General features: G+C 42.1%; 7 protein-coding genes and 2 pseudogenes across 13 annotated transcripts; 5 read left to right on the forward strand and 4 right to left on the reverse strand.

The window, feature by feature from the left end:
• Nucleotides 1-20,206: 20,206 nt before the first annotated feature.
• On the forward strand, nt 20,207-61,693 carry Slc35a3 (solute carrier family 35 member A3). 2 transcript variants are annotated; one of them, XM_021158446.3, is made up of 8 exons: nt 20,207-20,687; nt 38,974-39,178; nt 45,597-45,751; nt 45,837-45,959; nt 50,907-51,078; nt 53,083-53,201; nt 55,863-55,996; nt 57,464-61,693. In XM_021158446.3, the coding sequence occupies exons 2-8, from the start codon at nt 38,992-38,994 to the stop codon at nt 57,552-57,554; spliced, it is 981 nt and encodes a 326-aa protein (XP_021014105.1). In that variant the 5' UTR covers nt 20,207-20,687; nt 38,974-38,991; the 3' UTR covers nt 57,555-61,693. The 2 variants fall into 2 exon arrangements, with proteins under 2 accessions (XP_021014105.1, XP_085691684.1); XM_085835558.1 differs by lacking the exon at nt 38,974-39,178 and having other exon boundaries at nt 20,296-20,687.
• A 7,253-nt stretch (nt 61,694-68,946) lies between these two features.
• Slc71a1 (solute carrier family 71 member 1) lies at nt 68,947-98,876 on the forward strand. 2 transcript variants are annotated; one of them, XM_021158437.2, is made up of 12 exons: nt 68,947-69,181; nt 78,984-79,079; nt 81,935-81,997; nt 82,618-82,745; nt 84,838-84,952; nt 88,346-88,564; nt 88,904-89,017; nt 89,941-90,012; nt 93,674-93,786; nt 95,073-95,170; nt 96,163-96,326; nt 97,555-98,876. In XM_021158437.2, exons 1-12 carry the CDS (start codon nt 69,098-69,100, stop codon nt 97,759-97,761), a joined length of 1,473 nt encoding a protein of 490 aa, XP_021014096.1. In that variant the 5' UTR covers nt 68,947-69,097; the 3' UTR covers nt 97,762-98,876. The 2 variants fall into 2 exon arrangements, with proteins under 2 accessions (XP_021014096.1, XP_085691686.1); XM_085835560.1 differs by lacking the exon at nt 96,163-96,326.
• A 130-nt stretch (nt 98,877-99,006) lies between these two features.
• On the reverse strand, nt 99,007-133,949 carry Sass6 (SAS-6 centriolar assembly protein). 2 transcript variants are annotated; one of them, XM_021157987.3, is made up of 17 exons: nt 133,764-133,949; nt 125,698-125,758; nt 123,956-124,035; nt 123,463-123,567; nt 121,987-122,158; nt 121,043-121,108; nt 119,159-119,278; nt 115,486-115,677; nt 111,156-111,350; nt 110,957-111,046; nt 110,703-110,882; nt 110,267-110,348; nt 109,394-109,527; nt 108,087-108,212; nt 103,056-103,150; nt 101,466-101,560; nt 99,007-101,169 (listed from the first exon to the last, which is right to left on the reverse strand). In XM_021157987.3, the coding sequence occupies exons 1-17, from the start codon at nt 133,826-133,828 to the stop codon at nt 101,063-101,065; spliced, it is 1,965 nt and encodes a 654-aa protein (XP_021013646.1). In that variant the 5' UTR covers nt 133,829-133,949; the 3' UTR covers nt 99,007-101,062. The 2 variants fall into 2 exon arrangements, with proteins under 2 accessions (XP_021013646.1, XP_085691685.1); XM_085835559.1 differs by lacking the exon at nt 133,764-133,949 and adding an exon at nt 133,171-133,472.
• A 117-nt stretch (nt 133,950-134,066) lies between these two features.
• On the forward strand, nt 134,067-148,050 carry Trmt13 (tRNA methyltransferase 13). Its single transcript, XM_021158154.3, has 11 exons — nt 134,067-134,303; nt 136,440-136,486; nt 136,664-136,730; nt 138,650-138,712; nt 139,143-139,212; nt 139,350-139,456; nt 140,303-140,470; nt 143,099-143,171; nt 143,657-143,731; nt 146,223-146,652; nt 147,534-148,050. Exons 1-11 carry the CDS (start codon nt 134,157-134,159, stop codon nt 147,730-147,732), a joined length of 1,446 nt encoding a protein of 481 aa, XP_021013813.1. The 5' UTR covers nt 134,067-134,156; the 3' UTR covers nt 147,733-148,050.
• Lrrc39 (leucine rich repeat containing 39) lies at nt 147,836-166,545 on the reverse strand. Its single transcript, XM_021158155.3, has 9 exons — nt 166,418-166,545; nt 163,542-163,732; nt 160,609-160,714; nt 159,293-159,449; nt 158,498-158,634; nt 151,602-151,747; nt 150,740-150,892; nt 149,325-149,461; nt 147,836-147,923 (listed from the first exon to the last, which is right to left on the reverse strand). The coding sequence occupies exons 2-9, from the start codon at nt 163,679-163,681 to the stop codon at nt 147,868-147,870; spliced, it is 1,032 nt and encodes a 343-aa protein (XP_021013814.1). The 5' UTR covers nt 163,682-163,732; nt 166,418-166,545; the 3' UTR covers nt 147,836-147,867.
• A 5,310-nt stretch (nt 166,546-171,855) lies between these two features.
• Dbt (dihydrolipoamide branched chain transacylase E2) lies at nt 171,856-215,624 on the reverse strand. 2 transcript variants are annotated; one of them, XM_021158231.3, is made up of 11 exons: nt 215,536-215,624; nt 208,044-208,167; nt 204,600-204,675; nt 188,284-188,465; nt 186,848-186,969; nt 182,471-182,687; nt 181,949-182,115; nt 177,776-177,853; nt 175,600-175,791; nt 175,408-175,479; nt 171,856-173,747 (listed from the first exon to the last, which is right to left on the reverse strand). In XM_021158231.3, the coding sequence occupies exons 1-11, from the start codon at nt 215,584-215,586 to the stop codon at nt 173,580-173,582; spliced, it is 1,449 nt and encodes a 482-aa protein (XP_021013890.1). In that variant the 5' UTR covers nt 215,587-215,624; the 3' UTR covers nt 171,856-173,579. The 2 variants fall into 2 exon arrangements, with proteins under 2 accessions (XP_021013890.1, XP_085691687.1); XM_085835561.1 differs by lacking the exons at nt 204,600-204,675; nt 208,044-208,167 and having other exon boundaries at nt 215,536-215,604.
• LOC110290981 (ubiquitin-conjugating enzyme E2 D3 pseudogene) lies at nt 190,784-194,294 on the forward strand (annotated as a pseudogene).
• On the reverse strand, nt 195,447-196,188 carry LOC110291221 (small ribosomal subunit protein uS5 pseudogene; annotated as a pseudogene).
• A 159-nt stretch (nt 215,625-215,783) lies between the features above and the next one.
• Nucleotides 215,784-239,737, forward strand: Rtca (RNA 3'-terminal phosphate cyclase). Of its 3 annotated transcripts, none has more exons than XM_085835563.1 (11): nt 215,784-215,957; nt 220,908-221,008; nt 222,089-222,247; nt 224,831-224,954; nt 228,068-228,126; nt 229,549-229,690; nt 231,528-231,652; nt 233,028-233,086; nt 234,542-234,636; nt 235,634-235,738; nt 239,362-239,737. In XM_085835563.1, the coding sequence occupies exons 3-11, from the start codon at nt 222,129-222,131 to the stop codon at nt 239,461-239,463; spliced, it is 930 nt and encodes a 309-aa protein (XP_085691689.1). In that variant the 5' UTR covers nt 215,784-215,957; nt 220,908-221,008; nt 222,089-222,128; the 3' UTR covers nt 239,464-239,737. The 3 variants fall into 3 exon arrangements, with proteins under 3 accessions (XP_085691689.1, XP_085691688.1, XP_021013262.2); XM_085835562.1 differs by having other exon boundaries at nt 222,104-222,247; XM_021157603.3 differs by lacking the exon at nt 215,784-215,957 and adding an exon at nt 220,638-220,814 and having other exon boundaries at nt 222,104-222,247.
• Nucleotides 239,738-252,601: the final 12,864 nt, after the last annotated feature.

Below are 252,601 nucleotides of genomic sequence, written 5' to 3' on the forward strand. Positions count from 1 at the left end.
TATGAGAGCTTGTTTATATGTATATTAATTGTGACTGGTGTCCAGAGACAGTGAGGCAGTATATAATTGTGACAATAACACACAAATGTTTTAGCACACTAGCAGAGTTAATAGATATATGTGCCATAAGTTCTACAGTAATACACTTCCAAAAGTCACAAAAAATGGGCACATTCATTAGCAGATCCAAGTATATAGCTTCTCTGTATTACATTAAAAGGAAGACAAAGCCCAAGGTCTGCCTGAGTTACATGGCAAGTTCAAATCCAGCTTAGGCAACTTAGAGGTACTCTTTTTATTTTATTTTTTTTAAGATTTATTTGTTTATGTATGTGAGGACACTGTCACTATCTTCAGACACAACCAGAGGAGGGCATTGGATCCCATTACCGATGGTTGTAAGCTACCATGTGGTTGCTGGGATTTGAACTCAGGACCTCTGGAAGAGCAGTCAGTGCTCTTAAACTCTGAGCCATCTCTCCACCCCTTAGAGATACTCTTATCTCAAAATTTAAGAACAAATTTAAAGTTATTTTTATATGTAGTGATGACGTAGAAATGAAGGGGGCTGGCGAGATGGCTCAACGGTTATATGTGTATATATATATATATATATATATATACACACATTGCAATTTCTAATGGCACTACAACAAAAGAATAATCAATGGAGAAGCGGGAAAGATGGAGGAATGAAGTGGTGGGTGTGCCTTCCCCAGCCTTGAGTAGGCTAAACAAACCCCTGATGACTTTACAACCTGGCTAGAGCCTGTGTCTGGCCTTGCTGCATTTGCAACTTCCTACTATGAGCTTTGAGCTTTGAGGAGTTGACCATCTGCTAAGCTTGCTTTGCAACTCAATCCAGCTGAAACAAAGGATGGGTCTGTGGGTTTTGCCTATATAAACGCAGAGCTGAAAATTAAACTTTGAGCCTTGCTCAGAAACCTTAGTCTTGGCTTCATCCTTCTCTCACCCACCTGTCCTTTTTCATTTTCAGCTTCCCTTCAGGTATACCCAGTTCATCAATGGCTGCTGGACAGATACAGGTGGGTGCTGTCCAAGACGGAGTGGTTCATTTTCTGGATTAGACCTTCTCAAAAGACTTCTATGGTTCATGCCACCCATGGAGGCCACTTTTGTATCTGTGGTCCACTGTCCTAGGCCATATTTTAGATGGGTGTGAAGGGAGGTGGTGGTGGTGGGTGTTCTACAGCAGTCAGGGACTATGTTGATGTCCATGGCCCATATTATTATCTAAGGCCATGCAACTAGCCATGGTGTGTGCGGCTGTCTGAAGCATGTTGATGTTCACAGGCCTTGCTGTCACCCAGGACCATGGTAATGTGAGTGGAGTGTGTAGCCACCTGAAGCCATACTGATGTCTATGGTTCATGCTGCTGCCAAGGTCCATGTTTGGGCCTGTGGTCCTGTGGCCCATGTTACCACCAAATGCCATTTGAATGTCTGTGCTGCCACCTGAGGTCATATTGATGTCCTTAGTTTATGCTGACACCAAGGACTGTGATGGTGTCTGTGGCCCATGCTACTGCAGAGAGCTGTGTGCTATCTGTGTTCTGTGCTGTCATGGGAGACTATGCTGAGTCTGTGACATGTGCTGATGCTGGAGGCCATATGGATGTCACCAGAAACCATGTGGAAGTACATGCTCCATGCTCCCACTGACTGTGAAAAGCTAAGAAACTACTTTCGCAGTGGTATCAATGACCGCATACTCACAGCTGAGAAAGAGGGACATAGAAGGCTTCTGTGACAATCCAACTACCCCCCAAAAGTAACAGCCTAGACAGAAAGCCATTGAAGAAAACTATTAAAAATTGTCCTAAGGATGCTGAAGTGTAGCTGTCCACAAATGATGGCTTCTGACAGGGTTGTGGATGGGGAGGACTCAGTTTTCTTTAAGGAGCTGGCCACTGGGATTTTTGACCATGCTCCAGTAAGCAACACAAATTGATATTCTTTGTTCTTCTTCTCCTTCCTGTTGTTCTTCTCCCTCTCCCCTCTCCCCTCTCCCCTCTCCCCTCTCTCCTCTCTCTCTCCTCTCCCCCCTCTCTCTCTCCCCTCTCTCTCTCCTCTCCCCTCTCTCTCTCTCTCTCCTCTCCCCCTCCCCCTCCCCCTCCTTCTTCTTCCTCCTCCTCTTCTTCCTCTTTTTCCTCTTCCTTTTCCTCCTCCTTCTCCTCCTCCCGTACAGTTGGGGCAACCATGCTTGCTTATAGAAATGTAAACACACGCCTTTAATCCCAGCACTCGGGAGTCAGAGGCAGGCGGATTTCTGAGTTTGAGGCCAGCCTGGCCTACAAAGTGAGCTCCAGGACAGCCAGGGCTATACAGAAAAACCCTGTCTCGAAAAACCAAAAAAAAAAGAAAAAGAAATGTAAACACATAGTTTGTTATCTTAGGTGAACAACCCCAGCATGCCAGGAAGTTATCTGTCCTTGGGCAAATGGGGTTTAAAAGTTAAGGGCATTTTTGTTTCACAGATCTCTGAAGTGCAGTAATTTAAACTTCAAACATAACTTTAGCTCTCATAATGGAGATCTGCAGGCCTCTGCCTCTTGAGTTCTGGGATTAAAGGCACCACCATGGTCTGCTTTTATTTTGCATTTCTGAGGAGCAAACCTAGAGCCTTGTGCAGAGCAGACAATTACCCTACTACTGAACTACATCCTTACTCCTGAAATAATTCCATAGGACATTAGAATTATTGGCAGAGGCATTTTCTAAATTGCCTAGAATTTTGGAAATTATTTCAGTAAGACTTATTCATCTCTAAGCAGTCTGAACAGTATTCTTATGACCAACTTTTATAATTTAATTTGGTAGTATCTTCCAGAAATGTTGCAGAGTCACAGACATATTAGTGTGTATCTGGATGTAGAGACTTCCTATTTTAAATCTTTGCCCAATTTTGTATTTTAGCCAAGCAGAATACAAAACTCAGTGGAGCAGTTCTCTCATTACCCTGTATGAACCTTTAGTTCAAAACTAAAGTAAATAAACAAAACAAAACAAAACAAAAAAACCTAGAAAAGAATAACAACTGTAGTCTTTTCACCTTAGACAGGGCCTCTAGAATCATCTAAGTAGTTTACAAAGCTCACCAGGAGACAAACCATGAAGGCACCTGAAATCAAGCCAGCACAGAAAAATAATCAAATCTTTACTGTGCCACCAATTACAAGAAGCAGAACACAGACCAGGACCAGGAGTGGCCCCACTCCCAACCCCCATTGGATCCCTGGATTGTCAGTCAAGAATGAAAAACGCCAGGGTTTCCAAAGACCTCAGTGCCTAGGTGGTATGAACAGAGAGCCCAGCTCAGATCGGAGCCAGTCCAATTCATGGTGTGAGGGAAGTCTTGGCAGAGCAGTATATAGTTTTCTCTATGTAGAGCTAGTTTTCATGGTATGGACTTCAATCTCAGCAAATTGAAAATCACAGAGCAGAATGGACTCTCAGGGTCTATGACTGACCTTGACTACAGGACTCTAGAACAGAGACTTGTAAGTAACAAAGTCATCCTTGATGCTACAGGGATGACAAGTTAGGTGAGAGAGAGAGAGAGAGAGATAAATAGTTTATATCAAAGGCCATACATTTACAAAGGTTCAAACTGGCTGAATTATAGGGTGCTATTGTTTTCTCCAACAGTCCTCAGTCAATTAGTCAATTAGAGTAAGTGGAGGGGAAAATAGATCATTGTTTTGATCCAAATGAGAGTAATTCTGCATGAATGCACAGAACTCTGAGAGCACACAGCCACAGATGGCAAGAGGAAGATGCACAGACTGGGAGGGGGGGGGGTCAAAACTGCACAAAGAGACATGAAAAGGGGGAAATGACAAAGTGACTGGACATCCTGAAGAAGTTGAATAGCAAACACTGGGAATAAAGAAGTGACGCAGTGAAGGGACCCAGTGAAATGAAAGGATGTTTGGGATCATTGCCACACTGTAAGGTTTCATGGCAGTGGCCAGAAGATGGTCATGGCTAGAGTGGATCATAGCAGACAGACTCTTAAATCACAAGCTGAGAAATTCGGAGATGTGGGAAGGAGCCCAAAGTGTAGCAGCAGAGAAGGAAAATTCAGTTGCCTTGGTAGTTGGGGAACAATGGCTTGCTTGATGGTGGTATCCTTTGGGAGCACAGGTGTGGAGCACCTCCTTAGTTCCATGAGTGACCTGAGGGCCTGAGAGGGAGAGATACCAGTGCCCTTTAGATACACAACTAACTCCTAAATGCCTAATCATTCTGTTATTAAGAATTAAAGCAAGGGCCGGGCAGTGGTGGCGCACGCCTGTAATCCCAGCACTCAAGAGGCAGAGGCAGGTGGGTTTCTGAGTTTGAGGCCAGCCTGGTCTACAGAGTGAGTTCCAGGACAGCCAGGGCTACACAGAGAAACCCTGTCTTGAAAAACCAAAAAAAAAAAAAAAAAAATTAAAGCAAGGGCTGATGATATAGCTAACTGGTAGAAAACTTGCCTAGCATGTATGAGGCCTGAGGTTCAATTCCAGTCCTTCAAAAACAAAAAACATCCAAGCAAAGAGCTGAATGTGTAGCTCAGTGGAAGACCACGCTCTTAGCATGACTGAGCACCTAGAATTCCAGTACCATACCTGGGTATGAATTGCACATAAATAAAGACATACATAACCACACTAAAGTGCACTACTTACTTCTTTTATTTTACTCACCCAAATATAATAGACCAAAAAAAAAAAGGGGGGGGCGGTGAGATGGCTCAGCAGGTAAGAGCACATACTGCTCTCCAAAGATCCTGAGTTCAAATCCCAGCAACCACATGGTGACCCCCAACCATCCATAACAAGATCTGACGCCCTCTTCTGGAGTATCTGAAGACAGCTACAGTGTATTTACATATAATAAATAAAAAATCTTTTAAAAAAATAGACCAAAAAACAAAAAACAAAACCAAAAACAAGCACACCTGTTTTGATCACAAAGATGAGCTTATAGTTTTGGGTGTACAGTTATTACTATACTGTTTCAGTATGCACTGAAATCCACCCAATGTTCAGTTTTAACAGTCTCAGTGTCTGCATAGCTTATGTAGCCACAACTACAGTCAGGATCCAGAACAACTGTACAGTCCCTGACTACTACTCATCCACAATTATCTGTTCCTATAAATCGGCTTGCTTGGAGTTTTAAAGGGCTAGTCCATGATCACCACGGCAGAAGCAGACAGACGTGGTGCTGGAGCGCTGACTGACTAGCCTTACACCCTGATCTGTAGGCAGTAGGAGAGAGAGATTGAGAGAGAGAGAGAGAACAGTTCTGCTCCCTGGTGCTACAGATCTAAAAATATGAGACTATGGGGTCATTTGTTTCCAGGCCATGGCCATTGTGAATAATATCACTATGTTTTCCAGGATAGGATTTGTGTAAATATGAGGTTTCAGTCCTCTTGAACAAAAATCTAGGACTGGGATTGCCAGGTCTTTAAAGAAAAAGATCTGTTCCATTATTTTAAATTATATGTATGCATGTGTATCTGTCCATAGCTGTATGCAAATGAGTACAGGAACCCTGGTAGGCCAGAGGTGTGGGGCTGTGCCTGGATCTGCAGATGCAGGCAGCGGTAACTGCTCCACCCAGGGGCTGGAAATTGAACTCTGAGGAGAGCTACAAGGTTGTATTTAAAAACCATCTATTTTCCTACTAGATTTTTAACATTGAGAGTTGAATCTAAGTTACATACATACACATACACAGAATTAAATCCAAATTACACTTACACACACATCCTAAACAAGAATTAAATCATGTATAGTTGTTCTAAATTTTTAAAATTTATTATTTTATGTGCGTTGATATATGTCTGGGCTTCACTAGTTGTTAGAGCCTCTGGAACAGGAGTTACAGACAGTTGTGAGCTGCCATGTGATGCTGGGAATTGAACCTACATCCTCTAGAAGAAGAGCCAGTGCTTTTTTTTTAAAGACTTATTTATTATTTATATGTAAGTACACTATATCTGTCTTCAAACACACCAGTAGAGGGCGTCAGATGTCATTATAGATGGTTGTAAGTCACCATGTAGTTGCTGGGATTTGAACTCAAGACCTTCATAAGAACAGTCAGTGCTCTTAACTGCTGAGCCATCTCTCCAGCCCCCCAGTGCTCTGAGCTAAGAGAGACTCTGCGCCTGATACCGGGACTTTTGAAAGAAGGCAAAATGCAAAAACCAAGCTCAAAAATGAAGCCTCACCCAAGGGAAAAGAGTCTGAGGTGGAGTCGGCGAGGAAGGTCAGCTGTAGCCATAAAGACTGTGGCTGGGCGTACCTCTGCCTCCAAGGATACAAAAAGCGGGTGCCAGATGTTCAACAGTTACTTCCTCTCCAACCAAACTTAACAATGCTGGATGGATGCCCAGAGATAGGGAGGCCGGAAGGTGATTTTGTTACAGGTGGACTAGAGATAAGGGATTGGGTCCCTGTGTGGCTTAGACCACTACGCAGGGAGTGTGCAGACTCCAGGACATCCTCACAAGTCATACAGCGCCAGTGTTAGGGTTTATGCTGCAAAGCACCTTGGCTGGTCGGCTGGTCGGCTGGTCGGCTGGTCGGCTGGTCGGCTGGTCGGCCAAGGAATGTCACAGAGAATTAACCATGCAACAGATCTCACTCTTTGAGATTTGGCGGGGTGGGGTGGGGAGAGGCGTGTAAACAAAGACTGTTTCTGAGTGAGGATGGAAGAGAGATAGAGATACAGAGAAAGAGGAACAGAGAGAGTGGAGAGAGGGAAGAGAGGAAAAGGAGGGAGGGGGGAGAGAGAGAGAGAGAGGGAGGGAGGGAGGGAGGGAGGAAGGGAGAGAGAGAGAGAGAGAGAGAGAGAGAGAGGGAGAGGGAGAGGGAGAGGGAGAGAGAGAGAATGAGCGCTAGCAACCAAGTACTGTGATGGCAGGGGCCTTTACAGGGTAAACCTTTGAGTAGCAAGAATTCTCTACTATGAATCAGTGGAAATGTGTGTCATCTGGTGGTGGGAGATGTCCTGGCTGCTGGCACTAAATGCTGCGGGTGGTGGGGAGCACCTGGTTTCAGCCTGGTGTGACCTACTGAAAGGAACGTCTGCTAATTTTATGTCACGTCTGACACGTGGCCTTATGCATAGCTGAGTCAGAATTGGCAGCTGAAAAGTAAACGCTCTCTGCTAAGAAGGACTTTCATTTGGCTGTACGTTCACAAACTATGGCGATGTTTGGAGTCACACGATAAATGTCCTGTCGGATTCACACCAGACCATCGAACTTGTGCCTCAAAGCATGAAGGGGCAGACATTATTGTCCTATTCAAAATAGCTGAACTTTTACCTTGACTGTAATTTTTATCTGTATTGTCTCACAGCTGAGACTACTGTTTTAACTTGCTCTGAAGAGCACATCGGTATCTTTGTAGCGGGAGACATCACTACATTAATGTGAATACTGAATTGAGCAGGGTAGTGCCCACCTTTAATCCCAGCACTCTGGAGGCAGAGAGTTCAAGGCCAGCCTGGTCTACATATCAACATCCAGGCCAGCCAGAGCTACACAGTGAACCCTTGTGTGTGTGTGTGTGTGTGTGTGTGTGTGTGTGTGTAATAAATAAATAATTAAATAGGACAGGGTTCTTGTGCTCAGGATTCAGCTTCTTAGTCTTAGACTAGCGGTGACTGCTACCACACCCTTGCTCTCTTAGATTCTTTATTACCTCCAGTCTGAGGATGTTTTCTAAGATATTTCTCTGGTTGACTTAAAACGATGTGTAGCAGATTACAGACGTATCTATATCCCAGTCTGATCTCGTTTAACATCACACATATTGTACCACATCAGTTTTCATGGACTCATTGCTCCACTCGTGGCCATTATAGGACAGAAAGGACAGGGGTTATAGGTCAATGATAGGATGCCTATCTGTGGCCTCCCTTCCCCCAGCCTGGAACCTGCTTGCTCAAGGGTGGAGCTACCTGCTCATTCGTCCTGCCACGCCTACTGCTGGACCCTGCCTTTGCTGCTTGGAAGAGGCACACACGTGTTCGTCCTGCTACTGGACCCTGAGTTACTTGGCGGGAAATCGGGTTCCCTCCCCCTTCCTTTATAACTGAGTGTCTGGAAATAGTAAAATTGAGCTTTGATCAGAATCTTGTCTTAGCTCCAATTCTTTCTCCCGCCCCGTCTAGATTCCTCTCTTTTCAGCTCGAACTGCCATTCTCAGTTGAACCGTTCGTGTTGTGGACTGCGGGCAGGCCGCAACACCTATCTACCATGGGGCAGGACTGAGAAAGGGGGAGGGGGCTATTGCATGGGACTACAAAGATGGCTCAGTACATAAAGTGCCTGGGCACAGACCCCCAGCACCTATGTGAAAAGCCAGTGAGGGGTTCGCAGGGATGGCTTCGTAGTTAAGAGTATGCATAGCTGTGCGCTGAAGAGATGGCTCAGTGATTAAGAGTACTTGTTACTCTTGTAACAGGACCTAGATTCTCTCTACTCAGCATCTACAACAATGTCTCACAACTGCCTATAACTCTAGTTCCAGGGGATCTAACACTTTCTTCTGGCCCTCAAGGGTAGCATGCACATTAGCATGCAAATGTTTGTGTTAGCCAGCACACACACACACACACACTTAAAATAAATGAAAGTAAGTCTTAAAAGAATTTTAAAATAGAGGCAAGGGAGATCAGCAGAAAGCATTGGTTGCTTCCCCAGAGGAGGACCTGGGTTTGGTTCATAGCACCAGCATGGTGGCTTACAACCATTCATAATTCCCTAACTCCGGTTCTGTAGGATCTGAGGTTCTTTTTTCACCCACATGGAATGCATACATATATACAGTCAAAACACTCCTGTTTGGTTTCAGAGCCCCCCTCCCAACCACCCCCCACCCCCCACCCCCCAAGGGACTGAGGTGCATATTTTACATATCAAAGCAGACCTGGCCTCCAGGTTCTCCCAGCATCCCTCCTGGCATACCCTACCTGCAAACCTGAACTTTCCAGCCTAGGAGGCTCCTTCCTATATTATCCAGACATTTTGCGCTCTCTCTCTCTCTCTCTCTCTCTCTCTCTCTCTCTCTCTCTCTCTCTCTCTCTCTCTCCTCTTTCTCTTTTCTCTCTGTGTATCCACCCTTTCTCTCCTCACCCCATGTTGACTCCCCTGGCTTTAATCCTTGAGGCCAGTGAAGCTTGCCCAAGAGCAGCTTCCCAATAAACCTGCCTTTAATATAATCTAATCTGGCTTGAACTGGCTCATTTCGCCAATGGAGAAATAACCTATCAACTCCTACATAGAATAAGAAACCTTGCCGGGCGTGGTGGCGCACGCCTTTAGTCCCAGCACTCGGGAGGCAGAGGCAGGCGGATTTCTGAGTTCGAGGCCAGCCTGGTCTACAAAGTGAGTGCCAGGACAGCCAGGGCTACACAGAGAAACCCTGTCTCGAAAAACCAAAAAAAAAAAAAAAGAAACCTATTAATTTCTTTTTGTAAACCAAAAGAGGCTGGGTCTTATACCATTTTTAATCAGTGATTTGTCCTAGCAAAAATTCCACTGCCTTGTAAGAAAGTAATTGGGTGCAGTCATTGAGTGTTTATGAGGAAAGGAAATCACGTATACAGAAGGTGAACAGAGGTTAATCATGTTTAAGGGAACTCTGGGCCTGGCCCAGTGCAAAGGTAAGCTCCTATGCAAGAACAGCTCTGTGTAGCCATTCTTCACCTACTTTGTGGGTCCTTCTTTCTTTCACCCTTCTCCACACCTCTCAACCCCCTCACACTAGGTAAGAGAGAAAAAAGGAGAGGAAGGGAACGAGATCCCTGAATAAAGTGAGGGGTCAGAAAGGGTTGACATTGTTATTGTTGTTGCTATTATTATTATAAGCACTTCCTGCTTATTAGGGGTGCCAAGTTAATTTTAATTTTCCTGGTATTTTGACTTATATTTGACTTTGACTCTGAGTTTAAAACCCGTTCCTCCACTCTCAAACGACTTTAGAGACTGCATTGGGTAGTAACTAGAATTTTGGTCAGAGTCAACAAGCCCTGTGGTTACCAGTAATGTAGGGGAATCTCCCTCAGGTCTGAATATGGGGTGCGGGTGGGGGAGGAATAGATCTTTCAGGAGATCACTCCTGGTACTCTAGCCCAGAGTTACCTGAACAACAACAACAACAACAAGATCAGCTCCAAAGACCACAGGACCCAAACAACCAGCAACCACCTGAGGGGGTAGTGTGTGTGTGTGTGTGTGTGTGTGTGTGTGTGTGCAACCTTTCTGAGCAAAGGAACAAATAAGAAACAAATTCATTTCAAAATGCTAACGAAGACAACTCAGAAACTGAAGGCTCGCAAGACTACAAGTTCTTCACTGATATGCAAGTGACCTAATTAAAATGTGTTTAAAGAAAAACCCACGGACCAGAGGACAATAGTGCAGCTCTTTGATGCTTTACTCAAGAACTGGTTCTTTCCCTTGAAGAACCCAGAGCAAGCCAGTTTCAGCCCACTTGGCACCTTAAAGTAAAAAAGCGAGGCAAAACTGGTTTTTCTCGCTCTGTAGCTGTAATGTCCATTCAATAGCTTTAAGAATTAGCCCCGTGGTGATGGTGCACACCCTTAATTCCATCACTCAGGAAGCAGAGGCTGGGGGAAATCACTGTAAGTTTAAAGCCAGTCTAATCTATAGAGTGAGTTCCAGGACAGTCAGGGCTACAGAGTCGAAAAACAAACAAAGGAACAATTATAATTGCATAGGGACAAAATATGTTGCAAAGGATGCCTGACCATCTAAAGCTTAATTCTGTAAGAACCAAATTGTGTTCTCTCTCTCTCTCTCTCTCTCTCTCTCTCTCTCTCCCTCCCTCTCTCTGCTCTTCCTATAATTTTTTTGAATAAAAATTATTTGAAAATAGATACGATCATAGTTCTCGCTTTTTTTTTCTAGTATATTTTCCAACCTCTGACATTGTCAGTGAAATACAAAAGCCAGCAGCAGAGGCTCTGCCTGAAGATTCTGAACTCTTTGTGTACATAATGCTTGCAGTGTCAACTCTGCTAGCAGTTGACCTGCTCTTAGCTCCTGTGGTGCATAACGCATCCATGATCGGACTTGGTTGTGTAGGCCAGCTAAATGAGAAAATTAATTTTTTAAAACTAGTGTACAAAATAGTGAGTTTCTTTATGGTGTTTTCATATATAGTAGATTTATTTATTTGTCTCTTTATTTTGGTTTTTCAAGACAAGGTTTCTCGTGTAGCTCTAGCTGTTCTCAAATTTGCTCTGTAGACCAGGTTGGCCTTGAACTCATGGAGATCTACCTGCTTCTGCTTTCATAGTGCTGGGATCAAAGGTGTGCATGGCTACTTATTTTTGTTTTGAGACTGCATCTCACTGGCTAGTCCTCATGGCTGGGTCTGCAACTCACAAAGATCCACATGCTTTTTCCTTCTGAGTGAGTGCTGGGATAAAAGAAGTATGCCATCATACCCAGCCCATTTTTTTTCCTTTCTCAAGACATGGTTTCAGCCTAGAGAGATGGCTCAGTGGTTAAGAACACTGACTGCTCTTCCAGAGGTCCTGAGTTCAATTCCCAGCAACCACATGGTGGCTCACAGTCATCTGTAATAAGATCTGATGCCTTCTTCTGGGGTGTCTGAAGATAGCTACAGTGTATTCATATACATAAAATAAATACATCTTAAGAAAAAAAAAAAAGACACGTTTCTTGTAGCTCAGGTTGGCCTCAAACTAAGAATGTAGCTAAGGGTGACTTTGAACTCTTTTTTTTTTTTTTTTTTTTTTTTTTTTTTTTGGTTTTTCGAGACAGGGTTTCTCTGTGTAGCCCTGGCTGTCCTGGAACTCACTCTGTAGACCAGGCTGGCCTCGAACTCAGAAATCCGCCTGCCTCTGCCTCCCGAGTGCTGGGATTAAAGGCGTGCGCCACCAACGCCCGGCGACTTTGAACTCTTAATCTTCAACTGCCTTATACCCAACTCAAATTAGAATTTCTGATAATGAATTTAGTATAAGCATATCCCAAATATTGTATAATCAAACAATTATTATTTATTTCAATTCAAATATAACCAGATCATCTGTAGATTTTTTTGTGGCATTTCCAATCAAATATTACAGAAATAGTAATCTTTATTTTTGCCTCCCCCCCCCCCCCCCATGAATCCTTCTCACTTTGGGCCTTGTTTGCTCCAGCCCACAAGTTGTTTTCTTTCTTTCTTTCTTTCTTTCTTTCTTTCTTTCTTTCTTTCTTTCTTTCTTTCTTTCTTTCTTTCTTTCTTTCTTTCTTTCTCGTTATGGATGGTTGTGAGCCACCATGTGGTTGCTGGGATATGAACTCATGACCTCCAGAAGAGAGTCAGTGTTCTTAAGAACTGAGCCATCTCACCAGCCCACTCCTAGACATTCTTAAACTGATTTCTTGTTAGCATTTGTGTCTTCAGGGGTATAAAATTTTGCTCTTCAGATCACATGATAGGGGGCTGGAGAGATGTCTCAGTGGTTAAGAGCACTGGCTGTTCTTTAAGAGGTCCTGAGTGCTGTTCCCAGCACCCACACAGCAGCTCACAACTGTCTGTAATCCCAGTTCCAGAAAATATGATCCCCCTCTTCTGGTAAGAAAAATACAGAGAGAGAGAGACAGACAGGCAGACAGACAGAGACAGAGACAGAGGCAGACAGAGATTAGATGATAATGAAACCAAAACTCCTGGAACAGTGAACCAAACTGCTGCTTCTCTGTCTTCATTTGTGCTCTTTGCATTATTCACTATCAAGACTTGTCTCCTCTTTATTCTGTGCTCATTTCTCTTCTGTCCCATTTTGAAATTTGTTGCATGTAGTTTTTACTACCCAGCTTTTAGCTCTGGGCAGACTGTGCTGCCAGCCCCTGCCCAGGTTCCTTTGGATCTGCAGATGAAAGACACACACACACACACACAGAGAGAGAGAGAGAGAGAGAGAGAGAGAGAGAGAGAGAGAGAGAGAGAGAGAAGCTCATTTTTAACCTGCCTTATGGCTCAGTGGCTGGGCTTTTTTAAGCTTTCCTGGGTTAGCATACCCTTCTCTTTACTGCTTTACTCAATACCTCTGAATCCACCCTAATTTAGTTATGCTTCTAATCTCCCTCCTGCTACCTCAGGCTCAATGGGGGAACTGGCCAATGGCCACTCTACCTGAGATCTCTCATGGCTGGTGGCCCTATGTTTCTTCCTTCGAAGCATCTTGAATCCCTTTCCTCCTCTTGGGTCTCCTATCCTGCCTTCAGGAACCTGGAAGCCCCACCTCTTCCATCAAGACATTGGCTGATAGTATCTTTATTGATCAATCAAGAACCAATTGGAGAACAGGACCTTCAGTGTTTACCTGGAGATTCCTGATCCAAGCATCAGAACCACCCCTACATCTCACCTTTTCTGTGCAATTAAAAAAAAAAAAAAAACTTCTCTCAGACATGAATTGAACAAAATCATAACAATCATTATATGCCCCTCTATCCTTAAAAACAATTAAATCAAATTTTATTTATCCTTATGTTTTGATTATTTGCTCATAGGAAACAGACTGCCTCTACCATATGACTCTCTGTCTCAGAGCAGCCATCCTGTCTTTTTGCACAGTAGGTGCTCCCAGCATCTCAGCAAATTTCTCTGAGGCAGCTAGAATCCTTTTAAAAGGGCCTTGGGTAAATCTCCACAGGTGGCTGTGTTCCTTTGTTCCAGTTTCAAGAGCTGGAGCCATGTGACTCGGCTCCAGCTCTGTTGAGACCAGTTTTTCCTCCTATTAAACTATATCATTGTGTGTGTGTGTAATCTGAGAGTTTCTTAAATTAATAGTGGACTCTCACCTTCCACATTGTGTGCTATCTGTCTGCCCAGCTCATTGGCCACTAGCATCTTTATTGATTGATCAAGAACCAATTGGGGAGCAGGACCTTCAGTGTTCATGTGCAGATTCCTGATTAGAACTTCAGAACCACCCCTACAACTTCTATCATCGACCCATCACTATCTTGGCTCAAGTGTCTCCTGCAAGGTGTTTTGACAAATTGTTTGAACTGTGTGAAGTCTCTTTTCTTCATTAGGCTGACCCCAGGCTTCATGATTTTCCTTCTCCCACTTTGAGATTCTCATGGAAATTGCAATACCTTGGAGACCATTGTTTGAGGAGTCTGATAGGTAAAGGGAGGGACACAGGCATTTCCTTAGAATATTGTCCCATTCCTACAAGGATGGTGTGGGATTACAGGTGTGCCTTATTGTGCCTGGAATATGATTTTATGTGTTAGGCACTTTGCTAAGATGCTGGAAATCTAATAAATAATTAAGATAGTACCTTCTCTCAGACATGAATTGAACAAAATCATAACACTCAAGAGAAGTGTTGAGGGATAAAAAACCAAATCACAGTAAAAAGGAACTGAAGTTATATAGATGTATAACAAGGATGATTTGAGATGCTAACCAGGATGAAATGAAAAGGGATTTAGGACCTTAGGAGAAAGGGCCAAATAGGATGATGATATCTGAGTTGAGTGGGAGGTCAACTATACAAACAATGGCTGAATAGAAAGGCATTCAAACATTAGAGAAGGAACAAGGAGAGGGATGGTATTGGTCAAACACATTCTGTATACACAAAGCAGACTATGTATTGTGCCATAAATTCTGAGGCCAGGAAAAGCCATTGACAAGTATTACTTTTTTTTTAATTAGAAAGAAACAAATGTTCCCAATTAACAGAATCAGGAATGAACACAAAAACATTACAACAGGCACAAAAGAAATTCAGGATATTATAAGGGACTACTTTAAAAACATGTACTCCATTGTCTTAATTATGGTTTTATTACTGTGAAGAGACACAATGACCAAGGCAACTCTTTTAAGGGACAACATTTAATTGGGGCTGGCTTACAGTTTCAGAAGTTCAGCCCATTATCATCATGACAGGAAGCATGGAAACATTCATGCAGGCATGCTGCTGGAGAAGGAGCTGAGAGTTCTGCATCTTGGTCTGACTAGAGCCAGGAGGGACTGTTTGCCTTACACTTGGCCGTGACTGATAATATATATTGCCTCAAAGCCCTGTTTCCACAGTGACACACTTCCTCTAACAAGGCCACATGTCTTCTAGTAAGGCCATACCTCTAATAGTGCCACTTACAATGGGCCAAGCATATTATTACCACCACATTCCACTCCCTGGTTCCTATAGGCTTGTTCAAACATATGATCCCATGGGGGGGGGTGGGCATACCTAGCCACAGCATACTGCAAAATACATTTAGTCCAGCTTCAAAAGTCTCATAGTCTACCACAGTGTCAACATGGTTTAAAACTCCAAAATTCAAAGTTTCTTCTGAGATTCATGCAATCTCTTAACTATAATCCCTTATAAAATTAAAATAAAAAACCAGATCACATGCTTTCAATAAACCATAGCACAGGATATACATTATCATTCCAAAATGTCATGGTCAGCAAATTCTGGAAGCAAGACCAAAAAATATCTGGGCAAACTCCAAACTCTGCATCTCCATGTCTGATGTCCAACTTTTTTCAGCTTTGTCTGATGTAACACACTTCTTTCTCCTGCACTGGTTCCACTTCCTGTTAGCAGCTATCCTTGGCAGATATCCCAAGGTTCTGGCATCTTTAATATTTTGGGATCTTCAAGGCAACTTCATTTTCACAGATTCTTGTTCCAATGTCTAGGATCCACACATGGTCTTTGGGGCTCCTTCAAAGGACTTGAGTCACTTCTCCAGCTCTGCCCTGTGTAGCACTCTAGACTCTGGTTGACTCCATTCCATTGCTGCTGCTATTCATCTCATGGTACTTGCATCTTTAATATGCTGGTGTCTTTTGCTGTAACTAGACTTCGCCTCTCAATTCTTCATGGTGCCAAGCATGACCCCTTCAATGCTGGGCCATCAACTGCCACTAAGGCTGTACCTACACAAATGGGCTTTTCTGGCCTCTTACAATGCCAAGCCTTAGCTTCTCTCCATGACCCTTTCGTGCCTTCAAAACCAGCACCAGTTGGGTGATACATTACCGAGTCTGGCTGTCAGTGAGAAGTCTATCTTTAGAATATAGCTTCTTTGTACTCTCAGAAAACACTTCCCAGAAAAATTCACCTCAGTGATACTGTTTTGTTTGTTTGTTTGTTTTTGTTTGTTTGTTTGTTTGTTTTGAGACAGGGTTTCTCTGTGTAGCCCTGGCTGTCCTGGAACTCACTTTGTAGACCAGGCTGGCCTCAAACTCAGAAATCTGCCTGCCTCTGCCTCCCAAGTGCTGGGATTAAAGGCGTGCGCCACCACCGCCTGGCACTGTTTTCTTTTTAATCACTGTTAATTTCTTAGCTCCTACTAAATAGCATCAAATGCCCCTGTAACTCCTTCTATTCTTGATTCTAAAGCCAGAGCCACATGGCTGAAGCTGCTAAGTTTTCCTGATTCCTGGGGCTGAAACATGACTCCCGCCCCCATTCTATTACATTATCACCAGCTTTCTGTTTCCCAACTCCTTCAGTGCCTAAGCTCAGCTGTCTTAGAACTTGCTCTGTAGACTGATCCTTAACTCAAGAGATCTGCATGGCTCTGTCTCTTGAGTTCTGGGACTAAAGGCCTGTACTACTATGTCTGGACTTAAGCTTTTCTTTACCTGGAACTTGCTCTGTACCAGGCTGGCCTTGAACTCAGAGATCTGTTAGCTTCTGTCTTCTGGGATTAAAGGCCTGTACCACAACACCTGGTTCTAAGTTTTTCATGGCCACTATGCCTCAAGAAGCCTGTGTCTTTCAGCCTCAAGATCTGGATCACACATATGCCTTCCATTTATGGATTGCAGCTCATTCCAGATTAAAATCCCAGGTGAAAACAATAGCCAGGTCATAATAATGCCTAACACGATATAACTATTTCTTGTTCAACTACAAAAGCATAAACAATAAGCTTAGCTGGGTGGGATCTTGCCCCAAGGTTACCCACTTCCTAAATTCCATCTAATAACCTTGAACACAGGATTTAGCTACATTCCACTCTTTAAACCATACTTTTTTTTTTTTTTCCTTTCTAAGCTTTCTACACTTGATCAAAATGTTCTTCATGAGAGTAAACCAGAGGACAAAGTCTATGCTGGACTTTTTGGAGACTTTCTTTGTCAGTGTAATTCATCTGAAATATCTTCACCTTAGCCTCAGGCAGACTCTTCAGACAAGAGCAAAACATAGCCACATTCTTCATCAAAACATCAAAAACCCATCTCCAGGCCACATACTAAAATCCCTAGAGCAAGGGCTGCACAGGTCAGGTAAACCTCAGCACCCACGTCTTTCACATCCCTATTAGAGCGGTCCACTAAGTTGCCCCACTTAAAGCATTTTACTGCTTGTCAAATCCAAAGTCCCCAAATCCACATTCCTCCAAACAAAAGCATAGGCCGGTCACTACAAAACCACAGTCCCTGGTACCAACTTTTGTCTTAGTTACGATTTTATTGCTGTGAAGAGACACCATGATCAAGGCAACTCTTTTATGGGACAATATTTAAGGGCTAGTTTAGTCTCAGAGGTTCTATCTACTATCATCATGGCAGGAAGCATGGCAGTGTCCAGGAAGACCTGGTGCTGGAGAAGGAGCAGGGAGTTCTGTATCTTGATCCAGTTTCAGACAGGAGGGACTGTCTGTCTTACACTCGGCGCGGCTTGAGCATATATTACCTTAAAGCCCACCCCCCATCACTCCACCTCTATTTTTTTTAAATCACTTTAAAATTTCCTAAAGAGTAAGAGGAAAAAAATCTTCCTTTTCTCTAACCTATGTATTTGTGACACTGAGCGTAGTGGTATCTACCTGTGATTCCAGCAGTCAAGAGGTTAAGGCCAGGGTGAACCATACGTTTATAACCAATCTGGGCTAGATAGCAAGTTTCAGGGCAGACTGAACTATATAAGGAGACCTCGTCTTTAAAACCAAATTAAACAACAGAAAAGAACTTATGTCCATTTCATGTTTTTTTTATTTATTAGGTATTTTCCTCATTTACATTTCCAATGCTATCCCAAAAGTCCCCCATACCCAGCCCCCCCCCCCACTCCCCTACCCACCCGCTCCCACTTTTTGGCCCTGGCGTTCCCCTGTACTGGGGCATATAAAGTTTGCATGTCCAATGTACCTCTCTTTCCAGTGATTGCCGACTAGGCCATCTTTTGATACATATGCAGCTAGAGTCAAGAGCTCCGGGGTACTGGTTAGTTCATAATGTTGTTCCACCTATAGTTATGCCCATTTTATATTTTTCCTGCTTATATATTTTAAATGTTCCCTTTCCTTTACAATCATACATTTATGGAGTATCACTGTTTTCTGGGTATCAGTATACACATACACCAAAGATACACACACACACACACACACACACACATTTCACAATAGTGCCAAGGTGTAATTAGCATGTACAAGGATATTAAGTGTTGTGTTTTATTTAAAAAAAAAAAAAGAAAGAAAAAAAGAGCCAAGATATGTTTGTAGAGCCAGGAATAGTGAGGTGTGGGAGGGGTGCCTTGGTGGGCTCATGCTGAGGCATCCCTGTCCCCCACCCTCCAAAGACTAGCCATACGACAGATATGGTATAGAATTGAGTTTATTTAGAGACATGGGAAGGGGAGTTCAGTAGAGACAGAGAGAAGGGGAGTAGAGACAGAGAGAGGGGGAGGGGAAGAAGAAGGAGAGGAGAGGCTGGCTAGGAACAGGAGAAGAGAGTGGGGGGGGGAGAAGGAAGGGGAGAGCAGAGAAAGGGATCAGAGAGAGAGAAAGGCAGAAAGAGTAAGAGAGTGAGGAGGGGCTCAGCCAGGTCTACCTGGAGACAGTCAGGTCAACTATTGGGCAGAGCTTAGAAGGAATGCCAACAGAGTTTCTTTTTTAAAAAATGGAGAAAGGGCTCAGTGGGAAGTATATGAGGTACAAAGGCCTAGGGTCAATTGGCAATAATTGGACGGGGGGGGGGGTGTTGGCAGGGAGGAAAAAGGGGGAAAGGATAGAAAGCAGATTTGAGTGCTCTAGCTTTTGATCCTAGCTAGCACAGAGAGGCTGAGACAGGATGGTTGCTAAGAGATCGAGACCTTCAATGCCAGCCTGGAGCCAGCCTGAACTACAATGTGAGACCCAGTCCAAAGGAAAAAAAAAAAAAAGTAAGAAGTATTGTATTAGTTACTTTCTTTTTGCCTGAGAAACCCACTTAGTGGGAGTACTTATTAGCGTTCATCGTTTCAGATGTTTTGGTTCATGGTCACTAGGTTTCATTGCTTCTGGGTCTCTGGTTGGAACTTATGTACTGGGGCAGTTATTTATCAAAAAAAAAAAAAAAAAAGCATACAGGCTGCAAAGGAAGCTAGAGGAAAGGCCAGGGTAAGACACACCCTCAGCGACCCACTTCTTCCAAATAGGCTTGTTCCACCATTTACAACATCTCCATACCTTCAAAGATTTAATACATCAGTGGCTTAGGTCAGAGGTTCACTATCCATTCACTTCTCCCAACATCAAAGTCCACTAGCTGGCAACCAATCCTTTACCACATGATGAGTCTTTGGGGGACGTTTTAGATTCGGACCCTAGCAAATATCAAGATCTAATCCACATTCCATCCCCCAGAAGTTTTCTGAAGGTCGGATTACACAAACATTTAAGCGAGGCATCATGTGCTAACAGTCATTTAATTTTATTTTTCTCCGTTGTTTTCTAACGATGCTTCCCTAATGGATGGTTTTAATCATTTGCCACGCAAAGAAGCCTAAGCTTAATTCTAGGAGCATTGTGTTAACAGGGAAGGGATAAATCTGCTGTATCCGATGATCAATCCGGACCCAGAATATTACATTTCAGCCTGTCCACAACCAGCAACGACTACAGTGGTTGAGAGCTTTTGGAAATACATTAGCAGACTGAAACGTAATATGCATGAGATTCTTGCAGACAGGAAGAGGTAAATTGCTCTCTTTCTCTCTGCACCTTTCCCCTGGTTAGTGACACTAAGCCCATTCTGTGTTCCTGACACTCTTCCAGGTCTCCCAGGGTGGGGGACAGGGATCATTCCTAACCGAACCAGCTGGCTCCTAGACTAAGGTTGGTAACCTGCACCAGGGATAATCTTGTTTTCAACTCACTGGTGGTCATTTTCAGGAGCCAAGATCCGCCTCCCCGTTCTCATCAGAGTTCTTTGATCCAAAGGACTTTGCCCCCTTCCTTAAGTGACAGATCATCCCGCCACTTTCTGCCGCAGGACTGTGGGGAGAGAGACACCTTCCTATCAAACTCTCCGGAGACCGTCACGGGAGCTGCGCGAGGAGCAGCCCCGGTTGGGGTCGCCTCAGGGACGCGACCCGCAAGCGCGAAGCTGGGGCCGCTGGAGCCGAACAGGGAACGGCGTTTGCCGGGGCCGAGGCGGAAGCCGGATCCTTTGGCGGACCGGACCGCGGGAACCCGGAAACGCCTGGGCCACACCGAAGCGGCCCGGGCGACAGAGCCGGCGGGAGCCGGCGGTGCTGCGGGTCAGCGGGCGCGGCGGAGCCGACGGGCTCGGCAGCCTGGGTCTCCCGGCGTCGCGGAGCCCGGGGCTCCAGTGCGGGCAGCTGGCCGAGCCGCACGGCGGGTGAGCGGAGGGCGCTGGGGGGAGCTGGCGGGACGCCGAAGCAGGGAGGCTTGCGGGCTGGGATGGCGCTGGGCGGTTGAGGCCACCGGGACCGCAGCGGACGGCTACAGCCCTAGTTTATGGGGAGCAGATGAATGGGCGCCTTGTACCTCCGGCCTGGACGTGCCGGAACGTTCTGGGTGGAGGAGGAAAAGGTCCGGAGGGGAGGGGTGTGGCAGGCAGTGTGCCTGCAAGCTTCAGACTGGCGGGCCAAGTGCCTTGGGGGCCAGGCTGGCGGCCGGTCCTTTCGCAGTCATTTCGGGAGCTCCGGCTCAGCCTGTGACCCCGGGCTAGGGACGAGTCTGCTCGGTGAGGAAGGACGGTGTAGTCAAGAAGCTGCAGGGACTTGGAGAGATGGAAAGGGTGACCGTGGTAAGTCTAGACCGAAGGCGATGGGTGTTCATGTGAGGTTCCCATCAGTGTGTGTGGCGAGAGTTTGCAGGGGTTCTAAGTATTGAAGAGTGGGGGAGCTCAGTGAACATTTTATTTAAGCAAACTCAAGTTTCTGCTAGTTCAGATTAATTAAGGGATATTAAACGAAGCAATGGGCATTAACTGTAGCAAGGCACTTATAGAAGCGTGCCCTTTATTATATCCTATTAAATGCAATATTTGAAGATGGCACCTGAGTTGAGTCTTTGTAGACACTTATTTTGGTAGTTACAGGTAATGTTTGGTTGTTTCTCACGTCTTAATTCCGTTACTACTAACTCAAGTTGCTTGCTTTCAAATGAATGACTCCTACGTTTATGCGCCTGACTAACTTCCCTCCCTTTAAATTTTTTCCTACCGCATCTGCCCCTATTTTCTGGCCACTTTCAGGTGCACCATACCAATAGCTTCCAAAACGGAACTTGCTGCTTTAAGTCTTTCTGCCTTGGAACTACGCCTGACCTGATAGCACACGCATGAGCAGGGCCCCCTCTTTTCTCTGTCTCACGGATCTCCTGGTTCTCTTCATCCACCCACACACCCCCACTCCTGCCCCCTCTTCACTGTGTGTGGCTGTGCTGGGCAGTGAACCCCGTGGGAATATTGACGGAGCACTCTGTCACTGAGCTGTAATTTTAGTTCTTTGCAATCGCTTTTTGAAGCTGGAGATTTAATGCCACTCTCTGACAGTTCTCTCAGAAATACTCAGCGACGATTTACTTATTTAGTGGTTCTAGGGATGGAACATAGGTCATACTGAAGGCTAGGTAAGTGCTTAGATACTGTGGAGTATCCCTAACCAAGAATAGATTTTAAATAATTTAGGTAGCCATTAAAAACCCTTCAAAATTTAAACCACTCCACGATACAAGTTAATGTAATCCTTTCATTCTTTTTTAAAAATAGTTTTATTTCTAAGCTAGACATTCTTTTTTAAAACGTAACTTTATCCAACATATTGAAATTTTTAAGACAACCATAGGATTTTTATTATTATTTTTTAAAGATTTATTTATTATTTATTATATGTAATTACACTGTAGCTGTCTTCAGACACTCAGAAGAGGGAGTCAGATCTCGTTACGGATGGTTGTGAGCCACCATGTGGTTGCTGGGATTTGAACTCTGGACCTTCGGAAGAGCAGTCGGGTGCTCTTACCTGCTGAGCCATCTCACCAGCCCAGGATTTTTATTTTTATTTACATATTTTTAATTTTTATTGGATGCTTTATTTATTTACATTTCAAATGTTATCCCTTTTCCCGGTTTCCCCTCTGGAAACTCCCTATCCCATCTCCCCCTCTCCCTGCTTCTGTGAGGGTGCTTCCCCACCCTCCTTCTCACTCCTGTCCCTCACCTTCTGGCATTCCCCTACACTGGGGCATCAAGCCTTTACTGGACCAAGGGCCTCTCCTCCCATTGATGCTGGACAAGACCATCCTCTGCTATATATGCAGCTGAAGCCATGAGTCCCTCCTCTTTGGATGGTGGTTTAGTCCCTGGGAGCTCTGGGGGTTGGGGTCTGGTTGGTTGATATTGTTGTTCTTCCTATGAGGTTGCAAATCCCTCAGTTACTTCAGTCCTTTCTCAAATTCCTCCATTAGGACACGTGCTCAGTCCAGTGGTTGGCTGAGAGCATATGCCTCTGTATTTGTCAGGCTCTGGCAGAGCCTCTCAGCTGTATCAGGCTCCTGTCAGCAAGTACTTCTTGGCATCTACCATAGTGTCTGAGTTTGGTGTCTGTATATGGGATGGAGCCCCAGGTGGGGCAGTCTCTGGATGACCTTTCCTTCAGTCTCTGCTCTACATTTTGTCTTTTGTATTTTGTTCCCCCTTCTAAGGACTGAAGCATCCACAATTTGGTCTTCCTTCTTCTTGAGCTCCATGTGGTCTGTGAATTGTATCTTGGGTATTCTGAGTTTTTGGCTAATATCCACTTATCAGTGAGTGTACATCATGTGTGTTCTTTTATGACTGGGTTACCTTACTCAGAATGATAATTTCAGAATGATAATTTTTAGTTCCATCCATTTGCCTAAGAATTTCATGAACTCATTGTTTTTTTTTTTTTTTAAGATTTATTTATTTATTATATGTAAGTACACTGTAGCTGTCTTCAGACACTCCAGAAGAGGGCGCCAGATCTCGTTACGGATGGTTGTAAGCCACCATGTGGTTGCTGGGATTTGAACTCTGGACCTTCGGAAGAGCAGTCGGGTGCTCTTACCCACTGAGCCATCTCACCAGCCCGAACTCATTGTTTTTAATAGCGAAGTAGTACTCCGTTGTGTAAATGTGCCACATTTTCTGTACCTATTCCTCTGTTGAAGGACATCTACTTTCTTTCCAGCTTCTGGATGTTATAAATAAGGCTGCTATGAACATAGTGGAGCATGTGTCCTTGTTATATGTTGGAGAATTTTCTGGGTATATGCCCAGGAGTGGTATAGCTAGGTACTCAGGTAGTACTATGTACAGTTTTCTGAGGAACCTCCAGACTGATTTCCAAAGTGGTTATACCAGCGTGCAATCCCACCAGTAATGGAGGAGTGTTCCTCTTTCTCTACATCCTTGCCAGCATCTCCTGTCACCTGAGTTTTTATTCTTAGACATTCTGACTTGTGTGAGGTGGAATTTCAGGGTTGTTTTGATTTGCATTTCCCTGATGATTAAGGATTCTGAACATTTTTTCAGGTGCTTCTCAGCCATTCGGTATTCCTCAGTTGATAATTCTTTGTTTAGCTCTGTATTCCATTTTTAATAGGGTTTTTGGTTTTATGAGTCTAACTTGAGTTCTTTGTATATATTGAATATTAGCCCTCTATCGGATGTAGGATTGGTAAAAACATTTTCCCAATCTGTTAGTTGCCATTTTATCCTATTGACAGTGTCCTTTGCCTTACAGTAGGTTTGCAATTTTATGAGGTCCCATTTGTAGACTCTCATTCTTATAGCATAAGTCATTGGTGTTCTGTTCAGGAAATTTCGCCTGTTCCTGTGTATTTGAGGCTTTTACCACTTTCTCTTCTATTAGTTTCAGTGTATCTGGTTTTATGTGGAGGTCCTTGATCCACTTGGACTTGAGCTTTGTACAGGGAGATAAGAATGGATCAATTTGCATTCTTCTACATGTTGGCCACCAGTTGAACCATTTGTTGAAAATTATGTCTTTTTTTTCCACTGGATGGTTTTAGCTTCTTTGTCAAAGATCAAGTGACTATAGATAGGTGTGTGGGTTCATTTCTGGGTCTTCAGTTCTATTCCATTGATCTGCATGCCTGTCTCTGTACCAATACCATGCAGTTTTTATCACTGTTGTTCTTTAATACAGCTTGAGGTCAGGGATGGTGATTAGCCTGAGAAGTTCTTTTATTGTTGAGAATAGTTTTCCATATTCTGGGTGTTTTGTTACTCCAAATGAGTTTGCAAATTGCTCTTTCTAACTCTATGAAGAATTGAGTTGGAATTTTGATGGGGATTGCATTGAATCTGTAGATTGCTTTTTGTAAGATGGCCATTTTTACTATATTAATCCTGGCAATCCATGAGCATGGGAGATCTTTCCATCTTCTGAGATCATCTTCAATTTCTTTCTTCAGAGACTTGAAGTTCTTGTCATACAGATCTTTCACTTGCTTTATTAGAGTCACACCAAGGTATTTTATATAGGGTTTCACATCATAGTCCTCCAGGCTGGCCTGGAACTTAATAAGTAGTCCAGGATAGCCTCTAACTTGTGGCACTTTTCCATTGGATCTTAATTATTTCTGAAGTAGGACAATTATCATTGGTTCCATTTAGATGACTTTTGAAGATGACACAGGTCATGTAATTTTCTCTTTATCCTATCTCACTGAGTTTGGTATGTACTCAAGCAGGTGCCTTTTAAGGAAGTTAATACCCGCTGGGCGTGGTGGCGCACGCCTTGAATCCCAGCACTTGGGAGGCAGAGGCAGGCAGATTTCTGACTTTGAGCCAGCCTGGTCTGCAGAGTGAGTTCCAGGATAGCCAGGGCTATACAGAGAAACCCTGTGTCACCTTCCCCAACCCTCCCCCTAAAGGAAGTTAATATCCCAAATGAATGTGCACAGGCGGTAGACCCAGTGGAAAGAATTTCTCTGTTAAAAGCTGCATTCTATGATTCAGTGATAGAACTAACTAGGATTATGTTTATAATTCAGTTACTAGGTGCTTCTTTTCTTGAAAAAATTTGAGTTCCTATTTGATGTTAAGTAATTTTTTTCCAAAGTTCAGAATAACATGAATAGTTGCTTAATATTAGATTTCAGTTTTAAAAACAGCAAGTGTATGTTAAGGCTATTCGACTTAATTGTCTCCATTAATGAAAGAGTTAACACTGTGATATGTGTGTGTGTGTATTCTTTCTTTTCTTTCTTTTTTTTGTTTTTGTTTTTTGTTGTTGCTGTTGTTGAGACTTGTTGGAAATGGGTATAGGGTTATATCTCCATTAGGACTACAGGCATATTTTCTATGTGTTTTGCCTGCCTGCATGTATGTATACCATGCGCATACATACTGTGCTCTCAGGCCTGAAGAAGGTTCTGGATTCTTAGGAACTGGAGTTACAGATGGTTGTACATACACCACCAATGCTAGGAATTGAACTCTAGTCCTCTTCAAGAGCAACCATTGCTCTTAAACCCCAGCCATCTTTCCAGTCCTGTTAGATAGTTTTAAAATGTGGTGTTGTTGGTATTTAAGGCAGTGACTTTTGAAGCTAGAGCAGTATCAGCTTCTCTAGTTTTTCTGTCCAGAACTGTTCATCATCTACATTGAAGATACAGTCAAATGAAACCAAACTAAACCAACAGCAACAACAGTAGTAACAACAGAAAGATTAAGGTATGGAACTTGTATTAGTCAGGGTTCTCTAGAGTCACAGAACTTATGGATAGTCTCTATATAGTAAAAGAATTTATTGATGACTTACAGTCAGCAGCCCAATTCCCAACAATGGTTCAGTCGCAGCTGTGAATGGAAATCCAAGGATCTAGCAGTTACTCAGTCTCACACAGCAAGCAGCTGAAGGAGCCAACGATAGACTCCCTTCTTCCAATGTCCTTATATTGTCTCCAGAAGAAGGTGTAGCCAGATTAAAGGTGTGTTCCACCACACCCTTAATCCCAGATGAAAGGTGTAGCCCAGATTAAAGGTGTGTTCCACCACACCTTTAATCCCAGATGACCTTGAATTTGGAGATTTAATCTTCTGGAATCCATAGCCACTATGCCTCAAGTTCTCCATACCAAGATCCAGATCAGAAACTTCTATCTCCCAGCCTCCAGATAAGGGTCACTGGTGAGCCTTCCAATTCTGGATTGTAGTTCATTCCAAGTACAGTCAAGTTGACAATCAGGAATAGCCACTACAGAACTGTATCCTAAGTTAAGCAACATTGTAGAAATTAGAGTTAAAGTTGAAGCTTTAGGTTACACCAGATAAAATGCTTAGAAACCACTTCATTTCACAAAGAAAGATTCATATATGACTTTATACTGTTTCACCTCCCCCTTAAAAGTTAGATAAGATACACTTTCAGGACTCAGAGAGCTGGCTCGTGGGTATTTTTATTTTATGTGTATGGGTGTTTTGTATTTACATCTGCACTATTTGTATGCAGAGGCCAGGAAAGGGCAGCAGATCCCCTGGAACTGTAGTTAGTATTATTTTATTTTATTTCATTTTTTAGTATTTTATGTGGCTGAGTGTTTTGCTAGCATGTATGCCTGTGCAGCACAAAGAGGGCATCGGATCCCTTGGAACTAGAGTCACTGACAGACTTGAGTTGTGGGTCTAGTAATTGAACTTGGGTCCCTGCAAGAGCAGCCAGTGTCACTGAGCTCCAGTCTCAGTATCTTAAACTGCAAAGAAGTGATACCTTCTTTTCAAATTAAGTCATATTGAAATGAGAAAGTCTGTATGTAATGATTAGCAAGAAACCTGACACCATAGGTGCTCAAGGTTCTTACTTCGTTTATGAAGTTTTAGTTTTTAGAAAATGTTAAGTGAGGACCAGTTTTGTCCCTTGTCTGTCTTCTGTGTACAGAAAGATTTGTCCAAAGGTATATCACCCTGAACCCTGAAAGCTCTAGAGCCCCTGAGAAAGACTTAATTCACAAAGAGATCATCCTTTCTGGAGGATTTAAATGCTAAGGATTTTAATTTATTGTCAAGCCTTTTGTAACTCCAACAGAGCAAGTGCCTAATCTGACAGGTGCTGCTGGTGAGGCAATACAGGGAAATACAACTCTGAGAAGAAGAAAATTTCTACCATGTTGCCTAACCTAGGACACACCACAGTCACTTATCTTAACCATGGTTTGGTTGGTTGGTTGGTTTGGTTTGCTTCCTTTGAGCTGGTAACTTCTATGTGACTGGTAAACAGTTTTGGGCTAGCAACTAGAGAAACTGATTAACATCGTATCTTCAAATGTCATTGGCCATAATGTGCTCTTACAAAGATAAGCATGTAGGAGGAGGGGTAAGTTGCTAGAAGGCTGCAGGATACTTTAGTGGTAGCACACATACCTAGCACGTAGCAAGTCCCAGAACTACCAGGGGGAGCACTCCTTTCTCTGCGTGTGGATGTACATATCTACCGGACTCAGAGTACTCTCCTCTCTTAGTGAGCTCCTGAGCCTTCCGGGACACTTTTTTTTTTTTAAAGAGAGACAAATATTTGTTCAAAAAATACAAGAAACAATGGATGGTTTGAGTTGGCCTGTAGTTTATGACCGGAAATTTAGCTTAAGGCCAGATTATGAAGGGCTGTGTATCCTCCATTTGGTAAAGGTGTCAGTTGAATTTTACAGACAAGGAAAGAATGTGATTAAATGTATATTTTCTTAAGATACCTGCTGTATGGAGGGTGAGTTAGGGTGTGAAGAGTCTGAGCCTGTTCATATATATCAGCTAGCAGGCAGTGTGATGAAGGACTTGGATAAGCATAATTAATGTAATTTATAGTTTACGGAATTTAAGCACATTCAGAAGTCTAAAACTTCTGAGACTGGAAGATTATCTATGTTGTGGGGGAGGTCATGTATGCCTTTGAATCTATTTTCTTCATCTAAAGTGCATTTTTGTTTTATTGAGGTATATTAATAAATAGAAATTGCATATACAAGGTCTATGTTGTAATGATTTTATGTATATTCGATAGTTTCCTTAATATTGTACATGGTTATCATTTGTATGCCTTGGAGGAGTGCTACTCTTGAGAGTGACTCTTAGTAAATTTCAAAGAAAAGATGTAAGCAGAGAAGTGTGTTTTCTGTCGATTCCAAGGCTTCTCTGTCTGGGAAGACTTTGTTAAATCCCTAGCATGGCAGAAGGGTGTACATATACTGGGTGGGTGGGCAAGAGATCCAGGGACGGGAGTGATCCTCAACCCTGACAACCCTTCAGCTAAACCGCCTTCAGCTGTCTTCTCATCCCTTAGATAGCACAACTAAATTGTGGGCTCTCTCAATGGCACTTTGGTAAAGACTTACTGATTTGGCTGGAAAGAAGGCTTAATGCTTAAGGGCGCTTGCTGATTTTGCAGAGGATTCACTTGGTTGCCACACCCACATAGCAGCTCAAAACTGTCTGTAACTTGAGTTACAGGGGGTTAGAGGGGATCTGACCCTCTTCTGACCTCCACACTTCTGCACTTACATGGTGCATTGGCATACATTCAACTGTACACATAAATAAAATAAAGTAAAATAAAATAAGATTTTACTCAAAACAAAACAACCCTTTCATTGCTGCACCTGAACATCACACCCTGTTTACTGCCTTCTGTCTGGAGATTCTATCTCCCTCACAGTAAGGGGGAACCAGGCACATTTCAGCTGGCGTTGTTAATGCAACCACCGAGCCATCAAGCTGGGAAGTAGATGCTAAGGAGCTCATCCTTGTTTTAGAATTTGTAAACTGTCTCCAAGTGCATCGCCTGGGGAAGTAGGGGACAATTTCAGCTGTAGGACTGACCTTTTACCTGTCTTTTTCCCCCACTTCTTTGAGACAGGGCTTCTCTGTGTAGCCCTGACTACCTGTGAGTCCTGGAACTCACTTTGTAGACCAGGCTGGCCTCAAACTCAGACAGAGCTTCTGCTGGGATTAGTGCATGTGTCACGGCTGTCTGGCAGTTTTTCCTTTTTTTATGTGAAAATAAATACAATTTTATATTACTGCAACAAAGAAGAGAGCTCTGTGTATAGCCTGCCACCTAACGGAAGTTCATCCATTCACTGACTGGCCAAATCCATCTTTGGACTCTGAACTGTGGAAAGCATGTCGCCACTGCATACCAGTCACATTGGTCCTGTAGAGCAGCTCTGTCTCTGGGTCTGGGAATAAAGATGGTATTGAAGGGCACTCCTGGTGGCAGGGCTGTGCTTGAGGCAGAGGCACACAGACCTCTCCACTCTTTTTTGAGTTGGTGTCTCACTATGAAGCTGTAGGAGGCCTGAAATTAGCTACATAGACCTGGCTGGTCTTGAACTTGAGGTAATCCTCCTGTCTCCTATATCTGCTGGGATATAGGTATGCATTTGGCTTATCTTAATATTCTTAATTTATTTTTGTTTTTCTTTCCTCCCTTCCTCCTTCCCTCCCTCTCCCCCTCTCTCTTCCCCTCCCTCCTCCTGTCTTGAAATGTTTGAATATATCTTCCTTGCTGAAGACTAAGGCCCATATAGAAATATATGGTTTAGATTGTTTTGGTTTTTACTGTGTAACCAATGCTAATGACAGTGTTGACCATACTAAGTGTGACTTGCATATCTGATAGCTTATTATACTCTGGACAACTGAGTCTTGTATATATATGTGTGTGTGTGTGTGTGTGTATGTATGTATGTATGTGTGTATGTATAATATATGTATATATATATGTGTGTGTGTGTATACACATATATATATGTTTTTCGAGACAGGGTTTCTCTGTATAGCCATGGCTGTTCTGGAACTCACTTTATAGACCAGGCTGGCCTTGAACTCAGAAATCTGCCTGCCTCTGTCTCCCAAGTGCTGGGATTAAAGACGTGTGCCACCATGCCTGGCTCTTGTATGTACTTTTAATTTCTTATCTCCTTAGTTATGAATTTTTCATAGTGGTCCGTGTTTCTTGCTACTGTTTGGCTTTTATATTATGTTCTGATCTTTGGAGAATGTCTTCAACTCTTGCCATTAGTGGTGGGAAATGACCACAGGAGGGAATGACAGCGCAGCATAGTACAGGGCAGGAAATGGGTGAGAGCTTTTTACTGCTGTGTGACTGCACGAGGCAGGGTAAAGCTTCTCTTGTTAGGGCCATATCATTGTTTTCCCTATCACTAAATACTGAGCAAATCTTACCTGCAAATTGGCATAAAGTAGATTTTATATTTGTATAGCTGAAGAAATATTTGAGCATTTGATTTTGCTTGATTGTAATAATGGAAAGTCTGTAGTCCATGAAAGAACAGTTAAAAATTGACAGAGCTGTAACTTATACCAGTGATGGCATCTTGTTTAAACAGACATGGAACACCTTGAGGAAGTAAGGGCAATGAGAAACAGTGAAAGGTGTTTAACTTGGGATAGACTAGGAACGTGTAGGCACCAAAGTGTTGGCTGACGATGTGGCTAAGTGGAGGAGTTCTTGACTAGAATGTGCAAGGCCTTAGTAAATCACTGGAAATAAGTCTGTGGCCATATGGATTTTCAGACTTGTCTATAAGGGCCTATCTATAAAGATGAATATACATGATTAGTGTATGGTATTTTTTGGTTTTGTTTTGGGCTAGGGTGTCTCTTATGTAGTCCTGGGCATCTTGAAACTTGCTATGTAGAATAAGCTGTCTTTAAACACACAGACATCCTACCACCTCTGGCTCCTGTGTGCTGGGATTAAAGGCATGTGTCATTATGTCTGGCAGTGTATGGTATTTTGAGTATTTCTGAAATTAATACATATGTGTAATTCAACTAACATTTAATCACAGTAATCCTCATTAATTTGGGGGAAGGTGGTCATCAGTAATAATGTACAGGAATGATGTATATGCATTATGGCATGCATGTGTGTATGTGCACATATGTGTGTGTTTGCAATGCTGGGAATTAAACCCACAGCTTATTATTATTTAACACTTGAGATAACAGAATTGCTTGTCAAATCTTTATAAAACAGGATCTTTGGCCGGGCGTGGTGGCGCATGCCTTTAATCCCAGCACTCGGGAGGCAGAGGCAGGCGGATTTCTGAGTTCGAGGCCAGCCTGGTCTACAAAGTGAGCTCCAGGACAGCCAGGGCTACACAGAGAAACCCTGTCTCGAAAAGCAAAAAAAAAAAAAACAGGATCTTTGGATCCTAAAGGAACCACTTTAATGAAAATGAAGGACATAATTACCATATAAATATATTTAAATTGTAGGTTCTGCTATATTTATAGGAGGTTTATTTTATTTTATTTTATTTTTTCATTGAGACAGGGTTTCTCTGTGTAGCCCTGGGTGTCCTGGAACTCACTCTGTAGACCAGGCTGGCCTTGAACCCAGAAATCCACCTGCCTCTGCCTCCCAAGTACTGGGATTAAAGGCATGTGCCACCACTTCCTGGCCTGGAGTTGTTGTTGTTGTTTTGGCTTTTTGAGACAGTCTCTGTAGCCAAGACTGGCCTGAAGCTGGCTATGTAGCTAAGTAGATCAGACTAGCTTTGAACTCGGAGAGATCTGCTTGCCTGCCTTAGAGTGCTGGGATCAAAGGCATGCACCATCATGCCTGGCCTCCTATATAAACCCAGGGCCTCACATAAACATAGTAGGCAGGTGCTCTATCACTCAGCTATGTCTCTAGCCCTCTGTTTTGTCTTGCGTTTTCTTTTTTCTGAAGATTATTAAATAATTACTGAGAATCAGTTGGAATTTGAAGAGCATAATAATTTTTTGTCTGCTGTTAAAAATGTAAAAGTAAATTCTGATAACAAATCTCGGTGATAGATCAATTATTTTTTTGCAGTATGTTTTTCCCTTGAAGAAATTAAAAAATAATAAACTCAACTTTAAAAATATTAAATGCACTCAGCAATTCAGATGAAATATGGCAATTAGTAAACAAGTGCAAAATTTATTGATGAGGGTTGGGAGTGTAATTCAGTGATAAGAATTTGCCTAGCGTGTGTCAAGACCTGAGTTTGATCCTCAGTACATAGAAAAGGGAAAGGGAGGGGTCTATAAGACAGCCTAACCAGACCTAGGATCAATTCCTAGCCATAGGACATAAAGGACTTCATGAGGGAGGAACTACATGATTGCTGTTTACATCAGTGTAGCTTAAAAGCAAGAGACCAAAGCACTAATAAGCCTCTTATTGAAAATGTGTACACAGGTGTGTGTGTGTGTGTGTGTGTGTGTGTGTGTGTGTGTGTGTGTGTTTGGTAGTGGAAAAGCAAAATTGAGAAAGTACATGCTGGCTTAGAAACGTATTTGTTTATTTATTGAGATGGAGTCTAACTATGTAGCCCTGGGTGCCCTGGAACTCTTATGTAAACCAGTGTTCTTAAATTTGTGGTGATTTCCTACAGCTGGCCACCAAGTGCTGGGATCACATGCTGGCCAGAAACTGACCTTTAAGTTTGTATTTACTAATAAATTGGAACATTGTTGTTAAAATAGATGTATTAATGGTCTTGGTAGCACAGAATAAGCACACAACTGACTTCCTTGAACATATTTGAAATCACTCTTTGATATTTTGGGGGATTGCTGACAACTTTCTGTATAGAGAGAAGAAAAAGCAGTTAATATCCTAGCATTTTACAGTATTGTGTACTATGAGCCAGGAAAGATGTTTAACTAAATGAGCTGGTATTTCTAATATCTAATTATATGATCTTGAAAGTTTTCAGACTTTATTATTCACCATTTATTCATTTTTAAAATGAAAAGCGATTAACTTAGTTTCAAAAGCATGATTGACTTCTAAAATGCTGTTGTGTTATTTCCCACTTCCCAAAAGTTAGCAGTTCTAGTAGGTATAGCCCATGTGGTTTTAAATTTTGTTTTTCTTAGGTTTGTGACACCAGACATCTTTACTGGTTCATTTGTCTTTATTATTGGTAAAGTATCTTTTGCCTATTTTTAATTTTTTGTCTTCTATGTCCAATATTATAAAAATTCTCTTTATATAAGTTACATGATCTATATTCTAGATACAACCCCAGTATATATTTATATATATGTATGTATATGCATATACTATATATACCTGTGTATGTATAAACACAAACACACACATATATATACATATCTTATGTGTGTATATACATTTATACACATATATAAATAAACATTTTCTTCACTTTTAACATGAAGAAGTTTTTAGATGTTTTCCTAAAATATGAACCACCACTAATACTCTTGTTATATTTCACATTAGGACTTTCTTTGCCATGAAGGATTTACAGAAGTGAGGCAGATGGTTAATAAAGAAGTCTATGTGTTTGCTCCTATGAGGTGTGGTAAAGAAGTATATGCTTAACTTTTGTCTCTGAAATTCAAATAAGATGCTTCCAATAATATCTCTAGTGATTTATGTATGTGCACTTAATGGCAGATATGTGTTTTTCATCATTAAAATTTTTATCCTTATAATGTGGCATTGTTCATGTTTGGAATATATTTAGATGTAGGTAGGGATTGCCAAATTTCCTAAATAACATTTTTGTCTTCAGGAATTGTTTTTTTTTCAGGCCTGGAGAGTGACTCAGTGGTTAAAAGCACTGGCTGCTCTTGAAAGGACACAGCCACATGGCTGCTTACAACAGTTCATAATTCTGGTTCCAGAGGATACAGACACAAAATACTAAAATACAAATGACAACTATTTAAAGGGGCTAGAAAGATCGCTCAGTTGTCAAGAGCACTTTATTGTTTTTGCAGAAGACCTGGGTTCAGTTCCTAGTACACACATGCTGGCTCACAGCCAACCTAACTGCAGTTGCAAGGGATTTCATACCCTTTTCTTACTTCCATGGACAGCAGAAACACACATGGTGCACATACATACATATATGTATGCAAAACACTCATGCACATAAAATAAATATAAATATAAATATTATTTTTTTAAGAGTAGGTTTCTGTCTGGCATGGTGGCACATGCCTTTAATCGCAGCACTCTAGAGTCAGGGGCAAGCAAATCTCTGTTGAATTCAAGTCAGCCTGCTGTACTTATCAAGTTCCAGGCTAGCCAGGGCTCAGAAAAAAAAAAAAAAAAAAAAAGACAAGGGGTCTCTGTAAACATTCTACTTAGCCTAATGGAGGGACTAATGATTGCTGGACCTGCTTGATCATGTTCTATTTTGGTAGTTAGGAGTTAGAGGTGCTCATTTACCTAGGACTCTAAATAGCTTGGCTGGGGGAGTTGAAAAGAAATGTACTAGAAAGGTTCATACAGATTTAGAGAATTTGAGTGGAGATGAGAGTCATGGAAAAGAGTTCAGCAGAGACCATGGGAACAGAATATGTCTGGCGTTAATCCAGAGATCTCTCGCCTGCACTAAGGCTACAGGAGCCCCTGGTGGAGAATGCTGTCATTTAGTGTGGCCTTTACCTTTAAAGTCCGCTTAATTGAAGCTTAAGTTACTAACAATAAGATGTGCCTACTTTAACTGCAGTCCTGTGGTTTTTGATAAGTCAATTTCATGATATAATTACTATCAGAATATTGTAATCACCAATAGAATTCTTTATTATGCCTTTGTAGTCAGCTCTCAATCCTAACTCTTTACGGCAGTCGGTCTTAAGTTTGTATCTATCAATACAGATTAGTTTTGCTTTTTATTTTTGAGAATTTTATATAGCATATGCTGTTTTCAAAAATTATGTTTCAGTGTGTTATGATATAATTTATTTTGTGTATGTGTTCATACATGTTTGTATGTATATTTGTGGGTACACATGTGCTATGGTATACATGTAGAGATCAGAGAACTTCAGGATTTAATTCTCTCTTTCCATGTGAAAGCAAGATCTCTCTTACTTCTTCTGTCATCCTGATTACTTCAGCCTAGCTAATCAGTGAGCTTCTGGGTGATGCTCTTGTCTTTGCCTCCCATCTGGCCATGGGATTTACAGATATGAGTCAGTGGGTACCATGATTCCCAGGATTAAACTTGGATCATCAGTCTTACCCAATAGCACTTGTATTTTCTGAGCCTTCCCTCCAGCTCATAGGTGATATTTTTACTTTATTTTATTTTAAATGATTTATTTATTTATTATGTACAGTGTTCTGCCTGCATGTATGCCTGCAGGCCAGAAGAGGGCACCCAATCATATTACAGATGGCTGTGAGCCACTATGTGGTTGCTTGGAATTGAACTCAGGACCTTTGGAAGAGCAGCCAGTGCTCTTGACCTCTGAGCCATTTCTCCTGCCCTATAGCTGATTAAAAAAAAAAGATTTTGACTTATTTTTGTGCATGCGTGTGTGTGTGTGTGTGTGTGCTGTGTTTATACATGTGTGTACATGAGTGAATGTAGGTTCCTACAGGCTTCAGAAGAGGGTATCAGTTTCCCTGGAGCTGGAGTTACAGGTGGTTATAAGCTGCCTAAAATGTTGTAGGAACTGAATTCAAGTCTTCTACAAGAATGGTTTGCACTCAGCCGCTGTGCCATCTCTCAGTGTAATGGCACTGGGGAGTAGGGCCTTTGGTTGGGTAATAATTAGATTATGAGAATGGAGCCCTTGTACACAAGATTAAGGCTCCAGAGAACTATTGATGTTCTACCATGTGAGGGTCTAATGTCAAGACAGTCATCTGCAATTCTAGAAGATAAACCTTACCAGAACCTGACAATGCTTCCATAGTTATCTAAAACTTCCAGTCTCTGGAACTGTGGGAAATAAATTCCTGTTATTTATAAACTACTCAGGAACAGGTACAGTTCTGGACTGTATTCCATTGGTCCATACCTCTGTGTTTATGATGGTTGTCTTCTTTTTTTTTTTTTTTTTTTTTGGTTTTTCGAGACAGGGTTTCTCTGTGTAGCCCTGGCTGTCCTGGCACTCACTTTGTAGACCAGGCTGGCCTCCAACTTAGAAATCCTCCTGCCTCTGCCTCCCGAGTGCTGGGATTAAAGGCGTGCGCCACCACGCCCGGCATGATGGTTGTCTTCTTAACTTTCTAGTGAGTCTGGAAGCTCAGTAGCCCAGAATTTTATTTTATTTAATTTTTATTTAATTCCTTTAATTTGCTCTTTCCAAATTTCTCTCTCTCTCTCTCTCTCTCTCTCTCTCTCTCTCTGTGTGTGTGTGTGTGTGTGTGTGTTTTAAGACAAGGTTTCTCTTTATAGCTCTCCCCTACCAGGCTGGTCTCAAACCCAGAGATCTGCCTGCCTCCTGAGCACTGGATTAAATGTGCCACCACCACCTGGTTTTTCCAAATGGTTTTCGTTGACTAGGTACTTCATGTTTGCATGTGAGTCTTAAAATCATCTTGACGGCATATGACTTGTGGCTTAAGTTACTCCAAAGGCTGAGGACCACTTGAGCCCAAGAGTTTTAAAACCTTGACAAAAAAGAGAGCTCCTGAAACAAAGCAACTCAAAAAAGTATTACCGAAAAAGAAAAAAGAAGCCATTCTTTTAGTTTCTATTAAAGAAGGTGTCCTAGTCACTGTGCTACTGCTGTGAGGAGACACCACGACCAACGGTTACAAGAGAAAGCATTTAATTGGGGGCTTGCTTACTGTTTTAGAAGTTTAGTGCATTATCGTCATACAGGTGGCATGTATGCATACAGCCAGGCATGGTGCTGAGAGCCACATCCTGATCTCCAGGCCTTTTGAAGCCTCAAACAAAGCCCATCCCAACGGCTTTCTCTAACAAGGCCATACTCCTCACACTTCTCAGACAGTGCTACTCTCTGGTAGCTAGCTGCTCAAATATCTGAGCTCATGTGGCCATTCTTATTTAGTCCCCCACAGATGGCTGTAGGGATGTTTTCAGGGATTGTATTGTATTTTAAAATCAACCTGAGGCACTAAAGGTATATGATCTTGGGTGGGAACTAGGGTGAGGACCATGCTTAAGCATGCTTATGATCTCTGGACTGTCTGCATGTCTGCTATAGTTAGCTGAAACCTTCTAGTTCTTTAGTTTGTCTTTTCTCATTCTATCATATTTTTTTTCAAAAGTAAGTTACATATTTTCAGTTATGATTGGATTTGCCTACTATTTTTCTTTCATCCTGATCATTTTTATGTGTTTTGAAGCTACCGTAATAATGTACATATACTAAATTTATAATGACTATAGGTTCTTGGTGTATTGATCCTTTTATTACTATGAAATATCCTTCAAGCCGGGCGTGGTGGCGCACGCCTTTAATCCCAGCACTCGGGAGGCAGAGGCAGGTGGATTTCTGAGTTCGAGGCCAGCCTGGTCTACAAAGTGAGTTCCAGGACAGCCAGGGCTATACAGAGAAACCCTGTCTTGAAAAACCAAAAAAAAAAAAAAAAAAAAAAAAAAGAAATATCCTTCAAATCTAGAAGGAATGTAAGGTTTTGGCCTGACATTAATATAAACCCTACAATTTTTTCTGTTTCCTCAAGGTATCTTTATCTTTCCTGCTAATCTCTCTTTCCTACTCTCCCTTCTCCTTCCCTTCAAGGAATCTCTCCCTTCTTCCTTTTTTGTGAGGTGAGGTTTCATTCAGTAAGTTGACCAGGCTGGTCTTGAACTCCTAGGCTTAAATGATCTTCCTGAATTAGTCTCTCAAATAGCTGGGGCATTAGGTGTCAAACTATTAGAATGGCCAGTGCATTCCCTTTTCAACATATTTCTGTTTTACATTTAAGGTGAGTCTATTGGGCTGGGCTGTTGGCTAGAGATAGACAGCAAGCTCAGTACGTGTGAGGGGATGGGCTCACTCCCTGGCATCACCGAGTCATAATAATAATAGTAGTGATAGATAGAAGTTTCTTGGAACAATGTTGAAATATTTTAATGAAGGACTTTGTGGTTGCTGTTATTAGAGAAGTTTAATAATTTTATGTTGCTGTATTTTTATGGTAATTCTTATAACATCAAGATCTGGGTTTTTTTTTTTTGTATTATGTTGATTGTTATTCAATTAAGATTTGTCTTTTTTGTGGCTATACTCATTTTGAGTTGTATCTTGAACATTTGTGTATTATGAAACTCTGGTTCCTACCTAAGTCTGTTATTCCTAGCCACTTGTGGAAGAGCAGGAATTCTGTTTGCTGATAGTAAGTTTGTATATGACAGGGCTGGCCAACAGGGCTCTACCCCAGAGTCCCTGTCTGCAGATTCTGTTGTGGGAGGCAGGAACCACCACCTCTACTCTCATTAGCTCGGGTGCTGAGAGTCAACAAGGCTTTCCTCACAGATTACACAGTACATGGCCGGAATGGTAACAGTTTTTAGGTCAGCTTTCTTTAGTTGTTTGGCTAGCGAACCTGAGTTTTCCTCGGCTGTTTTGTTGTTCTACTCTGGTGGCAGTTCCAGTTTATATGGTGCTGTAGCACTTGACTATAGAATACAAAGGTCAGCAAGAATATCCAAGAGTTCAGGGCTAACCCATCCCTCAGACCTAAATCAGTGTTGCCCTGTTTTCTTCAGCCCGAGTTTTCTGGAAGATGCCTCTGTCTTTGGCTTGTTTTGTGGTTGTTGACTTTTTTTGCTGTCCTTGTTGCAGCTAGGAGGAAGCTTGTCTTGTTTGGAACCTCTGTCTCTTGTTGGATATTAGTTTCTGTACTTTTAAAACTTGATTAACTTCCCCTGTTTGTTTTGTTTTTCAGACAAATGAAGAGAAAACAATGTCTGCCAACCTAAAATATCTTTCCTTGGGAATTTTGGTGTTTCAGACTACCAGTCTGGTTCTAACGATGCGGTATTCTAGGACTTTAAAAGAGGAGGGGCCTCGTTATCTGTCTTCTACAGCAGTGGTTGTGGCTGAATTTTTGAAGATAATGGCCTGCATCTTTTTAGTCTACAAAGACAGTAGTAGGTATCTAGGGTGATTTTTTCCCTTTTAATTTATGTGATTGGTTTAATTTTTATATATGTGAATATAATTGTAACTATACATTTGATCATATGAACAGCTTTAAGCTTAAACAGTTTAAAGCTGTTTGTATTATTTAATTTCCCTAGACCTAACATTCCAATATTTTTGAAAGAATTATTAAGACAGGGCTCAAGGGGATGGCCCAACTGGCAAAATACTTACTATACAAGTGTGAAGACTTGAGTTTGGATCTTCAGCACCCACAAAAGTGGCTGCATATGGTAGTGTGAGTTTGTCATTTCAGCATTGTGAGGTGGAAATAGGAGGATCCCAGGAGCTACCTGACAAGTTTGAGGTTTAGTGAGAGACCTTGTCTAAAATAAGGTAAGGAGCCACTTAGAAAGACAGCCATCATCAACTCTTATGCACACATGCACATGCACACTCAGACACACATGCACAATTGTGTTAGTACCACTTTTGGCTTGTACTAAAACTACAGACTGTAACACAATCCATGCCCAGTTCCTGCTGTGAGTATGAATCCTAGTTGCACTTACAGTTCATTAATTTGAGAAGAACTGGATTCTCTAGTGCTTTGTTTGACTTTTAAAGTAGAGTAATTCTTTACTAAAGACTTTGCTGGTTACACTGACTAATCCAACAGTGAGTCAACTCATTTGGTACAGTTTAAAGCTGTTCATTGGGATATAAATTATGAACTGCATAGCTGTTGTTCTGTGGTTCCAGAGATTGAACCTTGGTGTCTTAGTCAGGGTTTCTATTCCTGCACAAACATCATGACCAAGAAGCAAGTTGGGGAGGAAAGGGTTTATTCGGCTTTCACTTCCACACTGCTGTTCATCACCAAAGGAAGTCAGGACTGGAACTCAAGCAGGGCAAGGAGCAGGAGCTAATACAGAAGCCATGGAGGGATGTTCCTTACTGGCTTGCTCAGGCTGCTCTCTTATAGAACCAAGACTACCAGCCCAGAGATGGTCCCACCCACAAGGGGCCTTTTCCCCCTTGATCACTAATTGAGAAAATGCCTTACAGTTGTATCTCATGGAGGCATTTCCTCAACTGAAGCTCCTTTCTCTGTGATAACTCCAGCTGTATCAAGTTGACACAAAACTAGCCAGTACACTTGGGCTTTGCATATCCTAAGCATATGCACTTGTTCTACCATGAGTACATTCCAGCCTCAACTTGGCCTTTTGCAGGCAGAGTTTTAGAGTATTCAATTGTAATTTTTGTTTTTCTTTCTTGAGACAGTGCCTTACTATATCATTCAAGCTGGCCATAAATTCTTGATCATTCTATCTTAGTCTACTATATGCTAGCTTATAATTGATTGTTACTGGCTTTAATTTTTAAGTTGTGATAATGTGTGTGCAAGTGTGTGTGCGTGTGTATGTGAGGTTTTGTTATTCTAACTGCATTTTTACATTTACAATATTGTACACCTATCACTGTTTCCAAAGCTTTCTCAATACAACTGAGCAGAAATTCTATATGACTATTAAGTAGTAACTCCTCATTCACCTTTCCTCCAGTTCTTGGTAACCTCTGACTTAGATTCTGCTTCTGAATTTACCTATTCTAGATATTTAATTAAGGTGGGTTATATAATGCCTATTCTCTTATGTCTGGCTTAGCTCACTAGCATAATATTTTCAAACCTCATGTGTTAGATTTTTTTTTTTACATACTATATAGTATACAATGTATACTTTTTTCTTAATGATGTGTTGATAGCCACTGGTTATTTCTACCTTTTGGCTACCGTGAACCCTGTTGGAAGAAACAGTGGCTACTGCTGCAGTAGCTGTACAGGTATATTTGGGTGGGGGCTATGCGTTTATATCCCCTTCCCACCACCAAAGCAGAATTGCTGGGTCATTGTCATCTGGTTGTTCTTCATATACATCTTTTTAAAAGAAATGTATTGCATATATGTATGTGGTGGGTGTGCACGTGCCATGGCATGTGAGTGTAGGTCAAAGGACAACTTGTGGGAATCTGTTCTGTTCTTGCTCCATGTGAGTCCCAGAGATTAAATGAGGGTCATCAGGTTTGGTGGCAAGTGCTATTATCCAGTGAAGTCATTTTGCAAGTCCTCTTTGATTACTTTTTAGGGAATTATCAAACTTTTCCACTATTCTGTTTTGCTTTATTATTTTTTCATTGCATTTTATTTATTGTGAGAGGGAGGTATGAGTATGTGCCATTGCGCAAGTGTGGAGGTCAGAGGACTGACTACATGTAGGAATCAGTTCTCGTTTCTACCATATAGATCCTGGAGCTTGAACTGATTGTCAGGCCTGGCAGCTAGCACCTTTACCACACCTACTGGATTATCTTGCCAACCTCCATTTTATATTGTTACTAGCAGTATATGAAGTTTCTATTTTCTCACCATGTTTTTCTTCCTGACTATCATATTTTCTGTTAGTGTGTGTGTGTTCAAATCTACAGCCTTATATATATCAGACAAATGGCTATACCCTGAGTTGTGACCCAGACCCTACCTACCCTTTCTTATAGCCATTCTGGGTATGAAGAGGTACTTCAATGTGATTTTGACTTGCATGCCTCTATTCATTAATAGTGATGAACATTTGATATGACTTGACTAGTACTTTTTTTTTATGTGAAGATTAGGAAAGAGGGTGGATACAGTTTTAAGAATGATTTGTAGGTTTTTAGATTAAATTGTTGTTTATGTAGGTATGGCAGTAAAAGATACAGGGAAGATATATTTGGGGATAAATCAAATGACTTCCTTTTGATTCATGTTAAGTTGGAAATACCTATAAAGCACTTAAAGCCAAGGATAAGACCAGGTTATGTATACACTAGAGAAAAAGGAGACTGAAAAATATGCTAGCTTATTCCCAGCACTCAGAGGCTTCATATAGATGAGCTCTCAGCAGGACAGGAAGTCATGACAATGGCAGGAAGGCGGAGAGGTTACTTTGTGTTGCTAAGGTCTCGATATTACAAGTACCTACTACATTTAACACTGGAGCTAGGAAACCTTTAACAAGAATAGTTGCATTGTGGCTAAATGTGGTGAAACCAGCTTTCAGTGAGCTTAAGCATGACTAGCTGTCTGTACACGGCATACCAACATAAATTCCAGGGCTGGGAAAGTTGTTTAGTTGGTACTTGATAGCTAAGTTGTGGGGGTTGAAGAGATGGCTCAGGGGTTAAGAGCACCGGTTATTCTTTTTTTTTTTTTTTTTGAGACAGGGTTTCTCTGTGTAGCCCTGGCTGTCCTGGAACTCACTTTGTAGACCAGGCTGGCCTCGAACTCAGAAATCCGCCTGCCTCTGCCTCCCAAGTGTTGGGATTAAAGGCGTGCGCCACCACCGCCCAGCTGAGCACTGATTATTCTTACAGAGGTCCTGGGTTAAGTTCCCAGCATCCACATGGCAGCTTACAACTGCCTATAACTCCAGTTCCAGAGGATTTGATGCTGTATTCTGGCCTCCATGGGTACAGGCACACAGACAGTTCAGAGATAAACATGCAGGCAAAACACTCCTACACATGAAGTAAAATAAAAAGCATTGTGTAAAGCTGGGCCTGGTGGAACACATCTGTAATTCTAGCACTTAGGAGTTGATGCAGCAAGGCCAGAAGTTCAAGGTTACTCTTGACTACATAACAACTTTGAAGGAAGCTGTTCTGGGCTACTTGAGATCCTGACACAAAAGCACACACCAATTTCATATGGCAGAAATGATGACATTTCAATCAAAGCCAAGCTAAGCAGTGTGACAGGCACATGCCTGTAGCTCTGTACTGGGAGTTTGGGGGAGAAGTATTATGAGCTTGAGGAGTCTCTGATCTACATCGTAAGACTCCATTAGGGGGAAGAGGAAGAAAAGTAAAGAAAGTAAAAGAGCCAGACATGGTGGCTCACACATATCATCCTAGTACTTTGGAGACTGAAGTAAGAAAAGTGTATGTCTGTCCATGGCCAACCTAGGCTATGTTTGGATCTCCAGATCAACATAGGTTACATAATAAGGCCTGCTTCAACAAACCAAACCAAACTGAAAATCAGTGTGGCCTTGGTACTGTGAATGATCTCAAAGAACTATAAAAGCAAACTAAGCCATAAGTGGAGTGTGCTTTAGGGGAGTAGGAATCCTTTTTGGGAGGCACATCTTAAACTGAAAAAAAAAATGAAGAAACAAGCTATACACATAACCAGCAACAAGTACCTAGAATTACAGAGGACTATAGCACAGTAAGAAAGAGACAGCCAGCCGGGTGTGGTGGTGCACGCCTTTAATCCCAGCACTTGGGAGGCAGAGGCAGGTGGATTTCTGAGTTCGAGGCCAGCCAGGGCTATACAGAGAAACCCTGTCTCAAAAAAAACAAATACAAAACAAAACAAAAAAACCAAGAAAGAGACAATGAGACATTAGGAAAAATATAGATGTATAGTTCTCAGAGGGAGAAACCTAGCAGGCTGGTCTGGGGTGCATAGCTTAGTGGGGGTGGGGGTGGGGGGGAGGATATAACTTTTAACAAGCTAGCATATTTACATACAGAGAACCTGTATCCCCACGCTGCTGTAGAAGTTTTAGATCTGGACTCATGCTACATGAGACAAGTTGAGCTAGAAGTTCAGTTGTCTGTTGTTATAGCAACACATTCTCTAGCTACTTTGCCTTTTTTTTTGGTTTGGTTTGGTTTGGTTTGGTTTGGTTTGGTTTGGTTTGGTTTTTCGAGACAGTGTTTCTCTGATTAGTCCTGGCTGTCCTGGAACTCACTCTGTATACCAGGCTGGCCTCGAACTCAGAAATCTGCCTGCCTCTGCCTCCCGAGTGCTGGGACTAAAGGTGTGTGCCACCACACCCGGCTTACTTTGCCATTTTTTTAATGATTAATATGTTGACAATTGGCATGAGAATGAATAAAATACAGAGTTTTATAAAGTTACTGCAATAGAAGAATACTTTTTTGATTGATTAATAATTTGAGGAACACTGGGTAGATTTCAGGAAATCAGGTAGAAGAGAGGGAGGAAGGATTCTGGGAGCCAGAGGGATCAAGGATACTACAGAAAACCCACAGAATCAAGTAACCTGGACTCAGAAATGCTCACAGAGATGACATTAATAGTCAGGGAGCCTACATGGTTCTGACCTAGGCCCCTTGCATCTTAGCCATCTTGTAGGACTTCTAACAGGGTGTGGGGGCGGGGCGGGGCTGACTTGTGAGTCTTTTGTCTGCTTTTGGGACCTTTTTCCTCTTGCTGGATTGCCTTATTCAGACTTAATATGAGGGGAGGTGTCTAGTCTTATTGCAGCTTGCTATGCCATGTTTGGTTGATTTCCATGGGAGGCCCGTCCTTTTCTGAAACAGGAGGAGTGGAATGAGAAGTGGGTAGAAAGGGTTATTCAGAGGGGAGGAAGGAGAGGAAACTGCAGCTGAGATATAGTATGTGAAAGAAGAATAAATTTAAAAATTAAAAAAATAAATTGAGTTTTTAGTTGTCACAAATGCATTTTTATGTGTATATGTACTTACACAGTCAATCTTTTCTTTCCTGTATTCTTAATGCGTGTATGTATACATACATACATACATACATACATATGAATGTTTTTGCCTGCACGTATCTCTGTGGATGTACAGATGTGCCTGCAGAGGTATTGGATCCCCTGGAACTGGAGTAACAGCTGGTTGTAAGCCACCACATAGGTTCTGGAAATAGAAACCTGGCCCCCTGTGAGAGAGTAGCCAGTGCTCTTAACTACTGGGCCATCTCTCCAGCCCCTATAGAGTCAATCTTGGTCTTTTCCAGCATAACTGAGTATGCACTCCATAATAGTAAACATTTGAACAGTTTGCATCAAAAGCATACTTTGTACTCAAGTATTCCAGTGTAGCTCATTTTCCTGTTTTTAAAGATGTATTTTAGCTGTGTGTGGTAGTGCAGGTTTCTAATCCCAGCACTTGGGAGGCAGAGATAGGTGGATGCATGAGTTTGAGACCAGCCTGGTCTACAGAGTGAGTTTCAGGGCAACCAGGGCTACGTTGAGAAAACATGTCTTCCAAAAACAGGAGGGGATTTATTTTAAAATTGTAATATGTGTGTGTGTGTGTTTGCCTTTGTCTTTGTACCTAAGCGCGTTTGCTCACAGAGTTTAGATGTGTGGGATCTACATGAAGCTAGAGTTACAGGTAGTTTTGAGCACCCAGTGTGGATACTGGGAATCGAACTCTGATCTTTTACAAGGGCAATGCTGTCTCTTGGTTGCTGAGCCATCTCTCCTGCCCCCATTTTTCTGTTTTTAAAGTGAGAAAACTGAGGCCTATGAAGAAACAAAGAGCTTATGATTTCTGCAGCGATACTTTAATAACTGATTTCCCTCATCGTGTCTGTTGTAGAGTGTAGTGTGAGAGCACTGAATAGAGTACTGCATGATGAGATTCTTAATAAGCCCATGGAAACCCTGAAGCTCGCTATCCCGTCAGGGATATATACTCTTCAGAACAACTTACTCTATGTGGCACTGTCAAACCTAGATGCAGCCACTTACCAGGTACTAGATACAATTCTAATGACTCTCTTAAAAAACAAATAAACAAAAACCCAAACATTAATAATATTTCTGTTTTCTTTTTTAGGTTACATATCAGTTGAAAATACTTACAACAGCATTATTTTCTGTGTCTATGCTTGGTAAAAAATTAGGTGTGTACCAGTGGCTCTCCCTAGTAATTCTGATGGCAGGAGTTGCTTTTGTACAGGTAACTATTCAAGATAAGTATGCCTTTCATTTCTGTCACAGTTTGAAAACCTGATAGATTTCACATAGAGAATATGGTCCCATTACCTGCCCAAGCAAGTGCGTGCTGATATATGTTTTATGGCTCCATGTAAGCAAATACTGCATTGAGAGTATGTGCTATGATGTAAGTAAATAAACACATGGGTGAGTCTCTCATAGTAAAGAACTGAGCAGTAGGCCATGGCATAGCTTATGGGCAGAGGAGTTACTTTGGTTCTCAGGACCACACACACACTCGTGCACACACATGAACACATACACACAAACTGTTGTGGTTTTTAGCCCCAGCTGGCCTGGAGCTTCCTCTGCAGATGGGTGTGAACTCAAACTCTTGACACTGTCCTGCCTCTGCCTTCTGAGTGCTGAGATTACAGTCATAAGCCACCATGTCTGCGTTTTCTTTCTTTCTTTTCTTTCTATTTTTAATTTATTCATATGTGTCTGTGTGGGTCTATGCATATATGTGTAGAGACCAGAAGAGGGTACTAGGTGTCCTGTGTCACTCTGTCAATTACTCTGAGGCAGGGCTCTCCTTGAACCTGGGGTAGGGTGAAATCCAGTGTGCCCCAGTGCTCTTGCTGTTTCTGCCTTCTGAGCTGGATGCATGAGATGCACGGGATGCACGGGATGCACGGGATGCACAGGCGTCACATGGGTTTTCTACCAGTGTGGTTCTCAGTACTGCACGGCACCCTGTCTAAGCGGATGGATGAACTGGTTCTACAGCCATTTTATTCACGTATTAATAATTGTTGTTGTTGTTGGCCTAGAGGGAGGTTTTATCCATTTAAAGGGTATTTTATTTTATTGTCTTTCATTTTTTAACATTTGCTTTATGACCTAAAATATAATCTATTTTGGAGAAAATTCCATAATATCTAAGAATCTATACTCCTTACCTTAATGTTTTGTTTTCTTTTTTTTTTTTTTTCCCGAGACAGAATTTCTCTGTGTAGCCCTGGCTGTCCGGGAACTCACTTTGTAGGCCAGGCTGACCTCGAACTCAGAAATCTGCCTGCCTCTGCCTCCTAAGTGCTGGGATTAAAGGCATGTGCCACCATGCCTGGCTACCTTAATGTTCTTAATAAATGGCTGTGCTGTCTTTCCAGGGCTACATTAAGGGGTTTTTGTTTTGTTTTGGTTTTTGGCTTTTTGGTTTTTGGTTTTTTGGCTTTTCTCTGTGTCGCCCTGGCTGTCCTAGACCAGGCTGGCCTCGAACTCAGAAATCCACCTGCCTTTGCCTCCCGAGTGCTGGGATTAAAGGTGTGAGCCACCACTGTCTGGCTACATTTTGTTTTTTTGTTTTTTGTTTTTGTGTTTTTTTCAGAGAATATCTCACCATGTAGCCTTGAGTGCACCATCTTCTGCTTTAGCCCAGGATTGTAGGTTTGAACCAGTACTCTTGGCAAGAGAGAGAGAGAGAGAGAGAGAGAGAAGGAAGGGACAATCCAACAAAATCAGACATAGCACAGTGAAACTTGGCCTTAAGAAAGAGCAAAACCAGCTGGGCGTTGGTGGCGCACGCCTTTAATCCCAGCACTCGGGAGGCAGAGGCAGGTGGATTTCTGAGTTCGAGGCCAGCCTGGTCTACAAAGTGAGTTCCAGGACAGCCAGGGCTATACAGAGAAACCCTGTCTCGAAAAACCAAAAAAAAAAAAAAAAGAACTGAAACACAAAGGATTAAAATACAAAAACAAAAAAACCAACTTTAAGTAAATAAAAAATAAATACCCCCCCCAGGCCCAAACCACAAAGAACAAAAAACAAAATCTAATATGTAAGTAAAATAGCTGAGGAATATGTCAGCTACTTCTATTTAGAAACATAATTTATATGAAAGCGCAAAAGACTCTAATAGCCAAGTCAGTCATGAGCAAAAATAGCAGTGCTAGCCATGCCTGGTGACTCACACTTATAATCCTAGCACTGAAGACACTGAGGCAGGAGAATTGCCGTGATTTTGAGGTCATCTTGGGCTACCTAGTGAATTCTAGGCTACTGTAGGATACAGTGTGATGTCCTGCCTCTGCCCCATTCACAGAGCAGTTTTGGAGGTATCACAGTACCTATTTTCAAATTATGCTTTAGAGCTGTGATAATAGAAACAGCATGGTACGGCACAAAAACAGACATGTAGGCCCTTGGATGAGAAGGTCTCAGAAATAAACCACCTAATTATCGACAAAGGTGATTAATCTATATGTCTTAGGATTTCTATTACTGCAATGAAACACCATGACCAAAAAGCAAGTTGGGGAGGGAAGCGTTTATTTGGCTTACACTTCATCATCAAAGGCAGAAACTCATAACAGGCCTGGAATCTGAAGGCAGGAGCTGATGCAAAAGCCATGGAGGGGTGTTGCTTATTGGCTTGCTTCACTCGGTTTGCTCAGCTGCCATTCTTATAGAACCCAGGACCAACACCATGAAGATGGCACCACCCACAATGGGCTGGGCCCTCTCCCACTGATCACTAGTTGAGAAAATACCATACAGCTGATCTCATGGAGTCATTTCCTTACCTAAGGCTCCTTCCTCTGTAATGATGCTGGCTTGTGTCAAGTTGACATGCAACAGCCAGTACAGCATACATTGAAGAACAGCCTCTTCAACAAATGGTGTTCAGAAGCTATACACAGTATCCATAGTACAAGGCTAAGACTAGCCACATTCTCACCCAGCACAGGACTCAGTTCCAAATGGTTGAGGACTTTAAACCCTGAGACCTTGGAGAATGTGAAAGAGAACAGGGACAGCACTTAAGAGAAGCTCACAGAAAGGCCTTTTTGATAGATTCCAATTTGAGCAAACAGTAGCAAAAATTGACAGATATGAGTGCATGAAATGTAAAAGCTGCCTAACAATGAAAACAGACTAAAGAGAACCTTTGGAGGGGATGAGGGTGTTCACTAGTTCCTCATCAGACAGGATTAACATGCAGTTATATAAAGAACTCAAAACAAAACAAAAACAAAACCAACCAAGCATCCAGAAGTCCTAAGCCTATGAGTAATCAGGCAAATGAACTCAGCAGATAGTTCTCAAAAGAAATGCTGATACCTTATAAACATACCTAAAATGTTTACTATCTTCAGCCACTAGGGAAATAGAAATCAAAACTACACTGAGTTCATTTCGACCTAATCAGAATGGCTATTATCAGCACAACAAACAACAGATGGTGTGGAAATCAATCTTAATGCTCCTCTGATTGGGATATAATTCAAAGCAGCCAGTTGTAAAATAGTATGGAAGTTTCTCCATGGGAAGATTTTAATTTTACCTGTGTCTGTGCGCACACGTGCATGCGTGGATGCATTCGCACTTGCCTGCACACACATCATAGAGCATTTGTGGAGGTCAAAGGACAGCTTGATGCAGTCAGTTCTCTCCTTCCACCTCTATGTGGGTTACAGGAATTGAACTCCGTTGTCAGCCTTACATAGCAAGCACTTTCTCTTTTGAACCATCTTGCTCGGTAAGTAAAAATACTAACACATGATGCAGCTCTACCTTTTCAAAATATATTCTTGAGCGTACTACAGAAATACAAATATTTATTGCAGAGTTGTTCACAATAGTTAAGTTATAGAACTAGCTTACATGTCCATCAGTTTGTCAATGGATAATGTAAATGTGATATATATATATATATATATATATATATATATATATATATATTACACACATACATACATACACACACACACATATGATACACACACACAATGGAGGTTTATTTGTCCATTAAAAAATGAAATTATGAGCTGGGTGTGGTGGCATACATCTTTAATTCCAGCACTCGGGAGGCAGAGGCAGGCGGATTTCTGAGTTTGAGGCCAGCCTGGTCTACAAAGTGAGTTCCAGGACAGCCAGGGCTATACAGAGAAACCCTGTCTTGAAAAAAACAAAACAAACAAACAAACCAAAAAAAAAAAAGAAATTATGTTATTTACAGGAAAATGTGGAGATCTTTTTTTTTTTTTCTTCGAGACAGAGTTTCTCTGTATATCCCTGGCTGTCCTGGAACTCACTCTGTAGACTAGGCTGGCCTCGAACTCAGAAATCCGCCTGCCTCTGCCTCCCGAGTGCTGGGATTAAAGGTGTGTGGTACCATGTCCGGCTGGAGATCATAATGTTAAACAAAATAGCATAATTTTGCAGTTGAAAAATGAAGATTAAGGGCTATGCCTGGTGGCTCATGCCTTTAATCCCAGCACTTGGGAGGCAGAGGCAGGCCCTGTTTAAGGCCATTCTGGTACAAAGCTAATTCCAGGACACCCAGGGCTACACAAAGAAACTCAATCTTAAAAAAAAAACCCAAAAACCAATAGAGAGGAAAATAGAAAAAAGCTGGTTTGAAAAAGGAACAGAGCAGTGGAAATGCAGACGGAGTAGGGGTGGAAATAACAGAGGGTATGATCAAAGTGCATGAGACACATGCGTGAGCATGTCGTAATGGAATCCACTGTACAGAGTTTCAAATGGATAGTTTCATTAGAAGTGGCTTAGTAAGTCTCAGGCCATCAGAGTAGTGAGACATAGATGGGAAGGCATATTTAACAACAGTTAAATGGTTACCATGGTCAGGAACATCCAAATCCTATGGGGACTATGCCCAGGACAGTAACTTCAGTCTTTCGTGTTTTGATGGACTATTTTCCTCACAGTGTTTGTGGTTCCTTTCCCACCAGCTTCTCTTCCTACGATGCTTGAGGTAGCTTACCATCTCCTGAGGCAGTACCACACTGCTTGTGGAGGTCAGGGACAGCTTGTGAGAGTTGGTCCTCTCCAGCTACCATGTGGGTCCCAGGGCACAGACTCGGGTTGTCAATCTTGGCTACAAGTGTCCCTACCCACTGAGCCATCTCACTGCTCTCTTGATGTTGCTTTTGTTTTTATTCAGTGGCCTTCAGATTCTCAAGAGCTGGACTCTAAGGACCTTTCAGCGGGCTCACAGTTTGTAGGCCTCATGGCAGTTCTCACAGCCTGTTTTTCAAGTGGCTTTGCTGGAGTTTATTTTGAGAAAATCTTAAAAGAAACAAAACAATCAGTATGGATAAGAAACATTCAACTTGGTAAGTTTTAAAGGCTTTCTAATATCTTTTTTCTAAATAACTATACCAGTCATGTATGGTGGCGCACGGCTCTGAGCCCCTAGCACTCATGAGGCTGAAGCGAAAAACCAACCGGGCCACATAGGGAGACCGCATGTTAAAAAGAAACCAGGCAAATGTTCTTACATTTGTGGATCTCCCTAAGTCTTTAAGTGCATAGGCCTTGAATGCAAATGTGCTGATGATACAAAGAAATGGATTTGAAATGTATGCCTCGACTCATGATACGGAAAAGCAGACTGATGCTGAGAGTGTAGCCTGCTCCTGCCCTCAGTTATGGAGTCTTAGCATATTTATCCTTATTGCCTTTCCTTTTGTGGAGATGCTACAACTAATTTACATATTAAAATGGAAAGGCTCCTAAAATGGAAGAAGTTGGAAATGAAGCAGTTTTCATCTCTTCCAGTCGTAACGTGCTGTTTTCTTTCAGTGTAATGTTTTGTCTTTTTACATACTCCTTCTTGACTGGTGGGAAATAGCTTAGAGGGGAAGAAAATTTTAGCATTGGCTACAAGTGTCTAAAAAAAAATCAAACAAAACAAACCAAGACAGAAAATAAGACTGGCTGAATGCATTATTATTTTGATTAGGTAGTATAATTAAGATGTACTTTGGAAGGTTGAGAGAAAATGTAAAGTAAAAGGACCGAGAGCCAAATTGCCTGGATTCAGCTATTGAGTCCATTTCATTGTGTGCACTTGGAGAAATTTCCTCATCAACAAAACTAATCATACAAGTGTCAATAAGGGCTTGTAGTATGTTAGTTTTGGTAAAGCATTTGGAACAAGGACTATATAGATATCTAATATTAGTCAGTGGAATATGCGGCCACTATTAGAATATCCTGTCTATCTATATATACTGATATAATTCATATTTGTTCTTGTATGCTACTAGACAGCCTCTGTCACTGCGACAAACACACGCGATAAATCAGCTTACCAAGAGATAACATTTGCTTTGACTTAAAATAATGTATGCCATAGAATGTGGCCCCTGTAGGTCTCTGTAAGCCAACAATGCTCCAGGTCTAGAGGCTGTATTGACCCATGGAATTCAGCAATGAAGTTCACTGAGCCAATTTCCTCTAACAGGGAGACTTGAGTAGTAAGTACAGAATCTGATGATGGCTTCGACCGTTTCTTAGCCTGGAGTTTTGGTTATCAAGTATTGTATTTAAAAAAAATCTTAAAAATAAAGTTTATTATTTAAAAAAAACTTACAAATAAAGACCACCACATGTGGAAAGTAGTCAGCCACAGACTATAGAACTCTGAACTTATATACAGTAGGGTAGGCATTTGAACCGGAAGCCATGGCACTTCACATTTGCATTTTTACTGTCAAGTATATTTTTATGCACATGTCCACTATCAAAATAAAAAAAAGTCCTTAACAGACTTAGAACTGGAAAAGCAGATAGCTTTATATTCTTTTTTATAACTCACGTTCACTGCTTGTATTAATTAAAATGCTTACAAAGAAATTCTATGTCATATATGTCAGCTTTCTTGTGTGTAATTATGAATGTTACTCACACAGATGTGGTCATAGCAATAGGAAATTGATGGTACAGTGTAATACTACAAGCAAACATTTTATAAATGCTTGAATGGATCACCAATCTAATAATTCAAATTCTGTAATTTCAATATTATTATGGTGTTTAACGGTTGGTAAATTATTTTAAAAAATATTTTCATGCCTACCTGCTTATGTGTATGTTTTGTAGTCATTATATAGTACTATGTAAAATTTGTAAAAATTTATATATAAATCAAGTGATTTGTTTTTTCCCAAGGCAGGCATTTGTTTTTTTCCTGAGTCAGGGTTTCTCTGTGTAGCCCTGGCTCCATTGCACAGCAGGATCCTGCCAACTGGAACAGGGGAGAAGGAAACAGGAGTGTTAACAAAAATATCACTTCAGAAAAACTGCCACATGACCTAGGTCTTACTTTCTTTTAGGTTTCTTTGGAAGTATATTTGGATTAATGGGTGTATACATTTATGATGGAGAATTGGTCTCAAAGAATGGATTTTTTCAGGGATATAATCAACTGACGTGGATAGTTGTTGTTCTGCAGGTAAAGCATATAAGTCTTCTATTTAATAACTACTGAATACTGCTTCAATACACAGAATTAAAATGGGTACTGGTGTGTTGGTATTTAAGGGGTACAGACCTATTGATTGATAGATTGACTGATAGATAGATAGATAGATAGATAGATATGGGCATGCATACAGGCAAAATATCCATATACAAATAAAATAAATAGATTAATTAATAATAATAATTTAAAAAAGAATTAAATAGTGAAACTGGGCTGTGGTGGCGCACACCTTTAATCCCAGCACTCTGGAGGCAGAGGCAGGAGGATTTCTGTGAGCTTGAGGTCAGCTGGTTTACATAGCAAGCTGCAGGATATCCAGGGCTATATATAGCCCTCAAAAAATAATATTTAATAGTTAAAACTAAGGGTAAATATAACTTTTGATTTCTCTGCTGCAATTATCATTGCATAGAAAAGCCATGGTCAGCCCTTTAAAGATGGAAGGAGCCTTTTGAGATAATTATGCAAGTTTTAGACTTTATTTTATATTTATATTAGAATGTTTCTGTCAAATTTCTTCAGTGTGAATGTGTCTTTAATTGTACAAGAGATGACTGATTTTACCTCCAAAAATACTCCTTGATATTCTGGAAAATGTAAAAATGAAGAAATCATTTTCTTTAAAACATACTTTGCTAGAGTTATTTGAAGTCATAAGGCTCAAGGACCTGGCAAGTAGAGAAGTGTCAAAGGGTAGTGGTGCTTGTAAAATAGGAAGGGTGTTTCCACTGTATAAAAGGAGGAGAAGGCACAAAGGGAGAGAATTTAAAGTAGAGGTATGGTATACATGGAGAACTTCTATATGATATATTTTACCTAGTTATGGGAAAGCTCTCCTTTAAGAGAGAGCTAAGAATGGTTTTGTTGTTTTGCTTTAGAAAGGATCTGTCTACATAGCTCTTGCTGGAACTCAGTATGTATATCAGGCTGGCCTCAAAGTCACAGAGATATGCTGGCCTCTGCCTAGTGACTGCTGGAATTAAAGGAGTCTGCCACCACAGAACATTTTTTTTTTTTTTTTTTTTTTTTTTTGGTTTTTCGAGACAGGGTTTCTCTGTGTAGCCCTGGCTGTCCTGGAACTCACTTTGTAGACCAGGCTGGCCTCGAACTCAGAAATCCGCCTGCCTCTGCCTCCCGAGTGCTGGGATTAAAGGCGTGCGCCACCACGCCCGGCTTTTTTTTTTTAAGTTGGTATAACTGGTATGAAGAATTCAACAGGGAATAAATAGATGAATAACAGCATTTCCTTGAAATATTGATTCAAACATAATTTACAGTAAGTCCAGTGGGATAATTCATGACTTTTTATAACTTAAACTTCCGTCATTATAGAAGGCAGTTAGAGTGGCTACCCTTGGTTTGGTTTGGAAGCAGATATATAGGGTTTGGTAGAAAACAAAATCAGGTCATACAGATGGTCTTTTATCAGTTTGAGATAATTAAGGGTGTGAGATTTTGGAATATTTGCATATACATAATAAGATAACCTGTTACTGTGACTCAAATCTAAACAAAATTTTGTTTTATGTACAAGCATACACATAGCCTGGAAGTAAGATAATACAGTTTAAAATCCACCTGTGTGGTCTGACTAACCCATTCAATGTGGCAGGTGTAGAATTTCCATCTGAGCATCAAAGCGTAGGGTTTGGGAGCATTTTGGATTTTTGTATAGTAAGTAAAGTCTCGTGTGTGTGTGTGTGTGTGTGTGTGTGTGTGTGTGTCTTGTCTGGATTGAACCAAGTGCCCTCATACCTACTAGGCAAGTACTTTACGACTGAGCTACCCATCACTCATTAAGGTTTTTGTTTGTTTGTTCATTTGTTTGTTTGTTTTTTTTACTTACTTAATTTTATGCGCATATGTGTGTGCCTGAGTGTATGCATGAACATGCAATGCCTACAGAGATCAGAAGAAACATGAAAACCCTTGGAACTGGAGTTTCAGATGGTTGTGAGCTGCCTAACGTGGGTGCTGGGAACTAAACCCAGGTCCTCTGCAAGAGCAGCAAGCACCCTTAACCACTGAGCCATCTCTCCAGCTTCCCCATCTCCTAGTTAAGTAGCCACAATCTAGAATTTGAGAATGATTTGGTACAAGGTTCTCCTGGTAGAAGGTTCTTGATATCCTGTGGGGATAGCTCAGAGAACTTAGCTTCTGTATAATAGGTTTGGGGTTTAATCTCTGGCACTGTAAAAACATCACTCCCAACCCAAACCGAACAGTTCATCCTGACAGTCAGAAGAGGCAGATTAGAAGCGGGGGAGGGGGGACTGAAGAATAAGGCTAAATGAGAAGACTGTTGGAAAGGAAATAAAAAGGCGTTCTTCTTCAAGCTTAAACCTCATGTATTTGTTTCTTCAGCTGCCCAAACAAGTGCTGTTTAATTATTGAATTTGATGAAAATAGACAATTTGTAATTTGATCTAATTCTACTATAGCAAACCAGCTTTGATGGTTACATTGAGGGCTATGAAGCAAAACTGGAAGTCTGTTGTTTTTAATGAATCAGTTGCTGGGGTATAATTATATTTGTAGAAAAGAAGTCTTAAATCTTCCCTGAGAAATGAAATTGTTTTGAAAAGCTGTTTTATGTTCACTTAAAAAAATATTCTCTTAAAACTTTGACAGGCGCTTGGAGGCCTTGTAATAGCTGCTGTCATCAAATATGCAGATAACATTTTAAAAGGATTTGCGACCTCCTTATCCATAATATTGTCAACAATAATATCTTATTTTTGGTTGCAAGATTTTGTGCCAACCAGGTAAAATACTTCTTTCTCTTTATCATTTTTTTCTTTCCATTCTAATTCTTTCTTGTATGTCTTATTTTGTTGTTAGTATTACCATGATTCCATTTAGGTTTGTTTATTCACTTTCCAAAAGTTCATTAAGTGGCCACTCTCTGCTGGATTCTGGAAAAAAAGAAACCTATGAATGAGATGGGTGTGTTCAAGAAGGTCATAGTAGCTAGAAAACCAGACACAAGATGAATTATAACATGGTCAGCATGCGAAAGTCAGTATACATACAGCTCACTAACGAGGGGGCTTGAATCACTGAAATAACCATAGTATGATAGGGTTTCTGTTGTACATAGCTGAGCAGGGTAACAAATATGCAAATAATGTATTAATCGCAGTGTGATGAGCATTAGAGTAACTCACTCTAGGGTAGTGAGTCTTGGACAGTAGATCTGAATCATTATCAATAAACACTTATTGATAGAAAGGGAATTGTGGTTGAGGGACTAGGATCTACTATGATGCCAGCGTCAGGCAAAGGTCCATGAAGTCAAACGGCTGAATTTATAGACTGGGGAGGGGGTGTAATGTTGGCTGGAGCACACTGGCACATGCCTTATTCATGAAGTCCAGGGGGAGCTGTATAGGTTTCAGACCAGCTTGGGCTACATAGTAAAACTGTGTAATAAATAAAGCAAAGCAAATCAAAAGCCTCTGGTCACAGGAAGGGTAAAGATCAGTGATTCCTGTCCTTTTAGATTTTCTTTTGTTTTTGTTGTTAAGTTGAAGGTAATGACTTTGAAGCATTAATAGAAATCTTAAAGCCAAAACTAATCTATGACTCTAGCTGCATTAAAACTGTATATAGCAAGTTACAATTGGTAGTTAGGTTTATGTCCAGTTTCTATGAAGTATATTGTATATCTACATACATAGAATCAAGAGGAAAGCATGTGCTAGCTCCTTCCCTTAAACATTGGTACTGAGTTTTATTACTGCTTTGGCTTTTAAACTAAATTCACCTAAGTTTAGCCTACAGTAATGAACTTTTCCTCTTACATTTTGTTTTTAACATTTTGGACCTTTTATGGAATGAATCCCATACAGAGTGTGCATGTGGGTGAGGTCCTGCACCATGGAGTGTAGGCTCAAAGCCAGAGTCTACACTGCATCTTACCTCCGACCTATTTTGGACTGTGGGGCAAGTTTTTAAAGCTCTGTAAAGCCTTTCCTGAAGGTACAAAATGCAGCTAACCCTTGTACTGCTTCAAGTCATTCAAGAACAAAATGACATTTACATGTGAAGTATTTAGCTGAGTACCTGGATCATAGGAAGTACTCAACATTTATTACTATGTTTCTGGAATATTTCTTTCCAAATTACACTTGTTTTTATAGTACAGATATATAGTACAGATACAGTATAGTAAAGAATTTAATTTGCTTTTAATCTGACTTTCTCCTTTTCTTTTTCTTCATCCTATTTAGTGTCTTTTTCCTTGGAGCCATCCTTGTAATAGCAGCTACTTTCTTGTACGGTTACGATCCCAAACCTGCAGGAAATCCCACTAAAGCATAGTCATGTCCTATCCTTAGCTGGATTTTCACAATGGTGCCCTAGGAACCTCAACATGAATCTTGCACAGAGGACTTCTGCAGAGTCTAGGAAGAGACCATCATGCTAAATCTGACCGTTCTGCTCAAATGCTTTGAAAACGTGTAGCCTTCAGGATGAAGGGTGTCCATCATCTGCAACCCAAGCTTGCAAGTGTGTCCAGGAAGTAGGGTTAGAGTGGGTACTGGGAGGAGGCCTTCTGTCTGAGCTCCTAATGACTTCAGCCTTTTAGTTGCTGCAGAACTGTCCAGTGCAGCCTTTGCAAGAGCACACACATGCAAATAAAGACCAAGGGTTTGCAAGGTAGATCTGCCCACGGTTATCCCATGTTCTTAACCTTACCCTTTCTGTACAGATGTATCAAGTTACATGATCTATTTAAATGGAAATTTATAATTGCCTATCAAGCTGTGAACAAACAAATATAATTTAAAACCATCTTCATGTATCCGGGGTTTTATATTTATACAGAAGATTACTAAGGAAAGGATTGCTAAATTTTACTTGTTTAATTCCATAAGATCTGATGAGGTCATCTGGGTTTGAATCATATTTAAGTTTAGTGTAGAATCAATCTGTGTGTGTGTGTGTGTGTGTGAGTGTGTGTGAGTGTGTGTGTGTGTCTGACCATTTACTGCTTTGCGGCAGCTGAATGCAGTCTGGTTCTTCCCGTGCTAGGGTGGCAGTGACTGGCCCTAATGGAGCTTACTCAGCATTTCCCAGGTTGTCTCTTTTCTCGTTATTCTCATCATTACAGTAAATTGAATTTGTGTGTGCTGCCATTAAAAATTTTAAGTGAACTTAAAGGGATTAAGTACTCATTTAATAATTGAAAATAAAATAATGATTACTGTCCAGTCTCCATTTTGAGAAATCTAAACTATGAAGCATATATTGAATGTAGTTTTGAAATGGAGAATTTTCTTGTTAATCTGCAGTAGCAGATTTCTTTTAATCTTTGACAGAAACAACAATCAAAAGAGTGTTAGTTCTCTCAGTGGACCATGATTAAACTGATTTCCTTACAGACATTCCCTACTGCCATAGTGTTACTCTCTTTTTTCTTTTTCTTAAAGCATATTGTAACTTGTTTTTTTGTTTTTCTTAAGGCAGATTTTCATTATGTAGACCCAACTGGCCTTGAACTCACAAATATCTATCTGGCAGCCTCTGCCTGCTGAGTGATGGGATTAAAGGTGTGGGCCATTCTGCCCACCCCACTACATTGTTTTAAGGGAGTTGCATTATATTTTAAGTTCTAAGGCTATTTAGAAGTTTTTATGTCTTAAAGCCCACTCTCCCCACCTGATCATGTGTCTGGCAGATGTGACTGCCTTCAGGGTTTCCTCTCTGGTGTTCCTGTGAGTCCTTCTGGGAAGGAACAACCATTTGCTTTAGAATAGATTTTTCTTTCTTTTTAACACTGGAGTTGAGAATACAAATTATGAGTTATTTAATAATAGATTCAAAGGAGAGAGAATATATTAGAAATAGTAAAATAAACTGGGAGGCAAAATACATTCTATATTTGGAATATAAGTTATTTAATTATTGTCCATATGCAGAATTACTTATTGAATATAAGATCTATTTTATTCTTTCATTTATATTGTATATATTTTAAAACTTTGTTCAAATAGATACAAACCTGTAAAAGGTAATTATTTTTTATGTAGTTCTAATAGATTTTGTTAAATGGAATTTGACTCAAAAGCACTGTTGTTAAGAACTGTAAGGTTCCCTTGGCAACCTTGGATTGGCTATTTGATCTTGTCAGAGCAAATGTACTTTCAACAGTGAACATGGCTAACCAATTCCATTCAGAGTTTCAAAGTACTGAAAACGATAGAATATTTAACATCATTGCACCGATGAGGATAAAGTGATAGCAGGCTTTCTGAATGCCTGGTTTATGGTTTTCAGTGACTGCCTTTTAGAGCTTGACTATTTTGAGCATGGTGTGAGGCCAGCACAGCATTCAAGCATATGTCCTAGGATCTGTAACTAAGTACAACCCAGATCCTGCAAATACACCAAGTTCAAGAGGACAGATTCATAGTCTGCTCATATTAAAGCAGTGTGTGGGCAAGTGTGTTAATACAGTGTGGATTCAAAATGAATGGTTATTTAGATCTAGTCTACCCTGTCTTAACCCTACAGCAATATAGTCAAAGAAGCAGTTGGATAGTAAGGTTGTTCAAGTTATAATACATTTTAGATGTCTGAAAATCTTTTATGCATCATTTTTATTTTTCCTTTCTAGTCAGTTAAAAAGTAACTGTACTGAATGCACAGACTAACAAATTTATAAGGAAATAATAACATGTGGGGGAAGTGGGCTTGTAACCTAGATTGTGTCATATATATTGATGCTGAAATTTTGTGTAATGTGGTTTGTGTTTTGATGACATTCAAAGGTGTTATTGTGTCATGCTTTCATAACTCTTCTATTATTTAAAATGTATGCTTTTAAAGGTGTACTTGTTATTTCTCAGCTACTTTCACTAAAGGCACGTGTGAGTTCATGGAGAAGATTGCCTGCCAGCTGAGAGCTGTAGTAAGGTTAGGCACAGCACACTGGGAGAAAGCTTCGTGTCCCGGGTAGGCCCTTAGTGCAGCAACAGCAGCTCTTTACTGAACGGTTTTCAGGTTGTAAGTTGCCTGTGCAGTAGAACACAGAGGTTGGAGGTTCAGAACTGACATGTTTACATCAATTTCTATGGAATGACACAGAATTTCAGATGAGAAAAAGGCAACTTGATATTTAAACCACAGTCTTAAGAAATTCCAAAAAGAGATTAATCGACATTCTGCTCTGAACCCTAAAATAGAATACTGTTCTTACAAATCAAGTTACGAGACTTTAAAATGTCATTATACTGTCATGCAATGAAGTGTTTTTGTTTCCTTGTCTTTTTGAGGCAGCATCTTAACTGTGCCACCCTGGCTGCCTGGGGATTACTGTGTAGACCAGGCTGGCTTGGAACCTCACGAAGATCTGCCTGCCTCTGCCTTCAGAGTGCTGGGATTAAAGGTGTGGGCCACCACCCCCATTTGAGTTTTGTTTTGTTTTACTTAGTTTTTAAAGAAAGGCTTTAGTGTCACTCATTCTATTTAAACATTCATTGTAGAATATTTTATTACTATATATTTTTACCCTGGATTTATAAAAAGTAATTATGTTATACTGAAAGTCATCTCAAGGATCTCCACGATAGTTAAAGAAGTAATTGAATAGGGCCAACAAAAATGCACCTTTATCACAGTCTGGTCCTATGTGCCTTGCTTTACCAAATAAATACCTGACTTTTATGGAGAATATACTGTAATTTACAACTGTAGACACATACTTGAAAGTGGGATTTTTTTTTCAAGAATAACTATAGTTCTAGCTTTTGGTTGTTTCAACATTTTCCCTCTAAATCTATTGTCTAACCACCTGATACTAAGTATCCTATTAAAGTATCTATGAACAGCACTTGCTTACGTGAGTTGTGACACCTGCACCATGATTCAGGTTTGAGACTTTACCATTTGTATATAATTGTTTGTTTGTTGTTTCTTTTCTTGTAAGACATGATTTGTTGTGATTTAAAACAATACTTTTAAATGATTTTGACCCTAAATTGATATATGTCTGTATTTCATTTATAAAAAAAATATTTTTTGAGGTTTGGGAATATGATTTGTTGTATGTTTAAGTTTTATGGATATATAATTCAAAGCAATGTATAAACTGTCTTTTATTAAGTGGATTTTTAGATGATGAATTTCTCATGTCAATTTATGGTACCATTATTATATATATATTTAATAGATAAGAGAAATCAATAATTTTCATAAATAACTTCATATAGTTTTCTATATTTCCATTTTCCATTTTTACCTGTGTCTGATTTAATCTGGGGATTGGTTGCTTATTTTTATATTTCAGGAATGAATTGCTTATCTTCATCTCTTGGAAACTTTTTATCACAAGTCATTTTGCTTTGTTTTAGCCAGAAACTAGCTTTTATTTCAAGTGGTTAGAATTTCTCTGCCTCTATAATAATCACAGCCGAAAAGTATTTAGTTTGAAATAAAATACTTCTTTGCTGCTGACAGGTTCAGTAGTTCCTCAGGATCTTTCCTTCACTCCCTGAGTGGGATTGCTTCTGCCATGACACCCATGCAGTACGAGGCCAAGTTGATATAGCAGCACACACAGGTAGTCCCACTTCTGCTCCCATGTAACAGCACACACATGTATTCCCACTTCTATTCTCATATAGCCACACATGGAATGCTCCAAGACTCCAGGAATGCTAAAATCTCAGCGTTTTAAAAACAAAGGTTGGTTGGTCAAGTTCTCATGAATAGCACTAAGAGAAATTTTTCGCTATTATATTTTTGTGTTAGCATACTTCTTTTGAGACGAGAGAAGTAGCTCAGTGGTTTACAGCATGTATTGTTCTCTTAGAGAACCTCATTTTATTCCCAGTAGCCTCAGTAGACAACTTACAACTGTCTGTAATTCACAGGATCTGAGGCCTCTGTTCTGTACCAACCCTTGTATTTATGTGCACATACCCACATGCAGCCACGTACCTACAGGTAAACTAAGATAATAAAAGCCAGGTGTGGTGGCATATGCCTTATTCTCAGGACTTAAGAGGCAGGCAGAGTGTACATCTCTGTGAGTCTGAGGCTGGCCTGATCAATATAATGACATCCTACCTCAAATTAAACAAACAAACAAACAAACAATGAAGGAAAACATAAAAATAGAAGTTTGCCAGGCATGGTGGTCCACACCTTAAATCCCAGCACTTGGGAGGTTCAGGCAGATCTTTTGAGTCTGACACTGTGCTAGTCTAATCAAGGCTATGTAGTGAGATCCTGTCTCAAAAAAAAAAAAAGAGAACTCTGGTTTACTCTGTTTTTTTTTTTTTTTTTTTTTTTTAAGGCCTCTTTTGCTAGGAGCACATCACAAGCAAGATGAACTGGGGCTGAGACAATAAGGTTACTTGAGGCAAGTCTGAGGGCAAGCCTGCATTTCACAGTGGAACGCTGGCTTATCTCTCCCCCCCTGTCTTTCTCTTCCTTTTCCTTTTTCTTTTTTCTTTGTCTCTCTTTTCTTTTTCTTTTTTTACTTTCTTCTTAATTATATCTCTGAGAATTTTGTTTTCCATTTATTTTATGTTCTCTCCATTTTCCTTATCACTTAGATGTGATTTTGTATGAACTATTTTGGTGTTATGTAACGTTCACCACCTGAGTAGCTTTAATCATGCTGTGATGGACTGTGCCAGTGCAGCTGAGAAAACGTCATGGGCTGTATCTGTGAGCTCGCAAAGATGATATTGTTAAAGAACTTCTTTTTTTTTTTTTTTTTTTTCGGTTTTTCGAGACAGGGTTTCTCTGTGTAGCCCTGGCTGTCCTGGCACTCACTTTGTAGACCAGGCTGGCCTCGAACTCAGAAATCCGCCTGCCTCTGCCTCCCGAGTGCTGGGATTAAAGGCGTGCGCCACCACGCCCGGCGTTAAAGAACTTCTTTTGTTGATTTTAGCTTTGAGACAGTGTCTCACGGTCTAGCCTGGGTTGTCTTAAAGCTTGTTATGTAGCTAAGGCTGACTTCAGGTATTTCCTCTTCCTGTACCCTCCTAGGTACTGGGCTTTTTCAAATTGCATTTTTATTGTATGGGTATTTTGCCTTGTAGATCTGTGCAGTTCTTTTATACCTGGTACCCAAGGAGAACAGAAGAAGGTTTTGGAGCCCGTGGTGCTGAGGTTACAGATGGTTGTGGGCTGTAATGTCGGTTCTTGGACTTGAACCCGAGTCATTTGGAAGAACATCTACTGCTCCTAACTTCTGAGCCATCTTTCCAGTCCCCTAAAACTACATTTAAAAACATTTAGGGGCTGGAAAGATGACTCAGTGGTTAAGAGCACTGACTGCTCTTCCAGAGGTCCTGAGTTCAATTCCCAGCAACCATATGGTAGCTCACAACCATCTGTAATGGGATCCTACGCCCTCTTCTGGTGTCTCTGAAGACAGCTACAGTATACTCACGTCCATTAAAGAACAGTTTAGTTAGTATGTGTGTGGAGGTGCTGTGATGCCCATGTGAAAGTCAGAGGACAATTTGTGGGTGTAAATTTGGGTTTGGGGATCAGATTCACATCATCAGGCTTGGCAGCAAGCGCCTTTACTAGCTGAGACATCTCACCTGCCCCGATAAAAAATGTAAGGTATTTTGATTCTGTGTATGACTATGTGTCTGTTTATGGTAAGTACATGAGTGTGAGTGGAGTCCAGAAGAAAGTGTCTGATACCACGAAGTTAGAGTTACTAGGGGCTGTAAGCTGCCAGATGTGGCTGCTAGGAACCAAATTTTAGTCTTCTCAAAAATAGATAAGTGCTCTTAACCACTAAGCCATCTCTTTAGAGCCAGTTTTTAAAAATAAATTTTACCTAGCTTTTCATTTTGAAATACACAGACATAAAAAAATTAACATGCCACTCATATGTAGCAGCTAGCATTTGTTTTTTGTTTTGTTGTGTTGTGTTGTGTTTTTTTTTTTATTTTTAATATTTTTATTACATATTTTCCTCAATTACATTTCCAATGCTATCCCAAAAGTCCCCCATAGCGCCCCCCACTTCCCTACCCACCCACTCCCATTCTTTTGGCCCTGGCATTCCCCTATACTGGGGCATACAAAGTTTGCAAGTCCAATGGGCCTCTCCTTCCATTGATGGCCGACTAGGCCATCTTTCGATACATATGCAGCTAGAGACAAGAGCTCCGGGGTTCTGGTTAGTACATCATGTTGTTCCAACAATAGGGTTGCAGATCCCTTTAGCTCCTTGGGTACTTTCTCTAGCTTCTCCATTGGGAGCCCTGTGATACATCCAATAGCTGACTGTGAACATCCACTCCTGTGTTTGCTAGGCCCCGGCATCGTCTCACAAGAGACAGCTATATTTGGGTCCGTGTTGTGTTTTTTAAAGAGATTTACTTCTGTCAGGAAACTCAATCCCTAAATGTTTCAGCTTGTAGGCCCCTAAAACATTTTCCTTATTGGCCTCAGTTCCATTATCACACTTGAGAAAACTCAATTCAGATTTTATCAAGTTCATACTGAAATATTTCCAGTTGTCTTTAAAATGACTTTTTACTGGGTTTTGGGTTTGAGCGAGGATACAGTTGAACTTTGTGTTTTCTCTTTGATCTAAAACACTGCCCCAGTTTCTGTTGCTCTCCCTAGGACAAGACTTCCAGAGACTCAAAGCCTGTCATACCACATCGTCTTTTGTGTACATGCCCTTGAACTTAGTACCCTTACCCTTCCTCTCAGCTGGAAGCAAGCTCATAGGCTGCTACTGCTAGGTTAATGACTTAGGCAAGGATAGGTTAAGATTTCTCAGGGTTCCTCTATGTACACCTGGCTATCCTGGAACTCACCATGTAGACCAGATTGTCCTGGAACTCACAGAGAGAGATCCACCTGCCTTTGCTTCTTAGCTGTGAGATCAAAGATCATAGGCCACTGTGTTTGGCTATGATCCATTTTTTTAAAAAAGATTTTTTTTTAATCTTCTGTATAAGGTTGCTCTGTTTTCACACACACCAGAAGAGGGACTCAAATCCCATTACAGATGGTTGTAAACCACCATGTGGTTGCAAGAAGTTGAACTTGGGACCTCAGAAACAGCAGCCAGTTCTTTTAACCACTGAGCTATCTCTCTAGGCCCCCACAATTCATCTTTTTAAGACCATGCACTTGAATCAGTATTTCTGATTCAATTTGTGGGGTGTGTTTCCTTGTGTTCATTCCTAGCTTTTAGAGAAGCAGATGCAGTCCTTACTCTGGCCCCAGCCTACTGAGTGCGGGGATTGCAGGCCTTAAAGTTTGATGTCATGGTTTGTGTTCTCTGTCTTCTTACAGTGAAACAGTTTGACTCCTAATATAATACTTGTGTTTTATTATGAATCGAAATGCTGCAATACTAATATTCTAATGACAAACACCCTGTGTAAAATTAAAAGTTCATTTGCATTTTGCTTATTATTAGAATGTAGCCTGTCCACTAAAGATGTATATTCAAAGAACATGTATTTAAAAGTTAGTGTGCTTAAAGTAAGGCCAGGCATGACAACATGCACTTTTTTTTTTAATTTTTATTTTTTTTACTTACTCACTTTACATCCTACTCACTGTTCCCCCACTACTCCCACAATCCTTTCCCTCTCCCCCTCTCACTGTCTGGTATACCCTTTTGATTCCAGGATTCAGGAGGCATCCCCCCTCTCGCTGTCTGGTATACCCTTTTAATCCCAGGATTCAGGAGGCAGAGGCAGAATGATTTTTGTGAGTTTCAGGCCAGCCAGTCCTATGTGGTATGACCATATCTCAGAAAAAAAAAAATGGAATTCAGGTCTTCTCTGCATGGTTATTAGTGCAACAGAAATAGGCTCATTAGTTTTTATTTGTATCCAGTTTTATGAATAATTTTTTTTTTTTTGAGACAGGGTTTCTCTGTATAGCCCTGGCTTACCTGAAACTCATTTTGTAGACCAGGCTGGCCTCAAACTCAGAAATCCGCCTGCCTCTGCCTTCCGAGTGCTAGGATTAAAGGCGTGCGCCAGCACACCCAGCCTTTGTATCCAGTTTTATAAATGTAAGCTTTTATTATTGAATTTGCCATTTTTTTTTTACCAAATTCAAAACTTAAAAGCTATGTGACTGAAAAATTACAGTTCACAAAGAAGTCTGCATAGTTCCTATGTCTGTCCCACTCCATTGGCAAGGGCCTCCTGTGGGGAGTAATTTCCACCAGGTTATAGCTCGGTTTCTTTCTGAAAGGCGAGCATATGTGTCACTATATTTACAGTGCTGCTTTTCCTACACGATCGTGTTCTCTGTTCTGTAAGGCTTTTTCTGAGCTCTGTGTATTCTCAGTGATCACCTTGGCACCTACTTTGCTTTGGGGCTCATTTGCTAACTTGTTTAAACTATTTTCATGCTTTGGCTCTCACCTAATTGTCTACGTGCCTAAATTCCCTGACACTCAAGGATTTGAACACTGACATCTTTGTTCTACCCTGTCACATCTTTTTGGGTATGTTATTTCTATTTAATGGGAACATACACACTATTTTTTAAACCCTAGTCTCAAAAAGAACTGGTGAGCACTATTGTAGGTATTCAAATAGCTTGAGTAACTGGCAATAACCAACCATATTTTAAAAGTAACTTTGATATAGCTGAAGTAGGATTTTTGGAGGTCATAAAAAGTTGGAGTAACCACATAGTATTTTTTTTTTCCAGTCTGGCTTTCATTATGTTTTGTTTTTTGTTTTTGGTTTTTTGGGACAGGGTTTCTCTGTATAGCCCTGGCTGTCCTGGAACTCGAGTGTAGTCCAGGCTGGCCTCGAACTCAGAAATCTGCCTGCCTCTGCCTCCTGAGTGCTGGGATCAAAGGCATGCGCCACCACGCCCGGCTCAGTCCGGCTTTCATGTAGCTTGTGGCTGGCCTTGAACTCCTGGTCACACTGTCTCTACAACACAAATGCCAGGACCTCAGGTATGCACCACCACGCCTGCTTTAAAACAACCTTCTTAGTCCTCTACACCCATCCAAAATACGATCTCAGGATTTAGTTATGAAGTTTCTCCCACTCTCAACAGCTTGAAGTTGGACTTCAAGGAAGTTTCTATATGAGAATTTTATTTTTAAAGTAAGTATGATGAAAAACCTTACCACCCAAGATGCTTTTCTTTCCCCATCCATGAAAACTGGCTTATTTTACATTTCTTGTCAGCATGCAAGTAGAAGAAACAGAATATCCAACCAGGTTTATTTTTAACATTTTATTTTGAAATTTACAGAAAAGCTACAGTAACCCTCACATGTGTGCCCCCTATTTTCTCCTTTACCTTGTCTAATAGTTACTTAGGCCATGTAATAAATAACCAGATGTTCAGTGGCCTAAAGAATCCACCCACACCCAGGCTGCTCTCAGATTTGTCCTTGAATTCCTGATTCTCCTTCATGCCAAGATCTAGGCATCCACTTCTATGCTGGGTTCACTGATTGTTGGTGATAGAATCCGCAGCCCTATGCTTACAGGACAAGCACTCCAAAAGCTACAACCCCATCCCAGAAATGTGGCTAAGCTGGGTATTCCTAGCTGAAGGTCTCATAAAGTTTGCAGTCAGCTCAAGGATTGACCAGGCGTAGAGGATCTCTTTCCAAGATAATCCACAAAGCTTTGTCGGTGGTTTCAGCTCAACCGCAGCACCGCTCCATAGTTCCTCTGGTATTATGGCATAACAATCGACAACCCCTGGCTGGAGTGAATGAAGAGCCTAGAAAAAGCATACAGTACCTTTTATGACCTTTCCTCTAAAGTCAGTGCTGTAATTTCTGCTTTGCCCTGTTAAAACAAGGTCATCCATCACTAACCAGCCACAAGCCAGGAGAGCGAGCCCCTTCCACTTCTCCCAGGGAGGAATAGCAGTGAGTTTGGGAACATTTATCTTACTTATCTTACTTAGCCACCACATCCAGAATCGCTGTTGCCACAGTTTGGTTTCCAGTTCCCCTTTATTGAACAGTTTGATGGGGGAAAGCATGTGTTGTGCTCGTTCATACCTAGCACTGAAGGTATATTTAAAAGAAAGTTTTCCAACAGTTACCAAAATGAAGACTTTGCCAGACATGGCGGCACATGACTTTGATCACAATATCGGAGGTAGTCAGGGAGATCTCTCAGTTTGAGGCCAGCCTGGTCTATATAATGAGCTGCCTCAAAGTAAATGTCAGTATTGTTAATATCATATTTCATATTCCACCTCTCTGCTCTTTCTACCAGTCTTCTAGTCAAACTAATTTTTAAAAGCCTATAAAGTATGACATCTAGTTTACACTGGGAGAGAATGTACTGGGATGCGGGGGTATATAAGCCAGCATGACCTAGCTGGGCATCAGATCAACAGCTAAAACTACCTGCTACTGACCATTCCTGGAAAACTTTCCCGTTGTTCCCTTCAATTCTGTTTTGGTGGGAATGCATTTGATGCAGATGCTATTAGCTTGGGACGCCTGAGCATCTGAGAAGCTATTTGTCAGATTTGAGTAGGTAAAAACTTTTTGGAACTTCAGTTCATCTGTGAAGGAAAAACAGTTAAAATAGCCACCGCTCAGCGCCTTAGAGGGGAAAAGCTAGGCAGCCAAAGCATCTGGCTCCACCCGCTCCCGCGGCACCTCCCAGTCCTCCGCTATTGCAGGGCTGGAGGGGCGTGCCCGCACTGTGGGGGCGTGGCTGCGTCACGGGGGCGTGGCGAGCGACTCAGTTGATCGCACGATGTGACGCGCCGCCCGAGGCAGGCCGGGCCCTCAAGATGGCGGCGTGCGCCCTGAGCGGCTCGGCCCGGCAGTAGTGGCGGGACCGCACTCGCCGCTGGGGCCGCCCGCCCCCTGAGTGGCTGCTGCAGCGCCGGGAGTCGAGGATGGTAAAATGACCCAGGGGAAGAAAAAGAAACGGGCCGCGAACCGCAGTATCATGCTGGCCAAAAAGATCATCATTAAGGACGGAGGCACGGTGAGTGCTGGTTCCGCGCCGCAGGGCGGCCCGGGTGCGGGCCCCGCTCGCTCTTCCCCCCCGCTTCCGCCTTCGCTGGGTCGGGAGCGCCCTGCCCTCCCGCGCCGCCGGCGCTGCTGCGGTCTCGGCCTGCGGCCTCCGCGGCCTGGCTCCCCTGGACGCTGCTCGTACCTCCGGCCGGGCACTGCGCCTCGGGAGCCTGCGGCCTCGGCCCACGTGCGCCCGGCCTCGGGGAGGAGGCGGCGGCCCCTCGGCAGCGTCGCCAGGCCCAGCGCGGCGCGCGGGGAGGCTGGGCAGCCTGGCGCTCCGTATGCTGTGGCGGGTGGCCGCCGCCGCGGCCCGCTGGGCCAGGGTACGTGCGTTGTCCCATCGCGGTCGCCGGGAGCCGGAGCAGCGGCTCTGAGCTGTTCGGCTACCTTGTCGGGGAGCGGGCTCGTCCCCTCTCCCGGCGTCGGAAGCCTGACCTTCCCTGGGGCCCTCTCCTTTAGAGAAATCATCACCTTGTGCCTCAAAATAAGTCTTTAGAATTGGTCATGGCGTGAGGATCGGAGACAGATTCTGGCAGGCGGGCTGAGGCTAAAAATGTGCCTTTTAGACAGTCGTTACTCGCAGAAAACTTTATGCACTGTGCAGTGGGCTACCAGACGTCGATATAGGATTTGTCATTGGAAAACAAACGTTCACTTTTGTTGTGCTGTGTGTTTGTAGCGCTACACTCTGATCTTTGCTGACTCCTTTGGTATCGCGTTCCGAAAGAGAATGGAAAAGTAAGATGTGTCTCTGCCGTGAAGTTGCAGACATTGTTTCTTTCCATTTGTTTGTAGTTTAACGGAGCCTTGATCAATGCTAGCAAAGCACTAAATATGTAAGTAGGCCACCGCGGAGGATTTGCTGAAATCAGTTTGAAATAAATGACAACTTTCTTTTGACATTTGAGAACATGGCCTAGTCCAACTGCCAACATTTAGAAAGCTTGGGACATATGGAACGATTTCAGGCTATGTTCAGTTAACTGTCAGATTTATTAGTTGTCATAGCTTTGACTTAGTGAGAAAAGAGGGTTCAGAGTTTTCCAGATTCTTTTTTACTGTACCTGATCAAAGTATTTGATGAATTCTCATTAGCTGTCTTGACCAAGTTAGTAGGAACTATACTGGGAGGAAAGAATATCGTTGTCAGGTTTAGAGAGAGAAACTTACAGCGAAGCAGATTTTCTAAAGCCAGGTGCTATTTAAGACCAATCTTATTTGCAAAAGACAAGAAGCAAGCTAATTAAGGAGCAGACCTTTTATAATGTTTGGATTTTTGTCTGGTTTGCTCTGTAAAATATTTTTTTAATGAGATAGTGGGGATCAAACTTAGCTCATGTCAGCCTCCAGAAGAGTCATTCCAAATTCTGACTTTGAGAAGAGATACATGTTTTTATTGTTGTTGGGATTTTGTTTTGTGTCTGAGGACAGATCTCAGGTCGTTCGGAATGACTTCAGACTTAGGCCCCTCCTACTTGTGCTTCCCAAGTGCTGGGATTATAGGTATGTGTGCTGCCGTGCCTGGTGAGAAGAGGCTCTGTTTGTTTAAGTCTTTTTGCTATTTATAAAGATATAGCAAATTTCTAGCTTGCTTTAGTACACAAAGCTTTAGTACACAAAATACTTTTTACTAGTAAAAATGTCTTGATGGCACACCAAATCAATGAAAACTTTTCTGGAAAGTTAAGGTGTTAAGAACATCGTCCTTTCCCATCTTACTATGCCTCACTTTCCTTTTCAGTCTGCCTTTTTTTTTTTAAGATTATTTATGAGCCAGGTGGTAATTCCAGCACTCGGGAGGCAGAGGCAGGTGGAGCTCTGTGAGTTCAAGGCCAGCCTGGTCTACCGAGTAAACTCAGTTCAGCCAAGACTCCACAGAGAAACCCTGTCTCAAAAACAAAACAAAGATGTACACACACACACACACACACACACGTGTTTTTGCCTAAATGTATGTATGCATTGAGCATGATTGCCTGGTGCCTGAGGAGGTCAGAAGAGGGAATCCTATTCTCTGGAACTTGAACTTGAGTTCCAGATGGGTTTGAGCTGCCCTGTGAGAGCTGAGAACCAGTGCTCTGCAAGTGCAGCTCAGCCAGAATGGCTAAGCCACCTCTCAATTTTCAATTCTTTTGTTTGTTTTTTTTTTCCGAGACAGGGTTTCTCTGTGTAGCCTTGGCTGTCCTGTAGCTCACTCTGTAGACCAGGCTGGCCTTGAACTCAGAAATCTGCCTGTCTCTGCCTCCCGAGTGCTGGGATTAAAGGCGTGCACCACCACGCCCGGCTTCAGTTTCCATTCTTAAGCACACCAGTACTGTCTCTTGTCATCATTGAATCCCACTGGGCCTCTAGTATATGGGTGGGTAGATGGATGGATAGCTTTTGTGTGTGTGTGTGTTTGGTTTTAAGGTGACACTGCTTTTCTGCCTGTCTACGCATAAATTAGACTACTCTTGTGAGCATTGCTTTGATTTCACATGTATGGATGTTTTGCCTGCATATATGTCTCACCATGTGAGTGCTGAAGAGAAGAGGGCATCAGATCCCCTGGAACTGGAGTTATGGTTGGTTGTTAGCTACCATATGGGTCCCAGAAATCAAACTAGGGTCCTGTGAAAGAGCTGGTGGCAGGTGAGCTTTACTCCTGGGCATTTCTCCAGTCCTCACCACTCCAACCCACCTCCTTTGTTAAGGGAAAAATTGATTTTGGTTTCCTCTCGTGTGTTGTGTTGTAGATTGTTGTGGAGCTATCGTTACTGACATTACAATTCGAGCCTTTAAAGACAACATACCGTTGGATTCTGTGGCAATCTTTGAACAGTATTTGATACAGTTGATCAATGAGTGATCTGAGTCTCTTTATTCCTTTTTAGGGTTAATGTTCTAAGTTTGTTCAACTAATTTGAATATTGTTGAAACCAATACTTGCTAGTGATTTGGCAGAAATTAGAGTAGATTCAGTTATCAACTGAAAAAAATGAATGAGTGCTTCTGAATGAATGTGCGAAACTTACTTGTGCTGCGTATTGAAACCATGACCTCACACACACATGCTAGTGCTCTGCTGTGAAGTCGTACCCTCACCGTATGCTACTAATTTATTTATTTTCCCTTGAAATTGTATTCAGTCTGCACTGAGGCCTGGATACGGCGAATTTGTTGCAGCTTTAAGTAGTGCAGAACAAAGGTAAATCAGATTAACTTGTATGATGGTAGGCATGAGGAGTTTTGTTGAGGTTGCTGGAAATACAAACCCGGGTTTTCACAAATGCTAAGCAAGCACTTTATGGGTGAGCCACAGTCCTCAGTGTGTATTAGGAATTTTTAACCAGATAAGTTCACTCTGAAGTTGTTTGCAACATTTTTTTGTTATATTTTTCTAGCAGATTTTATTCTCCCCTTGATTTTTTAAAAGTACTTACCTAAGTTTATTAAGCTAAGGGGAGATATATTTAATATTTACACTATGTGTGTGTATACATACATACATGATATATTTATACAGTGTAACAAGTAAAATAAATCACTATTTTGTTCATGTGGATTACATTAAGACTCTGAAGTTATTTTTATTTAGACATACAACTTTACCTTTCTAAAACTATTCATGGCCTTGTATCCGTTACACACAGTGCTGCATTACATAAGGGCATTTTTTTCATTCAGCGGGTGATGTGCTTTGACAGTAGCTCCCAGTATGCCCCACCTTCCCTTTTTTGCCATCTCGCAAGGCTTCTTTGGTCCACTAGACAACTTGATTCTACTTTCATGTCATAAATACATCCATGATTTTGTGTATTTGTAAAATTAAGGAGTCATACATGACAGAAAACATGGATTGTCTTCCTGAGACTCACCTAATTCACTTAATGTCTCTCTCCAGTTGTACCGATTTTTATGCAAATTATGTTAGTTGTTTTGTTGTTTAGATTTTTTTCAAGAGCAGGTTTCTCTCTATAGCCCTGGCTGTCCTTTTGGACCGCACTTTGTAGACCAGGCTGGCCTCAAACTCTAAGATCTACCTGCCTCTGCCTCCCAAGTGCTGCGATTAAAGATGTGCACTGCCACCACCTAGCCATATTAGTTGTGGATATGTATGTATGTGTGTGTGTGTGTGTGTGTGTGTATGTATGTTTTCTTTCTCTGCTCCTCTGTTAAGGAGCAACTAGGTTCCCATAACTATTGTTGCAGTAAGCAGTGGTGTGCAAATGTTTGTGCTATACTGATTTGGGCTCCTTTGGGTATGTATTACCAAGGAGTAGTAGGTAGGCCCTGGTCTTGTAGCAGATGTGCTTTTAGTGTTTGAGAAACCTCTTACTGCTGTCCATATCCCCACCCGCAGTACACGAGGCTTCCCCTTTGCTGGCCTCCTAGCTGGCATTTGTGTTTTTCCCTCTGAGTGACTGTCTGGTTAAAGTGATGGGGTTTCAGTGCAGTGCAAATTTGTATTTCTCTTGTGAGATGACACATTTTTTCATGTGTTTGTTTTCATTTCATTTGCCCAGTTATTGATTGGGTTGTTTGATTTACTGCTTACCTTTTTAATTCTTTGTATAAGCTGTCAGATGCATGGTTAGCAGGGATCTTCTCCCATTCTCTAGCGGGTCCCATCCTTGCTGTACAGAAAGACGCTCCTTACTTTCATGTAACCCACCTGTCCATCCTGACATTGTTTCCTGTTAGAAAATCCTTGCCTGCTCCTCGGGTTCCATGATTCAGGTCTTTGATCCATTTTGAATTGTTTTTTGTGAAAGGTGAAATCTAGGGATCTAGTTTATTATGTCATATTTAGAAATCCGTTAGTTAAAGAAGCTCTCCTGTCTCCAGGACATGTTTCTATGCAGCTGTCAAAATTTAGGTGGCTGTAACTGTGTGGGTTTATTTCTGGATTCTCCTTTCATTTCTGTTTAACTTACCGTGACTGTTTTGTGCCAATACCAGGCTGGGTTTGTTTGTTTACTATGCCACTATCATATAGTTTGAGGACATTATTATGCCCTAGTGTTGGTCTTTCTGCTAAGGATTGCTTTTATTTTCTAGTTTGAGGCATGGCATTGGAATTTTGATGGGGATTGCATTGAATCTTAGATAGCTTTTTGTAGGCTGGTCATTTTCCAAGATGCTTCCAGTCGGTGGCCATGCCATGCCATGCTGTTTCCCAGTGTCCTTCCACTTCGTTACTTTCTTCAGTGTTTTCAAGTTTCATCATAGGTTTCTTTCACTGCTTTAGTTATGTTTTCTCTAAGACATTTATTACTTCTATGTATATGAGTTTTTTATCTGATTACATCTGTGTACCGCATTTGTGGCTGGTGTCGTTGGCAACCAGAAGAGAGCATGGATCTCCTGGGATTGGCTTTCCAGATGGTGGAGAGCCACTGTGTGGGTGCTGCAATTTAAACCTGGACCTTCCGCAAGAGCAGCTAGTGATCTTCGCTTGCTAAGTCAGCTCTCTGATCTTCTAATATTTATTTATTTTGAGATAGTTGTGAGTGGGATTATTTTCCTAATTTTCTTCTCAGAGCATTTGTTACTTATGTATAGGAAGTGTACTAATTTTGTATGTTAGTGAGAGTGTTTATTGACATTTTATTGGAGTTTTGTCTTTAGGCTCTAATTTACAGAATTATCTAACCTGCCAGTAGGAATGTTTGGCTTTGTCCTTCCCTCTGTGTCCCTTTTGTTTATCTTAACGGCTCTAGCTAAGACCTCAGTGCTCTGTTGAGTAAGTAAAGGAAGTGATTACCCTCTCTTGTTTCCGATTGTAATGGAAATGTTTTTGAGTGTCTTCCCCCCCCCCCCCCCCCCGGGTTTAGTAGTCTTTCTCAGATTTAAGAGTGGGACTGTTTGAGAACAGCAAAAGTAACTGTAGAGTAGGTCACTTACTACATGTTAAATCCTGTCTGTAGTTTGCCAACCACCATTTTACCCATGAGAGTAATGATGGCATTGGTGAATTTGCAATAAAGATGTTGGCTCTCAGTTTTAGTGCATACAAAGACATGGTTAAAGTTTCTAGGACTAAGAAGTAAAGTTGAGAAAGGCGGCGGCGTGCATCTGAAGTGAGCACTCTTGGGTCAGTGTGGGGAGCAGGTTGTGCAGGAGAGTCTGGGCTGCACTCAAATAAATCCCAATCGCTCAAAGACAAAGGAAAAGGAAGGTGCTTGGACCCAAAGCAACTTGTGCCATTCAGAAAACATCCTATCAATTGTTAAGTCATTGTCTTTTGTAGTGTATACTAATTATAACACTACTGTTTAAGGATATGAGCCACACAGTTTTAAGGTGAATTATATATTTTATTGAGATTTAATTTTGTTAGATTTATTTAGAGTACATTCGTTTATTTATTTCGACTTATTTATATCTAGTGTATGCTCATGGATGTTTTGCTTGCTGTGTGCTCTGATGATCTCGGAGGCCAAGAGGGCATTGGGTTCCCTGGAACTGAGGTTGCAGAATACAGATGGTTGTGAGCCAATGTAGGTGGTGGAAATATAGCCCAGGTTCTCTGGAAGAGACGCAAGTATTCTTAACCACTACCCATCTCCCCAGCCCAGGGTCACTTGTTTTTTATAAGGTCTTCATTGGTTTTTTTTGTTTGTTTTTTTTTTGTAAATGTAGGCATGGTACTACACCACTGATAAGCTAGAAAGTTCTTTGTACTAAATCAAATCAGTTCATTATAGTGAATTCACAAATAAAATCATTACACAGCAAGACCAAGGTAGCCATTTAAGTGCTTGCCCAGTCCCTAACTGCACATCTCAGTGCCTCTCAGTACAGTAGAGTGGCTCTTCTGAAGCCTGCGAGCTTCAACTAAGGTCTTACCTTTACCCATTATTACTCTTTTTACTTTGACTGTTACATCATCATCGTCGTTGTTACTGTTGTTTATGAGTGTGAGCAGGTGCTCGTGAGTATGTCATGGATGCCACAAGCATCCATGTCGTAGGACATGGATCCTTGTCAGAGGACAAGCCTCAGGACTCAGTTCTCCTTCCATCTTTCCGTGGGTCCTGGGGGCTGACCTCAGGCCTTGAGGTTTGTTGCAGCAGGCGTTTTTTACCAGCTGAACTCCATTATATTTAATGCCCTGATTAACACAGAAAAAAGAAAAGAATTATGACAATTGAAACTTGGAAAAGGGTAGTTTTGTGTCCTCCTCCGTGCCTCATGTCCTTTGCTTGCCATTTGTTTCCGTGGCACCTAGTGTCACCTCTTAGTCTCCTTCCTAATGCTGCACTTTTCTGACACGCACACCTCCTAATAGTAAAGAGATGGAACTGGCCTAGTGTGCTCGTCAGCAGATGAGTGGATAAGGAAGACGTGACACATGCACAGAGTGGAAGAGTCTATAAAGAAAAAATGGAATTATGAGATTTACAAAAAAAGGAGGGCCCAGAAAATATATTACGTGAGGGTAACCCAAACTTAGGGGGAAAATATACATTTCCCCCTTGTATGCAGATCTAGCCTATAATGCATATGTGTATATATGAAAATGTACAGTTCTGTATAGTAACTTAGGAAGACTGACTTTTTTTGGAGATAGGGTCTCATGTAGCCTGAGCTGGCCAGGAACTTCACTATGCAGGTATTTCTTTTCCCCTTCATATCCTTGGGACTGGTTCCAAGACTCCCCTCCCATGCCAGAAGATGCTGATGCTCAAAAATGGCATACTATTTGTAAATAATAGATACCCAGCCTCCTGTGCACGTTCTTATCTCCAGGTTACTTGTACTTCTCATGCAGCGCCTCTGCTCTGTGGCGGTTGGCAGACTGGTTCCTAGGCAATGACGACAGAAGAGCTGCGTGTTCAGGATGAACATGATTTCTGATGTGCAGCTGGTGGGATTGGTGGATGCAGAATCCCTTGCTGTAGAGTACCAGCTGTACTATCTTTGGTAGGTGTGTGGTAGGCAGCACCTCCGTAGCTTATGCTTCAGTATTGGCTTCAAATGGGTGTTTATGTGGATAAATTAGCAAGCTGTTTTCTTAGATTATGTATTTTGTTCAAACAAATATAGTTAGGATTACTGCTTACCCATTTAATCATGGTATCTGCCAAAAGTTGAAGATTATTGTAGTAAACTTGTTGGTAAATAGTTTTTCTGAAGTAGTATTCTGAGAAGTACATATGATTTAAAATATTCAGTTATTTAAAAGCACAAGTTTTTGCTTACATTGTTTCAGTTTGGAAGTGTCTGTAAGGATAAGATTTAAGGATTGGAGGTATAGCTTGGTGGTAGAGCTCGTGTCTAGCATTTGTGGAGCCTGGGTTTGATGCTCAGATGCCAGAGCTAGAGTTGGTACTTTACTCGAGGTGCATCAAGATCCCTGAAATTGGTTTTGTCTTTTTGAAAGCAGATGTGGCTGCTTATCCTTCACAGTAGGTTGACTTCTCGAGGTATAAAGTAGGAAGTCCATTATGTGAAATATTTTTTGTTAGAGATTATCTTAAAATAATGAGTGAGACACAGACCAGTCCTAAAGTTAGGCTCCATCCTAAATATTGATGACTGTTTGAATTAGGTCACTATTTGTAAATTTTATCTTGTTTAATGTGTTCAGTTTGTAGGCATACTGACGTTTAAGTTTGCTGCTTGAGTTGGTGGAATAATTGTCACTTTCCCACTGAGAATGGAAAGGGGGGCATCAGATGAGTGTTCTTTAAACTTTTCTCCTGAGGAATTTTTATGCATCCCTGGATGTACAAGTATATAAAATAAGTATACAAATTGAACACTTAGAGAAGTTTTTGTTTTCTGTAACTAAACTGTTACTTCTCTGTGAGAGCAGAAAGTGCTGTCATCCACAGCACACAGCACCGTTGAGAGTCAGCAGAGCTCTTGAGGCAGTGTCACTCAGTGTATGGGGGGCTGGGGGAACCATTGGTCCTTCCTTAGCCCAACTACACTGCTGGCTGGGAGCTCCGGCTTGCAGCCACTGCTCAGTGCCACGAGAATTTTGTGCTGTAGATCACAACCCCTGGAAAGAAGTCAAAATTTGCTGCCTGCTTGCTTCTCAATCTGTATTGCCTTTGTGCTGTTGTAAAGTTGGAAACAGTAAGTTGAGTCATTGTTAGTGCAGGGCAGTGTGTAGACTACCCTCAGTCACCTAGCAACCACATAACTGTCAGTAAGAGTCAGGTTGTAGGTGTTAGCCACTCTGGTATGCCATAGGATACAAAAAGAGAGAGGGTCAGGGATTTAATTGTTATCCCTAAGGCAGTATGCATGGTGTAGCGTCATCGAATGCCCCCTGGGTGCTGGAGTCACTTCCCACACACATCCACTTTTTTAAAAAAGGATTTATTTATTTTTATTTTTTGCGTATTGTTTTGCCTGTTTGCACTGCATGTGTGCCTGGTGCCTGCAGAAGCCAGAAGAGGGTGTTAGATCCCCTAGGACTGGAGTTACAGATGGCTGTTAACAAGGGTGTGGGTGCTGGGAATCAAGCCCAGGTCATCTGAAAGACTAACAAGTGCTGTTAACCTGAGCCATCTTTTCCGCCCTGGAGTTTATTCCTAACCAGTGTGTGTGTTAACTTGTCTTTGTTGTGACAGAATACCGTAGGTGTTTGTTTGAATGCAGATCCTCAACTGAAAGACTAAAATTGGTTAAAGAGTCCAAAGTGCAGTTTAGACCAGCTGTCTCCCCATTGTTAGGTAGCATGTTCTTACTCAGTAAGTATTGAATATCTTCATCATTGTGAGTTATTCCGGAGCACGCTGTTAACTTTTAACTTTTGAAAATCTGTCTTTCTACAGCCTCAAGGAATAGGCTCCCCTAGTGTGTATCATGCGGTTATTGTCATCTTTTTGGAGTTTTTTGCTTGGGGACTACTGACAGCACCCACATTGGTGGTAAGTAATCCTTAATGTACATACTAGTTTTCTATGGCAGAAAAGGTGGCCTGTTTTCCTTTCCATAGCTATCCGACACTAACTGGTCATTTCCTGAGAAGTGGCCTGTACTTACTGCTTTTGTTATCTCTTGCAAGTATCCCTGATCTAGGGTGGTGGCACACGTGTGGGTGTGTCCCAGCAGAGACATGGTCATCCTGATCGGTAGGGAGAGAGGGGGGACTTTTACACTGATTGGTTTAAGGAAGGTGAAATCCAGGGCCCTTATTACTCAACATAACTATTTTGAGGTAAATTGCATAGCTCTCTTCTCCTAAGTCAGTTTGTTTCATTTGAGCTCAAGATCTACAAAGGCTAAAAGTGATGTTACATGTTTTTCAAGATTTGGAATCATAGAAGACTGTTTTACTAAACCAGCAATTCAGGTGATGGATAATTTCCTCCTGTCAGTGAGGAAAAAGAAACATAGAGGAAAAACATACATAGAGGAGTCTGTGTCTGGAAAGGTGCAAGTAGCTTACAGAAGCTCAGAGTAGAATTTTTAAGAAATGACATGTGTGGGTATTTTGCCTGCCTGTGTGTATGTCCACCACAAGCGCGCCTGGTGCCTGCATAGAGTTATTGGGTTTCCTGAAGGGGATTTGCAGGTAGTTTTGAGCCTCTAGAAGAGCAGCTCTCGAGTGCTTAGTCATTAAGCCATTTATCTCTCCAGGCCCCGAGAAGAGAAATTTAAAACACTTGCTTACTTGTATGTATGGTCATGAGCTTGATCATTTTATACTCATGAGACATTAAAGATGGTTCATTAAAAAAAATCAAATGACCATGTAAGTAGATTGCAAGAGTCTAAAAATGTTCACAATCCATATTGCATGGCAGATTTATCTACACCTACATAATCATTGCTTTTTGTATATAAAATATTGATGTTTAACAAGGTTACTTTGAATACACAGGCCATAATCATCTTCAAATAAGTAGTTTTTCTTTATAATCTGTCATTTATTTAAAGCTAGGATAGCTCTCTCAGTAATATACTTAGCTATAAGAATGCCAGTTTGAATGCATTTTGATCGAGGTCCTTTTCTTTTAAAAAAGTAGAGCTAATTTACCTAAAATGGATCCATAGTTGTTCAGAATGTAAGTGTGTGTGTATGGGGTGCTCACGCACACTAGCTCCTGAAGGGTTATCACTATGCTGCCCAGGCTTGCCGTAAACTCTGTAACCCCTGCCTCAGCTTGCATAGGAGCTGAAGTCACAGGATAGAACTGTGTTAAGTCTGATGGGAAGGTTCTCCTGAAATCCTACCCACTGTGTGTCGAGGCGTGACAAGAATGTGTAGCTTCTTGGTGGCCTTCACCTCTGCCATGATGAGAGTAAGTCAAATAGAGACAATTAATTATAATGTGTTATCTGTTCAGTGGTGCTTCCAAAATTTCTAGGCCTTAAAGCTTGTTTGAGTAAAATTGAACAAAAGAGTGTAGGGCTTCCTCATGCAAGCTGATGAGTTCTCTGCCTCTGAACTCTGTTTATTCCCAGTCCTGATAAAGCTGTTTAAAGCTGAAGTTGAGTGTGGTGCAGAGTCCCTGCTTCAGTTCCTTGGGCCTTTATTGTAACTAACAGATGATGTCACTTCATGGCTGAGAGCATGTGCTCTTCATCAGAGGACCCTAGTTTGGTTCCCAGCACCTCTGCTGGCAGTTCAAAACCGTCTGCAGTTTCAGCTTCAGGAGACCCAGCGTTCTCTTCTGGCCTCCATAGATACTAACAAGCATGTGACACATACACACAAATAAAACCCTTTAAAAACTGAGAAAAAGATACCTCAGGCCAGCAGTGCTCACTCACTTCCTCCCTTCCTGTCCTGGAATGAGTGTAGGGCCTCATGCATGCTGGTCACGTACTCTAAAACCTCCAGTTGTAACTTTGCTATTTTGAAACTAGATAATTATTATTCCCAACAAATAAGAGAGCACTGCCTTGTGCATAGTAGGTTGCTTAGCAGTGTTGCCAACTTAGTGGTGGATGCTGGTGAGGTCTTTCCTCCTACTCCTCTCCAGGTTGTGATAATAAAGCTGAAAGCCTACAAGGTTAGGAGCTGCTGATTTAAAATCTTGGAATATTAATAAAAACAAAAGCAGAAACATGCTTTTTCTCATTCATGTGCTTCTTTAATTCACATTTACTTGTTATTTTCATCTTCCATCTCTGCTGGGTATAACTCCCAGGCAGGGCCTTGTCTGTGCCAGGCAAGGCTCTATCATAGAGCTCTCCTCCAGTCTCCTAAGTGTCTCATTTTTTATTTATAAAAAATATGTTTTCCAAGGTCTCTTGTCATTGGCAAGAAGAGGAACTAAAGGAAAGGGGAGATGTCTTGGTTCTTGCAAAATGTCCTGAGTATGCTCAGCAGCATTCTTCCTCTCGTGGCCTCCCCATTGTCAGAACAGGCAGTGTTCTAAGTGGAAGAAGTGTTGGCTTCCAAGCCAGATGAGGGAGCTCAGTTGCTCCATCGCTAAGAGCCCACAGCACCATGCTAACCTGGAAATCCATATGAAATAAAACTAGACTACATTATAAGAGGTTGTTTGAGCTTGGCGGAGGAGGCCCACACCTTTAATCCCAGCACTTGGGAGGCAGAGGCAGGTGGATCTCTGAATTCAAGGCCAGCCTGGTTTACAGAACAAGTTCTAGGACAGCCAGGGCGACACAGAGAAACCCTGTCTTGAAGGAAGGAAGGAAGGAAGGAAGAAAAGAAAAAAAGAAAAAGAAAAACCAAGGACAGGAGTTGTTTGAAAATGTTAATGTGGACAATTTATCGAGAGTAAAATGTAATGTGGTTTTTTCTTTGTCTTAGGTATTGCATGAAACCTTCCCTAAACATACATTTCTGATGAATGGCCTCATTCAAGGAGTAAAGGTATGGTTAATTCTATGTGTGTGCACATATACACACGTGTATTTATATTTATAGCTTTGTATGCTGATTGTATCCCTGAGGAATAAAGTTTTTATAACTAGAGTATAATTTGAGTTATTAGTTAATTCTTTTTGGACTCTGGGTTTTATATAAGCTTTGACTCTGACTTTATATTTCTTATTTTTATATTAGAATTCTCGTTTAAGAGGTTTTAGTGCTCTTTTAACATTACAACCTTAAGTGTTACGGAGAGTGTTGAGAAAGAAAAAACTTACTCCCCAAAACCCTTCATCCTTATAGTCTTTTTATAAAGTCTTTTTACCAGTATAAACCAGATAACCTGTGATAGTCTTCCAGAATTGCTGGTTTAATTCCTGTAGTTGGAAGTACATTAGCATTTCATAGTTAATACTCAGGCAGAAGCCAACAGATTTCCTTAGCCAACCTAAAGAAATTTTAAAACAATATGTAGGTGAGAAGTAAATCACTGTTTATTTAAAACTCGATGATTTATTTATCCTGGAAGTCGAGTTGCTATAACGTTTTTTGTTCCAGCAGAAGAGTTGATTGTTGGCTCATGCATATTGAGCATCCATCCTTTTTTACCATTTGATTTCTAGGGTTTGTTGTCATTCCTCAGTGCCCCACTTATTGGTGCTCTTTCTGATGTTTGGGGCCGAAAGTCCTTCCTGCTGCTAACAGTGTTTTTCACATGTGCCCCTATTCCTCTGATGAAGATCAGCCCGTGGTAAGTGTGTGCAGTGAAGCGGCCAGGTCTGCCGACACTCTCCTGGTGCTCCTTCACTTCCTGTCCTTTCCTTAGACACTGCTGCACTTAGCTGTTTAGATTTAATTTTATTCTTAGTATTTTTTTTTCTTTGACACAGATAAGAAGGCTCAAGGGGCTGAAACCCAGTATCTGAATAATGTGGTGAGGGTTTGCAATTAGATGCTGCTGCTAGAAGCATCGAGATCTGCAAGTGAACGTGCTTTTGCATTTCATGGCCCAGATTTCAAAGCAATCTTTAGAAACCGGAGAGATGTGCTGACGTCGTGTATTTTCTTAAGTAGGGATTTTGTACAGTTCATCCCTATCTATATTCATTAGGAATGGATTTATTAAAAAAGCTCAAAATGATAATTGCTCAAAATCTGTTTATTCTTTTTCATATCAGGAAGATTCTTGAGTTCAGCAGTCTAGAGCCTGAGTGTAAGTTGTAGAGACCCAGACTTCACTCTGCCTCCGCTCCCTTTGCAGTCACCGTAGCATTCCTGGAGCCCCCACTGTCTAATCAGCCTTAGGGGAACGACGGAAAGTGTGACTACAAACTTTGCTGGCTTTTGATGTGTTCTGTTTTGTTTTACTTTGTTTTTGCAGCAAGGTCTTGTTATGTAGCACAGACTGGGCTTGATCTCTGAATCCTGCCCAGTGTCACAAAGAGTGCTGGGTTACAGGCACACAGCCTTCAATACCACCTTCTTTTAAATCCTGCTCTTACCTACAGAACACATATCTTTGGTCGGATTTCTCTATGCTTGTATTACAAGAACATTCTCAGCCACTCTAATAAAAATTAGGATTATAACTGGGGTTGTTCCAGCATACACCCTTAGTCCCAGCACACAGAGGCAAGTGAATCTCTTAAGTTTGAGGCCAACCTTTTCTACAGAGTGAGTTCCAGGACACCCAGGGCTACACAGAGAAACCCTGTCCTGAAAAGCAGAAAACAAACAAAAGCACATGTGTGTTATTCTTCACCTAGAGAAAAGGAGAACAAGATCATACACACAGAAGAACAAATGCCCCAACCAGCAGGGATATGTCTGTGTACATTTTTTTCTCTAATGCTCTTTGTACTCCATGGCATAGATATTTCCAGTGAGTGTCTAGAAATACTTAGGAAATATGTGAAAGGGTCTTCTCTCATAGCTTAAATGCCAGCTTTAAAACTCAAGGCTCTGATGAACATGCTGAAGGTACAAATGAAATCTTAACCAAAGGAATCTAGCAAAAAATGTATTTTGGGAAGGACTATGATTGAAAACTTTTAGTAGCACTAAAGTCCTGATGGAATGGTAGTGTGAATGTTAATGACTAAAGGTGGAGACCAGATTAATACTGGCCTTATTAGTGGCAATTACTTCTCCACCTTGATTTTTGAGAAAGTGGCCAAGCTGAGAGAGCACACTTTTTATGCTAGACTTGACTGGCTGTGAGTGCCCGCTCCATGCTCTAGTGCTGCGGTGATAGGCTCACCTCTATGCCCAGCTTTTCATGTATACGTATGTGTTGAGGGTCAGCATTCAGTTCTTCATGCTCATACAGCAAGCTCCTTACCCATGAGCCACCTTCCCACCTGTTTCTCCTTTACAGTAGCTGTCTTAATTTTATGAGCACTGCCATTTAGGTTTCTTCAGTGTAAAGAGTTTGTTTTGCCAACAATTGGAGAGCCAAAAATAACTGGAGGGAAAAATGTACCTTGTGTATACAAGCATGCAGGGACTTGTCTGTGTGCAGGCATGAATCATACTGGTTTTTATCTTATTGCTGTTTTTTATAGAATAGCAGAGCCTTTGGCAGTTTAACTGTTGCCAGAATATATTGCCTAATGTTAAGTGCTGAATTCTCTGTAGAGGCTGAGCTGCTAGGAAGGGTCATTTCTAGCTATACATTTTCCTAGTAACTGGCCTAGGATTTACAGATGTGATCATTTATGCATTGTCCTAGAAAGTTCCTGGCTGAAATGAGTTGTTCGTACTGTAACTAATAGACAGGAGGAAGCATTTTAAGTAATGGTGCTTGTACTAACCAGGTTTTCTTGCTTGCCTTTCATTCTTAGGTGGTACTTTGCTGTTATCTCTGTTTCTGGGGTTTTTGCAGTAACCTTCTCTGTGGTATTTGCCTATGTAGCAGATATAACTCAAGAGCATGAAAGGAGTATGGCTTACGGGCTGGTATGTATACTGCTTCCTTCCTGCAGGCTTCTGTGTCTGCTATAAAATGTCTGTAGTAAGTGTCCCTTTCTGCAAGAAGTACACTTAAAGGCACACGTTAAATTGCATTTAAGTCTTTTCAGAGATGTGATGGTTCATGTCTGTAATCTCAGAATTAAGGAGACTGATGTATATCAATCATTTAATCTAGGCTAATTAAACAAGACTCAGAAATCTAGAACCATACAAGCTTTGACAGTTACTATTCAGGAACTATCTATACGTGTTGTCATAATTTAAACGATTGTTTATCTATCTGTGTTATCATTTTTAATTGAATTCTAAAATAAGGAAATAAAATTACTACTCATTTAATAACTCATTGAATTAATCTAAAATATAAGAGGCTAACATTTAGATTAGGGTTTGGTAAACCATTTTTGAGGCTTTGTGTGTCTGTGTATATGTGTACACAATTCCTTTTAAGAGTGTAATAACCAGCTGGGCATGGTGGTGCACGCCTTAAATCCCAGCACTCGGGAGACAGAGGCAGGCGAATTTCTGAGTTGGAGGCCAGCCTGGTCTACAAAGTGAGTTCCAGGACAGCCAGGGCTACACAGAGAAACCATGTCTCGGAAAAAAAAAAAAAGTGTAATAACCAGAGCCAGAGAGGTGGCTCAGCATGTAAACGGGCTTGCTGGCCTGCCTGATGACCCAGTTTGGATCTCCAGAACCCACATGGTAGAAAAGAACTGACTTCTGCAGTTCTTCTGACCTCCATATGTGTATCATGGTAGACCGGCCCTGCATACGTGCACACACACCTCGTAAGGTGGAAAGAGTGTCCTCAGACAATTGCTTGCTGATATTTATAGTGACTAATTGCAGTTCAGTCTGATTTCCTTTCAAATCTAAGAATAAAATGACTGTCAGAACCATAGTCATATACTGTTACTTAGTCAGAAAGCTGTAGGGCAGTGAGGAGTTTGAGCAAACATGAGATACATGTGTGATAAACAAGGACTGGGTGTTGTAGCTGCCTGAGCCTTAGTTCCGTGAAAGATGATTGCTGATTCAAAGGTATTGCAAAAAATGAGGGTGGTGGAAGAATTTGGGAAAGGAAGGGTAGGGAGAAATGTAGGGGCAAACTCAAAAGAAGTACTAGTGGTTTTAGTTGTGGGGTTAAACCTGTAAATAATAATGAGGCTGATGATAGCCAGTGGGGTTTTTGTTGTTGTTTTGGTGATGGTTGGTTTTTGTTTTGTTTTGTTTTTGTTTTTAGAAAACCAGGTTTCTTGAAGTATACTTAAATTCATCCATTCCGTGTAGAGTTGTACAACTGTCACGATAATACAGTTGGAGCTTAGGGTTATACTGAAGTAACTAAATTTTTTCCTAGCCAAAGCCTTTTTCTTTTTAGAGAGGACTTTACTATACCCAGGCTGGCTTACTGCTGCCTCTGCGCTGGCATGACAGACAAAACTCCACAAGGCTAGTTGTGCATATCTTTAACCCCAGGAGCCAGAGGCAGACCCAGGTATCTTTTGAATTTAAGGCCAACCTGGTCTACAGAGCAATTTCCAGGACAGCCAGAGCTGTAAGGCACTCAAAAGAAAAATCAACAAAAAGAATTTTCCAGCTTGGTCACTTCTTAGTTTTGACAGAGATCAACTGACGCATTTCCAGCCTTTAAAGCCATAGCCTAGCAAATGACACTGACACAGAGATGATGTGGCTGTAGAGACAGGAGAAAGTGAGCTTTGTAGTCCTCTCCTTTCTGCCCAAAAGAAATGGCCACAGGCTGGCAGGGTTGAGAGGGAAAAACCCAGAGGGAGCCTGCTCTGGTGCTCCTTGACTGCATTGCAGAAGTGAGCTCACCTGGTGTGATGGTGGAGGTGAGTGCCTCTGCCCCTCACGTGGGAGCTCCTGCTCTGTGCTCTGGCGCCATAATGAGACATCGTGCTGTCTGGTTTTAGAATATCTCCATTGACCCAAAGAACATTCAGACCCATTTATCATCTGCTACACCCCGAGGCCAGACAGCAGTCTGCACTCTGTCTACATGCTTTTGCCTTTGTAGACATGTCATACAAATTGCATAGTATAAGTCTGTCTTTTTATGTCTAGGATCTTTCAGCTAAGTGCACTCTTGAGATTTACCCGATCCATCCAAGTTGCTGTGTAGTGTTTCTGTGTTTGGGGCAAACTACATTTTGTTAATTAAGAGGTGAATGCCTCTTGATTGATGCTTGGGTTAAAAGATACAGCTTTTTAAAAATTTAATTGTGAGAGACACAGGACCCTCAAACAGCAGCTTGTAGGTTTTGTTTTTTGTTTTTGTTTCCATTTTATTTTATATTTATGAGTGTGATACCAGTAAAGATCAGAAGGGGTGATGGTCTGAATTTGATTCCTTGGTCCCACATAGTAAAATGTAAAGAACCAACTGTGACAGGTTGTCCTCTGATTTCTATGCATGCATACATACATACATACATACATGAGTGAATGTTTAAAAAAATACCTGGATTCATTTTCATCATTATTCATAAAGTTGCAAATAAACACTATTGTGTTGATTAGCTACATTCAAAAGCCAAAATGGCATAGAAACAGTAAAGTTTCCATTTTCATTTCTTCTGTCTTTTTTTTCTCTGAATACTGGAGTGAACATAGGGCCTCACTCTAGGTAGGCAGTTACCAGTCCTGGCTCTAATTTCTAGTTCCTTCTGAAGACCATGGTTTTGATTAGGCGTTATCTGCTTTCACATCTGCTGATTTGCAGTTCACCAGTGTGATAAGCCAGCTTTGTCTGGGGTTACTGGGTTCTCTCTAATCTTTGCCTCTGCTAGGCTTGTATGCACCTCTCTAGAGGTCGAGAGAAGGTCTCACTGACAGGTATATTTGCTCTTCCTGGTCCTTCTGTTAAAAGTCTCTAAGTCTGATTTCAGCTAGCCCTAAATATATATCATAATAAACATTTAATTATCTATTTAATTTTGATGAGAAAAATCACAGTGAATTTGATTCCCTTACAGCAGTGAATGATTTGAGACTGTTTATAGAGAGTGCAAGGGATGGATACTGTGCTGAGGACAGCACAGGGCAGGAAGGGTGTGTTGTTCATGGGCTCTGGGCTCCTCCCTTCCCCAGCCAGTCTCCTTTCAGTTCCTTGTTAGCTTGTAGGTCTGTTCTCCTATGAGTTGGTCTTTAGGATATACTCACACAAAAGGCTCCAAAGTTTAAAAGGAAGTTGAGAGGCTGGATCATCTCCTTAAGCAAGAAGCTGATGTGCTGACCTTCCTGCGAGGGAAGGGAGCACAGCAAGCATACAGTTGCGGCTGGGCTTGCAGAGCAGGAATGCGTGTTGACAGGGGAGCCCCACATAAACCCCTTCTCTGTTCTTGATTGTAGGTTTCTGCTACGTTCGCTGCCAGCTTAGTTACCAGCCCTGCAATTGGAGCTTACCTTGGACGAGTGTATGGGGACAGCTTAGTGGTGGTCCTTGCTACAGCGATAGCTCTGCTAGACATCTGTTTTATCCTTGTTGCTGTGCCAGAGTCATTGCCTGAGAAGATGCGTCCAGCATCGTGGGGAGCTCCCATTTCATGGGAACAGGCTGACCCCTTTGCAGTAAGTTTCCCCTTGGCAAAAGAGAATACCTGACTCAGTGGGATGAGATACTTCTCTCTGGATGCTTGGGGGCTGGGAGGCATCTTAAAGTTTATCTGTGTATTTATTATTAACAGGGTCTTAACTATGCAGCCCAAAGTGGCCTATTATTGGAGATCACTCTGTATCAGCCTCCTTAGTTCTGCAAATAGAAGCATGCACCACCAAAAGGAATTAAAAAAAAAATTAACACTTTGAAATCTTTTTCAGACTAGTTTGAGTAGGATGAAAAAAAAGGAGAAAACTAGTTGTAAGCGTGAGGTTTTGATGTAAGCATGTGTTGTGTTTCTCCTGTTCTAGTCTTTAAAAAAAGTGGGCCAGGACTCCATAGTGCTGCTGATCTGTATCACGGTGTTTCTCTCCTACCTTCCTGAAGCCGGCCAGTACTCCAGCTTCTTCTTATACCTCAGACAGGTGAGGCCGTCCTACCGAAGTGCACTTGTCCTGTTTAGCACTGATATCAGAGCAGAGTTTCATGTGCAGGAAGCTGTGGTCATCTTTAAGATGAGTGCTTGTCCTAGTTTGCCTTCTGTGGCTGTGATAGAACACTCACCACAAGCAGCTCAGGCCAGAAAGGATCGTTTCGCTCGTACTCCGTGTACACTCCATCTCTGGAGGGAGTTAGGGCAGAAACCTGGAAGCAGGAAGTGAGCAGACACTATGGGGGAATGCTGCTTCCTGCTTGCTCCTTCCAGGACTGCGTACTCCTGGGTGGTACCATCTATGGTGTGCAGGGCCCTCCTCCATCAGTCAGGAGTCAAGGAAATGTCCCCACACACTCGCCTAGAGGCCAGGCTGATGAAAGCTTTAAGTTAAGGTTTTTCTTCCCAGGTGACTGTAGAACTGCCACGACAACATGTTTTATAAACAAATGGCCAACAAGAGCTTAACCTCCAGGCACAGGGCCTGCTTATGCTCCTCATCCTTGGTACTGGAGGTGAAACTAGGACCTCATGTTGTAGGGTTTTTTTTTTTTTTTTTTGGTTTTTCAAGACAGGGTTTCTCTGTGTAGCCCTGGCTGTCCTGGAACTCACTCTGTAGACCAGGCTGGCCTTGAACTCAGATGTAGTTATTTTTAAAATGGTTTTGGGTGCTTGATAGCTTAGTTATGGCCAAATAAAAGAGGTCTATTATATATAAGAAGGTATTTTAAATATGATAAGCCATTTTTTTCTGAAGGAAAAATGTATATGATTAGAATTAGAATGAAAAGCTGTCAATAGGCATTTTTCTAGCCATTTAATGTTAACATACATGTGGTTACACTAGTGTTACACGAGTATATATGTGCTGTGCTCCTTTTTTCATTAATTTTACTTGTTTTGGAAACCTTCTAGATAATGAAATTTTCTCCAGAAAGTGTGGCAGCCTTCATAGCAGTCCTTGGCATTCTGTCCATTATTGCACAGGTGAGTTTCTGCTTTAGTTAAACTGATGTCATCCAAATGAGGCCTTACTCTGTAAAGGCCTTGTGCTACTTTGAATATGCTTGGCGCTATAGGAGGTGTGACCTTGGTGTAGGAAGTGTGTCATGGTACACGTGGGCTTTAAGACCCTCCTCCTAGCAGTTTGGAAGCCAATCTTAGATGAAGAAGATGTAGAACTCTGAGCTCCTCCTGCACCATGCTTGCCTGGATGCTGCCATGCTCCCTCCTTGATAATGGACTGAACCTCTGAATCTGTAGGCCAGCCCCAGTTAAATGTTGTTCTTATAAGAGTTGCCTTGGCTATAGCGTCTGTTCACAGCAGTAAAACCCTAATTAAGACAGGCGTGTTGGTGAGACTTTTTTTTTTTGAGACAGGCTCTCTCTATGTAATCCTAACTCTTTTAAGAAGCTACTATGTAGACCAAGCTGGCCTCAAAGTCACAGAGATCCTCCTGCCTCCCAAGTGTTGGGACTAAAGGCCTCTGCCACCATGCCTGGCTAGAAACAAGTCTGATCTTAAGAGTTTAAGAGTTAAAAACTTGTTAGCAGAGCTAGTAATTGATGAGTTTTTGGACGGATACATATTAGTGAATATGTGATGTACAGCATGACAGTTTAGTGATTTCTGTCAGGACTCCTTGCTCTGTGAATTTACTCTTCAAATAGTCACTGGAGGTCATAGTACTGACAGACCCTGGTTAAGCTGCGGTATGATTCCTGCTATCCAGACTGTTCTAGGGAATGAGACAGATGGATGGGTCAGTTGGAAACTTTGTTTATGTTGCTAACATAACTTTAAGGAACAGGAAGTGGTGGAGAAACTTGAATAGGGTTTTATGGGTAGGGGTAATTTGAGAAGTACTTATATACAAGGTGGCATTTGGTCAAGGATGTACAGATATAGCTGAGGAGAATTCTAAGTTGCTGAATATTGAGATGAATGCCCCAAGGGTGAGAATAAGAAAACAGAGAGACCTGTCTGGCACTGCTGGTGTGGGTAAGGGGAAAAGGGCTAGGGGGTAAATTCCAAGGGGCTCCTGGAAGGCCAGCAGGTGAACAGGGTGTGTTGACACAGTGGGTCTTTCAGTCTTTGGGTGTGAGAGATTCTTATAGAGTCTGACTTAGTGATTATACACAGGATGTGGCTCCAAGAAGGGAGGTGACCAGTATTTCTGGATTCTGTTTCTGACTTGAGTGACTTCTAGTTCCCTTAGAAAAGTACATTTACCTTTGGTTCCCACTTACAAGATAAACAGGCTAGCAATACACAAGGAGATGTTTTGTTGTTGTGCGTGTGTGTGTGTGTGTGTGTGTGTTCCCAGGGTCTCTCTTACTGAACTCATTCCTGAATTAGGATTTCTTGGTCCTGGCTTTTTAAATTGAGAAAGATCAAAACTCCATAAATTAGCAGTGTTAGCCGGTTGGGTTGAGTGATGGGCTGTAGGTGTTGTTTTATAAGAGGCTTTGGTGGTAGCTGTGATCTCCTTTGGGAAGTGTCAGCTTCCTGAGCCTCACATCCCTGAAGAGTGCATGCTTGTGCCCAGAGCTGGCCCTTCAGCTGGGTGCTTGCCTCAGGCTGTGGGGATTTCATCAAGGTGATTGTCTTTTAGCAGGGCATTTCACTCTGGGGTGCACCAATGCTGAGGGCCTACTTTCTACCCTGTGAGCCTCTAGAGCAGAAGTTCTCAGCTTGTGGGCCATGACCCCATGGGGTCACAGATCAGCTATTTACATTATAAGTTATAACAGCAAGATTAAAGTTATGAAGTAGCAACAAAAACAGATGGATAAGGTTGGGGATCAGCACAACATGAGGAACTAAATTAAAGGGTAGCAGCATGAGGAAGGCTGAGAACCACTGCCCTAGAGTGTTAAGAGGAAGCAGGACTTTTGAGGTGCGAGTACTGTGTTTAGGGGTAGCTTTGAGTACACTTTCCCAGAATGTAAGAGGGTGTAGTGAAGAAACTATAAGATGACTATTCACTAGGAGAAAGTCTTTATTGCAGATATGAGAGAGAACAGCCAAGGGCATTTGGAAGAGTCCAGGACAAGGCTAGGAAGTGGGACTAATGAGAGAGACTAGGAGGCAGTGGGTGTGAGGAGGAGAGAAGGGAGGGCACAGGATACTTGTGAATAGGACTGAGGAGCCTTGGAGGCCAGTGAGCCATTTGTCCCTTTGCCAGAGGCAAGGGAAGTGACTCCTTATGACAAACAAATTTCACAAGTTCTTGTGGAATGCTGGATTTATAGCTCCAAGACTTAGCAGTTTTGAGTTTACAAAATTCTAGTCGTCCTAATATGTAAGTTGTCACCTGTAATACTGTCTACCCACAGTATAGGGAAGTGGATTACTTACCGCTTCACAAGGACGGAACATACCCAAAATCGTATTAGAGGATATAAAAGTTGAAATTTTCTCATACATGTGAAATACTAGCTGTATCCAGTCATTTTTTTTTTTTTTTTTTTTTGTGAGTTGATCTTAGCCTGACAAGCCACTGGGTGGGGCATTTTGTGGTGTGGCTACCAGAGTCTAATCCCACAAGGTGGGCAGGCCTGGGGACTTTGTCCTGTATGCTGTGCACTTCTACCAGAGTCTTAGAGAAGAAAGCTGAGTCTTCAGATGTTTCTAGGAGTCTGGTCCAATGGTCATGGGGTTTCATTTGAAAATCCTTCTAGGAATCTTTTTTTTTGAGGCAAGGACTCAGAGATTGTAACTCAGCTGTAGCCTAGGCTGGCCTCAAACATAGGTCAGTTCTCCTGACTAGCCTCAGGTTAGAGACCTGAGTCACCACACACCTAGCTGTAAAAGAAGTTTTGCTTTTGTCACCAAGCCTCATAAAAAGTTAAATGATTAAATTTCAACTTACATTCTAATTCTCTGATGTGTCAGGAAGGAATGAGAGTGATTTGGGTACCACTTCTACAGACTTAGTTATTTTGTGCGGTATGTTCCACATTAGTTAGAATAGCAAAGTTAGTTTTGATGCCCTAATCCCTGCTGAATTTCATGTACGTTGGAACTATAGGAATTTCCTGTACGTTAGAACTACAGGAATGTCCATCTACCGATAAAGCCATTTATGAGATGCTTCCTATGTGCCAGGCGCAACTCTAAGCACTTCATATAAATGATTCATTTCATCCAGTATTGAATTCTGAACTTGCTGCTGTTAGTTCTACTTAGGTAAGAAAAAAACTGAAGTGGATTCATCCAAGATCTCAAAGATTGTGGTCCATCATGTTTTTACAAACTCTGTGCTCTTAAATATAAATTTCCTGAGTCTTACTTCATAGTTCATAGAATCCTCACAATTTCAACAGCAGGCTTAGATAAAGTTGTATGTGGCCATAGGATAGCATTGAGGTATATCTTAGTTACTTTTGTATTTCTGTGATAAGACACTATGACCATGCCAATTTATAGAAAGTTGAGTCTGGGGTTAACAGTTCCAGAACATAGAAGCTGGTGGGGACATGGCATCTGCTAATGTCCAGCCAGCAAGATGGCTCTGTAGGTAAAGGTACTTGCCATCAAGGAGAAATTCAATTCCTGAAAATAAATAAATAAATAAATGCAAGTTTCTTAAAAGAGAGGGGAAAAAAAAAAAAACCTTTTGTGATAACTGTGTTTGTCTTTCAGACCATAGTCTTGAGTTTACTCATGAGGTCAATTGGAAATAAGAACACCATCTTACTGGGTCTGGGATTTCAAATATTGCAGCTGGCATGGTACGGCTTTGGTTCAGAACCTTGGTAGGTATAAATATTGGGATGTTTTAATTCTTCTATATTCTTTGAAAGTTTTATTTGTATGATATAATTTGATTAAGTCAGCCCACTACCATCTGCTTCCTGATCCTTTTCCAACTCCAACACACCTTTGTCCCAACGTCATAGACATATGGTGTGTGTGAACTTAACCCAGAGTCCAAAACAGTGCTGACCGTGTGAGCCTGGCCTGGAAGTGGGGCCATCTACAGGGGCATGGGCAGCCTACCCACAGCCATCTCCCCATTAAAAAGGGTTCTGGTGCTTGCTCCCTTTCTGTCTTTTCTTTAGCTAAGGCTCCCTCCCCTTTACAAGTGCTAGTTCTACCGGTAAGCATGACCACGCCCAGCCCCAACCTTTTAGTTTCTTTTCAGCTAAGCTATTGACTTGAATCTGTTTCTTGCTGTACTTTAAGCATGCATAGTACAATTTCCCACATATATTTATATATCCAAGAGTGGCTGAAGGCTACACACTGGCTTTTTCCCCGTGAGATTATTAAGCTATCGAATCTCTGAGGAGCATTTAATCTAATCAGTTTGTTCCTAGGAAACAGTACAGCACTCTGTGCCAACAAAGCCCTGACAGCTTATTACATATTTTGTTTTCCTGGTTAAGAAAAGCAAAACAAAAGCCAGTGTTGTTCACTGACAAGTGGGAGTGAGCAGTCGGCTTCCTTCCCCCTGGCCTCACCACTTTGCGGACAGGCTGCTGTCCTGCAGCACGGTTGGGGATGGGTTGCCCAGCTCCTCTTTGGATTTGGGTATTAGTAAACACGGAGAATGTGTTTCAGTGGGTAATGTATTTTCCAGTCCAGCCTTTGCAGAGGTGCCTACAAACGTGAAATATTTCTTCCCAACAAGACAGGGGCATCCAGCTTATGTACCCTCCATATTCCTGACATTACAGTCAACAGTGACCTTTACAGTGAATCATGGGAACTTTAGAAGACTGCTGGCTTGTGTTTAAATACACTTGATGTTTCTTTATTAATTTTATGTATAATACTCAACACAACTTCTCCTCTTCCAACACAAAGAATATTCCACATTATGGTTTGGAACAACCCAGTTTTACAACAAAGTACACTGTTTTTGTGAACAAGTAGTTGCTGCTTCCATAGTTCATGAGCTACGCCTTTAACTGACTGGCCCAGAGCCACTTAGAGGAAGAGAGAATGCACACAGCCATTGTAGTCAGGATGACTTGGTCTGATTTGACAGGAAAATGGAGAAGCAATAGTAACATTGGTCTCGCTGCTTTGATCACAGGATGATGTGGGCTGCTGGGGCAGTGGCAGCCATGTCTAGCATCACCTTTCCAGCTGTTAGCGCCCTTGTTTCACGGACTGCTGACGCAGATCAACAGGGTGAGTGGAGCGGAGTCCCTTTAGTCACTTAAAAGAATTATGTCTGTGTTTTTCTCTTGCCTGACTACTAGTGTATCTTTATAATGTTCTAAGTTTGCTGCCTGTGCTAAAGCAGGTTCTGAGATACTAATTTCCAGTGGCCATTGGTCACTTGTCCTTTCTTAAATATCCAATGTTTGGCCGTGGCTTTTTCATCGTGACAAAGTGTCCAATAAACATCTTAAAGGATTTATATGGGCCTCTGGGTCCAGAGAGTCCAGTCCGTGGTGGCTTGGTTTCATTGCTGGTCCAGAGGAAGGAAGATGTCAGTAGAGGCATGTGGTAGAAGCTACTAATATTGGTCAACAGGGAGTAGATGGGATGAAGCCAGGGACAAGATATTCATCCCTCCAAGGACTCACTGGAAGCATTCTGATTCCAGGGCCTCACAAGTAGCACCCCAAGTAGCATGGAGCGTTCAGCATGCAGGCCTGTGAGGGACACTGTCCATTCATGTCCTAATTTACTATTGAGCTTCACTGCTGCTGGGCTATTGTGATAGGCACCTCAGGGCTCATCGTAACCCTTTACAATTCCCTGGCTTGGAGAGATAAGAGGATTGTAGCACAGTGGCAGTCATTTGGTAAAATGAGGAAGGAAAAGCCTGTGGTAAAAAGAGCTTGCAATTTCATTTACAAAGATGATCTGAGAGAAATTGAGAATCACTCAGTAGTAGCAAACAGTGTTTGGCAGCTTTTAGTGTGTTTAATTTACTTAGTTCCTGACTGTTTACTGCCAAGAACCAAGTGCTTTTGCTACCTAGACTTATGTTATGCCTGGGCCTGCATTTGCGTAGGGCAGTAACTACTGATGGCGTCTCAGTAGCATTTAATACCATTAGAGTAAGTTGCTGGTAGCATTAAGAATCTCCATTTAGATTGATTTCACATTTGCTGTTTTTTAAAGAGTAGGAAAGGGTAATGTGCTAAATGGTTGTTTTAAACATGTTGTAGGTGTTGTTCAAGGAATGATAACAGGAATCAGAGGATTGTGCAATGGTCTGGGACCAGCCCTTTATGGGTTCATTTTCTACATATTCCATGTGGAACTTAAAGAACTGCCAATCACAGGAACAGACCTGGGGACAAACACAAGCCCTCAGCATCACTTTGAACAGGTAATTCTTCATTCACATACTCTTATTTATTTGGCTGGATTAAAGGATATTTTTGAAAACAAAAGCTTTTGTGTAAAACTTTCTAGCATGAATAGGCCTTAAGTAATCTTAAAAACTAAAGCCTGGGGCTGGCTCAGTGGTTAAGAGCACTGACTGCTCTTCTGAAGGTCCTGAGTTCAATTCCCAGCAACCACAGTGGCTCACAATTATCTGTAATGAGATCTGATTTTAACCCTCTTTTCTGGGGTATCTGAAGACAGCTACAGTACTTACATATAATAACGAATAAATCTTAAAAAAAAATAACTAAAGCCTAAGAGACTATTCTTCTGAGTATCATCTTGCAAAACTAGAATGAAAAAAAATCACGTGAAATCACATTTTGTCAATTTGTGCCTAATGGCATGGCAGCCACATCTCCATTCCACACTGCTGCTTTCTTTCCTTCTGACTTCTGGAGTGCCGAGCAGCTGCTGTCTACTATGGCCACATGGAAGGTACGCACGGTGGACATTTGTTGACTTGCTTGCTTTATTTCTCAACTGAAATTACCAACCCCAAACCACATGGACCACTGAGCCAATACTAACAGCTCTGCAGTTTTCTCGATTAAGCAAGAGTTACCCCAGGCAAGCCTATTTAGTTTTGTGGGCCATATACAACAGAAACAGGGTTTCTATAGGGTTTTGCCCACAATGAATATGATTTGGGCTAAAATGTTTTATTTTTGTGGTTAGTAGTATTGTATTTATTTTTGAAACAAATGATTCTACAGGTATATTATTAACATGTGTAGTTCAGGCTCTGTGCTAAAAGCCACCCACAGTTATTCAAGTTACTTTGCCAGTTTTTGATTTTTATTTTTAAAGGTTTGAGTACACCATTGCTGTCCTCAGACACACCAGAAGAGGGCATCAGATCCCATTACAGATGGTTGTGAGCCACCATGTGGTTGCCTGTAATTGAACTCAGGACCTTTGGAAGAGCAGTCAGTGCTCTTAACCAATGAACTCTTTCCAGCCCATTTTGCCAGTTTTTGTGGGCAGGATTTTACAATAAGAATAAAAATACCTTTTCTCCTGAAAAGTGATTTTATAGCTATTGCTTCAATAAAGGCATTGACTTTAAAAAAAAAATCTGAGCAGACAGTCACTGAGACATTGGAGGCTGGGGGCGGGGGTGGGGGGAGTATTTGTGCAAAAAACATTAACTATTGTTTCTTCCTCAGAATTCCATCATCCCTGGTCCCCCTTTCCTCTTTGGAGCCTGTTCGGTACTGCTGGCTCTGCTCGTTGCCTTGTTTATTCCGGAACACACTAATTTAAGTTTAAGGTCCAGCAGTTGGAGGAAGCACTGTGGCAGTCACAGCCATCCTCACAGTACACAAGCGCCAGGAGAGGCCAAAGAACCTTTACTCCAGGACACGAATGTGTGACGGAGATTTATCAGGAAGACTCTCTCTCTCTCGCAGCACCCAGGTCTTAGTTTTCACCTGTAGCTCTGGATGTACATTCCATTTCCATCGGCAGTGTACTTTATGACTGTCTTAAGAAATACTTGCATGAACTCCGTGGGAACTAAAGAAAGAACCGGACAGTTTTCCAAAGATGTTACACTTTCTTTCAAAAAGAAATCTTTTGTTTATATTAGCACCACTCTCTTGCCACTAAACTGTTTCATTACACATCTTTAATTAAAGCTCTATCTGTAACTCCGTCTCTGCCATTTCCTTAGGTGTTGAGCCTTTACCTGCTCGTGCTGACTCAGTGACACTAGGCAGGATGGTTATGGACCTGTTTGCTTTAACCTTGTAAAACCTGAGTCATTGTAAAATCTTGGGTCAAATAATTCAAAGCCTTAATGCAGATGCACTAGAAAAGAAATGGTAAAGAATTGTTTGCATTTAAAAGAACTTGTGAAAATTGTAGAAAACCAGAATCATGTTTCAAGCTTGTTTGCCATAATTTTATTTAAAACATTATTCACTGCTGTTCTGAAGTATGAAAAGATCAGCCACTTAGAATTCAAATTGGGGTGATCAGAGCCTATCCATCTGGCTCAATTTGTTTAAATCTGTTCTGCTTCTTATACCACTATTCTTTTGATATTTGCATAATCATAAGGACCTCAACACTTGAATACATAATCTAAAAATTATATAGTAAAGCTGGTAGCCTTGAAAATGTCAATGTGATATCTATATGTAGATAAATATATATAGTGGCCTTTCAGGACTGTCACAGTAACACTTTATTTACAGAGCTAATGTTTGTCCTAAATTTTCAGGACCCTAGAAGAGAGCTTTATACAATTACTGATGTGAATTTCTCTAAAGTGTATATTTTTGTGTCCAGTTATATTATTTAAAAAAGTGTTACTTTGTAAAAATGTACATAAAGTATTGTATAGTTTACACTGTTTTCATCTTGTGTGTGGTTATTGCCTAATGCTTTTTAAACTTGGAGCATTCATTATGATTAAATAAGGTCTCAAATGTAAATATTCTGTTAATAAAATTAAATATTTTAATGATTTTTTTCTTTTTAAAAAGGTCTTGATCTGTGAGTCCCTCCCTGTAAGGCCGGTTTAGGCTTTGTTACAGTAACAAATCTTCTTACCTTACCTTACCTTCTGCAATCCATTTGCTGCCCTCACCTCACCAAAAATAAAACAAAAAGCCTGAAGATGAAAATAACAAAGTGTGTAGGTCAACCAGAAATGCTTGATTTCCTAAGCACACATTCAGTTAGTCTTTTATTTTCTAAACATGCTTCTTGCATATAAAACGCTCAAGCCTCAGTGCTTTATTAACAAAGGTCACAGTTTTCAGAAATAGCAAAAAGCAACATTCTGATTATTAACACATGTACAGTTATACAACACAAAACAATTTCAGACAAAAGCAGAAGAGGTAGAGCAGAGAGTTGGCGCTGTCTGTGTGCGTGGACACTTAGCACAGAGACAGCTCACACCCTGCGTGGAAATGAGCAGTCCTATCGTGGAAACAGGTTTATAAATAGTAAGGGGAGGGTATCTTGTAAAGAGCTATGTATGTCATATACCCCTTTCCAAAGGCTGCCATAGCTCTTAGGTTTATTTTATAGTATTTACAACAGTCCTGTGCTGCATAGAGAGACTTCTTTCCAGAATAAGTGCTTTCAAGTAGTTAGAGCAATATTCTTCCCATGACTGACCTGTGATAACAGCCCTTCTTGTTGAAGACTGCTAGCAATAGCCATCATCCGGAAAGTGAGGCTAAAGATTTTATGTACTTGAAAAAAATTAATGTGTATAAATGTTTTGCCTAGAAACCCCATGCCTGCCTGATGCACTCTGGGTGACAAAACTGTGACCTGCCATGTGGGTGCTGGGATTAGAACCCATGTCCTCTCAAAGAGTAGCTAGTGCCGATCATCACTAAGCCATCTCTTCAGCCCCTTGAAACGTTTAAAATATCACATGATTGTTAACGTTTTACAGATAAGATTTTGGGGGTCTTGGGATTTTAATTTCCTTTGGGTGGTTGTCAACAAGAAAACAAAATTAGACCTCTAAGATTATAGAGGGTGGTTTTTGGTTTTTTGTTTTCATTTTGTTTTTTAAAACTACTTAATTTCCAAGGAATAATTCTTGGAAGTTTTTAATAGTGAGAAAGTTGTAATTTCCAATAGTTAACTCTCCTGCTTTATTAACACTGAGCACAAATTTTAATATTATAAAAAGTCCCATGAGTTTTTATGGTGTTATTACACTGATGATCTTTATGGAATGCCCAGATGACTAAAGCACTTCAGTCATGTAAATACACTGTCCCAATGATTTTCATATAAAAATTATTTCAGAGAAAATTTACTCACTATGAATACTTAATTTCACTCAAAATGCTTAAGATTGTCACTAGGTACATCAACCAAACTCCAAATGCCTATACCCAGGACTTGACTAGCACGAGGTCGAATACACTGTTTTTGGTTTGATTTTTTTGGGGGGTTGGGGGGATGTGGGTTCGAGACAGGTTTCTCTGTGTAGCCCTGGCTGGCCTAGAACTCAGAAATCCGCCTGCCTCTGCCTCCCGAATGCTGGGATTAAAGGCGTGCGCCACCACGCCTGGCTGGTTTGATATTTTTATCTTACAGACTGGTTATATTGCATAACTCAGGCTTGTGGGTGCACACCTTTACTTCTCGGTCTTGGGACACAGAGGCAGGTGGATCTGGGTTTGTGGCCAGCCTTGTCTACATACATAGCCAGTTCCAGGACAGCCTGAACTACATAATAATAGACTCTGTCTCAAAAAAAAAAAAAAAAGCTTTGAAAGTTGTATAAGAACTCAATGTAAGAATCAATTTACGGCTCAATGATCACAGGTGGAAGCTCTCCCAACTCTCAGGTGGCAAATTAAGATTTTTTTTTTACAATAAAAATGATGGTATGACTCACAAGTCTTCAGTGTATAGTCTCTGCAGGTGTATCTTTGAGTAAGTGACCCTAATCAGCCCACTGGTAAGAATCTGATACAATTCACTGACTGTCTTTGAAACATTCTGTTTTGTTCACAGGAAAAAAAATACCATTTACTCAGAATCCTTATCAATTTCCTAGATTTGTAAATGGCAGCAGTATTACAAAGGATCCAAATGACCTAACAGGAACCAGAAAAAAATTGGTTTTGTTATTAATAGTCTGTTAAATCACTTGAATTCCTAAACTGTCAGTAAGCAATAAAAGGTGTTGGATTAACTACTTGGTAACTGCCCAGGGAAATAGGATGAAGATGAGGAGGGGAGAACGGTGGGTTTGGAAGATATCTGGAACGCTCCCAGCATGCCGTCTTTCTGATGGTCTGCAAGAGACAAAACATGTAACATGTCACTACTTTAGTCTTAAACACATTTTTTTTTAAGATTTATATATTTATTACATATAAGTATACTGTAGCTGTCTTCAGACACCCCAGAAGAGGGAGTCAGATCTCATTACGGGTGGTTGTGAGCCACCATGTGGTTGCTGGGATTTGAACTTTGGACCTTCGGAAAAGCAGTCGAGTGCTCTCACCCACTGAGCCATCTCACCAGCCCGTCTTAAACACATTTAATGAATCCACACTGTACCATTCGCTCAGTACACAGGTCTCCTCACCTGAATTACTCAACAGATTCTGGCTGAGTCCACGTAAAGGAATGCTATCTTCTCTTTTCTTCAAGTATTTGGACTCCAATCCTAAATTTTCACCACTTAAAAAAAAGTAATTTTTGTCTTAATTTTCACTTTATTGTTCATTTTCTCTGTTGAATATTCCTAGTTGACAAAAATCAAAATGTTCTAAAATACCTTAGTACAACATTTTTTGACCACCTAAGTGATCACATGATGCCTGAACTTAACAACTCCATATCTGTGTCCTCCCTTGGTGAAGGTCAAACTTATACTAAAACTGGGACAAAGACTATAAGAAGAATAAATTCTATGAGTACTGCAAGATTATATATATCATAGCAAAGATGAGGAGATGAGAAAATACAGAAGAAAGCAAATTATATTATCTTGAGAATATTATCTTGAGTTTATTGGAGTCAATACAACATACTGTATTAGAACAAAGGCATACGTAACGTGACAGGAAAAATACATAACTGAGAGTACCATTAAAATCCTGCACATATGTTTGTTTATTTTAACGTGTATGGGTGTTTTGCCTGCATATATGTCTGCACATGGATGCCAGAAGATGAGTTACAGAGCTTGTGAGCAGCCAGCCCAGGCCCTCTGGAGGAGCACCACGGAACCATGTGTGCAGCCCCCTCTCTGAGACGGCCTCATAGTGGAGCCTTGGCTTTTGTTTTTACTGAAAACTACCTGTGTCTGCCACTTGCATGGTGGAATTAAAGGTGTGTGCCACCACGCCTAGCTTTAAAATGGAGGACTTCTGTGTGCAGATCCACATATGTGTAGAAGCAGTCTTTACTTATGACACAATCTTTTTTTTTTTTTTTTGGTTTTTTGAGACAGGGTTTCTCTGTGTAGCCCTGGCTGTCCTGGCACTCACTTTGTAGACCAGGCTGGCCTCGAACTCAGAAATCCGCCTGCCTCTGCCTCCCGAGTGCTGGAATTAAAGGCGTGCGCCACCACGCCCGGCGACACAATCTTTTACTATATTATCTAGGGGGCGGAGTCCTATAACTTACAACCACATAAGAGAAGTCACTTTTTCAAAGCTAAAAATAATTCTAAATTTTCAACATAAAATATCTTAGGTAAACTGGGCTTGGTGGTACACATCTTTAATCCCAGCACTTGAGGCAGAGCCAAGCAATTTCTCTTGAGTTTGAGGCCATCCTGGTCTACATATTGAGTTTCAAGACAGCCAGAGCCAGAGTTAGACCCTGTCTCAACAAAAATGGCAGTCATAGATAAATACAAGGCTTTCAAACACTGCCAGCATTTTTTAATGTGGCTTCTAAAGTGCTACAAAAATGCTGCAGCATTGACACTTGCAGTCCTTGAGAAGGAAGGCCTGCCTGGGTTGGGTTCCTAGCACTCACACAACAGCTTACAATCCTCTGTAACTTCAGTTCTATGAGATCCTGCTATCCTCTTCTGACCTCTGTGGGAACCTGACAAATGTGCACACGTATACATACAGGCAAAACACTCAACACTTAAATCTTTTTTTAAAAAACGACTTTCAAAGAGGAGAACACTAAGCTGTTTTGTCGGTTGAGTACTTACTTTTCCTTATCATTTGAACAAGGCCTGTTAACAGCGGCTCCCGGCTGCCCATCTATCGATGCGCTTGGTTTTGTAAGCTGCAGGTTAAAGTGAACCTGTGTGGAGAACACAGCTCATGAAGTCAGAACTGAGGCAGGTCCGCACTCAGCTGAGTGGCTAGGTTTTGCTTCTTGATAAATTAAAGATGATATAAAGATTCTGCCTATATCTTACAGCACAAGGGCATTCTTTGAAGGCTTAAGAACCTGACTTTCCCTCACCAAAACAGCCCCCATGATACAAGTGACAAGGTGAAGAATAAACGTGACTCTCCCAACAGTTACTCTGTCGTGAACACTAATGCATTTAGCTCAATGATAGGACTGAAACTAACCTCGGCTTAGTTGGCCTGGTAGCACATCCCATGTGTTGGAAGGACCAAGAAATAGAAACCAAAACTACAATGAAGTAACTTTTTGCGCCAGGTAGAATGGGAATTATCAAAATAAAAACAAATTAACAAATGTTGGTAAGGATCATACAGATAAGGAATTCATACCCTGTTGGTGAGGATGTATGTATTCCCAGTTGCTGCTAAGACCAATACAGATGCTTTTCAAAGCAGTACACATGGGATTCCTATGAATCTATTTTCTTCGTGGGTGAACAGAAAGGAAAGCCCGAGTACAGAAGAGATAAAGCACACCCGCATTCACTGCGGCACACTTCATCCCAGTCACAACAGGGTCGTTCAAGTGTCCATTAACATAGAAGAAGAAAATGTGTGTGTGATAAGACACACACCACACACACACCCACACACATAGCATATACACAGGTGGGGGAAGAGGGAGAGAGACTGATTTTTTTTTATAGTAAAATTGACAGAAATTGAAGACATCACCTTAAACAAAATACAGTAAACACAAGTCTCTCTTACTTTCTCTCATTTTTGAAAGTAACTTCTCCAAACCAAGAAGGGCAAGGAAAAGATGCAAAGCACTGGGAGCAAAGAGGACCAGGGTAAACCTTCACATCACGCCCGTGAAACCACAGTGGCTGGATGTGGACCCAGCACACTTAAGAAATGAACTGTGATACCCAGAACAAAACAACCTTGTAAGCTACACACGCACAGTCTGACTCCAACCAGTGAGCCAAAGCCTTTGGAAACTAACTACAGGGCTCTGCTCACAGGTCAAGATACTCTCTGGATAGTGCAGTGCACATTTGGCGCAGCAAATCCTATAAAAACAGCTGACAATGAAAACAGTCTACAGAAACAAATCAGACCTTGAAACTGCAACTTAGTAAATATCTTTTTAAAAAGTATCTTATTGACAATTGGAAGATACTCTAGATTCTCAATTAAACTATCCAGAATATAATCCAAAACTACTGTCTTAGGGTTTCTATTCCTGCACAAACACCATGACCAAGAAGCAGTTGGGGAGGAAAGGGTTTATTCAGCTTACATTTCCACATTGCTGTTCATCACTGAAGGAGGTCAGGACTGGAACTCAAGCAGGTCAGGAAGCAGGAGCTGATGCAGAAGCCATGGAGGGATGTTCTTTACTGGCTTGCTTCCCCTGGCTTGCTCAGCCTGTTCTCCTATAGAACCCAAGACTACCAGCCCAGAGATGGTCCCACCCACAAGGGGCCTTTCCCCCTTGATCACTAATTGAGAAAATGCCCCACAGCTGGACTCATGGAGGGATCTCCCCAAATGAAGCTCCTTTCTCTGTGATAACTCCAGCTGTGTCAAGTTGACACAAAACTAGCCAGTACAACTACTTAACAAAAAACCGGGAAAATCTAAATAAATTTACTGAATCAAGAACACAAAAGATAACACCATAGGAAAACAAACATCAGAGTGCAGGAAAATGCTTTAAAGCAACCATTGTAACTGTGCTTTAAGCAGAATAAACACGGATGTCAAAAAAAAAAAAAAAAAAGAAAAAGAAAAAAAGAAAGAAAGAAAAGCCTGGCATATACAGGGCTCCACATTCAGCACCAAGGGAAAGGGACCAAAAAAGGGAAAGGAAACAGAATTTTAAAACTGAAAAAATAACCAATGGCTAGGTTCTACAGTAGGATGGAGCCAACAGAGCAATCAGTCATCTCGGCTGGCACAGTGGTGCGGGAGGGGCTGACGTGCAAAGCTGGAGCTAGGAGGATGGATGGACTTAAGGCCAGTGTGAGCAGAGAGACCCTATCTAAAAACATCAAGGACTAAGGCTTTGGCATGTAGCTTAGAAGCAAAGTGTGTGCTCAGCAGAGAAAACATTCAAACACTTAAATAAAGAGAGTTTTTTTTTTCCTTTAAGTTAAAGTTCCATGACCCAAAAGGCCATCTACAATAAAAAAAACAGAGCCAACTGGCAATGTGGCTCACATCTGCAATCCCAGTGCTCAGGGAGACTGAAGCATGAGGAACACAAATTCAAGGACGGCCTGGGCTACATGGTAAGACTCTGTCCAAAAATAAAACAGAGATGAAGGGAAATAGATGAGAAAAAGAGATATGAACTGACAGAAAACATTTCCAAATTATTCTTTGGAAATTATCTTTCTGATGGGGAACATAGTCCAGGATATATAGGGCATTGTCTCAGTAAGAAATTGTTTATTAAGTATTTGGAAACAGGGCTCAGCAGACTGGGATGCTTGCTCCTTAGCCTGATAACCTGAATTCAACGCCCAGAATTTATACAGTGGAGAGAGCCAACTCCCACTAGGTTGTTTCTTTTGTTTTGTTTTATTAATGGAAAAAAACTAGTTCACAAAACAGACCTACTGAGGGCAACAGAGAACATGAAAAGAGTTTAATCTCAGTAGATTTTACTTTTTGAGACATGTTCTCTATGTAATCCTAGGTGTGTCGGAACTTACTATTCAGACCAGAGCTGCCCCTAACTCTGTAACTTTTAGGGACATGAAAGTTAAAACCACAATGAGATACTTCCATTCACCAACTACAATGGTTACAATTAAGTTGAGGAGGATTCAGTCTTGGAAGGCTGCAGGAGATCTTAAGTATCAAACTGCTGGTATTATACAGTAAGTCACTGCCTTCTTCTTCTTTTCCTCCTCCTCTTCTCACTTCCACTCTTCTTTCTCTTCCTTCTCTCCCCCCCCCCCCCGCCCTTCTTTTCTAACATAAGCGCTATGTAGCCCTGGCTGTCTGAAACTTGATATGAAGAACAGGAAGGCTTCGAATTCCCGGAGATCTGCCTGCCTCTGCTTCCTGAGTGCAGGGACTAAAGACGTGGAGCACAGTGCCCAGCCCAGGCTGGCTTTGAGCTTTCTGCTTTAACCTCTGGTTCCATGGCTGAATTGCTGCCATGTCATCTTGTAAGACTTTGGCAAGCCTTAACTTACTGGAGGACACCCCCCCACACACACACATACACCCAGTGAACAATGCAGAGACGGGATTGGATGCAAAAGCAAGAGGAATTTTATTGATCCAGCATGCTGGGGGCGCCCTGTACATGGAGAGAGAGAGAACGACCTTGCACAGCCCACCTGGAGAGCCTTTATACAGTTTTTAAAGTAGCAGCCATTAGGTACAATGTGATTGGCGGAACAATGTGACTTTTAAACTGATTGGTCTTCAGGGAATGAGGTAGGTGGCCAATGGCCAGGGAATGTGTCTAGGAGCTCTGGGCCTTCCCTACTGGCAGGTGGCTGTAATTAGCCCCTCCCTTCCCGAGGGGAGGGGTGCCTATGTGTTCTATGACCTTTCCCTCCCAGGAGGGGAGGGGTCTGGTGGAATTTTGCAAAGATCCTGAGCTGACCTCTTCATTCTCCATCCTCTTTTCTTGAAGCGCTAAAGTATATACTGTAAATCACATAGTTGTTTGGGATAGGATAAGGATATAACTCACAAAGAAAGATACTCTTAGTAAACTTATATGCTTTTTCCGGTTTTACTCTTGGGGGTTCATCATTTAAAAAGTATGGAGGGGCTGGAGAAAATGGCGCAGCAGTTAACAGCACTTGAGTTGTTACAAAGGTTCAGAACCTGCTTGCCAGCGCCCGTGTTAATTACAACCATCTGTAACTCCAGCTCTGGGGATGGGATACCCTCTTCTGGCCTCCACGGACACTGGCACACATGTGGCACACACACAAATAAATATGCACATATGAATAAAAACAAATCTTTAAAACAGAGAATACTGAGATAATAATACAAGAGGTTCTGAGAAGAAAACGGCGTTTGGGGGGAAGAGAAAGGCTGGGGGCGGTGAGACAGCTCACTGAACAAAGGACGTGTGGCCAAGCCCGAGGACCTGACCTTAATCACTAGGACCTAAAGAGGAGATGGAGAGAACTGATCTCCACAAACTGTCTTCTGAATGCCCCACCGTCACACACACTCACATACATGCACACACATGCACACACACACACACACACACACACACACACACACACGTACATTCAGAGGGAGACAACAGACACGCAGACAATAAAATGTAATTTAAGAGTCAGACTCAGAAGCTGGGAGACAGTGTCACATCCTTCTAATTCTAGCTACTTGGGAGCAGAGGAAGGAGGATGGCCACCCAGAACAACATAGTAAGACCCATCTCCAAACAACAAAACAAACAACAGAGGCTGCCCACTCTACCCTTATAGGAAAGAACCTGGAACAAGGCATGAAAATATTAATTGTAATAGTGATGATCAAGACATAAACTGAATACAAAGAAAATATTTGCAAGCAAATCAAGTGTGAGAGGATGGCTTCTCATGTACCACTCGAGAAGTGTGGCCAAAACTCGCCTTTAGAATGTGCGGCTCGAAGCCTGCCCTACGAACATGAATAAGAAATGACTCCGGTACGTGACCTTAGCAGTCTCTCTTCAGCTTGTGGACTCAGTAAAACAATGAGCAAGAGTATCGAGGCGAGTAGGACTGAGCCGAGGTGCTGCAGACATCTGGTGCACGCATATACTACATATACTTTATACACATATACTTTAACCACATAACATACTACACAGTATTCATCTAATACATTATCTAGCACTTGGCTACCTTTGGTCCAGAGATAGGGTGGCTGGTGTTTTTGGCAGCTACTACATGAGGAAAAGCATTCTGGAATGTAAATGCAGAGGAGACAGGATAGCCAATTCCACAGCTTGGGTAATTTAGTCTATCAACCTAAAAAGCAAAATATAAGAAAGATAAGAAATATTTCTAAATTATAATCATGTACTTGCTGGCCTAGAAGGTTTTAGTGTTTGCTGGTAATAATTACTAGTTAAGAGCAATATCTCAGAGGCCAATTTCCTCTAGCAAGACACCATGAAATTCTGCTGTTTCATAACCTAAGACTGGCATTTCTTTGGTCCACCTAGAGGGCCTTCCAGACTAGCTTTGCAAGTATGGGTCAAAGAAGCTACTGGGCTTGCTTGCCAATGAATGGGGCTAACACAAAGACTCCCCAGACCCTTGGTGTCTCCAGCTTCACTGAGAGAGGTGTGAGGAAGAGTGAGAGAGGAGTCATCCACAGTCTATTCAGAAAGAAAAGAATTTTACCAGATTGGGTAAAAACAGCACTAGTTTCTGTAAACAGACAAGTTGAAAAATGCTTAGAGAAATGACAGCTACAAGCATCAGCCAGGACAGAAAGCTGTGAGACCCCTTCTGTAGCCTAGCAAGCTTCTGTGTTCAGCTATGACTGAAGGGTGTTCTTGTATTTATGTTGATTCATCATGAGACCACATCTGATGATGACACTGTAATTGCTATGCTCAGGAGGAGGGCCTAGGTCTTTAGCTGTAATAAGCAAGTGCACAGCCCTCTTAGACTTGCCGTCCCACAATGCAGGCCACCTCCTGGATAAGGAGCTGCCTTTCTTCTCCCCCGCCCCCATTCCTTGGGGGGAAAAGCTAGAAATGTCTATCTCATGATGCTCACTCAGACTCTAGAACCAACAAGTCCATGTTACAAAGCTACCCCAACTCTGTAGTTTGCTACCGAATCAGTGTAGGCTTTTCTGTATAATAACTACTTAACAGTCTAAATCTTGAATTTTCTCTGCTCGAAGTTTTCAAAACAATCTTTTCTGTGTGTGTGTGTTCATGTGTATTTTATGTTTCAGTAATGATTTCTAAAGAAAAGTCTTATAAAGTACGCCCTTCACACTTATAATTGCACACATATGGGCGTATACACACATTCATATACTCACAAATCATGTAACGGCATGAAGCGTGCTCCTGAAGTACAGCCTCCTCATCAAGCACGCGTAGGCCTAGGCTGCAGTCAAGGGCAGTGTACACCACCCCCTCCCGAGTAACTGTCGGCTTTGAGGGGCATCACCCCCACCTCATGCTTACCACATTCAGATTGGGAGAGAGCCCACTTCTGATGGTGGTGTTGCTAGTAGAATGTGGGGTGGCAGCGGTTCCCAATGTGTCCTGTTTTCTTACCAGCTGATTTTCATTTAGCTCTTTGTTTAGCCATGTGATTACTTAAAACGGGGAATAAAAATCAAAATAATTTTATTTTAGTTTTTACTTTTCAAATAATTTACTCTAAGCACTCCTTTCCCTTTGTTTTGTTTATTTGTTTGTTTGTTTGTTTGTTTGTTTTTCAGACAGGTCTCAGTGAAGCCCAGGCAGGTCCACAACTAATGGTATTTCTGCCTCAGTTGCTCAAAGGTTCAGATCACAGGTGTACAAGATTGTACCAGCTAGAAGTAGTTTCCTGTAGTGTTCAGTTTCTATAGCTGCTTTATACCATGGTCATACAATGTAAGCTTCAATATACTTTTTAGTTAAAGATGCTAATGTTATCAAGAGCCCCGTGGGACTTTTTATTCTATTGCTCTCCCAAGAACTTCTTCAACTCACAATCTCTGACAGTTTTTGCTTCTAAACAGTGTCTTTCAGACATGTCAAGTTCACAATTCCAAGTCTTGGACCTGAGAAAACGTTCAGTGAAAGTTTAACCTTGCCAGGCACGGTGCTACATGCCTTTAATTCCAGTGCTCAGGAGGCAAGAAGCAGCCAGAACTGCACATGGAGACCCTGACTCAAAAACAAACAAAGTAACAAAAAGAAAAAAAAAAACAAAAAAACAAATTGAAAACAGAAATTATTTATAAAACAATATTTTCATTTACCTGCATTTTTACTAATTCACATAAAAAATTCAAATTAACAAAACTATAATAAGCCTTCTTTACAAAAAAATATAATATCACTTACATTTTTCATTATTTTTCAAAAGTTGTTTACTTTCTTCGAGTTTCTGAACTGTAGTTTCTAATTGTTCCTGTAATCTGCATACCTGCAATATTATCATCAGAATGAGGGAAAGTAAGGGTTAGACTAACGCAATGTATACTCTTAAGCCAGTGTCTCATTAGTACTACAGCTAAATGAGAATGAAGAAGTCAATTCAACTTTGTAATGAAATAGTTAATTACAAGTGTACACACCCACCCCCTCTGCACATACGAGAACCACGGCAGTGAGGTACTGATGACTAACTGCAACTAAAATGGGTTATCACTACCTTATCCAGTGGGGAAAAGGACAAAGCAACTGTCTTCATACAATCAAGCTCAAGTTCTCCCATCTATGTGGGGAAGCTCGCTAACTGCACAAAGCAATCCTAGCATACAACAGGGGCAGTGACCACCTCTTGCTCTTTGGCTCGAAGAGACTGCCCAGCATCCTGTGATTCCTTCCGCTCCTTTTGTAGCATTTCTTCTTTCTCAGCCAATAGTTTTTCTTGCTGAATAGTAACTGTATTCTTCAGTTTCAATTTACCCATCAGAGTTTTAAGATCTCCTTGTAACTTCTTGATTATCTCATTTGCCTACGAGAAACTCATATGAATATTTATATAACCAAATGAAATATTAATATTTGGCTAAACATTTCAAAGCGAACCTTTAGAAGTTCTGCTGATAATGATTTTATTGTAGCTTCAAGTTTTCCCAGTTGTATCTGATTTTTCTCACCATTTTCTTCTAAAGCCACCTGCTAGGAAAAAACAGAACACCAGTAAGACACTGTGTTTGTTCATGGGAAGCATCAACAGTACATGTAGGAAATGTGATCTATTTATTTTTAAACTTTTACAAAAGACCTTTTGCTCTTGGATTGTATCGAATGCTTCTTTTGTTCTCAGAACAAGCTGGTCTTTATCTTTGATCTCCTGTTCTAAAACGGCCACTTTTGTTTGTAGCTGGTTGATATGCTTTTCTTTCTCGTGGCATTCAGTATCCAGAGTACAATTCTCTCTTCTCAGAGAAAGGACCTCTTGCTTGGCCCGCTGCAGCTCCTGGAGGTTGGTTAGGGGAAGGAATTATTATGCATCGTGTAAAAGGAAAATGAACCAGTTGAGTTATTTCAAACTACGGTGTCTTGGGGCCAGAGAGATGATTCATTGGATAAAAGCACCAACTCCCCTTCCAGAGGATGCAGTTCAATTCCCAGCACCCACATGGCAGCTCACATCAGTCTGTAACTGAATCCCAGGAAATCTACTGCCTTCTTCTGGCTTCCACAGATATGAGGTACACACATGGTGTAAAGATATACATATAGACAAAACATTTCATACACATAAAAAATAATAAATAAAATTTCGAAACAAAGCAAAATGAAACCTCATTACCTTAAAAAAAAAACTTTCTAAAAAACTAAGATGCCTTACAAGCCAAAAATGTCTTCAAGGCTAGACCAGTGGTGTCTCTCTTCACAGCGCTCAGGGGCTGCGGCAGAATCATTACAACCTTGGGGTTAGCCTGAACTACATAAATCTTTTATCTCAATCCAAAAAGCAGCTTTTATTAATTTTAAGGTTCTAGTATGTTTTATAAAAGCCATGAAAATCTCTCTGGTGATATAAGTTATAGATGTGGATACAACTGTAAAACATACTATTAATTCAAATATGCCAAGGAGAAGACAAAACAATTCGGACTTATGAAAAAAAATACCATAACTTCTTAAAATTTATAACAATTTTGTAACTTACTAGCTGAATCTAAGAGTAGAAGGGGTGGTAGTTATGGTTGTAGAATTAGTATTTCCTGATTGGCTACAGGTGTGGGATTTAGAATGGGAGCTGATACTGTGAAGTTTTTATAGGATTTCTTTTTACTTTATGTGTATGAGTGTCTTTCCTGCATGTGTGTATGTGCACCACATCCATGCCTGGTGCTGAGAAGGTCAGAAGAGGGAGGCAAATCGGAACTGTACTTATGGGTGACTATGAGCTACCATGTGGGCGCTGGAATAGAACCTGGGTCCTCTGCAAGAGCAACAAGGCTCTCAAGCACTGGGCCCTCTCTCCAGCCCCATACCGTCTACGTTTATTATCTACTTCTTACAATATATTAACATTATTTTTTAAAGATTTATTTATTTTATATGTGAGTACACTGTAGCTGTCTTCAGACACACCAGAAGAGGACATCAGATTCCATTACGGATGGTTGTGAGCCACCATGTGGTTGCTGGGAATTGAACTCAGGACCTCTAGAAGAGCAGTCAGTGCTCTTAACCGCTGAGCCATCTCTCCAGCCCTTAAAATTTTTTCTATGTTAATAAATATGTTAACATTTCTGATTTTTTCTTTGGTTTATATTTAAAGGAAAGAAAAAAAGCAAATAACTAAAAATAGGTCTCAAAACAATCTAGAATAAATCACTTCTCAGTAAGCTAACAGCACCCCAACTGTAACTAATCGAAATCCAGTAAGTAATACCCAGGGAATTGTTTTAACAAAGAATGTAAGATAACTCTATAGTGCCCAGCACTGCTTTTCAGAGCAGACTTTGATTTCAGACAGACTTGACTTCAAGTCAGAGAATATGTACTGCGCAACTGGAGCAAACTTACTTCCTTCAGTGCCCTCATTTATAAAGTTGCCTTGACAAGTGTGTACTCATTTTAAGCACACATGCACATAAGTAAATTTTAAATAATCTTTAATGCAGGTTCCTGGGAAGGAATGGACATGAGATCACCCTTGCTTTACTGGGAGACAGGTCTTGAAGAGAAAGAAGAGTGGCATAGAAGTCCTCAGGGCGCTAGACTGGAAGAGACAGCTGCCAGCTATAGCATGGTAGGGACCTGGACAGGAGACACAGACCTTGTAGTTCTCAAGAACAAAGCAGGTTCTGTCGCTTGATGGCTTTCAAGGGGTGAGCAACCTTCACAGCATGTGCTACAGTCTGGCCTGGCCTAGGTGGTAAGGGGTAAGAAAACAGGCTCTAGGGAGGACCATAACCTTGTCTGGAAGCTGTGAATGGGGAAGTCTGCAAGACCATAGCATGACAAGCTTATCTCTTCTGTCCCACAGAGAGTTACAAAGATTCATGGCCTAGTATCTGGTAGCAAACCCCCAAATACTTCAAAACTCCTTATATAAACTGCCTAACATACTGACTGCACACAGTAAATATCCAATAAATGATAACCACTGTAGGACACTACTGCCTACAAGGTTTAACCTCACACAGTTATGACACCGAACCCTCAGTGATAAAGCAAGGTTCCTCAGGCAGAAGCGACTCTCCACAGGTGCTCTGCAAACCTTGAAAGAGACAATATGAAGTTACAGCTTAAACAGGAAATGTCCCCGCAGGCTGGATCTTCAGCTGGAGGCACGGTATTGGGAGGTTGTGGAAATGTGGAAGGGGGGGCTTAACAAAGGAAGCTAAGCCACTGGAAACATGTCCTCAAGAGATGTACCCTGGCATGTCCCTGTGTTGTCACAGTTCCCCCAACCACTTTCTGTCCATGGGAAATGAGCAGTCCCCTTTACCACATGCCCCACCTCCAAGGCACTGAATTCTATGCACAGCCAAAATGAAGCGTCTGAAATGGTGAGCCAAAATAAATGCCTCTCCCTTAAGTTGTTTACGTAATATTTTCTCACCGGTACAAAGATAACTATCACAACGATAGATATAAACACATAATTGCCAGGTGGTGGTGGCGGCACAAGCCTTTAATCCCTGCACTCAAGAGAGAGAGAGAGACAGGACAATCTCTGAGTTTGAGACCAGCCTTATCTACAGAGTTCCAGGGCAGCCAGGGCTACACAGAAAACTCTCACTGCAAAAACCAAAACCAAAAAAATCCCCAAAACAAAAACAAACAACATAATAAGATTGTTAATATACTAGCTAGTTTGGGGATTTAGATGGAAGAAATCATATAGCATTATAATGAAGCCATTGATCTACTAAGGTGCCAAATGTGATGTCAGAAATGCTGCACAGGAAGGGTATAGGATAGAAATCCACACACACAGCTATTGTTGATGCAGAATGTTTCAAGGATCTACACATAAAATGGGTGGAGCTTTAGCTTCTAAACATTATAATGAAACAGAACGTTGATTATCTCTGTTGTTAAATACATAGACCTTAACAACCAGAAACAAGCTAAGTATGGTACCACACACCTTTAATCCCATCACTTGGGAGTTAGAGGTAAGCAGATCTCTGAGTTCAAAGCTAGCTTGGTCTACAGAGTTCCAGGACTTCCAGGAATACACAGAAACTCTATCTCAAAAAACAAAGCAAACAAACAAAAATCAGAAATAGTGGCACAAGCCTCTGGTCCACCTACTAAGTAAGGCAAAGCCGGCTTGAGATCAGGAGTCTGAAGCCAATCTTGGGGACACAGGAAACTCTGTCTCAAAATACGTACAAATAAATCTGAAAATAACTTCTACTAATAGACACTATCACTCGTGCCAAGGCACCCACAGATGTGCTGTAGCAAACACCAACACTGTTTACATTTCTCTGATGTGCAAGGTTTGAAGCTCACTGCAGAGCACTTGCCAAGCATGCAGGAGGCCCTGGGTTAAACCCCAGCAGGGCAAAACAAACATTTCTGCGTGCTGGAAAGAAAGACAGGCAAACAACAGCCGGTTACAACCCTCTCTTTCCCTGGCTGGAGCAAGCAAGCAACAACAGAACTCTGTGCTGCAGCCTCAGCATCTCTGCAGTGAGGTCAAGGGTGGCACCTAAATACGGGGTTAATTTCTGGAAGTCACTTCCACAGCGGCTGTCGTTACCTCGCACATGCTCAGCAAGCAACAGCTACTGTCTAGCAGTAGTATCCTCACTGGCCGTTCCACTTCATAGAGCTGCTGGACTACACTTGCCAACGCTGTGAGACACAGACACTGCAGGAATATTAAAAGGAACTGAAAGACTCTGAGGGCTGCTCCTGTGAACATTCCAACTCCAAACTAAAATACCCAGTCTGTTTCCATGCTGTCCTGAATCAGCTCCATCATCACACTTGCTACTCCCTGTTTTCTCTGCAGTGAGATGATCACTGTAGTGACAGAAGTTCTGTGCAGAGCATCCAAGGGAACAGCAGCCACTGAACAGCACAGTCACCACAGAAAAGCCAAGAGAGCCGGCAACAGCAGCCAGCACCAATACCTCTTCTACGCCAGCCAGCTTCGCCTTTAGTTCTCGGACAGTCGAGTCTCCTTTATACTTCCTCTCGGTGAGCTCTTTATTAGCTGCCTCTAACTCGGACAATCTGCTTTGTAGCTGGTGGATATTTCGTTGATGGAGGGTTTCCAGTTCCTTTTTCTGTTGCTCATGCTGCTGTTGGCACTGAACTTGTGTCTATTACAGAGCAGTATGACAAAGGAGAAAGAACAGAAGTATAAAGATCAGGAAAAACAATAATTTCTTCATTGTTTTCTGATTTCCCTGCTTAAAAGAAATCTATCAATTTCAGATTTCACGAAAGAGCACATAAGGTAAACAAAGGTAATTTCCAACACTGAGAAGGTGTGATCCAAGGACCAGAACTTCAAAGTCACTCCCTGCTACACAGCAAGTCTGAGGCCAGCCTGGGCTACACAATACTCTGTCTTAAAAAATAGCCTAACCAGAGTGGTACAAGTAGACAGTCTTACTTGGAGGGAGCAAAAATATGTAAAATCCCCAGTCACAAATATTATTTAATAAAAATGTAAATAATAAAAAAAAAAAGAGGGACCCAGGCAGGGTGAACTCCTTTAATCCCAGCACTCAGAAGGTAGGGGGCAGGGAATCTGAGTTCCAGGACAGCCAGGGTTACACAGAGACCCTGTCTCAAAGGAGGGGAAGTATGGAAGTATGCAGCAACACTCACTAGAGCCCTGTGCCACAGATCTCAGTCACTCAGAACTCATAGCTGGAGTGTCGTTTACTCAATGGCTCACTCTTGTACCATGTAGTTTTATCTGTATTGTGATGTACAGATTTTTCTGCTATTATTCCCTAAACAACACTGTACAACAACTGTCTGCATATATATATATATATATATATATATATATACATGTGTGTGTGTGTGTATATATATATATATATATATATATGTATATATAGTATTAGACATTGTAAATAACCTAGAGATGGTCCAAAGTATAGATGTGTACAAGTTATATGTAAATACTATGCCACTTTGAATAAGGGACATTTGAGCCTCTGTATACTTCAGTATCCTGAAAGAGTCTCTGCATTCGAGAGGCAGGGGCAGGTAGATTTCTGAGTTCGAGGCCACCCTGGTCTACAAAGTGAGTTCCAGGACAGCCAGGGCTATACAGAGAAACCCTGTCTCGAAAAACCAAAAAAAAAAATTCCTTGTAGATACTAAGTGATATCAGTACCCGATAAAAAATGATATTTAGAATATACAAATAATTCCTAAAAATAGCAATAGGGATAATTTAACAATGAGCATGTTGAATGGGCATTAAATAATCACACTGGTTAGCATGCACACTGGTTAGCATTCACTTTCATGTGGGAGGATTATAATCCCAGAACAGCAGTGTAAACCTCCACTAAAAAACAGGCAGTTCCTACTAAAGCTACACACACGCCTATATTTGAACCCGGTCATTTCAGCAGTAAATTGTGCCCAAGACAGAGATTGTATACCAGCACAAAAAGAAATGGAGTAGGTTGCTCATATCAGTTTAATATATAACAACAAAATATCACAAATAATTCAAAGGCTAGCCAATAGGAAAATAAATAAGTCACAGTCTAGATATATAATAAAACACTGTACAATAATAACAGGAAACCATACAACTGAATTCCAAAGCTGCCAAGGGAAGGAAATAACACAGAGACATGCTATTTGAGTCAATTTATGTTGAACAAAAAAAAACCAAGCAATAATGGCAGCAATCAGAAAGGTGACCTCATGTGGCAGTCTGAGTGAAATTGTCCTCCATAGGCTTATAAGGAGTGGCAGTATTTGAAGGATTAGGAGGTGTGGTCTTAATGGAGTAGGTGTGGCCTTTTTGGCAGAAATGCATCACTGGTTCACTCTCTCTTGCCGCTGCCTATGAATCCAGATGTGGAACTCTTAGTATGCAGCATGTCTTTCTTCATGCTAATGCTGATGATAAACTAAACTAAACCTGTGAACTGTAAGCCAGCCCCAATTAAATGCTTCCCTTTATAAGAGTTGCCATGGTCATGGTGTCTCTTTACAGCACAGAAACCCTAAATATGACACTCCCTAGGTGTAGCACACAGACTGGAAGGCACATAAGGAAGCCTTAAAGAGTGACACGATATTCTAAATTCTAGTTTGAGTGAAAGTTATGCTTATTTTTAAAACCCAGTTATGCTAAGGGTTGGAGGTAGCACATGCCTTTAACCCCAGCACTAAGGAGGCTGAGGCAGGCAGGTCTCTAAGTTTGAGGCCTACAGAGTGACCTCCATGACAGCAGAGGCTGCCACACAAAGAAACCCTGCCTCAAACAAACAAACAAACAAACAACCAGTTATACCCTTAACAGCAAAGAGCTAGCTGGTATTGAGCGCATTGACTTTTATTATTAAAGCTATAAAACAGAAAGTAAGAATGACATCCCCCTACAAAACAGCGTGTGGAGCAAGGGTGAAGGTCATCCATAGAGGAAATGAAAATGGCAAAAAGTTACGTGAGAGGAGGCTTAGCTTCATGCAAAGATCGTAAAGGAACTGAGGCAAGCATCCCCTTAGTGCCTATCAGGCAGCAAACACTAAGATGATTCATAGGAACACAGGGAAACAAGAACCTTTGGGATTCCCATGTCACGTAATCTTTTTAGGTGACAAGTATATTGAGAAAATTCTATATGGATTTGTCACAATGGAAACAGAAAGCTCACTGCACTCTGATGTAGTTTGGCCCACAGAAACCAAAATTTCAAAGCCACTAGTGTGGCTAAAAGTTAATCTAAGTTGGATCTGAATGACAAATAACAGCTGTGTAGAATAAAAAAAAAAAAAAAGTATTTGAACTGATATAGAATAGTATCTTATGTTAAGTTTTTTAAAAAGTTATAATCAATAATATATCTAATAAAATTTTATTAGCATAGGATAAACCCCAAATGAACATCTATAGTCGAAATTTACTTTGCTACAAATTTATAAACAACTTATTTTTAAATTGCGTATCACTTATATATACACATAGAGAAAAGTCTACAAAACTGTATCAAATTTTCTACAGAGTTGAGCATCAATATGGCGACCTTAAGGGAGGACAAGCACCAGGCAACCACGGAGGGCTGATGGCTGGGAAAAGAGCAGAACAGGCTGCCCAGATTGTAGGCCTCCCCACACATGTTCACAGACGTGCAGCTAGGCTTTCTTTCATGTGGCTCCTGAACAACCCTTGAAGCAGGGGCTATCCCAAAGGCTGTTGCCTGTGTGGGGGATATGTTCTTCTACCTGGGCTGCCTTGTCTGGCCTCAGTGGGAGAGGATGCACCCAGCCCTGCAGGAGTCTTGATGTGCCAGGGTGGGGGGATTCCCCCACCTGCTCAGAGGAGAAGGGGAAGGGGGATGGGAAAGGATTGTGGGAGGGGGGCAGTGAATGGGATGTAAACTGAGTAAGTTAAAAAAAAATTACTAGTAGGAAAAAAATGCCAATGCTGACTACATAATCTTTGAGTAGTAAGACTGAAAAATAAGCTTTTAATTTTGATTTTATATACTGGTTAGATATTTGAAAGTTTTAAAGCAAGCATGTATTACTTTTATGATCAATGCAGTAACTAAGAATCAATTTAAAAGTGACATTTTCCTGTGGCCTGTAGTGCTCTTACCTGCAAGGCTTTCTCCTTCTCAGCTGTTAACTCCTGAGAGTGCTTATTCGTCAGCGATGCTGTGTGCGAGGCCCATTCACTCCGCAGCTTATCTAATTCTTGCATTTTTTCTGACAACGTCTAAGTTAGAGGTCAGCACAACATATTAGGACAGTCTCTTGAATATGCTACACTCAGATTAGAACAGAAAGTGCTTAACAAGGATACTGCAAAGGAAATTTCAGCTCTTTAGTACACACTCGAAGCTTTTCCCGCAGATGAGACTAGAGACAGTTCTAGAGCTGCAATGGCCCACGGGTGGAACTTGAACTTTTAACTTCATCTAGCTCTGCAGCACCAGATCCTCTCCTCTGACGTTAAGAGACTCGGTGTATTAAGTTTCTCCTAAGTGTACGTCTTATACTTAAGCACCGCAGAATGTCCCCCAAAGGACCATACTGTGCAGGAGGATTTCTGCCTACAGCCATGTTGCTTATCAAGTACTTTCACCCTAGATGTCAAAGGTGAAGGGCAAAGGTGTAGTGGGTATCGCCCAAACCAAGCTAAGACCATTGAAAGGGTTAATTCTTTTTTTTGTTTTGTTTTGGTTTTTGGCTTTTTTCAAGACAGGGTTTCCTCTGCGTAGCCCTGGCTGTCCTGGAACTCACTTTGTAGACCAGGCTGGCCTCGAACTCAGAAATCCGCCTGCCTTTGCCTCCCAAGTGCTGGGATTAAAGGCGTGCACCACCACGCCCGGTTGAAAGGATTAATTCTTTTGAGAGAGAGAAAGGAGGAAGGGAGTGTACTGGCTAGTTTTGTGACAACTTGACACAGCTGGAGTTATTACAGAGAAAGGAGCTTCAGTGGAGGAAATGCCTCCATGAGATCCAGCTGTGGGGTGTTTTCTCAATTAGTGATCAAGGGGGAAAGGCCCCTTGTGGGTGGTGCCATCTCTGGGCTGGTAGTCTTGGTTCTATAAGAGAGCAGGCTGAGCAAGCCAGAGGAGGCAAGCGAGTAAAGAACATCCCTCCATGGCATCTGCATCAGCTCCTGCTTCCTGACCTGCTTGAGTTCCAGTCCTGCATCCTTTGGTGATCAACAGCAGTGTGGAAGTGTAAGCCGAATAAACCCTTTCCTCCTCAACTGCTTCTTAGTCATGATGTTTGTGCAGGAATAGAAACCCTGACTAAGACAGAAGACTTATTAACTTCTGTGCCCATTGTTGTTTTGCCTGCAATGTACGTCTGGATCTCCTGGAACATAGCTGTGAACCGCCATGTGGGACTGAACCTCGGTCCCCTGGCAGGGGAGCCAGTGTTCTTGACTGCTCAGCCATCTCTCCAGCCCCCAAAGGATTAATTCGGTCTTAACACAGGAAGGAAGGGAAAGGAGGCAGCAACTGGAGAGCATTTTAGGCCAGACAAGTAAGATGAATAAAATGAAAGGGCTGCTATGACTCCATGTACCCATGGGAGGAGAAAACCAAACCCACAAGTTGTTCTCTCATCTCTACTTACATGCCATGGTACACACATGCCTACACACACACACACACACACAGATACACACAGAGAGAAAGAGACATGCACGCACACACACACACAATTTAAAAGACTAATAATATTTTAAAGGAAAGAGAGTAAGTGATAGATGCTAAGCGGTGTCTTAATAATGACTTTAAAAAGGTGTTGTATGTTAGGGGTAGCAGAAATGTTTGGGTGGAATTAAATATCTAAAAGAAAGCATCAATTTAAGATAATTAACTGTCGGGGAAGAGGTGCAAAGAGTGGCGAGCCAGCAACAATCTATTTTGAAAGAAGATACACAAAGGCTTGGTTTGAATTGTAAAAAGAATTCAGGACCAATTTTGGATTACTTACAAAGACAAAATGAAAATTGAATTACCTCTTGTGTAATGTGCAGTTGCCTGGTAACATCATCTAGTGATCTAGTCAGTGATAATTTTTCTTCCTATTTATAAAAATAAAATGATGCAGCTTACAATTGAGTACAATCGTGCACAGCCAAGCGCCAGCAGCATGCAAAGAGCCTGCTGAGCCCTCAAGACCTCAGGCCTTCTGAACGAGAGCCTGGGTCTTCACAAACCCCCACATCTGTGTGCCCTGAGCCCTGAGCCCTCTTTATGTAACTACTGCAGCATACAACTGACATGGATTTTCTTTTTTCTTTTTTGGTTTTTCGAGACAGGGTTTCTCTGTATAGCTCTGGCTGTCCTGGAACTCATTTTGTAGACCAGGCTGGCCTTGAACTCAGAAATCTGCCTGCCTCTGCCTCCTGAGTGCTGGGATTAAAGGCATGCGCCACCACACTCGGCTGACATGGATTTTCCTAAGCAGGGACACCATGCTGTTCTTGTACCACACCCTTTATGTAGCATTTTATAATATTCGGACCATGTTCGTATACTTATTTTCGATGCACATACCATAATACACAATTGAAAAGAATAGTAAATTCTTTAAAGGAAAGAGAGTAAGTGATAGATGCTAAGCAGTATCTTATTTAATGATGACTTAGAAAAGGTGTCGTATGTTGGGGTGGCAGACTGTGTGTTCATATTCTTATCTGCTGGCTGATGAAATGGCGATGTGAAAGGTAGGTGCCTAAGGCCAGGAACTGTTAATATCCGGATGCTAAGCTGCTCAACTGCTGGTCTAGTTCTAGACTGAGTTATAGGCAGTAGCTAAATGAAAAACAGTGAAATTCACTACAGAAAAGCAGCGGGAGTGGGGGATTCAGGGGTGGAGGTGTCTGCGCATGGATCCACAATGATTTATAAAGAACTTAGGTCCCTAGTTTAAAAGAGGAACTTAAATTTTAAAACTTACCTTGCTACATTTCAAACATCCTGCTAGAAATTTCTTAATTTCTACATCATTTCCAGGTAAAAGCTTTAGTGACAGGTGAATAAGATGCTTAAAAGGATTTGTCTCCACTACATTTAAAAGGACCGGTGAGTTATCCAAAAGAGTGGCTGAAGAATGAAGCTGTAGCAGGAACCTTTGAAGAGAAAAGTCACACTATAACACACTTACAGACCTGCAAGGCCCTGCCACTGGATCACACATGCCTCCACTCAAGACAGTGAAGGGGAGAAGTGAAAAATCACTAGACAAAGAGAAACAGGAGTATGTTGGGGTGTGGAATGAAGCATGGTCCTAATGTTCACAATGAGAGACAAAAAGGGAAAGAGGGAGAGCAAAACCTGAAAACATAAAAACTCATCAAATACCACAGGGGGACCAGAGTTTCAGCTCCTCATTCCGACAACTTACCTTTAAGCAAAAGTAAGAATTACAGATTTACCCTTTTCCCTATAAATTCTCATAACAATCCTATAGCCTTGATTCCTAAGAGAAAGTTCTTTATAAAGAATAATACTGGGGCTGGAGAGATGGCTCAGCAGGTAAGAGCACTGACTGCTCTTCCGAAGGTCCTGAGTTCAAATCCCAGCAACCACATGGTGGCTCACAACCATCCTTAATGAGATCTGACGCCCTCTTCTGGTGTGTCTGAAGTCAACTACAGCGTACTTATGTATAATAAGCCCTTTAACCCCAGCACTCGGGAGGCAGAGGAAGATGGATCTCCATGAGTTCGAGGCCAGCCTGGTCTAGATAGTGAGTTCCAAGACAACCAGAGATACATAGTGAGACCCTGTCTCAAAATAATAAGATAAAATAAAAAGGGGAAAATGGTACAGAAAACATTTAAGTTTCTAATAAAACAGTATTTTAAACAATACTCATCAGTTGTTCAAGCCAAGGAAAAGTTCCTGGTGAATTTTACATGAGCAGGTGTCAGCAGCGCGTGACCATGAACATAAATACCATCATGAACGGAATGAATCATAAAAACAAAAACTATTAAACAGTTGAACGAGCTTGGGGCTCGCGGCGGCTCAGCAGGTGAACACAGTTGCTGCTCTCCGGGGACTTGAGTACAGTTCCCAGCTCCCAGCTCAGAGAGCTAACATCGGTCTGAACTCCAGGAGGTTTGACACATCTATCTAGCCTCCAAGGGTGCCAACACGAGTGCACACGAACACACGCACACACAAATAAGAAATAAATCCTAGGAAAACAAATGTTTTAATACCAATTCACTTTAATACAATTCACTGCGTCAAGCCATAGAAATTAAGAGTCAAATATTTCTTATTTTAGTCAAGATTTCTTAAAATTTGGGATTTAGTTGAACCCTAATCCCAGTTTAAAAATAATATACGGGAGTATCTGCAGGACATGGAAAATAATGGAAGTCTCCTCTGAAGGGAGACTAATGCTCCGGCCTGCCAGCCTCACCTTGGAGTCTCTTTCGCGTGCTCTTGCATACACTGCTGAAGGAGGTCTATAAACTTCTGTGGGAAAGCTAAGAAGTCCACCAGGAGACCTTGCTGCAATTTTAAACTACACAGAAAACAGAAAGACAGCTTTTCAGAAACTTAATTACTATCTTTAGTTAGAATTCATAGGATAAAGTATTATTTACTAGTGACATTATTTAAAAGAAATAACCTAGGGAGCTTTTGACATATATCAACCTTATCTAACAGGAGTCATGAAATTTAGCTAAAGCATCAAATTTCTGAGCTCCTTAAATGGAAGTCTGATAATCTATAAAACATTCAACTTTAAAAATACCCATTAAACAATTGTAGAGCAGTCAGTAGTCCCAGAATAACTTACCATGTGAACAGGTATGTGTTTCAAAAAAGAACAGTGTAAACACATTATAAAACTCAGAAAATAATTCCTAGACTATATGTAGGGCCAGCAACAATCTAAAATAATTTACCTTTGAAAATCTTCCTCAGATATAACAAGGTTATACAGAAAAAACGGGTCCGTATCATCAGTCAGACGGATGACTAAATCCTAAAGAAAAGATCAGACCTTTTAATATTTCTAGCTTTTGTAAGAGTTAAATTACTCAAAACAACAACATATCAGTTATACTTCAGAGTCCTGTGTTAGGGTGCTGCTCGGTTTTATTAGTCTTTAGAGCGTGAGCATCTTTACTGGGGGTAGACATCCTGGGGTGTGTAGGAGCTGAGGAAATGCCCAACGTTAACAGTATCTTCTATGAGGCTCAGAGAAATTTATACACCAGCTTTGCGCCCCGTGGCATCATGGCAAGATTGAATACGTGTATTTTTGGCTTCCCTCAAATCAACTAGTCTGGTATTTCAAAAGCAGCAATATAATCAGCAAAACTGACAGTCATCTACAAGAAAAGGGAGGGGCTCTAGTCGCTCAGATAGAAGATGAAGTATCAGGTGACTCGGTGAAGCGTTTCCAGGGCTTCCCAGGAGGCCTCCTACTCCAGATGGTCCATCTGTTTCTTTTCTAAGGAAGTGGGTTCTTCTCATAAAGACACTTGCCAGGCCGTCAAGTTTCAAGTGTGACAGAGCATCATAGACGGCAGTAGGTACACAAAAGTTATGAACGTCAAAGTACAAAGAAAACAGGCATCCTATGGGAGGAGCCGGGACTAACAAGGAACTTGAAGAAAATATTCTCATGTCTAAGGAGCTACTAGGGTAACTGGAAACACAGAAGCATTTTATCAGTGAAGCTAAAACATGTTAGAGGGACCACATGTAAAATTAACAAGTAAGAATGTATACTCTGTTCCCGGAAATCAAGGAACAGGGGGCTCCCTCCACCTCAGAAAAGCCCGTGGTTCAGTAACTTCTACTTAAATACTTCTTAAAACTCACCTCGGATGCTACTGAAAACCAACAGCAAGCCAAAACCTAAAGTTACTGCCAACTACAAGATGCTTGCATGTGCTCTGGGAAAGCTGCAACAAGGAAACCAGATGCTACCCTTAGTCCTATGTCCCGTACTCTTAGTATTATTATTATTATTATTATTGATAGAGAGAGTATCAATTATGTACCTCAGGTTGCATCCCAAAGAGCTCTCAATCTCCTCCCTCCTCTTGAGTGCTGCTGGGATTACAAGCATACAACACCATATCCAACTTAATGTTTAAGCTGACATGGAGTTTACGCTCTACACCAAAGTGTAGAGTAAGGTAATCTTTTAAATATTCAGGGCAAACCCAGACTGTTACATCAACCCCTACATCTTCTTGGATTTAGTAATGCACGGTATAATTACATTTAAGTTGCTGACTTAGACTTCACCAACCTAGAATTACAACAGTTATAAAATGACCCAAAATTAGAAAATAAAACAATAAAGGACTTAACAAAAGAGTAACCCTTTAAAAATAATTCAGCAATGATACTTCAGTTCCAAACAGATCTAGATCAGGGAGAGCACAGTCGACCGAGACCACAAGCTGGACAGTAGAATTTCTCCTCCTTTGGGGAAGGAAACTGCAAGAGTCACCATGTGTGGAATAGAATGGATAAGCGTCCCTGGTAAACCCACCTTAGTGATTATATTATGACTAAGTCTCGGTAAGAAAAGATCGCATTTTCTTAAAACAAAGCAAAAAAACAAAACCACAACAATAATCATGACACACACAAATGGTCATACTTCAAGAAAGAAGTAAATACGAACCTTCCTGTGCACTGGATTCGAAAGGGACTGCAGCTCAATGCTCACTCTAACGCTCCCTCTCCTGTAGGAAAAGACATGGCCAACTCAGAATGGTTCAAGCAGCGTGAAGTTTGCTATCTTTAACTTAAAATGTTGATCCTAACCCACAAGACGCCACAGGTGCCCTCAAGCTTATGAACAGGTTTTTAGAAAGTCACTAGACGTAAGTCTTAAGTCTGTAGTGTCCCTCTAATAAGTCACCTGGTAGTTTGTAATGAAAGGCAGTTTGCATTTGTCACTTGTAAAATGAAGATGCTGTGGACTAAATCTGGTAAACCATCAGGGTACCCATTGCTAGTATTCTGGTAAAAAACTTTACTGCCAGATTCTAAAAAGCATCTACCAAGACATAGACCATCAATTCAGTAACAACTTTTAGGTCTAAAAAATACCACTTCAAAGCCGGGCGTGGTGGCACACGCCTTTAATCCCAGCACTTGGGAGGCAGAGGCAGGTAGATTTCTGAGTTCGAGGCCAGCCTGATCTACAAAATGAGTTCCAGGACAGCCAGAGCTACACAGAGAAACCCTGTCTTGAAAAAACAAACAAACAAACAAACAAACAAAAATTACCACTTCAATGATCAAACTGACTTACAAAGATATACCATCTTAAACAGTTAAAATATTGGGCTAGAGAGATGGATCAGCAGTTAAGAGCACTGACTTCTCTTCCAGAGGTCCTGAGTTCAATTCCCTGCAACCACATGGTGGCTCACAACCATCTGTAATGGGATTTGATGCCCTCTTATGATTGAAGACAGCTACAGTGTACTCATATTAAATAAATAAATAAATAATCTTTTTTTTAAATAGTTAAAATATTATGACGTTTGCTTTTGGTTGCCTCCCACCCCCACAGGGTTTCTCTATGCAGCCCCTGCTGTTCTGGAATTCCGTCTATAGTCCAGGCTGGCTTGGAACTCACAGGAATCCACCTGTCTCCAGAGCGCTGGGATTAAAAGCATGTGCTGCCGCCATCTAGCTGTGTTTGCATTACTGTTAGAGTCAAGAAAATGATAAGCACTGTCCTGTTACATATATTTTAATTGCAAAGCCAAATCAACATAAAATATTGTCTCTGCAACTGTATCTCAGAAGCATTGTCAACAAGCTTACTATCTCGTTCACAAGTAGCTCTAATGTCCAAAATGTCACAGCCTCCACATTCTGTGCAGCAGCCATAACTTTAAACTGAGAAACAAAATTAATGAACTTATTGAAGAATGTCTATGCATCTGCAAACTATTCTGCTAAGTTCCGTAACAATGGCCATTCTCTGGTATGTGTGTATGTGTGCCCGTGTGCACATATGCCTGTGCATGTTAAGGGGGAGAGGAGATAAACAAATTTGTGTTGGTTTGAATACCAATGCCCCCATAGGCTTATATGTTTGAATACTTGGTCCCAGGTTGGTGGACTTGAGAAGGACCGAATGTGGCCTCCAGGAAGAGGTGGGCTCTGAGGTTTGGAAGGACCTGGCCCATTCGCTCACAGTGTGCTCTGTCTCCTGCTGACTCAGCGGCTGCTTCAGCTTTTCTACCACCCATTCTGCCTTTCTACCACCGTGGACCCTAACTCTGAAATTTAAACCTAAAAGAAGCCATTTCTTCTATATGTCACATTGGTCATGGTCTCTTATCTCAGCAATAGAAAAGTAACAAAAACAAAATTGAGCCTGCTCAAGTTTAAATTCTTCTAAAGATTTGGTTCAAGCTGTTTCCAGCTCCTACTTAGCTACAACAGAAGTAAAAAGGACAGACAGCAACCGACTACTGACGAGCAAGGTGCAGACAGTCGGGCTAGAGTCAATGCTAAGACCTGTTTCTTAAACTCGGATTTACAATTTTATATTGTTTTAACATGGGTCATTTTAGTCCATTTGTTTGTTTATTCTGTTTGTCTGTTTGTTTGTTTGCTTGAGACAAGGTATTTCTATGTAGTCCTGGCTGTCCTAGAACTCTCTATGCAGATCAGCCTGGCCTGAAATTCAGAGATCCACCTGCCTCTGCCTCCTAAGTGCTGGGATTAAAGTTGTATGCTACCACACCTGGCTTAACTAAACTTCTTACTGACCCTACAATTATGCTATATCTTAGTTCATATGCATTCTCCCATCTGCGAGATGAAAAAGGCCAGTTTAAAAAAAAAACAAAAACAAAACCAAAAAAAACAAAACGAAACTTCTTTTACCCTTGTTTGTGGTGCTGGGGCTGAACGCTGGACGCTTACCTGCTAGACAGGCACTGGGTTACACTGGCACTCCAGTGCCCAGAGCAGTGCATGCCAGACCGACTGCAGCAGCACTCCAACTTTACTCACCCTCTTTAGACAGAGAATACCACAACTTCCTCCTAATTTATAAATGACAACTAACAGAGGGGTTTGTTTTGTTTTGTTTCTTTTTTCATCTTTAAGGTATTTTCTACTATACAGTGGTATTTGCTATAGTGGTATATTTAAATTGACATCTAATTGTTTATTGTGTTTTACAGCTTGAAGTCCTATACTTTAATACCTTTCATATATATGTGTGTGTGTGTGTGTGCGTGTGTGTGTGTGTGTGTATTTATGAAAAGAGAAACACACAAAACCAAAGAGAATTAAAATGCCTAAGAGAATTATTTGACCATGGCAATTCCACTCATATTAATAATACTGCTGCACACATTTGAAGCACTTACATGGATTAGATGTTGAGAGAAAACTTGAAGAAGGCACTAAACTAAATATATTACCCATATTTACTTTAAAAACACACCTAGAGGGGCTGGCGAGATGGCTCGGTGGTTAAGAGAGCCGACTGCTCTTCCGAAGGTACTGAGTTCAAATCCCAGCAACCACATGGTAGCTCAAAAGCCAACTGTAATGAAATATGATGCCTTCTTCTGGAGTGTCTGAAGACAGCTACAGTGTACTTACATATAATAAATAAATAAATAAATCTTTAAAAAAAAATAAGAAAACATACCTAGAGACAGAATTTGGGAGGTAGAGAAGTCAGACTTCTGCGTTCAAGGCCAGCCTGGTCTACAGAGCAAGTTCCAGGACATCCAGGAACTGGCTGGTTTCTACAGAGAAACTCAGTCTCCAATGAATGAATGAATGGAAGAACGAATGAATAAAAATAAAATAAAACGTCCTTACAAATGTCACTGAAAAATCTGAGATTGCAGATATATACTTTCTCTATTAGAAAATCTTTTTATTTTTTCCTATTAGAAAGATTCATGATATAAGAGCACTGAAACAAATGAATAAAATCCCAATCTTTAAACGTTGTTTGTAACTGAGTAACACCCACCAGGCCAGTCAAATATAGCTAGGTAGGTTTATTTCTTTTTAAATAAAGACCTTGGACATTAGATATAAGAGTCCATTGCTGTCATTCAGAGGCTGTGACCTTATTATTCTCTCTATGCAAACAAAGAAAAGCTACTGTAAGCCAGGTGCTCTGCTGGGTGCCAAGGATACAAACAGAAATAAACATCCAGGGAAGAAAAGGAAAAGAAGAGCAGAAGAGCTACGATTGTCTACTAAGTACCTACACGATTGGCTGCCTATAAGTGAGTGAGTGTGTGTGTGTGTGTGTGTGTGTGTGTGTGTGTAAGAGAGAGAGAGAGACTCCATTCAACAATCATCTTAGCGACTATTTCTCTAATCAGAGGAAGAACCTGAGGCACATTACAAAGCCCAAATTTGAACTCATCTCTTCCCTACATAATTCTACCTAATACATGATTAATGACAGTTAATTCCAACTTAGGCACCTACTTTTGTTGCTTTGTTTTTTGAGACAGTGTCTCATTATGTAGCCCTGGATGTCCTGGAACTCACTGCATAGACCAGGCTAGACTCAAAGTCAAAGACAGCCATCTGCCTCTACCTCCTGAGTGCTGGACTTATAAGGTGTATGTCACCATACCTGGCATCTTGGGCAACTTATGGCAGGGTATTTCAGCTATGCCTTGGGGGGTTGGGGAGATAGCGCAGTCAGTAAAGTGCCTGCTGCATACACACGAGCATCTGTATTAGGATCTGTAATGACCACATGAAAAGCCAGGTGGGGACCAAGTAGTGGTGACTCACACTTTTAATCCCAACATTGAAGGGGTAAAGTCAGGCAGATCTCTGTGAGTTCAAGGCCAGTGGTCTACAGAGAGAATACCAGGGCTACATAAAGAAACCCTTGTCTCAAAAAACAAAACAAACAAAAAAGCTGGGTGTGGAATGAGAGACAGTGGTTAAAAGCACATATCTGTTCTCTCAGAGTTTGTACCCCAGCATCCATGTCAAGCAGTCACAAAGACCTATAATTCCAGCTCCAAAGGATTTGATATTCTTTTCCTTTTCTGGAGGCACTCACAGGTAGACAGGCAGACAGACAGACAGATAGACAGACACCCCCCCCCCCACACACACACACACACCGCACACACACACTCCACATGCTAAGGCATAAACACACAAAAACAATTTTTAAGCCAATGTGTTTTAACTCAGGGAGTGGGACAAGGTGATGTCTTGAGATTCCCAGGCTAAGCAGCCTAGGCAATCAACTTACCAGGCACTGTGTTCAATGAGACCCTGTCTCAAAAATTAAAGTGGAGAGTTGGCATGATGGCTCAGAGGGTAAAAACACTTGCTCCCAAGCCTGACAAGTTAAATTCAATCCCTGGAACTCACACAACTCCTGAAAGTTGTCCCCTGACCTCTACAAGCACACCATGACATACACATAACCCCCCTCCATACACATAAAATATATGTAATTTATAAAATAAGAATTTTAAGGTGGAGACCAATTTTAAAAGGATACCAGAAGCCAACCTATGGCTCCACACCCATTCTCACTCACATGCACATATACACATATACACGCATGCACATAGATACGTACACTGCACACACACATACACAGGATGGGGACGCACACCTTAGTCATGGAAAAAATGAGCATCTGTGGCAGAGGGCACAGCAGGAGAGGAGACACAGTAGAGAGAAGACAAGGCACCAGAGGAGCGGAGTTCTTGTGTGATGACTGAGAGAGAGTTTAGGAATCAAAACTTAAGAACAGGTGGCTATCCAATCCTGGAAGTTCGCACCACTTCCTTCTAGGTAGGGTTCCCGCTAGTTACCCTATCGTCTACCCAACCGCCTTCCCCTCTACTATGCCCTTATTATACTACTTATGTGGTCACACCTTACTAATAGTAACTACGATGTGGGGAATCATTCACATATACTAGTTACTACCTTAAGCTCTTTGTATGTATTAAATAATCTCATCCTCAATAATAATGCCATGAAGTAGGCACTATTATTCTGAATTTAAAGATGAGACCAAAAAACAAGTGAAATAAACGGTGTAAGCCTGGAGCTGGGGGCACAGTGTAGTGGTAGTCTATAACAGCATTGATGACAGCATGCTGCAAGGACAAAGCTTCAACCCACAGAAATGTGCAAGAAGTAAGCAAACTGTCCAAGATCAGCCAGGCAGTGGCAGAACTGGGACTTTAAACCCAGGCAATCTGGCTCCAGATCTAACCCTGGAACCTGCATTATGCTGCTTCTCCAAGGGGGTCTTCTCAATTCCGTGTCTGGGCTTTCCCTGAGAACCAAGATGGCGACTGGTTTTGATGTTGTTGTTTGGAGATGAAAGGAAGGAAGCCTCACATTCTCTGCACCCAGAATAATTCAGGGTACACAGTAGGCAAGTATTTGCTGGGGTAAACTGCTCTTCAATAGTTGGCTAAGGAATCTGTGTTGTTCTTCCTATAGGTCAGGGGTTAGCAAAATTATTCTCTAGGAGGTCAGAGAGTGAATATTTTAGACTTTGAACACTATGGAGCAGTGGTTCTCAACTTACAGGTCTGGTGCCCCAGGAGAGTCAAACAACCTTTTCACAGGGGTCACCTTAGACTATCATAAAAAACAGATATTTACATTAGAAGTGCAGTTACAAAGCAGCAACAAAAATAATTTTATGGTTGGGCAGGTCACCACAACATAAGGAACTGTATTATCAGGAAGATCAGAAGCCACTGCTATAGAGTCTCTGTCACAATCGTGTGTGGTTGTGTTCCTCCATGCTACCCTGCTAGCCCGGCCCCTTCATTGTTGCTGTTGCAGTGCTGAGGAGATATACATACATACATACATACATACATACATACATACAACATATATATACAATCCACCATAAAAGCCATGCAGTAATTTTCCAGCCAATACTCCCATACAATTGCTCATTGATTCTGCCCTCGCGCAGATGCAGCCACAGACAGTGGGTAAGAAATAAGGATGGCTGGGCTCCAGAAAAATCTGATTTATGAACAGCTGGTTGAGCCTTGCCACCGGTGATAGGAATATCGGGTTTCTAAATAAGAGTAATTTTTTTTTCCAAGACAGGGTTTCTCTGTGCAGCCCTGGCTGTCCTGGAACTCACTCACTCTGTAGACCAGGCTGACTTCAAAATCAGAAATCCGCCTGCCTCTGTCTCCCAAGTGCTGGGATTAAAGGCGTGCGCCACCATGCCTGGCTGAGTAATTTTTAAAGTTGAAGTTGTGTTTTAACATGATTAACTGTGATTACAATTTAATGTGTGGGAGAAGAGTTCAGAGTGTCAGGCATGGAATCACAAGTAATGGCCCATATAGCCCAACAGAAACAAAATGGACACCACAAACGTGAGTCATGTGTGTCACTTTAAATTGTTTAGAAGTCACTTTAAAAAAAACCCATAACTCTCAAAGTAAAAATTAATTTGAATACATTTGACCCCAATATACCCTAAATAAAGCTGCAACAGATAATCAACATAAAATTGAGACTTTTTACATTCCTGTTACTAGCAGGTCTTCAAAATCTATGAATTTTATACTTACAGACATCAGTTTGGATTAGCCCGAATTCAATAACTACATGTCTATATATTAAACATCAGAAAATAATCACTAATTAGAGGCTGGGGTGGGGTGTGGGTTACAGATCAGTGGTAGAGCATGCTAAGTGAGGGCACCACTTCAACTGTCAAAATCAAACAAACAACAATAAGACAATTAAATAACCTACAGATTCCTATATACGGCTGATGTTTTAAGTCCATTTTTCTGACTGCTTTGCTGGTTGATTCTGGACCTAATTTTAAATCGCATACCACAGTTTAACAGTCCAGCAACTCAATACATCAGTGTCTTCTTTTTGTTTTTTTTAATTCAACATTTTTTTTTCACCGTTTAGTTTCTACAAACATTTTCACACCTGGTCTTCATTGCAATCAAATGAACTGATAGACATACTAAATCAACTTAACAAATGAGAAAATGTAATGTTCACAGAAACTAACAACTAAAGTTATTAGTAAAAGAGGGAAAAAAATCAGATCGCCTGTGGTTAGTGTTGCAAGTTTGCATTCATCTGTGCGATAAGATACCCTAGAGTAAACTGTGAAGATCAAGGTATCCCCAGGGGTCCGACGACGGGCTTTACGGGTTGACTAATGTTTTGAATGTACAGAATTCCTGATTTTCCAGTATTGGGAGTTGGTTAAATGATTGAAACTGACGTGCGGATGAACCGAAATATGTCACTGAACGTTTTGTTTTGTTTTTAGATGGAGTTCTAAAGCTTCACCCCCAGTGTTCTTCAAAGGAGAGCATGAGTGAAGGGCAGGGCGACCTGAATCCTAGTGCGGACAGCTCCCTGAAGTCACCGTGAAGCTTTTGTGGAAATGACCGGGAGAATCAGAGTTCCCACCCAGAAAGGACAGGCTGGGCTCTGTCCCGCTGAGAGCCAGAACACGGACGTGAGGGAGTCCGCTTCCCATTTCCTCATTCCCTTTCCTCGCGTCCCCTCCGCAACGGCCGGCCCGGCCACAAACAAAGGTATCCATTAAGTCCGCAGGTCCCTTCCCGATTCCCGGTGTGACAGTCCGACACCGCGGACCGACCGATCCCCACGGAACCCAGCCGCCATCTTCCCCATTGGCGCGACCCCAACCGCCACCCGCCGGCTCCGGGAGCTCACCTCTCCTCGCAGTCTTTGCATTTCACTAGCAAGGGAACAAGCTGCTGGAACAGAACTTGACTCATATCGGACCGCTGCCCCGACGGGAGGGTGAAGAAGCCCAGTAGGCCCGGCCCTCGGTCCCGGCTGGAAAGAAGAGCCGGTCCCGATGAGTTTGAGTTTGGCGCTCAGCTCCCGCGGAGGAGGAGGGAAACGATAAACAGAGGGAACGAAGAAGCTTTGGACCTCGTCAGCCACCGTCACTTTCTTCCGGTTCAGAGACCGACCGAGCGGGGGTGATGCGTCATTTCCGTGGACCCACCCCCCTCAGGCGGCCACGTTTGTTAAGGGAAGTGGAACCAAAGGGAACTGACAACTTTGGGCTGAGCCAGGCTTTCAAAAGGACCCAGCGTTATGGAGGCTCCGGCGGCGACTTCGCCCGCGATCGGGTTTCCAGCAGATGGCAGATGCAACTACTTCGTAGAAAAGAAGAAGCGCTTCTGCAGGATGGTGGCGGCGGCGGGGAAAAGATTCTGTGGCGAACACGCTGGCTCCGCCGAGGTCCGCTATCGCCCTCCCTTCCTGGGAGTCGCGGGTCTGTGGGTGCAGGATCCCAGCCTCGCAACTTTGACAGATTCCTGCTTCCGTCCCATGGATTTAAGTAAATGCAGTTCTGCCCACCGCTCGGAGCCACGACGAGCCTCCAGGAGCATTGCTTTCTTGTACTAAAAGCTCCGTCTGTGCTGTCTCAGAGACCCTTACACTCATCCTTCCTTCCGCTAGTCCCCCATCCTCAGGGGAAGTGATTATTTTTATAAAGGAGCGCTAGAAAAAGATCACTAGGTTTTACTAACTGGGGTCTAATTAATTATAGTTATTGTTTTTGAACGATAACCACTTGTGAATGCATGGGGAAGAAACCTAGAAACAATTTTTGTTTGTTTATTTAGACTTAACTCTCCAGGAAAACACCTTATGAACTTGTAATTATTATTCTGGGACGGAGAAGGAAAAAAATGAACGTAAAATAACAAACTTCAAAGTTGAAAGCAAAGTTTTTTTGGTTTTGGTTTTTTGTTTTTGTTTTTGTTTTTTTTGGTTTGTTTTTTTTTTGTCCCTCAACAGACATAATGTCATAAGACATTTTGGTTGTAAGTGCAAAAGTATTAGTGGCTTCTAATGGATAAAGAACAGGCAAATTACTAATCTACAAGTCACAGGAAGCCTCATCACCCTCTACACCAAAAAAAGAAAACATCTTACTAGCCTGCTATACACTGTTTCTAAACTCAAACTATAGATTTTAAAAATGCTTGTGTGTGTGTGTTCTGTGATTACGCTTTGAAAGTTAGAATATGAGTACTATTTCCCTTGAAAGACAATTTTCTGTTTTTGAGACGGTGATTTTGCTGAGTTGCTCATATTGGTCTTGAACATCTGATCCCAGGAATTCTCCTGCCTTAGCCTCCCAACTAGCTGGTCTCCATCAGAGAATCACACTGGAATTTAATTTAAAACTCTATACATGAAATAATGTTGTTTTTTTTTTAATACTGAAAATTCCTTAACTTTCTCTAAAATTCAATGTGCGTATCTTCATGAACATTCTGAAATAAATTGAAATAAATAATTGAGAAAACTTAAGAGTAAATACTTGGTCAGCTTTGGCTGTAGGGCTAGCACTAAACATTATTTTGCTTTTAAAAATTCAATTTTCACAAACCTTAGGAAGCAAGTCATACTATTATTCTACTTAATAATATAGTAAGTCTATACTTAATATAGAAAGTCTATACTATTATTTACATGAAGCAGTCAGGGTTATAGAGTCAGCAGCTAACAGAAAGAGCTGAGAATCACACCTAACCACTGGCCTCTGGATTTAATAATTGGGCCATCCTGTTGCATCTGGGTTGATAAGAGTCTGTGGAGCAGACCTGCCAAAACTGTTTTCCTTGCTTTTCTCCCAGTGCCTATAATTAAATGCATAAAACGAAAAGACTGTAACTAGCATTTAGAAAAGTTGCAAAGCTAGTGAAAATGACCCATTCTAAATTGTTAAAGCCGTGCCTCGTTGTTCCTGGCGTATTTTCTCCTGTACTCTATTCTGAGAGAGGGTCTGAGGGTCACCCTGGCTGGCCTTTGGCTCTGTCTGCCTTTCCTCTGGAGAGCTGATAATCAAAGCATGCTCCACCACGCCCAGCATTTCCCCATATTTGAACACCTTTAGATAAATACGCATTTTAAAGTCAATTTAAATGGGCAACATTTTTCAAAACGAGTAAGTATGCAAGTAATGAGTATTTAGTCAGCTCAGTTTAGCCACTTATACCCAGTAGATATTTATTTCAAAAGATCATTTTTGTACATGATGAATATTGTTATTAGTTAATCCAAAGTACATGGTTAACATCTTTTCTTAATGGTGCATACAATAACTGTACCCATTTTTAGGAGGTGTTATCTCTGATGCAAAATTACATTAGCAAGCCAAAACAGTACTTGTTCATTCATACAGAAGCGAGCTACAACGAAGACTCTTACTATGCGGCATGACCTAATCTTGCTTATTTTTCACTGTATCCTTTTAAAGTTTTCTTACCTTATTTTAGGAATAGAAATACACTGTGGGTGTATCTAACATCTGAATGTAATAAACTTGACATTTAAATAAATGTATCCGTTTTAATTTATTAGGAAGAAAATACTCGGAAAAGAATCTTGTGTCCTTTAGATCCAAAACAGTTAAGTATAAGGTCAAATAAGTGGGTTTTTGTCATTTGGGGTGCGTGAGTGCATTTGTCTTGTGTGTGTGTGTGTGTGTGTTTGTTTGTTTGTTTGTGTGATGTACTAGAAACAGTTAAGTTTCACAAGGTTCATTTAAGATTTTTCTAACTCTTAAATTTTCTCTTTAAATTTAGCACAGTATATGAAGACCAACTAGCAAAACATTTGAAAAAATGTAATTCAAGAGAGAAGCCTAAGCCTGTAAGTATTTGAAATGCCTGTGTGATATCTGTATATAAATACTTAGTATTATAAGATGCAGATTGAATTTGGCAAATGTACTGTACTCACTTAATAGCTGTACTTTTCTTCCCTCTTTTCTTTTCTGTACTTGTGTTTTATCTGTTGGCTTGGTTAGATAGGAGGCAGGTTACACTGTGTAGCCCAGGCTAACCCCAAGCTTGAGGCTGTCTTCCCTTAGCTTCTCTAGTACTAAGACTACTGGTGGGTGCCACCTTGACCAGCCCAGAATAATTATTTCATGTTTTATTTTTGTTTGTTTGCTTTTGAGATAGGGTACTGTGCTGCAATACTTATGCTGGTCTTCAACACAGCTCAAATGTTTCTTATGCTTTGCTTTCCAAATGCTACGACGATAGGTATATGATATGCCAACACACCCATCGTCATAGCAGGACAGAGAAGGGTGATGGTGCAGCAAGAGACTTCAGATCAGAGATAAGAATTTAGAATAAGGTTGTAAAGAGTAAGTAATGGGCGTCTTTGAGAGTCAGACTCAGTGTAGAGACAGTGAATGTGAGCTAGCACCAGGTCACATAGTCTTACACAGTGTCCAGCTAAGCAAGAGCTAAACATTTACAGAGATTTATTTATTTATTTATTTATTTATTTTTGGTTTTTCGAGATAGGGTTTCTCTGTATAGCCTTGGCTATCCTGGAACTCACTCTATAGAGCAGGCTGGCCTCGAACTCAGAAATCTGCCTGCCTCTGCCTCCCAAGTGCTAGAACTAAAGGCGTGCGCCACTACTGCTCGGCTAGATTTATTTTTTTTTAAAGATTGATTCATTTTATGTATATGACTATATATGAGTACACTGTCTTCGTGCACACCAGAAGAGAGCATCAGATCTCATTCCAGATGGGCAAAACCATCCCAGATGGTTTTGAGTCACCATGTGGTTGCTGGGAATTAAACTCAGGACCTCTAGAAGAGCAATCAGTGCTCTTAACCACTGAGCCATCTTTCCAGCCCAAAAATCCAGATTTATGTTTGGGAATAAAATACAATAATTTTATACAAATTGATAAGTGTGATCATTTGCTTCATGAATATGGACCATTTTACAGTATGTATCTCAAGATGTATTGGGGCTTTTTTATTGGTGGGGGGGTTTATTTGTGTGTTTGGGTTTTTTGTTTGGTTGGTTTTTTGAGGTAGGTTTCTCTTTATAGCAGCCTTAGGTGTCCTGGAACTCGCTCTGTAGTGCAGGTTAGCCTCAAACTCACAGAGACCAACCTGCTTCAGCCTCTTGCCTCCTGAGTTCCAGGATCAAAGGCTTGCACTTCTGCCCGGCCCTCTTCTTAGTCATTTTGCGACAGATACCCTTCCACATTTTCAGATGCCTCTCAGTTGAGAACCACTGCCCCAGATGCTATGAGCTAAAAGTATGTTGGCTGTCTTTGGTGGCACATACCTGTAATCTTGGCTCCTGGGAGGCTTAAGCTAGAGGATTACCCAAAATTCAGGGCAAGCTTGGACAGCATAAAAAATTTCAGGCAAGCCTTGGCTACCAGTTGAGCTCCAGTGTAAGCTCCTATATCAAAGGAAAATCATGGATTTGTAACATTACGTTAATATACAAGAAAAACAGTAACCTCTCACCCACACCTTCAGTACTTAGCTCCTTTAGTAAAGAGAAATAAGACTGCGCCCAGAGGCCTAACTGTGAGCGGTCCCCATGGACCAGACTCAGCCATCCACCAACAAAAGAGGCCAGGCAGCAGCCCAGTCACTATGGTTGAGGCTGGGAAGTCATATTCGGTGGTGAGTGAGTGTGCAGAGGGTGATGGTGTGGGAGGGTGAGAGAAGGGAGCAGTTCTTCAGCCTAATTGTTTTCAGCATCATATTAATACTATGTTATGGTTTTGGTTTTGTCAGGATTTCTTTATTCAAGATATAAATGCAGGATTAAAGGATGAAACAGAGATTCCTGAGCAATTAGTAAGTGCATTATTTAATACTTAACTCCAAGTGGTGTGTATAAGTTTCCTGTGCAGGTCGTGCTCCAGCTTGTTTAGAACGATGTGTGGTTTTGACTTTAGGATGTATTTTCCTACAGAAGTACATTGTTAGTGATGATTAGTTCCAGGCAAGCTTGTGTCCCATAACTGCAACTGCAATGACTCTGTTGTGAGGTCTCTGAGCCCAGACCCTGAGGCAGCAGTGAGAGCTACAGTATCGGGGCAGAGATGGAGGAGTGCATTCACAGTTGGGCAGTTCGGAAGGGGCCTAGCAGCAAAGCTTTGCCAGGAAGAAGCTCCTAATCTGCCAAGGCATCTGCCCAGCTGTTAAGCTTTACGCAGTCGCTGCCGTAGTACTTTACACATGGTGTGACTACATTATTTAGTTTTATTCTTGTATTTGTATATAGGTTCCATTTTCTTCTCTATCTGAAGAGCAGTTGGAGAACTTAATTAAGAAATTGAGAAAAGCAAGTGAAGGTGAGTCTGCCTAAAGTTGCAGGTTTAATTATGTGAGAAGCACTAGGTGGTTCATGAGCTCCCTTCCGTTCTGGGGTTCAGAGGCTCAGTTCATGTTTTGCTGCTTAAGCTGTCTCTCATGTTTCTTTTGGACAAAGGCTTGAATTCTACACATGAAGATCACATCATGTCCCATCCAGCATTGCATGATGCCCTTAATGACCCAAGGAATGGCGATTGTGCAGTCAAACACCTGAAACAGCAGGTATGTTTAGACACAATCACTAAACGTTTCTTCATATGTGTAGTGCTAACATTCCAGGCTGATGAGATGGCTCATCAGATAAAGGCACTTGCTGCCAAGCCTGAGGACCCGAGTTCAGACATCTGAGTTTTACAAAGTGGCCTCTGACTTCTACATGCATACATAAGTGTGTATGCTCAACAATAAATAAAAGTAATTTTTAAAAAGCTAAAATTCGCCGGGCGTGGTGGCGCACGCCTTTAATCCCAGTACTTGGGAGGCAGAGGCAGGCGGATTTCTGAGTTCGAGGCCAGCCTGGTCTACAGAGTGAGTTCCAGGACAGCCAGGGCTACACAGAGAAACCCTGTCCCGAAAAAAAAAAAAAAAAACAAAAAAACAAAAACAAAAAAAAAAGCTAACATTCTCGTTAGGTGCGTTAGGTGTGGTGTCACATGCCTTTAATGCAGCACTCGGTAGACAGAGCAAGCAGATCTGAGTTTGAGCTCTCCTGGTCTATGGAGTGAGTTCTAGGACAGCGTGGGTTACAGAGAGAAAATTTATCCTAACAAAAACAATGTAAAAAAAAAAAAAAAGCTAACATTTGGTTCTGAGTATAATTATTTAGTTTCTGTTAGTGAACAAAATACTTTTGTTCAAAATTATATGTGAACATAAAATAAAAATTTGGGCATGGCTATAACCCTGAGTGCAGAGTATTATCTTAAAGCAAGCAAAGGGGGAAAAGTTTCTTAGCCATTCAGAAATTATCAGTAAACCCTCTGCCTTGTGTAGAGATTACCTTGCTGTTTTCCTGTTGAGTTGCATTCCTCTGCTCTGGTTTATAAAATAACCCTATGGAATCTGCAGGCTTCTATTTTAGGAAACATTGAAAAGTTAAAGTTACTTGGTCCGAGAAGATGCTTTGTTGAATTTGGAGCAGGAAAGGGGAAATTATCTCACTGGGTTGATATTGCCTTAAAAGATGCTGAAAATGTTCACTTCATCCTGGTAGAAAAAGTGAGCACACGATTCAAGGTAAGTAAATCCATTGTAACATCTTAATAATCAAACACATTTTTCTTCGGTAGGAAAAAAAGAAAACGATAGGAGCATGTCTCTTAAAATGAATTTGTTTTTTATATATTTGATTGTAATTTTTGCTATTATTATTTGTTTGATTCTAATTGTATTGTTAAACTGAAGGTAAGTTTTTCAGATTTATTGATAGTCCATAATCTGAATTTATAAAATTGTTTGCAGAAACAAGAAAATCTGTGAACAGAACCAAGCTTCTTCGGCTAGAAATTAAGCCCCAGCCACATTTAACCTTGTATTTGCCACTGCTAACAGACTCTTTCTTCATTAAGTACTTGAGCATTGTCTTGGACAGTGTGATAAGCACACTGTATGTACAGATAGATACTGGTAAGGCAGCTGTGCTCTTACATGTGCTTAGAAAAGAGGGCTCGATTAAGGATGTAAGGAAAGTGTTGAAGTGGGGAGGAAGTTCTGCAGAATGTGGCACGCTAGATTTTATTACAGGGAGGCAATAGAGAATGACCGAGCAGAAAAGGTGGTGCCTGTGATAGATCCTGAAAGATCAATTAGCATTTGCTAGATAGGATGTCAGAAGCATTTTGGGAAATAAGAACAGTGGAACCAAAGCCTGAAATAACAAAGGATGTTTCAATGGTAGTGCCGGCTTTTCCTCCTGTGCCCAGTTCCTGAGATAAATGCCTAAGCCAATAGCTTTGGCTCTGTTCTCTGACTAGTTTGTAACTTATTTAACCCATTTAAACTTGTCTAAATCATGCTACAAGGTTAGTTACCTCTCCTCAGGTTTATGCAACTGCCGCATCCAGAGTTCCTAGGCAAATCCCCTTCCCTTGCCTATCTCTAGACTCAGAATTGTCTCTATCCCAGGACGTGCACCTCCCTGTTTCCTGCCCGAGCTCATAAGCCAACAGCCTTTTACTGACAGCTGAAGCTTCCATACAAACGCAAGAGGTTTCTGTGTGATGGAAGTCTGTGGCCTGAGGTAGAATGTGTCAGTGTGAACCTGGAAGGAGAGCTGGTCTAGAAAGGCCTCCTGCTGTTGGCTCTGGCTTGGCTCTGCGGTGTTAGAGACACTGTGGGAGATGTGGGTCTTGCTTCACAGCAGCTTCTGTAGAGGATTTTGGTTTCCTGAGTGCTGTGCCGGTAGACAGTACCCAGGGCTGCAGGAACCTGCAGATGGACAGCTGACCTCGGTCTTCCAGAGTTGTCATGGAGGAAAGTTTTTAAAAAATGATTTTTATATTTTTTGTGGAGCTAGAGACATGGCTGAGTGGTTTGAGTGCTTCCTGCTCTTCCAAAACATCATAGTTTGGTTCACAGCACCAATATTAGGTAGCTCACAACTTCCTACAGTTCTAGCTCTAGGAGATCCAATACCCATCTTCTGACCTCCTCAGACACTGCACACAGATGGCACACACACACACACACACACACACACACACACAGAGGCTCGCCCGCAAAAAAAAAAAAAATGCTTTTTAGAAGCTATCCTAGCAATACTGTAAAACTATTTCAAAAGAGATTTAGACTAAATTTAGGAAGATTGAAAATGTGAAAATCTAAAAAAAAGAGTGACGGTGGGGGGAGCTGGAGTAGTGATGGCTCAGTGGTTAAGAGCACTGACTGCTCTTCCGAAGGTCCTGAGTTCTGAGTTCAATTTCCAGCTACCACATGGTAGCTCACAACCATCCGTAATGAGATCTGATGCCCTCTTCTGGTATGTCTGTCAGACAGCTACAGTATACTTACATATAATAAATAAATAAATAAATCTAAAAAAGGAAAATGTGAAAATCTTTCTTCAATAATACAAGTAAGAAATGTCCTGGAGAGTGAGGGTCATTCAGTGGAATATAGAAGAGAATGAGAAAGTTCAAATGTTGGAAGTCATAAGACATGCTGCTTTAAGAGAGCATCAATCTGGGGTGGTTTCTGACTTCATAGGACATAAAAGAAAACAGAAACTTTTAAGATGGGGCTGTGGCTGTGGCTGTTGCTGTGGCTGTGGCTGGGGCTGTTGCTGTGGCTGTGGCTGTGGCTGGGGCTGTGGCTGGGGCTGGGGCTGTGGCTGTGGCTGTGGCTGTAGCTTTGTGGTCAGGTGCTTGCATGGTATATATAAGGTCCTGGCTTCAATCTCTAGCACTGCCAAGAAGAAAAACAAATGGGGTGGTGGAAAAGGGCTTAGTGCCTCTGATGATTGTTAGAGAGTCTGGGCCTGTATTCACAGGCACGTGCAGATAATGGTTAAAACGGTTGTGTTTAAAGAGAGTGAGAAGAGTGAGCCACGGGAGAACCAGCGGTGACAAGTAACCATACTCGCTTAACATCTGTGGACCTTGAGGCCTTTGTGAATGGGCTGGGAATTATGGTTAAAAGACGTAAGGTGTAGTATAATTAGTAATAATACAATTTCTGGTCTAATACGATGGTAGTGTTATTTTTGAGTTTTCATCCAAAATACTAAAACTTTGCTTTTTTATTCATTCTCCCTTGAACTGTAAAAATTAAGTGTATTTGCTCTGAATTTTGAAAACAAATAGAAACATTTTCATAAAGCTTTTTTAACACTAAGAGTGCTGATTCAGTAACGTTCTATTTCTACAGGTAGATGGTAAACACAGAAAAAAGGACTCAGTGTTTGAGAGACTTCAAATTGATATCCAGCACTTGTGTTTGAGTAAGTTGTGTAACTTTCCATTGCTCTACAACAGCAAACATGTCAGACTCTGGGGGCTGCTTAGATCGTCCTCGCAGACCTGTACTTCAGGAAGAACTAACACTAATCTAGTCTTGAGAAGCAACCAAGCATTTGTCTATAAATCTCTGTATTTTCTGTCACTTAACTGAAGCCAGGTATCGTATGTACTCTTGTAATTCCAGCACTTGGGAAGCTGAGGCAGGAGGATCACCCAGACTACATAGTGAATTCCAGGCCAGCAACTCTTACATAATGAGAAAGGGGAGATTTGTTTGTTTAGCTGAATATTTTCTGTGTGATCCCTAAACACAGACATCTTAGGCTGCATATTGGAGTCTGTAGAATTGCTTGTTTTCTTAGCTTTCATCCCTAAAATTCAAAGATTGTAGAAACCCTACTTTTGGAAGGATACATTAATACTTTGTATCCTAAACAAACTAACGTATTACCTCCTTTCCTCTCAGACAGGGTTCCTGTGCTAAGAGAAGGAAGACTGCCCGTGGTGGGAATTGGGAAGCATCTGTGTGGGGTGGCAACAGGTAAGGCTGCAGGGCACACAGTAACCTCTGCGCTTACACAGGGAGCTGTAGCCTGCATGGCCCCACCACCCGGGGCTGTCTGTGCTCTCATTGAACTTACATAGAAGCCTGTTAAAGTAAACCAGTTTCACCCTGAGGTGAGAAGGAAGCACACACTTGGGGCTCTTCCCATCTAACCCATGCCTCTCAAAACCTTAACTCTACAGTGAGAGTTATATCCAATACGCTCTCACCTCTGTGTGCACTGTGTGGGTCCCTTTCACTCTGCTAAAGTTACCTTCTCTTTGCGAGTGTCAGCATCCTTCTATCTTAGTACTTCCACCTTATCAGTTACCCTGCCTTCCATTTCTTCCATCATTTTTGGCTCCCTGTGCTTGAAGTATCAATATTCAGGCCCATCCATGACTAGCTTCCTTCCCCTTGAAACTCAGTCACTCTGCCTCTGGGTTTACTGTTGATTAGTGTGGACCGTGTTTATTTTCCTAAATGCCATATTGCTCCAGCCATTCCTAGAATTGCACTGTCACCCATTCGAAGAACTGGCCCAGTGTCTGCTCATCCCTCAGCTCAGCTTTACCCCCTTAGTGTCGTCAGGACATACTCCACATAGCTTTTGCTTGTCTTTTTAATTATCTGCTTATATGTCTAATCACCACACTGTGCTGGGAGTTTTTTCCAAGAATGAAGTATAAGCTAATATAATGCAATATTAGAGGGACTCAGTGAATATTTGAATGATCTTGGCCACCAGCTTGCTGCTTCCTTATGCCTTCTAAGAAGAAGGTCATAAGGTCACTATGAAAGAGCTTGAGCTTGCTAATATTCTCTTTGTTTCCGAAATAACTTAATCCTTCTAATATTTTTCTGATTATTCTCACTTCTTAAAATTATGTTTGAGCCGGGCGTGGTGGCGCACGCCTTTAATCCCAGCACTTGGGAGGCAGAGGCAGGCTGATTTCTGAGTTCGAGGCCAGCCTGGTCTACAAAGTGAGTTCCAGGACAGCCAGGACTATACAGAGAAACCCTGTCTCGAAAAAAACCAAAAAAAAAAAAAAAAAAAAAAAAAAATTATGTTTAAGTCAAATGTAAATTAAACAGAAAATGTATTTTGTTAGAAAATAATAGTTAATAGACCTGGGTGAAGTGACATAAACTCAGACTCCCAGATGCTTAGGAAGCTGAAGCAGGAGGATCAGCTGAGCTAAATCATTCACACTTGAGTCCATCCACAGTCTGGGCAACATAAGGTCCATGACTCTCTCATGACAGAGAAGAAAAAAAATGACAGAGACACAGACAGACCATGAAATCACCAAATCAGCTATCATTTTATCAAATAATAGTTACCAATAATGCTTGTTGGCGTGATTAAAACTTACATGATTAAAAAATCAGGTAAGTTATATCCATTGTATATCATGGGGTAAGAAATTGTAGAACTACATTTGTTTGTAGGTAATTAGGTATGATATGACAATCTAATCAGAGAAAATAGAAGTTTTACGGCATATATTTGCAATCTTTCCATTATTGCCAGCTATACTGTCTGGAGGTTTGGAAGCCCTATTTTGTTTTTAATATATATATTTATTTTTATTTTATGTGTGTGGGTGTTTATCTGCATGCATGGAAGTGCAATGCATGCATATCCAGTGCTCACAGAGGCCAGAAGTGGGTGCTGGATCCCCTGGAATTAGAACCCCTGAGCAGTTTTAAGCCACCCTGTGTGTGCTGGGAACCAAACCTGGCTGTTCTGCAAGAGCAGCAAGAGCTTTTAACCATCCACCATCTCTTCATCCCCTAGTATGGCAGTTGTAGTGCTTGCATCCTCCGTGTGTTGTGCATGCAAGGCAAGTATGTTAGCAAATACTTGCTGAACAAATGCTGATGTGCAGGAAAGCTATTCAGCCTGTTTTCCACATTGGAATCTCCCTTTCTCAACTTTTCAATTCATCACAATTTGTTGTGACCAGCCTACATTTCAAGATTAGCATCTTAGACAGATGTGCTGGCACACATCTGCAACCCCAGCACACCAGGAGATGCAAGCAGAGGATCAGGAATTTGAGATCCGCATCAGCTATACAGAACCTATCTCAAAACAAAATAGAAACAAACCAAACAACTACCCTCTCCAGCCTGGGTCAGTATCTAAGTGAAATTACCTTCCCTCATTTCTGTCTTTGGGGTTTCTTCACTGTAGCTAGAATAGGAGAAATGCAAGACAATGCAAATAGTTGGACAGAAAAATTTCAAATCATAAGACTTAAGCTTGCTTTAATTTTATTTAAAATAATTTTATTGGGCAAATCACTAGAAAAATTAAGATGGAAAATTTGAGAAAATATATAATATCTGATAGAATTGTTACAGGATATAGCTAAGTAGATTTTTGCTGGTTTGTGTGTTAAGAATGTTTTGCATTGGCCATACTGCTTACTGAACTTTAAAGATGATGCAGTTTGGTGGGGGCACATGATTGTGTTTGCAGATCTTGCATTACGATGTTTGGTTGAAACCTACGCTGCCAGTTTTGAGGAAAAGGATGAAGAACCTTTAGCCAAACGCATAAAGAATGATAAAACAGAAAAAGAAAGTAACACTTTGACCAAGGAAGGAAGTGAAAAAGATGCCCCAGAGACATGGACCCCGGTGGCTGGCATTGTGATTGCGCTCTGTTGTCACCACAGGTGTGACTGGAGACATTATGTGGGCAAAGAGTATTTCAAGGCTCTTGGACTTGGGGCGGTGGAGTTCTACTATTTCCAGAGAATGAGTAGTTGGGCAACGTGTGGGATGAGGACATCTTTGGAAGGCTCGGATGTTACTCCAGAGAGAAAAGATGCTCAAAGGGATGAGAATGAAGAGCATGATGATGGAGGAGACAGACTCACAGATGGCAACACTGACAGTTTGCCTGGGTAAGTGACGACAGCTACAAACACCATGCTACAGGGAGATACTTTATCACCATAAACTAGTCCTCCTGTGGGTGAGACTGCACAGATGCCTAGAACCGTAGATAAAACAGAACCCCACACACTAGCATTGCACTTACCTACTCTGTCCGTCTAGTAGTCAAGATGGCTGCACAATGTCTAGCAAGTGGGTACCACAGTGTGGCTATGCTAGGGATGCTCATGTGTGAGGCACAGGTTCATTCCCCGGATAGGAAGGAGTGGGTGGCCCATGATTCACCATGCTACTCAGAATGCCACTACCAATGGTTCATTTTCAGAATTTTCCATTGAATATTTTCACACTGATTGACCTTGGCCAGGAGACACCATAGCGAATAAAACGGAATGGTTGTTTCTTAGTCTTTTGGCTGAGATCAAGTATAGAAAGTGAAACTGAACGAGAGGGATTCTTTTTTTTTTTTCCTTAGATGACTTATCAAAAATTTAGAAAATATAGCTTACATTCTAATTTTAGAATAAACTAAAACATATTTTAATTGTGATCATAAAGAAAAGTCTTAGATGGGGCTGGAGAGATGGCTCAGTGGTCAAGAGCACCGACTGCTCATCCAGAGGTCCTGAGTTCAATTCCCAGCAACCACATGGTGGCTCACAGCCATCTGTAATGGGATCTGACGCCCTCTTCTGGTGCGTCTGAAGACAGCTACAGTGTACTCATATAAATAAATAAATCTTAAAAAGAAGAAAAGGCATCTTAGAAGCATCAGACATAGTGCCTTGTACGTGCTGTTGGCTAGTTAGGAGTTTCGTAAATGACAGTGGCCAAACCTGGTATGAACTTTTACCAAACTTTAAAATTTTTGTGTGCTTATTCAATGTAGGATTCTTACTGTTGAAGAAAAGAAGAAAATAGGACATCTTTGCAAACTGCTGATTGACCAAGGTAGACTCCAGTATTTACAGCAGAAAGGCTTCAGTCCTGCCTTGCAGTACTATACGGACCCATTGGTGTCTCTGGAAAACGTATTATTAACTGCCATACCAGCTCATCCGTCATTGCAGGAAAAAAATCATCAATGAAAGGAAACATGAACGTGACATTTGTCTTCCACAAACAAAAAAATTTAAATTATTTTAAAATTATATTTCGATATTCACAAAAATATTCACCAAGTAGTCAAAGTATTCCTTTTCAGCAAGGCTCTTTCAATTACTTTATCCATCAGAATGTATGGAGCTTGGCATTTGAGTCAGACAGTTGACTTGGTCTTCTGAAAGATATAACACCAGTATATAATTATAGTGTGAACTCTGTGTATTAATCTGGTAAAGGCTTTATTTGATTGTTTTCATTTTTGAGCTCCAGTTATAATAAACAGTATAAATTTATAGCAAGGATCAATCTGAGTGTGAGGCTTTTTTTTCTCTCTTTTTCTTTTTTTCTTTCTTTCTTTTTTTTGGGACAGGGTTTTTCTGTGTAGCCCTAGCTGTCCTGGAACTCACTCTGTAGACCAGGTTGGCCTTGAACTCAGAAATCTGCCTGCCTCCACCTCCCAAGTGCTGGGATTAAAGGCATGCGCCACCACTGCCCGGGTGAGGCTTTTTTTTTTTTTTTTCAATACAGGTCTAGAAAGAATAATTGTAATTATCTTCTTGAACACAGACAAATTTAGAAATTTAAGAATTGGCAGCCGGGCGTGGTGGCGCACGCCTTTAATTCTAAGTGTTGAATAAAGTCCATGTTCTCAGTATTTTTCACCCCAGAAAAAATTACTTTTTAATTATTACCTGTAGATTATAGAAAAACGGGATAATGAGGAAGATCTGTTCATGCTCAATCTGGCATGTCTACCACTTGGGAGACAAAAGTAATAATTCTTTTATTTTTAACATTTATTTATTTAATGTGAGTACACTGTTGCTCTCTTCAGAGACATCAGAAGAGGACATCGGATCCTGTTACAAATGGTTGTGAGCCACCATGTGGTTGCTGGGATTGAACTCAGGACCTCTGGAAGATCAGTCAGTGCTCTTAACCACTGAGCCATCTCTCCAGCCCCCAAAAGTAATGATTCTTTAAGAATCAAATGGAGTTGGGGGCCTGGAGAGATGGCTCAGTATTTAGGAGCGTATCCACAGGAAGATGAGCTTTTCCACAGAACCCACATGGCAGCTAAACTGTCTGTAACTGCAGTTCCAGGGGATCTGACACGCGGCCCACGTCAGATCTGCATTAGCTCTTCATGCACATGCTGCCGCACAGACATACACACAAAACAAGTTAGTTAAAATCTGCACTGAGGGCATAGCTGTATCTCAGGGACTGGGTGCTTGCCACGGTGTGAGTCCCAGCCCTGGAGAAGTGTATTTACAGAGAGAAACAAGCAGAAGAACGTGTCACTTCACTTGGTTGTGCGGCAAGTGCTTGGCTGAAGAAAGATTTCCTTCATTCCATTTGAAATGCTGATATTACAGCTTCTCCCCTAGTACTTATCAAAATTATAAACAGAATCAAAATTCCTTTTCCCTTCATTCAGTGTTGGCCAGAATGGCCACCGTTTGATAGAAACAATAACATAGGATGAGGAACCCATAAAAGGATGACAAGATAGCACTTAATTGTGTACACATTTTCTTCAAAAATATTTCATCTGGTTGTTCAAACCTCATACCTGTTCTCCGGGACTCTTGTATATATGCGTGCATAAACTGCAGCCCAAATAACTCCTGTTCTTCCTCTCCATCTGTGTTGTCACTGGGAGGAAGCATCACCTCCAGTCTTAATGGGTTGTCTCGAAAGTTGACAAACCTAACAGTTCACCAGAAAACAGTGTTTTTATAGGTGCCATAGAAGTGCATGTACATATATCTCCCTGGAGAAAGATCAAATGACAGCATATTGAATTACTACTTTTTAATAGTAATTTTTAACTATTTTTGATAACAGATTATCTTGCTGGGATCTAATAAATCCAAAAATCTGTAAGTTTCTGTGCTAGAAGAAACAGTATCTTCCCACCAAAAAAGCCTAAAAAGACACAATTAGCTCATAACATGTGAGCAAGTTATAAGTGTATAGTTAATGCTACAAATACAGTTTTTATGTATTGTTATAGATCTGTGCTGTCACCAAGTACAAAGCTAAAAGTCGCTAGGTAAGTCAGTGCATGAATGACTTTGGTTGTGGAAGTTTTAAGTTCAGGTGTCCATTGCTTCACTCCATCAAGAAAATTACATTTTAGAGAGAATTTTATCGGAGTTCTACTAAGTAGCCCCAATAAAGTCTGCTTTCTATAGGCTATATAAATTACCTGTGCCTATATGTAGTTATAAAGAAAGGAAATGATAACTATTCTATTCTTTTTTGGTTTTTGTTTTGCAAAGGATGTTTATTAGCAGTAAAAAAGAGAGGTATTATAATATTGTCACCAACAAAAGACATTTTTTTTTTTTTTTTTTTTTTTTTTGGTTTTTCGAGACAGGGTTTCTCTGTATAGCCCTGGCTGTCCTGGAGCTCACTTTGTAGACCAGGCTGGCCTCGAACTCAGAAATCCGCCTGCCTCTGCCTCCCGAGTGCTGGGATTAAAGGCGTGCGCCACCACACCCGGCTCAAAAGACATTTTTTTAAATTCATAAATCCCAGTACTGTTTTAGTTTCAAGAATTCTTGAATAAGCTAGATTCGTGTTAAATGAATCACATTCATGAAATTATTAAATTCCAACATTGGAAAATATGTTTAATTATTTCTTTTTGAGCTGAAGAAATAGCTCAATAGTTAAGAGCACACTTGCTGCTTTTCTACAGGACCCAGGTTCTAATCCCAGAACCCACACGGCAACCCAAGCCTCTGCGTCTAGTTCCAGGAGATCTAATGCTATCTTATGCCCTCCGTGGACATCAGACACAGAAGTAGTACACAGACAAGACATCCATACACAAAAGTAAGTTTTAAACACACACACAAACAGACACACACACACACACACAGAGTCATGTAAATCACTACCCAAATGTATTGGTCGGAGTCTGGTTTACTCCATTTTGCTCTCTGGAGAAAGTATGGCTGTGCTCTAACACCCATTTACCTCAGATTCGTCATTTCTTCCATGCAGCTCGGAATATCTTGTAGTTTGTTGTTGCTGAGAACAAGAGTCCCCAAGTTTTTCATATTTCTGATTGTCTCTGGCAGGCATGTTATTTCATTCCTCTGCAGCCACAGTGTATGCAAGCTTTGCATTCTGGAAAATTAGAATATGAATAGGATATGAAAAGCTGTACTCATCATTTGTAACATTTAATTTTTAGGTAACTAAATTAATCTATTCACTTATTTATTATTTAACGTTCAGTAAAATTCATTTATTGACTTAGCAAACTCCATTCTTTTTTTATTACCTTATTGCCAGGGAAATTACATCAAGGAATTCACTAAAGATTAGCTTTTATCTGTCGGCAGAAATGAAACCAACATTTGCATGTCATGCTTTTTCATAGTTTCCTAAATGAACAGCTGTAAATGTCACCTAATATGAATCTGAAAGTTCAGAAAGTAGTAATATTCCTATTCTGGGCATGACAATATTGGACTGAGGCCGGAATCCCTGGGTTCAAATCCAACTAACGCCACTTGCTGAGACTTGGGCATACGTAACAAACATCTCTGCATCCTTCCCTTGTCCTTGTCCTTGTTCTTATGTTCTTGCATAAGAGAAGGGCCTGACACACACTACCAGGTGCACGTTGTTACTGCAGTGTGTTCTTGTTAATGTTTTGAAAGCGGTTTTCCCCTCCCCGATCCTCCTACATAATAATGAAAACAGGCTATTGAAAGAATGGATTTCAAACTAGTTGGGTCTGTTGTGATTATTCCTGGGCTCCTAGTTGTCTGGCGTATGGCTTCTTATTTTTCATAGGTGGCTTTGGATGATCAGTAGCAGAAAGTCTTACCTGTCTAGTGAGTCAGGAAGCTCTTGCAGGCTGTTGCTTCCCATATCCAGCCACTCGAGGGCAGGCATGTCCAACACAGCAAGAGGGATCGTAGTGAACTGGTTCATACTCAGGTCAAGGTGAGTGAGTTTTAACAGTTTGCTGAGCTAAGGACGAAGTAAGGATTTTAAGTAATCACCCATAGTGTTATGTAAATTACTAGAAGACACACCCTGATGAGCTATTTCGTCTAAAAAATTCATGTTATGTAAATTTCATTTAAAGTAGTAGCCCACAATAAATCACACATAGAGTAGACTGACTTCCATCATTCCACCTGAGCTTTGTTTAGACACAGGAGTCCACAACAAATAAAATGTAAGGATAATAGAACCTAGGCATCATGGTAAAAAATATAAATCCTATAAATCCTAGAGACTGAGGGCAGCTTGGGCTACAAAGGCAGTGTCTCAGAAAGGTGAGACAGGTAGGTGTGGTGGCTCACGCTTTTTCAACCCAAGCACAAGAGGCAAAAGGCCACATAGTTGAAGGCCATGTGGTCTATGTGGTGAGTTCCAAGACAGCCAAAGCTACACATCGACCCTCTCTCAACAAAACAAGTAAATAACCTGGGCTAAAGTAAAATGAAATAAGAAAAAAATTCAGATGTAACTTCTCTTCCAAGATAAATACGTTCCAGGGCTAATAGGACCTGTGTGGCAACAGTGACTGAGAATTCTATGGGAAAACAGTCTTGACGGTTACAGGTCTGACCGACTTAACTTGTGTTCACTATCCCAGACACTGAGCTTACTCCATAAGAATTCTGTGATTCATCACCGCGCACAAAGCTCAAGACCAAGTGGATCAAGGACCTCAACATAAAACCAGACACACTGAATCTAATAGAAGAGAAAGTGGGAAAGAGCCTTGAATTCATTGGCACAGGGGGAAATTTTCTAAACAGAACTCCAATGGCTCAGGCTCTAAGATCAAGAATTGATAAATGGGACCTCATGAAACTGGAAAGCTTCTATAAGGCAAAGGACATAGTCAATAAGACAAATTGGCAGCCTACAGATTGGGAAAAAAAAAAAAACTTTACTAACCCACATCTGATAAAGTGCTAATATCCAAAATATATAAAGAACTCAAGAAGCTAACCTCAAAAAAACAAAAACAAAAACAAAAACAAAAAAACAAAAAACAAGCCAATCAAAAAATGAGGTATAGAACCAAACTGAGAATTCACAACAGAGGAATCTTGAATGGCTGAGAAACACCCAAAGAAATGTTCAAAGTCCTTAGTGATCAGAGAAATGCAAATCAAAATGACCCTGAGATTCCACCAATCAGAATGGCTAAGATCAAAACCTCAGGTGACAACACATGTTGGAGAGGATATGGAGAAAGTGGAACACTCCTCCATTGCTGGTGAGATTGCAAACTGGTACAACCACTCTGGAAATCAATCTGGAGGTTCCTCAGAAAATTGGAAATAGATCTACCTGAAGACCCAGCAATACCACTCTTGGCAATATACCCAAAAGATGCCCCACCATTCCACAGGGGCATGTGTTCCATTATGTTCATAGCAGGCTTGTTTTTGATAGCCAGAAGCTGGAAACAACCCAGATGCCCCATGACAGAAGAATGGATACAGAAAATGTGGTTCATTTACACAATGAAGTACTACTCAGCTATTAGGAATAAGGACATCCTGAGTTTTGCACGCAAATGGATGGAACTTGAAAATATCATCCTGAGTGAGGTAGCTTAGACCCAAAAGGACATGCATGGTATGTACTTACTAATATGTGGATATTAGCCAAAAAAAAAAAAACCCAAAAAACAAAATAACAATACAGAATACCTAAGATACAGTCAAAAAGATCAACAAACTGAAGGGCCCAAGTGAGACTGCCTCAGTCCCACTTGGGAGGAAGGGACCCAGTAGGGAAAGGGGATTCGGGGAGGGAGAGGGGAACATAATCTGGCATTGGGTAAGGGAAAGGACTGAAGCCCTGAGGGCCAGCAGAAAGAATGGAAACAGGCAACCCTGGGAGGTAGGAGGTTGGGGGGACCCTCCAGAGTGCACCAGAGACCTGGGAGGTGAGAGACTCTTAGGACTCAAAGGGAGGGACCTTGGATGAAATGCCCTATATTGGGGAGAACTATTACTGAGGCTATGGAGCCCTCACAAAAAGGGACCTACCATGACTCCCTCCAAAAGACCCAACAAGCAGCTGAAGGAGTCAGATGCAGATATTTGCACTCATCCAATGAACAGAAGCTGCTGACCCCAGTAGTTAAATTGGGGGAAAGCTGGAAGAAGCTGAAGAGAAGGACAACCCTGTAGGAGGACCAGCAGTCTCAACCTAGACCCCCAAGATCTCGTAGACACTGGACCACCAACCAGGCAGCTGATATGAGGTCCCCAACACATATACAGCAGAAGACTGCTGGGTCTAGGTTCAGTCAGGGAAGATGCACCTAACCCTCAAGAGACTGGAGACCCCAGGGAGTTTAGAGGTCTGGTGGGGGCTGGGGGGAGTGGGACATCCTCGTGGAGACATCCTCCTAGGGGAGGAGGTATAGGATGTCGAACAGTCGGAGGGTGTTTGTTCCCAGGAGGGGAGTAAAATCTGGATGAAGGAAGGAAGGAAGGAAGGAAGGAAGGAAGGAAGGAAGGAAGGAAAGAAAGAAAGAAAGAAAGAAAGAAAGAAAGAAAGAAAGAAAGAAAGAAAGAAAGAAAGAAAGAAGAAAGAAAGGGAGGGAGGGAGGGAGGGAGGGAGGAAGAGAGAAAAAGAAAGAGAGAAAGAAAAGAAAAAGGAAAGAAAAGAAAAGAGAAGAGAAAAAAGAAAAGAAAAGAAAAGAAAAAAGAAAAGAAAAGAAGAAGAATTCTGCGTTTAAGGGCAGTAGCTGACTGCAAGCTCTGTACCACATAGCACTGTGCTCAGTCTATGAGTAAGAACATGCTGCTGTGGCAATGTTTTCTGTCGCTCTGCTTCTGCTTTCTGTCGCTCTGCTTCTCAGGGCCAGTGCCTGTCCTGAATCAGATGTCTGTCATTACTATGAACACTCTTATATCTTGTTTCTATGTGGATATATTTGCATTTCTTTTTTGTTGTTGGTTTGTTTTGTTTTGTTTTGTTTTGTTTTGTTTCGAGACAGGGTTTCTCTGTGTAGCCTGGGCTATCCTGGAACTCACTCTGTAGACCAGGCTGGCCTCGAACTCAGAAATCCGCCTGCCTCTGCCTCCCAAGTGCTGGGAAAGGTGTGCACCACCACACCCGGCTTACTTTTCTTTTACTTGTTATTTCCTCTTACTGGTTTTTGTCTCTTTTTTAGAATGTTTGTTGAGAGAGTATCCCTATGTAGCTCTCGCTAGTCAGGAACTTGTAGCCTCAAACTCAACTACCTCTACCTCCAGAGTACTTCGTAAAGGTCTGCACCACCATGCCCAGATCAATTTTAAAATGTATTCATAGTAATGCTTATAGCTCCAGTTTTTTAATCTAAAATACTTCTGTTCCCCACTTTTATGTGAAAAAACTAACTATGTAAGTGGTTCACTGTGACACTTAAATAATCATGTTAATGAATAATTATGACAGCCACCACACAAAGGCAGTGCCCTTATTTCTGTTTTATGAATAAAATGACTCAAAAAGGGTCATGTAAGTAGGTGAACTCAAGATTTTTTTAAAGATGTATTTATTTTATGTATATGAGTACAATGTCGCTGTCTTCAGACACACCAGAAGAAGGTATCAGATCCTATTACAGATTGCTGGGAATTGAACTCAGGACCTCTGGAAGAGCAGTAAGTGCTCTTAACCGCTGAGCCATCTCTCCAGCCTCAGCCAGTGCTCTTAAGCACTGAGTCATCTCTCCAGCCCTGAACTCAAGTTTTTATAGACCTAAAGTCACAAAAGTTCTTCCCTCTTTATCCTACTGAACATTTTAAGATATAATTTAGTTAACTTTGGTTGCCAAGGTTCCGTATTTTGAATTCCTTCTGTCCCATCTTCACTGAGTACACAAATATAGAGTTTTTTCATAATTGCAAAAAGGCAGGATGAGGATACGGCTTTGGAGGTAAACAGTTCACCATGCATTCATGAGGGCCTGAGTTTGCATTCTCAGTAATTAAGTAAAGAGCCAGATGTGAGAGCATTCCTGAAACCCCGCGCTGGCAAGCAGGAAAGGGGCCAGCAGCTTGTGATCGGGGAAAACACCTGAGGACATCTGGCCTATATGTACGTACGTGTACACACACACACACACACACACACACACACACACACACACACACACACACACACAGAGCAGCATGGCTCCATTTAGTAGGTCATGCTGTTTCTCCAGCTTCTACATTCAAGGCGAGAATAAAAATGAATTCTTGAAAACTGTTTCAGATTTTTCCAATTGTCAAATGATTCAATGTGAAGTATAAAATGGTGTCTATGTTACGAGGTAGGTAAAATTTAATGTCTGGCAGAGAAGTCTCCAGTTGCTGGCCCCTCAGTAGTACTAAAATCCCTTTTTATTGTTTTGTTTTCTTGACACAGGGTCTCACTTTGTAGCATTACCTATCCTGTAACTTGCTATGTAAACCAGGCTAGCCAGGAAAAAGAGGTCTATCTGCCTCCACCTTCCAAGCGCTGGGATTTAAAGCCATGACACCTATCTAGAATATTTTCATTATAGAAGATCGAAAAGATTATAAACCTAACAGCCTTATATGTGAAGACAGAAATACACTATAAAAAGATGTGCCCAAGACCACACACATAGCTACTTAGAAGACACACTGTGACATTTAACTGGTCCTGGGCTCAAGATCTCAGAATAGTCTTTCTTCTAGATCAGCAGCAGTTTCTTCTGATATTGAAACATTCATCCTACAGCGAAGTTTCTTAAACAAGAAGATAAACAATTTAATTTAAATTAGCTCCAGGAAGTACCTGAAACTGACCAGATTCACTAGACCCCTCCAGCCCAAGAGTAAGCAATAAAGATGGCTGAGCACCTTCTCAGACAAGCCAAGAATTGTTGCGGGGTTAAAATCAAGGAAGACTCCGAGACCAGACCAGCTGCCTGGAAGAGGTTTATACCAGCTTTGTCACTTGGAAAGGACACTCTCCAACATGTTGAGCTGCCTGCAGGCTGTGCAGCGTGCTCCAGGTTCCCAGCTATGTGAGCTGTCACCTGTGCAGGGGTGGGCTTTGGTAATGCAGCTGTCTGCAAGTTATTTCTGCTCCTATAAGTAACCTCTCATCTATGTATTCACATAAGACTCATGGTTCACCAAGTTGGACTTCGGTGGTACCTGTCTTTTGGTCTGTTGTAGGCTCCCTCTCTGAGAGTAGATGTGTATTGCATATCCCCAGGAAACATCTTGTTACACAACAGTAACCTGTTTACTCAAGAGTCTGAGATGAAGGCCGGGCGTGGTGGCGCACACCTTTAATCCCAGCACTCGGGAGGCAGAGGCAGGCGGATTTCTGAGTTCGAGGCCAGCCTGGTCTACAAAGTGAGTTCCAGGACAGCCAGGGCTACACAGAGAAACCCTGTCTCGAAAAACCAAAAAAAAAAAAAAGAATCTGAGATGAAGAGACTGGTTGGTAACATGTCCAAGTTCACATAGCTTGTTAGTGACAGAGCCTATTCCAGGAAATAAAGTCACGTTTTACAAACCATACGTACTGTCCTTCCTACATATATAAATTGTCCCTGCCGCCATTTTTCTAATGTTTTCATTAAATAAAGCCAACAGATGATGAAACACATGTGCTATGTTCGCAAGAGCAAACTGGGAAGAGGGACTATTACTGATAGCATGTCCAGTGGCTTAGGAAAGAAAAGTCTTACTCAAAGAAAATGAAATTATAGCTTTTGTTTAGAATGTTGTTATTTTTCTTAATTTTGATCTTGCAGAATCATTGTTTTCAATGTGGGGGGAAAAAGAAACTTCTTGCTGATTCTAAGAGCACTTGTTCTTTTAGAAGGTAGCACAGATGTCTTTGTCAACGAATGAAAGGCAGGATGAAATGGGAAGGAGCCCTTCCAGTCTGCTCCCTTTTTACCTGGCAGAGCCTAGGACACTACCAGGAAGCACACATCCCATAATTCATGTCTTATGTTCATTCTGTCTGTTTCAGGAGTTAAGCACACTACAAAAACCAGCCAGGAAAGGAGACTTTCTATTTTCTCATTATCTGCTTTTCATGATACCCACATACATACTTATCCAAAAAAGCATTAAGTGGGTTCAAACTCATGGACCTAGGCTTCCAATCCTAGCACTTAAAAAACTATGGTGTGAGAATTGGGAGTTTGAAGCCAGCCTAGACATAAAAGAGAGTTCAAAGGCACAGTGAGATAGATATGCAGTAAGATTCTGCCTCACAACAGACAGGCAGGCAGGCAGGCAGGCAGGCAGGCAGGCAGGCAGACAGACAGACAGACAGACAGACAGACAAGCCTCAAGGGCTGGGGATGTAGTTCAGTAGCAGAGCGTCTGCTCAGCATGCATGAGACCCTGAATTCAATCCTTACCATGGCCAAAATAAGCAAGCATGTATGAATAACCACTGCACAACCCAGGCTTCTCCTTGTTAGGGGAATTTTAAATTAAGTAAATACAGTTCTCAGTCTCCAAAGAGAGAAACTCAGTCATCACACAATGCAGGACAGTGACAAGAATAGAGGAATCTTTTATGCTACACAGAGTTTGTCCTAATGAAAGATTTGCCTTCTGGTTTAAAAAAAAATGCCTTTCACTAAGTATTTCTATTTCCAAAATAAAATTTGTAGCATCGCTTCATGAGTATTTTTTTCTAAACAATCACATGCCTGAGGAACAAACTGTTAGTAGATGCAAACAAAAGAGACGTTTACATTTTTCTGACCTCTGGTGGGAGGTCACTTATATCTCTGTTCACAGCCAGTTCTAGCTTCTCCAAGCTGGTACAGTTGCTCAGTTCTTTGGGGACAGTCTTGATTTTGTTGTAGCTAAGAATCAGTTTCTGAAGTCTAGTGAGCAGTCCTACACAACAGCAGCAACAATACAGGAAGCAGATGGATCAGTGTTTTCTGCCACCAAGCTCTACTTACATACGTACATTACTGCACATTGGCAAATTCAGTTATTTTCCTCTTCCCTCTTCCCTTCTTTCCACAAGGAAGGGGCAGTGGTCTTTCCATTCTGCTTTATCTATACCATGGGCTCCGGATCAAGGTGACTGTAGATGGTACAGTCCCTGTCTGCCGTGCACCAGAACCTGGGCTTGATCTTCAACACAAACCCCATAAACAGCATACCCCATCCTGAGTAACGGTGTGTGTGTGTGTGTGTGTTGGGGGACATTGTCCCACGGTTTGATAAAATTTTCTTTCCTTCCTACCATCAATGTGTTCTAAGATAGTTAACAGGGAAATGTTGTTTTCAACATATACAGAATATTTGGAAATATTCTCACATTGAATTTATCTATCACCTCAATAATTCCAGAAGTTTGGATCATCTGAAGACTTAAGTTAGATGAAACATTTAAAATGTTTCCAAGTTTCAGAGATCTATAAAGATAAGACCTTTATTCCATGTATTTGGTGGTGGTGGGGCTCTGAAAAAAGCAAAGAAAAGCAAAGAAAAGTGTACTGGCAGGTAGATAAAACAGTACGGGAATAAAAGCAGTCTTTCTTACCAATCCCTCGGGGGATCTCTGAAATTGTGTTCCGAGATAAATCTAGCACAATGAGATGCTGGAATCTTCCAATGAATTCAGGAATCTTCAACAATCCAGTCCTGTGAAGTTGCCATTCCTGTAGCTGATTCAGTTTCAGTAAAGAAGAAGGGAGAGTCTAGAGTAAAAGAATATGTGTACAATCATTCCATTGCCTGAACTACTTATTATAGCTAGTGTGTACCACACTGCTGGGACAGTATGGGACCTGTAGAAGCACTTGAGGACAGCTGTCCCTTGATGGGCAACATCTCCAGGTATTTGTGCTACTTCTACTCCTAGAACCTTGACTTTTATTATGTCTTAATTGTTAAAGATTTATTCTCACTTTTATACAAGTTATTATTTATTTACTTTATCATTTATTGCTAAATCTTCACATCTCAAGCATAGTATAATAAACAAAAATGCTGTATTTCGACCAATAATGGACACACAGAGTCTGTCCTAATGGACTCTTGTATTAGACTATCCAAGAATATATACATAATTGAAAATGTGAATATTTCAGGCCAGGTGGTGGTGGCACACACTTTTAATCCCAGCACTAGAGAGGCAGAGGCAGCTGGATTTCTGTAGCTAGCCTGGTCTACACAGCTAGTTCCAGGACAGCCAAGGCCACACAAAGAAACACTTTCTTAAAACCACCCCCAACACACACACACACACACACACACACACACACAGAGAGAGAGAGAGACAGAGACAGAGACAGAGACAGAGACAGAGAGACAGAGAGGGAGAGAGACAGAGAAAGAATTATAATATTCAAAAAAATCATTTCAGTAATTTGGAAATCAATTCAGTAAATTGGAGTAATTTCTCTTCCACTTTTATTATTAAGTCTTTTAAGAGTTTGTTTGTTTTGAGATAGGGTTTCTCTACAGAAATCTGGCTAGCCTAGAACACTGTGTAGACCAGGCTGGCTTTGAACTAACAGATCCACCTGCCTCTGCCTCCCAAGTGCTGCGATTAAAGGTATGAGCACCACTTCTAGCCTATTTTATTAGTTGTTGCTGGTTTTATTTTGTTTTAATCCTGTCAAAAAAGAAGGATTTAGAAAAATACCTAAATAGACTTGAGTTCAGGTGGGCGGGAGCAAAGACACTCTTTGACAAACAATCCTTGCGTTTTCTGTTTCCCTTCTGTTGTTCATGTTGTCCAGATTCACTCATTCTGAGGAGAATTCCTAACTATCCCATTCTTCACTACAGTCTCAGCGAATGCTCTCAGACCCTCATGCGACACAGAAGTACGTCTAGAGCTTCTACACTTACCTTCCATTCTTCTTTCTCTATCCTTAAAATGACTCTTCCATCTTCCCTGGTCACCTTCTCTTTCAGCTTAGTTAAACTTACTCGGTCTTCCCAGATCCGCACTAGCCTAAGACAGCAGAACATCTTTTACTCATAGGTAATGACAAAATAACATGAAAAGGCCTGATGCAGCAGTGAAAGAAATAGAGGACAGATGTCCCTTGATGGGCAACATCTCCAGGGGCTCTGTGCTACTTCTACTCCTAGAACCTTGGCTCTTATTATCATTTAATGGTTAAAAATTTATTCTCACCATTATACAAGTTATTAATTATTGTTACTTTATCATTTATTGCTAAATCTTCGCATTTCAACCATAGTATAATAAACAAAAATATTTTGGCCATGCCATAGGTGAATTTGAGAGAGCAAAGGGAAGGGCTGAAGGGAAGAAAGGCAAGAGGGGGTGTAATTATTTGTGATTTTGAAAAAATATCACCGCTGAGCCAGTGACATTAGATATCAGATGAGGGCTGGAGAGATGGCTCAGCGGTTAGGAGCACCGAATGTTCTTCCAGAGTGCCTGCTTGGGTTCAATCCTCAAAATCCACATGACAGCTCACAAGTGTCTGTATCTTCAAGATCCCACACCCTCACAGAGACATATATACAGACAAAGTACAAATGCACATAAAATAAATAAATTGGGGGAAAGAAAAGGCTGGAGAAATGGCTCAGTGGTTAAGAGTATTGACTGTTCTTCCACAGGTCCTGAGTTCAATTCCCAGCCATGGTGGCTCACAACCATCTGTAATGGGATCTGATTCCTTTTTCTGGTGTGTGTAAAAACAGATCCATCATATACATAAAAACCAAACAAACATTTAAAAAGAAAAATTGTTTAAAGAGAAAAAGAAATCAGATGAAAGGTTGCTTTGCAAAAATTATAAATGTGGTCAGCACCACAAATGTCCTGTTATAACGTAGTCACTCCTTTGGGAGTTGTCATTTTCCCAGTTACTTCCCCTTCTGTACCTGGCATTTTAAATTCTAAAGAAAATGTGTTCTTAAGAGTTTGAGATATTAACTGATAATCTTTCCTTAGATTTTTTTTTTTCATTGTTGAGGATTGACTCTAGGTCCTGATGCATGCTAGGGAAGTGTGCTACCAGGTTTCTTTAGACTCACAGAACCCAGAAGGTCTCATGACCATCACACAACATTGTGTGTGATGTCTCTATTCTTGTTGATATTGTTGTTGTTGATGATGATGGTGGTGATAGTTTGAGACAGTTCTCCCTATGTAACTCCTTATTAGACTGGAACACACAGAGATCTGCTTGCCTCTGCCTCCTTATTTAGTTCTGTGTATCAACTAAGCAAAGCTTGTGTATTGATGGGAAGATTATCTTCTAGGAAACTTGCAAGTTTGAGGAATTACAGGTACTGGTCCAAGGCAGTCAAGGTCATCAAGGCTAGAGGTTAAAGAAGACATGCGTTTCCATCCTGGAAGAAGAGCCTGGGCAGCATGCAATCTTTCTGCTTAGTGCTCCTGGGTCCTCCTTTCTCTACAAATGTATTTTAAAAAAATGCATGTGTGTACATGTCCATGTGTTTGTGCCCATCTGAGGACAGTGCAGGTACATGTGTGTAGAAGCCACAGGACAGTACCAGTGCCATCCTCAGAAACACCCAGGAGAAATACACCTCAGTTTAGACATTATCTTCCATTATCTTGGAACACTGAGGTGATTACCAATTAGACTAGCCTGGCTGATCAGGGTGCCCCAGGGATCCTCCCTGGCACTGGAATTATATGCTTAGAGCCGCTATGCCTGGCTTTACTATGTGAGTGCCGAGTATTGAACTCAGGTCCTCAGGGTTGTAAAGGAAGTCCTTGGCCAACTGAACGATCTCCCCAACCCAACCCCTCCAATCTTTCCTGGCCTGGCTGCTTCAATACTCTGTGGCTGGGAAGAGACACCATGACCAAGGCAACTCTTATAAAAGAAAGCATTTTACTTGGGGCTGGCTTACAGTTCTAGAGGTTAGTAGTCCATGCTCATCATGAGGGGGGGGTGGCAGACAAGAATGGTGATGGAACATCAGCTGAGAGATTTTTACCTCCTGATCACAGGCAGCAGGCAGAGAGGGAAGACGGGAGGGAGAGGGGAGAGGGAAGAGGGAGGTAGAAGGAAGGGGGAGGGGGAGGGATAGAAGGAGGAAGACCGGGCCTAGCATTGGCTTTTGAAACCTCAAAGTGACCCACCTTTTCCAGCAAGGCCATACCTACTCTAACAAGGCCACACCTCTAAATCCTTCCCAAACAGTTCCATTATAACTGAGGACCACTCATTCAAACATGGGAGCTTGTGGGAGCCATTCTCATTCAAATCACCACACCCTCTAAACAGTTTTTCATGTACCAGGGTTCGACTCTGCAGCACTCACATGGTAGTTCATTATCATGTATAATTCCAGTCCCGGAGGCTCTAACACCCTCTTCTGGCCTCTGCGGGCTCTGCATGCAAGAGGTACACAGATATACATGCAGGCAAAACAACCACACATATAAGAATAATAATGGAGAAAAAAATAAAGACTCTTTTATGGGTTGGAGAGATGGCTCAGTAGTCAAGAGCACTTGATTGTCTTCCAGATGGCCTGAATTCAGTTCCCAGCACCCACAGGGCAGCTCACAACTGTCTGCAACTTCAGTTCTAGCAGATCCAGTGCCCTCTTCTGGTCTCTACGGGTACCTGCACAAATGTGGATAGACTTACATGCAGTCAAACACTCATATACATAAAATAAAAGTAGAGCTTCTTAAAGAAGAATATCTTGTGTTTTCAGCACATAAAAACCTGTCAAATTCAGTGAAGCTCTTACTAAGTGGTCGTTTTCAAATCTGAGCTTATGGGTTTTCTCTAATCTAAAACAACGTCACAGCATACTTATGCTGAAATTCCTTCTCCCGCTTCACGTCTTCATGGTGTTTCTTTATTCTTTCTTCCCAGACTTCCTTTACAGCACTGACGGCCCCGGTACAAACCACACTTTCTGTCATGATTTTCCCACATCGTAGCCAAGTCATCTACTTCATTAAGTTCTTAAGAGCTGAGTCACAGGACACCTCAGAAAAGACCTAAGTATACCAGACAGGGGAAAGACATAATTTTTCAGAATATTAATGATTAATAACAATCATGAGAGGTAATGTTTGCGTCTAGCTATTCCACATATATTTGCATGCCATAGCTTATTTTATTATTTTACTTTATTTTATTTATTTATTTATTTTGGCTTTTTGAGACAGATTTTTCTGTACAGCCTTGGCTATCCTGGAACCCACTCTGTAGTCCAGGCTGGCCTCGAACTCCACTCCAACTGCCTCTGCCACTCAAGTGCTGGGATTAATGGTGTGTGCCCCCACAGCCCATACCTTATTTTAAATCCATGTGAAATATGATGTGAGTATTTTTGTTGCCTTTAGTATTCATATGAGGAAGCTAACCCTCAAGGGAGCACACATGGTTGGAACAGGAACTGCTGTCCAATCTGCTTCCTTTGTTACCATGTCATCCACGATAATGAAAACCTGCAACTAGGTTTGCATCCCACTATGGGAAAGTGATTAAACTACGGATACATTAGGCAAGTCTGGGGCCCTCAAGATGACTCCGCAGGTAAAGGGGCTTGCCACCAGCCTGACAGCATGCAGAGGCCCCAGGCCCCAGCTGTGTCTACAACATAAGGCTTCATACAAGGAAATCAATTAAGCCTGGTTTTGTTTTGTCTTGTTTTGTTTTGTTTTGTTTTGTTTTGTTTTGTTTTGTTTTGTTTTGAGATGGCTAGAGAGACAGCTCCATAACTAAGAGCCTTTGATCCTCTCCTGGGGACTGAGGCTTGGTTCCCAGCATCCATATCCTGACGTTCCCACTGCCTATCTCCAGTTCATGGGGATCTGATGCCTTCTCCTGACCTCCAAAGGCATCCACACGCATGTGGTATACAATTCCACAGAAATGCACACAGGAATACATATGTGGTATACAATTCTACAGAAATGCACGCAGAAATACATCTGTGGTATACAATTCCACAGCAATGGACACAGGAATACCTATGTTTTAGAAATAACAAAGTAAGTAGATAACTTTTTTGCATTTTTATGAGAAAGAGTAGGAGAACTTTTAGGAAACAGGAGATGGCTTGTGCAGATGACAGAGAGTACAGAAGCAGGAGGCCACAGGAAATGTGACTGCGACCAGCGTGTGCTCCACATGTGCATCACAATGTTGTGAAGAAACCCGTTGTTTACATCTAACATTTAATAAGAAGGAAGAAAAAGAGGCAACCAAATAAAAACAGCAAGGTAGGAAAAGCCCAGGAAATCCAAAAGGCAAAAACAAAACAAAACAAAACAAAACCCCACAGATTGTACTTAGCCTTAAGATTCTATAGATTAAACCATAGTAAACTATCTATACATACCTCATCAAAATGGCCAATTGTACTAGACTGACTCTACCAACTATTGGTGAAAGTTTGGGTGAGAGGATTCCCCCAGTGCTTTGCATTGGTGGAACTGTGAGTTGGTTGTAGCTACTTTCGAAGAGCATAGGTGATATACGAGGTATAGACATTCCTGCTCACTATGAACAAGTGTCCCCCCAACAATGATTTTTCAAAATAGTATAATAATTAGTAATAATAATAATAAAATGAATGCATCATGGAATTTTGCTTTTCCATGGATACCTTCATTTGGCGGGCCCAGGACATTTGGCTAATCATGTCTAAATTGTAGAATTAGAATTAAAATTATTTGAGGCTCATGGAGGCAGTCAGAAAAAGAACCTAAAAGGAGCTGTCAGAAGAAAACTTTGGGTTGCTTTGTCATCTGCAATATGCAGAGTATTACTCAGAGAGGGATGTGAGTGGAGTGTGCGGAGCCCACAGACAGGAGCTGAGTGTGAGATCTTTCTGCAGTCAAGAGACCTTGGGATCAGGCATAATAGTATATGTCTGTTGATGGGCTGAGGCAGGAGGATGGTACGTTTGAGAGCAGCTTAGGTACACCACAACACCTTACCAAAATAGGAAGGAAGGAAGGAAGGAAGGAAGGAAGGAAGGAAGGAAGGAAGGAAGGAAGGAAGGATGAAAAAGGAAAGAAAGGAAGTCAGGAAAGAATGGACAAATAAAGAAGAGAGTGGGAGGTGGAAGGAGGGAGGGAGGAGCCTTGAAGAACATGTACTGGGGACCTTACTGCCTGGGCATGTCACCTAGAATTTAATGTATCAGATGTTAATAAAGCTGAAGTATGTACTAAATACTTTCAACCATATAAAATTAAAATATTTCATGAATGCAAGCTATCTTTGTATTGTATTACCTTTATATAAACTCTCATTTGTTAACTTATTTCATTGCTTGACACTAAATATTGGTCATCTCTAATACTAATTTCCTTAACATGACAGATCTGCTTCAGAAAAAAACCAAGTTTGTAAGAAGGCATTTCTGCATCTAGCTCCTTTGTGAAGGAAAGGCACACAGCACAGCAGCGAGCTAAGTGTGTCAATGACACAGTGGGGCAGCTGCTTTCAAAAGTTAAAACAGCTGAAGAAACACAACCTTAAACTCTAACTTTCAGGGAAGCCTATCTCCTGTGTCCCAGAAGACGACGGCAAGGTAAGTGACCACAGCCCCCTTACAAGGCTCAGAAGTTATATCTGTGATCAGCTGGTACACTTTTTCAGTGAGATCATCACCCGCAATTTCTTTATGCAGAAGGAACGGAGGAAAATTGTTTTGGAAAAGCACTTACCATAGGGGGTTGCTGCAGCCAACGTGCCCAGAGCTCCCCGATTTTCAGCTAGAATCAGATCGCAAGGTGATTTTTCCCCCCAGTGTGGATCCAAATGACTAAAAGTCTGTCGGGCTGTGACCAAGTGAAAAGTCATGTCAGCCTAGTTCTAATTTTAGCTCCTGGACAAGGCTGAGAATAGCAAGAATCACGTGGGGGCTTCTGTGCAAAGGTTCAACTGATAATGTATGTGAGTGTGTTCCTACAAAGACCAAGAAAGTCTCTGGGAGAACCATTTCTTTTTAAATTATTATTTTTTTTTTTACCGTGTGTGTGTGTGTGTGTGTGTGTGTGTGTGTTTGTGTATGGCTGTGTGCCACATGCATGCAGTGCCCTGCAGGCCAGAAGAGCATGTTGGGTTCCCTGGAACTGGAGTTATGGATGGTTGTGTGCTAACACATGGATGCTGGGAAATGAACCTGGGTTGCCTGCAGGAGCAAGAGCTCTTAAGCACTGCACCATCTCTCCAGCCCCTTGGAGGGAGAACAATTTCTGAGTGCCAGAAAAGGATTCTTCCTAAAAGTCTGTCCACTTTTCATGTCAGATCTTACATAATTAACAGAACATAGTGCATCTGTTGGAAGCAAAGCAACTTCAAAATACACTGATGTGCAACAGGACAAAGCCCCTCCCTCCCTTGAAGTAGAAGCCCCAGGGCTTCAGATGAATGAACAGGGAAGCTGTGGCGAGGAACTCCAATTTGTGCTGTACCTAAGCTTCAGTTTCAGGGAGGGATGGTTGACTGAAGCCCTGTCCAGTCCACCTCCTTCTGCTATCAGGTACACTCCCAAGCCTAGGGCTTCAGACTTAATTAACTTTCCATTTTTATCTCTCAGCTCCCATAGACAGGACCTAATTCCATGTTCTTAAGAATTATACATACAGCCAGGCAGTAGTGGAATACACTTTTAATTCCGGCACTCCAGGGAAGCAGACACAGGCAAATTTCTTTGAGTTTGAGACCAACCTGGTCTATAGAACTAGTTCTAGGACAGCCAAGGCTACACAGAGAAACGGGGTCTTGAAACCTCTCCCACCAAAAAAAGAGAATTATACTCTTAGGTTTTAAAAATCTGTACACATCTGTACACAGATAAAATTTAAAAGGTAAAACTGAAAGACCTCCGAAGGGAGTCCCTCACTCAAGTCTCGGGGATAATAGTGGACCCCCAAGAACTCATGAGAGACCAAACTTGATGCAAACCACACGAGGCTTTATTTGGGGAAAGCCAGAGCTCTGGGGACTCTGGGAAGCCACATGTGCCGTTGCAGGATGGTGCTGGCTTCCGCTGGCCACCACGCATACATAGGCAGTAAAGTTTTTTTGCCAAGATGAGGTTCTGAGAATTAACCAAAATTAACCAATCAGATGAGAGACAAGTTAACCAATCAGATGAGAGAGAAGTTAACCAATCAGATGTAGGCATGCAAATGAGGTGGTAAGCATAACCCAAGCACAACCAATCCGGGTGTGAGACACGCCTCTCCTAGGCCTATATAAGCAGCACCAGTTCTGGGCTTGGGGTTTCTTCGCCTCTGCAATCAAGCTCTCCCAATAAACGTGTGCAGAAGGTTCCTGTTGCAGCGTCGTTCTTGCTGGCGAGTCGGGTGTGCACAAGAAGGGGGACGACTCATATCCCACGCAGGGGTAGAGGAGTCAACCCCGAGGGGACAGGGGTCCCAGTTTTTATAGGTCCTCAAGGGGGAAAGGAGAAGGACAGGGTAGGGGATTTCCAGATCTAAACAATGTCTATTCTAAAATGATTGATTTCTCAAGAAATGGGTATGGGAGGGAAACAAGGAAAGAGTCTAATGAAGGTGTAGCAACTCTGGATTGGCCCCGACTGTGGTTGCTGGGGAGATTTTCCGACTCTATCCCAGGAACCAATATCATAAACACCTGGCAGTTAGGTGCAGCAGCGGGCACACACCCGGGTTCAAGGAACGGTCAGAACATTGGCAGACACACAGGTTCAAGGAGCGGCCAGATCTTTGTGCACCTCTATTTTTCTAAATCAGTGAAGCTATTTCTACTAACAATGAAATCTATTTTGCCAATTTCAGGGCTTCTGTGACCTTTTACACTCTGTCAGGATCTTTCAAAACTATCTAATTTTTACGTTATGTCCACACACACTCATACATAATGCTTTAGTGCTGTGCTTGAACACAGGATCTTGCTGTATGCTTGGCATGCACCCTACCACTGAGCTACACCCACAGCTCTTCAGAACTCTATATTATCATGTTCTGTTAGCATATATTGTTTCTACAGAAATAATGGGTTTCATCGAGTTTCCTCCATAAAGACCAACCTAGTCTACATGAGACCCGGGAGACAGAGACAGAAAGACTGAGATATTTATTCCTAGATTGTTTTCTGATAGCTATTCTAAAGCACACTTCCTACCAGAGAATAAGTGTTTCCATATTGTCTTCAACACTTACCTTCCATCTGATCCTCCTGCATCAGCCAGGGTGCTAGGGTTACAGGCATGCTGGGTTCTACATGGTGATTCCATGCAATCTGGGCAAGCACCATCAACTGAGCTACATCCCAGACTTTCCCTGTATGTTGAATGAGGTATCAAGTGCACAACAAATTAAAAGGAGGTGTTCATTCTGCTTCATATTGGTGGGCCACTTTCAGTTCTATGGAAATAATCTTTCCCAAGAAAATTAGTGTGAATTATGCAACACTGCTTTCTGGTATTGGCCCAGCTTTTGAGAAAATCTTATGATCAGTTTGAAAAATCAACTATCTCTTCCTTTTTTTCTTTCTTTAAAGGTTTATTTCATGTGTATGAGTGTGTCACCTGTGGGTATGTCTGCTGTGCCCACAGAGGTCAGAAGATGGCATCTGATTTTCTGGAACTGGAGCTACAGATTGGATATGAGCCATCCTGTGGGTGGTCGGGAAAGCAACCTTGTTCTGTTGCCAGAGCAATAGATATTAACGGCTGAGCCATCTCTCCAGACCCTCTTTTATTTTATTTTATTTTTCAGGTGATGGTCTTTCTGCATTGCTCTGGTTGATCTGAAGTTCTAGACCTCAAAAAGATTCATCTCCCTCCGCCTTCTACCCAGCTAGGACCGTGGGTGCAAGCCTCCAGGCCTGGCTTTTTATGATCATTTGTAATATGCACAAACCGTATGAGAAATGATACAGGAGCGTTTTTCAATTGTCGCTTTTGAGAGCTGGAGTGATGGCTCAGTGGTTAAGAGAGCATGCTGTCCCGCAGACAATATTCACTCAATTACATTCCTGCAATTCCTTTCATAATCTTGGTCTTTCTAGACTTACTATATTTTTAGATCTATTATGGAAACGTCCCGAAGCAGCTTCCAGTTAAACAGTTTGCAGCCTGGTATAACACTACTCGATTGAGGGGAGGGATGATGGAGGGCACCCATGCTAACTGTTGGAAGGAGACTGCCTCAACTTACTCAATACGAGTGAACCCCATCCCTCTTTGCCCAGATTTCCCCCATGTATAACCTGTTATTTCTTTTTTTCCTGATAATTTCCTTTTGAGTTGCTGTTGGACCCTATCCCTCTTTGCCCAGCTTTCCCCCATGTATAACCTGTTATTTCTTTTTTTTTTTTTCCTGATAATTTCCTTTTGAGTTGCTGTTGGAACCTAACTTCTTGCTGTCCAATTGCTCTTGTTCCCTTTCTCCCATCTCTTCTCACCACCAGCGACAGCTGTTGCCCGCGCTTTGAGTTATAACATTCCACAGGGCACTCCGTAAAACCTGAAATAGACGGCCTCTTCATACCAGAGTTGTGTGCTCAGGTCATGCTTCAGCTGGCTTTTGTGATTTTCTTTGGACTGTCTCCATTTTTATTTTATTTTATTTATTGGCTAGGAACCCACAAAGAAGTACACACGGGAAAAGATGTGCTAAGAACGTGGCTGGAGGATTTTTGAGGCCTCGGGATAGAGTAGGTGCTGATATGGCGTCAGAAGGTTTGTCAAGTAGGATTAGAATTAAGGAAGTGACCCAATCCTAGTTTTTCGAAAAGAATGTGTGGGAAAGGGGCAAAACCCTTGTCTTCTGTTTTGGGTTGCTATAACAAAATAGTTGAGACTGGGTAACGTTTTAAAGAACAGAGATTTACTCTACAGTCCAGGAAAGTCGAGCACTAGTGGCCACTTCTGGTGAGGGCCTTTCTGCTGCGCCACCGCATGGTGGAAGACATCACAGGAGAGGAAGCAAGAGACAGAACTCACACACACAGCTTCAAGTCCTTTCACAACCTGTGTTAATCCATTTACAAAGGTGGCACCTCATGACTTAAGCATCTGGCCAACCAGGGCCTCCCCTCCAACGCTTTGACATTACCAACATGTCACAATGGGGTCAAAGAATGACAGAGAGTAAACAATGGCTGAGAGCCTTTTCCCTCAAGTGAATTTGTTCCCTGGCTTGTTCTTGGACACATTCCCTGCCACCTGCAACACATATTTGCATTCAACTTATAAGACATATTTATTCTTGTTGAATGTCAAAACAGCTAAGGAACCCTACCTATTAAACGGCATGTCCTCAGTGTGCCCTGAATCTGGATATGGCTTTCTGCCTTGCTTTTATGCTTTCTCAGATATAATCTACCGTATGTGCCAGGCAATTGTGTTCATATTGGTCTATCTTGAGAAAGCTCTGAAAAGGGCTGCTCTGTTACTATTTAGTATGTGTTTACTGGTGTGTATTTACACGTGCTTTTGGACTCAAATCTTTCTTGGAACAATGCTTTCTTTGTTGTAGTCATCTATAAAAGTGCATGAAGGGCTGGAGCGATGGCTCAGCTGTTAAGAGCACCGACTGCTCTTCCAAAGATCCTGAGTTCAAATCCTAGCAACCACATGATGTCTCACAACCATCCGTAATGAGATCTGACATCCTCTTTTGGAGTGTCTGAAGACAGCTACAGTGTACTTACATATAATAAATAAATAAATAAATAAATCTTAAAAAAAATTTTTTTTAAAAAGTGCATGAAAGCAAAGCTGTCTGCAGCACTCACCTGTAGCCCATCCGTTCCTTACTATCCTCAAATCTCAGACAGATCTGCATAGGTCAGCTAAAGCGGACAGCAGTACATGATTTGGGGAGACGTACTGAAACTCGACAACCACAACAGGCGCTGACTAGGTGGGCCAGTGGGATGGCTCAGCAGGTAGAGAGAGGTGCTGGTGGAAGGAGAGAGGCAAACCCCATGGGTTGTCCCCTGACCTTCATATGCTCACTGTGGCACACACGTGTGCACTCCTGAGCACGCACACACACACTCTCACACACACACACACACACACACACGTGTGTATATATATATATATATATATATATATATATATATACACACACACAGTGAACTACTATGAAGGCATACAAAGTATGATAATGTGGAACTGTTTATTGACATATAAAGGTATCCATAATATAAGGATAAATTTTAAAAAATCAAATTATAAAATAGTAGATACATTATTTCTTTTTTATAAAAGAATACTTATCTATGTATACAGATACATGTATCAGAATGTGAACAATGTTTAGATTATAGATAACAGTGTGTTTCCTCCATGCTACCTGTAGTTTTCCCTCCTTTCGACGAAGTCTCACTATGTGACCTAACATGGCCTCCTGCCATGGATCTTCCTGCCTGTGTGGGGATTAGAGGCCTATGGACACAATGCCTATTCTGAATTGGTTTTCTTTTGTTAATTTTCTTTATGTAAAAATAATGGGTTTCAAGATGGGAATTTCCAACCAAACAGCATTTACTAAATTTATAACATAGTTCCATTTTTGGAAAAAATCAAGTAGGCATTAAAATGACCATTTTTTTTCTCCTACCACAAAACTTTCATTTAAATAAGTAATTTTTTCATGATATACTTAATTAGACAATATTAGAAGAAAAAAAAAAACCCTCCAAACCTAGATTTCAAAATACTGAATTTGATTCTTTTCTTTTTCTTTTTTTTTAAATACAGGGTTTCTCGACATAGCTCTGGCTGTCTGTGAACTCACTCTGTAGACCAGGCTGAACTCAAACTCACAGAGATCCACTTGTCTTTGTTTCTCAAGTGCTTGGAATAAAGGCTTTCTCAGCCTTGAATTAGAATCCTCCTTGAAGCTATCTGATTAAAGTAGACCTTTTTCAAGATGATCATTAGTTGCATTTCTGTATGAATTAATTTTATGCCCATAATTTCCCATGTGGCTCTTCTTATTATTAATACGTGCTCCTACTGAGGGCTGAGAGGACGGAACAGACTCCAAGTCCTTTTCGCATGTCTAGCTGAAGATCACTGAAATCAAAAGGCAATAAATCCCTAAGTATTAAAAGAAAAAAAAAAAGACAGTGATGCTATGCTTATGGTATTTTATATCACAAAATGAGTTTGCAAAGTCAAGTATTTCCCAGCAAAATGCGGAAGCTCGCCCACAGCTCTGCACATCCACCCATCTGCACATCTACTCTTAACAGCCTTTTTGGTTGTAACCTCCAATTAAGACCAACAAGATAACTCCCCCCTTTCAAGAATGCTAATTTATAGCTATAAGACATTTATAGATGATACTTTTCACATAAGGCAAGAGTATATGTCTCATAAGCTGAAGAGATAAACAGAATTGCACTTATTTTGTACATTAGTTACTTTGATTGTAGGGAAATGAAAACATACTTGCATATAAAGTCCTTTCCCCGATTAAGTATAATTTAAAAGTTTCATTAAAAAAATCAGTTAAAAAATTAAAAAGAAAGAGGGCAAGTTCTGCATGTACACTGCTACTCGCCTTCAGTGACATTAGTGACATTTAGTGACATCAATTTTGTTTTGTTGCTTGTTTCGACTCACTGACACAAAAATCTCAGCACCATAATGGAAGTCCCCCTCTGACCTACACAATGTGATACCCCAGGAGAGCCTTACCCACCGCTCCTTTCCAGCAGAAAGCCTAATGCGTCAGTGATAAATACTGTGCTTTAGAGCCCTAACAAGGCAGCACAAACCATTTCTAATGCAGCCGTAACCAGAGTATGTGCTGGCTCAGCAAGGCCTCACATACTCTTTGGAAATGCGAAAAGTTCACGATGTCTAGTTTGCCATTATTTCAGATCCAGCAGCATAAACGCTGGGTTTTCTAAGTAGGATTTCCACAAATTAGAGAAGCGTGACATGGTGGCCCCATCGATGACCCTGTGATCCGCTGACCAGCTCACATTCATTATCTGTGCTTTATAAACATCTCCTTTCTGGTCAAATCGGGGAAGAGCCTAGAAATAATGGAGAATAAGAAATAAACAAGGGTAAACTTTCACTCACTCATAGTGGAAGGAAGATCTGGCAACAGTGGTATGAGGTTTAGAAAACACCTCCTCCCTGCCGGTGAGTGGGCACCCACCAGGGCTTCTGACAGTGCTGCCTCCTCTTCCCCCAACCCTGGGAGGTCATATCCTGAGTCTTAATTTCTTCAAGGGATCTCCTGCCCCACATGTAATATTTCCTTTAAATTTTATCCAGATTTCAAATAGTTAACATTTATTAATCACCAGGTGCTACATACTCTCAGAGAGAAGAGAACTGAGACAAGGAAAGTACACGGACTCCTCTCTGATGGCAGCAAGGACATGCGACAAGGAGCTGGGGCACGATGGGAGTGTTCGAGGAACAGAAAGCCAGGCTGGTAACCACTGTGGGGAACAGGTGGGAGATGCCAGAACAGGTGACAGACAGACAGCATGCCATGAGAGGCAGAGTTTCTCCAGCTTAAAAACGAGAATCCCAAGCTACGATGGGCTAATCTGAAAAAACACACACAAGGGCTTTGGGAGTAGCACACTGACAGAGTTTTTGACTCGCACGTGCAAGTTCCGTCTGTGGTATCAAGAAGTAAATGATGAAAAAGCAAAATGTACATTAAAAATCAGCTACTGGGGCCACAGAACTCGTTCAGCTCAGCACTAAGAACAGTTGCTGAGCCAGAATGAAGACTAGCATTCAGATCCCAGCACCTAAGCAGTATCCTGGGTGTGACCCTACACACACCTGTAACCTCAGCACAGGACGATGGGGACAGAAGGGTTGGCTCAGGCTTGCTGACTGCCAGCCTAGCCAAAACTCATCTCAAGCTCCAGGTTCAGCAAGAGATCATGGGTCAAAAGAATGAGGCACAGGTGCAGAGTGACAGAGCGGAACACCCACACACACTTTAGCCTCTAAGCACATGAAGACATGCACAGAGAGAGAGAGAGAGAGAGAGGAGAGGGAGAGGGAGAGAGGAGAGAGGAGAGAGGAGAGAGGAGAGGGAGAGCAACAAAACCCCTCAGCTATTAATAAGAAATATACAAAATGTAAGTTCTAACTTATTAGATTTAATAGACAGGCCTGGCAAGATGGCTCAACAAATAAAGGTGTTTGCTGCCAAGCCTCATTACCTGAGTTTGAACCTTAGAACCCACGTGGTAGGAGAGAACTGATTCCTTAATTGTTCTCTGACCTCTACACAAGTGCTGTAGTTTGTGTGTGGAGTATCACACACACACACACACACCACACACACACACACACAGAGTGTCATAGCCCTGTACCTCTATTCTAAGAGTTCTAAAACATGGCCACAGATCATTTTTCTTTAAGCCACCTAGATTATTGTTCAAAATACAAGTGCCTTCAAGACCAAGAAATGAGCATCTTGCCAGGCATGGTGGCATACAGCTGTAATCCCAGCGGGTGAACAGCATGGCAGGACCAGGCATCTGAGCCAGCTGAGACGGCACAGTGACCTCTGAGTTCAAGAGAGGGAAGGAAAGGGCGGACTGAGCTACCCAACACAATGGAAACCACAAAGTGGGAGATAACCTTCAACACTGAGTCTTCTTCATGTTCAGTCTTCCAGCTTATTAAGATTGTCCTGCAGTTCCTCACTGCACATACCTTAATCGCTCCCAGGGCACCGATGGCTACTTCCGGTGGCAATATCACTGGCTTGGCATAGGTTCCACCGATCTGAGAAGAGTGGGAAAATAGAGCTTTCAGGGAATGCCTGATAGATTACAAGCTATATTTTATTGGACCAGGTGATCGGAAATTCAAGTTACACTTATAACTGTGAGTAGCATGACTTACTGAGCCAATGTTGGAAAGAGTAAATGTCCCTCCTGTAAGGTCGGTGGTACCGAGCTGACCGGAAGAGCCCAGTTTCTGGAGGCGGTTCAGTTCTATGGCGATCTCAAATACAGAGCGGACCTGAACGTTCTTCACATTGGGGACAATTAACCCCAGCTCAGTGTCCATTGCTATCCCAATGTTGTGAGAAGCCTAGGAAGGAAAAAATTATTCAGTAGGACTTTCTTTTTTAAGACTTATTTACTTATTTTATGTGAGTACACTGTAGCTGTCTTCAGATACACCAGAAGAGGACATCAGATCCCATTACAGATGGTTGTGAGCCACCATGTGGTTGCTGGGAATTGAACTCAGGACCTCTGGAAGAGCAGTCAGTTCTCTTAACTGCTGAGCCATCTCTCCAGCCCCCAGTAAAACGTTTAATACATAACTTACAGCAAAGAAAAGATTAACTCTGCTGCCTTCTAAAACAAAGATACCGAACTATTTTGCCAAGCAAGTGTAGACACCCTACACCTGTAATCTGAATATTCAGGAGGCTGAGGAAGGAAGAGCGATGGTTTGAAGCCTTCTTGTGCCATCTGGCAAGATCATATCTTACAAAGCCAGAAGGGCTGAATGATGAAAGTCGCTATTTTCACTAGAATGGAAGTGACTTGGAAGGAAGGGTTTTGGGGGACGAGAGAGCAGTGGGTGTGGGTGCTAGCTGCCCACCTGAGCGCAAACTCTGGAATCCGTGCGGGGAAGTAGCACCAGTGCCCTACCCAAAATAAAATAAATGTAAAATAAGCAAAATAACTTAACCAAACTTAAAAGACTGTTTTAGAAGACTCATACAGTAATTGTAAAAAATGGAGCTAAGGAAATCAGTGCAAAAGGATGAAGGAGTTAACCAGGCGACCGCATCTTCTGGTTCCATAACAATCAACATATTTGCCAGAAGGTCACGGAGGAAACACATGACCATATCATATCTATTGACTTATGATGATACCCACAATATTTAAATGAAAAAGAGAAAAGCAAATTAAAGGAAAATATGGATTACTTCAATGAATTCCTGGAAGACTATCACTGTGAACAGGAAATTATCTGAGGCCACAGGATTGAAAGCAAACAGTTTTTTCTAAGTTTTTAAAAACAAGCTACATTTAATTAGGAAGGATTAAGATGAAAATAAACAGTCCACTGTATTAGGCACCCTGCATGGCTTTGACCCGATCCCTACACCACCTAAGGGGATGCACCTTTTTTCTCTGTGTTTCCGTGATGCTGTGTCTGCACTAACCACTGAGCAAATCCCCCTAACCTGACTACGAGCTGAGGATTGCTAAGGTAAGGAGAAGTGAATATAGGAATTAATCCGGCAAGAATTTGTCTTAAGACACTTTCACTCTAAACCGAAGACCTCACTCCACCTGGATCCAAATGTATTACTTTTTTTCAAAAAAAAAAAAATTATGAATTACTCTTTTGGGCTAGAGAGATGGCATAGTGGTTAAGAGCACTGGCTGTCCGTCCAGATGACCCAAATTAAGTTCCCAGCACCTACATCGGGAGGCTCTCTACAGTCCATCCCTCCAGCTGAGCCGAGGCCTCTGGCCTCCAAGGCACCTGCACTCACGGGCACATAGCACATGCAGACATACATGCCTACCTACACACACTTTTTTAGCAACTGCTCTCTTTTTCAGAGTCCACACTGTAATCTCAAGAGGCCACGCTTCTGGGATGCTGAGTCGCACGGGGAACTCTTCACTGCCTCACGCACTTATAATTCCACTGATTTGTTTATTTGTTTGTTTGTTTATTATTTTGGTTTTTCAAGGCAATGTTTTTCTGTGTAGCCCTGGCTATCCTGGAACTCCCTCTGTAAACCAGGCTGGCCTTGAACTCACAAAGCTCCACCTGCCTCCGCCTCCCGAGTGCCGGGATTAAAGGCGTGTGCTACTACCAGGGTAGTTCCACTATTTTAAATGGGAAATCAACAAGACTTTTGAAGGGGAGACTGCACAGCTGAACAAAATCCTTATTAAACAGCAAAAGCAAAGCCAACAGACTAAAGCCTAAGTTTAATGGCCTATGCTATATACCTTTCTTTCCTGTCTGAAAAAGGGCCAGTGTTTGAGTAGCCTATCTTCTATTAAATCGAAGATTTTCAAAATGCATAGCCAACCTTGTAGGTGATGTTCTGGCAGTTCTCGTCCACGGAGGCATTGAGGATAGGAAACTGTAGTAGTCCCAGAGAAGCAGCCTGTTAACAGGAAAGAGAAGTCGCCATGAACACTCTGGCCTCACACAGGCATGGAGGACTGCAGGTGACAGAAGGTAGCCGGGCAGAGGGAAAGAGAGCTCGAACTCAAGGCCATGCGCACACAGCTTTCTCCTTTCCAGGAACTCTGATCTCTAACCAAGGTGAAGCTAGGCTGCCCTGACCATTGAGAAACAAATGATGCAACGGGCAGGTCACCTGCAAACAGGAAGGGGACTTTCAAAATAACAATGCAGGAAGGGACACAGGGCAGTAATTTCAAAGCGATCATTAGAGGCCACGGGTTCCACGGGTGCCCTTGGCCTGGTCAAAGGCAGAGCTGGCAGAGCCCACCTGCTGGCATGCACACATTCCTGTTTGCCCCCTTCCATCCCTCCCCTGCTCTTTAAACTTCCTTTGTCTTCATATCATTCTCTCCTGCGCATGGGCTGATTTCCCTAACTTCGAAATATCTCCCTGATCCCAAATGTTCATGACATTCAAAGACGGGTTAGACGGAGATCTTTTACAGTGATTAGTGTAGTTACAACAGGCTGTGGCTATGGAGTCTCTTGTGACTGAGACAGTCTGTTCTATAGAAGCAAGTTCAGGCCAGCCAGGAACCAAGAACAAGAACAAGAATAAGCAAACAAAAATCCACACCTGAAGTTAGTCAAAAGTACTACCAATAGAAATGGAGGTTTGAGTATAATATTTTTGCAAATGAAAATACAAGATATGTAGATATAGATATATATCCCACATTTCATACTTTGTAGTATTTTTTAAAGGTTTTAAAATTTACATTTAAATTTAAAATAAAATTCGCAAAACTTATTTTTGAAAATACCAAGAGGTTATTGTTCATTTAGCTAGAACAATGAAGAAACACAGTGGTCAGGAAGACAGGGTGGTGCTCTCTTGCCAGTCTTCCTCTCAGCCCTCCCCTAATGCTGGGCCTTTCTCCAACAGTCCACCCCACACATTTCCTCTACTTCCCTTTCCCAGTTCACTCTTTCAGGGTATAATCAGCCCCCTGCTTCCTTGAGGGGGTGAAACGTTCCCCCAGCCTTCTTTTACAGAAGAAGGCTATATCTTTACCACCTCTTTATCACCTTCTCTCTGCAGGCTGCCTCTTACCAGACTATCTCAGGGTCTCTAATCCCTACACCTCCTCAGCTAACAGCCCACAGGTCTCGCCTCTGCAGGGCCTTGGCAAACTCAAGGCCCTGTAGTTACTATGCTAACAGCCTGTTACTAACTCTATCCTGTTTAACCTTGGTGAAACAAACTGCTACCTATCTGCTTAAAGCATTGTCCTTGTCTCTGAGTGTGGAGGCTGAAGTAATGACTCCAGCTTTTCATGACACCCTGCGCGCATCTGCACCCTTTGGTATCGATCTGTTAAGCTCCCAGCTTAGTCAGGTGACTGGCTTTGGCCAGTGGGAACAGAACAAGTTCAATGAACAATGAAGAAACACAGCGGTGAGAGAGACCCAGTTGTCTGAGAGCTGGTCTATCCTGGCTTCAAAAGGGGCCAGGTCCCTCCCTGGGAGGCAGAATGGGGAACAAAAAAGTCTGAGCACAGGCTGAAGAGATGGCTCAGTGGTTAAGAGCACTCACTGCTCTTCTGAAGGTCCTGAGTTCAAGTCCCAGCAACCACAGTGGCTCACAACCATCCGTAATGAGATCTGATGCCCTCTTCTGGTGTGTCTGAAGACAGCTACAGTGTACTTAGATATAATAATAAATAAATCTTTAAAAAAAAAAAAAAAAGCCTGAGCACTTCTGCCGTTTCTCTTCACCTGCTCCAGGGCTGAGACAGAGGAGCACGCTGAGGAGAAGGGAGACAATACAGAAGAGAAGGGGCCATTCCTGCTGGGGCCTTCCTACAGCAGTCACCCTCTGGCCAACTGCAAGTTTCTGTAGAAGGGAGAGATTCCTGCCAAGGTCACCAGACTCATACCTAGTTTACCTCATGAGAATCCATAAACAACCGATGCTTTATTTCATTAAATTTGGGGGTAGTTAGTTTGCTTGCTGTACAGTAATGGAACCCAATTATCTGTCTTCTAAGGAGCTCATGCTATCACCACTTTCCTTGCTAATTCAGGTTCTACCTACTGCTGTAAAGCCCCGAGCTGCCCTCTCATACACACAACTTTGAGTAACACCTCTATAGGTGACTCTCTACCCCTAACAGAGTCCAGATGCCCCCCCCACACACACACACTTCATTTGGAGACATCCACGACCCACCATGCTTAGAGATTATCCATTTGCAGGGCAGATGCTAAAGGAGAAAGCATCGTGTCTCAGGGGCTCAGTATCTGGAGAAGGGAACCAGTCTAACAACAGCAGCACACTAAAACGCACCACAGTGGGCAGCAACAGCATGTGGTGACCATGGGAGCCACAGGGGATTCTGGAGTCTATATCTGAACAGGTCCCATATTTAAGATGCACAGATATTTGAAAGAGGAGGCCAGGAGAGATGGCTCATGCCTGTAATCTCAGCACCAGGAAGGCTGGGGCAGAACTGTGAGTTTCAGGCCAGCCTGGGCTGGCTAGTGAAACTGTTGCAAAAAACAACAAACAAAACAAAATAGGAAGAGGAGAGAGAGAAACAGAGAGAGACAGAGACAGAGACAGAGAGACAGAGGGAGAGACCTGGTGGGTATTTCAAGTAAAACTGTATAATCCAGTATTTGCATAGCTCAGTGTGATTAAAACAGAGAGTGGACAGAGAGTGGTTTTGAGGAGACTGGAGGGGTAACCAGCAGAGACTTGTATGCCACACTAAGGACTTGGGAAACCATCCTAAAGGCACTGAAGGGAAACTGCTGAAAGAATCGGGATCCGATTCAATTTGAGTGAAAGATGATTTGTCCTGGCAGACTGTGAAGAAAGGGCGGGAGGAGCCATGTCGAATGAGGAGAGGCCAGAGCGGGACCAGAGCAGACTAGAATGTGGCTTTCCCGTATGTTAACGTCCGTGAGAAGACTGTCAGCCTCTCTGAGGCCCCGTTTTCTTCAGAGGGAAGTGGAGAATGTACTATCTGCACATCTGGAATACTCTGAGATGTAAGGGATAGCTGCCTGGAGCTTGCTTACCGAAGCCTGACACACAGTGACCCAGCACTGTCATTCTCAGAAGCCTCCCCATGAATGTGCTGAAGACATGGAAATGAATACTACTGTTATGTGTGGCCTCTTCATGTCTCCTTTCAGCTCAAACCAGAACTTTCCTCTTCCCCTCTCTTTCAGGCTTTCCTCAACTGTCAGCACGGTTCTCTTCCTAGCTTCAAGTGGGGAGACGGCTCTGTACTTAGGAGCACACACTGCTCCTACAGAGGACCCCAGCTGAACGACTCGCCACTGCCTGCTAACTCTGGCTCCAGGAGATCTGACTGACACCCTCTTTTAGCCTCTGTGGGCACTTACATGAACACACACACACACACACACACACACGCACACACACACACACAGCCAGGCATTGTGGTATATGTCTTTAATCCCAGTACTTGGGAGGCAGAGGCAGGCTGATCTCTGAGTTTGAAAGCAGTCTACATCATAAGTTCCAAGCCAGCCAGAGATGCAACCCTGCCTCAAAAACAAACAAACTAACAAACTAACTAACTAACTAACTCTTGGGCTGGCGAGGTGGGTCAGTGAGCTGAGCGAGGCACTTTTCCTCCGAGCCTGACAACCTGAGTTCAATCCCTGGGACTCACAAGGTAGAAGAATAGAAGAAGAAAACGGACTCCTGTAAGTTGTCCCATTGAGTGCACTTGAGTACATAAACACACAAGTATACACTCACACACAGCATGCACACTCACACACACTAAATAAATAGGTAAATGTAACTTAAACATAAAATAAATCTTAGAGAAAGAGGTAAGCAGATAAAAATATAATACAGCTTTCAACTGTATAAATTCCTATGAGTCAAAGAGATGGTGGGTTTGGACTTTTTTTCCTCCAAGTCTGACGATATGGCATAAAGCAGTACTTTAATTCTAACCTGCTGCATCTTTACAAAACCAAGTGGCGCCGTCCCTCTTGGGCCTTGCCTGGGATGAGTGAAACTCACCTTTAAGAAGAAGGGCATGAAGGAGAGTTTGATTCCACGCGCCAAAGCAACAGGTTTCAGCTCTTCTCGAAGCTTAACCAGCTGAGTAAGGTCAATCTCATCACAATACCCAAAGTGGGGAATCTTCAGGGCTGCAGACATGGTCTTCACCATTGCCTTCTGGAAGCCTAGGAGAAAGCCAGTCATTTTATATAAACCTGATAATATTATTTTTCAATACAAAATAGAAAAACTGTACCATTGTATTATGGTAATTTCATGATGAATTTGAAATTTTCTGTTAGTGAGAACTGAAAGCCAGGTGTGGTGGTCCGCACCTTTAATCCCCAGCGTCGGGGAGGCAGAGGCAGGAAGATCTCTGTGAGTACACAGCCAGCCTGGTCTACATATCGAGTTCTAGGGCTACACAGTGAGATCCAGGCTCAAAAGGCAATCAAAAATATCATACGATGAAGATGCATCTCCTGAGGCAATTCCACAAAGTAAATTACCGCCACTTCATATTACTGCTGTTACCATTACCTGTTACTGGCTCTGTTCGGTCTTTGCCTGTGAACACTGGAGGCTTTGATATCGGCGTGGGAAAGGGCTTGTCTTTGGGCTGTGGTGGAGGTGGTGTGATTTCAGATTTTGGTGAGGGAGGCAGTATGGCTCCTGTCTGCTTTTCCAAAAAGCTGAGGATATCTTCTTTAAGTATTCTGCCATCTTTTCCTGAGCCAACAACTTCACTCAGCTTAATCTAAAACAGAACACATTTTAGTGTTAAAAATAAACTTACCATCAACGTTTAAAGATGGAGCAGAAAAACCAGGCAGGGATGGCACAAGCCTAGTCCCAGCACTCGGGAGGCAGAGGCAGGTGGATGGCTAAGTTCCAGGCCAGCCTGGGCTAAATAAACACACACACATACACACACACACACACACACACATTCTTAAAAAATAAGAGTAGCCCTGCAGCCCAGGACAGCCAGGGCTACACAGGGAAACCCTGTTTTGAAAAACCAATGCACACACACACACACACACACACACACATATATATATATGTAAAAATTTTTCCTAGTAACTTTGTTTGAGGAACATTTTCATCATGTAAGAAACAAGCCTCAGGACCTCTGGGTAAGCAGCTGTTACTTTTATATACCGTTGTTCATTTGTCCATTTAAATCTCCAAAGTCTCTAAATCTCCCCATTATTCTTTGTCTCTTTTTTTCTTTTTCTTTTTTAAAAAGTCAGGTCCCTCTGAATAGTCCTGGCTGGTCTGGAATTTACTGTGTAGGTGAGGATGGCCTTGAACTCACAGAGATCCACCTGCCTCTGCCTCCTGAAGTATGGGCCACATCCCCTAGGACCAGAGTTACAGCCAGCTGTTGGCTGACATGTAGGTTCTGTAAATCAACTCTGGGTCCTCTGTGCAGCAAGGCATCTTTACCGTTGAGTCATTTCTGACATTCCTTCTCATATAATTCTTATTGCTTATTAATGAAACTCACTACTCTGTATAGTTAATATATATTGATTTCTTTTTTAAAGATATGAACGTTATCGGTTGCTGTAATGGGTGGTTTTGCGTGTCAACTTGACACAAGCTGGGGTTATCACAGAGAAAGGAGGCCTCCCTTGAGAAAATGCCTCCATGAGATCCAGCTGTAAGGCATTTTCTTAATTAGTGATCAAGTGGGGAGAGCCCATTGTGGGTGGTGCCGTCACTGGGCTGGTTGTCCTGGGTTCTCTAAGAAAGCAAGCTGAGCAAGCCAGGGGAAGCAAGCCAGTAAGTAACATTCCTCCGTGGCCTCTGCATCAGCTCCTGCTTCCTGACCTGCTTGAGTTCCAGTCCTGACTTCCTTTGGTGATGAACAGCAGTGTAGAAGTGTAAGCTGAATAAACCCTTTCCTCCCCAACTTGCTTCTTGGTCATGATGTTTGTGCAGGAATAGAAGCCTTGACTAAGACAGGTGCCTAGCCCAGTGTCATCGCAGAGGCTTCCTCTGGCAATGACAGGAGTGGGTGCAGAGACCACAGCCACACACTAGGTGGAAAGAGAGCCCAAATTGGAGATCTCTACCAGGTTCCTACTCTGGGAACAAGGGGGAACCCCACAGAAGATAGACAGGAAAAGTGTAAGAGCCAGAGGGCTCAGGACACCAGGAGAACACAGCCCACAGAACAAGCAAGCAGGGCTCACAGGAGCTCATAGAGACGGAAGCAGCAATCACAGAGCCCGCATGGTCTGCACTAGTCCTCTGCCTATGATTGGGTTGTAAGCTTGGTATTCCTGTGAGGCTCCTAACAGTGGGAATGGGTGTGTCCCTGACTCTTCTCCCCTGCTCCAGGGACTCTTTTCCTCCTCCTACTGTGCTGCCTGGCAGAGCCTAGAAGTGAGGGTTTGTCCCCAGGCTTGTGGTGTTTTGTTACACTGTGCTCGGTTGATGTCTCTGAGAGGCCTGCGCTTTTCTGAAGGGAAATGAGGAGGAGTGGATCTGGGCAGGGGGTATGGAGGGACAACATGGACTGGGAGGGGAAACTGTGACAGGGATGTACTGAATGAAAAGAATAAGTTAAAAAACAAACAAAAAACAAAATCTGAATGTAAAGAGAAGCCACAGAGAAGCCAGCTGTGGTAACCCAGGCTTACAATCTTACCATTTAGGAAGCAGAGGCATTGTGAATTTAAGGCCAGACTGGGCTACAATAGGAAGTGCCAGTGAGCCTGAGATGCATAGCCCCTATTTAAAACTCCCCCTAACACGGGCTGGGGTGTAAATCAGTTTGTGAACCATCTGCTCTTGAGAACACAAGGCAGAACATATCACAGAGTACTGACCAGTGTCCTCCTCGCAAGCTGAACTGTCCTGGCACTTCCACAGCTCACAATACAAACTTTTGGGTCCCCCCCCCCCCCCACGGTAACAACTATAATTCTCTCAGAAATTCTCTGCATCACAGCCGAGTGGGAAGAACTCAGCTGTGTAAACAGAATTCGTTTCAGTCTCCCAGGTCGGCCACTTACTTTGGGCTTGGACAAGTTAACATACCTCCTGGTCCTTTCTCACCAGCAACAGTGAGGATCCAAACACCCTGGAGGGTTGTTGTAAGCATCTGAGCTATTGTGTCTGGGGCCTGGCACGTAGAAGCTTGAGGTAATGGATGGGAAGGCTGCTGTGCAGCACCAGTGCTTCTGTGGTGACAACAGTCCCTGGTAAACTTTGGCCTCACTGCACTGTTGGCTGTGTGACTGTGCTGGCAACCGTTCCACTGTAGGTTTCACAGTAGCTCCTTATCTGTGAGGCTAATTGAGACATCTAAATTCCTATCAGTGTCAGGGAGCCATGCTGTCAGACCTGTTAGCCACCACACAGCACAGAAAAGGCTGCAGTTTGGATCTGGAATGTCCCCCCGAGGTCTGTGTTCCAGGTTCGTGCTCAGCAGAATACAGTGGGGATTGCCTATAATTCCAGTGCTCTGAAGACTGAGGTAGAGGAATAGAGATTATGATGGGCTATATGATGATTTGAGGCCAGCTTGAACCACATAATGAGATCCTATCTTTTTTTTTTTTTTTAAAAGCATACATACATAAACATAACAAATAAAATAAAGGACTGGTTTAATTTAGTGGAGGTGGGACAATGTGGAAACTTTGAGTTGGAGTCTACGGGGAGATTTCCCAGTAATTATGGGTGTGTCATCAAAGGGGACTATGGGTGGCCTTTTCGTTCCCATCTCTAAGGAGAGTAAGCTTCCACCTCTGTGCACACCTACCATGTGCTGCACCACCACACACCTAGGACAAGGGGGCTGATTGCTCATGAACTGAAGACCAGGAAGCTAGGAGCCGACTTAAACATCTCTTCTTTAGAAGGTTGTTTATTTGGGGGATTCTGTTGGAGTTATGGAGAGCTGAGTAACTTACAGATGGACAAAGACAACACAATTCTCACGTCTCAGCACAGGTTGGTAGAGTTTTGTTACCTCGTCCATTTCTGTCCCATTCTTAAGTCTCTCCCCTTTGCTACCCTCTCCTTCCCTTTATAGACTTTTGCTTCTTTAAGAAACCAATCACAGGTATCCACATTCTTAAACTGTGTCTCTAGGTGACCTAAGCTAAAATGCTGGTGTGTACGTGTGTGCTTGTTTGGTGTGTTCCTGTGTGTGTGTGTGCTCATGTGAGTGTGGGTACACGTTCACACCCAAGCCTGTGCATGTGGAGGCCAGGGGCTAACCTCTGGGGTCATTTCTCAAGAGCTTACTTTTTTGAGGCAGCGTCGTCTCTCACTACATCTGAAGTTTGCCCCAGGGCTCCTGTAAGCTCTTCATCCTGAATGTTGGAATCACACATGCGCACCACCATGCCAGGCTTCTTGTGTGAGTGCTGGAGGGCTCAGCTCTGCGCACTAAGCATCTCACCACCTAAGCCACCTAATCTCCCCAGCCCCAAGACACTGGTATTTAGCAATATTTAAGAAATGTTAACTGCTACTGCTACTGGGCTCTGGGAAAGGAAAACGATACCACATTATTCAATTAATATGAAGTGCTGCATTCACAATGACCTGCCATTTCTTCCTGGTGCCTTATTTTTATTGGCATGAATGATTGTATGAATTTATGTCACAAATGTATGAAGTGTTATTAGGTGCTAGAGGCAGCTATCAGAATACAGAAGAGCCGGAGTTGACGGTATTGGTCGTGAGCCACCCACTATGGACCTGGGAACAGAACCCAAGTCCTCTGGGAGCAGCAGATACTTGTAACAGTGCAGCCATCTCTGCCCCTCCCAGGTGGAACCACTTTCATTAATTCCAACTTAAACCATTTCACAGAGAGCTTTTTTTTTTCCAGAGATACAAATGTATACTTTCTATGTAGTCTCAAACTTCACTTTTAAGAAGACTCACATTATTTTCCATTGCCAGCCGACGCACTGCAGGCGTTGCTAGTGTTTTCTGGCCTTTTATCTCTTGGTGAGTGTGCTCATCATGGGACACAGCGGGGGTTTCAACAACATCTTCCTCTGAATCTGGAAACAAGGTTAGACAGCGTCAGTCAAAAACATCTCTTCAAAAGCTTAGTGGCAAACATCTCTTCAAAAGCTTAGTGGCGGGGTTGGCCAGAGGGCTGTGTCAGTAAAGCACTTGTCATGCAAGCATAAGGACCTGAGCTTGGCTCCTCAGCACCCCATAAATGTCAGGTGTTGCAGTGTGTGTCAGTGACCCCAGCACGGAGGGGGCAGATGGGGGAAACAAACGTATCTGGAGTTCATTGCCAGGAAGCAGGACTGAACAGATGTGAGACACATCAGCTTCAGTGAGACACAGTCCCTCAGAGAAGGTGGAAAGTGATAGAAGACGACCCCGGATAGCAACCTCCGCATGCATGCTCACACATACACACACACACACACACACACTTCACAGTTATTGGTCTACGACTAACTCTGGATTGCTCAGGTGGAAACAGGGCAACCCTGAGATGTGCTGTGAAATTTTTAAGGGTTGGGGCCGAGTGAGTTGTCCCTAGGTCGTCACAGGTGTGCTCTCTCCTGCAACTCTGGAGCTCTCCCTCCACTCTTGGGTCTCACAGGTAACAACTCCTCCTTACACAAAGTCCTGCTGCGACGCATCACCACTGGCCATCTGCACATAGGCCAAGCCAGGGAGGACTCCAGATCTGAGACATTGAACCTGCTATCCTAGTATGTTAGATTTAGCTTCTCTAGGCTCCAGTTTGTGCTCTGCTAATCAATGTTCGGGACTTTGATCACTAGTGCCTCAGAGAGCTTCTTGCTTCACTGAACATCAAAGTTTCCAGAGGGCAGATATCAGACAGATGAAATCTTACTGTACAGATTTTTGCTGTGGTATTGGATTGAAAGATAATCAGGTATCATGGAAAGTCTTTTCAGATTTCCTAGTTTTCTGATCTAAATCCTTAACCCAGATTTCATAACTTAGAATTATCCTATTTGAGATAGAGTTTCTCTGTAGCCAAGGATTGCTTTAAACTCGCTATGTAGGCCGGGCGGCGGTGGCGCACACCTTTAATCCCAGCACTTGGGAAGCAGTGGCAGGCAGATTTCTGAGTTTGAGGCTAGCCTGGTCTACAAAGTGAGTTCCAGGACAGCCACGGCTATACAGAGAAACCCTGTCTCGAAAACCCCCCAAAAAAAGCCCAAAAACAAAAACAAAAAAACCAAAACCTCGCTCTGTAGCCTAAGCTGGCTTCGAACTCACAATCTTCCTGCCTCCACCTCACCATGCCGGGCAGGGACTGTTTTATACTGGAAGTCAGCAACAAAAGGAAAGCAGTAATGAATATGGTCTGACACGCTCACCCTTTAAAGCTTCTGTCTCAATGTCGATCAGTGGTTTCCCCACATAAGCAATATCATCTAGATTGTAATAGAGCCTCTTAATGACGCCATCGTAACGGCTGGTGATGGTGACAGAAGCCTTGTCACTTTGAACTTCACAGATGCTATCAAACTGAGACACCGTATCTCCTTCTTTTACATACCTAGAAGAGAGAGACACAGACACATTTACATGAATAGTCGTGATTACAAGTCACCCTTGCATGTTTGTGTAAATGCCACTCGGAGTTACAGCCAAGCCATCTAGTGCAGCATTGACGCCCAGATGCCTGAGAAATATCTTAGAAGAGATGGAAAGGCTTTCTGAGTTTCAGACGAACCCCTAACAAATGATAAAATTAAAAACAAAACTAAACCCTTTATCTCAAGGTTTAATTACACATTCAGGTACATAAGTTCTTCTTTTTTTTTTTTAGTGATTTGTTTATTCTTATTGTATATGAATTAGTGTTTTGCCTGCATGTATGTCTGTGTGACAGTGTAAGATCCCCTGGAACTGGAGTTACAGACAGTTCCATATGGGTGCTGAGAATTGAACACAGGTCCTCTGGAAGAGCAGCCAGTACTCTTAACCCCTGAGTCATCTCTCTGGCTCCCCTAAACAATTTTTTTTTGTTGTTTTAATTTATGCACATGGGTGTTTTGCCTGTATGCCTGTATGAGGGTGTGAGATCCCCTGGAAGGGGAGTTACAGACAGTTGTGAGCTATCATGTAGGTGTTGGGAACTGAACCCAAGTCCCCTGGAAGAGCAGCCAGTGCTCTTAACTGCTGAACCATCTCTCCATTCCTGTTAAATAAGTTTTAAAAATGTTGCATTTGAGTGATATTTCCTCTTGTTGTATAATACTATGTAATGAGCATCCCTAATTAGAATATACAAAATCTGAGATTTTTTCTGCCCCAACAACGATGCTCAAAACCTTTGACTCTGGATGCTCAAGTGCTGAGGCCTAAGCAAGAATTCTGTAACCCACTGTATAAAACCTGAAGCAGTTTTGTTCCTAAACATCTCAGATAAATTATATTCAACCTGTATTAGCTTCTGATCAGATTTCAAGAGTGAACACTGGCTTTACAAGTAAATAACAATGATGACAAGGATGATGGTGATGTCATCAGTAGGCATCCTTTATGATTTTCACATTTCCCCAATGCCATACTCTTTTTGCCTGGTCCAGCGCAGTCTTAAAAAACAAAGATAATGCCCCCAAACTGAAGGAAGACTGGGAAAATGATGTCCAGTCAAATAGAAAATAGCAACAAAGTGGCCGAAGGGTACATGACAAAAGACAACGAATTCTGCAGTTAAAGATTGAGTAAGATAAAAAATATACTAGAAGGCTGAACAACAGATTGTCTTTGGTAGAGGAAGGAACCAGCGAATCTGTGGATCAGTCAGTTGAGATCTCCGAGACAGTGTCATAGCGCACACTAACACACATGCTGGGGTCTCAGGAGGAAAGGAAGGAAACAGGGTCAGAATGACAGTTCAAGAAGCTGAGCATGGCTGCACAGACCTGTGACCCCAGCACACAGATGGCCGAGTCAGAAGGATCATGAATGCATGGTGAGACGCTGTCTGAAGAAAGAAAGAAAGAAAGAAAGAAAGAGAGAAAGAAAGAAAGAAAGAGATAGGGAGGGAGGGAGGAAGGGAGGGAGGGAAGAAGAGCTTTTTTAAGAAATAATGACCTAAATGTTAAACCTGAAACTGCCAGAAGAAAACACAGGTAATAGCTTGCATGAAACAGGTGTAGGAAAGCCAACAAGGGACAAGTGGGACCTCATAGGATAAAAGGCTTCTGTACATAGGATAGAAGGCTTCTGTACGCCTCAAGAAACAGACAACTCGGTGAAGAGGAAGCCCACAGAGCCGGAGAGAATCTCTGTCAGCTATACATCTGATAGGAAATTAATATCCCAAACATATAAAGAACTCAAGAAACAAACAGTCAAAAAGACAAAACTCATTAAAAAGAGAGGGGTGGGAGTGGGGGCAGGAGAGGTGGGGCTCGGACCTAAACAGAGAATTCTTAAAAGAAAGAAAAAACAAAAAGTTAAAAAAGAAATTTCAAAAAAACGTTCATTTTCCATAGCAATTAGGAAAGTACAAATCAGATCAACTCTGAGGACTCATTTTACCCAAGTCCCAGTGACCAAGATCAGCAGCCACACAAGTGACAAGGAACTCTAGGACCCTCCCTCGCTGTTGGTGGGATGGCAAACTGGTTAGGCCACTCTGGCAATCTCACATCTGTGGAGAATTCTCAAAAAGCTAGACTAAATCTACCATATGAGCCTGCCGTACTACTTGTTGGCATCTGCCCAAAGGAGCCGCACATCCCACTTCCCAGATACTTGCTTGGCATGGTTCTTGCTGACTGCTGCTGTTCACAATAGCTGGGAAATGGAAACAACCCAAATGTCCTTCAGCTGGCGAAAGGACAAGGGAAATGTGACATAATGCACACCTGCAATACTGTGCAGCAGCAAAAAGAAATGAAACCGTGGACTTTGCAGGTGAGTGGGTGGAACTAGATCCAGAAGGACAGACATCATGCTCTCCAGGTGAGTGGGTGGAACTAGATCCAGAAGGACAAACATCATGCTCTCCAGGTGAGTGGGTGGAACTAGATCCAGAAGGACAGACATCATACCATGCTCTCCTTGTTCTGAGGCTCCAAGCCCCAACTCTTTAGATGTGAGCACATATTCTGGAAAACTACAGAAACACACGATATAGAAAGGGACCATTGCTAGGGTGGTAGAGTCAGGAACAACAGAGAGAACAGCAGGGCACACGGGATCTGATAGGGAAAACTGGAAAGATGAGGGGCACGAAATAGGGAGGTGGGAAGAAGATAGATAAATACAAAAGTAGGAGAGAGGTACAGTAAAAATAAGGAGGTCTAAAAAGGGCACAAGGAATGATACTATTAACTACCTACCTACACAAACACAAAACAAAATAAACTCTGTAATATACTAAGTCTGTGTATAAATAGTTTAAATGAAATTTTCCCATTTGGGCTGACAATGCTCCTTCCAAAGTTCAACACCAGGCATGAGAAGGCCTCTTTTGAGGTGTTGCTCAGAACTATCCAAGAGACCTCCCCAACATCACAGACTATTGCTATTGCCCTTGGAAACCCTAGAGGTGGAATGCAAGTCCCTAACTCGGGAAACAACACGACACACTTCAGACACAGGCCCAGAGGCCCCTGAGCTGGAACTGACCCGAGTGCCTCCAGTCATTCAAGCTTCCAAAGGAGGGAGGCAACCGACAGTCCCCTGCAGCTATGACACCTGTGAGCCACAACAAAGACCAGCATGCACAACAGCCGTAAGCATGCAGCAGGGGTTCCCTGTGGCCCCCAACAGCTCCCTGATTAGACTCAAGGTCACTCAGGCTAGTACAAAAACCGAGACAACCACCCAGGGTTAGTGAGTTAGGGATCTGAGAGGAGAGCCTACAGCCCTCACTTCACTAAACCTGGAAAATCTCTAGCTTCATCCTTAACATCTGTCCTTATACGCACAGGTCAGTGCATCCTCATTGCCCTATCAAAGAAACTTCTCAGAGACCATTATAGAAAACAACAACCAGTCAGAATGCAGAGGTGTGGAGCCCAGTCCCAGTGGATATTCTATAGAACACTCTCAAAGCTAAGCCTTCTCCTTGAGCAAAACGGGACAGAAAGATGCTGAGTCAGAGGATCATGGAATTTGTTGTAAGATTTGTCTCCTAGTAATGTCAGAAGCTACACCCATCAAGTCTCGCCAGCACCACTACCTGAATGTGAGCTAAACAAGGACAACAACAGACATGCCAAAGTGGACAGGAAAACGATGAGGCCTCAACCCTACAGAACTACAGGCAACTAAGGAATGCTGAGAGAGGGAGAAGCGGTGTTCCCCAGGGAGAGTACAGTGGGTGTCCATAACCAAATGACAAGCTCTGAAGGCATAATACAAGTAACGTTATATAGACTGAGCAGGTCCTATTTATGTATCTGAAAATTATATGTATGTATGTATGTATGAATATCCATATATAGAATATACATATATATATATATATATACACACACAATTAATGAAAAGAAGAAGCCATGAATTTGAAAAAGAAAACAGGTATATGGAGAGTTTGGAGGGAAGAAAGGGAAGGGTGAAATGATATAATATCAAATATATAAGAGATAATTTTAAAAAATAAAATAACCCAACACAGATACCGTAGAGGACTTCAGGGTCTGTGTTGGTTCAGAGATGATGCACCTAACCCTCATGAGGCTGGAGGCCCCAGGGAGTTTAGAAGTTTGGTTGGGTTGAGGGGTGGGGACATCTATGTGGATACAGCGGGGTGGGGAGGAGGTATGGGATGTGGAACTGTTAGAGGGTGGGAAATAAAGAAAAGAAATAAAATAGCTTCCGTCTGACCTCTGATCAGTTTAGTAAGAAGGTGCTGTTCCTTTTTTTTTTTTTTTAAAGATTTATTTATTTATTTATTTAATGTAAGTACACTGTAGCTGTCTTCAGACACTCCAGAAGAGGGCGCCAGATCTCGTTACAGATGGTTGTGAGCCACCATGTGGCTGCTGGGATTTGAACTCTGGACCTCTGGAAGAGCAGTCGGGTGCTCTTACCCACTGAGCCATCTGTTCCAACAGCAAGAGGGTGGCATGTCCACTCAGCCTGAGCGAGGGAGGCAAACCACTCCCCTTTAACCCTCTCCCTGCGGACGGATACGTGGTGGCGTGGTGGCGCCTGTGTCTGGCAGAGCCGGTGTGAGAAGAGACAATCCTTCCCTGCCGCCTCCGGGATAATCAAGAGTTTTGGCCGGACCTTTGAGTACACCTTGGGATAGTGAGGAGCCCTGCGAAAAGCACAGACTACGGCGCTGAAACGGATTAATAAGGAACTTAGTGATTTGGCCCGTGACCCTCCAGCACAATGTTATGCAGGTTGGAGATGACGTGTTTCATTGGCAAGCCACAATTATGGGACCTAATGACAGCCCATAGCAAGGTGGTGTATTCTTTTTGACAATTCATTTTCCTACAGACTACCCCTTCAAACCACCTACGGTTGCACTTACAACGGGAATCTATCATCCGAATAGTAACAGTAAGGGCAGCATTGGTCTTGATATTCTAAGATCACAGAGGTCTCCTGCTTTAACTATTTCTAAAGTTCTTTTACCCATTTGTTCACTGCTATGTGATCCAAACCCAGATGACCCCCTAGTGCCAGAGATTGCACGGATCTACAAAACAGACAGAGATACGTACAACAGAATATCTCGGGAATGGTCTCAGAAGTATGCCGTATGGTGCTACCTTACAGTCAGAATAACCTGCATTATAGCTGGAATAAACTTTAAATTACTGTTCCTTTTTTTGATTTTCTTATCCAATTGCTCCCCTATCAGACCTCATATTTTTTAATTTTATTTTTTGTTTACTGTAGCCTCCCCTCCCCCAGCCTTAATGGTTCCACTGTTTACACCTGGATGGAGCTTGCCGCTCAATTGTTCTGCCACGCCCACTGCTAGAGCCTGGTCTTTTCTGTTCCGAAGCCATCACGTGATCACCCTGATACTGTTGGCGGGAATCGGGCCCCCTTCCCCTGCTTCATAACTGCATGAGGAATAGTAAAATTGAGCTTTGATCAAAATGACTGTCTTAGCTGCATCTTTTCTCGCCCGCCTAGCCCTTCTTCTCTTCCAGGTTTCCAAATTGCCTTTCCAGGCTAGAACCCAGGCTGTGATCTGCTGGCCAGACACAACATTTGGCGAACCAACTCGGGGCTGAGAAACCGCAAAGGATTTTTGGAAGAGGCACTGCTGGTTTGGAGCTCCATAGAAGAAGAAAATAACTAAAGGATAAAGGAAATTCATACGGGAGAAGGTCCGTATGGGCTAAGCTGAATCTGCGTTAAACCCGAGCACTGGTTCACTTAGGTTCAGCAGTGAAGCTTAACAGGAGCTGGGAACTGTAACAGGCGGTAGGCCGTGGCTCTCAGAAGCTACATTTTTAGGCGTGAGAAAAGAAAGGGTTTATTAAAAGGAAATTAATAATCAGGTGGATTGCCGCAGTTAATAAAAACTGCATCATGAGGGAGGAAAATGTCCCAAAAAGCAGAGAGAAATTTCAGGAGTGCCATGCTTTGTTCTCTCTGGGCCTTATAGCAGAAGTACTCTGTCCCCTTTTGTGTCTTGTCTAATGTCTGGTGCACCAATCTGTTCACGTGTTCAATTCATGTATGTTCGTGTCCAGTCTGTATGAATTAATGTTCTATGTTTTATGTTGGATAATAAAGATAGTATAAAAAACTTTATCTGCAAAGCCGAGAGCAGTCTCGTGCTTCATCCAAGAATCAGATACATGGCAGGAGGGTCCCTGCTGGAAAAACTGTTCGTTTTAGGAAAAAAGGGCGAGTCTACAGCCTCTTAGTTTCGGGGTAAAAAAGCTAATAAATGGTTCGAGATTAATGTGTTTGACAAATGGTAAAGTGCCTTTTATTCTATGATTGTAGCTACAAAAATTAATATTCTCTGATTGGTCTAAATGTAACTGCTTCATTTGGTTCTTTTTTATTGATAATGTGCTCTGCGTTTTTTCACATTCAGCTCATAAGTTGTTGGTTAAGATTAATAATTGTTATATTGCTACAGATGGTTAGTGTTAAGTTTGATAACTCGAGTTTAGAGTCCTTCCGACATGTGGCATAAGGCAGGCCATGAGGCTGGGTCTCTAAAGATATTTCTAGCTTAGATAATAATTAATGTGGTTCCTATCCTAAAAAGTAAAAATTAAAGATAAGATTTAAAGTAATGCCTCTTTATTAAAGCATTAAAGCTTGCAGGTACTCATAGGTATTAATTGGCAGTCAAACTTCGTAATATGATGGTTATGCTTCTGATATTGATTTTAAAGATGATAAATTGTTTTAAACTTGGGTTTTGCTTTCCCAAGGTTGTAGATATTATTCTGTTGCAAAAGAAACTTGAAAATTATGGTTAAAACTGCCAGTGTTCCATTGACTGCAGCTTGCAGTTTGATTGCAAATTTAAGATTTTCTACTCACCCATATATTGTTAATTAAGATAATTATAAGAGTAATCATCTTTTTTTTTTTTTTTTTTTTAGCAGACTTAATTCTTTTATTTTTCTTGTACAAAATCCTTATGTAGTAGCCACAGCTGGAGCTTGGGTCCTCTGAACAGAGACTCTGGTGTGGGTTTTCACAAGATGATCAGTGAATTCCTGATAAGGAGACTTGGTGAAGACAGTCTCTTTCCAGAGGTCGGGGGTCAGGTAGCTGTAAGTCTTGGAGATGGCATCAAAGGTGGCCTTAGCAAAGTTGCCCAGGGTGGCAGTGCAGCCTCTGGCTGAAGTGTAGCACTCATCTATACCGGCCATCATCAGGAGCTTCTTGGGCACAGGAGCAGAGACAATGCCAGTGCCTCTGGGGGCAGGGATGAGACGCACCAGCACAGAGCCACAGCGGCCCGTCACCTTGCATGGAACAGTGTGGGGCTTGCCAATCTTGTTCCCCCAGTAGCCTCTCCGCACAGGGACTTTGGAAAGCTTGGCCAAGATGATGGCACCTCGGATGGCAGTGGCAACCGCCTTGGAGCACTTAACACCAAGACCAACGTGACCATTGTAGTCCCCAATAGCGACGAAAGCCTTGAACCTGGTCCACTGGCCAGCCTGTGTCTGCTTCTGCACTGGCATGATTTTCAGAACCTCATCCTTTAGGGACGCACCCAGGAAGAAGTCAATGATCTCAGACTCCTTAATGGGCAGGGAGAACAGGTAGATATCCTCCAAGGACTTGATCTTCATGTCCTTAACCAGGCGGCCCAGCTTGGTGACAGGGATCCACTCCTTGTCTTCAGCTTTACCTCCATGAGCCCTGCGACCTCGGCCATGGCCACGGCCTCGGCCACGACCATGGCCCCTAAGACCTCTGCTGAAGCCACCCAGGCCTCCTAATCCTGGGCCCCCTGGGTCCTCCAGGCCCTCCCGCTGCACCGGCGTCATCCGCCATTTGGTGTTTTCCCGAAGAAGCGAGTATTGTCTTTGTGCATAGATTAGACCCTCAAACAATCAGTTTGGCTATAGTTGCTGCCTGGCAGGAAACTGCAGTACGGGCAATTTTTTCACAACACTAAAGTTGTGAAGAACGTTTTAACTGTAAGTCATCTTTTAAAAGAGTATCAAAAATTGGAGGCGTAGACAGTTAAATTGTTCCTCTAGAATCAGCCCTTATTACAGGAGGGCCAAGATGCTCAGATTAAAAAATATTTTACGTTTGAGTCAATGCAGGGCTCTGGGCAGCCTCAGAGCGGCTTGTGGCCTTCTTGTGTTTTGCAAACAGTGCCTGAGAAAGCTTTTCCCTGTGTTCAAAAAATTTCTTTTTAACAGTGTTGCAGATCTATTCAGATGTTTAAAATAATGCTTAAATTCAAAGAGTTTTGCTTCTAGTGAACTGATAATCACTAGAAAATTTTGCCTCTAGGTATGCCTAATGTAGCTTTACATTATGTAAGAAAAATGTTTATTGTCTCTGCTTCAATACAAGAAGCGAAGAGTTTGAATCTTTCAGTGTATATTGTTTCCTAAGTAGAAAGTATTTTATTAACTAATGCTTCTCAAGAGAAGTTTACTTTAAATCCTTGCTCTCACCCAAAAGATTCAGAGACAATATCTTTTTATTACTTAGGATTTTAGTTTACTACAAAAGGTTTTACAAAAAATAAAGAAAGCTTTTATAATTGTTATTAATTATATTCATTGGTAATTAAATATTAGTTGTGCCCAAGACAATTCTTTGGCCAGAAAAAACATTGTAAAATCATTTTTCTCATCCTCCCAGCCAATCGTTGGCCCACGCGGGCCCAACTAGCTGCTGTGGGGCAGAGCCTTGAGACACGCAGTTTCCCCTGTTTCAGCACAAATAATCTAGTTGTGTGCTGTAGATGGTGTTTTAAAATACTAAGTCAATGCTATATCTCTGAGCTCATAATTGCTTAAGATTGTTCGTCCCTCAGATACTATTAATTCTCAAATTTGTAATTGCTTATGCATATACAACTCATAGAAAAAATGCTGTCCTTTTAAGAAGGCGGTTTTTAGACATTTATTAAATTATCCTAATTGCCTGGACATTTTTAAAACAATGCCAGGATAAATTTATATCTCAGACAGTCCAAAGGCCGTCCATATAAAATAGGTTGGATATATAACCTTGTTCTTTATATATTCATAACAGTTATGGTTTAAGATAATATTTTAGTATTCTTAAAAATTGTGCATGTATAATTCTTTCCTTTTAGTGTCCTCAGTTACTACTTGTTTCCACATAATAGTGTTAATTCTTGAGGACTTTTACTTAATAATTTGCTACAAATAAATGCTCTTATTCCTAGTTAATAAATAAATGAATTATGCACATGTGACTCTTAATAACTTTTCAAGCTTTCTAGTTACAACTGCTCCTTAAGAAAAATGATTGAAAGTGCAATTAATCACTGCCCCTTTACAGCCAAGTATTTATAATGTTTTGTCAACAAGTTATTAATTCAAAAGATTAGATATTGTGAAACTTTATAACTTTAACTTCTTAAAAGACAAAAAAGAGAAAAATTGTATCCCCATACATACTATTTAGTGCATTCCCATGCACACTATTTAAATCATACCTTTATTTTCAAAATTTAAAATTTAAGGTCAAAGAATTTAATAAATGCTTTATAGTATCTTAAAAGGATCTACGTATTGGCTTATAGATTAATCCTAAACAGCTACCTTATTAGGGAAGGGAAAACATAGGTTCTCTCCACAGAACGCTGCAGAAGCATGATGGTTAATTCGTGTGATGAGATGGCAGGTAAGTTGACTCAGTGTGCTGATTAAAATGACTAAAAAAAAAACTAAATTAAATTCATGTTTTAGATCCATCCTTGCTTGCCATTTTTCCAGCTTAGACTAGCTTTGAAGCCTTTTAACTTTATGGCAATAGTACATCAGAGACTGTATATTCTGACTTAGTGAGATCAGTCATTTAATAGAGTCATAGTGATTTTCCTCTTTTCTTCAGTGTGACCAGTCATTCTAACTCAATCTTAGACTGGTCTAATATTCAGTCCAATATTAGAGATTCCTATATTCTTAATTACCTAGCAAAGTTAATTCAGAGCACATCCCCCACTTCCAGAGAGTCTCTGGCCTTTTTACTAATTCTAAAACCAGCCCAGAGACTGAGCTTGAGCCTTGCTAATTTGCAACTGAATAAAGTACCTGAACTTCCCCAAAAGAAGCTTTGTGATGTTACTCTTCACTGTCTAAGATTTTTGTCTTTCAAGCAGGTCAATCTACACCTTCAGCTGGACTGCAGTGGGCATGCATCCCTGCCCCCTAGAGCATACAGGAGGCAGCTACTATTTTCATTTCAGCATGCTTTGTGACTTTTGGTCTGAGTTGAGATTTAGGTTTACCAAGAGGGCTAGTAAAGCAAATATTTCAAATATTAAAAGAGATTGGTTTTTATTCTGATAGACGGGCTTCGTCCCTTAGCTGGCTTCTGGTTTTTCACCCTTGCTGTTACTACAAGGTCCCCTTGGTTCCTCAGGCTGTGGGAATAACAGAGATGAGGAGGATGACTTCCAGCTCCTATTTTAGCCACAAATTGTGGTGTTACTAATGACATAATTCTTGTCTAGGCCTTGCTAAATCTGAGGTTGACAATTCTCCTTTAGGAGCTGCACATTCTCAGAACTGTGCATACTGGTTCGTGATCATATGAATACAGTATGGGTACCGCTTGGTGCAGAGAATTACTGCAGGGGGAGGTCCAGCTTGACCATTTCTGAGTTCCCTGTGCGATATACCCGGTTTGAATGGAGGTTGGTATCTATTCCCAGCTAAAAACCAAAAATATCTAAGGCTCTGCCTCCCCTCCCCAAAAGATACCAACAGCCACAAGTGTGGGTCCTGACAGCACCCACGGGAGGAATCGGGTCAATTTCCACCCAAGTCAAGGTTAAAAGCCCACTCATATACAGATGAGAAAATCATTTGATCACCTCAGTTAAGCGTGGCCTTATTAAACTTAATAGGGGGAGAGAGGTTGGAGACCGTACTGTCAGAAGGGCAAGCCCTTCACAGCCTCCCACCCTGAAAAGCCAATTGGCCTTGTACTACGGAGCCAGTCATACCCCTCCTCCCTGTTTCCCGCCTGTCATCTAAAAATTCGGAGGAATATCAACTCAGTGTTATTCTTAATAACGTGCATTTCAAATTTATTCAGTCAAACTTCGCCAGGGTTCCAACGCCCTACTTAAAATTCAACTAGGAAGTTACCTATTCAGTACTAATTAGCATTATAAAGTCAGAGCCTACTGCTCAGGGCTATTCTGTTAGTTGTTTACTAGGACAGAAAGGGCAGTCTTATCCAGATACGGTTTTCCATAAGAATAGTTAGGAAATCCTTTCTCTTTAGCCCTAGGAATTCAGGCAGAACTATTAAGCATAGATACATTTTTTGCCTCTGGCCAGCCTTTTCTTTTTTTTCTTTTTATTTTTATTAACAACAGGGAGGAGATGTAGCCTCCCCTCCCCCAGCCTTAATGGTTTCACTGTTTACACCTGGATGGAGCTTGCCACTTAATTGTTCTGCCACGCCCACTGCTGGAGCCTGGCCTTTCCTGTTCCGAAGCCATCACGTGGTCACCCTGCTTCTGGACCCCGAGATTATTTGGTGGGAATTGGGCCCCCTTCCCCTGCTTCATAACTGCATGAGGAATAGTAAAATTGAGCTTTGATCAGAATGCCTGTCTTAGCTGCATCTTTCTCTCGCCCGCCTAGCCCTTCTTCTCTTCCAGGTTTCCAAAATGCCTTTCCAGGCTAGAACCCAGGCTGTGATCTGCTGGCCGGACACAACAGTTTGCCTCCCTCCATTCATTCACATGCTCATCTGAGAAGACTTAAGTTCTTCCAGCTTTGGACAATAACTGCTTTTAGAAACTGTAAAGAAATTTTTTAAAAAACTGGAGCATGTGTATTATGTGTCCAGTGTCTTCACTCTAACTTGGTTATGAGACTAAAACAATCCTCACTGCTCTAACATGCTGAAGAAGCCATCTGAGGGGGAGGGAGATGGATGCTCAGCTGTTACATTGAAGGAAGCAACACTGTTCTAGCAGCATCCATTCTTGTTTAAACCTTCCACTGTTAGAGATTTAAGGTTACACGATATACTTTATGCTCATAACTGATGTGGCTGGAGAATTGGTATTGAATTATAGCATCAGCAGAACAGAAAATGTGATGTATTTTAATGCACGTCAATAAAGGAATGGCCTGTTCTTGTTCTACAGAGAATGGAAATTGGAAGTTAAACACCCTATGTATTCCCAAATAGGGTCTCAAAAATTTTGTAATTTTCATTTAAGTTGTTAGGAGGCTTGGAGCTATTAATCTATCTTCCAATACTGATTAATATAGCACTGAATAAATGATGCGAGTTGTCAATGGATGAGTTGTCAATGTCTAATAGCTCTCCTAGTAATTGATTTATTTTTCTTCAATAGTTACATAAACCAATGGAAAAATAAATAAATAAATAAATAAATACTGGCTTGAAAATTGATGTGCATATGCAAGAAGTTAAGTTGTTTCCAAAGATAAACTTAAAGATAGCAACAGCACACACACACATCAAAATAAAATGACAAAAAAAAAAAAAAATCTAGAAATCAGGGTAACAATCATTCCTCTTTGTTGGGAAGGCACCTGAGATTAACAGGTGCTTTTTAATCAGAAAACAAGAATTCCAAAAGGTAAAGAGATGATTTATTCCGTGAGTGAGTGGATGAAAAGACCACCCCTAAGAATATTTCCATTAGAGGCTGGAGTGGTGGCGGCTCACTGGTTAGGAGCTCAGGCTGCCCTTGCAGGGGGCCCAGGCCTGGGCCCAGGCCTGGTTCCCCGCTCCTACACCAGGGGGTTCATGGTCACCTGGAACTCCAACTCCTGAGGTCTTTTATGACACTGATTTTGAGGGCACCTTTGCATGTGCGCGTGCATGGGCAAGTGTATACACACACACACAACACACTAAAATTAAATCTTTAGGAATAGTTAATGTCTTTCCAGAAGTAAAACAGATAAAACTAGTGACTAACACATTCACCTTTCAAGAAATACTAAGAATCCTTCAGGCTGAAATAAAAAACACCAAATACTAACTCAAATCCACGTGAAGAAATAAAGAATAATTAGAAGTACTGATAGATAAGTTAAAAGGAGAATTCAAACAGCACACTTGGAATATCTAACTGACATGAAAGAAAGTGGTGATGAAAAAAAATGTCAACAAAATGGCAGACAAAAATCTTACTTTGTCAGTAATTACATCAAATATATATGGTTTAAACACTACAGTCTAAAACTACAAAAAAGAGCAAGCATTAGCAGAATGGATTTGTCTAAGTGATCCAACTGTATGGCTATAATGCTCGCTCGCTCTCTCTCTCCAGGGTCCCATGGTGAATCTGAGGCTAGCCTCAAACTCAGAGTCATCCTCCTGCCTTAGCCTCCCAAGCGCTGGGATTACAAGGGCAGGGCACACTATTCTACAGATAAAATCCTATATTTAGCATGTTCTAAGTCTAATATAACGCACATATTTTTCTTGAGTCATTTGTAAATATTAAGTGAGAGAACAAACACAAGAAAGCTCTTAATAATTCCTAAAGACCTCATGGGAAACTTGTGACATGTTTGTCACTTTAGGAAAGTTGTAGTCAGGCATGGTATGCACACTGGGGATCCTGTCACAGTTCTTGTCCAAAGCTGGAAGAACTTAAGTCTTCTCAGATGGGCATGGGAATGAATGGAGGGAGGTAAACAAAAAATAAAATTAAAAAAGATGAGGTCTGATAGGAGAGCAGCCGGATAAGAAAATCAAAAAAGGAACAGTAATTTAAAGTTTATTCCAGCTATAATGCAGGCAGGAGGATCACAAGTTCAAGGTCAGCCAAGCTATGTATTGAGATGCCCCATCTCAAAAATAAAAGATAAAAAACCAAACTATTAAATTTGGAGTGAGGGGGACAGATCCTCTCTGTGTAGTGCAGGCTTACCTCAAACTTGAGATCCTCCAGCCTCACCCTTCAAAGTAGCTGGGAAAACCTCAAGAGTCTCATAAGGAAAAAAAAATTCCTCTTCTAAGAGCCTTAACTGCTTTACTATGCATGTAAATCTACAAAATGTAATAAGATAGAAAGTAAGAAGTGTTAAAACTGGTCTTGAAGCAAAGCAACAACAAGTCAAATGCACACAGTCCTTGAGAGTGTGCGACATTTTCAAGACATTGCATTTTAATCATGTGAGCGGCCACTTTGAGTTGGGACAGTCCTGACTGTTACCTGACTCTACATAAGGGCGTAGAAAGAACAGCAGCATTCTCTGTTATCTCTGAGTATCATGGATGTGGTGCACACACATACATTTAGGCAAAATATTCAAACATGTTGAGTAAAATAAGAAAGTCTAAAAGTTTTCTTAAGGCCAGTAGTGGAGAGACAGTGGCTCCGCAGAGAACAGGTGAGCCACAGATGTGGCAGCTAACTAGTTTCCTGGCTCATCCCACAGTCATACAGCGCCAGGCAACACACCTGTAAGGAAGGCTGCTCACTAACATCCTCTGCTTATAAAGCAGAGAATGCTAAGTAGAGGAAATGACATTCGCCGGCGTCAGTCTGGGTCTTTAAGGAGTATTTGAGCCCCCAGCAGTGGCACATAATGAGTAACCCAACACTGAGATCACAGGAGCTGAGGCAGAAGGATGACAAGTTTGAGGCTAGCTTGGGCCATAGTGCAAAATCCTATACTGAAGAGAAAAAAAATAAAAAACTACGGTGGGGGAGAAATCTATTATGCATCATTACTGCCATTTCTAAACTCCTTTAAAACTCAGTGCACTGCCAAGAGGCATCTTTTCCCAGAAGATGAAAGACGCAAAAGGATGGAGAATGTCAAAGGCAGTAGAGGGTTTCTGCCTTTTAATATCAAGCATATATGTATGCGTGTATGTATGTATGTATGCATGTATGAATGTACATATGCCTGCATGCATCTATGTATCCATCTATATTATATAATTTAAAAAATTTTTGTTTTAATGATGGGGGACATGTAAATACGAGGGCACTTGTGTAGTTTCCTGTTGAGGCCAGAGGCAGAAGATCTCCCTAGAGGTGAAGTTACAGGCAGTTCTGAGCTACCAAATGCAGTTGCTGGGAACTGAACTCAGGACCTCTGGAAGAGCAGCCCACGCTCCCATCCACTGAGCCATTTCTCCAGTCCTACATTTTTAGGTTTTCAGGAGAATTTTTTGATTTGTGTCTTTCAGGTAAATTCATCTTTAAGCCTACAGGCAATGCATTCCTTGCTAGGTACCATAGATCAAGCCAAGTTCATTACAGAGAGTTAGACAACAAGATCATTTTAAAACATTAGGAAGGAAAGTTCACATATTAGATTCTTCCAAGTGGGCTGGGTGTAACTCGGAGGTGGTGCGTCTAGTTTGCAGGCACAGCGCACTGGATCTGATTGTCATGCTGTCCTGGTTTTATATCAGTTTACCATCTCTCAGAAATTATCTCTTTTTTAGCTGAAGTAAAGAATAGACAGTTAAGCCGGGCGTGGTAGCACAAGCCTTTAATCCCAGCACTTGGGAGGCAGAGGCAGGCGGATTTCTGAGTTCGAGGTCAGCCTGGTCTACAAAGTGAGTTCCAGGACAGCCAGGGCTATACAGAGAAACCCTGTCTCGAAAAACAAAAAACAAACAAACAAACAAAACAAAAACAAAAAATAGACAGTTAAAGGGGTTTTAGTTTGTTTATATTTTAAAGAGAAAGAAACAAGGAGTGGAGAGATGGCTCAGCCATTACCAGCACGGGGTTCAATTCCCAGCAACCATATGGTTGCTCACAACCATCTGTAACTCCAGTTCCAGGGGACTCTATATCCCATTTTGACCTCTGAGGGGACCAGGCATGCACATGGTACACAGACATACATGCAGGCAAAACACACATACATAAAATAAAGTAACAATTATTAATAAATCACATCGAAGAAAGTTTTGTGGAATGACTTCTGCTACCAGCATATTAGCAAAGAAGTTTCTCAATTTGAGTCTTACTTTTTTGTACATTCAGTTAATTTTCCATTGACATAGAATTACTTTGAGACTAACTTACCATTCTTTAATAGTTACTTCTCGAATTCCTTCTCCGATGTCGGAGAGTTTGAACTGAACAACCTGTCCCTGGAGCACTTCAAAAACAAATGGGAAAAGATCTCATTAAATATGTATTATCAATAGATGCTTTTATCTCTAAAATTAGAATTTGTTCTCAAGCAGAGGCAGAAACTGTTCCATCCTATAGACAACGAAACCAACCAATCAACAACAACAACAACAAACATCGCAGCATTTTATAACTTTAAAAATCATAAACACTAAGGGTTTACAAAAATTACTTCAAGACACAGACCCACTGCCACAGGACTTATGCTTTCCAACTTCACAATTAATGTTCTTCGATAAGGCTGTAGATGTCTCTCCTGAGAAGTTCCTGACTGCTTGAAACAGTACAGAAACTTACTGTAGTTTGTTCTTCCGAGACAGGGCCCTGGCTGCCCTGGAACTCGATATATAGGCCAGGGTGGTCTCGAACTCAGAGATCTGCCTACCTCTGCCTCCCATATGCTGAGATTATAGGCGTGTACTACTACCATGCCTAAATAGTTCTAATACATTCAAATCATGCTCTGCCAAATTATCCCTAAGGTTTTTCTTTCCTCTCTTCATTAAGCAGAGTAAAAGAAACTTTAAAGGATGGTGAGTGACCAAGACAGCAGGTACTTTAACACACACCCTACTGTGATTAACCTGACCAGTGTAAAGACCTCTTATTTGTGTACTGATGTGTTCCTAGGGTGATGCCTGGCACAAAACACTTCCTCAATAACTGCTCACAACAAAGTGAGTTCCAGGACAGCCAGAGTCACACATTCAATTCCTATCTTAAAAACAAACAAACAAACAAACAAACAAACAAACAAACAGAGGCTGGCGAGATGGCTTCAGAGTTTAAGAGCACTGACTGCTCTTCTGAAGTTCCTGAGTTCAAATCCCAGCAACCACATGGTGGCTCACAACCATCTGTAATGAGATCAGATGCCCTCTTCTGGTGTGTCTGAAGACAGCTACAGTGTACTTATTTATACTAATAAATAAATCTTTGGATCTGAGCGAGCAGGGTTGACCAGAGCCAGCAGAGGTCCTAAATTCAATTCCCAACAACCACATGAAGGCTCACAACCATCTGTACAGCACCAGTGTACTCATATACATAAAATAAATTAATTAATAAATCTTTAAGCAAGCAAACAAACGAACAAACAGGAGCCCATAAAACCTGCAATTGATAAACACAGAGACCTAAAGCTCTGTGGTTAAAGGACAAAGCGGGAAGTTGCTGTCCCTCCTGAAGGGCCCCTACTTTCTCCAGGAAGTACCAAGTGATCATCAGAAATCAGGTTAGAAAATGCAAGTCTTTGCTTGAATAGAGTAAGCTTAGTGGAAGAAGAGTTCCCTCCATGTGTGGGGCCCTGGGTTTTATCTTCAACACCCGCTACACACCACACACACACACATGTCATACACATGAACACACACCACACACACACACACACACACACACACACACACGTAAAAGCATCTTGTGTTCACCTGAAGTCATTGTTGTTTCCAAGGCTTGCTGCCTCCGTCTGCTAACCTAGGCCTGGTCCTGGAAGCTTTCAGCCTCTGTACAATCTTATCCAATCCTAGAATGTTTTCAGCCTCTGAGACTTACTGCTAAATAAGCTCACCCTTTTCTGTTCTTTCTGATCTGTGGCTCGCTGGTTCACTCACTTGTTCTGACTCAAACTCCTCTCCAATCTCACTGATTGAATCTGGCTTCTCTCTCAGCCTTTTCTGAATGGCTCTGCTTGGCTTCATACTAACCTTGGCAATCTGTTCTAATCTTCTGGCTCCTTCTCATTCTCTGACTCGTTCTGTCTTTACCCGTGTCTAGCTTGTTCTTTCTGTATCCTGTCTCTGTAAAACTGTCCCAGTAAAACTGCCTCCATTCCCCTGTTTTCTTTTTCTCTCTTCTTGGTAGTGCTCCCTTAAGTAGCCTCTTTTTCCTTTTCTCATAGTGTTGGGCATATCCTATTTTGTCAAATCTTTCTATGATTCATTACTTTAACAGCCACTCAATTAGACAACACCTTCAAATATGGGTGCTTCCTTCTACAAGACATACCTTCATTGTTTGGGATTAAAGGTGTATACTAAGAGTGTGTCTGTAATCTAGCCAGAGGGATTAAAAGGTGTGTGCCAAGCACAACTAGAAACAGTTTTTTCAATAAACAACACAATCTTGGGTATAATGAAATATCCTGCTATACATACACACATGCACACAAACACACACATTACACCCATACAATTACCAAAATAAATTACTATACATATTGAAAATGTGGTGCTAAGGATAACACACATATATAGTATACAAATTTGTGTGCATAGACACAAATCTCTTCAGAAACAACAGTAAATGTAGAGTTTACATGTCTGTGACCACTGAGGGTGGCGTATAAAAACATGGAAAGTTGGGCAGGATCTGCCTAGAGTTTCTGCTTCTCACTGTCAGCACACAGGAAGGCCCTGGACCTGCCGAATGTGTAAGTAAAAAATGAAGTCGAGGGTCTCTGTCAGGGTTCTGAAAAGACGAGCAGAAAAAAAGCTCTTATGCCTTTGCCAAATCTAATACTTGAGGCCTTGAGTTATTTACAGAGGCTGGGTAGCTGGGAGAAAGGCAAACAGATAAAAGGCAGGGAACTCAATACTCGGGCAGAACTCGGTCAGGGTGATCACTACTCAGTCAGGGTGATCACTACTCAGTCAGGGTGATCACTACTCAGTCAGGGTGATTACTACTCAGTCAGGGTGATTACTACTCAGTCAGGGTGACTACTACTCAGTCAGGGTGATTACTACTCAGTCAGGGTGATTACTACTCAGTCAGGGTGACTACTACTCAGTCAGGGTGATTACTACTCAGTCAGGGTGATTACTACTCAGTCAGGGTGATTACTACTCAGGGTGATTACTACTCAGTCAGGGTGATCACTACTCAGTCAGGGTGATCACTACTCAGTCAGGGTGATTACTACTCAGTCAGGGTGATCACTACTCAGTCAGGGTGATCACTACTCAGTCAGGGTGATTACGTCCTGCCTTCCTAGCGGCAGACGGTTGCACCTCTCCAACAGCATGATTGTGCACAAGGACATACAGTGATTCTATTAAGTCAACAATTGACCTTAACTCAGGAGGTCACATCAGTGCTAATGATTACACCTAGAAAATCAGAGAATAAACAACAGATGACCGGGTGTAACCCAGTGTCAACTGTAAAAAGACATAAGCATTGTGGGAAACTATGGAGCGGAGTGGGACAGGAAACAGGAAATGGATAGAGGTGGGAAGAGCAATGCTAGAAATACGGGGTCAACTGTTTTACTTGGGTGAAGTCTTCTGTTACTAAGAAAGAGAATGGGAAAGAGAAGGCCACTATTTGACTCACCGGCCGCTGTTCTTAGGGAGTGACGTGGCTGACTGTACTTGAACAATGGATAACCCACAGAGCACACACACTTTGGCTTCAAAACATGGACGCTATTAAATGTCTGAAAATAGCGAACACAGGTCTACCAGAGAGAAAAGAAAACAAAAAAAGAATTTATAAATCTTCAGAGGTGGGGAGTGAAGGTTATACACAGAGTGGGGAGGGTTTACTGGCCTCCCTCACCAAATAAAAGTATACACTATTTTAATGTCCGTTTAAGTGCACACTGAAATTCACTTAGTTCTGTTTTAGGCTGATACCCCGGTCCATAAGGAATTATCTAGGCAAATCCAGAACACAGCAGGAATGCATACAGATTCAGCAGCAGGAACGATCAAAGCTGATAAAACAACTGATGATTTTCCAAATTACTTCTGTCCCAGTAACCCAAAGAACTCGAACTCATAGAGGAACCATAGGCTTAAGTCATATTACTACTCCCACAGAGTCACATTAAGTTCACACGCTTAAAACCATTGACCTAAATTCCTTCCGCATCCGTGGGTAGACATGCTTAGTCGTTCCACTTTCTGAAATAATGCTATGAAGGAAACCTGGGACTGCAGATGTAGATCAGTGCAAAGCACCCAGCTAGCATGAATGGCCCCGGAGTTCATCCCCAGGACTGCAGAAACAACCAACAAAAAACTCCATCCACCATGATTATGAACATTTAAAACAACAAAAGACATATATGAAGTCCCAAAGTTTTGTTTTTCCATGTTTGTTTTTCCTCTCAGTACTGGGGGGGGGGTGCCAGATGGGGGCAGAACCCATGGCTTCTTGGCATGCCCAAATGGTTTTCTTTCTTTTAAAAGAGATATTAATTTTTTATATTATGTGTATGAGTGTTTGCCTACATGTCAGTATGTGTACTATGTACATGCCTGTTATCCAGGGAAGCCAAAACAGGGTGTTGAATCCTCCCTCTGGAGTTACAGACAGTTGTGAGCTGTGCTGTGGGTGCTGGGAACTGGAACCCAGAACTCTGGAAAAACAGCCAATGCTCTTAACTACAGAACTTGTATTTTTAAAATGCCTTAGTATGAGTCCAAACATGTTAGACCAAAATACACTCAACTTGATATATCAAAACCTAAATATCTTTATAATTTATTCTTAAAGTTATCCTTTCAATGTTCTTAATATCCAATAACTACACCTTTTAAACATAAACAACAATGGTTTCTAGCCTCCTTGGTTTTAAAGCTTCCATTTATTTATATTTTTCCTAGAGAACATCACAGTAGTTGTGTACGTTAGTTATTTGGGCAACAGGGCTTCCTGTGCTGCACAGGTTAACCTTGAACACTGTTGCTCAAGTGGTCTTCCTGCCCCAGTCCCTCAGACAACTGAGACCACAGGTGCATGCCAACACACTTAATTTTACAAGTCATATTTTAATATGTATTTATAAATAAGGATTTTATTCTCTTTTCTAAAAGCAACTAGAATAAAATTAAAAGACTGATGACAGAATATATTTAAATTCTTAATTTGAAAAAAATATTTGTTTTATTTTATGTGTATTAGTGCTTTGCTTGCATGCATGTCTGTGTTCCACATGTATGCCTGGCACCTGTGGAGGACAGAGGAGGGAGCTGGATCCCCCGGGACTGGAGTTAAGGATGATCGTGAGCTACTGTGTGGGTGCTTGAACCAAACTCAGGTCCTCCCCAAGAGCAGGAAGTGCTCTTAACTGTTGAGCCATCTCTCCAGCTCCTAGATTTAAATTATTGACTGGCAGTTATTTCTGAAGGCAAAGAAACACTGACAGCTCCTTTCTGAAATTATGTATCTTGTCTTTACCTTAGAGACATCCTAAATCCTCTCTTTCCTCCCAGAAGTATGTGTGCACACATGCATATGTTTGCATGTTCTCATTTTCATGGCTGCACATATGTGTATGTGCAGAGGGAGGCCCCAGGTTGACACTATCTTCTCAAGGGCAGTCCATCTTACAGACTTTAGCGGAGACGCTCACTGAACCCAGAGAACTAACTCAGTGTGGCTAGCCATCTTGCTCTGGGGATTTCCTGTTTCTGCCTCCCACAGGCAGTCTCCCGTGCCCACCTGGAAACTCACTTTTTTTTTCTTTTCTTTTTTTTTCCGAGACAGGGTTTCTCTGTATAGCCCTGGCTGTCCTGGAACTCACTCTGTAGACCCAGCTGGCCTCGAACTCAGAAATCCACCTGCCGCTGCCTCCCGAGTGCTGGGATTAAAGGCATGCACCACCACACCGGGCTGGAAACTCACTTTTATAATACCTCTATTTGCATTCTTTATTTTATTATTGTACCTGTGTGTGACTGTACGTCTCTCTCTCTCTGTGTCTATGGCGAGTGTGTAATGTGACTGCATACATGTGGAAGGCAGAGAATAACTCTCAGGAGTCAGGTCTCTCCTTCCTTCCATCTTGTTTTAAGGCAGGTCTCTTGTTGTTTCAGACTAGCTGCATAATCCAGGCTAGCTCCCCAGCAAGCTTCAGGGCCATTTTCCTGGCTCTGCCTCCCATCTGGCCATGGGATTGCTGGGATTACAAATGTGCATGATCAGAACCAGCTTTGATATGGGTCCCAATGATGCCACTCAGGTCCTCAGAGCAGTGCAGCAAGTGCCTTTCCCCGATGAGCCATCTCTCCAGGCTCTAATGCCTATATTTAATTCATATTAAGAGTAACGTTGGGCTGGTGAGATGGCTCAGTGGGTAAGAGCACCCGACTGCTCTTCCAAAGGTCCGAAGTTCAAATCCCAGCAACCACATGGTGGCTCACAACCACCCGTAATGAGATCTGATGCCCTCTTCTGGTGCGTCTGAAGACAAAGACAGCTACAGTGTACTTACATATAAAAAAAAAAAAAAAAAAAAAAAAAGAGTAACGTTTAGGAGCCACAAAACCTTACGTCATTTAACAGGTGACAACTTAAAGCTGAGTGGATATTGACAGGACTTTTTTTCCCCACACACCCTGTTTTGTTTGCCCTTTTTTTCTCCTTCAACATTCTCAATCCTGGCTCTTGGTCAACAAAAAAGAAGTAACCACTTCTGCTTCTTCAGCTATAAAACGTAGAGGTGCCTAATGAAAATTATGGTTTAATATTTCAGCTTTAAAACTTTTGAAGAGCCGGGCGTGGTGGTGCACGCCTTTAATCCCAGCACTTGGGAGGCAGAGGCAGGCGGATTTCTGAGTTCGAGACCAGCCTGGTCTACAAAGTGAGTTCCAGGACAGCCAGGGCTATAGAGAGAAACCCTGTCTCAAAAAACAAACAAACAAACAAAAAACTTTTGAAGAAAATTAGCCTCCAGAAGGTTCTCCCTTCAATAACAGAGCTCTTACTGAGGAATTACTAATAGACTGGGGGTCACAAACTACCCAATTGAAAATGCACCGAGTGCTTGCATACCATGTACAAGGTACTTGAAGCTTTCATATACATTCCCTTGTCTCCAGCTCGCATTACCTACTGGAAGATGTACGTGATCACCCTCACATGAGAAGTTCACAGAGGACGAGAAGTCACTTGTTCCAGGCTACGCTGGGATTAAGTGGCAAAACTAAGCTCTGAAGCCAAGTAAACTTGACTTCAAAACTCAGGTTCCTCCTGACATGTCACACTGACAATAGAAAGAATCCTTTCTTTCCGAGCTATAATCTAGGAGAAACAATTCTTTCTTTCTCTCTCTCTCTCTCTCTCTCTCTCTCTCTCTCTCTCTCTCTCTCTCTCTTTCTCCCAAGCATGGTCATGAGTGCCCTTATATGTATAATAAGAAATTATAGGCCAAAAAACTAGCTGTGGGGGGAGGCATTTAAGTAGTGGAGGAGGGTTAGCTCGACCTTGGAGATTTAAATTCGGTCTGGAACACTGAGCACGAATAAGGAGCAGATGGACACAGGAAATGATGTAAACACAAAGATTGCAACAGGAATTTGATCGAGCAATGAGTAGCTTGATTTGGCTTAATCGGATCTGCAAAGGACAACTCAAGGTGGTGACTGGTATCTGAATGGCAGGAGAAGGAGGGGAATATATGCATTGGAGGGTGGGGGTCACAGTGGAGACAGAGTGAGGAATCAGTCTGTTATTAGCTCATAGGACAGGCTACTATAGGTAAAGAAAGAGGCCGAGGCAGGATTGGAGTTGTGGACACAGAAACACGAGTTCCTGAGTGACCAAATCAACAGGGACTGAGAAGGGGCAGCTGAGTTATAGTGAGTGTTACGAAAATAAAAGCAACTGGATGGCTTTGACAAGAAAGAGAGGAGAGATTGAAAAGTTAGCAAAAGTGAAGAGATTAAAAGACAATACAAAGGAGGAAAAATAAAATTTTAAGCCAGAGAAGGCATGTCTCCCACCCCCATACTATCATGCTAGTTAAAAGTGGAAGCCAGGTGGCGGTGGCTTCTTTTAACCCTGGGAGTCGGAAGGCAGAGGCAGGCAGATTTCTGTGAGTTCAAGGTCAACCTAGTCTACAAAGGGAGTTCCAAGACAACCAAGGTTCTACAGAGAAACTATCTCAAAAACCAAACCCAAACAACAAACAGAAAAAGTAACACAACAACTTCTGTTTCTGAGTCCTCCAGCAGCATTTATGGGCACTCACGGTGTATGGGGTGCTGTGGCCACATCCAGAAGGAAACACGCGTGATCCCTGCCCACAGGCAATCTCCAGCAGAATGAAAGAAAAAGCGAAGCACACAGGCCATTACACAGCCACCGTGGGGTGTTCTAAGGGAAGCTGGCTGGAGAGAGCTAGCTTGGAGTAAGACTGGAGGCTGAGTGGGAGTAACGCAGGCAAGGAGCAGGGCTGCAGATGAGACAAGAGTCTCCGAGGCAGAGGAAATGTATGAGCAAAGGTCTGGAATCAAGAAAGCAGTGTCTACTTGGGTAATTGTTCCGTAGAGTTCTCTGTGCAGCCAGCGGGGGCACTCAGAGCTGGGGCTGGAGTGAGTGTATGTGTGTGTGTGTGTGTACAATGCTACTTTTACTGTAATACTTTTTTTTCATTGATGTCTATAACGAATGCCCAGTAAAGTGGTTTAAATCATAATAACCAATTATTTTCAAGATAAAGATACGGTACTCACAAAGGCAGACGTCGTAGAATGCGGTCTCATAAGTCAAATTTAAGAATGGATGTGTAAAAGAGGAACAATCAAGGATGTGGCAAGGAAAATCAACTGTGTGATAAGAGTAATAACCTGTAGGATAAACAGGTTTTCAGTAAAGAATGATACTTGAGAGGTTGGAGAAGCCACATCATAAATTTCCTCAGTCAAGTGGCTTGGGGACATTTTTTAAAAAGATGAGTCTTAAACAAGAACATGGCATAATCTAATGTGTGCCTCATTTTATAAGATCCTTTTGGCTGGCCTATGGGAAATGAACTACAAAAGAGGCTGATCAGAGGCAAGAGGCCCAGGAAGGAAAGACTAAGACATCTGTAATTAAGAGCGAGGTGGTAAATACTAGCTACATTTCTTCAGAGTTGGAAGATAGAGTCAAGAGAAACAGGTTTGAAGGGTCTATTGTGGAGCCCAGAGTCTGCATCCCTGAGGCACTGTGGCACACGGTGAGATGGCTAAAGGCTAGCTTTTCCAACTCGCCTGTGCTAGCAGTAGCTAGGAAACGGCGTTCTAGCTGGTTATGTCAGCCTGATAATAGCCCTTCCTCCATCCTGACTTAAATACCCAGTGAGTTGCTGCAGCTCCCGGATGGCTATATGGGAAAGGTCAACTGCACTGATGAAATGTCAGCCGTCATAGTGACAGTCACACATGTCACCTGTAGTCTATAGGCATAGATGGTGTCTTGCTCATTCACTGGATTTGTGTTACCTGCAGTTGAAAAAACACCTCATATTGTGCAACGGGAGATCTCTTGGACAGCAGAATATATGACCTACTTGGAAGACTAGAGAATGTCAGGGAACCATTAGCACAACTGGTGACTAAATACAAAGGCGTGGGAGAGATAACGCAGGATGTTGGAAAAGCGCAGAGGGCCAAAGCCAGGGTTTCTTTTATTTTAGTAGTCATCCATCACTTTATGACAGGTCTGTGTGAAATCCATTCACTATTAGATGAGCTAGTCTATGGGCTCACCTTATGCTTACACAAACCAAATGGCTTAACTTATTGCCCACGTAAGCTCTATGCTAGCTCTTATACTACAAACCTGTCCAGCATGTCACTGTACTAAACACTGTGGGCACCCGTCACACCATTCTGTCTGTGTGTCCACACATATCAAACGATGGAAAAGGTCATAGGAAGTTGGCAGGTCTGTCGAGAGCCTATGGGAGCACTGTTGACGGAAGTCTTTGTGTGGTATTTAGAAGCTGGAAAGGAAAAGAGGGCAGTGGAAGAGAGCAGCTGAAGAGGAATATTGGTCAACTAGTGTCTCAGAATCCAAGAGTGGAGAGCTCTCGAAAGAAGAGTTGCCCATAATACCTACTAAGGTGCTGCTGACAAGAGTACCCTTCTGCTGCCTAGTTCCTACTTCTCTTCAGTCTCCATACTCACTAGTCCCCAGGAATTCCTCTCTGTGCCCCGACTCCTCCATAGGTGTCCACCCTCAAGTGTCACAGTAGCTTTGAGCACTTGTTCCATAATAGCACTTCTTTCTAAAACCGTGGCGTTCTGTCTTTCCTTGCCTCCCTCTCTCCTATTCTCCTTTACTAGGTTACAATGTTAGGAGGAAAGGGATGGTGGCTGGCATATTTTAGAAATATGCCCAGTGCCCAATACACACAGCAGGGTGGGAAGAAGGTTTGGAGAGATCAGGAGGCCAACACTAAAGGAACATCTAGGGAAATGGGTAAAGTCTACGGTATCCAAAAAGTTATGTAATTAGGAAGAAACTAGATATGTAGTGGGATACATCTAAGGTTGTTTCTAAAAGCTTGTGAGTGAGGGGGAACTGCAAATGGGGGTGGTAAATCGATGATTAAAAAGTTGGAACGACATGTACTGTGGACCAAGGGGAGAAGTGCAGCCCCGAGTGAATCCCAAGCTAGAGGCTTTTCTCCTCTCTTCCTCCACACGGAAAATTGCCTGAGGTCAAGTTAATAGTGCCAGCGTATGGCGCGCAGTGGGCTCTCAACAAATCTCGAAAGAACATAGCTGTGTCTGCAGTGCTTATCACAATGCCTGACATCTAGAAAGCACTCAAGCAAAGTTAAGCAGGTGAAAGGCCAGGATGTGGGTACCGTTGGGAAGAAAGCTAGTCGCCCAAAGCTAATCGCCAGAGAATCGCGCCCCGGGACGGGAAAGGAGTGAGTTTCCAGGCTCACTGGCACGCCACCTTCGCTGCCCTTCTGATTTGCATGCATCCTTCCATCACTTGCTCACAAGACGCGAGGCACTCGGAGAAGAAAGCAACACACAACTCCGGATAACATCTACTAAATCGATCCTTCCTAACCTTAGACCCATCCAACCCTGCTTACCAGTCTGACAGCGTTCTGGCTCCAGGTCCTCAGCACACGCGCTGCAGCCATTTTACTCCGGAAATAGCCACCAGCACACAGCTGGGAAAGACGCCTCCTCCAGGCGACCAATCCCTAGACCCGAGACGCACCTCCCTGAGCGGCCAATAGGAGAGAAGGAACGAGCCTCCCACCGGGCAGCCAACCAGGGCGCGGGGCGGGGCCGACTGAAGCGCCCTCCCCCCACCCCCAACTCCCCCGGAGGTGTAAAAGAATTGAGGGAGGGAGAAGGTAGTCTTGGGGAGGACAACAGCTTAAAAATCCAGGATTTGGGGTGTTAAGTACACGAGCGTCAACAATCCATCTTTTTAGCTCAGATAATGGAGAGAAATCACGTTTAGGAGCTGCAGAAACTTGGGTTCAGTCTTCAGCACTCAAATCAGGTAGGTCATAACATCCTACAACACTAGTTCCAAGGGATCCGAGGGCCTCTTCTGGCCATCTCGGAGCACCTGCATCCATGTGCTGTACATACAAACAGTTGTGCACCCACACATACATAGATAATTAAAAAAAATATGTTAAGGGCACACAAGAAGGGTCACTAATTGAAGACCTGAGGGGTCAGTAGCAAATTGTCTTTTCTGGTGTTGTACTGTAACTACAATAAGGGCTTGTTTCATAGCAAGGCTCTGATGCACGACTTTTTCATAAGTCCATACAGGAACACTTCTCCGTGATTAGAAATCCCTCTTTCCTGTGTAGTGTCCTTGAGGTTGCTGAAATTGGCTTCTCGTGTCTAAAATAAACATGTCATCACTTTGTCTTTGAGTCTTAGAAATGTGGTCAGATGCATCATTAAGAAATGAGTCACAAACTTATAACCCTGAATTACTTTGCCCCTTGAAGAAATGTCAAATTGAGCTCAAGTGGAACTGCTAAAGGAAACATCAGAAACCCAGCACTGTGAGGGTGACGTGGGTAGGGCAGGCAGAGATGTCGCATTGTGAATGGAAGGCCAGTCACCCTGAGCTATGTGGTGAGACTCATTCTTAAACAAAATGAAACAAAGCCAGAGGGAGAGAATGAGAGAGAGGGAACTTTCTTTAATAGGTGGTATATAAATGCATACATTGTATATATGTTCAGTAAATTCAACTGTTCTTGCTTCTTAGAATAAAAATCTGCATCAATGTCTAAGGCGTTAGAGAGAATGAAACAAAACAGAAGGAAGCAGGGGGCAATAGAAACACTCAGCACTGGAAACTCGGTGGTTGTGAGACAAAAATCTCAGGTTTTTCACAAGTTGTTTAACTTTACACAGATGTACTATTGTTGTGTAATGCACATTCATCGACTGTAGGCAGTAAATATAAATCATTGCCTTTATCATTAAATCTGCAATAGACAGATGAGGTGACGAAAGCCTTTGATCCCAGAAGACAGTGGATCTTTGTGAATTTGAAGCCAGCCAGATCAACAAAGTGAATTCCAGTATAGCCAGGGCTGTTAGAGAAACCCTGTCTTAACAGCACCTCCCCAAATCGCAATAATCAAAAGAACTTGATTTTTAGAAACTTTCCCCATTATTTTGTTTGTTTGTTTTGTTTTGTTTTTTGAGACAGGGTTTCTCTGTGTAGTCCTGGCTGTCCTGGAACTCACTCTGTAAACCAGGCTGACCTCGAAGTCAGAAATCTGCCTGCCTCTGCCTCCCAAGTGCTGGGATTAAAGGCGTACACCACCACTGCCAGGCTCCATTAAACTTTTTATAGGTGCATTGAATAGACTTAGTAATCGTGTATGTTCCTGCTTGTATAATGAGGGATGGGAGTTGTTCCTAACAAGTGGATAATAGGCTCTTGACAGATACTATGTAACTTTCTTCCTTTCAGGCTTCTCTTAATTCTATCTTATTTCCAGGAAACAAACTCGTTTATCATCCTACCTCAGTAGATCCTGTTTCCATATATGATTGTGTTCTTATCTTTGTTTGTAGCCGGGTTTTGGAACCTATTCACTAGATCTGAATAGGGCATTGCTACTCGTGCTACTAGTGCCAAGTGATGCAATTCTTGACTAGCCAACAGTGTTTTGGTTAGTAAAACTAAGAGGGAGGGAAGGACCCAGAGAAGAAAGGGAGGCACCCAAGGAGGAAGGAAGGGGGACAGACAGAGACAGAGACTGTAAAATGAACCTAGAGTCTTGCATAAGCTAAGCAAGCCGTCTATAACCACTGAGCCTCATTCCCAGCTCTCTGCTTCTTTATCTACTAGTTTTGAGACAGGATCTCAATTAGCTGTCTGGGTGGCCTTGAAGTTATGACTATGCTTCTATTCCCCCCCACCCCGCCGCCCGCCGCCTGCTTGGTATCTGGGATTACAGGCCTGAACCACCAAGCCTAGCTTAAAAATGGAATTTTGAGACAGCTAATGTTTATCTTCAATTTTAACTTAGGCGATGTTAGATTGCTTTGCAATGCGCTTGTACAAAATAACTTGTCTAGCAGCTGAGAGTGGGACTGTTCTTTGTTTCTCATTTGACAGCCTTAGAAGTATTTACCTATTCAATAGCATTATGGTGTTAAAGTGTCTTAATTATTAGTAAAGTTAAACAGGTTTCACGTGTTTATTGGTTCTGAGATGCTGCCCCTCACACCCCCTCCCAGTCTGTGTAGTTCTGGCCTGGAACTGGTATGTACTCCAAGCTCCTACAGCTCTATCTGCCTTTGTTGATTGAAGAAATGTGCCACCCACACCAACCCTGGATATTGATTCTTCAAACGCTTCCTTCATGCACTTAACTGTTTCCTCTCTGTTGTGTGCACGCATTTTTCATTGTTTTCTTATTGATTCTTCTTTTGAGGGACACCCAGTTTGAATACATACAATTGTGGCCAAAAACCAAACCAAACCAAACCAAAACCCAAACAAACAAACAAACAAGCAGACCTGTTGAGCTTGCTAGGCAGACTCTACCAACTGAGCTACACACCAGCCTTCTTGTTGACTTTTCTTGTTGACTTGAGTGGGAGCTCTCTAAACTATGCAGTAACTTCTACAAAAATGAGATTCCCTGCTATTCTTTGGTTTGACAATTTCCAGTTCTCATACACACAATAACCAGAAAGTTCTAACTTCACTGCTCTTGTGGGGCTTTTGATGTTATTTTTTTTTTAATGACATAGGCGTTATTTCTGCTTTGGGACCGTTTTAAGTAATACTGCTTTTGAAACTTTAGACAAAACCTTTTGTGAAGACACATTCTCTCTCTCTCTCTCTCTCTCTCTCTCTCTCTCTCTCTCTCTCTCTCTCTCTCTCTCTCTCTCTCTCTTTCTTTCTACCTGAGAAGAATTCCTGGGGAAATCCCAGTTCTGAGTGCCTCTGTTGCCTATACTCACTCCTTCAATGCAGGTTACAATATCACTTACAGCTTTTTGGCCAGTTTCTACATCATACTTCTATTTTGTCCACTTCCTTCTACCACCAAAGTAACAGCAGGAGTTCGGCTTTAGAAAGCATAAGCTGGGGTCGAGACTGTAGCTGTTTGGTACAGTGTTTATTTGGCATGCATCAAACCTCGACATCAGCCTCCAGCACTGTGATTAGTAAAAACAAAAAGGATTAGCTTTCTTCAGAGGGTGTGTGCATGGGAGGGGGGTGTGTGGGTATGTGTGCACATGGGGGTGTGTGGGTATGCATGGGGGGGTGTGCGGGTATGTGTGCAATAGGAATCTAATATGTACGATAATCAAGGTACCACAGGGAAGATGGCTGCTCTTCCATAGGACCCAGGTCAGATTCTCAATCGTGTGATTGGTGGCTCACAATCCTCTGTAATTCCAGTCACAGGGAATTCGATACCCTCTTCAGGTCTCTGTGGCCTGTGTACAAATGAATGTGTAGACATTATGCCCATTCACATAATAATAATTTTTAAAAAGTACATGTATATTCGCACAGCAGCCTTGCTTCAATGTCTTATTATTTCCTGCCTGTAAAATTATATCACTGGTATCTCCTTTTTAGGTCCTTGGGCCTCTAATCCATCTTCTGTACACTATAATGGGTTTGTGCCTCTCCCTTTGGTTTAGCGGACCATGAGACAAGGAAGTTTCTCTGAGTCTCATGCTAGGCCATGGGAAAAGCTGGAGTTCCTGAGCCAGCCAGAGGGCAAGTTTGTCATCTAGGAAGAGATTTTTTTTTAAAGATTTATTTATTTATTATATGTAAGTACACTGTAGCTGTCCTCAGATACTCCAGAAGAGGGCATCAGATTTCATTACGGATGGTTGTGAGGCATCATGTGGTTGCTGGGATTTGAACTCAGGACCTTTGGAAGAGCAGTCGGTGCTCTTAACCACTGAGCCATCTCGCCAGCCCCAGGAAGAGATTTTACAGTTCTAAAATCTGCTAGACCACTTTGCAGAAGAGATTGAGTCAATGGCAGGTCAGTGTTGGCCTGGACCACACCTAGATTAGGACTGCTTGCATGTGAATCACTGTTGCTCTCTACTTAAACCTAAGCTTTCCATCAGGACCCTGAAGATAGACTATGTTTTTTTTTTTTCTCTTCCCAATGGGACCACACGCAACAGATCTCTTCTTTCTGCCTTCCATTAATACTTATTTCTTGGCTTGGCTACTGAGAAGGTGTAGGCTGAGCCTACTTTGTTAAGGCCTGCCAGAGGCCAGGCTCTAACGGTAACATTTCAAGTAACCATTCGCATCTTGGAGCACGTTCCGGATTGGTTTAAGTAATCTACATGCTTCCAAAATACTGTGTTAGTACAGTATCGAAATTAGGCGAGAGTGATGTTTCATCACACAATTCAGACTCATTTCCCAGTCTTTGAGGTACCCGAGGATGCTGAAGAAGGCAGTGCTACACATGATTGGGAAAATAAAATACCAGCCTGGGGGATAACTGAAGAATGTACCTGTTGGGGAAAGGGCTTCTGGAGCCTGAAGGTTTTGCTGTGGCCAGCCCAGTTCCTTGCTAGTTTGGGTACACAGTAGCACAACGCCCGGCGCAGCCTCTCTGAGCGCTGGGTGGAGCGCATGCGTACAGCTGCCGGCCGGCTCCCCTTGGGAATTCGTTTCCACAGCAACAGTTTCCCGGGAGGCGCGGGTTCTTTCTCCTTCCGGCGAGCTCGGCCCGGAAGCGCACTGTCAGGCCTGCGGGCTTGCCGGCGCCTCGTCTTTTGCCCGTTGCAGCAGGGACGTGGTCGCTGCCGGCCGGGCTCAGAGGCACCCGCCATGGAGGGCCAGCGGGTGGAGGTGGACGGCGGGATCATGGAAGGGGTGAGTGTGGGGCTGCTAGGGGCCGGGGCGAGCTGTGGCGGCGGGGGCCTCCATTCAACCTCTGTCGTTTCTCCACCCCGGTGCTCTCTGCAGGGCGGCCAGATCCTCAGGGTCTCCACCGCCCTGAGCTGCCTCCTGGGCCTACCCTTGCGCGTGCAGAAGATCCGCGCGGGCCGCAGCACGCCGGGCCTCAGGTACCGCGGGCGGGCGGGCGGGCGGGCGGGCGGGGAGTTGGGGTAGGGGGCCTGGGAGCCCCGAGATCGGAGCCCGGGTTGTGGGGCGGAGGAGGCCCGGGTGGCATTCAGAGTGCGGCCTTTGCTCTCCGTTTCTGTCCATAGGGCAGGCCGCTAGTTGTCCTTAGGACGCCCTGAAACAGAGTAGCTTGTCCATGTGTCTTGTCATGGTAGGTTTATTGTTAATTGTTCTTGCAAGATATCATCTAGGCCAGGGTAATCCGGAACTTCTCTGCTAGGGTGAATAACCTTGAACTTTCGATTCTCCTGTTTCCACCGCTCAGATGCTGGAATTACAGCTGTGTGCCACCATGCCCAGTTTATGTGGTTCTGGAAATAAAACCTAAGGCCTCCTCCACACTGTGCACGCCCTCTCCCCACTGAACTACATCCCTGTCCCTCCAATCTCACCCTCTCTTTTCATAAGAATAACAGTCAAATTGTATTACCGCACCCCCTAATAGCCTCCCTTATGTTGATTGTACCGCAAAAGGCCTGTTTAAATGATCACATTTTGTGTGGATTGAGACTTCAAGGTGGGAATTTAGGAATGAGGACTACATAATTCAGGTAGTACTGGTGTCACGGGGTGGTCATTAGATGAAATTCAAGCAAGACTGGTGGCTTTTAGGTAATTCTAGACTTTTTATTTATTTACTTTTGTTTAATGTACATTGGTATTTTGCCTGCATGTATAAGGGTGTCTGATCCCCTGGAACAGGAGTGACAGATAGTTGTGAGCTGCTATGTGGGTGCTAAGAACTGAACCCTAGTCCTCTTACCCACTGAGCCATCTCGCCAGCCTCTGGTTTACCTTTTTTTCTGCACATGTATAACTTGTAACAGTTCACCATGGTAGCCTAAAATAACCAGTCTTGAAACCTTTAAGAAGTTGCCTCTAAGCAGTGAGTCCAAGTGCATTAAAAGCCCCAGACAAAGTTATGCTGTTGGAAGACATCACTCTTGTTTTCTGGCCATTGCTTTTGTAACTGTGTCATAGAGTGGGGTATAGGCAGTCTGATGGCACACGTTTTGATGCAGTCTTATGACCTGAAGGCCTCAGCATTTATCTGGACTGGAAATGGTTCGTGATCTGTGTGGCGGGCACCTGGAGGGAGCAGAAATCGGCTCAACAGAGATAACCTTTACACCCGAGAAGATCAGAGGTGGAGTCCACACAGCAGATACCAAGACAGCAGGGTATGTATGTCTCACTTAGTCCTCCATTCAGACCTGGGTTCAGATGTAGATTTTTTGGCTTCGAGGGGATGCTCTTTGGACCTTTTGAGGTTCAGTTTTCTCCCTCTTTAAAATGTAAATGATAAACCTGCTTGTTTAGTTGTAGCTGTTATTATTTACAGATTTTTTTTTTTTTTTTTTTTTTTTTGGTTTTTGTAAGACAAGGTCTCCCTGTAAGTGAACATTAATGGTGAACTCATCCCTCCTGTCCGTGTCCCCACTGCCCCCACCCCCAGGGGCTGAGATTGCAGGCATGTGTCACTATACCTGGTTTTCCCTTATTGTCTTAGTGAGTACCCATGTAACTCTAGAAAATGTCAGAGGATTGCCTTGCATGTCCAAGGCCCTGGGTTTCATCTCCTGCTGTGCAGGGAAATGCTTACTCTATAAACATTCCAGATGTCCCAGTTACCCCTTTCCCCTGGGGAAGTGGAGCTGGAGCCGAGTTCAGTGGTAAAGTGCTTGATTAGTGTAAAGTTGCCGTGTCCAATTCCCACTACCAGAAAATAAACAAAACAAGAGTCATAAAACCCAAGCCAAACACACTCAGTCTCCTGGGAAGTGGGTAGCTTAACAAACTGCTAAGAGCCCCTCGTACCGTCCCACAATGACAGAATGTGGAGAGGAAGCAGCGTTTGCTTGCTTTTGTGCACTGTTTGGTTGATTGCATCCTTATTTTGTGTCTGGTACTGGAGTGCTAGCCCACTGCCTCAAGAATTCTGGCCAGGTTCGTTGCCTGAGGTTCATCCCCAGCCCCTGATTGCTTCTTAGAGTAACCTTTTTTTAAAACTGTAATGTTCTGTTATGAAGCATTTGACAGAGTAAGACATTATATGATAAACCTTTTGTCAGTTCAGAAATAACTTTAAATGAATTATGGTTCTTTTAGGAAGATGTTTAATAACCCATGATATCGGACCTATGGTATAAGCAGACTTCTTGGCAAAGGCACCTCTGATTAGGTTTAAAATGAGATCTGTCATAAGGCAAGGAAAAGAATTTGAGGTGTCTTCTCATCAGCACATATTGTTATTTTATACAAAAAAAGGGAAGAAAAAGTCATAGTTTTCTTTCTAAAAATTAAGACAGTCGTAAAATTTGAAGCTGAAAGAGAAAGCATTTGTTCTAAAACTTCCATGTTGTAAATTAGGAAGCCAAACCCCATTGGTGTTAAGTGACTTAGCTTCTCTCTTGGAGTCAGGGTAAGAACTGACATTAGAATTTAAGTCTTGGGGCTGGAGAGATGGCTCAGTGGCTAAGAGCACTGACTGCTTTTCCAAAGGTCCTGAGTTCAAATCCCAGCAACCACATGGTGGCTCACAACCATCTGTAATGAGATCTGATGCCAGCTTCCAGGGTGTCTGAAGATAGCTGCAGTGTACTTACATAAAATAAATAAATTAATTAATTAAAAAAGAATTTAAGTCTTTTGCCTCCTAATAACCCCCTTCCCCAAACAGGGTTTTACTGTGTAACCTTGGAACTCACTCTGGAGACCAGGCTGGCCTTGAACCCACAGACGGTCCCCTTCTCGTCTCCCGAGTACTGGGATAATGGCGTGTGCCACCACCACCTGACTATGCCTCCTAATTTTTAGAAATATTATTTATTGTATTTGTTTCTGTGTGCACACACACATACACACACATGCATGTGCATGCTCCTGTGCATACACACATGTACACATGTATAAACATTCATGCTTTGGAGTGTGTGTGAAGGTCAGGGGAAAACCTATGTGACTAACTCGGTTTATTATGATTGGTTTTATTTTGAAGAACGGCAATTCATTTTAAAAATCTGACCAGATACTTCATTTTTAAAAACACTTCACATTCTGTGCCTAAGTTTTGTGATTCTTCATGTCGACAATAAGGAGAAAACTCCTTGTTAAACATTCTGTTTCTAGTCAGTGAATTCTCTGATGGGAGGAACACTGCTGTGATTTGATACTTGAGTAGTGTCCTGTGCATGGTGACAGTAACAGCCCAGGAATAAGGGGGTAGGACTTGGCTGTTCCAAATGCATTTTCATAAACTGCTGCTTTCAGGAATTCTTTGAGAAAAAGTTTGAAGGTTTTATTCTTTTTTTCCTAGGTTTGGTTTGGTTTGGTTTTCGAGACAGGGTTTCTCTGTGTAGCCTTGGCTGTCCTGAACTCACACTGTAGGCCAGGCTGGCCTCGAACTCAGATCCTCTGTCCTCTGCCTCCCAGGTGCTGGGATTAAAGGCGTGCGCCATCACTGCCTGGCCATGTTTTTATTTTCAATTTAACTTAATTTTTTTGGTGATGTTGGGTACTCAACCAAGACCTTACAAATGAGAGGCTGAAGCCATTTACCGTTGACTCACTACCTCAGCACAGTTTGCCTTTGTCTTTCTGATTTGAAATACTTCTGTCAGAGTCAGGATTTTACCCTCAGACACTGAAATCTTTTCTAACTTTTCCGTAGTCTGAGCTTCAAGTCACACTGGCGTGCAGTAACAAATACAGCTGTTCTGAGACTCAAACGACAGTCCAGTGAAGCTGTTCTGCCTTTTCCTTAGGAGTGTGTGCCTCTTGATGCAGGTTTCAATGCCCTGTGTCCTGTTTGCGGCTTCCCCGTCGGAGCTCCGTCTGAAAGGCGGCACCAATGCGGAGATGGCCCCGCAGATCGATTACACCATGATGGTAAGGGCGCCAGGGTCTCTGTTTAAATGTCTGCAGCATCCTCACAGACATCCTGTTCACGCACTTCCTAGTTCTTTTGTAGGAGAGGGCACAGGTTAGGTTTACTTTAGGGTTTGCATTATAAATTAAGATAGTGTTCAGACCGATTCTTTTTAAGGACCTAAAAGTCTAATTATGTAAATTATCAGTTATATAAACTGCCTGTTTTTATTTTAGTGTTGGCATGCCTATAAGGAAGAAAATGGGTACAGGTTGAGTATCTCTAGTCTGAAATACTGAGTGAGCCAGTGAGATAGCTCATTGGGTAAGAGCACGTGCTACACTAGCCAGATGACCTGAGTTTAGCGCCCAGAACTGAAGAAAGGCCAGAGCTAAGTCCTGAAAAGTGACCTCTTGACTATCACACCCCCCCTCCCCACACACACACTCAGATAACACAATTCTTAAAGATAACTATAAAATTCAAAACTATTTGATTACCAACATGATGCTCCTAGTAGGACATGTCCCACCTGACTCTATGTGGTGTGCTGTGGTCACAACACCGGGGCACAGGTCACTGTAAGGTGGTGTGCAAGGTCTGTGTATAACATGTGAAACACAAGTCAATTTTATGTTTGCATCCTGTGTGTTTGTGCAAATACTACGGACTCTGAACAAGTCAGATGCACCTCTGGCTCTGAGCATTTTCAGGCAAGGATATTCAATCTGTATTAGTGGTTTTTTTCTTCTCCAGGTTTATTGTGGCATAGTTCTTCACACCTAAATTTACTCCTTTAAATGTACTTTTAAGAATTTTGTACAAATATATATCTGTGAACCATTTCCAGAACCAAAGTGAGGGTAAAAAAAAGTTTTATTAAAAAAGAAAGAAGGAAAATTACAAACCTTTGTAGCTAGTTTTGTCCCCAGCTCCTGCCAACCACTGTTCTCTCTGAGTTCTGCCCTTTCACAATGTCATACAGAATACAAATGCTGTACGTGGCTTTAGAATTTGGTGGGTTTTCCTCTTTTGAGACAGGGTCTTATGTATCCCAGGCTGGCCTTACATTTGATATGTACAGAGGATGACCTTGGACTTGTGAGCCCCTGCTTCTACTCCAGAGCCCTAGAGTTAAAAGTGTGCCCAGTGCCATGGCCAGTGGATGCAGAGTGAGCACAGGCTAGGCAAGGCAAGGCAAGCACACTGCCCACCAATCTCCAGGGCCAGCTCAGGGACAGGCTTTTTTTCCTCCCCAGTTACATTTTGAGACTCCGTGTCTCTCCAGCAAAGGCCAATGCTCTGAGCTGAGCATGAGTCGAAGGCCCTTGCGTTGCCTCCATCATTTGTCAGTTTTGAACAAATTCACTAGAGACTACTGAAATGTTTTCAGCCCTGTCCTTTTCTTACCCCACGAGAGCTCCTTTTCTTCTGCATCTTACCCAGCACTAGATACAGAGAGCCTCTGTGCTTTAACACCCCCACCCTAAATTGAGTTTTGAAATGTTTGGGGAGAAAATACCAAGGCTTTACACATGTTAGGCAACTGCTCTGTTGTAGGCTACATCACCACTCCTGTGTTTGATAAAAAAGCAAAATCATAGACATTTAGTCTATCCCTCCGACACACATGGTGATAGTCTGGGGACCTGAGTAAAAGTCTCCATAGCTCTTGTATATTTTCAAGGCTTTAGGTTTAAGCACCATCTTTCTGAAACCCTGCCATTCTGATGGGTCAGTGTGTGGAGACATGTAATAAAAGCCCCTTTCAACCTGGTGAACATGGCACACCTTTTCAATCCCAGCACTCGGGAGGCAGAAACAGGTGGATCTCTAAGTTTGAGACCACGCTCATCTACCGAGCAAGTTCCAGGACAGCCAGGGATACACAGAGAAACCCTGTCTTGAAGGAAAAAGAAAAGAAAAGATTTCTCAGTTTGGACTTCTATTGCTTCCAGGAAAATACCATGACCAAAAGGCAAGTTGGGGAGGAAAGGATTTATTCAGCTTATACTTCCACATTTCTGTTCATCACCAAAGGAAGTCAGGACAGGAACTCAAACAGGGTAGGATCCTGGAGGCAGGAGCTGATGCAGAAGCCATGGAGGGGTGCTGCTTACTGGCTCATGGCTTGACAGCCTGATGTCTTATAAAACCCAGGACCACCAGCCCAGGGATGGTACTAGCCACAATAGGCTGGGCCCTCCCCAATTGATCACTACTTGGGAAAATGTCTTACAGCTGGATCTCATGGAGGCATTTCTTCAGCTGAGGCTCCTTCCTCTCTGATGATAACTAGCTTGTGTCAAGTTGACACACAGCTAGCCAGTACAATAATTTACATAAACTAAATATAGATACAGTGAAGGATGAATGTTAAAGATACTCGAGCATAGCCTTGTTTAAACTGTAATTGCCATTGTATGACATGTGCCTTAGAGGGTGATGCCTCAGAGCAATGAGTCTCAGCCCCTTTAGGGGCTCACAGATCAGATGTCCTGCATATCAGATACTTCCCATTCATAACAGTAGCAGAATTATAGATATGCAGTAGCAACTGAATAATTTTATGGTTGGGGTCACCACAACGTGGGTGATTGTATTAAAGGGTCCCAGCATCAGGAAGGTTGAGAGTCAGTGCCTTAGAGGATAGTTCAGTAAATTCTGCTCCAGTGCCTTGCCATTTAAATATTGCTTGAGAGGAACTCAGTATGTCATGAAATGAGGAAATGAGAAAAAAGCTATGGTAAAGCACGGTCTACCTAGTAAGTTTCAATAGTATTGAGAAATTGAGAATGCAGAGTGGAAGGGTGTTCACCAGCAGCCTCCTGAGGCTTTTAGTGCACACTGTGTTGATGGGGTTGGGGAGGGCTGCCCTGTAGTCATTCCTAGGGTCGGTGTGTGGAGCTGTTGTTTTTTATTACATAGATTTGACAGTCTGCTTAAGTAAATGTTAAACGTGTAGCTATGTAACAGATCTTTTGTTTGAAAGATAGGGTTGGTGTCAGTCTCTGTTGTTCCTGTGTATCTGCAGCACCTGCTAGCTAGCTCACTGCATAGCGGTTTTCATTTAGTGATTGAACTTAGTGAATCTGTGCATACTGCTGCCTAAAGGAACAACTGACTTTTTCAGGTTTTCAAGCCAATTGCTGAGAAGTTTGGTTTCACATTTAATTGTGACATTAAAACGAGGTAAGTTGCTCGGTCCTCAGCACCCCACCTCTCCCTTCTGACGGCAGGCAGTCCTGTGAACCCGACGCAGGGCTTGTGCGTGCCAGGCCAGCCCTGCTGCTGAGTTTCATCTCCAACCCTTAACTTTTTCCATTTATTACATGCTCCAAAAATAGTGCGAAAGGTAGATTTAGAGAACGTTTACTGAAATACTCTTAATGCATTGTGTTCTGTGATATATTTCTTACAGAAAATAATTGTACTTTGTGGCTTAAAGACATTAACTGTAGGGTTGTGGGACCTTACCAGCCACCAGTAGTGTTCATTTGTTCCTTGTCAGAAATACTTTCATGGCAATTTCTACATGGAGATCTTCATAGCTAGCGTTATCCGTGCCTCTGAATAGGCAATAAGGGATCACTCACTGTGTGTGGACAGCTACACTAGGCACTCTGGGATCATAGTGAGTCTGTTCCACAGTGAAGTCAGAATTGACTTCTAAGAAAGCCCAGCCTTTAGGGATGTCTCTGTAAGCTGTCCTGTTCTGTACAAGAGTGAAGTGTTCTGCATGGGGCTTAGTGCGTTATGGTCGCAGTGCCCCAGGTTTCCTGTCCAGTTTCATCTTACTTCCTACTTTCACACTGTTATATTCTAACTTGGTTATCCACCGTCTTAAACTACTTTGCACCTTTAAATTCATGTTATTTATCCCCTGTCACATAAACATTAGAAATCATATTTAAAAATAGAAAATAATGATTTCTTATTTGGACTGTTGGTGAATGCATTCACTCGTGTTGCATTCCTCTGTTGGAACCACCTCTTCGCAACCATACTTATCATTGTAAACTACACCATCTCCTTACGAGGTAGAAATTCTTGAAGATGGAATGGAAGCACAGCAGTTCTCAGCATCTGCAGTAAATGAATAGGACAGTTAAAATTTTATCACTGCTCATCTGCTTAGATGTTCCTCAGGTATTAATCTGAGTGTCATGTGCCAGCTGCTGTTTTAGGCCCAGGAAGTAGAAACTAGCAGAGCCAGCGTTGACAGAACTTATGCTCTCAGAGAGCATGGTGTGAGGAGCGTGTCCTGCCCTGTCTTAGGCAGTAGTCACTGTGCGGTAGCCGTTGAGTGCCTGATAGTCTCGTGTCGCTGGGAGGATGATTTCTTGGGGTGCTGTGGATTGAACCCAGGGCCTCACATGCACACGCTAAGGATGCAGCCTACCTCTGAGCTGTACTTCTGGCCATAATTTCAGTATTCATGTGTAACTTGAGACCACAGAGTTGGCATCTGAGGTTGCAGATATCATAGAGACCGTTTCCTGAACCTCTACAAATGATAATCTTTTTGTATCATTGCTGTTACTGTAATGGGTTGTTAAGCCTTACTTTGTCTGTCCTCAGTTATGGAGCATGTATTTGTTCTACTTTTCCTAGGGGCTATTACCCCAAAGGGGGTGGTGAAGTGATTGTCCGAGTGTCCCCAGTTAAACGATTGGACCCAATAAATCTGACTGATCGAGGCTCTGTGACCAAGATTTATGGGAGAGCTTTTGTTGCCGGTGTTTTGCCACTAAAAGTAAGTTGTCATAGTATTCTTAGAAGTGTAGGGACGCCTTGATGATTTTGAGAGTACTCTTTTTTTCTTTCAAAACAAGAGCCTCAGACAATTTGAGGATTTATTTTTTTTTCTTTTGAGGTTTTTGTTGTTTTAAAACAGCGTGGCATGGGTAACCCAGGGTGTTTCAATCTTCCTGGGTAGACCAGATGGCCTTGACTTTTCAGTGCTCCTGTTCCTCTGTCTGCAAAATGTTGTTTGTTTTTCTCAAAATAGAGACTTACATAGCTCTGATATAGCTGATGGTGGCCTTGAATTCACAGACCCAGTAAACCCCAGAATTTATGTATACTAGTCAAACACACTGCTACCTGAGCTGCATGCCTGGCCCCAAGAACTTTTTTTTTTTTTAAGATTTATTTATTTATTTATTTGTTTACTTAATGTAAGTACCCTGTAGCTATCTTCAGACACCCCAGAAGAGGGCATCAGATCTCATTACAGATGATTGTGAGCCACTATGTGGTTGTTGGGATTTGAATTCAGGACCTTTGGAAGAACAGTCAGTGCTCTTAACCACTGAGCCATTTCTCCAGGCCTGAGAACTTTTTTAAAAATTTATTTATTTAGTGTGGATAGGGATTAGGCTGCATTCCAAGGTGAACATGTGGAAGTGGGGATTGGACACATGTCATAGTGTGTTCATAAAGGTAAAAGAGGTCAGCTAAAGGAGCCATTTCTCTCCCTCCGCCATGTGAGCCCTGGGGCTCTCTCATGTCAGCAGGCCTGGCAGCAGTGCCTTTACCCACTGAGCCATCTCTAGAAGTGTATTTATTTTGTTCGTGTTTTTTTAAGACATGGTCTTACTTGGCTGGCTTGGAACTCACTGTGTACATCTGACTGGCCTCAAAAGAGTTCCACTTGTCTCTGTCTTCCAAATGCTGAGATAAAAACTGTACTCCACTCTGCTGGCAGAGCTTTTGTTTTTTAATTAATTAAAAAATTAATTTATTTATTTTTAAGATTTTTATCTTTATTTTATGTGGCATTGGTGTTTGGCCTTCACATGTGTCTGTGTGAGGGAGTCAGATCTCCTGGAACTTGAGTTACAGGTGGTTGTGAGCTGCCGTGTGGGTAGGGTGCTGGGAATTGAACCCTGCTCCTCTGGAAGAGTAGTCAAAGCTGTTAGTCACTGAGCCATCTTTCTAGCCCCTGCTTACTTGTTTTGTTTATTGGCTTTGTTTTGTTTTTTGATTTTGTATTTTATTATTTTTGTGTGTACATATATCTTGCCTGTACATATATCTGTGCTCCATGTATATGCAGTGGCTTCTGAAGCCAGAACAGGGTATTGGGTCCCTTGGAACTGGAGTTACAGATGGTGGTGAGCTGCCATGTGCTGCTTGGATCGAATGTGGGTTCTCTGGAAGAGTAGCCAGTGTTTTTAACTACTGAGCCGTTGCTACAGCCCCACATTTATTGTATGTGCATGCGCTTTGCCTGCATAAATGTAAGTATACCACATATGTGCCTGGTTCCTGGGAGGTCAGAAGAGGGGGTCAAGTCCTCTGAAACTGGGGTTAAGGGATGGTTGTGAGCCACCATGTAGGTGTTGGTAATTGAACCCAGATCCTCTGAAAGAGCAACAAGTGCTCCGAACTACTGAGCCGTCACTCCTGTTCCCAGACCCTAATTTGAGTGTCTTCATTTAAATGTTTCTTAGAAGTTAGTGCTCTTCTAGAAGTGTAAAAATGATACGTGGAAAAGTTAACTACGTTATATACTTTTGAAGGAATAAAAACGGTGGTCCAAATAACCAGTGACGAATTTGGTCTCCTTTTCTGGTTTGCCAAAATAGGTAGCAAAAGATATGGCGGCGGCGGCTGTGCGGTGCATCCGGAAGGAGATCCGGGATCTGTACGTTAGCATCCAGCCTGTGCAGGAGGCCAGGGACCAAGCCTTTGGCAATGGGAGTGGAATCATGTGAGCACACACATAGAAATAGTTGAGACCCTGATGTCACTGTCCTCATCAAAGAGTTGTATGCATTCGCTCAGCTTAGGGTTCTGCAGTGTATGTGTAAGGCCATTCCTACCTCAAACAGCAGTTCAGTGAATCACTGTGATCATTCTGGTTGAGGCTTGGTGCTACATGGCTGTACTTCCCAAACTCAAGAGACTGGGGCAGGAGGATCACAGATTTGAGGGTGGCTTAGACACAATCTGCATAGCAAGTTTTCAGGCAGCCGGGCTGTCTATTAATATACTGCCTTAAATTAATTATAAATAAATTAATATATTACCTTAAATCAGAATGTAAAAGTACAACATCAAAAAGGAGAAAAGACAAAGGTCATGCTCCCACCCCCTCCCGAATGTTTTCTACATCCTTGTGTTTGTTGTAGGCCTTCCTTTATCTGTTGGTTCCAAGTGTTTAGCTCTGGGTATGTGTATGAATGCAGGCATCTATGGAGTTCAGAGAGGGCCTCAGGTGTCTTGGAGCTAGAGTTCCAAGCAGCCATGAGCTGCCCTAAGTGAGTGCTGGGTACTTGACTTGGTTCCTCTGCAGGAGCAATTTTATTGGCTTCTCTCCAGCCCCCTGAAGATTTAGGCTATTCAGAAGGTTGTCTTTGAAACTAACACCAACAGAAAGGTTTTAGTTTTTAAAGATGCCTTAGGTTTGAAATTACTTTATAATTACTTAGTGTGGTAATATTGTCTTTTAAAAATATTATGTTAAGCCAGTTAGGAGTTAAGTTTTAACAAAAATTCTTTAATTGGGCTAGACTGTGGTGGTGCACACCTTTAATTCCAGCACCCAGGAGACAGAGACAGATGGATCTCTGTGAGTGAGGCTAGACTAGTCTACAGAGTGAGTACCAGCACAATCAAGGCTACACAGAGAATCAAGAACAAAACAAAACAAATTCTTTAATTGATATTTTTAAAGTGTAGAAATACAGTATTTTGTGGATACTTATATTTCAAACCTTTTATTCAGAAATTTACAAAGTTTAAAGTAAGTTCTTGCCTTCTTTGCTGTAATACTACCTTAAAAAGAAAACAACAGAACTAAAGTCTGTGTAAAGTCCTTTTTATCCTGTGTACTGTAACCAGAGCTAATGACAGGATAACCTGAAGGGGAGGGCGGTGGCATTCTCTACCACTCATGTGAGTAGTTTCGTCTCCTGAACGTTGCCCAAAGGAATCCTCCTGCCCCCTGAGATTGTTGGTGACTTTATTGTCTGTGGGAGGAATTTGATTATTGCAGTGTAGATGTGAGAGGTTTCTTGTGTCGTATTTGCATGGTATGTAGACCATTACAGTGTGGGTAATTGCACTTGTCCCCTCTTCTGTAGCATTGTTGCTGAGACATCCACTGGCTGCTTGTTTGCTGGATCATCACTTGGCAAAAGAGGTATACATGAAGGAAGGGGTCTTTAGATGCCATCATCAGGGAAGAAATCTTTTTTTTAAAGATTTATTTATTTATTTGTTTATTTTATGTATGAATACACTGTCGCTGTCTTCAGACATACCACAAGAGGGCATCAGATCCCATTACAGATGGTTGTGAGCCACCATGTAGTTTCTGGGAATTGAACTCAGGAGCCCTGGAAGAGCACTCAGTGATCTTAACTGCTGAGCCATGGCTCCAGCCCCAGTGAAGGAATCTTTATGTTTTTAGTATAGACTGTCAAGAATGATGGCTGACATATTTAAAAGACAGTCAACTAATTCTACTTTAGAGTCAGTGAATTTTTCATTTTCTCAACTCTGTATTTTGAGCAAGTTGAAGACCTCGAGTCTATACCCTCTGCTAGGTGACCCAGTCATGAACATGTAGCTGCATTCTGTGTTCATTTCTGAAGCGTTGCCGAGCTCAGCTGTGGATCTGAGAATGTCACATTTTAAGAGAATACTGAAAAGTCTTCAATTAATTTTAAATTAAAAGTTCGATTAAATTGTGACTAATTCTAACTTGTGTAAGTCACAAGTTTTAAATTGAAAACTGAGGTATAGCTTTGGGTTATAATTTTGTTATATACTGGCTTTATAATTAATTCTTAAAATTAAATTATGTATGAGTGTTTTGCCTACATGTATGTCTCTGTAGCACTTTGTGCCTGGTACCTGGGGAGAGCAGAAGGTGTTGATTTTCCTGGAACTAGAGTTGCAGACAGTTGTGGGCTATCATGTGGGTGCTAGATAGTGAACCTGGGTCCTCTGGAAGAGCAGCCAGTGCTCTTGACTGTACCAATCTTCAAAGCCTGCATTTTGTTTTGTTTTGTTTTTGTACCTGTTTTTCATAGTTCTGGGTAAGTTAGAGCCTCACCTGTGCAAGGCAGGTGTTCATGCATTGAGCCACATGCCCAGCCCATGAATGCTGTTAAGAAATGGATGCCAGGGGCATGCTGAGGTCAGAGGACAGCTTGCTCTCCTCACTTTGTTTCCTGGGAATTGAACTTGGATCATCTGGCTTAGCCTCGGGTTCCTTCACTCACTGAACCATCTAACTGGCTCCATAGTTAATATTTTTTTTAGTGGATAGCAAACGACCTATTTTTCCCCACTTTTGCTTTGAAACATCGACATTTCTCGTTTCATAAGATTAAATAACATTGAGATCCTTCCTGAAAAGTGCATTGGTTAATTCCCAAAGCCTGAAAATAATGTTACATCAGTGCTAATTGGGATGTATCAATTAAAGGTTTTGATTGATTGTTTTTCTGAGACTGAATTTCACTCTGTAGCTCAGGCTGACCTTGCACTTGCTAGGGTTTCAAGTATATGTCACCTTATTCAGTCCAGTTAAAGTTGGTGACTTGGGAGTAATTTGCTGTTATTTTCTTTATTATTGCTCCTGTTTTAGGTGTGAATGCAGACAAGGTTGGGATTGAAGCTGCTGAAATGCTATTAGCGAATCTTAGACACGGTGGCACTGTGGATGAGTATCTACAAGACCAGGTAACGACACTGTTAGGATCAAAACCGTGTTCCTGACAGATTTGAACATAATTATGTTGCATATAAATTTCTTCAATTGTGCCATCAAGTATCCAGACACATTTGTCTCTCTTGTTCTCTCAAACACAAAGGGTCTCTAGAGTTGACTCCCATTGGGAGGTGTTGTTGAATATTTGGACTGCTACTCTTTTGAGACAAGGTCTCATTCTCTACCCTCACATTCTCTCTATCCTTCTGGCTCTTCTTGCCTAATGTGGGCGGAGTCTTGTGGTTGGTCCTCAGAATCAAGAAGAGAGGGAGAAGGAAGAGGAGGGCTCTTCAGTATTTCTTGACCATTTTCTGGAGACAGTTTTCCTTGTGTTTAGTCATTTTCTTCTTCCTAAATTTATGTTCCCAGGAATTCTGTAGACTCCATTTATCTTTTAAAATGGGATTTTTGAAGAGTATAAAAACTTGTCATGTACAGCAGCTTGCAAAAATATTTGGTCTAAGTAAGTGTATGAGCGTCCATCTCTCTTATCTTATTCTGAAACATAAATTGTTAAAAGTCCATCTTTATGACAACCTGCCTTTAATCCCAGCACTTGGGAGGCAGAGGCAGGTGGATTTCTGAGTTCAAGGCCAGCCTGGTCTACAGAGTGAGTTCCAGGACAGCCAAGGCTACAGAGAGAAACCCTGCCTCAAACAAAACAAAACAAAACAAACAAACAAACAAACAAACAAACAAAAAACCAAACCAAACAAAAAACCAAAAACAAAACTGAAGAAAAGAAGTCAGTCAGGCTAAGCATTTACCAAGCCACAGACTGTGGTTAACACACACTCTCTGTTACTGAGTAAAGCTTCTAGAAACATAAAGAAAATAGGAATTATTCTTTTAATTTCTTTTAAAAGCTATTTTGATTTCTAGTAGCATTTTCCTGTGAGTGGTTGTACAATTTGTAAATCTGAATATTAGCATATTTTTGAGATTTTTCTTCTTTGTTCTTTTTGATAGCTGATTATTTTCATGGCACTAGCCAATGGAATTTCCAGAATAAAAACAGGACCAGTCACACTCCACACACAGACTGCTATACATTTTGCTGAACAGCTAGCAAAGGTGAGTATTATGTTAGAAAGACTGACGGGATAATAAACAGGAAACCCAGCAATGACCACAGTTGGCGCTGCTCCTGGGCTCCCTGAGTGGTGAGCTCTCAGCAGCCTCAGCATCTGCTTCCTGTCTCCTCTGACACACTGTGGGCGATTAGAGTGAGCAGAGAGTAGATGCTTTGACGCCTGTGCTTCGTGCTAGCAGCCTGGGTTTTGAGCATCCCAGGACAGTTTGGAAGCCTGAAGTTCTATGCATCAGTGAAGGTTCTGCCTGACTATTGTGTGAGCTCACGTTTATACCTTTTCTTCAGTACTCTGGTCTAAAATAACAACAACAACAATAGTATAAATTTCAAGTGAGATTAATGCTAATCTTTTCATAGGAAATGTAAAAATTGTTCCCTTTAGCTAGTAAAGCCACTGTTCTTTTTCTTCTCAAATTGCTTCTCACTGTTTATTACTGCTAATACATACAGCTTCTTTTCTGAAAATGTAGCAGATTTTTTATTTTGGAATTTCGTTTTTATTCTTTTGCCTGGTTTTAGTTTAGTTTTAATAGTCAAGGCCTCAGTATATATTTTGGCCTGGCTTTGAACTTCCTAGGTAGACCAGGAGAACTTGTGATCCTCTGGCCTCAGCCTACAGGGAGTTCTTAGATGCAGCAGGAGCTACCACACACAACGACTGTATTCTCTAATATAATTCTGTAAGATTGTGACTCAAGTTTTATGGGGTTGCCGCCTTTTCTTTGAGATTATAAAAGTAATTCACATGAGTCATGGCAGTGATTACCTGCCACCCGTCACTTGAGAGTCAGAGGCCAGCTCTGTCTGTGTAGCACATTTCAGGCCAACCTAGGCTGTAAGATAGACTTTGAGAACAAGAAGAACAAGAAAAAGAGTGCAGAAGAACTACACCACAGTCCCTACAGAGTCGTCTTCTTTCAGTTCATGTTTTCAATTGAAGTAATTTTTTCATACAAAATATTCTAATCATGGTTTCCCTACCTCTTCTCCTTCTAGATCCTTCTCCACTCCTCACACTTCCAACTCACACCTTCCTAATGAACAAGAAAGCAAGTAAAAAAGACACACACACATACACACACACACACACACACACACACACACACACCCTAAGGCATATAGTGTCGGACACTTTTAATCCCAGTACTTGAGAGGCAGAGGCAGGCGGACTAATTCGGAGAGAATGACAGTATTCTTAATGAGCTAGGCATGGAGGTGCAACCTTATCTTCTGTTGCTTGGGAGGTGGAAGCAGGAGGATGGGGGCTCCTGGGGATCAGGGGATCAACGCCAGCCAGTGCTCTATGGCAAGACCCTGCCTCACTCCTTCTCTCGCCAAAAGTGATTCACTGGCTGAGGAGAGCTTAAGCACTACAGCCTTGGCTCACACAGAGCCCCTGCCTGCTTCTCCCTCTGCCTGCTTCTCCCTCTGCCCGCTTCTCCCTCTGCCCGCTTCTCCCTCTGCCCGCTTCTCCCTCTGCCCGCTTCTCCCTCTGCACTGGACGTTCACAGCCTCTGCTCTTCTTAGTTGCTGTTGGGAGAAGCAATGGAAAGGCCTTGCTTAAATCAGGAAACCTGATGAGAATCAAAGGTAGATTACATCCAAGACAGACGTGAATTGACTGTTTTATAAAATCCTTGATTCCCGCTGTTGCTGTTGTTGTTGTTGTTTATTGCCCTGGGAAATCAAACTAGTGATTTTTGTGTGTCAGGCAACCATGCTTTCAATGAGCTCCGTCCTATTATTATTTTTAAGATTTACTTATTTTATGTATGTGAGTACACTGTCAGTCTCTTCAGACATACCAGAAGAGGGTGTCAGATCCCATTACAGATGCTCATGAGCTACAATGTGGTTGTAGGAATTGAACTCTGGTCCTCTGGAAGAGCAGTCGGTGCTCTTAACCACTAAGCCATCTCTCCAGCCCCCTATTATTTTTACCTTTATTTCTATTTTATTTTATATGTATGAATGGTTTGCCTACATTTATGTCTGTGTACCATATTTGTGCCTGGTTCTCTGAAAAGCCAGAAGAGAATGTCTACTCCCCTGGAACTGGAATTATAAGTGATTGTGAGCCTCCATGTAGGTGCTGGGATTGGATCTGGGTCCTCTGTAAGAACAGCCAATGCTCTTAAGTGCTTAGCCGTCCTTTCAGCCCCCTTCAGTTATTTTCATTTCTACTTATGCTGTGTTTATAGTTGCTTTCTCTCTCATAGATTAGTGTCTTTGCTAATTGGTACAAAGTTTTGTTCATTGTAGCCTACAGTTTTACAGGACTTTGTATATTTGTAGCCACTTACATATTACTTGAAGAGAGTACACAACAGAAAGTTTCCTGAACTGGGGTCATGATCCTTGTTTCTTATTTAACTGTGTATGTAGGTCAGAGGCAGGGGAGTTGCTGAAAAGGGGTCTTACTAAGTGTAGTCTAGGCTGGCTTCAAACTCAAGATTTTTCTACCTCAGCCCTGTGCATTCTGGGCTTACAGGTCTGTACCACCTACACCTGGCTCTTTGTTGCACTTTGCTGGGTGACTTATGACATAGTATCTTTATTTTCTGTGCTTCGGTACAAATAGCTCATCTGTAGAAATCAGAGAGTTCGACTGGACTATCTTTTAGGCTCCCTCAGTAGGGCTAAGCATGAACATGAAATGATTCCCAGGCTCCTGCTTGTGTTTTATATTTTCATGTTTGTAATTTGAAACTGCAGACAAATAACTATACAGGACTTTGGCTCCTTTGCTCTGTGTTCTGGTTTGTCATGGCACAGTGATTTTGAGATGTCCACTTACACAGTCACTGTTCCATGTATGGAAATTGAAAGCTTGTGAACATTGCTGGTCAGGGAGACCACAGAGTAATGGTGTCAAATTGTATTTTAGAGACTCCTAAAAGTTAAGGCATACTTGAAATCCCTTTGTCAGAATCTTAAACCTATTTAGTTGTTTTGACTTAAATTATTTTGTTAAAAGGATCAGCCTTTGCCTTTAAAATGGCACTTCCAGAGCATCGTCAAAGAGATGACATATTTCAGAGCTACTTTAGCTAATAAGCGAGAACTACAGTGTTAGGCTCAGTGCTGAAGGGCATTAGTCACTGCCACTCCTCCGCCCTACCTACCCTTTCTGAGCATGCTTCCTGAATTATGTATTTAGAGAATTAAATTGGCAGGAAAAATTTAATGAGAGCAAATAATGTCATACCTGACAGGTAAATGGTTCAGATACATGTTTTAGGAAAACAAAAGGGAAGAGAAATGATGCCTTTTCGCCAGCAACAGGCGATGCTTCAGAATCTACATCTGACTTGGCAGCACATGTCCCCTGTCCCACACGTCCCCTGCTCCCACATGTCCCCTGTTCCCAGTCAGTGGGCGTGGAGTGGAGCCTGATTCTCTGTCCTGACAGACTCCACAACAGTGAAGGAGAACCACAGTCCCAGCACGAAAGAAGTGTTGCATTTCTTCACATATCACTTGATTTTTATGTGTATACCTTTTTCAGATGGGTTTGATACTAACTTTCTGTCTCCTTAACTTCCATCCTGGGATTGCCCTCTGTCCTCTCATGTGTATTCACTTACTAATGTTCTGTTTTCAGGCCAAATTTACCGTGAAGAAATCAGAAGAGGAAGAAGATGCCACTAAGGACACTTACATCATCGAGTGTGAAGGAATTGGAATGGCAAATCCACACCTCTAGGGTGTTCACGTACGCTCTACCTCCTTGTTGCACTAACTTAGCCCATACGTGCTGCAACACAGTGAGTGAGACAACAGCTACCACAGGACTTGACTCTTTGGAGATGGAGGTTGGCACTGTCAGTTGCTGAGAATGCTCCATCATGTTAAGCTTGTGGAATATCTCCCAAGATACAGACAGTGAACAATCAAACATAATGAATATGTGTAATAGTCAACTTCAATATTAACACCATACCCTAACGTTATAAATAAATTGTTGTTCATACCCTAAATATGAGCTGCTGCTTTTTTAATGTAATAAACTAAGGCAGGGACATAGATTTGATCTGTAATGTGTGTGTAGTAGTATCCTTACCTGCGGTTTCTACTTCTGTAGTCGGAGCTACCTAGAGTCAGCTGTGGTCCAGGAACATTGTCTAGAAAATTGGACATAAGTAACTCATCAGTGTTTAACGCAGCTCCTTCCTGAGTAGCATGATGAGATCTCACACTCATCCTGTCCTGCCTGGGACATGACTCATCTCTGTGTCCAGTATATCAATAATATCTTGCCGCTTACTTGTCCATTGTACACTTAGTAGCTGGTTGGTTATCCGATCATTAGTTGTAATATTATGATGCTTGCATTCAGTTGACACTCACTATAATTAATTAGGACTTTCTAGTGCTCAAGAGCAGTGGGACTAGCCATTCAGGCATGCACAAGAGAAGTGCTTCCGTTAAGGATCTTATAGTAACCCTGGCAGGTTTTGCCACATTCATCCCAAACATGGCTGTCTTTGGACTGCAGTATTTCAGAGTTGTCGAGGCCTTTAGAACAGAAATGCGCCTCCATTACTCTCTGCTGCTTCATAGCTAGCTACATCTAGGTTTACACTGTTCCCTGATCCTGTAAGCAGCTGAGGTTATGGCTCAGGTGAACCTGGTCCCATGTTACAGTGTGCCGTGTATGTCTGTGCTCTGTGTAGTTCATGTAAATGGGGATGAACATTGCAGGATATTTGATCACATTGTGAATCCCCAGATTGTGTTATTTACTGGAAAAATCTAGTTGTGCTGTGTGGCACAGCCTAAGCACACCTTTAACCTAAGAGCTTTCTGCTTGAATACTGTAAACAGAATTAAATCATCTCAACTATAGGTCAAGAGGGGAAGCAAGCAGTTGTCAGGGAGTGAGCATAGGCTTATTAAGAAAAAACAGAGTATTTCAGAGTAAAGCTTTTAGAATTATGGTGAGTTGGGGTCTCCTTCATGCTGGTGTGAGGATGTATCAGCAGTGTTGAGGGAAGCTCGGTGGAGACTGGGCATCTGTGGGTGAGACAGCTCCACTATGTGTGGTGAGAGTATGGTTGGGTGTGGCACAGATGCCACTGTGGAGTCTCAGTTTTTCAAAGAAGGTACGACAACCCCAAAGAAGCTGTGTTACTCCCACAAGGGACTTAATTCGCATTATCTAAAACAATTCAGCTTCTATTTTAATCCTAATTTTTATTTCCACAAAGACCAACCAATACCAACAGTTCTGTGGACTTGACACTCGATACAGATCCTTAGCATAATCGATTACTTTAGGGTTTGGTTTGGTTTGGTTTTTGAGACAGACTCATGTAATCCAGACTGGCCAGGCACTCCCTGTTTATCCAAGGCTAGACTTGAACCTGCCTCTACCTCCCAAAGTGTTGGTTTTACAGGTATCTACTAACAACCTGGCTTTTTAAGAATATTCTTTAGGGTATATGCCCAGGAGTGGTATAGTACTATGTCCAATTTTCTGAGGAACCACCAGACTGATTTCCAGAGTGTTTGTACCAGCTTGCAATCCCTCCAGCAATGGAGGAGTGTTCCTCTTTCTCCACATACTCTCCAGCATCTGCTGTCACCTGAGTTTTTGATCTTAGCCATTCTGACTGGTGTGAGGTGGAATCTCAGGGTTGTTTTGATTTGCATTTCCCTGATGACTAAGGATGTTGAACATTTCTTTAGGTGTTTCTCAGCCATTCGGTATTCCTCAGTTGAGAATTCTTTGTTTAGCTCTGTACTTCATTTTTTAATAGGGTTATTTAAAAAAAAAAAAAGCCGGGTGTGGTGGTGCACGCCTTTCATTTCTGAGTTCAAGGCCAGCCTGGTCTACAGAGTGAGTTCCAGGACAGCCAGGGCTATACAGAGAAACTCTGTCTCCAAAAACCAACCAAACAAACAAACAAAAACAATGAGTTTATGAAATTCTTAGACAAATGGATGGAGCTGGAGGATATAATCCTAAGTGAGGTAACCCAATCACAAAAGAACACAAATAGTATGCACTCACTGATAAGTGGATATTAGCCCAGAAATTCAGAATACCAAAGATAACAATTCACAAACGACATGAAACTCAAGAGGAAGGAAGACTTCTTGAAGTCAAGTCTTGGATACTTCCTTCCTTCTTAGAAGGGGGAACAAAACACCCATGGAAGCAGTTACAGAGATAAAGTTTGGAGCAGAGACTGAAGGAATGACCATCCAGAGACTGCCCCACCTGGGGATCCATGCCATATACAAGCACCAAACCCAAGACACTATTGTGGATGCCAACAAGTGCTTGCTAACAGGAACCTGATACAGCTGTCTCCTGAGAGACTCTGCTAGTGCCTGACAAATACAGAAGTGAATGCTCACAGCCATCCATTGGATGGAGCACAGGGTCACCACTGAAGGAGCCAAAGAAAGTACCCAAGAAGTTGAAGGGGTTTGCAGCCCCCCAGGAAGAACAATAATGTGAACTAACCAGTACCCCCAGAGCTCCCAGGGACTAAACCACCAACCAAAGAGTACACATGGAGGAACCCATGGCTCCACCTCCATATGTAGCAGAGGATGGCCTAGTTGGACATGAGTGGGAGGAGAGGCCTTTGGTCCTGTAAAGGCTTTATGCCCCAGTGTAGGGGAATGCCAGGGCCAGGAAGTGGGAGTGGGTGGGTTGGTGAGCAGGGAGAGGGGGTAGAGGGGTAGGGGAAGGGAATTTTTGCAGGGGAAATCAGGAAAGGGGATAACATTTAAAATGTAAATAAAGAAAATATCCAATTAAAAAAAGAATATTTTTAGGAGTGCTGATACAACTCATCAATGGATTGCTTGTGTATATCACACCCACAAACTGAAACTAATATTCTTTAAACTTGTAACCTCACTTTTCACCAAGCCTTTGCTTTCTGTTTGCCTACATCAAGAGTTTAATTTAGAGAATTGGTTTCCAACTTTTCCTGCTTACATATTTCTTCCTCAAATTGACGGGCCTGAAAGCAGAAAGGGTCAGTGGGTTCTTAGCTTCTCTTTTCACAGCCTGCTCTTCTTCCTCTTTACAAATGAAGAATTCACAGGTTTCTGATTTCTTTTTTTTTTTTTTCATTCTAATATTGCTATTATTTTATCTTGCATTCCCCTAAAGCGTAAGAAAATTGCCAGGGCACTAGTTAAATAAAAATGTGATTTATTATTCTTTGAAAACCTACTCAAAGATACGCATTTGTGTCTACATATAATGAGCTTCAGTGTTTACACAAGTCTTCATTAAGTGTTCATTGCAACCTTGCATTTTTAAATAAAGCCATTTCCCAAATAATATTTGGGAAAGCCTATTAGATTACTTATTTTTATTATTTGTGTGAATGTGCAAGTGAGTGCATGTGAGCACATGTGTGTGTGTGTGCGTGCGAGTGTGTATGTGTGTGTGTGCGTGCGCGCGCGCGCCAGCGCACTGGTGGAGACTGGAGGTTGACTTCAGATGACTTCCTCAGGAGCTAGAGTTACAAGCACCTAACTCGAATCCTCTGGAAGAACAGGCTGTGCTCTTAACCTCTGAGCCATCTATCCAGATCATCACACACAGCTTTTTATGTGGGTCCTGGGATCTGAGTGTGGCTCCTGCTGTTTCCAGGGCAAGTGCTTTGCCCAGGGAGCCATTTCCCCAGCCCCAGTTGCTTAAGCTCTTTAGAAAATAACCAGTCAACATTGGAAGGAAGGATACTGCTGAGTTTAAACCAGTTACTTCTTTTCTCTACCGTCCTCCCACTAGATGGAGAAGCAGATAGTTCTTTAATATATCACTTAATATCTCCTCAGTAATACACAGAACTTAAGCCCCAGACTCACTTGATAACCTTTCTGCTATAATTCCCACTAGACTTTGTTTCATTACAGCAATTCATCCATTATACCTGGTCTCATTTTTAAAACAACAGCAACAAAAATCCCACATTACTTATTAACATACATATTTCCAATAAAAATGTGTATGTGTGTATGTGTGTGTGTTGAGACAAGGTCTCACTGACAACAACAAAAACCCCACATTACTTATTAACATACATATTTCCAATAAAAATGTGTATATGTGTGTGTGTGTGTGTGTGTGTGTGTGTGTGTGTATGTGTGTGTTGAGACAAGGTCTCACTGTGTAGCTCTGAGTGTCCTGGCATTCACTTTGTAGACCAGACTGGCCTTGAACTCACACTTCTGCCTCTGGCCACCCAAGGGCTGGTATTAAAGGCATGGGCCACTACACCCCCACAAATTTTTACTTCCATGTTTAGTAATTCTAGACTATTTTTTATGATCAATTGGTTAATAATGTTATCATCAAGTCAATAATTAAATTATTTTGGAATCTGGTGTTTATGAAAACATTTAAAATTTAAATTGAAAAACTTTAAGTGCAAAGTAATATACACCCATGAACAAGCACAGACAGACAGACAGACAAAAAAAAAGTCTGGTAGCTGTGAATCTGACTTCCCATAGTATGACAGCCCTCTTCACCCAAAGTAGATTCTGCTTATAAAGAGGAGAGAAAGAACCAGGATTTCTCCCCTGTCCCCTCCATGTTCAGATTAAAATGAACATTAAAAGTGATTGTGAAAGGGAAAGATAATCTGTGGTCTTTGTAGATGCCAACAATGTGGGTGTGCTGCCTAGTGCTTTTGTCAACACAAGCTAAAGTTACCTGGGAAGAAGTTATCAGTTGAGGCATTGCCTCTATCAGATTGACCCATGCGTAAGTCAGAAGGGACATTTCCTTCACTAAAGATTGATGTGGGAGGGCACAGCACACTGGGCATTGTCACCTCTAGGCTTGTGGTCCTCACCTGTATAAAAGTAAACTGAAAAATCCATAGGGAGCAAGCCATGAAGAAGCAGTCTTCCACAGTATCTGATGAGGAAGCATTCTTCCATGGTATCTGATGAGGAAGCATTCTTCCATGGTATCTGCTTCATTTCAGTTCCTGCCTCCAGGTTCCTGATTAAATCTCTATTCTAACTTCCTTCAGTTATGGGGAAATGTAAACCAGATAAGCCCTTTCTTGCATAGTTGGTTTTGGTCAGTATTCTATCATAGCAAAACAAAGCAAGTTAAGAGCATAGAAGAAGGCAGATTCTACTACCTGGTGGTAATTATATAGTAGTAAACACACACACACACACACACACACACACACACACACACATACAATCTTATTTCTCTGTGCCAGGCATTGATCCCAGGGAATGTAGCTCCACCACTGAGCCACATCCCCACTCTGGAGACTTTCAAATCAGCATTTCCTCTTCCAGCAATGATATAACCTCTTCCTTTCCTATTCTGACCCTGGCAAGCATCTTCTGTGGTTAGAATTGGGTAGCAGTATGTACAGTTGATTTAACATATGCAACGTTCAAGCACTCTACAGCATCTGAGCAGGAAGTCAGAGGACAGAAATGTCTAGACTGCTGTGAACTGTAGTAACTTTAACCAACTGATGACTAGATACAGGCAGAGTATTGGCCTGAAAGAGTTTGAGAGGCAGGAGTTCATGGGTAGAAACTGAAGCAACCGTCCATCAGGTTTACTCATGAAATTTCTGCTGAATTTTCTTTACCACTGTGTTTTAATGGTCCCTAAGGTCAACCAGGATCAAAATGCTAATTTCGGTCTTGCCTATTCCCAATATGTTGTAAGCTCTTCTATTATCTGATATTGCAAGCAGCTGATCTACTGGGAACTAATGATATAGTTACTGGAAAGGTAAAAGAGCAAAGGAGAGACATTGAAGTAGCCAGAGCTCAAAAATTCAGGAAGCAGTTAATGTCCTTAGTGTTTAAAAAAACTAGAAAGGAAAGGTACTGCCACTAGAAGTGGGGAGCTTGAAGGAGGGGCTCTTTGGGACTGACAGGTCTCTTAGGAGAGCCTCCTTTTCAGCATGAGATGAGGCCTCAGAGCACAGTGGCTGAGATCCAGGTGCAACATGTCAGTGCTTGTGAGGTTCAGATGGCATCGGCTGGAAGGTGCAGAGCAAAGTGGGGGATAATCTCCTACTGTCAAAGGGACATGGCAAACAGACAGCAAAGGTGTGTCAGGGTGGGAGATAAAAGCTGAAGAACCCCACCACTGTCGCTGCTACTACAACAGCCCCAAGAGGAACTGGAAGTGGGGGAAAGCCCTTTCTCTTTTACCTTCTTCCCCTTTCCACCCAGGCCTTCCCTTTTTCAGAAGCCCTAACTGGAAGCCGCGTGTTAAGGAAGTCTGGAAATGATAAAACAGCATCTCACCTATGAAACAGAGTTTTGAAAGGTGTGCTTGGAGCTAAGAGACAGTAAACAGCCAGATCTATCTTCTTGACCATTCAACATCTGTGATGGTTAACGTTGTCATCTTGACTGGATTTAGAACCACCATGGAAATGCACTTCGGGGTGGCCATGACAGTGTCGTGGATAGTTTTGTGTCAACTTGGCACAAGCTAGAGTCATCTGAAAGGAGGCAACCTCACTTGAGAGAATGCCTCCATAGGATCCATCGGTAGGGCATTTTCTTAATTAGTGACTGATTAGGGAGGGTCCAGCCCACGGGGCATGGTGCCACCTCTGAGCTGGTGATCCTAGAAAGTAGACTGAGCAAACCATGGGGAGCAAGCCAGTAAGCAGCATGGGCCTGTGCGTCAACTCCTGCCTCCAGCATCCTGCCTGGCTTGGCTCTCTGTCCAGACTTCCTTCAGTGATGGACTACAAAGTGGAAGCATAAGCCAAATAAACCCTTTCTTCCCCAGGTTGCTTTAGTGGTGGTATTTTTATCACAGCTATAGAAACCCTAAGACAGAGGTGTTTTCAGACTGGGTTAATTGCAGTGGGAAGAACAAGCTTAAATGCAAGCAGCACAACCCCATGGGCTGGATGGAATTCCAGACAGAGTACAAAGGAGAAGCAAGCTGAGCACCAGTGTTTTTCACTGATCAGTCCTGACTGTGGACACTATCCAACCAACTGCCTTGCACATTTGCTGTCCTGACATCACACGATGGACTGCACCTTCAAGCTGTAAGCCACAACAGACCTTTCCTCCCTTAAGATGTTCTTCTCAGATGTTCGACCATACCGTGAGGAAAAGTGACAAGAGTCCAGTGCCTACTTACAGAGCTCTATTTTAATAGCATTTCATTTTGGCCCAATAAGTCAGGACAACCATTTCTACAAAGATGTTTTTATCTACTGGAAAGATTTGCCCTAAGTTCCATCAGTTACCATAGCCTCGTTGGGGTGGTCATGTCTGTTCTATGCAGTCCTACTTGGACATTCTAAAACAGTGACCTGTAAAGCTAGCCACAGTAACAATACTTTTAAAAGCATTTTTATTTATTCTTTGAAAAGTTCAATCTTTAAAAAAAGGGGGGGGATGGCTCAGCAGTTAAGAACACTGACTGCTCTTCCAAAGGTCTCGAGTTCAAATCCCAGCAACCACATGGTGGCTCACAACCATCCTTAACGAGATCTGATGCCCTCTTCTGGTGTGTCTGAAGACAGCTACAGTGTACTTACATATAATAAATAAATAAATCTTTAAAAAAAAAGAAAAAAGAAAAGTTCATACATTTTCTATAATGTACCTTGAATATATTCTCCCACCCACATCTCCCCAGGGTCCCTCCCGCCTCTCACCCCCTACCCAGGATTCTCCCATCATGCCCCCTTCCTAACTTCATGTTCTTCTTTTAAATTACTTGCATTTTGTTTTTTAAAGCCACTAAGTCTAACTAGTGCTGCCCATATGTACCTGGGTGTGGGGTTATGTACTCACTGGGTCATGAGTAACCGACATACCCCTCAAAGAAAAGAGGCTCTGCTCTAGCCCAGCACCCCTCAGCTCCTCAACTAGGGGTGGGGCCTCTGGAGCTCCTCCCTCCCTCCCTCCTGCTGGAATGTTTAACTGGTTTGATCCTGTGCAGATTCTGTGACTTTCAGCTGCTGTGTGTTCCTGTGTGTAACAGCCACGCCCTGTCCAGCGTTCAGCAGCTCATATCCTCCTCCCCATCCTCTGACTCTGGGGGCTGGTGCCGGAATGGGTATAGACGTCTTAGCTACTGAAGAGCAATCACAGTACCTGTTCACAGTACTTTGAACAGCAGCCAAGTTTCTTGGCCACTATTGAATTCTCTGTGTCCTGTAGCCAAGGCATGCAGTGCCTTCAGCAGAAAGGTCTCAGTTACTGTGGGCTGTCAAGAGGAATGATGATAGCGGGTTCTGTTTTAGATGCTTCAGGACTCTCCCTGACCAGTAACTGACTGGAAGGAAGGGAGTAACAACCTTGACATGAAGTAAAGGTGGAATAATGAAGAGGAGAAAAGCAAACACATCAATATATACACAACAAACAAGGAAGAGGCTTTACGTACTTGTTATAATCCTGTGTTGTTATGTCTGCTACACCGTCAATGGAGTCTCAACTAGACATTCTTAGTGAAACTAAGTGGAAATGCTTCACTCCCAAAGAGTCTAAACATTAGTAACCATTTTCTATTTATTCTTCGTTTGCCTTAGTGTTTAGTGCTGATTCTGATAGGACCCGAAAGCACCTCCCAGAGTGTCCTGGGCTGTAGACGTTGGCCTCCCTGCCTCCACTGGCACAGCAACCACTCAATTTACCCTTAGTAACATGGAGCAATTTACCAGCAAAAAATGATGAGCCCTGCTTTGTTTGCTGGGTTAATAGAACAAAGAGCTCAGTGTGGCCTGTGGGAATTTCATCTTCTGATTCAGTGGAGCCATTGTTGTGACCTCTGGTGGAAGAATTCAAGTAAAGGACAGTGATTGGAGTCACAGGATGAGAAACACAAGTTTGTGGGCCAGAATTAACTGTAATGGTGGGGAAGTCTGTTCCCATTTTGGCCCCCTTTGTCTGTGTAGTACATTCTGGCTGTGGAAGAGAGTACCCCATGTTTCTTGCTGATCCCGCAAATAGCACACATCCTAAAGGATGGGCTGTAGCCTTTCAGTCTTGTCTTCAACTAGCATTACAACTGTGAGCCTTCAGTGAGCTGTTTTATAGCCCAGTCTCCTCTGAAAGATCCTATGATACGTGACAAGACCAACGAGCTATGGCCACGGTATAGTTGTGCAGCTGAAAAAAAAATGGGTTTCTCCTCAGCAGCAGTATTGGGTAGGACATTCATTAACTCCACAACACTCTCAATTATTTCTTGCTGAAGAACAAATCCCTCTGCCTCAAATTTGGGAGTTTGAGACAACAAATATTTATTACGTCACAATCTATTACTTCATAACTAGGAATCCAAGAACAATATAGCTGGCTGTTTTTGGCTAAAGGGATCTCATAAGATTGCAATCAAGATTTGGCAAAGCTGTGGTCACTTCCAGACGTGCAACGGGGTTGAAGAGTCACGGATAATCTGACTCAGTGGTTCTCATCAGGCTTGGTTTCCTCACACGCTGATGAGCTAGCTGTGATAGTGCCTTGCCATGTCACCTATACATCACCATGGCTTTTCACAGCATGGCATCTCTTCTGTAGTTACCTTCATGCTTTCTCAGTGGCCACCGTGGAGGTGATGAGGGTTATATATGGATGGGCTCAACGGCACGGATCAAGACTGGGCCCTGCAGTCCTGGTCCAGAGGCCCCCAGGCAGCCTGATAACAGTGGAAAAAAAATGGCAACTTCAGTTCCCTGAAAACTCAAGCTTGCCTTCCCGGACTATGTCTGTTCTTTTTATTTATTTGCTTTACATCTCACTCACTGCTCTCCTCTGGTCATCCTCTCCCAAATCCTTCCCCTCACCCCTCCCTTTCTCTGAGCGGGTGGGGGCCCTCTGGGTATCCTTCTACCCTGGCACATCACTCTGCCAGCCTAGGTGCCTCCTCCCCCACTGAGACCAGATAAGGCAACCCAGCTAGAAGAACATATCCCACACACAGGCGACAGCTTTTCAGATAGCCCCTGCTCCAGTTATTTGGGACCCACGTGAAGACCAAGCTACATATGTGCAGGAAGGCCTAGGCTGTGTCTGTTCTAATGGGTGTTTGACACAGCATTCTTCTGATCAAGAATCTAATTTCTAAATCATCCCTATGTTAGGGAAGGCATTCTTCTTGTCTTGAGAGTTGCTATGTAGGCTGGCAGTAAATTCACAGTCCTCCTGCCTCAGCTTTCTGAGGGCTGAGATTACAGGTGTATACTACTGTGGCTGGCTAAAATAGCTTTTTTTTTTTAAAGTTAGGTGTGGTTGCATCCATGTATAAACAGCTGTACTTCTGTAATTCTTGAATTTGGAAGTGTAAATTCAAAGCAAGTTTGGGCTGTGAGATCCTGTTTCAACGAACAAAACCAACACACAGACAAAATGCTAAATATGAGGGTAATATATCAAAACATTTGTCTAATTAGGATAATTTTATAGTTAATTTTTCTGTTTTTCAAGTTACTATGAGTCTAGAGAAAGATATCAAAATAAGCTGTGAAGAAGATAAAGGAAGGTATTTTATTTTTATTATTTTGTTCTTGGGACAGGGACTCATACAGCTCAGCCTGGCCTTGAGCTTGTTATGTAGCTGAGGCTGTCTGTCCTTGGTCTCTCAGTCTTCCTGCTTCTCCTTCTCCACTGCTGAATTATAGGCACATACCATCAAGCCCAGCTTGAAGAGAGGTTTTAAGCTGCAGTGCTCACAGGGCTGATTCCCTGAGCAGGCAAAGATTGGAGCCCCTGACTACTTAACCCTGGTTTCCATGCTGTTCCATTCTAGTACTCAGACCGAGACTTCTTCAGCCTCTCTGATGCCATCTCTCTGGGCTCTCAGAGAGTCTCAAACTTCAGTGCAATACACGTCTTTATAGATATAAAAGTCCAGTCCACTCCTCTCCCAGGACATTCTGAGTGGGGGAATCTGGGTGTGACTTGGGCATCTATAGTTTTTATTACAGTAATTTCTCACCAGTGCCTGTGTGTGTCTGTGTCTCTGTGTGTCTGTGTGTGTGTGATGCCATGTTTATAGAAGGCAGATGAACTTTCAAGAGTTGGTTCTTTTCTTCCACTATGTCGATCTCACAGATTCAGCTCAGGTTTTCAGGCTTGGTCCCAAGTGCCTTTACCCATCTCACCACTCCCAATCTGTTTATATTTCCACAGGACTCCCATGTGATTCTGCCGTAAGAGTTCCCTTAAAGGTCACACCTTAAAGGAGCAGTAACCTAGATTTACAGGTTGCTCCAAGGCTGGAAGACCTGCCGGTGAATTCAAGTTAACATGTGGAAGAAACAGGTGCAAGTTGTTATTGTTGTTGACTGAATCAGATTTCAGGAACACAGGAGAAAGACAACCCCAAAATCTTTTCCTCCCCTTTGCTTAGCATTGATTCAAAAAGTAGCACGTCCCCATGCTCAAGTTACCAGCTCGAGTCTGCAGAGCAGTTGTCTATGGGCATGAGAAAGGCCCACAGCACAATGCACACTGGTATCAGGTGGCTGGCTCTTCCACAGCCATATCACAGCTGCCTCCAGAGCCAGCAGAGACAGACAGATCTGATGCTCAATGCCAGGCTTGCAGCTTCTCGGGTCTCTTCTTAAGGTTAATAACCTAACCAAGGAGTTTTCACCGGGATAATATAAAATTGTACTTCCTCTGGGACAGACTCGGGTACTGAACTCAGGTCACCAGGCATGGCAGCAAGCACTTCTACCTACTAGTCATCTCTCTGGCCCTGGAATAATAAATTTTTTTTAGCTGCTATAGAAATCTGATTTGCTTTGAAATACTTAGTCATTGTAGATCTCAGTTCGTGCACAAACTCAATAGCTGCTGATGCACTCAGAGGACTGACTGTCACAGTAAAAGAGTGTCCAGTGATGAGAAACTGGACTGGTGTCACACTGACATGGCTCCAAATCAGGGTGTGTCAACAGTGAGTGACGTGACCTTCTTGAAGAGACTTTGAGCTGAAATAGGACATGGCGTCTCACTTCCCTCCTGAAGCATCTCAGGTTTCCCCATCCTCTGTCAATGGCAGAAAAAAAGAGTTTCTATCAAAGTCTAGGAGACTTTTTGTCCTTTCTCTTACTTTTCTGGAAGTCTCCCACCCCAGCTTCAAGGTGTATTGTTCAGGTTGATGTAGACAACTGACCTTTCTTGCATAGCTCTGAGAGTCAAACACTCGAGGTTTTTTTCCCCCTCAAGTAGACCAGACTATTTGAGAGGTTTTACATAATTATTCAGACTGCAAGTCATACACACTTGCCAAAGAGGACTTGGAGGTTTAAAGGCCTAACCGAGATAGTCCTCCTGCCATTCCATTGAGCTCTTCTGGCACCATAAGGAGCTCACTCTGGGAATTATAGTTTCTTTTGCATGATCCTTTCCTCCCCGCTGCATTCTAGGGAATTCTCTATCCCCTAGAGGACTGTCCACAGACAGCATCAAGGAGGAAGAGAACGGATAAGTTAGGGAAACAATGACACAAAACATCACGATGGACCAGACCCACAGCGTCTGGGGCAGTGGCTCTGGGAGGAAAAATCTCCACAAGCCTGAGGATGGGAGTTCGGAGCCACAACAGTCAGTGAGTACCGGATGTGATGACAATAGTGCTTGGAACCCCAGTCCTGGGTGGAGAGAGGAGACAGCCAGATCCTGGGGGGCTGACCTGGTGGGCTTCAGCTAAGTCAAGGATCCTGTCTCAAAAACTAAGATAGTGAATGATGTGTGTGTGTGTGTACACACACACATACACACACAATACACCACACACACACACACACAGCCAATGAAAAAGCCAAGAATGAAGCACAAAAAAAGATGGAAGGGTTCGTAAGCCACACAGTAGGATGACATTTATCAAAAGG

Source organism: Mus caroli, unplaced genomic scaffold (genome assembly GCF_978045245.1).
Source record: "Mus caroli unplaced genomic scaffold, Mus_caroli_1 scaffold_3, whole genome shotgun sequence".
Taxonomy (NCBI): Eukaryota; Metazoa; Chordata; class Mammalia; order Rodentia; family Muridae; genus Mus; species Mus caroli.

What these genes read in the sequence shown, in the direction of transcription:
- Slc35a3 (XM_021158446.3), top strand. Translation starts at nt 38,992, where the DNA reads ATGTCTGCCAACCTAAAATATCTTTCCTTGGGAATTTTGGTGTTTCAG. An exon ending in TAGATGCAGCCACTTACCAG is followed by an intron (nt 45,752 to 45,836) that starts GTACTAGATACA and finishes TTTCTTTTTTAG; the next exon opens with GTTACATATCAGTTGAAAAT. An exon ending in GATAAGAAACATTCAACTTG is followed by an intron (nt 51,079 to 53,082) that starts GTAAGTTTTAAA and finishes ACTTTCTTTTAG; the next exon opens with GTTTCTTTGGAAGTATATTT.
- Slc71a1 (XM_021158437.2), top strand. Translation starts at nt 69,098, where the DNA reads ATGACCCAGGGGAAGAAAAAGAAACGGGCCGCGAACCGCAGTATCATG. An exon ending in TGACAGCACCCACATTGGTG is followed by an intron (nt 79,080 to 81,934) that starts GTAAGTAATCCT and finishes TCTTTGTCTTAG; the next exon opens with GTATTGCATGAAACCTTCCC. An exon ending in GCCTCATTCAAGGAGTAAAG is followed by an intron (nt 81,998 to 82,617) that starts GTATGGTTAATT and finishes TTTGATTTCTAG; the next exon opens with GGTTTGTTGTCATTCCTCAG.
- Sass6 (XM_021157987.3), bottom strand. Translation starts at nt 133,828, where the DNA reads ATGAGTCAAGTTCTGTTCCAGCAGCTTGTTCCCTTGCTAGTGAAATGC. An exon ending in TGCAAAGACTGCGAGGAGAG is followed by an intron (nt 125,759 to 133,763) that starts GTGAGCTCCCGG and finishes CTTTTCCTACAG; the next exon opens with GAGAGGGAGCGTTAGAGTGA. An exon ending in AACTGCACATTACACAAGAG is followed by an intron (nt 119,279 to 121,042) that starts GTAATTCAATTT and finishes CCTCTAACTTAG; the next exon opens with ACGTTGTCAGAAAAAATGCA.
- Trmt13 (XM_021158154.3), top strand. Translation starts at nt 134,157, where the DNA reads ATGGAGGCTCCGGCGGCGACTTCGCCCGCGATCGGGTTTCCAGCAGAT. An exon ending in TCAAACACCTGAAACAGCAG is followed by an intron (nt 139,457 to 140,302) that starts GTATGTTTAGAC and finishes TGGAATCTGCAG; the next exon opens with GCTTCTATTTTAGGAAACAT. An exon ending in TATCCAGCACTTGTGTTTGA is followed by an intron (nt 143,172 to 143,656) that starts GTAAGTTGTGTA and finishes CTTTCCTCTCAG; the next exon opens with ACAGGGTTCCTGTGCTAAGA.
- Lrrc39 (XM_021158155.3), bottom strand. Translation starts at nt 163,681, where the DNA reads ATGACTTGGCTACGATGTGGGAAAATCATGACAGAAAGTGTGGTTTGT. An exon ending in TAGAGAAAGAAGAATGGAAG is followed by an intron (nt 159,450 to 160,608) that starts GTAAGTGTAGAA and finishes CTTTTACTCTAG; the next exon opens with ACTCTCCCTTCTTCTTTACT. An exon ending in TAAGTGACCTCCCACCAGAG is followed by an intron (nt 151,748 to 158,497) that starts GTCAGAAAAATG and finishes CTTCGTCCTTAG; the next exon opens with CTCAGCAAACTGTTAAAACT.
- Dbt (XM_021158231.3), bottom strand. Translation starts at nt 215,586, where the DNA reads ATGGCTGCAGCGCGTGTGCTGAGGACCTGGAGCCAGAACGCTGTCAGA. An exon ending in TCATGCCCTTCTTCTTAAAG is followed by an intron (nt 177,854 to 181,948) that starts GTGAGTTTCACT and finishes TCCTGTTAACAG; the next exon opens with GCTGCTTCTCTGGGACTACT. An exon ending in GTGCCCTGGGAGCGATTAAG is followed by an intron (nt 173,748 to 175,407) that starts GTATGTGCAGTG and finishes CATTATTTCTAG; the next exon opens with GCTCTTCCCCGATTTGACCA.
- Rtca (XM_021157603.3), top strand. Translation starts at nt 220,770, where the DNA reads ATGGAGGGCCAGCGGGTGGAGGTGGACGGCGGGATCATGGAAGGG. An exon ending in CCGGTGTTTTGCCACTAAAA is followed by an intron (nt 229,691 to 231,527) that starts GTAAGTTGTCAT and finishes TTGCCAAAATAG; the next exon opens with GTAGCAAAAGATATGGCGGC. An exon ending in ATGAGTATCTACAAGACCAG is followed by an intron (nt 234,637 to 235,633) that starts GTAACGACACTG and finishes TCTTTTTGATAG; the next exon opens with CTGATTATTTTCATGGCACT.